This window comes from Ranitomeya imitator, chromosome 6 (genome assembly GCF_032444005.1).
Source record: "Ranitomeya imitator isolate aRanImi1 chromosome 6, aRanImi1.pri, whole genome shotgun sequence".
Classification (NCBI taxonomy): Eukaryota; Metazoa; Chordata; class Amphibia; order Anura; family Dendrobatidae; genus Ranitomeya; species Ranitomeya imitator.
The window spans coordinates 15,614,691-15,903,048 of record NC_091287.1 but is presented as its reverse complement, the minus strand read 5'-3'; the positions used below and the strand labels follow the sequence as shown (position 1 = coordinate 15,903,048).

The 288,358-nt window shown below is 47.3% G+C and overlaps 4 protein-coding genes across 6 annotated transcripts; 2 read left to right on the top strand and 2 right to left on the bottom strand.

Moving 5' to 3' along the window:
• Positions 1 to 88,877: 88,877 nt before the first annotated feature.
• LOC138643283 (uncharacterized) lies at positions 88,878 to 89,432 on the bottom strand. Its single transcript, XM_069732214.1, has one exon. It carries the CDS (start codon positions 89,430 to 89,432, stop codon positions 88,878 to 88,880), a length of 555 nt encoding a protein of 184 aa, XP_069588315.1.
• A 19,696-nt stretch (positions 89,433 to 109,128) lies between these two features.
• NOS3 (nitric oxide synthase 3) lies at positions 109,129 to 213,101 on the top strand. 2 transcript variants are annotated; one of them, XM_069729240.1, is made up of 26 exons: positions 109,129 to 109,237; positions 154,408 to 154,504; positions 154,998 to 155,146; positions 155,911 to 156,073; positions 156,155 to 156,246; positions 156,725 to 156,866; positions 157,037 to 157,176; positions 158,149 to 158,323; positions 160,407 to 160,508; positions 160,627 to 160,821; positions 161,192 to 161,271; positions 161,434 to 161,578; positions 162,092 to 162,196; positions 162,292 to 162,359; positions 171,420 to 171,536; positions 171,609 to 171,783; positions 197,458 to 197,590; positions 197,928 to 198,006; positions 200,156 to 200,346; positions 200,429 to 200,610; positions 200,883 to 201,093; positions 201,232 to 201,319; positions 203,374 to 203,495; positions 203,676 to 203,824; positions 209,574 to 209,768; positions 212,358 to 213,101. In XM_069729240.1, exons 1-26 carry the CDS (start codon positions 109,194 to 109,196, stop codon positions 212,466 to 212,468), a joined length of 3,450 nt encoding a protein of 1,149 aa, XP_069585341.1. In that variant the 5' UTR covers positions 109,129 to 109,193; the 3' UTR covers positions 212,469 to 213,101. The 2 variants fall into 2 exon arrangements, with proteins under 2 accessions (XP_069585341.1, XP_069585340.1); XM_069729239.1 differs by lacking the exon at positions 109,129 to 109,237 and adding an exon at positions 119,313 to 119,484.
• Positions 213,102 to 213,799: 698 nt separating this feature from the next.
• On the bottom strand, positions 213,800 to 249,291 carry ATG9B (autophagy related 9B). The gene is made up of 15 exons (XM_069729241.1): positions 249,152 to 249,291; positions 223,274 to 223,410; positions 222,467 to 222,510; positions 221,589 to 221,653; positions 221,090 to 221,257; positions 220,814 to 220,955; positions 219,070 to 219,818; positions 218,809 to 218,962; positions 217,360 to 217,539; positions 216,634 to 216,879; positions 216,267 to 216,481; positions 215,882 to 215,990; positions 215,692 to 215,776; positions 215,419 to 215,572; positions 213,800 to 215,080 (listed from the first exon to the last, which is right to left on the bottom strand). Exons 2-14 carry the CDS (start codon positions 223,380 to 223,382, stop codon positions 215,433 to 215,435), a joined length of 2,406 nt encoding a protein of 801 aa, XP_069585342.1. The 5' UTR covers positions 223,383 to 223,410; positions 249,152 to 249,291; the 3' UTR covers positions 213,800 to 215,080; positions 215,419 to 215,432.
• A 10,203-nt stretch (positions 249,292 to 259,494) lies between these two features.
• ABCB8 (ATP binding cassette subfamily B member 8) lies at positions 259,495 to 279,118 on the top strand. 2 transcript variants are annotated; one of them, XM_069729236.1, is made up of 16 exons: positions 259,496 to 259,663; positions 260,035 to 260,674; positions 264,016 to 264,171; positions 265,645 to 265,739; positions 267,078 to 267,183; positions 267,688 to 267,849; positions 267,922 to 268,007; positions 268,188 to 268,285; positions 268,561 to 268,666; positions 268,750 to 268,783; positions 271,268 to 271,398; positions 271,695 to 271,789; positions 271,890 to 272,023; positions 274,487 to 274,634; positions 276,544 to 276,794; positions 278,313 to 279,118. In XM_069729236.1, exons 1-16 carry the CDS (start codon positions 259,611 to 259,613, stop codon positions 278,403 to 278,405), a joined length of 2,388 nt encoding a protein of 795 aa, XP_069585337.1. In that variant the 5' UTR covers positions 259,496 to 259,610; the 3' UTR covers positions 278,406 to 279,118. The 2 variants fall into 2 exon arrangements, with proteins under 2 accessions (XP_069585338.1, XP_069585337.1); XM_069729237.1 differs by lacking the exon at positions 264,016 to 264,171 and having other exon boundaries at positions 259,495 to 259,663.
• Positions 279,119 to 288,358: the final 9,240 nt, after the last annotated feature.

The window sequence follows — 288,358 nt, the reverse complement described above, 5'->3', positions numbered from 1 at the left end:
CCGTAAGCCGTGATCCCCCCCCCTCCCTCCCGTAAGCCGTGATCCCCCCCCTCCCTCCCGTAAGCCGTGATCCCCCCCCCTCCCTCCCGTAAGCCGTGATCCCCCCCCCTCCCTCCCGTAAGCCGTGATCCCCCCCCCTCCCTCCCGTAAGCCGTGATCCCCCCCCTCCCTCCCGTAAGCCGTGATCCCCCCCCTCCCTCCCGTAAGCCGTGATCCCCCCCCTCCCTCCCGTAAGCCGTGATCCCCCCCCCTCCCTCCCGTAAGCCGTGATCCCCCCCCCTCCCTCCCGTAAGCCGTGATCCCCCCCCCTCCCTCCCGTAAGCCGTGATCCCCCCCCCTCCCTCCCGTAAGCCGTGATCCCCCCCCTCCCTCCCGTAAGCCGTGATCCCCCCCCCCTCCCTCCCGTAAGCCGTGATCCCCCCCTCCCTCCCGTAAGCCGTGATCCCCCCCTCCCTCCCGTAAGCCGTGATCCCCCCCTCCCTCCCGTAAGCCGTGACTCTCCCACTCCCCGGAAGCCGTGACTCCCCTCTCCATCCCCCCCTAAAGCCAGTATTTCTCCCACCCCCTGAAAGCTGTGACCCCCTCATCCCGGGAGCAGTGAGCTCAGCTCTGCTATGTTGGTAGGCTCCCAGGCACAGGACACGGCGTCAGTGACCATTGTGTCACCATCTAGTGGATGATAATTCCTCTTACACCAGTTTGATGACAATTTTACCAGTAAGTATGTGCCCCCTCCCCGACTGGTGCAAAGTAAACATTAGAGGCATCGGTCCCTGCTGCAGCTGAACAAGCAATCTGTGTGTGATAATGAGGCCGGCTGCTTCACAATGACGGTCGGATCCCACCAACGCTTCAAGGGGAAACCTCCTGAAATCGGTGCCACAGTTCAGAAGACCCCCAATGTACTAACCCGTAAGGTGTCAGGAGATTATATATCACATATATACTTTTTTTTAGTCTAAAATGGGAGTACCCTTCTTTAAGCTCTTGACCTATAGTGATACATTGTAACGTCTCATCAGCTGTAGATCTCCTAAAGTCTCTAAGCTTAGTAGGGGAAGCATGACTCGCATGCTTTCTATAGGACTAGTCAGGGAAGCAGGACTCGCAGGCTTTCTCTATAAGTAGTCAGGGGCAGCAAGACTCGCAGCCTTTCTATACGAGTAGATGGGGAATCAGGACTCGCAAGCTTTCTCTATGAGGAGGTGGGAGATGCAGGACTCGCAGGCTTTCTATACGAGTAGGTGGGAGATGCAGGACTCACAAGCTTTCTCTATGAGGAGGTGGGAGATGCAGGACTCGCAGGCTTTCTATACGAGTAGGTGGGAGATGCAGGACTCGCAGGCTTTCTATACGAGTAGGTGGGAGATGCAGGACTCGCAGGCTTTCTATTTGAGTAGGTGGGAGATGCAGGACTCGCAGGCTTTCTATACGAGTAGGTGGGAGATGCAGGACTCGCAGGCTTTCTATACGAGTAGGTGGGAGATGCAGGACTCACAAGCTTTCTCTATGAGGAGGTGGGAGATGCAGGACTCGCAGGCTTTCTATACGAGTAGGTGGGAGATGCAGGACTCGCAGGCTTTCTATTTGAGTAGGTGGGAGATGCAGGACTCGCAGGCTTTCTATACGAGTAGGTGGGAGATGCAGGACTCGCAGGCTTTCTATACGAGTAGGTGGGAGATGCAGGACTCACAAGCTTTCTCTATGAGGAGGTGGGAGATGCAGGACTCGCAGGCTTTCTATACGAGTAGGTGGGAGATGCAGGACTCGCAGGCTTTCTATACGAGTAGGTGGGAGATGCAGGACTCGCAGGCTTTCTATACGAGTAGGTGGGAGATGCAGGACTCGCAGGCTTTCTATACGAGTAGGTGGGAGATGCAGGACTCGCAGGCTTTCTATACGAGTAGGTGGCAGATGCAGGACTCGCAGGCTTTCTATACGAGTAGATGGAGATGCAGGACTCGCAGGCTTTCTATACGAGTAGATGGGGAAGCAGGACTCGCAGGCTTTCTATACAAGTAGGTTGGAGATGCAGGACTTGCAGGCTTTCTATACGAGTAGGTGGGAGATGCAGGACTCGCAGGCTTTCTATACGAGTAGGTGGCAGATGCAGGACTCGCAGGCTTTCTATACGAGTAGATGGAGATGCAGGACTCGCAGGCTTTCTATACGAGTAGGTTGGAGATGCAGGACTTGCAGGCTTTCTCTAGGAGTAGGTGGGAGATGCAGGACTCGCAGGCTTTCTATACGAGTAGGTGGGAGATGCAGGACTCGCAGGCTTTCTCTAGGAGTAGGTGGGAGATGCAGGACTCGCAGGCTTTCTATACGAGTAGATGGGGAAGCAGGACTCGCAGGGTTTCTATACGAGTAGATGGAGATGCAGGACTCGCAGGCTTTCTATACGAGTAGGTTGGAGATGCAGGACTTGCAGGCTTTCTATACGAGTAGGTGGGAGATGCAGGACTCGCAGGCTTTCTATACGAGTAGGTGGGAGATGCAGGACTCGCAGGCTTTCTATACGAGTAGGTGGGAGATGCAGGACTCGCAGGCTTTCTATACGAGTAGATGGGGAAGCAGGACTCGCAGGGTTTCTATACGAGTAGATGGAGATGCAGGACTCGCAGGCTTTCTATACGAGTAGGTTGGAGATGCAGGACTTGCAGGCTTTCTATACGAGTAGGTGGGAGATGCAGGACTCGCAGGCTTTCTATACGAGTAGGTGGGAGATGCAGGACTCGCAGGCTTTCTATACGAGTAGGTGGGAGATGCAGGACTCGCAGGCTTTCTATACGAGTAGGTGGGAGATGCAGGACTCGCAGGCTTTCTATACGAGTAGGTGGGAGATGCAGGACTCGCAGGCTTTCTATACGAGTAGGTGGGAGATGCAGGACTCGCAGGCTTTCTATACGAGTAGGTGGGAGATGCAGGACTCGCAGGCTTTCTATACGAGTAGGTGGGAGATGCAGGACTCGCAGGCTTTCTATACAAGTAGGTGGGAGATGCAGGACTCGTAGGCTTTCTCAGTCTGGCATCTTTAAAACCGCTTTATTATGAAAATCTGGAATGACGATATTGAGATCTACACCCGTGAGCTCAGCGGCTTCCCATTACTCTTTGTTACCGTCGGAGAGCAGCATGTGAGACCTGGTAAGGATCTCCGCCTGCTTTACCTCCGTGTACGCTGCTGCCATTCTGGATAACGGTCACGGCTATGTGCACACGCTGTGGATTTTGCTGCGGATCCGCAGTGGATTGGCCGCTGCAGATTCGCAGCAGTTTTACATGCGTTTACAGTACCATGTAAACCTATGGAAAACAAAATCTGCAGAGCACATGCTGCGGGAAAAAAACGCGCGGAAACGTAGCGTTTATTCCGCAGCATGTCATTTCTTTGTGCGGATTCCGCAGCGTTTTACACCTGCTCCATAATAGGAATCCACAGGTGGAAAACCGCAGGTGAAATCCGCACAAAAACTGCAAAAAAACACAGTAATTCCACAGTAAATCCGAAGTGCGGATTTACCAAAATCAGTCTGGAAAAATCCGCAAGACTTTCCGCAACGTGTGCACGTAGCCTCAGGCTGCAGTAAGGCATTCTGCAGAGCTTGAGGTTTAGGAATGGGACGAGATGGTTTCCTCTTTGTGGAGGCCAAGATGCTAAAATCTACGGACAAGAGTCCACTACATGACGTGGAGGTCCTGCCACCTCCGCTCAGTATCAGCCATTCCAGGCTTGACCGGGGCGCTGCTCATCTGCACTCTCCAGCAGTGAAAGGGTGGATTATAAATGCCTCATTAGAGCATTACACACAAGCAGTATTATACATTCACAAGGTGACCCCATCCCCCGCCCCCAGCATTGATCTGGCAGCATCGGACACACGTGACTCTGCAGCATTAACAGAATCGATGCTCCGGCTCCTCATTGTGTCTTGATTCCTCAGTTATTGTCCCCAGTGTGACATACCCGGATTAGTGCTGGGATTGGCGGCTCAGCTCATAACCACGGGCTCCTGGCAGCTGTTGTGGAGGTCATGAAATGTCACCGCATCTCCCAAAATCACAGATTCACAGTAAAATTCCCATAATCCTGTGTGCACATGTATGTACAGTTGAAACCAGAAGTTTCCATCCACTATGTATAAAGACACATCTGCAGGTTTTTCCCAATATCTGACATGGAATCAAAATAAACCTTTCCCGTTTTAGGTCAATTGGGATTACCATAATTATTAATATTCACCAAATGCCATAATAATGAGAGAGAGAGAATGTTTTAAGGCATTTTTATTACTTCAAAGTCAGAAGTTTACATACGCTAAGATTACTATGCCTTTAAACAATTCTGGACTGCCCATATGAGTGGAAGCTTCTGATAGGTTTTTGGCAATATCTAAGTTAATTGGAGACACACCTGTGGATGTATTGTGGATATCAGGAAGAGAATTGTGGACTTGCACAAGTCTGGCTCATCCTTGGGTACAATTTCCAGATACCTGAAGGTGCCTCGTTCATCTGTACAAACAAGATGGGAATGTCCAGCCATCATACCGCTCAGGAAGGAGATGGGTTCTGTGTCCCAGAGATGAACGTGCTTTGGTCCAACATGTGCATATCAACCCAAGAACAAAAGACCTTGTGAAGATGATGGCGGAAGCTGGTAAGATTGTGTCAATATCCACAGTGAAACGAGTACTGTATCAACATGGGCTGAAAAGGCCACTCTGCCAGGAAGAAGCCATTACTCCAAAAGAAACAAAACCAGATTAAAGTTTGCAAATTCATGCAGGAACAAAGACCTTAATTTTTGGAGACTTGTCCTGTGGTCTGATGAAACAAAAATTTAACTTTTTGTTCATAATGACCATCGTTACATTTGGAGGAAAAAGAGAGAAGCTTGGAAGCCTGAGAACACCATCCCCACTGTGAAACATGGGTGCGGCAGCATCATGTTTTGGGGTTGTTTTGCTACAGGAGGGACTGGTGCAGTTCACAAAATAGATGGTGTCATGAGAAAAGAAGATTATGTGGTAATACTGTAGCAACATCTCAAGACATCAGACCTCTCTATCTCCCTTCTCTCTCTTCACTCTCTCTTTCACTCTCTCCTCTCTCTTTCATCAGGCTTTCCCCTGTACTGGAAGTCCACTGCCTCAGAGTAACCCTCCACTTTCCCCTCATCACCTCCTGTCACCTCCAGCTCAAAAATATTTCTAGGATCCGTCCTTTCTTAGCCCTGAATCTACTAAACTGCTTGTACATCCCCTCATCATCTCCCACCTTGCCTACTGTAATGTCCCCTGTGGCCTCCTTGCTAACACCCTCGCACCTCTCCAGTCCATTCTTAACTCTGCTGCCCAACTAATTCATCTCTTGCTTCTCTATTCCTCTGCAAATCCCTTAATTGGCTCCCAATTCCTCAGTGTATCCCGTTCAAACTGCTAACTCTGACCTACAAAGTCCATACCTTATGGGGAAACTGCCGAAAGCGTGCTACGACCTTGCCTTGCCACGTAGTACAATTAACAGAATGAGGTGATTCGACCTGTTACATCTGGTGCTAAAATGGCTGCAGCCCAAGACCTGCTTTTCATCGCAGGTCACGAAAAGACTGTTGGTGGACTGATTCATCCACTGTCCACTCGTTGCCGAAATCCGTGCAAAGCTGGGTAGCCCAAGGAGATTCTCTGAATGCATATTACCTTGTGAGTCTCATGAAAACATACTTGGCCATGGAAAACTCCCTGAGCAATCAAGAGAGCCTAAGGTCACATTCCTGGGAGACCCAAAAGGAGCCATGTCTGAGGGGCGCACAAAAACCCAGGAGGGGTCAGACCTTGGTTCAAAGGTTACAACTCACACCATTATCTGTTGGAGGAGTCAAGTCCCGGGTCATATATCAGCCGTTTGTCCCTTGACTTTGGAGCCAATGGACTGCAGTATACGCTGGTGCTACCCCTACTTCGCCTGGTGAGGTGCCTCAGGAATGCCAGGTGCCTGTGAATGGTGTCCAAGTGACGGGACGTCTGGACTCGGGGAGATTGGTGACCCTGACAAGGGCCACATTTCCACATGTGCTAGTCCCTGGGAAGGAGGTGGGGGTAACGTGTATCCATGTACATGCCAAGAACTATCCTATGGCGCAGGTGGACATGTGCACAGAATGGTTCCATGTCTCACAAGGTGGAAGTGGGCAAGTTGCCTGCAATTGTCATCAGTCAAAATGTTCCTTTGTTCAGAAAACCTCTGAGCTGAAGCTGTAACACCCAGTTATCCGGTACGACACCAGGAAACGGCAATGCTAACAAAGGCCCATGATGTAAACTGTGGATTTCTGTTCACTGTACTGGCTAGAGAGGACGATGAAGAAGCCTCCACTGAAGCCAAGGTACCTGACCTGGAGGAGTCCCAGGACAACTGTGGGGCTGCCCAGCTCAGAGACATAACAGTAAAAGGTACCAAGGAAAATGTAAATGGGGTTCCCCAGGAGGCCGGATCCAATAGTCTGTGTCCTTAAGGGGCCAGGCATAATAATTTAATGTCTTGTGGGGACAAACTTAGTGAAGGGACAGGTAAAAGAGCGCCTCTGGAGCACCCCATCAGGGCAAGGGGTTACTCGGTACCGGGTCCTGGGGTTCACGGGGATGTCACGGTGGCTGACCCGGTCCGTGGCCCTGGGACATCCGTATAAAAGGGAAAGGTCTTTAAAGGGATAAAGTTTATGTTCGTGATGCCACCTGTGGTATTCGGTCAGGGTGACCGACGCTGCTTTAAGGGGTCCGCTAGGGTGATGTTATGGCAGCTAGATGGTATACCTTCCCACAGGTGAAGTATGTCCCTAGGGCTTCCCATTATGTAGATGGTAGAATGGTGAGAGGTGCAGTGAAGAACGAGGACACAAGGTTGCAGTTTCTTTACCTTGTTTACTGCTGAAGCCACAGTCCAGGGCACCAGATCACAGGGCAGGTAGAGTCCGGCCGGTTCGTAGGCAAGTCTAGAGTCCCCTTGTCCAGGTGGAAACCAATAGCCTTCCCTTGCGCTGTAGTGGTGTAGTCCCTTACTGCCTATGGCTTCACATAAGGGTCTCTCTCTGTCCCCCGTATAGGATAGGACAAAACCCGTATAACTGTTGGCTTGAGGCTGTTTGTAGGGACTCTAGCATGCCCTGGCCTCTGAGGGGTGCCACCGTGCCCCCTGGGTGTAGGTGCGGACAGGTAACGTGCAATTAGCTGTCCTGCCGGTCTCTGAAGTAAGGCATAGAGGTCCTTACTACCTCGGTGTGCCAGCTACCGGTGTTCTGTGCCTCAGAAGGAGGCAGCCTGCTCCTGGCTGGTCCCTTTTGGTATCCTCTCCTGTGATTGGTTTCCTTCACGCTCGCTGCAATACAATTCTGCTTTCAAAATGTCTCTTTCTGGGAGCTGCAGCTCCTAGGGCATGCACAGCTCCATGGACCCTCTGTCCTCCTCAGACGGATGTCTGGAACTATCTAACTTTCCCTACAGACTACCAGTTATAGTTGTGGCCAAAAGTATTGACACCCATGCAATTCTGTCAGATAATACTCAGTTTCTTTCTGAAAATGATTGCAATCACAAATTCTTTGGTATTATTATCTTCATTTAATTTGTCTTAAATGAAAAAACACAAAATAGAATGAAGCAATAAGCAAAACATTGATAATTTCACATAAAACTCCAAAAATGGGCCAGGCAAAAGTATTGGCACCCTCAGCCTAATACTTGGTTGCATAACCTTTAGCCAAAATAACTGCGACCAACCGCTTCCGGTAACCATCAATGAGTTTCTTACAATGCTCTGCTGGAATTTTAGACCATTCTTCTTTGGCAAACTGCTCCAGGTCCCTGATATTTGAAGGGTGCCTTCTCCAAACTGCCATTTTTAGATCTCTCCACAGGTGTTCTATGGGATTCAGGTCTGGACTCATTGCTGGCCACCTTAGAAGTCTCCAGTGCTTTCTCTCAAACCATTTTCTAGTGCTTTGTGAAGTGTGTTTTGGGTCATTGTTCTGCTGGAAGACCCATGACGTCTGAGGGAGACCCAGCTTTCTCACACTGGGCCTACATTATGCTGCAAAATTTGTTGGTAGTCTTCAGACTTCATAATGCCATGCACACGGTCAAGCAGTCCAGTGCCAGAGGCAGCAAAGCAACCCCAAAACATCAGGGAACCTCCACCATGTTTGACTGTAGGGACCGTGTTCTTTTCTTTGAATGCCTCTTTTTTTCTCCTGTAAACTCTATGTTGATGCCTTTGCCCCAAAAGCTCTACTTTTGTCTCATCTGACCAGAGAACATTCTTCCAAAACGTTTTAGGCTTTTTCAGGTAAGTTTTGGCAAACTCCAGCCTGGCTTTTTTATGTCTCGGGGTAAGAAGTGGGGTCTTCCTGGGTCTCCTACCATACAGTCCCTTTTCATTCAAACGCCGACGGATAGCACGGGTTGACACTGTTGTACCCTCGGACTGCAGGGCAGCTTGAACTTGTTTGGATGTTAGTCGAGGTTCTTTATCCAACATCCGCACAATCTTGCGTTGAAATCTCTTGTCAATTTTTCTTTTCCGTCCACTTCTAGGGAGGTTAGCCACAGTGCCATGGACCTTAACCCCTTCCCGACCCATGACGCCACGTAGGCGTCATGAAAGTCGGTGCCAATCCGACCCATGACGCCTATGTGGCGTCATGGAAAGATCGCGTCCCTGCAGATCGGGTGAAAGGGTTAACTCCCATTTCACCCGATCTGCAGGGACAGGGGGAGTGGTAGTTTAGCCCAGGGGGGGTGGCTTCACCCCCTCGTGGCTACGATCGCTCTGATTGGCTGTTGAAAGTGAAACTGCCAATTAGAGCGATTTGTAATATTTCACCTATTATAACGGGTGAAATATTACAATCCAGCCATGGCCGATGCTGAAATATCATCGGCCATGGCTGGAAATACTAATGTGCCCCCACCCCACCCCACCGATCGCCCCCCCCAGCCCCCCGATCTGGCCGGTACACTGCTCCGGCTCCCCTCCGTCCAGTGCTCCGCTCCCCCCGTGCTCTTGTCCGCTCCCCCCGTGCTCCAATCACCCCCCCGTGCTCCAATCACCCCCCTACACTCCGATCCACCCCCCCCCGTGCTCCGTTACACCCCCCCGTGCTCCGTTCCAGCCCCCCCGTGCTCCGTTCCACGCCCCCCGTGCTTCGTTCCACCCTTCCACGCTCCGATTCCCCCCCCCCCCGTGCTCCGATTTCCCCCCCCCCCCCCCCGTGGTCCCCCCCCACCCCATCATACTTACCGATCCAGCCGGGGTCCCGTCCGTCTTCTCCCTGGGCGCCGCCATCTTCCAAAATGGCGGGCGCATGCGCAGTGCGCCCGCCGAATCTGCCGGCCGGCAGATTCGTTCCACAGTGCATTATGATCACTGAGATAGATTATATCTCAGTGATCAAAATAAAAAAAATAATAAATGACCCCCCCCCCCCCTTTGTCACCCCCATAGGTAGGGACAATAAAAAAAATAAAGAAATTTTTTTTTTCCACTAATGTTAGGGTTAGGGGTAGGGCTAGGGTTAGGGTTAGGGGTAGGGTTAGGGGTAGGGTTAGGGTTAGGGTTTCGGTATGTGCACACGTATTCTGGTCCTCTGCGGATTTTTCCGCTGCGGATTTGATAAATCCGCAGTTCTAAACCGCTGCGGATTTATGGCGGATTTACCGCGTTTTTTTCTGCGCATTTCACTGCGGTTTTACAACTGCGATTTTCTATTGGAGCAGTTGTAAAACCGCTGCGGAATCCGCACAAAGAAGTGACATGCTGCGGAATGTAAACCGCTGCGTTTCCGTGCAGTTTTTCCGCAGCATGTGTACAGCGATTTTTCGTTCCCATAGGTTTACATTGAACTGTAAACTCATGGGAAACTGCTGCGGATCCGCAGCGTTTTCCGCAGCGTGTGCACATACCTTTAGAATTAGGCTATGTGCACACGGTGCGGATTTGGCTGCGGATTGGCCGCTGCGGATTCGTAGCAGTTTTCCATCAGGTTTACAGTACTATGTAAACATATGAAAAACCAAATCCGCTGTGCCCATGGTGTGGAAAATACCGCACGCAAACGCTGCGTTGTATTTTCCGCAGCATGTCAATTCTTTGTGCGGATTCCGCAGCGTTTTACACCTGTTACTCAATAGGAATCCGCAGGTGAAATCCGCGGAAAATCCGCAGGTAAAACGCAGTGCCTTTTACTCGCGGATTTTTCAAAAATGGTGCGGAAATATCTCACACGAATCCGCAACGTGGGCACATAGCCTTAGGGTTAGGGTTGGAATTAGGGTTGTGGTTAGGGTTGTGATTAGGGTTATGGCTACAGTTGGGATTAGGGTTAGGGGTGTGTTGGGGTTAGTGTTGGAGGTAGAATTGAGGGGTTTCCACTGTTTAGGCACATCAGGGGTCTCCAAACGCAACATGGCGCCACCATTGATTCCAGCCAATCTCGTATTCAAAAAGTCAAATGGTGCTCCCTCACTTCCGAGCCCTGACGTGTGCCCAAACAGTGGTTTACCCCCACATATGGGGTACCAGCATACTCAGGACAAACTGCGCAACAATTACTGGGGTCCAATTTCTCCTGTTACCCTTGTGAAAATAAAAAAATGCTTGCTAAAACATTATTTTTGAGGAAAGAAAAATGATTTTTTATTTTCACGGCTCTGCGTTGTAAACGTCTGTGAAGCACTTGGGGGTTCAAAGTGTTCACCACATATCTAGATAAGTTCCTTGGGGGGTCTAGTTTCTAAAATGGGGTCACTTGTGGGGGTTTCTACTGTTTAGGCACACCAGGGGCTCTGCAAACGCAACGTGACACCCGCAGACCATTCCATCAAAGTCTGCATTTCAAAAGTCACTACTTCCCTTCTGAGCCCCGACGTGTGCCCAAACAGTGGTTTACCCCCACTCATGGGGTATCAGCGTACTCAGGAGAAACTGGACAACAACTTTTGGGGTCCAATTTCTCCTGTAACCCTTGGGAAAATAAAAAATTCTGGGCTAAATAATTATTTTTGAGGAAAGAAAACGTATTTATTATTTTCACGGCTCTGCATTATAAACTTCTATGAAGCGCTTGGGGGTTCAAAGTGCTCACCACACATCTAGATAAGTTCCTTTCGGGGTCTAGTTTCCAAAATTGGGTCACTTGTGGGGGGTTTCTACTGTTTAGCCACATCAGGGGCTCTGCAAACGCAACGTGACGCCCACAGAGCATTCCATCAAAGTCTGCATTTCAAAACGTCACTACTTCAATTCCAAGCCCCGGCATGTGCCCAAACAGTAGTTTACCCCCACATATGGGGTATCACCGTACTCAGGAGAAACTGGACAACAACTTTTGGGGTCAAATTTCTCCTGTTACCTTTGGGAAAATAAAAAATTGCAGGCTAAAAAATCATTTTTGAGAAAATAATTTTTTTATTTTATTTTCATGGCTCTGCGTTATAAACTTCTGTGAAGCACTTGGGGGTTCAAAGTCCTCACCACACATCTAGATTAGTTCCTTTGGGGGTCTAGTTTCCAAAATGGTGTCATTTCTGGGGGATCTCCAATGTTTAGGCACACAGGGGCTCTCCAAACGTGACATGGTGTCCGCTAATGATTGGAGCTAATTTTCCATTTAAAAAGCCAAATGGCGTGCCATCCCTTCCGAGCCCTGCCGTGCGCCCAAACAGTGGTTTACCCCCACATATGGGGTATCAGCGTACTCAGGACAAACTGGACAACAATATTTGGGGTCCAATTTTTCCTATTATCCTTGGCAAAATAGGAAATTCCAGGCTAAAAAATCATTTTTGAGGAAAGAAAAATTATTTTTTATTTTCATGGCTCTGCGTTATAAACTTCTGTGAAGCACCTGGGGGTTTAAAGTGCTCAATATGCATCTAGATAAGTTCCTTGGGGGGTCTAGTTTCCAAAATGGGGTCACTTGTGGGGGAGCTCCAATGTTTAGGCACACAGGGGCTCTCCAAACGCGACATGGTGTCCGCTAACGATGGAAATAATTTTTCATTCAAAAAGTCAAATGGCGCTCCTTCCCTTCCGAGCCTTACCATGTGCCCAAACAGTGGTTTACCCCCACATGTGAGGTATTGGTGTACTCAGGAGAAATTGCCCAACACATTTTAGGATCCACTTTATCCTGTTGCCCATGTGAAAATGAAAAAATTGAGGCTAAAAGAATTTTTTTGTGAAAAAAAAGTACTTTTTCATTTTTACGGATCAATTTGTGAAGCACCTGGGGGTTCAAAGTGCTCACTATGCATCTAGATAAGTTCCTTGGGGGGTCTAGTTTCCAAAATGGGGTCACTTGTGGGGGAGCTCCAATTTTTAGGCACACGGGGGCTTTCCAAACGTGACATGGTGTCCGCTAAAGAGTGGAGCCAATTTTTGATTCAAAAAGTCAAATGGCGCTCCTTCCCTTCCAAGCCCTGCCGTGCGCCCAAACAGTGGTTTACCCCCACATATGAGGTATCAGCGTACTCAGGACAAATTGGACAACAACTTTGGTGGTTCAGTTTCTCCTTTTACCATTGGGAAAATAAAAAAATTGTTGCTAAAAGATAATTTTTGTGACTAAAAAGTTAAATGTTCATTTTTTCCTTCCATGTTGCTTCTGCTGCTGTGAAGCACCTGAAGGGTTAATAAACTTCTTGAATGTGGTTTTGAGTACCTTGAGGGGTGCAGTTTTTAGAATGGTGTCACTTTTGGGTATTTTCAGCCATATAGACCCCTCAAACTGACTTCAAATGTGAGGTGGTCCCTAAAAAAAATGGTTTTGTAAATTTCGTTGTAAAAATGACAAATCGCTGGTCAAATTTTAACCCTTATAACTTCCTAACAAAAAAAAATTTTGTTTCCAAAATTGTGCTGATGTAAAGTAAACATGTGGGAAATGTTATTTATTAACTATTTTGTGTCACATATCTCTCTGGTTTAACAGAATAAAAATTCAAATTGTGAAAATTGCGAAATTTTCAAAATTTTCGCCAAATTTCCGTTTTTATCACAAATAAACGCAGAATTTATTGACCTAAATTTACCACTAACATGAAGCCCAATATGTCACGAAAAAACAATCTCAGAACCGCTAGGATCCGTTGAAGCGTTCCTGAGTTATTACCTCATAAAGGGACACTAGTCAGAATTGCAAAAAACGGCAAGGTCTTTAAGGTCAAAATAGGCTGGGTCATGAAGGGGTTAAACTTCTTGATGACACTGCGCACGGTAGACACAGGAACATTCAGGTCTTTGGAGATGGACTTGTAGCCTTGAGATTGTCCTCAGACAGTTCTTTGGTCTTCTTTCTTTTCTCCATGCTCAATGTGGTCACACAAGGACACAGGACAGCGGTTGAGTCAACTTTAATCCATGTCAACTGGCTGCAAGTGTGATTTAGTTATTGCCAACACCTGTTAGGTGCCACAGGTAAGTTACAGGTGCTTTTAATTACACTAATTAGAGAAGCATCACATGATTTTTCGAACAGTGTCAATACTTTTGCTCACCCCTTTTTTATGTTTGGTGTGGAATTATATCCAATTTGGCTTTAGGACAATTCTTTTTGTGTTTTTTCATTTAAGACAAAGTAAATGAAGATAATACCAAAGAATTTGTGTTTGCAATCATTTTCAGGAAGAAACTGAGTATTATCTGACAGAATTGCAGGGGTGTCAATACTTTTGGCCACAACTGTGTATATATATGGGGAGTCACCTAGTAAATAGGATCAAAAGCTCCCCCTGGTGGTCTGGAGTATGAATGTGTTGCATGTTTGTGATACCTGGATGCAGTTATCCTTCCTTGCCTCCAAACGTAACCTCACTCTTCCTGGGAGGAAAGCAACATTACTGTGACGACCAGGACCCTGGGGCGCCACACCTCCTCATGGTCAGAGGAAAAATCCTGGGTGTGTGATTTTATCAGCTCAAGTGAGACAAGTTAAGCCTGGGAATTGGGTACTTGTGTTAGTGCCCACAGGAGAGAGCAAGTTCCTTACCCAGTGACAGAGACCCTATAGAGTGGTGGAAAAGGTGGGAGAGGTCAACTATAAAGTACACCGACCAGGGAAAAGGAAGGCCTTTCCCAAATATGACGGTATCCTGCTAAATCCCTGGAACTATAGACCCTCTCGAACCACCTTGTTGGTTGGCCTGGTCAAAAGGCATCCTTGCCGCTGTCAAAGTGGCAGGAACTTTACCGATGTCGAAAAATAGAAGCAGGTTCTTGGAGTTTTTAGGTCACCCTTGTGTCATCAAGCATGAGCCCCACATTCGGGTCAAGTTGAAGCTCTGTTGTTTGCTTTCAGATGGTAAACAGCCCACGGCTTCAGGCAGACGGAGAGGGTATGTAGCAATGTCAGGTAGGCTAGGGTTAAATTCTAGCTCAGCAGGCTTTCATTAGTACACCTGGCTAGCTCTGTATATAACCAGGCTAGGTGTTCATCTAAGTCAGTCTACTCGGGAGGCTGACCAGACTGGATGTGTCTTGAAGTTGAATCTGCACAGGACGTGTGCACCAAACTGCAAGTATCAGTGGTTTCCCTGGTCGTTAGCAGTTTTATTTGACCGAACTGGGGCTAGCTCAGCGGTGTCTGAGTAGCCAGGGTCTGTATTGTATAGTTAGTGCCTGGACAAGGCTAGGGATTTATGGTCGTGAGTTTGTTTTTGCGGCTATGCAACCTGGGGAAAGCAATAAAAACTGCTCCTGTTTGGACTAAATCTGTATTGCTTGTGTGAACACTACCTAAGGCCTACTTTTATAGTAATGCTGTTAGACTGCAGAGGTGACCAGTAACCTAATCTGCAGTGGCCAGTCTCCTAAGCAAGGAGTGCAGCACTTACAAGCTGCCTGCTATAGAGCTAGTAAGCGCTGCTTTGAAGCCGGCCCGATCACTGGATCCCACCAGCTCCTCCGATGCTGCAGAGATAACACTGCCTCTTCTCAGCAGACCAGCAGCACGGCCATATTGGCATCCGAGAGCGACACCTAATATGCCCATCCATCCCCCGCACAGGTCCCTGGCATCTCGCCACCAGTGCAAGATGTTTGGGTGAGGAGTTGGCTCACAGGTGGCGCCTGTCAGGCATCATCTTGGCCAGGGGTCCCCAACTTCAGGCCTCGAGGGCCGCCAACAGTGCAGGTTTTCAGGATTTCTTTAGTATTGCATCGGTGGTAATGTGATCATCTGCACAGGTGATGATTCCAACCCCTGTGCAATACTAAGGAAATCCTGAAAACCTGCACTGTTGGCGGCCCTCGAGGCCTGGAGTTGGGGACCACTGATCTTGGCCCATCTGCTTGCAGGATGCTGCATCTCCTAGCTTCCAGTTTGCTGGTTTCTGTCCAAGGTCCTGAAAACCGTCACAGTAGCCATCGCGACTACGGCCAGTGCAGATCCGGAATATTTCTGCAGTGTGAAGAACGTTTCCAATGATGATGCTGCAACCCTGGGCTGCAGAGCTTGCACTCTGGTTAAAAAAGGGTTAAACCCAGAATTAAAAACCCACAGGATATGCGACACGTTTCTCAACATGCACCAGTCGCTCCGATCATTGCTACTGGGACTGCTGGAAAAAGCTGAGTGCTGCACTCGGATATCAACGGCAGTCCCATGCTAAGAATAACCTTTAAAGGGCCAGCGCACCTCAAGGCACCAGCGTTCAACGAGGAGCAAGAGAAACTTAAATGTAAAGAAAAAGTCTCTGGAGGTTATATCAGTACTGGAGCGTTATAAGAGGGGCTGATATCAGTCACATATGGTGCAATGTCTGGGGGTTATATCAGTACTGGAGCGTTATAAGAGGGGCTGATATTATGATTATTATTATATATTTATATAGCACCATTGATTCCATGGTGCTGTACATGATAAGGGGTTACATACAAGTTACAAATATCACATACAGTAAACAAACTAACAATGACGGACTGATACAGAGGGGCGAGGACCCTGCCCTTGCCGGCTCACATTCTACAGGATAATGGGGAAGGAGACAATAGGTTGAGGGTTGCAGGAGCTCCAGTGTTGGTGAGGCGGTAGCTCCGGTGTTGGTGAGGCGGTAGCTCCGGTGTTGGTGAGGCGGTAGCTCCGGTGTTGGTGAGGCGGTAGCTTCGATAGTGATGAGGCAGCAGCGGTGTCAGTGCAGGCTGTAGGCTTTCCTGAAGAGATGAGTTTTCAGGTTCCGTCTGAAGGATCCGACTGTGGTTGATAGTCGGACGTGTTGGGGCAGAGAGTTCCAGAGGATGGGGGATAGTCGGGAGAAGTCTTGGAGGCGATTGGATGAGGAGCGAATAAGTGTGGAGGAGAGAAGGAGGTCTTGGGAGGACCGGAGGTCACGTGAGGGAAGATATCGAGAGATTAGTTCCGAGATATATGGAGGAGACAGGTTGTGGATGGCTTTGTAGGTCAGTATTAGCAATTTGAACTGGATACGCTGAGGGAATGGGAGCCAGTGAAGAGATTTGCAGAGGGGGGAAGCGGAGGAGTAGAGAGGAGAGAGATGGATTAGTCGGGCAGCAGAGTTAAGGATGGACTGGAGAGGTGCAAGGGTGTTAGCAGGGAGGCCACAGAAAAGGATGTTGCAGTAGTCAATGCGGGAAATGATGAGGGCGTGCACAAGCATTTTAGTAGATTGGGGGTTGAGGAAAGGACGGATCCTGGAGATATTTTTGAGCTGGAGGCGACAGGAGGTGGAAAGAGCTTGGATGTGTGGTTTGAAGGACAGGGCAGAGTCGAAGGTTACTCCGAGGCAGCAGACTTCGGGTACAGGGGAAAGCATGATGTCATTGACTGTGATAGATAGGTCAAGTAAGGAAGATTTGTGGGATGGAGGAAAGATGATGAGTTCAGATTTGTCCACATTGAGTTTGAGGAAGTGAGAGGAGAAGGAGGATATGGCTGATAGGCATTCTGGGATTCTGGACAGCAGAGCGGTGACGTCTGGGCCAGAGATATCAGTCACATATGGTGTAATGAGGTTATATCAGTACTGGAGCGTTATAAGAGGCTGATGTCAGTCACATATGACGTTTGTTGCGGTGTTGGGAAGCTCCTCCGGTGGACGCCGGATTTCTCTGGTCTCATGGTGCAGACTCCTTACCTGCAGTGTGATGGTCCCGGGCTCTGTGTCCGCAGGACCCATAAATCTATTGCCCTTAGGCTCCATGTTAGGGCAAAGAATGTATTATCTCCTTCGCCTCCTTCCAGGTCATCAGCCGCTGTTCACACATTAAGGCTCCTCCGCTGTTCACTTGTCGGAGAAGAAGAAAGGTTCCTCCTTCCCCCTCTGTTGGTTCCTCTACATTGGGGCAGCACAGTGGTTCGGTGCTGAGCTCTGTAGACTTTCAGTGCCAGGAACACGTCTGGGTTCTCAGTTTAACTTCCATACTACAAAGACTAATTGGGAACATAAATCCTACAGATAAATGGAAGCAACTGCCAAAATATATAGAAACAAAACTACCAATTTTATTAAACATACATAGTACAACATATATTAAAAAGATGGGGATACAAATACGCAAACAAGCTGCAAGCACAGGGTATTACCCCTCTCATCACTTAGAAAATGCTAGATACGCAAGCTGCTCCAGGGATTTGGTTAGCTGGCAGGGCACTTAGGTAAAAAAAACAATTATGATAAAACCCATGGAAGACCCTGCCTATATAAAAAAAAAAAAGTGTACTGTCCCCTATGTACAATAATATAACTACTATAATACTGCCCCTATGTAAAAGAATATAACTACTATAATACTGCTCGTATGTACAAGAATATAACTACTATAATACTGCTCGTATGTACAAGAATATAACTACTATAATACTGCCCCTGTGTACAAGAATATAACTACTATAATACTGCTCCTGTGTACAAGAATATAACTACTATAATACTGCTCGTATGTACAAGAATATAACTACTATAATACTGCTCGTATGTACAAGAATATAACTACTATAATACTGCCCCTATGTACAAGAATATAACTACTGTAATACTGCCCCTATGTAAAAGAATATAACTACTATAATACTGCTCCTATGTACAGGAATATAACTACTATAATACTGCTCCTATGTAAAAGAATATAACTACTTTAATACTGCTCCTATGTAAAAGAATATAACTACTTTAATACTGCTCCTATGTAAAAGAATATAACTACTATAATACTGCTCCTATGTACAGGAATATAACTACTATAATACTGCTCCTATGTACAAGAATATAACTACTATAATACTGCCCCTATGTAAAAGAATATAACTACTATAATACTGCTCCTATGTACAGGAATATAACTACTATAATACTGCTCCTATGTACAAGAATATAACTACTATAATACTGCCCCTGTGTACAAGAATATAACTACTATAATACTGCTCCCTATGTACGAGAATATAACTACTATAATACTGCTCCTATGTACAAGAATATAACTACTATAATACTGCCCCTATGTAAAAGAATATAACTACTATAATACTGCTCCTATGTACAAGAATATAACTATAATACTGCTCCTATGTACAAGATTATAACTACTATAAAACTGCCCCTATGTACAAGAATATAACTACTATAATACTGCCCCCTATGTACAAGATTATAACTACTATAATACTGCCCCTATGTACAAGAATATAACTACTATAATACTGCTCCAGTTATATGAAAAAGTTTGGGCACCCCTATTAATCTTAAGCTTAATGTTTTATAAAAATTGTTTTTTTTGCAACAGCTATTTCAGTTTCATATATCTAATAACTGTTGGACACAGGAAAATTTGAAATCTGCATTCAAACTAAATTTGACAGGTGCATAAGTATGGGCACCCTTATCATTTTCATGTTTTAAATACTCCTACCTACTTTTTACTGACTTACTAAAGCACTTTTTTTGGTTTTCTAACCTCATTGAGCTTTGAACTTCATAGCCAGGTGTATGCAATCATGAGAAATGCTACTTAAAGTGGCCACTTGCAAGTTGTTCTCCTGTTTGAATCTCCTCTGAAGAGTGGCATCATGGGCTCCTCAAAACAACTGTCTAATGATGTGAAAACAAAGATTATTCAACATAGTTGTTCAGGGAAGGATACAAAAAGCTGTCTCAGAGATTTAACCTGTTAATTTCCAATGTGAGGAACATAGTAAGGAAATGGAAGAACACAGGTACAGTTCTTGTTAAGGCCAGAAGTGGCAGGCCAAGAAAACCATCAGAAAGGCAGAGAAGAAGAATGGTGAGCTCAGTCAAGGACAATCCTCAGACCACCTCCAGAGAGCTGCAGCATCGACTTGCTGCAGATGGTGTCACTGTGCATCGGTAAACTATACAACGCACTTTGCACAAGGAGAAGCTGTATGGGAGAGTGATGCGAAAGAAGCTGTTTCTGCAAGCACACCACAAACAGAGTCGGCTGAGGTATGCAAAAGCACATTTGGAGAAGCCAATTTATTTTTGGAAGAAGGTCCTGTGGACTGATTAAATGAAGATTGAGTTGTTTGGTCATACAAAAAGGCATTATGCATGGCGGCCAAAAAACACAGCATTCCAAGAAAACACTTACTACCCACAGTAAAATTTGTTGGAGGTTCCATCATGCTTTGGGGCTGTGTGGCCAATACCGGCACCGGGAATCTTGTTAAAGTTGAGGGACGCATGGATTCCTCTCAGTATCAGCAGATTCTTGACAATAATGTTCATGAATCGGTGACAAAGTTGAAGTTACGCAGGGGATGGATCTTTCAGCAAGACAATGATCCAAAACAACGCTCCAAATCTACTCAGGCATTCATGCAGAGGAACAATTACACTGTTCTGGAATGGCCATCCCAGTCCCCAGACCTGAATATCATTGAACATCTGTGGGATCATTTGAAGAGGGCTGTCCATGCTCGGCGACCATCAAACTTAACTGAACTGGAATTGTTTTGTAAAGAGGAATGGTCAAAATACCTTTATCCAGGAACTCATTAAAAGCTACAGAAAGCGACTAGAGGCTGTTATTTTTGCAAAAGAAGGATCTACTAAATATTAATGTCACTTTTCTGGTGGGGTGCCCATACTTATGCACCTGTCAAATTTTGTTTCATTGCAGATTGCACATTTTCTGTTAGTACAATAAACCTCATTTCAAGGCAGGAACATTACTGTGTCCAACAGTTATTAGATATATGAAACTGAAATAGCTGTTGGAAAAAAAAACAATTTTTATAAAACATTAAGCTTAAGATTAATAGGGGTGCCCAAACTTTTTCATATATCTGTATGTACAAGAATATAACTACTATAATTTTGCATCGTATACACAATATAACTGCTATGAGAAGTCCTGGTGGTTGGAGGATCACATCTTTCTCCTTTTTCTCTTCTGACCTCCATTAACCTTTCATCCCGTTCTTTCTCCTTCTCTTTGCAGCCCGTACATTTATATTGGGTTATTGACTCTTATTGACCCCTCAGCTCATGATTCCTGATCTCCTATTTCACACAGATCATGTTCCTCATTGCCTTTTTTCTCATGTTTCATGTTCTCTCCTTTACATGAAGGACATTAGGAACCTTTAAGCTCAGAGATGAGGAGCAGTTTCCGGCTGGTTGTGGGCATACGTTGGTGGCCACTGATTGACCTGAACATCTGAGAGCGGGTTATGCAGTCATACAGCTCGGATGCCCACAGTACCAATCCCACAGAAATTACAAATGTCATTTAATCCCTATAAAACCAGATCAGACACTGGACTCGGGTTCCAGGTTATCAGTCTTTCTTACCCTGGAAAGAGGTTATTTGTCTTCTTGCTAAATAGACCTGAGGAATACATCAGCCATTGTGGGGAAATCTGTGCCATGGTATCAGCAATTGTGCATTGTTACATTGTAGCAATTGTTTGCTATAAACACATGATCTGATATACCCCCAGCGCTGACACACAGGTACCCCGCTTTTATATGTAGAATTGTCTTAGGGGACAACATATGAGGTGTTCCTGAAGGATGATTGCAGGGGTCATCCCAACTTCGGCGTAATCAAGTCCCAAGCAGGAGGCAAGAAAGGGGGTAATGGAAATTACTAATTGTTTAGAGGAAGACTCTAAAGTCCATGTGCAGAACCCTTCAGTATAATGAAGGCGGTCGTCGGCTGCTCCATTACATCTCACTGTTGTAATAGGTCGCTGCAAAATGCTTCACAATTCCGATTCATGCAGCGACGGTGGTTTTCTATAGGCGGTTGGGGATTGGATCCAGGAAACTGTCTAGGACCCCTATGTTTGATTTATGTTACCAGGTCCATATCTGGCATTTATACCGCCATAGATGCTAGATAAGTCAGTCTAAGAGTCTGTGCACATTATGTCTATTTCAAGTAGGTCTGCCTTGTAACTCGCCTGAAAAAGCGCTGAATAAACACTAAAAAGAATGGCCATCAACACTTTCTGGGCATATGTTTAAAGGCACAAAGAGGTTAAAAGAAGAGACCAGACCATTTTTCAGCTGCTCACTAGTATTTAGTCCATTTTACATAAAAAACAGTGTCTAAAAGATGTCATGAAGAGCAACTGAAAAGAAGCAAAATTCAAAAAAGTCAATTCTGGACGAAAAAAATACACCAGTGTGTTCTGAACCATTGTTGGTACATGACTACATTGCTGAAACCACCGTCAGAACACGACTACATCATCGGCAGAACCATCGCCAGTACACCACTACATCGCCAGAACCACCGTCAGTATATGACTACATCACCAGAATCCCCATCAATACATGACTGACAAAATGTGGGCACGTTCTGCACAAAAAAATGGCCCCATAACGTCCCTCTTACAGTATTCCATCCACACTGTGCTCTTTTATAAAATATTCCAACCATACCATCCCACCTTAGGTACTATTGCCTCCACACTGTCCATCCTGGTGTACTATGACCATCACACTTTCATGAATTATACCCACTACACCTTCCTCAATTATGAACTATGTAAGACTCATGCTGGTGTGGTAGATGGAGGCAGGTATATCTCGCCCAGGTGTTTGTCCTATGTGAACTAGGCCACTCAGTATCTTCAGGGTGCTAATGGGTTAATGATTGCAGGAATAAAAGATGACCAGCTGGGTGTTTCCAGCGTCTGCCTGGGGCACACAGATTGCCTGCCTGTGTGGGACAAACGTGAGTGAAGAGCTCTGCTCAAGAATTGTGTGATGTTAGCTGGGTGGGAGAAGCCCCCCCAGTTGTTGAGATAGCAACGTATTTTGTTTAGTTAGTGCCGGACAGGCTAGGATTTATTTTTATGTTTTGTTTTTTGTGTTGCTTTCACGTTAATAAATCTGACCTGAGGTCAGCCTGCTCAGAAACCTGCTGTACGCCTCAGATTCAATGCACAAACCACGTGTCCTTTGACCCCAGCAAAGGCGATCCCAGAGTGTTTTGTCACATTGTGGTGGAGAACGCGGGCATACCGTGGCACAGGTGACAGCATGGAAGACGTGGTGAAAGCCTTAGTACAGTCCACTGCCGTACAGCAGCAGGCCACTGCCGCACAGCACGAAGCTAATCGCTTGATGGCCGCACAGCTGAAGGAGTTACTGGACATGACGGTTGCAGACCGCCAACTTCTCCAACAGGTGGCGCAGCGCCTGGTGAGCATGCCTGACGCTGACCCGGAAGCAGAGTCCAGAAGGATCCATGTGAGTCGATACTGGCAAAAGCTGACTGCAGAAGATGACGTCGAGGCATACCTGACAACGTTTGAGCGGACGGCATTGAGAGAGAAGTGGCCGAAGGCACGATGGGCCGATTTAATTGCCCCGTTTCTCTCCGGCGAGGCCCAAAAAGCTTACCATGATTTGGACCCGGAGGTCGCTCAGGACTTTGGGAAGCTGAAAGCTGAGATCCTGGCCCGGCTGGGTGTGACGACGGCTGTCCGTGCACAGAGGGTACATCAGTGGACATACCAGCAAGATAAATCGGCGCGGTCTCAGATGTTCGACCTGATCTACTTGACAAAGAAATGGCTGCAACCCGAGGTACTGACAATACCCGAAATAATCCAGCAGGTTGTCCTGGACAAGTACCTGAGAGTACTACCCCCAGCGCTGAAAAGGTGGGTAAGCCAAGGAAATCCCACGACAGCGGATCAACTTGTGGAGTTGGTCGAGCGTTATTCCGTGGCAGAAGGACTTCCCGACGACACCGCCAACCCCCGGTCTGTGCCTCTTCCTCGTGGAACCGGTAAGACTGTTCCAGGGACCACGGGTGAAGGAAAATCGCTTAAAACTGTGGGGGAGGAGTCCGGGACTGCTCGCACTCCGAGACCAAGAGTATTGAACGGTGGTCTCAGTAGGGGACCTGTTAGGTGTTTCCGCTGCCATGAGAAGGGTCATGTTTCTGCGAACTGTCCTGTTACCGCTGAACCCATGCAGTGCGACGTTATAGACTCTAGAAAACGCATGTAACATAGTAACATAGTTAGGCCGAAAAAAGACATTTGTCCATCCAGTTCAGCCTATATTCCATCATAATAAATCCCCAGATCTACGTCCTTCTACAGAACCTAATTGTATGATACAATATTGTTCTGCTCCAGGAAGACATCCAGGCCTCTCTTGAACCCCTCGACTGAGTTCGCCATCACCACCTCCTCAGGCAAGCAATTCCAGATTCTCACTGCCCTAACAGTAAAGAATCCTCTTCTATGTTGGTGGAAAAACCTTCTCTCCTCCAGACGCAAAGAATGCCCCCTTGTGCCCGTCACCTTCCTTGGTATAAACAGATCCTCAGCGAGATATTTGTATTGTCCCCTCATATACTTATACATGGTTATTAGATCGCCCCTCAGTCGTCTTTTTTCTAGACTAAATAATCCTAATTTCGCTAATCTATCTGGGTATTGTAGTTCTCCCATCCCCTTTATTAATTTTGTTGCCCTCCTTTGTACTCTCTCTAGTTCCATTATATCCTTCCTGAGCACCGGTGCCCAAAACTGGACACAGTACTCCATGTGCGGTCTAACTAGGGATTTGTACAGAGGCAGTATAATGCTCTCATCATGTGTATCCAGACCTCTTTTAATGCACCCCATGATCCTGTTTGCCTTGGCAGCTGCTGCCTGGCACTGGCTGCTCCAGGTAAGTTTATCATTAACTAGGATCCCCAAGTCCTTCTCCCTGTCAGATTTACCCAGTGGTTTCCCATTCAGTGTGTAATGGTGACATTGATTCCTTCTTCCCATGTGTATAACCTTACATTTATCATTGTTAAACCTCATCTGCCACCTTTCAGCCCAAGTTTCCAACTTATCCAGATCCATCTGTAGCAGAATACTATCTTCTCTTGTATTAACTGCTTTACATAGTTTTGTATCATCTGCAAATATCGATATTTTACTGTGTAAACCTTCTACCAGATCATTAACCCCTTCAAGACCCAGCCTATTTTGACCTTAAAGACCTTGCCGTTTTTTGCAATTCTGACCAGTGTCCCTTTATGAGGTAATAACTCAGGAACGCTTCAACGGATCCTAGCGGTTCTGAGATTGTTTTTTCGTGACATATTGGGCTTCATGTTAGTGGTAAATTTAGGTCAATAAATTCTGCATTTATTTGTGATAAACACGGAAATTTGGCGAAAATTTTGAAAATTTCGCAATTTTCACATTTTGAATTTTTATTCTGTTAAACCAGAGAGATATGTGACACAAAATAGTTAATAAATAACATTTCCCACATGTTTACTTTACATCAGCACAATTTTGGAAACAAAATTTTTTTTTGTTAGGAAGTTATAAGGGTTAAAATTCGACCAGCGATTTGTCATTTTTACAACGAAATTTACAAAACCATTTTTTTTAGGGACCACCTCACATTTGAAGTCAGTTTGAGGGGTCTATATGGCTGAAAATACCCAAAAGTGACACCATTCTAAAAACTGCACCCCTCAAGGTACTCAAAACCACATTCAAGAAGTTTATTAACCCTTCAGGTGCTTCACAGCAGCAGAAGCAACATGGAAGGAAAAAATGAACATTTAACTTTTTAGTCACAAAAATTATCTTTTAGCAACAATTTTTTTATTTTCCCAATGGTAAAAGGAGAAACTGAACCACGAACGTTGTTGTCCAATTTGTCCTGAGTACGCTGATACCTCATATGTGGGGGTAAACCACTGTTTTGGCGCACGGCAGGGCTTGGAAGGGAAGGAGCGCCATTTGACTTTTTGAATCAAAAATTGGCTCCACTCTTTAGCGGACACCATGTCACGTTTGGAGAGCCCCCGTGTGCCTAAAAATTGGAGCTCCCCCACAAGTGACCCCATTTTGGAAACTAGACGCCCCAAGGAACTTATCTAGATGCATAGTGAGCACTTTGAACCCCCAGGTGCTTCACAAATTGATCCGTAAAAATGAAAAAGTACTTTTTTTTCACAAAAAAATTCTTTTAGCCTCAATTTTTTCATTTTCACATGGGCAACAGGATAAAATGGATCCTAAAATGTGTTGGGCAATTTCTCCTGAGTACACCAATACCTCACATGTGGAGGTAAACCACTGTTTGGGCACATGGTAAGGCTCGGAAGGGAAGGAGCGCCATTTGACTTTTTGAATGAAAAATTATTTCCATCGTTAGCGGACACAATGTCGCGTTTGGATAGCTCCTGTGTGCCTAAACATTGGCGCTCCCCCACAAGTGACCCCATTTTGGAAACTAGACCCCCCAAGGAACTAATTTAGATGCCTAGTGAGCACTTTAAACCCTCAGGTGCTTCACAAATTGATCTGTAAAAATGAAAAAGTAATTTTTTTTCACAAAAAAATTCTTTTCGCCTCAATTTTTTCATTTTCACATGGGCAGTAGGATAAAATGGATCATAAAATTTGTTGGGCAATTTCTCCCGAGTACGCCGATACCTCATATGTGGGGGTAAACCACTGTTTGGGCACTCGGCAGGGCTCGGAAGAGAAGGCGCGCCATTTGACTTTTTGAATGGAAAATTAGCTCCAATTGTTAGCGGACACCATGTCGCGTTTGGAGAGCCCCTGTGTGCCTAAACATTGGAGCTCCCGCACAAGTGACCCCATTTTGGAAACTAGACCCCCCAAGGAACTTATCTAGATGGATATTGAGCACTTTAAACCCCCAGGTGCTTCACAGAAGTTTATAACGCAGAGCCATGAAAATAAAAAATAATTTTTCTTTCCTCAAAAATGATTTTTTAGCCTGGAATTTCCTATTTTGCCAAGGATAATAGGAGAAATTGGACCCCAAATATTGTTGTCCAGTTTGTCCTGAGTACGCTGATACCCCATATGTGGGGGTAAACCACTGTTTGGGCGCACGGCAGGGCTCGGAAGGGATGGCACGCCATTTGGCTTTTTAAATGGAAAATTAGCTCCAATCATTAGCGGACACCATGTCACGTTTGGAGAGCCCCTGTGTGCCTAAACATTGGAGATCCCCCAGAAATGACACCATTTTAGAAACTAGACCCCCAAAGGAACTAATCTAGATGTGTGGTGAGGACTTTGAACCCCCAAGTGCTTCACAGAAGTTTATAACGCAGAGCCATGAAAATAAAAAAAAAAATTATTTTCTCAAAAATGATCTTTTAGCCTGCAATTTTTTATTTTCCCAAGGGTTACAGGAGAAATTTGACCCCAAAAGTTGTTGTCCAGTTTCTCCTGAGTACGCTGATACCCCATATGTGGGGGTAAACCACTGTTTGGGCACACGTCGGGGCTCAGAAGGGAAGTAGTGACTTTTGAAATGCAGACTTTGATGGAATGGTCTGCGGGTGTCACGTTGCGTTTGCAGAGCCCCTGGTGTGCCTAAACAGTAGAAACCCCCCACAAGTGACCCCATTTTAGAAACTAGACCCCCCAAGGAACTTATCTAGATATGTGGTGAGCACTTTGAACCCCCAAGTGCTTCACAGACGTTTACAACGCAGAGCCGTGAAAATAAAAAATCATTTTTCTTTCCTCAAAAATTATGTTTTAACAAGCATTTTTTTAGATTCACAAGGGTAACAGGAGAAATTGGACCCCAGTAATTGTTGCGCAGTTTGTCCTGAGTATGCTGGTACCCCATATGTGGGGGCAAACCACTGTTTGGGCACACGTCAGGGCTCGGAAGTGAGGGAGCACCATTTGACTTTTTGAATACGAGATTGGCTGGAATCAATGGTGGCGCCATGTTGCGTTTGGAGCCCCCTGATGTGCCTAAACAGTGGTAACCCCTCAATTCTAACTCCAACACTAACCCCAACACACCCCTAACCCTAATCCCAACTGTAGCCATAGTCCTAATCACAACCCTAACCCCAACACACCCCTAACCACAACACTAACCCCAACACACCCCTAACCCTAACCACAACCCTAATTCCAACCCTAACCCTAAGGCTATGTGCCCACGTTGCGGATTCGTGTGAGATATTTCCGCACCATTTTTGAAAAATCTGCGGGTAAAAGGCACTGTGTTTTACCTGCGGATTTTCCGCGGATTTCCAGTGTTTTTTGTGCGGATTTCACCTGCGGATTCCTATTGAGGAACAGGTGTAAAACGCTGCGGAATCCGCACAAAGAATTGACAAGCTGCGGAAAATACAACGCAGCGTTCCCGCGCGGTATTTTCCGCACCATGGGCACAGCGGATTTGGTTTTTCATATGTTTACATGGTACTGTAAACCTGATGGAACACTGCTGCGAATCCGCAGCCAAATCAGCACCGTGTGCACATAGCCTAATTCTAAAGGTATGTGCACACGCTGCGGAAAACGCTGCGGATCCGCAGCAGTTTCCCATGAGTGTACAGTTCAATGTAAACCTATGGGAAACAAAAATCGCTGTACACATGCTGCGGAAAAACTGCACGGAAACGCAGCGGTTTACATTCCGCAGCATGTCACTTCTTTGTGCGGATTCCGCAGCGGTTTTACAACTGCTCCAATAGAAAATCGCAATTGTAAAACCGCAGTGAAATGCGCAGAAAAAAACGCGGTAAATCCGCCATAAATCCGCAGCGGTTTAGCACTGCGGATTTATCAAATCCGCAGCGGAAAAATCCGCAGAGGACCAGAATACGTGTGCACATTCCTAACCCTAACCCTAGCCCTAACCCTAGCCCTAACCCTAACCCTACCCCTAACCCTACCCCTAACCCTATTCTAACATTAGTGGAAAAAAAAAAATTTCTTTATTTTTTTATTGTCCCTACCTATGGGGGTGACAAAGGGGGGGGGGGTCATTTATTATTTTTTTTATTTTGATCACTGAGAGAGATTATATCTCAGTGATCAAAATGCACTTTGGAACGAATCTGCCGGCCGGCAGATTCGGCGGGCGCACTGCGCATGCGCCCGCCATTTTGGAAGATGGCGGCGCCCGGGAGAAGACGGACGGGACCACGGCTGGATCGGTAAGTATGATAGGGTGGGGGGGGACCACGGGGGGGGGGATCGGAGCACGGGGGGGTGAATCGGAGCGCGGGAGGGGTGGAACGGAGCGCGGGGGCGTGGAACGGAGCACGGGGGGGCTGGAATGGAGCACGGGGGGGTGGAACGGAGCACGGGGGGGTGGATCGGAGTGCAGGGGGGGTGATTGGAGCACGGGGGGGTGATTGGAGCACGGGGGGAGCGGACACGAGCACGGGGGGGAGCGGAGCACTGGATGGAGGGGAGCCGGAGCAGTGTACCGGCCAGATCGGGGGGGCGGGGGGGGCGATCGGAGGGGTGGGGTGGGGGCACACTAGTATTTCCAGCCATGGCCGATGATATTTCAGCATCGGCCATGGCTGGATTGTAATATTTCACCCGTTATAATGGGTGAAATATTACAAATCGCTCTGATTGGCAGTTTCACTTTCAACAGCCAATCAGAGCGATCGTAGCCACGAGGGGGTGAAGCCACCCCCCCTGGGCTAAACTACCACTCCCCCTGTCCCTGCAGATCGGGTGAAATGGGAGTTAACCCTTTCACCCGGTCTGCAGGGACGCGATCTTTCCATGACGCCGCATAGGCGTCATGGGTCGGATTGGCACCGACTTTCATGACGCCTACGTGGCGTCAAAGGTCGGGAAGGGGTTAATGAATATGTTGAAGAGAACAGGTCCCAATACTGACCCCTGCGGTACCCCACTGGTCACAGCGACCCAGTTAGAGACTATACCATTTATAACCACCCTCTGCTTTCTATCACTAAGCCAGTTACTAACCCATTTACACACATTTTCCCCCAGACCAAGCATTCTCATTTTGTGTACCAACCTCTTGTGCGGCACGGTATCAAACGCTTTGGAAAAATCGAGATATACCACGTCCAATGACTCACCGTGGTCCAGTCTATGGCTTACCTCTTCATAAAAACTGATTAGATTGGTTTGACAGGAGCGATTTCTCATAATCCCATGCTGATATGGAGTTAAACAGTTATTCTCATTGAGATAATCCAGAATAACATCCCTCAGAAACCCTTCAAATATTTTACCAACAATAGAGGTTAGACTTACTGGCCTATAATTTCCAGGTTCACTTTTAGAGCCCTTTTTGAATATTGGCACCACATTTGCTATGTGCCAATCCTGCGGAACAGACCCTGTCGCTATAGAGTCCCTAAAAATAAGAAATAATGGTTTATCTATTACATTACTTAGTTCTCTTAGTACTCGTGGGTGTATGCCATCCGGACCCGGAGATTTATCTATTTTAATCTTATTTAGCCGGTTTCGCACCTCTTCTTGGGTTAGATTGGTGACCCTTAATATAGGGTTTTCATTGTTTCTTGGGATTTCACCTAGCATTTCATTTTCCACCGTGAATACCGTGGAGAAGAAGGTGTTTAATATGTTAGCTTTTTCCTCGTCATCTACAACCATTCTTTCCTCACTATTTTTTAAGGGGCCTACATTTTCAGTTTTTATTCTTTTACTATTGATATAGTTGAAGAACAGTTTGGGATTAGTTTTACTCTCCTTAGCAATGTGCTTCTCTGTTTCCTTTTTGGCAGCTTTAATTAGTTTTTTAGATAAAGTATTTTTCTCCCTATAGTTTTTTAGAGCTTCAATGGTGCCATCCTGCTTTAGTAGTGCAAATGCTTTCTTTTTACTGTTAATTGCCTGTCTTACTTCTTTGTTTAGCCACATTGGGTTTTTCCTATTTCTAGTCCTTTTATTCCCACAAGGTATAAACCGCTTACACTGCCTATTTAGGATGTTCTTAAACATTTCCCATTTATTATCTGTATTCTCATTTCTGAGGATATTGTCCCAGTCTACCAGATTAAGGGCATCTCTAAGCTGGTCAAACTTTGCCTTCCTAAAGTTCAGTGTTTTTGTGACTCCCTGACAAGTCCCCCTAGTGAAAGACAGGTGAAACTGTACAATATTGTGGTCGCTATTTCCTAGATGCCCGACCACCTGCAGATTTGTTATTCTGTCAGGTCTATTAGATAGTATTAGGTCTAAAAGTGCTGCTCCTCTGGTTGGATTCTGCACCAATTGTGAAAGATAATTTTTCTTGGTTATTAGCAGAAACCTGTTGCCTTTATGGGTTTCACAGGTTTCTGTTTCCCAGTTAATATCCAGGTAGTTAAAGTCCCCCATAACCAGGACCTCATTATGGGTTGCAGCTTCATCTATCTGCTTTAGAAGTAGACTTTCCATGGTTTCTGTTATATTTGGGGGTTTGTAACAGACCCCAATGAGAATTTTGTTACCATTTTTCCCTCCATGAATTTCGACCCATATGGACTCGACATCCTCATTTCCTTCGCTAATATCCTCCCTTAAAGTGGACTTTAGACAAGACTTTACATAGAGACAAACCCCTCCTCCTCTCCGATTTTTACGATCCTTTCTAAACAGACTGTAACCCTGTAAGCTAACTGCCCAGTCATAGCTTTCATCTAACCATGTCTCGGTTATTCCCACTATGTCAAAGTTACCTGTAGATATTTCTGCTTCTAGTTCTTCCATCTTGTTTGTCAGGCTTCTGGCGTTTGCGAGCATGCAGTTTAGAGGATTTTGTTTTGTTCCAATCTCCTCGCTGTGGATTGTTTTAGAAATGTTCTTACCTCCCTTTTGAGTATGTTTTCCTGGATCTTCTTTGTTCAAGTCTAATGTTTTTCTTCCCGTCCCCTCTTCTTCTAGTTTAACGCCCTCCTGATGAGTGTAGCGAGTCTTCTGGCGAATATGTGTTTCCCAGGTTTGTTGAGGTGTAGTCCGTCTCTGGCGAGGAGTCCATCGTACAAGTAATTCACACCGTGGTCCAGGAATCCGAATCCTTGTCTGCACCATCGTCTTAGCCAGTTGTTTGCATCAAGGATCCTGTTCCATCTGTGCCATGCCCGTCTACTGGAAGGATAGAAGAAAAAACTACCTGTGCATCCAGTTCCTTTACTTCCCCAACTCTTCAAAGTCTTTGCAGATTGTCGGTAGGTCCTTCCTTGCCGTGTCATTGGTGCCAACATGTATCAGAAGAAATGGGTGGACGTCCTTGGAGTTGAAGAGCTTTGGTATCCTATCGGTCACATCCTTGATCATCGCACCTGGAAGGCAGCATACTTCTCTTGCAGTTATGTCCGGTCTGCAGATGGCTGCTTCTGTGCCTCTCAGTCGTGAGTCTCCCACCACCACCACTCTTCGTTGCTTCTTGGCTGTACTTTTTGCTGTCACTTGTTGCTGTGTGCCCTTTTCTTTTTTGCTTGCTGGTATTGCTTCATCCTTAGGTGTGCCATCTTCATCCTCTACAAAGATTTGATATCGGTTCTTCAGTTGTGTGGTTGGTGATTTCTCCATGGTCTTCTTGCTTCTTTTGGTCACATGCTTCCACTCATCTGCTTTTGGAGGTTCTCTGACACTTTTTTCACCTTCTGTGACCAGTAGAGATGCTTCTGTTTTGTCTAGAAAGTCTTCATTCTCTTTGATGAGTTTCAAAGTTGCTATTCTTTCTTCCAGACCCCGCACCTTTTCTTCTAAAAGGGCCACTAGTCTACACTTCTGACAGGTGAAATTTAATTCTTCTTCTGGTCGATCTGTGAACATGTAGCACATGCTGCAGCTCACCATGTAGGTTGTCACATCTGCCATGTTGCTCCTAGATCCTGCTGACTTGCTGTGTGTTTTCCTTCTTGTGTAATCTACTCAGCCAAGCTCTCTTGCATTAATGTCCTACAGGCAAAAATTCTTTTGGTGATTCTTTCCAAGCAGCTGGTCCCGGCTGTACCCAACGATCTTCTAGCTTAGGGAGACTCTTCGCTTTTCCCAGAAGGCACCTGGAATATGCAAATTAGCCTCCTCAAGCTTGAATCCCTGGTTTGGTGATTCTTTCCAAGCAGCTGGTCCCGGCTGTACCCAACGATCTTCTAGCTTAGGGAGACTCTTCGCTTTTCCCAGAAGGCACCTGGAATATGCAAATTAGCCTCCTCAAGCTTGAATCCCTGGTTTGGTGATTCTTTCCAAGCAGCTGGTCCCGGCTGTACCCAACGATCTTCTAGCTTAGGGAGACTCTTCGCTTTTCCCAGAAGGCACCTGGAATATGCAAATTAGCCTCCTCAAGCTTGAATCCCTGGTTTGGTGATTCTTTCCAAGCAGCTGGTCCCGGCTGTACCCAACGATCTTCTAGCTTAGGGAGACTCTTCGCTTTTCCCAGAAGGCACCTGGAATATGCAAATTAGCCTCCTCAAGCTTGAATCCCTGGTTTGGTGATTCTTTCCAAGCAGCTGGTCCCGGCTGTACCCAACGATCTTCTAGCTTAGGGAGACTCTTCGCTTTTCCCAGAAGGCACCTGGAATATGCAAATTAGCCTCCTCAAGCTTGAATCCCTGGTTACACAGCTAGTGTCTTTGGTTACACAGCTAGTGAGTGTGAATGCTGGTCAAAATGATACAGTGAAACACCTGTGTGAATTATCTGTTGATGGGAAAAATGTTGTGGCATTACTAGACTCTGGAAGTGTGGTGACTCTGGTGAAAGCTAGTCTGGTGGCACTTCCATCTGGTCCGTCTGACAAGTTTTCTGTGACGTGTGTGCATGGTGACACCCGCTCGTACTTAACAGCGGTCATATGGATTTCTACTCCCTATGGGTCAGTGCAGCACAAAGTGGGACTCGTTCCCGCATTGTTACAGGATGTAATCCTGGGCAAGGATTTTCCCTATTTCTGGCAGTTGTGGGAGAATCAGTTGCTCCTTCACGGTAGCTGTACCCGTGAATCTTCTCCCATGCCATCTGGAGGTCCCGAGTCCCTAGAGGAGACCCCACAGGAAGATGTTGCTGGGGAGGTTAGTGAATCTAACCTTCAGTACCCCTTCTCCGTCATGGCGGGGGAAACAGAGGAAACTGAGGAACCTCAGCGAGAGGCGGAGGCAGACAGCCATCCGGCACCCTGCCTGCCAGATTTGGGAGTCCAGGTGGATGACTTCCACAGCGAGCAAATGAAAGATCCTACCCTGACTCCGGCTAGGAAAAATGTAAAAATGATAGATGGGGTACCCGTAGAACCTGACACTAGGCTAGCGTACCCGTATATGGTTCTTGAAAATGATTTGCTCTACCAGGTAGAAAAAAAGGGGAAGACACAGTGCAACGGTTAGTGGTACCCAAACCTTATCGGCGGAAGGTACTGGATTTGGCCCACGGACATATAATGGGGGGACATCTGGGGGTACAGAAAACCACAGAAAGGATATTGCATTGTTTTGTGTGGCCTGGAATACATTGTGATGTGCGTAACTATTGTGAGTCCTGTCCAGAGTGCCAAATCGCGGCCCCTAAATCTCAGTTCTGTAGCCCTTTGGTACCCCTTCCTATCATCGGGGTCCCTTTTGAGAGAATTGGGATGGATTTGGTTGGGCCCCTTCCCCGATCCGCACGTGGGCACCAACATATCCTCGTCATCGTGGACTATGCCACTCGTTACCCGGAAGCCGTCCCTTTGCGTAACACAGCTACCAAGACGATCGCCAAGGAATTGGTACAAGTGTTTAGTCGGGTGGGAATTCCAAAACAGATACTCACCGACCAGGGGACTCCCTTTATGTCGAGGGTAATGAAGGAGCTCTGCAGGCTCTTACAAATAGACCCGTTGCGTACGTCTGTCTATCACCCTCAAACAGATGGCCTGGTTGAGCGCTTCAACAAAACCTTAAAACAGATGCTCCGGAAGGCGATAGACAAAGATGGGAAGAACTGGGATTACTTGTTACCCTATTTGCTGTTTGCCATTAGGGAAGTTCCCCAGTCTTCCACAGGGTTTTCGCCTTTCGAACTGTTGTACGCCCGTCGTCCCCGGGGACTGCTGGACGTCGCAAAAGAAACCTGGGAAGGTCAAGTCACTCCCTTTAAAACGGTGATTGACCATGTAACACAAATGCAGGATCGTATTGCCGCTGTCATGCCCATTGTTAGGGACCATATGTTACAGGTCCAGGGAGCCCAGAGGCAAAGTTATGATAGAGGCGCTAAGGTCCGTACATTTGCACCCGGCGATAGGGTGTTGGTCCTAATCCCTACGGTGGATAGTAAATTCCTGGCGAAATGGCAGGGCCCATTTGAGGTCCAAGAAAGAGTTGGTGAAGTGAACTATAAAGTGTACCAGCCGGGTAAGAGAAAACCGGAACAGATTTATCATGTGAATCTGATAAAATCCTGGAAAGACCGCTCTGCCCTAACGGCGGATCTGCCCCGTCCGGTTTGTTCACCTACTGTACCAGAGGTGCAGGTTGCTGAGACTCTCTCAGAACGACAAAAATCTGAGGTTAAGCAATTTTTGTTACAGAACCGACAGTTTTTCTCCGAAAAACCTGGCCGGACTAAGTTGGTGAAACATGAGATTGTCACAGAGCCTGGCGTCACCGTTCATGTGAAGCCCTACCGGATTCCGGAAGCCCGCCGTGAAGCTCTCTCCCGGGAAGTGATGGCAATGTTGGACTTAGGAGTCATTGAGGAGTCACACAGCGCCTGGTCCAGTCCAATTGTGTTGATACCTAAACCGGATGGCTCCATCCGGTTTTGTAATGACTTTAGGAAACTGAATGCAGTTTCTAAATTTGATGCGTACCCTATGCCCCGGGTCGATGAGTTGATCGACCGGCTTGGTAAAGCCCGATACATTACGACCCTGGATTTAACAAAGGGGTACTGGCAGATTCCTCTGGCCGAGGCGGCCAGAGAGAAGACGGCATTTGCTACACCGGAAGGTCTGTTCCAGTATGTCTATATGCCGTTTGGACTTCACGGAGCTCCCGCAACGTTCCAGAGATTGATGGATCGAGTCTTGAGGCCTCACAGACAGTACGCTTCTGCCTACCTGGATGACATCGTAATTTACAGCATGGACTGGGAAACTCCTCTCCAGAAGGTACAAGCGGTGATTGATGACCTGCGAGATGCAGGTTTAACGGCAAACCCCAATAAATGCCACATCGGGCTTGAAGAAGCCCGATACTTGGGCTACGTGATTGGCCGAGGAGTGGTTAAACCCCAGATCGACAAAATACAGGCAATTCAGGGCTGGCCACAACCAGTGAACAAGAAACAAGTGCAGGCTTTCCTGGGGATTGCCGGCTATTATCGCCGGTTCATACCCAATTTTGCAGCCATGGCTACTCCCTTGACGGATCTTACCAAGGGGAAGGGTTCCGTCATGGTAAAATGGACCTCAGCTGCTGAAGAGGCCTTCCACAGCCTGAAACGGGCTTTGTGCTCTCAGCCCGTACTAGTGACTCCTGATTTCAGCAGCGAGTTTGTGGTACAAACTGATGCCTCTGATACTGGTGTCGGAGCTGTACTTTCCCAGGTAAGGAACGGAGTCGAACACCCGGTCCTCTATCTCAGTCGGAAACTGAATGTACATGAGCAGAGGTATGCGGTGGTTGAAAAAGAGTGCCTAGCCATTAAATGGGCTCTCGACTCCCTCAAGTATTACCTGGCTGGTAGGAAGTTTAGGCTGGTCACAGACCATGCCCCTCTCAAGTGGATGCACCTCCACAAGGACCGTAATAGTCGGGTAACCCGGTGGTTCCTTGCCCTGCAGGCTTACTCTTTTACGGTGGAGCACCGACCTGGGGTGCAGATGGGGAACGCCGATGCCCTATCCCGAGTGCACTGTTTCAAAAGTGTTCTTGCTCGACCGGAGTGGTCTGAGCAAGGGGGGGGGATATGTAAGACTCATGCTGGTGTGGTAGATGGAGGCAGGTATATCTCGCCCAGGTGTTTGTCCTATGTGAACTAGGCCACTCAGTATCTTCAGGGTGCTAATGGGTTAATGATTGCAGGAATAAAAGATGACCAGCTGGGTGTTTCCAGTGTCTGCCTGGGGCACACAGATTGCCTGCCTGTGTGGGACAAACGTGAGTGAAGAGCTCTGCTCAAGAATTGTGTGATGTTAGCTGGGTGGGAGAAGCCCCCGAAGCCCCCCCAGTTGTTGAGATAGCAACGTATTTTGTTTAGTTAGTGCCGGACAGGCTAGGATTTATTTTTATGTTTTGTTTTTTGTGTTGCTTTCACGTTAATAAATCTGACCTGAGGTCAGCCTGCTCAGAAACCTGCTGTACGCCTCAGATTCAATGCACAAACCACGTGTCCTTTGACCCCAGCAAAGGCGATCCCAGAGTGTTTTGTCACAACTAGGATGTCCACCTTATGTTTCCACTTCTTCGCTTCCTCACTTTTTATACTGAACATCCCATCTGCCCCACTCTCCATAATGATCCCCCCATGCTACTCCACTCTCCATACTGAATCCCCCACACTGCTCCACCCTCCATACTGAGACCCCCAGGATGCCCCACACTCCATACTGAGCCCCCTATGCTGCCCCTCACTCCATGTTGAGCCCCCTATGCTGCCCCACACTCCATACTGAGCCCCCTATGCTGCCCCACACTTCATACTGAGCCCCCTATGCTGCCCCACACTCCATACTGAGCCTACCGCTCTGCCCCACACTCCATGCTACACAACCTAGAGGGCTTCAAATTGACCTGACCAGGAGGCTCATGCTTCATGACACAAGGGTGACCTAGGCTCTCCTTTTCTTGGGTACCACTTTCCGGCTCTGTTGTTTTTTCTTTCTCTCTGTTATAATATCACTGGTGCGGTCTATTCTCTCTCTCTGGTATAACATCACTGGTGCGGTCTATTCTCTCTATCTGGTATAATATCACTGGTGCGGTCTCTTCTCTCTCTCTGGTATAACATCACTGGTGCGGTCTCTTCCCTCTCTGGTATAATATCACTGGTGCAGTCTCTTCCCTCTCTGGTATAATATCACTGGTGCAGTCTCTTCCCTCTCTGGTATAATATCACTGGTGCAGTCTCTTCCCTCTCTGGTATAATATCACTGGTGCGGTCTCTTCTCTCTATCTGGTATAATATCACTGGTGCGGTCTCTCCTCTCTCTCTGGTATAACATCACTGGTGCGGTCTCTTCCCTCCTTCTGGAATAATATCACTGGTGCGGTCTCTTCTCTCTCTCTGGTATAACATCACTGGTGCGGTCTCTTCTCTCTATCTGGTATAATATCACTGGTGCGGTCTCTTCTCTCTCTGGTATAATATCACTGGTGCGGTCTCTACACTCTCTGTGGTATAATATCACTGGTACAGTCTCTTGTCTCTGGTATAATATCACTGGTGCGGTCTCTTCTCTCTCTCTGGTATAACATCACTGGTGCGGTCTCTTCTCTCTCTCTGGTATAATATCACTGGTGCTGTCTCTTTCTCTGGGATAATATCACTGGTGCGGTCTCTTCTCTCTCTCTGGTATAATATCACTGGTGCGGTCTCTTCTCTCTATCTGGTATAATATCACTGGTGCAGTCTTCTCTCTCTGGTATAATATCACTGGTGCGGTCTCTACACTCTCTGTGGTATAATATCACTGGTGCAGTCTCTTGTCTCTGGTATAATATCACTGGTGCGGTCTCTTCTCTCTCTCTGGTATATCACTGGTGCGGTCTCTTCTCTCTCTCTGGTATAATATCACTGGTGCTGTCTCTTCTTTCTCTGGGATAATATCACTGGTGCGGTCTCTTCTCTCTCTCTGGTATAACATCACTGGTGCGGTCTATTCTCTCTATCTGGTATAATATCACTGGTGCGGTCTCTTCTCTCTCTCTCTGGTATAATATCACTGGTGCTGTCTCTTTCTCTGGGATAATATCACTGGTGCGGTCTCTCCTCTCTCTCTGGTATAATATCACTGGTGCGGTCTCTTCTCTCTCTCTGGTATAATATCACTGGTGCGGTCTCTTCTCTCTCTCTGGTATAATATCACTGGTGCTGTCTCTTCTCTCTCTCTGGTATAATAGTGTAACACCCCAGGTAACTGGTTGTTACAGTGGCATTGCTTTACTCATGGGGAGAGTGATGTCATTCTTGGAAGCGAGGAAGGATCCCTCTAACAAGTATTCAGCACATATAACAGTGATTTGACTCCAGGCCAGAAGGGGGAGCTCTACACCTGACTTCAGGGGTGCTGCTCTCTCTGGTCGGGAGGAGGAGTAAGTTGCTAGGCAGTTACTAGGCAGTTAGAGAGAGCCAGTTGGTGAGAGGAGAGCGAGGAGTGAGGAGGGAAAGCTGAGGTCATGCAGACAAGTGATTCTGCAGCTCCTGGGAAGGAAGGAAAGAAAGCAGAGTAACTTGAAATAGACTGAAAGGAGGAATAGAAGCAAAAGGCGAAGTGAAGAGCTGGAGAGAGAAATTGTGACTGAACTTCCTCCATGCGGTGCGCAGATACCTGTAGCCGGAAGACCAAGGTTGTGGGGATAACTCTAGGCCCCACGGCAGAAACCGATGGACAGCTAGATTTCAAGTTACCTGTCCACCATTAACACCCGAGGACACAGTAGCAGATAGAGCCGCGTCGTGATAGAGATCCTGTAAAAAGGCTTGAACTGCCTTTCATATGGGTTAGTGTCCTACCAACCTGGGGGACAGAGAGAACGTGAGGACCTTGTGTGAGGCCTAAGGCAGCAAGGGACTACAACACCACAGCGCTAGAAGGAAGAAAGGCTTCCCACTCCACCTGGTTAGAGGGATTCCTGAGACGCTTCCAAGCCAGCCGGACCACTCCATCACCTGTGATCCGGTACCTTGGACTGTGGCTGCCTTTCACCAGTAAAGAGGTAAAGAGACTGCAACCCTGTGTCCACCGTTTCTTTCTACGCCACCTACCACCGGTCCCTACTACACCGGGAGCCCTGGGGACCCAGCTTCACCTGTGGGAAGCCATACCATCCCAGCTGCCATAACACCACCCCAGTGGACCCCTTTAAGCAGCGTTGGTGACCCCTGACCGAATACCACAGGTGGCATCACAAACTTATTATTCAACACACCCCTTTAAAGACCTTTCCTTTAACATGGGCACCCAGGACCACGGACCGTGTCACTGACGCCGTGACACATCCCTTTAAGTACCGGACCCGGTACCGAAGTACCCCACGGCCCTGGTGGGCGTTCCAATATCACTGGTGCTGTCTCTCCCCCTCTCTGGTATAATATCGCTGGTGCAGTCTCTTCTCTCTCTGATATAATATCACTGGTTCAGTCTCTTCCCTCTCTGGTATAATATCACTGGTGCGGTCTCTTCCCTCTCTCTGGTATAACATCGCTGGTGCAGTCTCTTCTCTCTCTCTGGTATAATATCACTCGTGCGGTCTCTTCTCTCTCTGGTATAACATCACTGGTGCGGTCTCTTCTCTCTCTGGTATAACATCACTGCTACGGTCTCTTCTCTCTCTCTGGTATAATATCACTGCAGCGCTCTCTTCTCTCTGGTATAATATCACTGGTGCGGGCTCTCCTCTCTCTCTGGTATAATATCACTGGTGCGGGCTCTCCTCTCTCTCTGGTATAATATCACTGGTGCGGGCTCTCCTCTCTCTCTGGTATAATATCACTGGTGCGGGCTCTCCTCTCTCTCTGGTATAATATCACTGGTGCGGGCTCTCCTCTCTCTCTGGTATAATATCACTGGTGCGGGCTCTCCTCTCTCTCTGGTATAATATCACTGGTGCGGGCTCTCCTCTCTCTCTGGTATAATATCACTGGTGCGGTCTCTCCTGTTATGAACTGGTGATTTAGAACCACAATGGACCTGGTGGTTAAGAGCACTGAAAATGACCTGATAGTTACTAATAACATAGGACGAGCTCTGAGACGTGGGAACTCTGCTGACCGCAATCCCTAATCCTATCACACCACACTAGAGGTAGCCGTGGAGCGCTCCTGACCAGACCTAGGCGCCTCGGGCACAGCCTGAGAAACTAGCTAGCCTGAAGATAGAAAAATAAGCCTACCTTGCCTCAGAGAAATTCCCCAAAGGAAAAGGCAGCCCCCCACATATAATGACTGAGTAAAGATGAAAATACAAACACAGAGATTAAATAGATTTTAGCAAAGTGAGGCCCGACTTACTGAATAGACCGAGGATAGGAAAGATAGCTTTGCGGTCAGCACAAAAACCTACAAACAACCACGCAGAGGGCGCAAAAAGACCCTCCGCACCGACTAACGGTACGGAGGTGCTCCCTCTGCGTCCCAGAGCTTCCAGCAAGCAAAACAAACCAATATAGCAAGCTGGACAGAAAAAATAGCAAACAAAAGTAACACAAGCAGAACTTAGCTTATGCAGGGCAGACAGGCCACAAGAACGATCCAGGAGAGAGCAAGACCAATACTGGAACATTGACTGGAGGCCAGGAACAAAGAACTAGGTGAAGTTAAATAGAACAGCACCTAACGACTTAACCTCGTCACCTGAGGAAGGAAACTCAGAAGCCGCAGCCCCACTCACATCCACCAAAGGAAGCTCATGGACAGAACCAGCCGAAGTACCACTCATGACCACAGGAGGGAGCCTGACCACAGAATTCACAACAGTATCCCCCCCCCTTGAGGAGGGGTCACCGAACCCTCACCAGAGCCCCCAGGCCGACCAGGATGAGCCAAATGAAAGGCACGAACCAGATCGGCAGCATGAACATCAGAGGCAAAGACCCAGGAATTATCTTCCTGACCATAACCCTTCCACTTAACCAGGTACTGGAGTTTCCGTCTCGAAATACGAGAATCCAAATTCTTCTCCACTATATGATCAGCAGAAACAAAACATCTCAGATATGTTTCCAAGGTCTAATTGGTTCGTTCAGTTTGGCCATTTGTCTGAGGATGGAAAGCCGAGGAAAAAGACAAATCAATGCCCATCCTAGCACAAAAGGCTCGCCAAAACCTCGAAACAAACTGGGAACCTCTGTCAGAAACGATGTTCTCCGGAAAGCCATGTAAACGAATCACATGCTGGAAAAACAATGGCACCAAATCAGAGGAGGAGGGCAACTTAGACAAGGGTACCAAATGGACCATCTTAGAGAAGCGATCACAAACCACCCAAATGACCGACCTCTTTTGAGAGATGGGGAGATCCGAAATAAAATCCATAGAGATATGTGTCCAGGGCCTCTTCGGGACCGGCAAGGGCAAAAGCAACCCACTGGCACGAGAACAGCAGGGCTTAGCCCGAGCACAAATCCCACAAGACTGCACAAACGAACGCACATCCCGCGACAGAGACGGCCACCAAAAGGATCTAGCCACCAAATCTCTGGTACCAAAGATTCCAGGATGACCAGCCAACACCGAACAATGAACCTCAGAGATAACTCTACTCGTCCATTTATCAGGGACAAACAGTTTCTCCGTTGGGCAACGGTCAGGTCTATTAGCCTGAAATTTTTGCAGCACCCGCCGCAAATCAGGGGAGATGGCAGACAAAATTACCCCCTCTTTGAGAATACCCGCCGGCTCAGGCAAACCCGGAGAGTCGGGCACAAAACTCCTAGACAGGGCATCCACCTTCACATTTTTAGAGCCCGGAAGGTACGAAACCACAAAGTCAAAACGGGAGAAAAACAGCGACCAACGAGCCTGTCTAGGATTCAGCCGTTTGGCAGACTCGAGATAATTCAAGTTCTTGTGATCAGTCAAGACCACCACGCGATGCTTAGCTCCTTCAAGCCAATGACGCCACTCCTCGAATGCCCACTTCATAGCCAGCAACTCTCGATTGCCAACATCATAATTACGCTCAGCAGGCGAAAACTTCCTGGAAAAGAAGGCACATGGTTTCATCACCGAGCCATCAGAACTTCTTTGCGACAAAACAGCCCCTGCTCCAATTTCAGAAGCATCCACCTCGACCTGGAACGGGAGCGAAACATCTGGCTGGCACAACACAGGGGCAGAAGAAAAACGACGCTTCAACTCCTGAAAAGCTTCCACAGCAGCAGAAGACCAATTGACCACATCAGCACCCTTCTTGGTTAAATCAGTCAACGGTTTAGCAATACTAGAAAAATTATTGATGAAGCGACGATAAAAATTAGCAAAGCCCAGGAACTTTTGCAGACTCTTCAGAGATGTCGGCTGAGTCCAATCATAAATGGCCTGAACTTTAACAGGGTCCATCTCGATAGTAGAAGGGGAAAAAATGAAACCCAAAAATGAAACCTTCTGAACACCAAAGAGACACTTTGACCCCTTCACAAACAAAGAATTCGCACGCAGGACCTGGAACACCATTCTAACCTGCTTCACGTGCGACTCCCAATCATCCGAGAAGACCAAAATATCATCCAAGTATACAATCAGGAATTTATCCAGGTACTCTCGGAAGATGTCATGCATAAAGGACTGAAATACTGATGGAGCATTGGAAAGCCCGAATGGCATAACCAGGTACTCAAAATGGCCCTCGGGCGTATTAAATGCTGTTTTCCATTCATCGCCCTGTTTAATACGCACAAGATTATACGCACCACGAAGATCTATCTTGGTGAACCAACTAGCCCCCTTAATCCGAGCAAACAAATCAGACAGCAGCGGCAAGGGGTACTGAAATTTGACTGTGATTTTATTTAGAAGGCGGTAATCAATACAAGGTCTCAACGAACCATCCTTCTTGGCCACAAAAAAGAACCCTGCCCCCAATGGCGACGACGACGGGCGAATATGACCCTTCTCCAATGATTCCTTTACGTAACTCCGCATAGCGGCGTGCTCAGGTACAGACAAATTAAACAGTCGACCTTTAGGAAACTTACTACCAGGAATCAAATCGATAGCACAATCACAATCCCTATGCGGAGGTAGGGCATTGGACTTGGGCTCATCAAATACATCCCGGTAATCTGACAAGAACTCTGGGACCTCAGAAGGGGTGGATGATGAAATAGACAGAAATGGAACATCACCATGTACCCCTTGACAACCCCAGCTGGACACAGATATAGATTTCCAATTCAATACTGGGTTATGGACTTGTAGCCATGGCAACCCCAACACGACCACATCATGCAGATTCTGCAACACCAAAAAGCGAATATCCTCCTGATGTGCAGGAGCCATGCACATGGTCAGTTGGGTCCAATACTGAGGCTTATTCTTGGCCAAAGGCGTAGCATCAATTCCTCTCAATGGAATAGGATGCTGCAAGGGCTCCAAGAAAAACCCACAGCGCCTAGCAAACTCCAAGTCCATCAAATTCAGGGCAGCGCCTGAATCCACAAATGCCATGACAGAATAGGATGACAAAGAGCAGATCAAAGTAACGGACAAAAGAAATTTCAACTGTACCGTACCAATGGTGGCAGACCTAGCGAACCGCTTAGTGCGCTTAGGACAATCGGAGATAGCATAAGTGGAATCACCACAGTAAAAACATAGCCCATTCCGACGTCTGTGTTCTAGCCGTTCAGCTCTGGTCAAAGTCCTATTACATTGCATAGGCTCAGGTTTATGCTCAGATAATACCGCCAAATGGTGCACAGTTTTACGCTCACGTAAGCGTCGATCGATCTGAATGGCCAAAGACATAGACTCATTCAGACCAGCAGGCATAGGAAATCCCACCATGACATCCTTAAGGGCTTCAGAGAGACCCTTTCTGAAAATTGCTGCCAGAGCACATTCATTCCATTGAGTGAGCACAGACCACTTCCTAAACTTCTGACAATATATCTCTACCTCATCCTGATCCTGACACAGAGCCAGCAAGATTTTCTCTGCCTGATCCACTGAATTAGGTTCATCATAAAGCAACCCGAGCGCCAGAAAAAACGCATCAATATCACATAATGCAGGATCTCCTGGCGCAAGGGAAAATGCCCAGTCTTGAGGGTCGCCACGTAATAAAGAAATAATGATCTTTACTTGTTGAACTGGGTCACCAGAGGAGCGGGGTTTCAAAGCCAGAAATAGTTTACAATTATTTTTGAAATTCAGAAACTTAGCTCTATCTCCAGAAAAAAACTCAGGAATAGGAATTTTAGGTTCTAACATAGGATTCTGAACCACCAAATCTTGAATGTTCTGTACACTTATAGCGAGATTATCCATCAAAGAGGACAGACCCTGAATGTCCATGTCTACACCTGTGTTCTGAACCACCCTGATGTAAAGGGGAAAAGAAAGACAAAACACAGTGCAAAGGAAAAAAAATGGTCTCAGAACTTCTCTTTTTCCTCTATTGAGAAGCATTAGTACTTTGGGCCTCCAGTACTGTTATGAACTGGTGATTCAGAACCACAATGGACCTGGTGAATACGAGCACAGAAAATGACCTGATAGTTGCTAATCACATAGGACGAGCTCTGAGACGTGGGAACTCTGCTGACCGCAATCCCTAATCCTATCACACCACACTAGAGGTAGCCGTGGAGCGCTCCTGACCAGACCTAGGCGCCTCGGGCACAGCCTGAGAAACTAGCTAGCCCTGAAGATAGAAAAATAAGCCTACCTTGCCTCAGAGAAATTCCCCAAAGGATAAGGCAGCCCCCCACATATAATGACTGTGAGTAAAGATGAAAATACAAACACAGAGATGAAATAGATTTTAGCAAAGTGAGGCCCAACTTACTGAATAGACCGAGGATAGGAAAGATAGCTTTGCGGTCAGCACAAAAACCTACAAACAACCACGCAGAGGGCGCAAAAAGACCATCCGCACCGACTAACGGTACGGAGGTGCTTCCTCTGCGTCCCAGAGCTTCCAGCAAGCAAGACAAACCAATATAGCAAGCTGGACAGAAAAAATAGCAAACAAAAGTAACACAAGCAGAACTTAGCTTATGCAGGGCAGACAGGCCACAAGAACGATCCAGGAGAGAGCAAGACCAATACTGGAACATAGACTGGAGGCCAGGAACAAAGAACTAGGTGGAGTTAAATAGAGCAGCACCTAACGACTTAACCTCGTCACCTGAGGAAGGAAACTCAGAAGCCGCAGCCCCACTCACATCCAAAGGAAGCTCATGGACAGAACCAGCCGAAGTACCACTCATGACCACAGGAGGGAGCTTGACCACAGAATTCACAACAGCAGAGTGTGCAAAAGGGTCCTCCGCACCGACTCACGGTGCGGGGGTGCCACTCTGCATCCCAGAGCTTCCAGCTAGCAAGACAAAATCAGGACAACCAGCTGGACAAAGAAACAATGAGCAAAAATAACAATAAGGAACTTAGCTTCTGCAGGAGAAGACAGGTCACCAGGCAGATCCAGGAGCGAACTGAACCAATGCTAAAACATTGACAGCTGGCATGGAGTAACGATCTGAGTGGAGTTAAATAGAGAAGCCAACCAAAGAATAACCCACGTCACCTGTGTAAGGAACCTCAGAAGCAGCAGCTTCACTCATAGCCACCAGAGGGAGCCCATAGACAGAACTCGCCGAAGTACCATTCTCGACCACAGGAGGGAGTTCGACAACAGAATTCACAACAGTACACCGCGGTCAATGCTGCCATTTACCCTGTGTGAGCGCTGACCGGAGGGGAGTATGCGGGTGCCAGGCACTGACTGCTGGGACGAAGGAGCGGCCATTTTCTTCCGGACTGTGGCCGTCGCTGATTGGTCGCGGAAGCCATGACAGGCAGCTGGCACGACCAATCAGCGACTTGGGTTCTATGACAGACAGAGGCCTCGACCAATGAATATCCGTGACAGAAAGAAGGACAGACAGACGGAAGTGACCCTTAGACAATTATATAGTAGATTAAAACCTGCGATGAAGTTAAACTTAAAACTACACAGATTTTTTTTTTTTTAGAATTTTTTTCTCTACAATTTCACCCCCCTCTTTGGGTTTCTGTTCATTATTCACCAAACATTCCCATTGTGTTTTACTCAGATTTTTTTCAAAAGTAAAGTTTATTAGTTTCTGTGGATATTTTTTTATCCAAAAATCTCTTTTTACGGATTTCAGACTGTGCAGTACAATCCGACGCTTTACTGCAGTTTTTTCGAATCTGTCAAAATTGGCCGTGTGGAATATTTATTTTCCATTTGGTATAATGTGCACTTCGGAAATCTAAATAACCGTTGCTATCCACTAAAATGTTTTTGTAACAATCTTATTGTCTTCATGAGAGATATCTAAATCTATATACGTAATTTTATCGCTATTGACAGTTGCTACTAAAGAAATCCCCCAATCATTACAATTAAGATTGTCCATTAGTTCCCTTGCTTTTTCAGAAGTTCCAGGCCAGAATATAGCTAGGTCATCTATGTACCTTTTATATAGCAAAATGTTTACTTTAAAAACAGCATCTGATAAAACCGAGGACTCAAATCGCCCCATAAAAAGATTAGCTGAACTTGGCGCGAAATGAAAAAAACATTATGTTTAGGTATAAAATCAAGTCCTTTTTAATAGGAATTCTGCAGCACAAATAGAATTCCTATTAAAAGGACTTGATTTTATACTTAAACAATTTTTTTTCATTTCAGGATTCATTGTACCTTCAGAAGCTCGGCACCGCAATGGGGACTCCGGTCACGCCAAGTTTAGTTAATCTTTTTATGGGGCGATTTGAGTCCTCATCGGTTTTATCAGATCCCGTTTTTAAAAAAAATATTTTGAGAAAAGTAAAGACAAAGAAGGGAGGAGTGAAAGAAATGAAAAAGAAAAAAATATATATATATATTTAAAAAAAAAATTGGATTTTTTTTGCTTTTTATATTTATGGTATTTTATATTGTATTTCCTTATATATAGGGTATACAGATACAAGTAAATTAATATATTAATTAGAATGTGCTATGGGAGGATTTGTCCCTTTTATATGGGGTGGTCTTTTCATTTATCTGGGTGGGGCTTCAGAGCTCCTCCAGCACTCCGCCCTATTTGATCCTTTGGAAGTTGAATGTATAAAAGAGAGTGTGGCTGATCTTTTCATATTATTTATTTTTTAATGTCCTGATGAAGTCTCCAGGGTGTAGGAGTCGAAACGTGTTGTCCTGTAATTTTTTATTACCTCAATACAAGCAGATATTTGTCTAACATCTATGAGAATCTCTATACTTTATCCCTCAAAACACACGTACACTTCCCATTTAGCCGCATCATCTAGATGTCCCGTATCTTCTTTTTCTCCAGCTGCATCCTCCCCTTTCCTTGCAACCCCTGGTTCATCGGCTGGCGTGTTGGCCCTAGGTCCCACGCCACTACCCACTGAAGAAGCTGCGATGCCGATCCCAACCCTCGCACTGCCGTAATCCCCAGATATTTCACATGCACTCCCAGTCCCTAATACCAAGTTAGAATTCCCTAACCAGGCAGCTGACGGTGACACCCCCCATTGCAGCCTCGACGCCCATAACATCGCTAAATCCCGCAGGCCAAAATGAACCCCATAACCCCGCTAACTCCCCCCGAAATCGCATCCTGAGTCCTAGACTCTGGAGAAGCTAAGCAAGGGTTAAAATGAAAATTATAATCAATATCATCTAGCTGCCTGGGCACTGTGAAAACAGCAGCCAAAGATCTGGCATCCTGTTGAAGTTGTCCTGGCTCCCTCCTGGACCTAGATGTCCCTGAATCCAGAGCTCCTGGGTCACCCTGTCCCACAGACCTCTGGCCCACGTCTGATGCCGAGTTAGCCATCTGTGCAGGGACCCATGGAGCCGTCGCTGTTGATGCACGGGGAGCTGAGTCATCCTGTAGATGCCCGTGTAAGGCGGCTCCAACCGTTTCCTCATGCCTCTCACCTGTCCTGGCGACAGAGGCAACCGGCTGCTGCCCGAGTCCCTGCAAAGAGACCTGCGCTGTTCTCACCCCCGGTGTCTCACCGCGCTGAATGGTGACACTTTGCGTTGCAGCTGGCAGCGCGCTGTTACCCGAGCCGGCCAACTGCCGCATGCGATGCTCCCGACGTTGAGGAGCCGCTACTTACGGCCTCAGTCTCCTAGACTCCCACTGTTGAGGGAGGATCTAAATTGATCCTTCACGGTTGACTCAGTGATTTCCAAATTAATCTACAGGGCGTTGCCGGCAACTGAAAATGACCAGACGGAGACGCGTGCCTCTATATGGGGGATCAAGCAGATCTCTGGCCCCCGTTTATTGTGTATGACTTTTCATAGTCATAGAAATTATACTTCAACTAATCAGCATAAGAAAACACTCACAGTTCTTAACCTATAAGAATGCAGGAAAAACTTAACCCATGAGGATACAAAAAAAATGGAAACTACAGATATGGTCGTGTCTTTTTGGCATAAAAAAGACATACTAACAGGTGCCTCAGTCTTGTATAGCGATACATCCCCCGAGTCCCCTCCCTGGCTCGAGTTAGAACACTCAAGGTCTTTATACCAATTATGAACCATAGCCTAATTGAATAACAGACTTATGAAAAACAAGATAAAGTTACTTCATGGCAGCTATAACCCTTTACCTAATTAAATAACAATTTATCTTTAAGCAACAAGAAAATGGAGTCAAAAGCACAAAATGGAGAATCTTTCATAATTTGTTCCTTCACACCACGATTTCGTCTGCTGAGTAGGCCCAGTGTTATGACCTGGTGGTCAGGACAATAATGGACCTGGTGGTTAAGAGCACACGGAATGACCTGATAGTTACTGATAATAAAGGACGAGCTCTGGGACGTGGGAACTCTGCTGACCGCAATCCCTAATCCTATCACACACACTAGAAATAGCCGTGGATTGCTCCTAACGCTCCCTATGCAACTCGGCACAGCCTAAGGAACTAGCTAGCCCTGAAGATAGAAAAATAAAGCCTACCTTGCCTCAGAGAAATTCCCCAAAGGAAAAGGCAGCCCCCCACATATAATGACTGTGAGTAAAGATGAAAATACAAACACAGAGATGAAATAGATTTAGCAAAGTGAGGCCCGACTTACTGAACAGACTGAGGATAGGAAAGGTTGCTTTGCGGTCAGCACAAAAACCTACAAAAAGACCACGCAGAGGGCGCAAAAAGACCCTCCGCACCGACTCACGGTGCGGAGGCGCTCCCTCTGCGTCCCAGAGCTTCCAGCAAGCAAAACAACAATAAAAATAGCAAGCTGGACAGAAAAATAGCAAACCAAAGAAAAACAAGCAGGAACTTATCTTCTGCTGGGAAGACAGGTCACAAGAACGATCCAGGAGTGAACTAGACCAATACTGGAACATTGACAGGTGGCATGGAGCAAAGATCTAAGTGGAGTTAAATAGAGCAGCCAGCTAACGAATCAACCTCGTCACCTGTGGAAGGAAACTCAGAAACACCCACCAGAGGAAGTCCATGGACAGAACCAGCCGAAGTACCATTCATGACCACAGGAGGGAGCCCGACAACAGAATTCACAACAGCCCAGTTCCCGTGCCTGAGTCCGCTGCTCTGGTTCCCGGCCTCCTACGCTGTGTCGCTGAAGATGGGGGGGAGGCCAACTCCTCCCCCTGCTGCAGGTTCCACCGCTCAGCAGGATTCCTCCCGGCAGTGTGACGCAAGGCCACTGGACCAGTGCCTGCGTTTCTAACCAGAGGGTCCCCGGAGGGACTCCTATTTCGGCGCTGGACCCGAGGGGTGACATTGGGGCTTAAGCGCGCCGGAGACCTAGACCTCGGTGGCCGGCGCCCATCCAGAGGAGCCTGGGAATCTCTGGCCACCGGCGGCCCCTGTAGCAGGCTGTTGATTGACGCCTGCAGCCATTCTGCGCCCTGTGTCCCCGCTGCATCCCACAAACACTGCAGCAGGGCCTCAACCTCCATTCCAGATGTACCTCGCAGCTTCTTGTCACGAAGGAGGGTAATCAAAATGGTTGCTCTACTAAGATGTCTGCCCCCTCTTACAATGTCCCACCCTCCTCCTCCAACCTCCTCCTCCTTCTATAACTGAATCAGTACCCCTCCCAGCATGTAATATTAACCCCATTAAGGAAAAACTTAAACCCCATAGCCCTGTCGGCTCCCAATCTTCCCACATCACCCTGTCATGTTGGTGAGTCGCCCCCCCAGGGCCGTGGTTACTCGGTACCGGGTCCGATACTCAAAGGGGATGTCAAGGTGGCTGTGTCTGTGGCCCTGGCCACCCAATTAAAGCGGAACATCTTTTAAAGGGGTTTTGTGAATAACGTCTATTGTTTGTGACGCTATCTGTGGTGTTTGTTCAGTGGGGACCGACGCCATTTAAAGGGGTCCTGTGGGGTGATGGTATGGTGGCTGGATGGTGACGCTTCCCACAGGTGAAGCAGGGTCCCCAGGGCTCCCAAGGTGTATGGGTGGGATGATAGTTTGCTGGTAAATAACTGGAGGACACAGTGTCGTAAAGTCTTTACCTGGTTTACTGGTGGTAGTAGTCCAGGGTACGAGGTACAGGTGTCCTGTGGTCCGGCCGGCTCGTAGGCAATGGGAGAATCTCCTTCCCAGATGAGGTCCGTGAGCCTTTCTTCCTTGCGCTGTTGTATGGGGTCCCTGCTGCCTGCAGCTTTCTGCAGAGTCCTCTTTTCCCCTGTCGTAGAACAGGTACCTGCATGATGGGCAGCTTGAGCCGTTTTATAGGGACTCTATCATGCCCCAGGCTCTTCAGGTGCTGCTGCGTCTCAGGTGTGGTGTGGGCAAATCACACACAGTTCTTAGCCCTCCGGTTCAGACGTGGACCTTACAGTTATCCACAACTTCGGGCTCCCGGTACCCGGCTGCTGTGCTCTGGTTCTGAGGGTGCCCGATCGCAGTTCCCCTCTGAGCCCTTTCTCTCTCCTCTGCTCCTTTCCTCTGTAGCTCCACCACATTCAACCCCTTGGGTTCTCTGTCTTTCCTGGAGCTGCAGCTCAATCCAGGCTGCCAGCTCTGCTGTCTCCTCTGCGTCTCTCCTAGACGTCTGCTCTCCTTGGTCTCCCTGGACCAACTAACTAACTCCTCCTCCAGACCAGGATATTTCTATCTGAGGGAAGCTCCCCTGAATCCGGGTCCTGAGCTCCCCCTTCTGGCCTGGATTCGGAATGTGTTGTATTTGACTGCCTTACTTGGTAAAGAGAACTTCATTGCCTCCAAGCATGATATTGCCCTCCCCGAAAAGAAGGCAACATCACTGTAACAACCGGTTACCTGGGGTGTTACATTGGCCTCCCCTTATGGCCGGAGGCCCAGTACGGCCTTTCTAGTTACTGATCCTTGTTCTGCCGGACGCACAGATCGTTATCCACACTTCCTCTTACGTTCTGCATTTCCCTTCTTTTATGATGCACTTTGCTAATGGTGTAAGATTGCAGCAGCCGGCAGTGAGAACACTTACTGTAAGTTCTTGCATCGCCACGTGGGGGTCTTTATGGTTCACTCGCTTCATCATGGAGCCGAGACAGTCTGTGGGCCTGAGAGACGAATTAGTTCACTTGTTACATTTTCTTCTCAAATCCATTTATTCTTACAGAAAGATTGTTGTCGTCATTATCCCAGCACATTTTATCTGCATTTCATCCCACTTCTATGTACAAAATACTTTATGGATCAATTGCAGTAAAAAATATAGATCCTGATGACGGCGTATGGTAATAGACCCCCCCGGGATCAGGCTGAACTCGCGCATACACCATAGACTTCTAAGGGAGTGTTCACAGCCATTTTCAATCAAGACTTTGAAGCAGATTTGGTCTCAAAATCTATTCAAAAATAAAAGGCTTAATCTACTCGTTAATGAGCCTCCCATCAACTTTAACCCCTTAATGGCCACATTTCAGCAGCCATAACTATTTTTCCTACAGACATGACTGTGACGGGCTTTGCGTTATGTGGGAGAAATCGCCATGTTCTTCAGCAGTTGTTTTTGGAGTAGATATAAAGTAATATAGTAATAGACACACAGATCTACATCTCTGGACCAGATATCACCTCCCTACTAACCAGAATCCCTCAATGTCTGTCCGCTATTTCATCTTTCTTCTCCACTAGATTTCTAAAACTTAACATGGACAAAACAGAATTCATCATCTTTCCCCCATCTCACACGACCTCCCCAACGAACCTATCCATTACAGTAAACGGCTGCCCACTCTCCCCAGTCCCACAAGCTCGCTGCCTCGGGGTAATCCTTGACGCTGATCTCTCCTTCAAACCGCATATCCAAGCCCTTTCCACTTCCTGCCACCTCCAACTCAAAAATATTTCACGGATCCGTACATTCCTAAACCAAGAATCTGCAAAGACCCTAGTCCATGCCCTCATCATCTCCCGCCTTGACTACTGTAACCTCCTGCTCTGTGGCCTCCCCTCTAACACTCTTGCACCCCTCCACTCTATTCTAAACTCTGCTGCCCGACTAATCCACCTGTCCCACCGCTATCCCCCAGCCTCTCCCCTCTGTCAATCCCTGCACAGGCTCCCCATCACCCAGAGACTCCAGTACAAAAGCCTAACCATGACGTACAAAGCCATCCACAACCTGTCTCCTCCATACATCTGTGATCTCGTCTCCCGGTACTTTCCTGCACGCAATTTCCGATCCTCACAAGATCTCCTTCTCTACTCCCCTATTATCTCCTCTTCCCACAATCGTATACAAGATTTCTCTCGTGCATCACCCCTACTCTGGAACCCTCTACCACAACACATCAGACTCTCGCCTACCATCGAAACCTTCAAAAACAACCTGAAGACCCACCTCTTCCGACAAGCCTACAACCTGCAGTAACCACCGATTGACCAAACCGCTGCACGGCCAGCTCTACCCTCACCTACTGTATCCTCACCCATCCCTTGTAGATTGTGAGCCCTCGCGGGCAGGGTCCTCTCTCCTCCTGGATCCTCACCCATCCCTTGTAGATTGTGAGCCTTCGCGGGCAGGCTCCTCTCTCCTCCTGTATCCTCACCCATCCCTTGTAGATTGTGAGCCTTCGCGGGCAGGGTCCTCTCTCCTCCTGTATCCTCACCCATCCCTTGTAGATTGTGAGCCTTCGCGGGCAGGGTCCTCTCTCCTCCTGTATCCTCACCCATCCCTTGTAGATTGTGAGCCTTCTCGGGCAGGGTCCTCTCTCCTCCTGTATCCTCACCCATCCCTTGTAGACTGTGAGCCCTCGCGGGCAGGGTCCTCTCTCCTCCTGTATCCTCACCCATCCTTGTAGATTGTGAGCCCTCGCGGGCAGGGTCCTCTCTCCTCCTGTATCCTCACCCATCCTTGTAGATTGTGAGCCCTCGCGGGCAGCGTCCTCTCTCCTCCTGTATCCTCACCCATCCTTGTAGATTGTGAGCCCTCGCGGGCAGGGTCCTCTCTCCTGTATCCTCACCCATCCCTTGTAGATTGTGAGCCCTCGCGGGCAGGGTCCTCTCTCCTCCTGTATCCTCACCCATCCCTTGTAGACTGTGAGCCCTCGCGGGCAGGGTCCTCTCTCCTCCTGTATCCTCACCCATCCCTTGTAGATTGTGAGCCCTCGCGGGCAGCGTCCTCTCTCCTCCTGTATCCTCACCCATCCTTGTAGATTGTGAGCCCTCGCGGGCAGGGTCCTCTCTCCTGTATCCTCACCCATCCCTTGTAGATTGTGAGCCCTCGCGGGCAGGGTCCTCTCTCCTCCTGTATCCTCACCCATCCCTTGTAGACTGTGAGCCCTCGCGGGCAGGGTCCTCTCTCCTCCTGTATCCTCACCCATCCTTGTAGATTGTGAGCCCTCGCGGGCAGGGTCCTCTCTCCTCCTGTATCCTCACCCATCCCTTGTAGATTGTGAGCCTTCGCGGGCAGGGTCCTCTCTCCTCCTGTACCAGTTGTGACTTGTACTGTTCAAGATTATTGTACTTGTTTTATTATGTATACCCCTCCTCACATGTAAAGCGCCATGGAATAAATGGCGCTATAATAATAAATAATAATAATATGTGTAATTTATTTATTAATGCAATGCAAATGCATAATAAGCAAATTTGGGGTATATTTTTTTAACTACTTAATTGAACTGATGTAGGGTTTTGTTTTTTTTCATACTTGCACTAAATTGAAGTTTATCTATAAAAAAAAAAAAAATCTGCATGAACCATCACGCTGCTGACGTTACCTTTTGGAAGCATATTATCCTAAGTCATATTGCAAGACTCGTTAAAGGGTTGATTGTGACTTGTAGGATTTCTGCTTCCAACAGGTGGCGCTATAGAGTTCAAGTCCTCACCTCTGCTCACCTCGTCATTTCTCAAATTGCCATTAAAAAAAAAAAAAAAATTATTGCCTCATCAGGACCGTGCCTACAATGCCTGGGCATGCTCCTGAAGAGGCGGCGGATGGTCTCCTGAGGGATCTCCTCCCAGACCTGGACTAAAGCATCCGCCAACTCCTGGACAGTCTGTGGTGCAACGTGACGTTGGTGGATGGAGCGACACATGATGCCCCAGATGTGTTCAATTGGATTCAGGTCTGGGGAACGGGCGGGCCAGTCCATAGCTTCAATGCCTTCATCTTGCAGGAACTGCTGACACACTCCAGCCACATGAGGTCTGGCATTGTCCTGCATTAGGAGGAGCCCAGGGCCAACCGCACCAGCATATGGTCTCACAAGGGGTCTGAGGATCTCATCTCGGTACCTAATGGCAGTCAGGCTCCCTCTGGCGAGCACATGGAGGGCTGTGCGGCCCTCCAACGAAATGCCACCCCACACCATTACTGACCCACTGCCAAACCGGTCATGCTGAAGGATGTTGCAGGCAGTGATTCCATCATGGAAGGAAATTAGATTAGTCTGGTATGACTTGTTTGCTGCAAACCTATGCTGGCTCTCATTAATTACTGTATTCTTATCCAAGTACTTGCCATATATGCTCGAGTATAAGCCGATCCGAATATGAGTTGAGACACCTAATTTTATCAAAAGAAACTGGGAAAACTTATATAAGCCTGGTGTACACGGCTTCCTCATCCCCATCCTGGTATGCATGACCTCTTCATACCTATCCTGGTATGCATGGTGTTATGACCTGGTGGTTAGGACAATAATGGACCTGGTGGTTAAGAGCACACGGAATGACCTGATAGTTACTGATAATAAAGGACGAGCTCTGGGACGTGGGAACTCTGCTGACCGCAATCCCTAATCCTATCACACACACTAGAAATAGCCGTGGATTGCTCCTAACGCTCCCTATGCAACTCGACACAGCCTAAGAAACTATCTAGCCCTGAAGATAGAAAAATAAAGCCTACCTTGCCTCAGAGAAATTCCCCAAAGGAAAAGGCAGCCCCCCACATATAATGACTGTGAGATAAGATGAAATTACAAACACAGAGATGAAATAGATTTAGCAAAGTGAGGCCCGACTTACTGAACAGACTGAGGATAGGAAAGGCAACTTTGCGGTCAGCACAAAAAACTACAAAAAGACCACGCAGAGGGCGCAAAAAGACCCTCCGCACCGACTCACGGTGCGGAGGCGCTCCCTCTGCGTCCCAGAGCTTCCAGCAAGCAAGACAAAAATCAAAATAGCAAGCTGGACAGAAAAATAGCAAACCAGAGAACAACAAGCAGGAACTTAGCTTCTGCTGGGAAGACAGGTCACAAGAACGATCCAGGAGTGAACAAGACCAATACTGGAACATTGACAGGTGGCATGGAGCAATGATCTAAGTGGAGTTAAATAGAGCAGCCAGCTAACGAATTAACCTCGTCACCTGTGGAAGGAAACTCAGAAGCCGCAGCCCCACTCACAACCACCAGAGGAAGCCCATGGACAGAACCAGCCGAAGTACCATTCACGACCACAGGAGAGAGCTTGACAACAGAAGTCACAACAGCATAGCCTCCTCCCCATCCTGGTATGCATGGTCGGGTGATCACATGTGCCCACTACTAAAGGGAATGAATATTCACTGCTCTCTGTGCCTAAGGGAGTGGAGAGCAGTGAATATTCATTCATTTAAGTAGCGAGCACACTTCAGAGCCCAGCAGTGTCCACTATTAAAGAGAAATGAATATTCACTTCTCTCCACTCCCATGGACGTGGAGAGCAGTGAATATTCTTTTCTCTTTAGCAGCAGACATAGGTATTACCCACAGCAGCTGGCTCCTGCGTCCTGTGACCCACTGCACTGCTGCTGCCACTCCTCCACCTCCCCAATCCACAGCAGATACATCCAGACTATAAGGCTATGGTGCACACTTTGCAGATTTGCCTCTGGAATTTTCTGTGTGGATTCTGCATCTCTTGGCAGAAAACGCAGGTCAAAATCTTTTTTTTTTTTTTGCAGATTTTGTGCGTTTTTAGCCCTGCGTTTTTCTATAATGGAATGGGTGCAGAAACGCACAAAGAATTGACATGGTCCTTTTTTTAATCCTCTACGTTGTACAAGCGGAATTGTCCGCACCATTAGCACAGATTTTTTTTTCCATTGATATACATTGTACTGTAAATGGAATGTTATACACCGGGGGTCAATGGGGTTAAATGTTATACACGGGGGGGCAATGGGGTTGGACGCTATACACCGTGGGTAATAGATCGTGGGCAATAGGGTTGGATGTTATACACCGGGGGTCAATGGGGCCGGATGTTATACACCGGGGATAATAGGATGTTATACACTGGGGGTCAATGGGGCCGGATGTTATACACCGAGGGTCAACGGGGTTAGATGTTATACACCAGGGGCAATGGGGTCGGATGTTATATACCAGGGGTAATAGGATGTTATACACCAGGGGCAATGGGGCCGAATGTTATACACCGGGGTCAATGGGGCTGAATGTTATACATCGTGGGCAATGGGGTTAGATGATATATATCCGGGACAATGGGGTTGGATGTTATACACCAGGGGCAATGGGGCCAAATGTTATACACCGGGGTCAATGGGGCCGGATGTTATACATCGTGGGCAATGGGGTTAGATGTTATATACCTGCGGCAATGGAGTTGGATGTTATACTGTACATCGGGGGGCAATGGGGTTGGATATTATACACCAGGGGTAATGGGGTCGGATGTTATACACCGGGGGGTCAATGGGGCCGGATGTTATATACCGAGTGTCAATGGGGCCGGATGTTATACACTGGGGGTAATGGGGCCAGATGTTATACATCGGGGGGTCAATAGGGCCAGATGTTATACACTGGGGGCAATGGGGCCGGATGTTATACATCGGGGGGTCAATAGGGCCGGATGTTATACAATGGGGGCAATGGGCCCGGATGTTACACACTGGAGGTAATGGGGCCGGATGTTATACACCGGGGGGTCAATGGGGCCGGATGTTATACATCGTGGGTAATGGGGTTAGATGTTATACACAGGGGGTCAATGGGGCCGGATGTTATACACCGGGTGTCAATGGGGCCGGATGTTATACACTGGGGATAATGGGGCCGGATGTTATGCACCGAGGGTCAATGGGGCCGGATGTTATACTTCGGGGGTAATGGGGCAGGATGTTATGCACCGAGGGTCAATGGGGCAGGATGTTATACACCGGGGGGGGTCAATGGGGCCGGATGTTATACACCGAGGGTCAATGGGGCCAGATTTTATACACCGAGGGTCAATGGAAACGGATGTTATACACCGGGTGTCAATGGGGTCAGATGTTATACACTGGGGGTCAATGAGGCCGGATGTTTTACAAGGGGGCAGCTGAACTGAAGAAGAAAATGGAATTTGCTGGTTATGACGCGCGCCCAATACTTTTCTCTATACGGTGTATGTGCAGGGCGATTACCTGCTGCTCCAGCGCCATCTGCTGGTCACTTTACAGTATGTCACCTGTTCTCTAGCATATACAGTGGTGGTTTTTCCCCTAATATGTAACGCCACATTCACAGAAGTGATTCAGGGTAAAATCTCTGACCCGACAAACCTATAAACAATGTTGCCTGAATATTTTACTATTTTCTTCCATATGTTTTATAATATCACTAATGATAGCAGCCATGAGCAATGCTGTCATCTCATCATAAATGTAATATCTGGTATAGTGTCATTTGTGTAGTCCTGCTCTGCTTCACTTAGTGTCAGTTTTCACTGTTCTGGAATTCTATTTATGAACAAGGGGGCTCAGGATGAACTCAAATGGTCACTGCAGATAGAGGAGCGCTGCAGTACTGGGCACTATGGCGGGGCTCTAACATAAAGTGGGAGGAATCCATGATATGTGATAACCACTTACTACTGGTGGCATTGAGGACTTGGAGATTAGACGTTGGGGAAGGAACGGTCGTGTCCTCCTCAGATGATAATTGGGAAGAATGGACATTGCAGCATTTTCTGGGAATTACGTGTCCGGTCGGAGGAAGCCGTGAGTAACCTGGACACAGAATGACTGCGCACCACAGCCACAACTTTCTCCAGAAACTTTTCCCAATTTATCTTTGGGTGTGGAGATCACTCCTGTGTCACAGGAAACTCTCCCATTCTCCAAGACCAACGACTTCCTGGAATAAGTGTCACGAGGGCGAGAACGGCGTGAAAAGGAAGCGGGCACCAAACCTACAGAGAATGGCTTCATGTAGGGGGAGGCACTGTGCGGGGGGGCTTCAGCATTTATTAAGGTATATTCTTGTTTATGTGAGGCGGTGTTATACAGTTAGGGCCAGAAATATTTGGACAGTGACACAATTTTCGCGAGTTGGGCTCTGCATGCCACCACATTGGATTTGAAATGAAACCTCTACAACAGAATTCAAGTGCAGATTGTAACGTTTAATTTGAAGGGTTGAACAAAAATATCTGATAGAAAATGTAGGAATTGTACACATTTCTTTACAAACACTCCACATTTTAGGAGGTCAAAAGTAATTGGACAAATAAACATAACCCAAACAAAATATTTTTATTTTCAATATTTTGTTGCAAATCCTTTGGAGGCAATCACTGCCTTAAGTCTGGAACCCATGGACATCACCAAACGCTGGGTTTCCTCCTTCTTAATGCTTTGCCAGGCCTTTACAGCCGCAGCCTTCAGGTCTTGCTTGTTTGTGGGTCTTTCCGTCTTAAGTCTGGATTTGAGCAAGTGAAATGCATGCTCAATTGGGTTTAGATCTGGAGATTGACTTGGCCATTGCAGAATGTTCCACTTTTTGGCACTCATGAACTCCTGGGTAGCTTTGGCTGTATGCTTGGGGTCATTGTCCATCTGTACTATGAAGCGCCGTCCAATCAACTTTGCAGCATTTGGCTGAATCTGGGCTGAAAGTATATCCCGGTACACTTCAGAATTCATCCGGCTACTCTTGTCTGCTCTTATGTCATCAATAAACACAAGTGACCCAGTGCCATTGAAAGCCATGCATGCCCATGCCATCACGTTGCCTCCACCATGTTTTACAGAGGATGTGGTGTGCCTTGGATCATGTGCCGTTCCCTTTCTTCTCCAAACTTTTTTCTTCCCATCATTCTGGTACAGGTTGATCTTTGTCTCATCTGTCCATAGAATACTTTTCCAGAACTGAGCTGGCTTCTTGAGGTGTTTTTCTGCACATTTAACTCTGGCCTGTCTATTTTTGGTATTGATGAATGGTTTGCATCTAGATGTGAACCCTTTGTATTTACTGTCATGGAGTCTTCTCTTTACTGTTGACTTAGAGACAGATACACCTACTTCACTGAGAGTGTTCTGGACTTCAGTTGATGTTGTGAACGGGTTCTTCTTCACCAAATTAAGTATGCGGCGATCATCCACCACTGTTGTCATCCGTGGACGCCCAGGCCTTTTTGAGTTCCCAAGCTCACCAGTCAATTCCTTTTTTCTCAGAATGTACCCAACTGTTGATTTTGCTACTCCAAGCATGTCTGCTATCTCTCTGATGGATTTTTTCTTTTTTTTTCAGCCTCAGGATGTTCTGCTTCACGTCAATTGAGAGTTCCTTTGACCGCATGTTGTCTGCTCACAGCAACAGCTTCCAAATGCAAAACCACACACCTGGAATCCACCCCTGACCTTTTAACTACTTCATTGATTACAGGTTAACGAGGGAGACGCCTTCAGAGTTAATTGCAGCCCTTAGAGTCCATTGTCCAATTACTTTTGGTCCCTTGAAAAAGAGGACGCTATGCATTACAGAGCTATGATTCCTAAACCCTTTCTCCGATTTGGATGTGGAAACTATCATATTGCAGCTGGGAGTGTGCACTTTCAGCCCATATTATATATATAATTGTATTTCTGAACATGTTTTTGTAAACAGCTAAAATAACAAAACTTGTGTCACTGTCCAAATATTTCTGGCCCTAACTGTATGTAACAACCTATGTAACTATGTAACAACCTATGTTACAACCTATGGAACAACCAATGTAACTATGTAACAACCTATGTTACAACCTATGTTACAACCTATGTAACAACCTATGTAACTATGTAACAACCTATGTTACAACCTATGGAACAACCAATGTAACTATGTAACAACCTATGTTACAACCTATGTTACAACCTATGGAACAACCAATGTAACTATGTAACAACCTATGTTACAACCTATGGAACAACCTATGTATCAACCTATGTAACTATGTAACAACCTATGCAACAACCTATGTAACTATGTAACAACCTATGTAACTACCTATGTAACAACCTATGTAACAACCTATGTAACAACCTATGTAACAACCTATGTAACTATGCAACAACCTATGTAACTATGTGACAACCTCGTATGTAACAACCTATGTAACTATGTAACAACCTACGTAACTATGTAACAACCTATGTAACTATGTAACAACCTATGTAACAACCTATGTAACAACCTATGTAACTATGTAACAACCTATGTAACTATGTAACAACCTATGTAACTATGTAACAACCTATGTAACTATGTGACAACCTCGTATGTAACAACCTATGTAACTATGTAACAACCTATGTAACTATGTAACTATGTAACAACCTATGTAACTATGTAACAACCTCGTATGTAACAACCTATGTAACTATGTAACAACCTATATATCTATGTAACAACCTATGTATCTATGTAACAACCTATGTAACAACCTATGTAACAACCTATGTATCTATGTAACAACCTATGTATCTATGTAACATCCTATGTAACAACCTATGTAACAACCTATATATCTATGTAACAACCTATGTATCTATGTAACAACCTATGTATCTATGTAACATCCTATGTAACAACCTATGTAACAACCTATGTATCTATGTAACAACCTATGTATCTATGTAACAACCTATATAACAACCTATGTATCTATGTAACAACCTATGTAACTATGTAACAACCTATGTAACAACCTCGTATGTAACAACCTATGTAACAACCTCGTATGTAACAACCTATGTAACTATGTAACAACCTATGTAACTATGTAACAACCTATGTAACAACCTATGTAACAACCTATGTAACTATGTAACAACCTCGTATGTAACAACCTATGTAACTATGTAACAACCGATGTATCTATGTAACAACCTATGTAACAACCTATGTAACAACCTCGTATGTAACTATGTAACAACCTATGTAACAACCTATGTAACTATGTAACAACCTATGTAACAACCTATGTAACTATGTAACAACCTATGTAACAACCTATGTATCTATGTAACAACCTATGTAACAACCTATGTAACAACCTATGTAACTATGTAACAACCTATGTAACAACCTATGTAACTACCTATGTAACAACCTATGTAACTATGTAACAACCTATGTAACAACCTATGTATCTATGTAACAACCTATGTATCTATGTAACGACCTATATAACAACCTATGTATCTATTTAACAACCTATGTAACAACCTATGTAACTATGTAACAACCTATGTAACAACCTATGTAACTATGTAACAACCTCGTATGTAACAACCTATGTAACTATGTAACAACCTATGTAACTATGTAACAACCTATGTAACAACCTATGTAACAACCTATGTAACTATGTAACAACCTCGTATGTAACAACCTATGTAACTATGTAACAACCTATGTAACAACCTATGTAACAACCTCGTATGTAACAACCTATGTAACTATGTAACAACCTATGTAACAACCTATGTAACTATGTAGCAACCTATGTAACTATGTAACAACCTATGTAACTATGTAACAACCGATGTAACAACCTATGTAACTATGTAGCAACCTATGTAACTATGTAACAACCTATGTATCTATGTAACAACCTATGTAACTATGTAACAACCTCGTATGTAACAACCTATGCAACTATGTAACAACCTATGTAACAACCTATGTAACTATGTAGCAACCTATGTAACAACCTATGTAACTATGTAACAACCTATGTAACAACCTATGTACTATGTAACAACATATGTAATTATGTAACAACCTATGTAACAACCTATGTAACTATGTAACAACCGATGTAACAACCTGTGTACTATGTAACAACCTATGTAACAAACTATGTAACAACCGATGTAACAACCTATGTAACTATGTAGCAACCTATGTAACTATGTAACAACCTATGTACCTATGTAACAACCTATGTAACAACCTATGTAACTATGTAACAACCTCGTATGTAACAACCTATGTAACAACCTATGTATCTATGTAACAACCTATGTAACAACCTATGTAACTATGTAACAACCTATGTAATGGCAGACGCGGTACTGAATAAGGTGCGCGTCTCTGACTGGGGAGCACATAGAGAGCTGCACGTAAAGGTGGTCTGTGCCAGTTCCCCCCAAGCATCACTCCCCCCCCCCTTTAGTGATGCACTAATTGGAAGACCCCCAGCCGGCCAGTGGGCACTAGAGGGGAGGGGTCCTACGGCCACTCCTACAGGGGTTAAATCCAGGTGTCCGGCCGAGAACTTTCTCTTTCACTCTCGGCAGGACACCTGGAAGCGTTCGCGGCAGATGAGCGCTGAACACAGCGCTGGCCAGTCCTCGGTTGCCTTCCCTGCGGGCACATATACGCCGCCCGCAGGGGGTAACCTGGGGCTTGGTTTTAACCCCTCACTTTCCCCACAGTGCGCTGATCGGTCGAAATCGACCGATCAGCGTGCTGATTTATCACCTGGCCTGACCACCAGCCTACCCCCGGCAGACGCAGCCCTGATGCCTGTACGGGGGTATCAGGGGTCAGGCCGGAGAGGTCACAGGGCGGCTGAAGAGCGCGTTGTTCGGTCCCATGGGACCGAGCAAGGCGCTCAACAGCCGCGCAGCGGGAATCATGGCGACACCTCAGTAAACGCACCAAACACAAACACATTATCACCTCCCCCCACTGCCCAAAACCTAAATAAAAATTATCCGTTAACCGCTGCCCCGTCAAATCCCAGCAATGGGGATGAATATGGTTACCTCCTGACGCCCCCCCTTCCGATTAGCGTTACAGGACCATCTACGGCCAATTATCCCCCTCTGTCTACTGATAGAATCCCCCCCATTGCACCGCATAATAACGGCGGACGAAGGCGTAGACGCCGCACGTCCTCCCAATCTTCCTCCGATAACTCCCGTCGCCGTTCCCACTACTCCTCTAAACGCCCCTCCCGTCACCGTCGCAGACGCAGCTCCCATAGGAGCCGCCGCAGATCCCGGGCCTCAGGATGGCTGTCATCAGCAACATCCGAGGGGTCCGAGGTATCGCTAAGTCCGGATAAGATTCATCGTGAACGTGGCAAGTCCTCTAAATCGCGGGCACCCTCTAGTGCTTTCAGCCGGGGAGAACAATCCCCCACGGCTTCCAGCCACAACAACCATCACGCAGTCGCTGAAGACGGAGCCATCAATCCGCCACTATGTGGTAGTAATCGGGCTCCCCCCGCGGCTTCCAGCCACAACTATCACCGCGCAGTCGCTGAAGACAGAGCCATCAATCCGCCACTATGTGGTAGTAATCGGGCTCCAACGCACGATACTCAGCACATCGGCCAGTCCCACGCTGTAGCGGGAGCCAGAGTTTCCCCGTCCTGCGACATCCCCCCGTCAACATCGCCGGGGGTTCCTCCAGGATCGGTGTCCACTCGTCCAGAATCACACAGCGGTGAGTGTTCCAAGGGTAGCGAGGAAACGTTACGCTACGGGGTTAATGTGAAGGAAATGGAGCTAACTTCAGCGTTAAAGGAGATAATCCTGCAATTATCTCAGGCAAGGGGAAATGTGGTGAACAATTCAATACCACAATCCGCTAATCTACACAAAGACGCCTTCTTTTGCGGGATCAGTCCGCTAGGCGCTCATATAGACCAGGAAACGAGACTGAAGATATGGAGCAACGATTACATAGATATATGGTCGCTGTTATCAGCCGACCAACAAACGGTGGATAAAGTGAACGATAGGGGTTTTGATAGGGGGAGATCGAAAATTGCTCTAACCATGAATAATTGGATCCAGGCCTTCGCAGTATTGGGCTGTATTATGGGCCAGAAACATCCGGAACGCTGCTCCGAATTGTTTATATATCAGGACATGATATATAGTTCGTACAAGTCGCACGGCGGTTCAGCCTGGCGAAGGTACGACGAGGAGTTCCGCAGGCGTCTGGCCCTACAGCCCGATCTAGGCTGGGGGGTAAAAGCGACAGACGTGTGGTTGCGTATGATGTTGTCTCAAAAGCAGCCCCCCTTTTCAGCCACGACCACTAATTACTCCGGAGCCGCAGGTCAGAACTCAGTGGTCGTGCGAAAACCCGGGGCCTGCTGGCTATATAACGAGGGAAACTGCCGTTTCCACGCGCCATGCAAGTTCAGACACGAATGCTCCGCTTGCGGGGGGGGACACCAAGCATCAAGGTGCACCCGTCAGCCGCACAAAGGGCCTACAAGGCAGAACCCCAGTGAGCGTAACCGCGATGGCCCCCTGGCTAAAGCTCTACCCCAATAAGAAAGCGGCTCAGCAGCTGCAGGCGGGATTCTCCGACGGGTTCTTTATTCCCTTTAGGCTAACAAGAACGCCAACCCTATCCGATAACCTTAAATCGGCTCGCGAATTCCCCAAAATTCTTAGGCAAAAAATTGGAAAGGAGGTAGAATTGGGTAGGGTAGCAGGCCCCTTTACGTCGCTCCCCTTCAAAAACATTAAAATATCACCGTTAGGCATCATACCAAAAAAGGAACCCGGGAAATACCGCCTAATCCATCATTTATCTCACCCAAAGGGCGATTCGGTTAACGACGCAATTACTCCAGAAGAAGCTTCTGTCTCATACGCGTCTTTTGATAGGGCGGTAGAATTAGTGCGGGCAGCCGGGACCGGCGCCCTGCTCGCCAAATCGGACATTCAATCGGCATTCCGTTTACTACCCGTGCACCCCGAATGTTTCCACCTGCTGGGCTGCAAAGTGGACCAACACTATTACTTCGACATGTGCCTCCCAATGGGATGTTCCATCTCATGTCACTATTTCGAGCTATTCAGCACCTTCCTAGATTGGGTAGTTCAGTACGAAATGGGCAGTAAATCCCTAATTCACTACCTCGACGATTTCCTGTTCGTCGGCCCCAGAAATTCTAAACTCTGCTCCGATCTACTAGAAAAATTCAAATCTATCTCACTCAAATTCGGCGTGCCATTGTCACCGGAGAAAACGGAGGGTCCATGTAATGTATTGCCCTTTCTGGGCATTGAAATAGACACCAACTTGATGGTGTTCCGCTTACCAGAGGATAAAATACAAAAAACCCTGCAAATGTTGAAAGGCTTCCGCGAAGTTAAAAAGGTAACCCTACAGCAAATGCAGGCGTTATTGGGTCTACTGACGTTTGCCTGCCGCGTAATGCCGGTCGGCAGAGCATTCTCGCGCAGACTATCTCTGGCAACAAAAGGCGCTTCGCAGCCCGGCCATAGAATTAGGCTCACTCGTTCGCTAAAAGCTGATCTGCTGGTATGGCAGACGTTCCTGCAATCGTACAACGGTCACACGTGTGTCATGGCTAGAGAGATCACAAGCAAGGAATTAGGGCTGACAATAGGGTGGAACAAAAAGGAGGGTTTCGCAGCAATCTATAAAAACCAATGGTGCAAATCTGGTTGGCCAGAAAGATGGACGACAACAAAGTGGGGGCAAGACCCAGCCCTATGGGAATTGTTTGCGGTAGTAGCAGCGTTGGAGATATGGGCCGATCTGTTGAGGAACATGAACATTCGTTTCCAAACTAAAAATGTGAAAACAGCGAGGAGTCTAAATCACATGTCGTCTTCATCCTTGCCCATACTCGCTCTCTTGCGACGGCTCGCACTGATATGCCTAGAAAACAATATTTGGTGTAGAGCCACCGTGGTGGCGGAGGTTGACGAGAATATCATTAACCCATTGTTATTTTCCAATTGGCAGGCTTTCAGAATCCAGCAGCCCAACGCGCAACCCCTGGGTATCCTGTGTCCACTGTCCCTGTGGGATACAGTGGCCAATCATTGATGCCCTTAATCCGGGCCTCCGTTTCGCCAGCTACCTGGCAGGTGTATGGTAAGGCTTGGGAGGAGTGGTGCTCACTAATTCGGGGTAGGCCAGTCGATAAATGCGATCAAGCACGAAGCGCGGTGACGACTGATTTTCTAATGCGGATGAGAGGAGATGGGGCGTCGGGCACCTCGGCACAACGGAAATTATCGGGGCTAGCATTTTTCTTTCAATTATTGGGATGGGTAGACGTAACTAAGTCCTTTTGCATAAGACAAGCCATAAAAGGTTGGAAAAGGCTTCAGCCAAGCCAAGAATGTCGCCGCCCCATTTCACTGAGACTATTGCAGGACCTGATTGCGTTATCCCCGTCAGTCTGCTCATCGCAATACGAGGCAGCCCTCTTATCGGCAGCTTTTGCGACCGTCTTTTTCGGAGCACTGCGTATCAGTGAATTGCTACCGCGGTCAAAAAACGCGTCGGAAGGCGGCCTAATTTATGAGGACATAGTAATATGCAGCGACGCCCTGCGCATCAGGGTTAGAAAATCCAAATGCGATCCCACCGGTAGGGGAACATGGGTCCTGGTTAACTCCACTGATGGCCCAGCTTGCCCGCTAAAAATGGTTAGAAGATTCGCCGAGATAAGACACGCTGGTAGATTTTTCTTCACTCATACAGACGGGTCCCCCCTGACCAAGTACCAATTCCAGGCGATATTCAAGCTATGCTTGGAAAAAAACGGCGCAAACCCAAAGGAGTACGGAACACATTCGTTCCGCATTGGGGCAGCCACGGAAGCGGCTAGGGCAGGAGTCCCAGAGGCCGAGGTGCAGAGAAGGGGTCGTTGGAAGTCCGCATGCTTCGCCAGATACATTAGACCCGACTTGCTTAATTAACATGTGTTGTCTCTTACAGGGGTTGAAGTTTGGGTGGTAGGAGATTCCTACGTTTACTGGGCCGAAAAGAGGGCCGAACGGCGGCCAGGAGGGATAAATCTTTACCTCCCGGGCATAAAAGTTAAATGGAGGGGTGTCAGAGGCCTCCAGTGGAAACAGGTGTTCAAAGAGATGGTTGGAATAGCAGGGATGGCGGAACACCCGGTGATAATGGTGGTACACGCGTGTGGCAATGACCTTGGCAAACAAAAGGTGGCCGAATTGTACAAATGGGTGACAACTGATATGGAAAGGTTCAGCTGTCTATTCAGGAACATGATACTGGTGTGGTCGGATATAACACCACGGGCCGTCTGGCACGGAGCAAGAGATAAAAAAGCCATAGAGCGGACAAGGAGCAAATTCAATGCTCGGATTGGAAAATATGTGAGAGGAAGAGGCGGTATCGTGATTCGTCACCACCAGCTACAAGGGGATAACACGCCACAATTAAGACCGGACGGAGTTCACCTAACGGACATTGGCCTCGATATTTTTCTGTCTGGTTTACAGGATGGGGTTGAACAGGCCTTAACATTGAGGGGTGGGGTCGGAGTCCCGCGTAGGTAGTACACGGGATCCTCCGTGGCGGAAGAAGCGGGGGAGGGCAAAGGTCGTAACCGCTCGTTGGGCCAATTCCCCTGTCGATCACGGACAGGAGCTCGGCGCGAGCCGCTCGTTACGATATGTAATTGCCCTTTCTCTGCTTATTTAATTAATAAACTGTGACCGACCTGTTCAACCCACCTAGGACTGTGTGTGTTTGATTACGGGACTGATGGGAGGGGGGAAGGCACTGGTTACGACACCCAGGTCTCCACAGTCTGGCAGACGCGGTACTGAATAAGGTGCGCGTCTCTGACTGGGGAGCACATAGAGAGCTGCACGTAAAGGTGGTCTGTGCCAGTTCCCCCCTAGCATCACTCCCCCCCCCCCTTTAGTGATGCACTAATTGGAAGACCCCCAGCCGGCCAGTGGGCACTAGAGGGGAGGGGTCCTACGGCCACTCCTACAGGGGTTAAATCCAGGTGTCCGGCCGAGAACTTTCTCTTTCACTCTCGGCAGGACACCTGGAAGCGTTTGTCCCACCCACCCTCCCTTTTAAAGGCTAATTATGATACTAACCCGCAGGAGAATGTAAATGTGTAAATTATGTTGTAATATATAAAAAAAAAAAAAAAAAAATGTGTTTTTTTGCATACGTATGTGATATAACTAACCCTGGTAACCTTTATTAAGTCACAGCGGAAGAAGCGGGGGAGGGCAAAGGTCGTAACCGCTCGTTGGGCCAATTCCCCTGTCGATCACGGACAGGAGCTCGGCGCGAGCCGCTCGTTACGATATGTAATTGCCCTTTCTCTGCTTATTTAATTAATAAACTGTGACCGACCTGTTCAACCCACCTAGGACTGTGTGTGTTTGATTACGGGACTGATGGGAGGGGGGAAGGCACTGGTTACGACACCCAGGTCTCCACAGTCCTATGTAACAACCTATGTAACTATGTAACAACCGATGTAACAACCTATGTATCTATGTAACAACCTATGTAACAACCGATGTAACTATGTAACAACCGATGTATCAACCTATGTAACTATGTAACAACCTATGTAACTATAACAACCGATGTAACAACCTATGTAACTATGTAACAACCTATGTAACAACCTATCTACTATGTAACAACCTATGTAATTATGTAACAACCTATGTAACAACCTATGTAACAACCGATGTAACAACCTATGTACTATGTAACAACCTATGTAACAACCTATGTAACTATGTAGCAACCTATGTAACTATGTAACAACCTATGTATCTATGTAACAACCTATGTAACAACCTATGTAACTATGTAGCAACCTATGTATCAACCTATGTAACTACCTATGTAACAACCTATGTAACTATGTAGCAACCTATGTACAATCTAACAACCTATGTAACAACCTATGTAACAACCTATGTATCTATGTAACAACCTATGTAACAACCTATGTATCTATGTAACAACCTATGTATCTATGTAACAACCTATGTAACAACCTATGTATCTATGTAACAACCTATGTAACAACCTATGTAACTATGTAACAACCTATGTAACAACCTATGTAACTATGTAACAACCGATGTAACAACCTATGTAACTATGTAGCAACCTATGTAACTATGTAACAACCTATGTATCTATGTAACAACCTATGTAACTATGTAGCAACCTATGTATCAACCTATGTAACAACCTATGTAACAACCTATGTAACTATGTAGCAACCTATGTACAATCTAACAACCTATGTAACAACCTATGTAACAACCTATGTATCTATGTAACAACCTATGTAACAACCTATGTATCTATGTAACAACCTATGTATCTATGTAACAACCTATGTAACAACCTATGTATCTATGTAACAACCTATGTAACAACCTATGTATCTATGTAACAACCTATGTAACAACCTATGTAACTATGTAACAACCGATGTAACAACCGATGTAACAACCTATGTAACTATGTAGCAACCTATGTAACTATGTAACAACCTATGTATCTATGTAACAACCTATGTAACAACCTATGTAACTATGTAGCAACCTATGTAACAACCTATGTAACTATGTAGCAACCTATGTACAATGTAAAAACCTATGTAACAACCTATGTAACAACCTATATAACTATGTAACAACCTATGTAACTATGTAACAACCTCGTATGTAACAACCTATGTAACAACCTATATAACTATGTAACAACCTATGTAACTATGTAACAACCTCGTATGTAACAACCTATGTAACAACCTATGTAACAACCTATGTAACAACCTATGTAACTATGTAGCAACCTATGTATCAACCTATGTAACTACCTATGTAACAACCTATGTAACTATGTAGCAACCTATGTACAATGTAACAACCTATGTAACAACCTATGTATCTATGTAACAACCTATGTAACAACCTATGTATCTATGTAACAACCTATGTAACAACCTATGTATCTATGTAGCAACCTATGTATCTATGTAACAACCTATGTAACAACCTATGTATCTATGTAACAACCTATGTAACAACCTATGTATCTATGTAACAACCTATGTATCTATGTAACAACCCATGTAACAATCTATGTAACAACCTATGTATCTATGTAACAACCTATGTAACAACCTATGTAACTATGTAACAACCTATGTAACAACCTATGTATCTATGTAACAACCCATGTAACAACCTATGTATCTATGTAACAACCTATGTAACAACCTATGTATCTATGTAACAACCTATGTATCTATCTAACAACCTATGTATCTATGTAACAACCTATGTATCTATGTAACAACCTATGTAACAACCTATGTATCTATGTAACAACCTATGTAACAACCTATGTAACTATGTAACAACCCATGTAACAACCTATGTATCTATGTAACAACCTATGTATCTATGTAACAACCCATGTAACAACCTATGTATCTATGTAACAACCCATGTAACAACCTATGTATCTATGTAAGAACCTATGTATCTATGTAACAACCTATGTAACAACCTATGTATCTATGTAACAACCTATGTAACAACCTATGTATCTATGTAACAACCTATGTAACAACCTATGTAACTATGTAACAACCTATGTATCTATGTAACAACCTATGTAACAACCTATGTAACTATGTAACAACCTATGTAACAACCTATGTATCTATGTAACAACCCATGTAACAACCTATGTATCTATGTAACAACCTATGTAAGTATGTAACAACCTATGTAACAACCTATGTATGTATGTAACAACCTATGTATGTATCTATGTAACAACCTATGTAACAACCTATGTATGTATCTATGTAACAACCTATGTATCTATGTAACAACCTATGTATCTATGTAACATCCTATGTAACAACCTATGTACAGTGGGGCAAAAAAGTATTTAGTCAGTCAGCAATAGTGCAAGTTCCACCACTTAAAAAGATGAGAGGCGTCTGTAATTTACATCATAGGTAGACCTCAACTATGGGAGACAAACTGAGAAAAAAAAAATCCAGAAAATCACATTGTCTGTTTTTTTAACAATTTATTTGCATATTATGATGGAAAATAAGTATTTGGTCAGAAACAAACAATCAAGATTTCTGGCTCTCACAGACCTGTAACTTCTTCTTTAAGAGTCTCCTCTTTCCTCCACTCATTACCTGTAGTAATGGCACCTGTTTAAACTTGTTATCAGTATAAAAATACACCTGTGCACACCCTCAAACAGTCTGACTCCAAACTCCACTATGGTGAAGACCAAAGAGCTGTCAAAGGACACCAGAAACAAAATTGTAGCCCTGCACCAGGCTGGGAAGACTGAATCTGCAATAGCCAACCAGCTTGGAGTGAAGAAATCAACAGTGGGAGCAATAATTAGAAAATGGAAGACATACAAGACCACTGATATTCTCCCTCGATCTGGGACTCCACGCAAAATCCCACCCCGTGGGGTCAGAATGATCACAAGAACGGTGAGCAAAAATCCCAGAACCACGCGGGGGGACCTAGTGAATGAACTGCAGAGAGCTGGGACCAATGTAACAAGGCCCACCATAAGTAACACACTACGCCACCATGGACTCAGATCCTGCAGTGCCAGACGTGTCCCACTGCTTAAGCCAGTACATGTCCGGGCCCGTCTGAAGTTTGCTAGAGAGAATTTGGATGATCCAGAGTAGTTTTGGGAGAATGTCCTATGGTCTGATGAAACCAAACTGGAACTGTTTGGTAGAAACACAACTTGTCGTGTTCGGAGGAAAAAGAATACTGAGTTGCATCCATCAAACACCATACCTACTGTAAAGCATGGTGGTGGAAACATCATGCTTTGGGGCTGTTTCTCTGCAAAGGGGCCAGGACGACTGATCCGGGTACATGAAAGAATGAATGGGGCCATGTATCGTGAGATTTTGAGTGCAAACCTCCTTCCATCAGCAAGGGCATTGAAGATGAAACGTGGCTGGGTCTTTCAACATGACAATGTTCCAAAGCACACCGCCAGGGCAACGAAGGAGTGGCTTCGTAAGAAGCATTTCAAGGTCCTGGAGTGGCCTAGCCAGTCTCCAGATCTCAATCCTATAGAAAACCTTTGGAGGGAGTTGAAAGTCTGTGTTGCCAAGCGAAAAGCCAAAAACATCACTGCTCTAGAGGAGATCTGCATGGAGGAATGGGCCAACATACCAACAACAGTGTGTGGCAACCTTGTGAAGACTTACAGAAAACGTTTGACCTCTGTCATTGCCAACAAAGGATATATTACAAAGTATTGAGATGAAATTTTGTTTCTGACCAAATACTTATTTTCCACCATAATATGCAAATAAATTGTTAAAAAAAACAGACAATGTGATTTTCTGGATTTTTTTTTTCTCAGTTTGTCTCCCATAGTTGAGGTCTACCTATGATGTAAATTACAGACACCTCTCATCTTTTTAAGTGGTGGAACTTGCACTATTGCTGACTGACTAAATACTTTTTTGCCCCACTGTATCTATGTAACAACCCATGTAACAACCTATGTATCTATGTAACATCCTATGTAACAACCTATGTATCTATGTAACAACCTATGTAGCAACCTATGTATCTATGTAACATCCTATGTATCTATGTAACAACCTATGTGTCTATGTAACAACCTATGTAACAACCTATGTATCTATGTAACAACCTATGTATCTATGTAACATCCTATGTAACAACCTATGTATCTATGTAACATCCTATGTAACAACCTATGTATCTATGTAACATCCTATGTAACAACCTATGTATCTATGTAACAACCTATGTAACAACCTATGTATCTATGTAACATCCTATGTAACAACCTATGTATCTATGTAACAACCTATGTAACAACCTATGTATCTATGTAACATCCTATGTAACAACCTATGTATCTATGTAACAACCTATGTATCTTTGTAACAACTTATGTAACAACCTATGTATCTATGTAACAACCTATGTAATTATGTAACAACCTATGTAACATAATATGTAACTATGTAACAACCTATGTATCTATGTAACAACCTATGTAATTATGTAACAACCTATGTAACATAATATGTAACTATGTAACAACCTATGTATCAATGTAACAACCTATGTAATTATGTAACAACATATGTAACATAATATGTAACTATGTAACAACCTATGTATCTATATAACAACCTATGTAACAACCTATGTAATTATGTAACAACCTATGTATCTATGTAACAACCTATGTAACAACCTATGTATCTATGTAACAACCTATGTAATTATGTAACAACCCATGTAACAACCTATGTATCTATGTAACAACCTATGTAACATAATATGTAACTATGTAACAACCTATGTAACAACCTATGTATCTATGTAAAAACCTATGTAACCACTTATGTAACTACCTATGTAACTATGTAACAACCTATGTAACTATGTATCAACCTATGTATCTATGTAACAACCTATGTACTATGTAAAAACCTATGTCACAACCTATGTAACAACCTATGTAACAACCTATGTAACAACCTACCGCACAGACCAAAAGTTTGGACACACCTTCTCATTTAATGATTTTTCTGTATTTTCATGACTATGAAATTTGAACATTCACACTGAAGGCATCCAGGGCTGCCACTAGAAATTTTGGGGCACCATACTGGCAAAATTTTCGGGGCCCCCTTGAAACTCCGCCCAGGATCCACCCCAGCTCCGCCTCCAGGCTCCACCCCACGAACTGTCCACAGTCCCACCGCTCCCTCTTGGAAAATCTCCACTTCTCACCTATCACACATTGACAGTTCCCATCACCAGATCACACATATAGCCGGCAGCTTTTGTTTTGGCCAAAAGATTTTTTAAGCCGCCACCATAACACGGTAGACACTTTTGGCTACTAAATATTTGTTAAAATATGCAATACAATTTAGGTATATTTTTATTTATTTTTCAATTTTTAAAATGACCTATAATATCACATACAAGGAACAAATACCACAGCACTATGACCAGATGACATATTACCACCACAGTGATCGAATAATATAAAATACAAGGAACAAATACCGCTACACCATGACCAGACCGCATATTACCACCAATGACTGAATACTACAATTCTGATCAGTAATAAAAAAAAAACCACAATACTATCACCATCAGTGCCATTATGCACAGGAGATCTGTAATTAGTATGCAGTGTCTGTGTACAGGTAATACAGTGATCACCGGTGACATTATACACAGGAGCTCTGTATATAATGTATAGGTAATACAGTGATCACTGGTGACATTGTACACAGGACCTCTGTATATAGTATACAGTGTATTTTGTCAGTGTATAGGTAACACTGACTCACCAGTGACGTCTCTAGGTGAAGTCCTTCATCTTTCATCCAGCCAGGACTCGTCTCTGCAGGAAATAAAACAGTTATCTCGAGTTCCGCTTGTAGAATACATTACTTAATTTTCCCAACTTCTACATTACACCACATGAAGAAGGCAACATAGTATCACTCTACACAGTAACAGGACCGCCCCCCCCCCCCCCATTTAAAACAGTATACTCAAAAAATAAAATAAATACATCACTGCAATAATAATATCCCTTAATTAGCCCCTATGGTAATATTCGCCATCCTAGCCCCCGTGTGTCTCATTCCAGGCTCCAGCCATATGTTCTCCCATCCTGCCCTCATGAGTATCCATTCTGCCCCATATGATCTCCCCATCCTGCCCCATCTGTCTCCAATCTTGCCCCATCTGTCTCCATTCTGCCCCATCTGTTTCCAATCCTGCCCCATCTGTGTCCAGCGCTCTGCCCCATCTGTGTCCAGCACTCTGCCCCATCTGTGTCCAGCACTCTGCCCCATCTGTGTCCAATCCTGCCCCATCTGTGTCTAGCACTCTGCCCCATCTGTGTCCAATCCTGCCCCATCTGTGTCCAGCACTCTGCCCCATCTGTGTCCAGCACTCTGCCCCATCTGTGTCCAATCCTGCCCCATCTGTGTCCAGCACTCTGCCCCATCTGTGTTCAGCACTCTGCCCCATCTGTGTCCAGCACTCTGCCCCATCTGTGTCCAATCCTGCCCCATCTGTGTCCACCACTCTGCTCCATCTGTGTCCAATCCTGCCCCATCTGTGTCCAGCACTCTGCCCCGTCTGTGTCCAATCCTGCCCCATCTGTGTCCAGTACTCTGCCCCGTCTGTGTCCAATCCTGCCCCATCTGTGTCCAGCACTCTGCCCCATCTGTGTCCAATCCTGCCCCATCTGTGTCCACCACTCTGCCCCATCTGTGTCCAATCCTGCCCCATCTGTGTCCACCACTCTGCCCCATCTGTGTCCAATCCTGCCCCATCTGTGTCCAGTACTCTGCCCCGTCTGTGTCCAATCCTGCCCCATCTGTGTCCAGCACTCTGCCCCATCTGTGTCCAATCCTGCCCCATCTGTGTCCACCACTCTGCCCCATCTGTGTCCAATCCTGCCCCATCTGTGTCCACCACTCTGCCCCATCTGTGTCCAATCCTGCCCCATCTGTGTCCAATCCTGCCCCATCTGTGTCCAGCACTCTGCCCCATCTGTGTCCAATCCTGCCCCATCTGTGTCCAGCACTCTGCCCCGTCTGTGTCCAATCCTGTCCCATCTGTGTCCAGTACTCTGCCCCGTCTGTGTCCAATCCTGCCCCATCTCTGTCCAGCACTCTGCCCCCTCTGTGTCCAGCTTTCTGCCCCACGTGTCCAGCTTTCTGCCCCCCCGTGTCCAGCTTTACTGCCCCCTCTGTGTCCAGCTTTCTGCCCCCCCCTGTGTCCAGCTTTATTGCCCCCCGTGTCCAGCTTTACTGCCCCCTCTGTGTCCAGCTTTCTGCCCCCCCCTGTGTCCAGCTTTACTGCCCCCGTGTCCAGCTTTACTGCCCCCTTTGTGTCCAGCTTTCTGCCCCCCCTGTGTCCAGCTTTACTGCCCCCCCTGTGTCCAGCTTTCTGCCCCCCCCTGTGTCCAGCTTTACTGCCCCCCGTGTCCAGCTTTACTGCCCCCCCCCCTGTGTCCAGCTTTACTGCCCCCTTTGTGTCCAGCTTTCTGCCCCCCTTGTGTCCAGCTTTACGACCCTGCCCCCCCCCCCTCCCCCGGATCGCCGCTCTCAATGAAAAAAAAAAAAGTTCTGCTTACCTGCCGCGCTCCTGCTCTCTCCACGCAGCTGCAGCTTGCACTCGCCGGCGACTGACAATGACGTCAGACGCCGGCGACCTGCATTCTGCGGCTGGCGGCTGTTAACTATTGACGTGCGGGCGCGGGCCCGCATGTCAATAGCGTTAAACAGCTGTAGCGCCGGCCGCCGCTAAGGGCCCGGTTCAGCCTGCGGCTGCCGGTAGGGGTCCGGTGAGCAGGTAAGAGGGGGCCCGATGCGGGCCCCCTCTGCTCACCGGGCCCCATACGCCAGTCACGGCTGTAATGCCCTGATGGCGGCCCTGAAGGCATCAAAACTATGAATTAACACATGTGGAATTATATACTTAACAAAAAAGTGTGAAACAACTGAAATTCTGTCTTATATTCTAGGTTCTTCAATGTAGCCGCCTTTTGCTTTGATGACTGTTTTGCACACTCTTGGCATTCTCTTGATGAGCTTCAAGAGGTAGTCACCGGGAATGGTTTTCACTTCACAGGTGTGCCCTGTCAGGTTTAATAAGTGGGATTTCTTGCCTTATAAATGGGGTGGGGACCATCAGTTGTGTTGTGCAGAAGTCTGGTGGATACACAGCTGATAGTCCTACTTAATAGACTGTTAGAATTTGTATTATGGCAAGAAAAAAAGCAGCCAAGTAAAAAAAAAATGCGTGGCCATCATTACTTTAAGAAATGAAGGTCAGTCAGTCCGAAACATTGGGAAAACTTTGAACGTGTCCCCAAGTGCAGTGGCAAAAAACACCAAGCGCTACAAAGAAACTGGCTCACATGAGGACCGCCCCAGGAAAGGAAGACCAAGAGTCACCTCTGCTTCTGAGGATAAGTTTATCCGAGTCACCAGCCTCAGAAATCGCAGGTTAACAGCAGCTCAGATTAGAGACCAGGTCAATGCCACACAGAGTTCTAGCAGCAGACACATCTCTACAACAACTGTTAAGAACACAAAAAAGCACAGTAAAACCAAAAACACTCCGTTTTAAAAAAAATCACAGTGGACAGCAAGTGCTAGTAAAAAGATGGAAAAAAACAGGGTATTTGGTTGATACGTTTTTTGCAAAAAATGTATATTAAGCCTCTCTACCAAACGTCAAGGTATACTAATATCAGAGCAGTCCTAACTAATGTATGTAATCCCTATCTGAAAAAAGAGGGGTGGAGGCAACAGAGTATTTTTGGTTTTACTGTGCTTTTTTGTGTTTTCAAGTCTCTAGGTGGTGTGAACATGTCTCCACGGGCTTGTTCACTGTGCGCGCAGTTCATGTGTTCTGGTTTCACATAATTGTTTTCTTGTGCCCACAAGACTGGGGAGGCCTCCATCCCTCTTTTTTTGAGCTGTGCGCACAGGAGCCGTTCTGTCCAGCGTGTCCACATGGACATTCCTTTTCTGAATCCTGCTCATACAGGTATTGTACATATGACCAGGTTTTAAATACATCAGATAGGGATTACATACATTAGTTAGGACTGTTCTGATATGGGTATACCTTGACGTTTGGTAGAGCGGCTTAATATACATTTTTTGCAAAAAACCTATCAACCAAATACCCTGCTTTTTCCATCTTTTTACTAGCACTTGCTGTCCACTGTGATTTTTTTGCAACAGAGTGTTTTTGGTTTTACTGTGCTTTTTTGGTGTGAACATGTCTCTACGGGCTTGTTCACTGTGCGCGCAGCTCATGTGTTCTGGTTTCAAACAACTGTTAAGAGGAGACTTTGTGCAGCAGGCCTTCATGGTAAAATAGCTGCTAGGAAACCACTGCTAAGGACAGGCAACAAGCAGAAGAGACTTGTTTGGGCTAAAGAACACAAGGAATGGACATTAGACCAGTGGAAATCTGTGCTTTGATCTGATAAGTCCAAATTTTAGATCTTTGGTTCCAACCACCGTGTCTTTGTGCGACGCAAAAACGGTGAACGGATGGACTCTACATGCCTGGTTCCCACCGTGAAGCATGGAGGAGGAGGTGTGATGGTGTGGGGGGGGGCTTTGCTGGTGACACTGTTGGGGATTTATTCAAAATTGAAGGCATACTGAACCAGCATGGCTACCACAGCATCTTGCAGCGGCATGCTATTCCATCCGGTTTGTGTTTAGTTGGACCATCAATTATTTTTCAACAGGACAATGACCCCAAACACCTCCATGCTGTGTAAGGGCTATTTGACCAAGAAGGAGAGTGATGGGTGCTACACCAGATGACCTGGCCTCCACAGTCACCAGACCTGAACCCAATCGAGATGGTTTGGGGTGAGCTGGACCGAGAGTGAAGGCAAAAGGGCCAACAAGTGCTAAGCATCTCTGGGAACTCCTTCAAGATTGTTGGAAGACCATTCACGGTGACTACCTCTTGAAGCTCATCAAGAGAATGCCAAGAGTGTGCAAAGCAGTCATCAAAGCAAAAGGTGGCTACTTTGAAGAACCTAGAATATTAGACATAATTTCAGTTGTTTCACACTTTTTTATTAAGTATATAATTCCACATGTGTTAATTCATAGTTTTGATGCCTTCAGTGTGAATGTACAATTTTCATAGTCCTGAAAATACAGAAAAATCTTTAAATGAGAAGATGTGTCCAAACTTTTGGTCTGTACTGTACATAGGGGCAGTATTATAGTAGTTATATTCTTGTACATAAGAGCAGTATTATAGTAGTTATATTCTTGTACATAGGGGCAGTATTATAGTAGTTATATTCTTGTACATAGCGGGCAGCATTATAGTAGTTATATTCTTGTACATAAGAGCAGTATTATAGTAGTTATATTCTTGTACATAGGGGCAGTATTATAGTAGTTATATTCTTGTGCATAGGAGCAGTATTATAGTAGTTATATTCTTGTACATAGAGGCAGTATTATAGTAGTATATTCTTGTACATAGCAGCAGTATTATAGTAGTTATATTCTTTTATATAGGAGCAGTATTATAGTAGTTATATTCTTGTACATAGGAGCAGTATTATAGTAGTTATATTCTTTCACATAGGAGCAATATTATAGTAGTTATATTCTTGTACATAGCAGCAGTATTATAGTAGTATATTCTTGTACATAGCAGCAGTATTATAGTAGTTATATTCTTTTATATAGGAGCAGTATTATAGTAGTTATATTCTTGTACATAGGAGCAGTATTATAGTAGTTATATTCTTGTACATAGGAGCAGTATTATATTATTTATATTCTTGTACATAGGAGCAGTATTATAGTAGTTATATTCTTGTACATAGGGGCAGTATTATAGTAGTTATATTCTTGTACATAGGGGCAGTATTATAGTAGTTATATTCTTGTTTATTGGGGCAGTATTATAGTAGTTATATTCGTGTACATAGGAGCAGTATTATAGTATTTATATTCTTGTACATAGGAACAGTATTATAGTAGTTATATTCTTGTACATAGGGGCAGTATTATAGTAGTTATATTCTTGTACATAGGCGGCAGTATTATAGTAGTTATATTCTTGTTTATTGGGGCAGTATTATAGTAGTTATATTCTTATACATAGGAGCAGTATTATAGTATTTATATTCTTGTACATAGGAGCAGTATTATAGTAGTTATATTCTTGTAAATAGGGGCAGTATTGTAGTAGTTATATTCTTGTACATAGGGGCAGTATTATAGTAGTCATATTCTTGTACATAGGGGCAGTATTATAGTAGTTATATTCTTGTACATGGGAGCAGTATTATAGTAGTTATATTCTTGTACATGGGAGCAGTATTATAGTAGTTATATTCTTGTACATAGGGGCAGTATTATAGTAATTATATTCTTGTACATATTGGCAGTATTATAGTAGTTATATTCTTGTTTATTGGGGCAGTATTATAGTAGTTATATTCTTGTACATAGGAGCAGTATTATAGTATTTATATTCTTGTACATAGGAGCAGTATTATAGTAGTTATATTCTTGTACATAGGGGCAGTATTATAGTAGTTATATTCTTGTACATAGGGGGCAGTATTATAGTAGTTATATTCTTGTTTATTGGGGCAGTATTATAGTAGTTATATTCTTGTACATAGGAGCAGTATTATAGTATTTATATTCTTGTACATAGGAGCAGTATTATAGTAGTTATATTCTTGTAAATAGGGGCAGTATTGTAGTAGTTATATTCTTGTACATAGGGGCAGTATTATAGTAATTATATTCTTGTATATTGGGGCAGTATTATAGTAGTTCTATTCTTGTACATAGAGGCAGTGTTATAGTAGTTATATTCTTGTACATAGGGGACAGTATTATAGTAGTTATATTCTTGTACATAGGAGCAGTATTATAGTATTTATATTCTTGTACATAGGAGCAGTATTATAGTAGTTATATTCTTGTACATAGGGGACAGTATTATAGTAGTTATATTCTTGTACATAGGAGCAGTATTATAGTAGTTATATTCTTGTACATAGTGGGCAGTATTATAGTAATTATATTCTTGTATATTGGGGCAGTATTATAGTAGTTTTATTCTTGTGCATAGTTGCAGTATTATCTTTTGTGAATTGTTACTTGTACCCAGTAATTTTCTTAACATATTTTAGAATCTACATATCTTTGCTCTCCGGTTACACGCCGCAGTTTCTGAATGGTTCCGCATGCCCCATGACAGTGCGTCTGTAGTCAATACTTCCGTGTCGGCTGTAAGACAAAGACTTTTAGTGTTGAGGAAATTTAATATCCTATAAATAATTGGCTCTTAACATTGTAATATTGTATTGTTCTTTATTGAACGGCATTAATCGTCAGCATTGTTGAGAAGTATTTGCCCCCTGTTATATTCCATTATTTCGGTCACTGCATTAATCACTGATATTTGTGGAATCCGTTTAGGATTTCATCTGTGCAGATCTGCAGGTATTTTCCTGAACATTTGCAATCCATGTGGACATATGAAGAGGGGGCGGCTGTGAGTCAGGGAGGATGATGAGGGTCCTGAGAGGACAGGATACGTCTCACGCCGTCACAATGCTGCAGCCTTATGTATCTGGTCATAGATCGGAGGCCTTCACCTTGCGGTTTTTCGTGCACGGATGGTGTGATAATGCTGATTATTTCCAGTGATTCCACAGTGATGGGCGGTGGGAAGTTCTCCGGCAGGTCCTGGTCCTGTGGGTGACTTATAAGTCCTAGCAGCTCTTATGTATAACACAACAGACCAGACGGACTCTGATGTATTGGGCAGAGACCTGTGACTGTTCATCCAGTTCTGCTGATTCATGAGGGGCTCAAAGTCAGGGAAGCCAATACAATGGGGGTAACTCACCAACCTCTCCATTCAGAATTTGTATCTATGAGGAGTATGGCATTAATTCTTTTATTTTGTTGTTTTTTTTCCACTTGAAAATTTTCTTTAATATGTGAATAGGGCAAAAAAACAAATAGAAAAAAAAAAAAACATTTCAGAGCAAAGGACACAGATTGTGATTCTACGCTAGAGTTGTTGTCAACTGCATCACATGTGAATTCAGCCATAATGTCGATTCCTTCTTCAATTCATCTGTCCGACAGTCTGAATCTCCAAAGACTGAATGGCTGATAGCAGGGAGCAATAGAGACTGTATATGCATAGGTGGCAGCTGCACCCTGACTCATGTTTATAGGCTCCTTTGCCATAGAAGAAGACCCCATAATTACAGATAACACATTGGAGGTGGGCCCCTTGTTATAGACTTAACATAGCAGATAACAGAGAATACTAGAGAGTTTACAACTGCGCTGAAAATGCTGAGATATCTAGGATAATCTAAGTACTACATCAACATTATTAATGTTTTATCTTCATCCTATTTTAGAAATATATATTTTAGCTATAATAATGAAATGTTAGGTTTTATAACCTGTTAGTGAGGGTTAATATCCAGGGGCTTTGCCCTTTTAAGCAGTTTGATGTCTTAGGGGCAAAGTTAAAGTTTAGACTAGAAAATTCTATAATGAACAATATTTTAACCACACGGCAGTCCAATTCTTTATTACACTGGTGCGACTAAGTATCGTCTTCTTATAGCCCTCTGTCTATAAAGAAAACCTGTTCTCATTTCAAACTGTCAGTAATGGCACCACATGGAAGAGAAATGTCGCAAGACCTGAGAAAAACAAATATTTCTTTACTCAAGAAAGATGAAGGCTACAGGGAGATCATCAAAGCTTTACTTATCAGTCAGATACTGGAACAACAGTGATACAAAAAAATGTAACCGGTATAGACAGAGTAGGGGTCCCAGGACAGAGCTTTGATGTCTTAGGGGCAAAGTTAAAGTTTAGACTACAAAATTCTATAATGAACAATATTTTAACCACACGGCAGTCCAATTCTTTATTACACTGGTGCGACTAAGTATCGTCTTCTTATAGCCCTCTGTCTATAAAGAAAACCTGTTCTCATTTCAAACTGTCAGTAATGGCACCACATGGAAGAGAAATGTCGCAAGACCTGAGAAAAACAAATATTTCTTTACTCAAGAAAGATGAAGGCTACAGGGAGATCATCAAAGCTTTACTTATCAGTCAGATACTGGAACAACAGTGATACAAAAAAATGTAACCGGTATAGACAGAGTAGGGGTCCCAGGACAGAGCTTTGATGTCTTAGGGGCAAAGTTAAAGTTTAGACTAGAAAATTCTATAATGAACAATATTTTAACCACACGGCAGTCCAATTCTTTATTACACTGGTGCGACTAAGTATCGTCTTCTTATAGCCCTCTGTCTATAAAGAAAACCTGTTCTCATTTCAAACTGTCAGTAATGGCACCACATGGAAGAGAAATGTCGCAAGACCTGAGAAAAACAAATATTTCTTTACTCAAGAAAGATGAAGGCTACAGGGAGATCATCAAAGCTTTACTTATCAGTCAGATACTGGAACAACAGTGATACAAAAAAATGTAACCGGTATAGACAGAGTAGGGGTCCCAGGACAGAGCTTTGATGTCTTAGGGGCAAAGTTAAAGTTTAGACTACAAAATTCTATAATGAACAATATTTTAACCACACGGCAGTCCAATTCTTTATTACACTGGTGCGACTAAGTATCGTCTTCTTATAGCCCTCTGTCTATAAAGAAAACCTGTTCTCATTTCAAACTGTCAGTAATGGCACCACATGGAAGAGAAATGTCGCAAGACCTGAGAAAAACAAATATTTCTTTACTCAAGAAAGATGAAGGCTACAGGGAGATCATCAAAGCTTTACTTATCAGTCAGATACTGGAACAACAGTGATACAAAAAAATGTAACCGGTATAGACAGAGTAGGGGTCCCAGGACAGAGCTTTGATGTCTTAGGGGCAAAGTTAAAGTTTAGACTAGAAAATTCTATAATGAACAATATTTTAACCACACGGCAGTCCAATTCTTTATTACACTGGTGCGACTAAGTATCGTCTTCTTATAGCCCTCTGTCTATAAAGAAAACCTGTTCTCATTTCAAACTGTCAGTAATGGCACCACATGGAAGAGAAATGTCGCAAGACCTGAGAAAAACAAATATTTCTTTACTCAAGAAAGATGAAGGCTACAGGGAGATCATCAAAGCTTTACTTATCAGTCAGATACTGGAACAACAGTGATACAAAAAAATGTAACCGGTATAGACAGAGTAGGGGTCCCAGGACAGAGCTTTGATGTCTTAGGGGCAAAGTTAAAGTTTAGACTACAAAATTCTATAATGAACAATATTTTAACCACACGGCAGTCCAATTCTTTATTACACTGGTGCGACTAAGTATCGTCTTCTTATAGCCCTCTGTCTATAAAGAAAACCTGTTCTCATTTCAAACTGTCAGTAATGGCACCACATGGAAGAGAAATGTCGCAAGACCTGAGAAAAACAAATATTTCTTTACTCAAGAAAGATGAAGGCTACAGGGAGATCATCAAAGCTTTACTTATCAGTCAGATACTGGAACAACAGTGATACAAAAAAATGTAACCGGTATAGACAGAGTAGGGGTCCCAGGACAGAGCTTTGATGTCTTAGGGGCAAAGTTAAAGTTTAGACTAGAAAATTCTATAATGAACAATATTTTAACCACACGGCAGTCCAATTCTTTATTACACTGGTGCGACTAAGTATCGTCTTCTTATAGCCCTCTGTCTATAAAGAAAACCTGTTCTCATTTCAAACTGTCAGTAATGGCACCACATGGAAGAGAAATGTCGCAAGACCTGAGAAAAACAAATATTTCTTTACTCAAGAAAGATGAAGGCTACAGGGAGATCATCAAAGCTTTACTTATCAGTCAGATACTGGAACAACAGTGATACAAAAAAATGTAACCGGTATAGACAGAGTAGGGGTCCCAGGACAGAGCTTTGATGTCTTAGGGGCAAAGTTAAAGTTTAGACTACAAAATTCTATAATGAACAATATTTTAACCACACGGCAGTCCAATTCTTTATTACACTGGTGCGACTAAGTATCGTCTTCTTATAGCCCTCTGTCTATAAAGAAAACCTCTTCTAATTTCAAGCTATCAGTAATGGCACCACATGGAAGAGAAATGTTGCAAGATCTGAAAAAAACAAATATTTCTTTACTCAAGAAAGATGAAGGCTACAGGAAGATCGGCAAAGCTTTACTTATCAGTCAGATACTGAAACAACAGTAATACAAAAAATGTAATCGGTATAGACAGAGTAGGGGTCCCAGGACAGAGCCTTGAGGGACACTAGCAGAGAAAGGGTGGGATGAGGAGGTAATATAGACATGGTCGATGCTAAATGTGCGGTGGGAGAGGTTTAGGAGATCCAGGAAAGGGAAAGGTCCTTGACGCCAAGGAAAGTGAGGATTTGTAGTAGGAGGGACTGGTGGAAGGTAGCGGACAGGTCTAGAAGGAGAGGAAGAGTAAAGAGAATTGTCTGTTGGCTTTGGCAGTGAGTCGTTAGTAATTTTGGTCAGGGTAATTTCGGTGGAGTGGTGGAGACGGAAACCGGACTATAGGTCATCAAAGAGTGAGTTAGATGAGAGATGGGAGAAAAGTTCAGCGTGAACGTGCTGTATAAGGAGGTTGTAGGCGAACGGGAGCAGCGATATGGGGCGATAGCTGAATTTCTGAAGAAGAACAGGGTGACAGTGATTCGGTGGCCGAGTGTCTCCTGATCTGACTCCAACTGAACAGCGATGAGGAGTTCTGAGAAGACAAGTGGTCGCCGCTCTCCATCCGGCACCCAGACACTCACAGAGCTCAATCTTGAAGAATGAAATAAGATCGATCTTACAATATGTCGCCAACTTGCTCATTCCAGACCAAGAAGATTTGGTGCCGTCCTTACACATCATGAGGGACTTACATAATACTAGATATAGTTTTTGTTGTGGGGTGTACTCCTTTTTGCATTGACTACTTTGCGTAAAACTGAAGATTTTGTATTGAAGGTTGTATTATTAACCTTACAGTCATTGTTCTATGAAACTTGTCAAAATCTTGGAAATTGTTCTTGTATTTAGTTGGATATTGATTATAAGCTTATTTTCCAAAAGGGGTGTACTTATTTATGCTGAGCATTATTAAATATATACATGCAAGCCGATCCTGATCTGCACTGTGCCCATCAGACAGATAATGGAGGGACGGGTCCAGCCCTGAAATGCACGGTGTTCCTCAATTTCAAGGTTATCTGAAATGTGTTGTGAATCAGCTTCATGGGATGAAGAGGATCATACTAATCCCAAAACTCATTCTGGGCATCAGCTGAGGCCAATTCTGAGTTATTCTGTTAATCAGCGTCTTCTTATGGAGAGTTTAGACCTAAAATGCGTTGTGTGATGAAAGGACGACGGTAATCTAGAAACACGTTGTTTAAATCAGACAAAGGGATAAACTAATGATTGATGCAGTCGGTGCACGAGGCCGGTCTCCAAATGCGTTAGTCATCAGTATCATCTAAAGAATTCGCGAGGTCAGTCCCGAAAAGTGCTGTGTACAACTGTGATGTCTAACAAAGGCATCAATGTTGCTCTTGAAACACATATGTATTTGACTTATTTGTTGAAAGAACAAGTCCAATCCACAAAAGCCAGTTCTGAAATGCATAGTGTGAATTGACGCCATCCCATCCCATGAAGATACTGGACAGGGTCTACAACGTGAAGTCGATATATCATGAGGGGCATTTTTAAGGTCCACTTAGTATCTGATTTGCCACTTGTCACCATGTTAACAAAAAAAAAATGCAAAAAATTAAATATCCCCCAAATCGTTTGCTTCAGCATCCTATGATAAAATAATCCAGAAACGCGTTGTCTTCACCTGCGATTAAGAAATGCGCCTGATCCTCATGTGTGTTATGTGCTTCATCATCATTTGGAGAATTGACGAGGTCCATTATCATATAATAAAGGGATGAGGCCGATCATGAAATGCGTTGTGTACGTCATCTAATAAGGAAGATCCCAGGAAGTTCCCAGTACATCCACATCATTTAGAAAAGACAAAGTCCATTCTGAGATCTGTCGTGTGCATTACTTTCCTACAATGAAGGCGTGAGACATTCAGATTGTGAAATGCGTGGGCATCAATATATATTGAAGATCAGCGCACAATTCCGCAATGCATGGTCTAATGAGAAGACTGGGCGTTGTGGGCATTAATATATGATCAAAAGATAACGACAATGAAGAAACGTGCTGGGAATTGACTTCATTTGATCCGCAGATGCGTCTGACCCTGAACGGCACGAAACAGATCTTCAAATGCGTTGAATCATCAGCGTTGTCATCTCAGCAGGGGATGTGGCTGACCGTCACCGCCAGAGCCCGATCTTCACATGCGTTGTGTGCATCAGCACAAACTGGAGAATTGATGAGATCCGTCAGCAACATCTAATAAAGCTAAGATAAAGCAGCTGCGCTCTGAACGCTGTAGTATGCAGACCCTGAATATATGGAATCGGAGCGGCATTAATGCTGCAGAAAAGACATTAAAAATGAAGGGACTTGGCGCACAAATTGGCCAATTCATGAGAACCTAACAGCCAACATGTAATAATGGGATGGGGTCTATCATAAAACGCGTCGACCGACTCATTCGTCATCATCCGTGCTGCTTAGTGGACGTCGCCCCGCAGCTCAGGACTGGACAGTGGGAATATTTATCTTGTAAAACTGACTGCGTCTGGACCTTACCAAGCTGCCAGGTCCTGTCCGGATTCCCAATAATAAAGGCAGGATTCCGGAGGAAGAGATTGTGTCCCCTCCCTGCTAAGGAAAGGGAGAGGGGGTGATCGCAGTGACAGACCACCGGTCCCGATCACACAGGGGGGGGCTTGGTCGGAGTGCTGCCAGCACTGACTGTTTACACAGGACAATAACACAGGGGTGTGACGTCCTGGCGAGTGTCCCCATGTCCTGACTCGGGGATTCGTACGGTCACAGATTTGTCCCTGGAGGTTTTGGGATAATGTTACCGCGCCCAGTGCACGGCCCGTTCCTGAGTCACATTCTCTGGTGGTCAGCGGGGGACTACAATCAGCCCCCACAATTCTACACTGTTTGCAGTGACATGTCCTCGATGTGAAACGTTTAGCCACTTTCTAATATACGCCATTTTTTGGTTTTGCGCCAGTTTACAGATCTCTGCTTTCTATCAGGGAATGAGAACTTTCAAGTCCAGAAGTTAAAAATACGTCGGTGTCTGAAACCAAAGACTTTACTACAATTTACCTCAGTCTGAACAATCCTTTATGACAGAAGAAGTGACCCATCCCAGCCGGGGCTCTCCAGCCTCCTCATTGCCCAGTGACCCATCCCATTCCTCCAACCTCTATGACCTCCATTCTTCCAGCCTCCATGCCCTCCATTCCTCCAGCCTCTATGACCTTCATTCCTCGAGCTTCTTTGGCCTCCATTCCTCTAGCTGCCATACAGCCTCTATGGCCTCCATTCCTCCAGCTTCTATGACCTCCATTCCTCCAGCTTCTATGGTCTCCATTCCTCCAGCTTATATGGCCTCCATTCCTCCAACTTCTATGACCTCCATTCCTCCAGCCTCTATGGCCTCCATTCCTCTAGCTGCCATCCAGCCTCTATGGCCTCCATTCCTCCAGCTTCTATGACCTCCATTCCTCCAGCCTCTATGGCCTCCATTCCTCTAGCTTCTATGGCCTCCATTCCTCCAGCTTCTATTGCCTCCATTCCTCCAGCTTCTATTGCCTCCATTCCTCCAGCTTCTATGGCCTCCATTCCTCCAGCTTCTATAGCCTCCATTTTTCTAGCTGCCATCCAGCCTCTATGGCCTCCATTCCTCCAGCCTCTATGGCCTCCATTCCTCCAGCTTCTATGGCCTCCATTCCTCCAGCTTCTATGGCCTCCATTCCTCCAGCTTCTATGGCCTCCATTCCTCCAGCCTCTATGGCCTCCATTCCTCCAGCCTCTATGGCCTCCATTCCTCCCGCTTCTATGGCCTCCATTCCTCCCGCTTCTATGGTCCCCAGCTTCTATGGCCTCCATTCCTCCAGCTTCTATGGCCTCCATTCCTCCAGCTTCTATGGCCTCCATTCCTCCAGCCTCTATGGCCTCCATTCCTCCAGCTTCTATGGCTTCCATTCCTCCAGCTTCTATAGCCTCCATTTTTCTAGCTGCCATCCAGCCTCTATGGCCTCCATTCCTCCAGCCTCTATGGCCTCCATTCCTCCAGCTTCTATGGCCTCCATTCCTCCAGCTTCTATGGCCTCCATTCCTCCAGCTTCTATGGCCTCCATTCCTCCAGCCTCTATGGCCTTCATTCCTCCAGCCTCTATGGCCTCCATTCCTCCCGCTTCTATGGCCTCCATTCCTCCCGCTTCTATGGTCCCCAGCTTCTATGGCCTCCATTCCTCCAGCCTCTATGGCCTCCAGCTTTTATGGCCTCCATTCCTCCAGCTTCTATGGTCTCCAACTTCTATGGCCTCCATTCCTCCAGCGTCTATGGCCTCCATTCCTCCAGCTTCTATGGTCTCCATTCCTCCAGCTTCGATGGCCTCCATTCCTCCAGCCTCTATGGCCTCCATTCCTCCAGCTTCTATGGCCTCCATGCCTCTAGCTACCATCCAGGCTCTGTTGCCTCCATTCCTGCACATATTATCCAGCATAAACATAGACAATTCCTAGCAGCTGGACAGATTGCCGCAAGAAACCAGAAAAGATTCTCGCTAAAATCAGTAGTAAACTTTATTACGTGATGATCCACAAAAAAGTACAAAAACAGGGTGGGAACAACAACGTCCAGAGGTGGAGGTGAAGAAGGAGAAGCTGAGGTGCTGCAGGTGGATGATATCTGCTGTGAGAAATGGAATTGTTTATAATGAGATGCCGGTCGGCTCAGTGAGCAAAGGAAAACACCAAGGTTACTTACCGGTAGCCGGTTTTTCTGGAACCCATGACGGCACACCTGAGACAGAGGGGATCCGCCCAGTCAGGACAGGAAACCCTACTGAAAATAAAAGGGCGGTACCTCTCTGTCGCTTCAGTTGGTTTTCAGAGCATGAGAGGCCCCCCTGGTTAGTATACATGGCAATCCATCACCACATCATATTAACTAAAAAAGCACCCAAAGCAATAGTGCACACCGAAAGGGTGATAAAGGGGGGGGAATATACGGGTGCCATCATGGGTTCCGGAAAAAAACTGCTACCGGTAAGTAACCTTGGTGTTTTCCCTTCCCCCATGACGGCACACCTGAGAGACTTTTGTAGAATGAAACCTTAGGGAGGGACCACCGCTTGTAGTACCCTTCTACCAAAGGTTAGGGCAGCAGAGGAAGAAAGATCTAGCCGGTAGTGCTTGAAAAAAAGTTAAGGCTGAGGACCAGGTAGCGGACTTGCAAATTTGATCAATTGATACCTCAGCCTTTTCTGCCCAGGAGATAGCCACGGCTCTGGTGGAGTGAGCCTTGATGCCTTCAGGAACCGGAGTGCAACCCGCAGAGTAGGATAAACTAATGGCCTCCCTGATCCATCTAGCAATAGTACTTTTAGCTACCCCACACCCTCTTTGGCTACCCTGAAAGGCTACGAATAGGGTTTGATCTTTCCTCCACTGACTAGTCATAGATATGTATTGTAACATAGATCTTCTTACATCTAATTGAGGAACTTTTGTTCCCCTGGATTTCTAGGATTACTACAGAATGATGGTAAAGTAATCTCTTGACTCCTACGGAACTTTTGAACCACCTTGGGGAAATACGCCGGTCTGGTCTTAGAATGATCCTGTCATCAAAAACCTGAGTATAAGGAGGGCATATTGACAGGGCCTGTAAATCACTTACTCTACGTGCCGATGTTAAGGCTACTATTAGGCTTATATAAGGCTTATTATTATTATTATATTATTATTACTAGTAGAACTGTTTTAAGGGTAAGTAACTTAGGTGATAACTCCTGTAAGGGCTCAAAAGGGTCTTTAGTTAGGGCTTCTAAGACTACATTTAGATCCCAAGGAGGGATTTTTGGGATAACGACCGGTCGAGATCTACTACAAGATTTTATGAATCGCGAAACCCATCTATTTGAGGCAAGATTACAGTTATATAGGGCCCCCAAGGCTGAAACCTGAACTTTAAGGGTGCTGGTTGCTAACCCAAGATGTAATCCTGCTTGCAGAAATTCTAGGATTGGAGCCACCTCCCCCAATGGTTCACCCAGGAAGTTAAGACATTTTTTCCATGTCCTACCATAGATCCTAGAGGTTATGGGTTTTCTGCTTTTCAATAGGGTGGAGATTAAACCTGGTCAGAATCCTTGGCGACTTAGTAACGCCCTCTCAAATTCCAGGCTGCCAGATGGAAGCCCTTCACCTGAGAGTGGGTCACTGGTCCCTGGGTTAGCACGTCCGGAACCTCTGGCAGAATCCATGGGTCTGTTACCGACATCTGCTTCAGAAGGGAGAACCATGGTCTCCTTGGCCAGAATGGAGCAATGAGGATAATTTTCGCTTGATCCTCTCTGATCTTCCAGATCACAGCTGGAATCATTACTATCAGGGTAAATGCGTAGGCCAGAGAGAACTTCCAGGGTATCAGTAGGGTATCTACTGCAAAAGGATGTTCTCTTGGATTTAAGGAGCAGAACTTTTTGACTTTTTTGTTGTGTGAGTTGGCAAACAAGTCTATTTCTGGTGTGCCCCAGGCTTGGACTATTTGTTGGAATATCTAGGGGTTTAGGGACCATTCCACCTGTCTTAAGCCTCTGCGACTCAGGAAGTCTGCTTGTGTGTTTTCTATGCCCCTGATGTGTAGTGCCGTCAGGGATGACAGGTGTTTTTCTGCCAACTGAAAGAGATTTGATGCTTCCATGAGGCCTTGGAATCTCGTCCCCCCCTGATGATTGATATACGCCACCATTGCTCGATTGTCCGTCAGGATTCGAGTATGGCGACCCCGGAGCAAAGGGAGAAAATGTATTAGGGCTTTTTCCACTGCCCATAGCTCTTTTTCGTTTGACCCATAGTTTCTTTCTAGTAAGGATCAGGTTCCTCGTACTGAGTGAGACCTCAGGTGAGCCTCCCAACCTGTACCGCTTGCGTCGGTCGTGATGATTTCTTTGACCGGATTTTGCCACTGGACACCCATTGTCAGGTGGTCTTCCACCGTCCACCAAACTAGGGAATCCCTTACGCCCAGGGAGAGACATAGATTTCCTTCTAAATGCCCTATTAACAGTCTTTGAGCTGAGAGAACTTCCCACTGTAGTTGTCTTAAGTGGAATTGTGCCCATCCTACTGCCGGAATACACGATGTTAACGAGCCTAGTAGAGACATCACCTTTCTTAGAGTCATTGCTGGTTGATGTATTGCTGTACTGGCCAGGTTTATTATCTTGGCTACTTTGTTTTCTGAAAGGAGGCACAGCTGACGCTCGGAGTCCAGCATTAACCCCAGGAAGGACTGTAGTTTTACTGGTAGTAATCTTGACTTGGAGATATTTATTATCCAACCCAGCTCCATTAGAGTTGATGTTATCACTGATACTTGATGAGTGCAGTGGGACTCTGACCTCCCTATTACAAGGAAATCGTCCAGATATGGGACAATTACTACATCCCGGGACCGGAGGTATGACATTACTTCCACCATTACTTTGGTGAAAACCCTGGGTGCTGTAGCCAGGCCGAATGGAACGGCTGTATATTGGTAATGCTTTACCTGATTCTGAATATAGAGAGCTACTCTCAAGTATTTCCGATATTCCTGATGTATTGGTATATGGTAGTATGCATCTTTTAAGTCTACTACTGCCATGAAGCAGTGTTGGAAGAGAAGTTTTATGGTCGTGTTGATAGACTCCATCTTGAAGGAGTAGTTCTCTATCGATTGGTTGAGCTTCCTTAGATTTATTATAGTTCTCCAAGAGCCATCCGGTTTTTGCATCAAAAAGAGGGGGGAGTAAAATCCGCCTCTTTCTTCCCGAGTCAGGACTTCCTGAAGAACCTTTTTGTGAATGAGTCCCAAGACGTAGGTTTCCAGAGCAGATTGCTCCTGCTGGGACCTCCTTCGGGGAGTTATTATAAAGTTTTGTCTTGATGGACGGGTGAATTTTATTTTTAGGCCGTCTTTGATAATATTCACGACCCAGGTACTGGGGGAGATATTTATCCAGGCCGGAAAGAAGAGGGATAGTCTTCCTCCCACTTCTGGCGTAATGTCATTGGGGGGATTTTTTTGCCGATGTAGAGGGCCCTTTAAACATGTAGCCCGATTCTCTCTTATCCTTAAAGTCCCAATTTTTCCTCTCCCCTGGGGGGCAACCTCTGTTATATCTTCTCCTCCGAAAAAAAAGTTTTTGGGGAATCTTTAGGGATATTGGGAAAAACTCTTTTTATCTCCTGCATGTTCCAGGATCTCTTCTAGTTTTTTCCCAAAAAGTAGTTGGCCGTCACATGGAATGGAGCACAGCTTATGTTTAGATGGCAAATCCCCTGGACAACCCTTGAGCCAAAGGGCTCTTCTTGCCGCCGCATTGGACAAGCTCGCTGCTCTGGCTGTTAGTCTTGCGGAATCTGCGGAAGAGTCTGCCAAGAAAGCTACTGCTCCTTGCACTAAAGATATATTTGCAAGGATGTCGCCTCTGGGTACTTTGTCCCTTAGCTGATCCTCTATCTGCAACACCCGAGTCTTCTAATGGAAGGGACGATCATTTTAAACATTTGGCTACTGCCCCATCAATTTTAGGGATCTTCTCCCAGGATTCAGAGTCTTTTTCCTCAAAAGGATATCTCCTTTTGGATGAAGAGGGCAAAGCACCCATTTTTTCAGGTTTTTTCCACTCTCTCAATTAATGCCTTGATTTTCGCATTGACCGGAAACGTACGTTTCCTTTTCTCTTCTAAGCCACCAAACATGACATCTTCTAGTGACCTAGGTGTCTTCTCCTCTTTAAGACCCATTGCAGATCTAACTGCTTTAACTAATTTGTCTACGTCCTCTGTTGGAAAGCATGGATGACCTCCTGAATCACTGTCCGAGGAGGAATCTGAAGACTGGACAGAGGCCGAGGAGGTAGAGGGAGATCGGGACGATTTATGACTCTCCTGTCTCTGAGAGGCATCTGACTCTGTAGACGCCCTACGGCTTTTCCTTCTCGGTTTATTAAGGGCCATTTTCAAGGAGTCTTTTATTTCTGCCTTTATTATGGCTTTAAGGTTAGTGGCGAAATTAGGGGGTCTCTTCTTGTATGGTTTTGTTAATGCAGTCAGCACAGATTCTTCTGCCACTGAACTGCAAGCGGGTCTTTACAAAGGACACACTCTCGGTTCTTTGCTTTACCGCTAGATTTCCTGGACCCCTAATGATCAAACAGAAAAAAATGGACCCTGTTACCATAAGGGTGACATTCACGTAGATCACTCACCACCGCCGGCAATCAATGGTACCAGTTTTGGAGGCTGGACAGATGCACGTGAAGCGTCCCTCCTGGACGCCGACGAATCTTGCCGGACAGGACGACTGCCACTCCTACCACTTGAGCGGCTGCTCCTGGTACGCTGGTGGCTCGGCAAGGCATCTGGCGAGAGCTCCTGCTGCTGTGATGGCGGCTGCTGCTGCTCTTGCTGCCCCACTTCCATAATGAAGTTTCTGGGCATGAGTGCATCGTCTGTGGTTATCACCCCTTTTATGGGGGATCCACTGCACTCCCCGCCTCCTCCGGTGCCCAATAGTGGCCCCTCCCCTGCTCTGCCACGCCGCCGGAGTCTTTATCCACCGGCCGGCGTTTTTCTTCATGGGCGCCGCCATCTTGGATCCGATGCCCGCCCCCGACGTCACACGGGCACACCCATTCCCAGCGTGCCTTGCACGTGATGTCAGGCGGGCAACCCGGAAGCGGCCGCCGCATGGCAGAGAGAGGAGGGCTGCGTGGCAGCCACGGAAGGACCCGGCCATCCGACCATGCTGCACAGACGCCAGCTCAGACGCAGAGCCCCGGAGGACCCGCGGACGGCGCATCCAGACCCCGAGCGCCGACACACAGGCGCTGCCTGTTCTTCCATGCCTGGACGGAAGCTGGGTAAGTGGAATCACCGCCATGTTCAGCACAAGGATCCCTGTCAGGACAGGAAACCCAACTGAAGCGACAGAGAGGTACCGCCCTTTTATTTTCAGTAGGGTTTCCTGTCCTGACTGGGCGGATCCCCTCTCAGGTGTGCCGTCATGGGGGAAGGGAAAATATTTGTTGTAGCAAAAGTAAATAAAAGTAACAAATATTCTGAATAAAGTGCTCAGTGCCTAAATTATAAGGCGACTGTAACCAGCGTAGCCTCCTATGTGCATTCACAGAAAAATGTATAGAAACCCTAATAAGTGGAAGTTGGATGCAACAAACCTACGAAAATGCCAAATATCATAGTTACATATGTAACAGCTACCGGAAAAGTATAAATATTAACAAAGCGTTTCCCATTAGTACATCACCTTGTACGCCGTTTCACTTACGCTTACTTGCCATCAGGTCCTCCAGCCTCTATGACCTTTGTACCTGCACACGCCATCCTGACTCTCTCTATGGCCTCCATTCCTGCACATGCCATCCCGCCTCTTTGGCCTCCATTCCTGCACATGCCATCCCGCCTCTACGGCCTCCATTCCTGCACACGTCATCCCGCCTCTATGGCCTGCATTCCTGCGCACACCATCCCACCTCTATGGCCTCCATTCCTGCACACGCCATCCCGCCTCTATTGCCTCCATTCCTGCACACGCCATCGCCTCTATTGCCTCCATTCCTGCACACGCCATCGCCTCTATTGCCTCCATTCCTGCACACGCCATCGCCTCTATTGCCTCCATTCCTGCACACGCCATCTCCTCTATGGCCTCCATTTCTGCACATTCTATCCCGCCTCTATGGCCTCCATTCCTGCACACGCCATACCGCCTCTATGGCCTCCATTTCTGCACATACCATCCAGCCTCTTTGTCGTCTGTTCCTGCACATGCCATCACCTCTATGGCCTTTGTTTCTGCACACGCCATCCCGCCTCTATGGCCTTTGTTCTTGCACATGCCATCCAGCCTCTATGGCCTCCGTTTCTGCACATGCCATCCAGCCTCAATGTCCTCTGTTCCTGCACATTCCATCACCTCTATGGCCTTTGTTTCTGCACATGCCATACCGCCTCTATGGCCTTTGTTCCTGCACCTGCCATCCAGCCTCTATGGCCTCCGTTTCTGCACATGCCATCCAGCCTCTATGGCCCCCATTCCTGCATATGCCATCCAGCCTCTATGGCCCCCATTCCTGCATATACCATCCAGCCTCAATGGCCTCCATTCTTGCACATGCCATCCAGCCTCTATGTCCTCTGTTCCTGCACATTCCATCACCTCTATGGCCTTGGTTTCTGCACACGTCATACCCCCTCTATGACCCCCATTCCTGCATATGCCATCCAGCCTCTATGGCCTCTGTTCCTGCGGCTGATTCCCCTTGCTGTATCCGTGCTACATTCCATCTGTTCACCCGTATCAAGGGTTCGGGATCCAGCAGATGAGACGTAAGAGATGTGTTTGTCCTCCGGACTGATACAGGGAATCCTGGCAGGTAAAATGTAGGAAACTATCTGGACAGGATGGAGGTTTGTGCTGCTGAAGTTTCCGCCGCTCACAGAGCATTGTCCGGACTGGACCCCTCTGATGTGACCTATATTTGGTTTGTGCAGAATTTCCGATGTCACCAGTCGCTGAGGTCTAGAGCATCGCAGCACAGGACACCGTTTATTGGAATTATATACATTGGAGTCAGACACGATATTTCATGCAAGCAGCGTAAAAATAATATACTTTCCGGGAAAACCTGCCGTCCCCGAGTATAGCCATGACCTGTGTGACTGCGGTGATGAGTGATTGTGGCGGCGCTGCTTCCGATCATCTTCCTATTGTCCTGCTTCCTCCAAAAGAGGACTACAGTCCTTATTAGTCATACATGGAGACAGTCAGCATGCAGGTGCAAATATGAGATCTGATTGAAGCTTTACATTTCCTTCCCAGTACTATGTGGCTCGGTATGGCAGTATTGTTTAGGTGCTATAAAGCACTATGTGACCGCTGTATGTCAGCATTGTATTTTCAGACTAGGTCCTCACACGACGGCTCTTATTTTGGCAGAGTATAGTAGGATTACATGAGCACTGTATGACCAAAATATAGTATCACCTATGGCCGGTGTATGTGAGCACTGCATGGAAATTCTCACGGTGACCTACGGTGAACTCAGAAACTTTTTTCTCACTGTGCTCAGGGCACCGCAGTTCAGGGGCCCGGCTGGTAACGCAGCCTCACTGACTGCCGGTAACCCCGATGATATCACCGCCGGTCACTGACGCTGCGCTTGCAGCAGCTCATTCCTCAGTGGTTCTCAGACTGGACGGTCGCATCTTGGCAACGTCCAGGTTGAAAATGGTTTATCCCTCAGTCATGGATTACGGTGTGGGAACGAACGACGGAGAGGTAAGGGATATTGTTGTTTTTTTACAGGAGACAAGGGCTTCAATGGGATGGGCGTTAGGTGTGTATAACTGTGTATATTATTTTTTAAAAGAAAAATGAAAATGTGTGTTTTGTTTTATTTCTAATAAAGGACTTTATTCTGGGAAGATCCGGGCAAAGCAACAGAATTGGCAGCTGCGGGGTGCAATTTTAACCCCTTAACCTTCCTCTAGTGTTAGCTTTCTGTTACTCTTTCTTATGTTAACGGGTCGGTTTTGACCCGTGTCTTAAATCACCCCTAGGATACCCTAAAAAAAGTTATTTATGATCCAATTTGTTTCTTACCTCTTAGTTACCTTGTTAGGGTTTCTGATCCATGGAAGGATTGATTTTAATATTTTTGTTGTGGCCCCCTGGGCCTTTCATTTGAGAGCATACCCTTAATTTTCAATATAAAAATATTGTCAAATGAACCTCAAGAGAATAATATAAACTATACTCTGCAAAGTACCAACTCTAAGCTGATTTGGCCATGTATGCCTGGACATGTCCCTAACTCAAGTTGTTGGAGGTAGATCTGGCTGTGGGCTGTTGGTTTATATTGTGTTTACGAGTTCAGTTTTGGGACTTATTATTGTTTTTTTTACTCTTATATTAGACCTGGGTCGAAATTGACCCCAACACAAATATTATAATTTTAATAAGAGCATTTTACAATTTAGTAAAATAGTTTTATTTTATTGTATTTTGTTTAAAAATAAGTTCCTGAAAAAGTCAAAAAGTCTTGATGCAATAAACAAATGTATGTAGAATTTGTATGCATTTAAAACCTAAAACGGGTCAGTCGTGACCCTAACACTAGAGGGAGGTTAAGCCCTGACTGTGGTTTGCACGTTAATGACCGGGCCAATTTTTACAATTCTGACCACTGTCCCTTTATGAGATTATAACTCTGGAACGCTTCGACGGATCCCGGTGATTCTGACATTGTTTTCTCGTGACATATTGTACTTCATGATAGTGGTAACATTTATTTGATATTACCTGCGTTTATTTGTGGGAAAAAAAAAGGAAATTTGGTGAAAATTTCGCAATTTTCCATCTTTTAAATTTTATGCCCTTAAATCACAGAGATACAGTACAGACCAAAAGTTTGGACACACCTTCTCATTTAAAGATTTTTCTGTATTTTCAGGACTATGAAAATTATAAATTCACCCTGAAGGCATCAAAACTATGAATTAACACGTGGAATTATATACTTAACAAACAAGTGTGAAACAACTGAAATTATGTTTTATATTCTAGGTTCTTCAAAGTAGCCACCTTTGCTTTGATGACTGCTTTGCACACTCTTGGCATTCTCTTGATGAGCTTCAAGAGGTAGTCAAGAGGTGCATGGCAGAGCTCAGAAGGGAAGGAGCACCGTTTGACTTTTCAATGCAAAATTGGCTGGAATTAAGATGGGACACCGTGTTGCATTTGGAGAGCCCTTAATGTGCCTAAACATTGAAATCCCCACTAGTGACACCATTTTGGAAAGTAGACCCCCCTAAGGAACTTATCTAGATGTGTTGTGAGAACTTTGAACCCCCAAGTGTTTCACTACAGTTTATGACGCAGAGCCGTGAAAATAAAAAAAAAAATTTTTTCCACAAAAATTATTTTTTAGCCCCGAGTTTGTATTTTCCCAAGGGTAACGGGAGAAATTGGACCCCAAAAGTTGTTGTGCAATTTGTCCTGAGTACGCTGATACCCCATATGTGGGGGGGGGGAACCACTGTTTGGGCGCACGGCAGAGCTCGGAAGGGAAGGAGCGCCATTTGGAATGAGGACTTAGATGGAATGGTCTGCAGGTGTCACGATGCATTTGCAGAGCCCCTGATGCACCCAAACAGTAGAAACCCCCCACAAGTGACCCCATATTGGTAACTAGACCCCCCAAGGAACTTATCTAGATGTGTTGTGAGAACTTTGAATCCCCAAGTGTTTCACTACAGTTTATAACGCAGAGCCGTGAAAATAAAAAATCATTTTTTTCCTACAAAAATGTTTTTTTAGCCTCCCAAATTTTTATTTTCCCAAGGGTAACAAGAGAAATTGGACCCCAGAAGTCATTGCCCAATTTGTCCTGAGTACGTGGATACCCCATATGTTGGGGTAAACCCCTGTTTGGGCGCATGGCAGAGCTCGGAAGGGAAGGAGCACTGTTTTACTTTTTCAACGCAGAATTGGCTGGAATTGAGATCGGACGCCGTGTCGCGTTTGGAGAGCCCCTGATGTGCCGAAACAGTGGAAACCCCCCAATTATAACTGAAGCCCTAATCCAAACACACCCCTAACCCTAATCCCAACCGTAAATGTAATACAAACCCTAGCCCTAATGGGAAAATGGAAATAAATAAATTTTTTATTTTTCCCTAAGGGGGTGATGAAGGGGAGTTTGATTTACTTTTATAACGGGTTTTTTAGCGGATTTTTATGATTGGCAGCCGTCACACACTAGATGCTTTTTATTGCAAAAAATATTTTTTTGCGTTATCACATTTTGAGAGCTATAATTTTTCCATATTTTGGTCCACAGAGTCATGTGAGGTCTTGTTTTTTTGCGGGACAAGTTGACGTTTTTATTGGTAACATTTTCGGGCACGTGACTTTTTTGATCGCTTTTTATTCCGATTTTTGTGAGGCAGAATGACCAAAAACCAGCTATTCATGAACTTCTTTTGGGGGGGGGTTTATACCGTTCCACGTTTGGTAAAATGGATAAAGCCGTTTTATTCTTCTGGTCAGAACGATTACAGCGATACCTAATTTACATCTTTTTTTATGTTTTGGCGCTTAAAAACTTTTATAGAAAAAATAATTATTTTTATTTTTTCGATGATGATGCTGTATGGCGGCTCGTTTTTTGCGGAACAAGATGACGTTTTCAGCGGTACCATGGTTATTTATATCCGTCTTTTTGATCGCGTGTTATTCCACTTTTTGTTCGGCGGTATGAAGATAAAGCGTTGTTTTGTTGCCTCATTATTTTATTTTTTTTACGGTGTTCACTGAAGGGGTTAACTAGTGGGACAGTTTTATAGGTCGGGTCGCTATGGACGCGGCGATACTACATATGTGTGCTTTCATTGTTTTTTTTATTTAGATAAAGAAATTTATTTATGGGAATAATATATACATATATATATATATATATATATATATATTTTCTGTATTTAGGAATTTTTAGTTTTTAGTTTTTTATTTTTTTTACACAACTAAATTTTTTTTTTTTTACTTTATAACATTGTCCCGGGAGGGGGGGGGGGGGGGAGGGCGTTATCATGTTATAAGGTCAGATCGCTGATCTGACACTTTGCAGAGCACTGTGAGCTCTGAGCAGGCGCTTGGTAAGCCACCTCCCTGCAGGACCCGGATGTAGCCCCGCGGCCATTTTGGATCTGGGGCCTGCAGGGAGAAGAAGGTAGGAGACCCAGGGATCTCAGGGAAGCACGTAGGGACCCCCCTCCCTGCACGATGCTTCCCTATACCGCCGGAACACTGCGATCATGTTTGATCGCAGTGTGTCGGGGTTAATGTGCCGGGGGCGGTCCGTGACCGCTCCTGGCACATAGTGCCAGATGTCAGCTGCGATAGTCAGCCAACACCCGACCGCGTTCCCCCCGAGAGTGCGGCCGATCGCTATGACGTACTATCCTTTCCCTGGTTATTAAGTCCCAGATCACCTTGACGGGATAGTACGACAAATGGGATTAAGCAGGTGGGGGCCCAATATCCATGGCCCCTTGCCAGCCTGAGAATACCAGCCCCCAGTTGTCTGCTTAGGCAAGGCTGGTTGTCAAAAATGGGGGGGGACTCCACGCCGTATTTTTTTAAATTATTTATTTACTTAACCCATTACTTGCCAAATTAGACATTTTAATTTTACCGATTTTTCAGAAAAGGGCGTCCCAATATTCAATTAAAAATTACAATGACATGATTTCCTATTTTGAAAACATTCATTTTACAAACACAACACAAAACTTTGGACCTAATTATAAAAATTATAAAATCTTAGTTACTAGTAGCAAAATATTAGGCATCCCAAAAAAAGGACATTGGTAGATAATGGGTTAATTGAAAAAAACAGCGTGAGGACCCCTCTATTCTTGATATCCAGGCATGCTAACACTGACAAGTGAGGGTTGCACCCCCCAACGTGAGTTTTGCCTAACTGGTTATCAAAAATAAAGGGGAACCCATGTCAGTTTTTTTTTATTTATTTATAGCGCAGGCGGTGGTTAACCCCTTCATGACCCAGCCTATTTTGACCTTAAAGACCTTGCCGTTTTTTGCAATTCTGACCAGTGTCCCTTTATGAGGTAATAACTCAGGAACGCTTCAACGGATCCTAGCGGTTCTGAGATTGTTTTTTCGTGACATATTGGGCTTCATGTTAGTGGTAAATTTAGGTCAACAATTTTTGCGTTTATTTGTGAAAAAAATGGAAATTTGGCGAAAATTTTGAAAACTTCGCAATTTTCTAATTTTTATTCTGTTAAACGAGAGAGTTATGTGACACAAAATAGTTAATAAATAACATTTCCCACATGTATACTTTACATCAGCACAATTTTGGAAACAAAATTTTTTTTTGTTAGGAAGTTATAAGGGTTAAAATTTGACCAGCGATTTGTCATTTTTACAACGAAATTTACAAAACCATTTTTTTAGGGACCACCTCACATTTGAAGTCAGTTTGAGGGGTCTATATGGCTGAAAATACCCAAAAGTGACACCATTCTAAAAACTGCACCCCTCAAGGTACTCAAAACCACATTCAAGAAGTTTATTAACCCTTCAAGTGCTTCACAGCAGCAGAAGCAACATGGAAGGAAAAAATGAACATTTAACTTTTTAGTCACAAAAATTATCTTTTAGCAACAATTTTTTTATTTTCCCAATGGTAAAAGGAGAAACTGAACCACGAAAGTTGTTGTCCAATTTGTCCTGAGTACGCTGATACCTCATATGTGGGGGTAAACCACTGTTTTGGCGCACGGCAGGGCTTGGAAGGGAAGGAGCGCCATTTGACTTTTTGAATCAAAAATTGGCTCCACTCTTTAGCGGACACCATGTCACGTTTGGAGAGCAACCGTGTGCCTAAAAATTGGAGCTCCCCCACAAGTGACCCCATTTTGGAAACTAGACGCCCCAAGGAACTTATCTAGATGCATAGTGAGCACTTTGAAGCCCCAGGTGCTTCACAAATTGATCCATAAAAATGAAAAAGTACTTTTTTTTCACAAAAAAATTCTTTTAGCCTCAATTTTTTTCATTTTCACATGGGCAACAGGATAAAATGGATCCTAAAATGTGTTGGGCAATTTCTCCTGAGTACACCAATACCTCACATGTGGGGGTAAACCACTGTTTGGGCACATGGTAAGGCTCGGAAGGGAAGGAGCGCCATTTGACTTTTTGAATGAAAAATTATTTCCATCGTTAGCGGACACCATGTCGCGTTTGGATAGCTCCTGTGTGCCTAAACATTGGCGCTCCCCCACAAGTGACCCCATTTTGGAAACTAGACCCCCCAAGGAACTTATTTAGATGCCTAGTGAGCACTTTAAACCCTCAGGTGCTTCACAAATTGATCTGTAAAAATGAAAAAGTACTTTTTTTTCACAAAAAAATTCTTTTCGCCTCAATTTTTTCATTTTCACATGGGCAGTAGGATAAAATGGATCATAAAATTTGTTGGGCAATTTCTCCCGAGTACGCCGATACCTCATATGTGGGGGTAAACCACTGTTTGGGCACTCGGCAGGGCTCGGAAGGGAAGGCGCGCCATTTGACTTTTTGAATGGAAAATTAGCTCCAATTGTTAGCGGACACCATGTCGCGTTTGGAGAGCCCCTGTGTGCCTAAACATTGGAGCTCCCCCACAAGTGACCCCATTTTGGAAACTAGACCCCCCAAGGAACTTATCTAGATGCATATTGAGCACTTTAAACCCCCAGGTGCTTCACAGAAGTTTATAACGCAGAGCCATGAAAATAAAAAATAATTTTTCTTTCCTCAAAAATGATTTTTTAGCCTGGAATTTCCTATTTTGCCAAGGATAATAGGAGAAATTGGACCCCAAATATTGTTGTCCAGTTTGTCCTGAGTACGCTGATACCCCATATGTGGGGGTAAACCACTGTTTGGGCGCATGGCAGGGCTCGGAAGGGATGGCACGCCATTTGGCTTTTTAAATGGAAAATTAGCTCCAATCATTAGCGGACACCATGTCACGTTTGGAGAGCCCCTGTGTGCCTGCCTAAACATTAGAGATCCCCCAGAAATGACCCCATTTTGGAAACTAGACCCCCAAAGGAACTAATCTAGATGTGTGGTGAGGACTTTGAACCCCCAAGTGCTTCACAGAAGTTTAAAACGCAGAGCCATGAAAATAAAATGAAAAAATTCTTTTCTCAAAAATGATCTTTTAGCCTGCAAGTTTTTATTTTCCCAAGGGTAACAGGAGAAATTTGACCCCAAAAGTTGTTGTCCAGTTTCTCCTGAGTACGCTGATACCCCATATGTGGGGGTAAATCACTGTTTGGGCACATGCCGGGGCTCGGAAGTGAAGTAGTGACGTTTTGAAATGCAGACTTTGATGGAATGCTCTGTGGGCGTCACGTTGCGTTTGCAGAGCCCCTGATGTGGCTTAACAGTAGAAACCCCCCACAAGTGACCCCATTTTGGAAACTAGACCCCGAAAGGAACTTATCTAGATGTGTGGTGAGCACTTTGAACCCCCAAGTGCTTCATAGAAGTTTATAATGCAGAGCCGTGAAAATAATAAATACGTTTTCTTTCCTCAAAAATAATTATTTAGCCCAGAATTTTTTAATTTTCCCAAGGGTAACAGGAGAAATTTGACCCCAATATTTGTTGTCCAGTTTCTCCGGAGTACGGTGATACCCCATATGTGGGGGTAAACCACTGTTTGGGCACACGTTGGGGCTCGGAAGTGAAGTAGTGACGTTTTGAAATGCAGACTTTGATGAAATGCTCTGCGGGCGTCACGTTGCGTTTGCAGAGCCCCTGATGTGCCTAAACAGTAGAAACCCCCCACAAGTGACCCCATTTTGGAAACTAGACCCCCCAAGGAACTTATCTAGATATGTGGTGAGCACTTTGAACCCCCAAGTGCTTCACAGACGTTTACAACGCAGAGCCGTGAAAATAAAAAATCATTTTTCTTTCCTCAAAAATGATGTTTTAGCAAGCATTTTTTTAGATTCACAAGGGTAACAGGAGAAATTGGACCCCAGTAATTGTTGCGCAGTTTATCCTGAGTACACTGATACCCCATATGTGGGGGTAAACCACTGTTTGGGCACACGTCAGGGCTCGGAAGTGAGGGAGCAACATTTGACTTTTTGAATACGAGATTGGCTGTAATCAATGGTGGCGCCATGTTGCGTTTGGAGACCCCTGATGTGCCTAAACAGTGGTAACCCCTCAATTCTACCTCCAACACTAACCCCAACACACCCCTAACCCTAATCCCAACTGTAGCCATAACCCTAATCACAACCCTAACCACAACCCTAATTCCAACCCTAACCCTAATGCTATGTGCCCACGTTGCGGATTCGTGTGAGTTATTTCCGCACCATTTTTGAAAAATCCGCGGGTAAAAGGCACTGCGTTTTACCTGCGGATTTTCCGCGGATTTCCAGTGTTTTTTGTGCGGATTTCACCTGCGGATTCCTATTGAGGAACAGGTGTAAAACGCCGCGGAATCCGCACAAAGAATTGACATGCTGCGGAAAATACAACGCAGCGTTTCCGCGCGGTATTTTCTGCACCATGGGCACAGCGGATTTGGTTTTTCATATGTTTACATGGTACTGTAAACCTGATGAAATACTGCTGCGAATCCGCAGCGGCCAATCCGCAGCCAAATCCGCACCGTGTGCACATAGCCTAATTCTAAAGGTATGTGCACACTGCGGAAAACGCTGCAGATCCGCAGCAGTTTCCCATGAATTTACAGTTCAATGTAGACCTATGGGAAACAAAAATCGCTGTACACATGCTGCGGAAAAACTGCACGGAAACGCAGCGGTTTACATTCCGCAGCATGTCACTTCTTTGTGCGGATTCCGCAGCGGTTTTACAACTGCTCCAATAGAAAATCGCAATTGTAAAACCGCAGTGAAATTCGCAGAAAAAAACGCGGTAAATCCGCCATAAATCCGCAGCGGTTTAGCACTGCGGATTTATCAAATCCGCAGCGGAAAAATCCGCAGAGGACCAGAATACGTGTGCACATCCCGAAACCCTAACCCTACCCCTAACCCTACCCCTAGCCCTAACCCTAGCCCTAGCCCTATTCTAACATTAGTGGAAGAAAAAAAATTTCTTTATTTTTTTATTGTCCCTACCTATGGGGGTGACAAAGGGGGGGGTCATTTATTATTTTTTTTTATTTTGATCACTGAGAGAGATTATATCTCAGTGATCAAAATGCACTTTGGAACGAATCTGCCGGCCGGCAGATTCGGCGGGCGCACTGCGCATGCGCCCGCCATTTTGGAAGATGGCGGCGCCCAGGGAGAAGACGGACGGGACCCCGGCAGGATCGGTAAGTATGATGGGGTGGGGGGGGACCACGGGGGGGGGGGGAATCGGAGCACGGGGGGGGGGAAATCGGAGCGCGGCAGGCGTGGAACGGAGCACGGGGGGCGTGGAACGGAGCACGGGGGGCTGAAACGGAGCACGGAGCACGGGGGGGTGGAACGGAGCACGGGGGGGTGGATCGGAATGCAGGGGGGGTGATTGGAGCACGGGGGGGTGATTGGAGCACGGGGGGAGCGGACAAGAGCACGGGGGGGAGCGGAGCACTGGATGGAGGGGAGCCGGAGCAGTGTACCGGCCAGATCGGGGGGCTGGGGGGCGATCGGTGGGGTGGGGTGGGGGCACATTAGTATTTCCAGCCATGGCCGATGATATTGCAGCATCGGCCATGGCTAAATTGTAATATTTCACCCGTTATAATAGGTGAAATATTACAAATCGCTCTGATTGGCAGTTTCACTTTCAACAGCCAATCAGAGCGATCGTAGCCACGAGGGGGTGAAGCCACCCCCCCCTGGGCTAAACTACCACTCCCCCTGTCCCTGCAGATCAGGTGAAATGGGAGTTAACCCTTTCACCCGATCTGCAGGGACGCGATCTTTCCATGACGCCACATAGGCGTCATGGGTCGGATTGGCACCGACTTTCATGACGCCTACGTGGCGTCATGGGTCGGGAAGGGGTTAATGAATACTCCAATCAGGCGCTCCTGCTCTCACTGATATTAGGGGCAGCAGGTGTAGGCTGATGGAGTAGTAGTCAGAACAGCTGCAGCCGTTGCTGTTTTCAGTTGATTATAAGGCTATGTGCACATGGAGCGCCCCCAGACACAGGGCCACGAGTTCTCGGTACCGGGCCTCTCTGGTTCGATTCTGATGCTGTCACGGTGGCTAGACCCAGTCCGCGACCCTGCTAAGGGGCGTCCAATAAAGGTGGTGCAATCTGTCAGGGGTTCGTGACGCCACCTGTGGTGTTCGGTCAGGGTGACCGACGCTGCTGTGGGGTCCGCTGGGGTGATGGAATGGCAGCTAGATGGTATACCTTCCCACAGGTGAAGTATGTCCCCAGGGCTTCCCAGTAAGGTTGCAGTCTCTTTACTGAAGACTTCAGGATCCTCAATCCAGAGCACGTTTAACAGGGCTATCAGAGACCGGTCGGTCTGATGGACACTTCCAGAGTTTCCCTCGCAGATGGAAATTGTTGCCAACCACTAGCGCCTGTGTGTTGTAGTCCTACCCTGCTGAGCATTCGGAATAGTCCTAACAACTTCTGTTCTCGTTCGTTCGTTCTCTACAGCTCTCTCTCTCTTTAGTTCCAGATGTTACTAGTTTCTCATCCCCCAGTATGTTATGGCTAGGACGCACCCGTATGACGGGAAGGCCTGGAGGTCTTCCGGGACCCTAGAGACGCCCCTCTCCCACAGTTGCGCCCTATGTCTTCTTAGGAAATTTAAGGTAGACAGCCAACCTATAATTAACTGTCCGGCGGAGTTTGAAGTAAGGCCTGAAGTCAGTTACTCCCGCGGTGTTCCGGCCACCGGCTACGCGCCTCAGTAGGATGTTGCCTCGGTCTCACGGCACGACTCCTACTGGCTCTCCTTTGTGCTTGATCTCGTTTACACTGTTCCACAATATTCTTCCCTTCGTGTCTCTTTCTTAGGATACCGCCGCAAGGTAGTGCAGGCGCGGTTCCGTAACGTTCTGTTCGCTAGGTACCTGCCAGGTTCCCATGCCTGACAGGGACCCCCCTGTGTCTTCTCCCTGCAACACCCCCTGCCACGGGATGTTGCCTGAATCCAACCCAGTCAGCTTCTGCCTAACTTCCTCCCCAACCCCTAGTTTTACCAGTGTGAGGAGTGGCCCAATAAATAAAGCCTTTTTCTCCCCCTAGTGGCCGGAGTGTGAAGTGTAATGTGTTCTGGTGATACCTGGTCAGGAGAACTCCTTAGTGCCATCAGACGTACCATCACTCCCCTTAGTGGCAGAGCGTCATACTGCAACGACCAGGTCTCTGGGGCGCTGCACACACGTTGCGGATTAAGCTTAGGAATTTCTGGTGCGGATTCTGCCTCTCCTGGCAGAAAACGCACCTGCGGATTTGTTGCGTTTTTTTGTGCGGTTCCGCAGCGTTTTTTTGTGCATTTTTGCTGCGTTTTTTTTACCCCTGCGGTTTTCTATAATGGAATGGGTACAAAAACGCTGCAGATTCACAAAAAAGAAGTGACATGCTACTTCTTTTTAACAGCAGCGTTTCCGCAGCGGATTTTCCGCAAAGTGTGCACAACGTTTTTTTTTCTCAATGATTTACATTGCACTGTAAATCAATTGCGGATCTGCAGCGTTTCTGCACCTCAAAAAATGCGTATCCGCAGAGAATCCGCAATGTGTGCACATACCCTTACTGTAGCGCTGCTTCTCAGGCGCCGGTACGTGCGGCACTGCTGCGGCACACGTGTCCCACAAGTATTACACGCACCGATATCTCCAGTAGTGGTATTTCTGGTACTGGAAATATCAGGAGGTGTGAATCCGGCTTCATACATCAGGATAAGAAAGTGATTGAGGAAAAAAAAAAAAATCAGACAAAGAAAGAGAAGTTCAAAAGTGACGCAAAAGGTATAGAAAGTAAGGCGGAGAAACAACAATGATGAATGGCGGCCAATGTGAGTAATCTTCCTCTTGGCTCTGCTGAGCAGACGCCTCCCAACCTGGCAGTGCGCACCTGGCGGCGGCGAAGCTCCGCACCGCAGAGCCTGTCCCGTCTGTTCCTGCCAGCAGACGACAATGGGATCCGCATCGCCCCAGAAAGATCCCAGACTCCTGGACGGGTACGTACAAGATCCATGATCTACCCCTGATCTACAGGTCCGGTCCATCAGGTGTCACAACCTCTGACTCTCCACTACAAGTCTCAGCATGCACTAACTACCTGCAGCCTGCATGTCATGCTGAAACTAGTAGTTCCACAAGTGCAGGAGACACTTTATTCGGTTGTATAAGAATCAATTATTAAACGCTTTGAGAAAACCTTTCTGAGAAAATGTAAATGTCCTCATCACATGCTTTATAATACTGAATGTACTACAACTCCCATCATGGCATCAGCTACAACCCAAAGTTATCCTGTATCTAATCCTATCCTGTGTGATACTGTCTGCTGAGCCGTGTATCTAATCCTCTCCTGTGTGATACTGTCTGCTGAGCCGTGTATCTAATCCTATCCTCTGTGATACTGTCTGCTGAGCCGTGTATCTAATCCTCTCCTGTGTGATACTGTCTGCTGAGCCGTGTATCTAATCCTATCCTGTGTGATACTGTCTGCTGAGCCGTGTATCTAATCCTCTCCTGTGTGATACTGTCTGCTGAGCCGTGTATCTAATCCTATCCTGTGTGATACTGTCTGCTGAGCCGTGTATCTAATCCTATCCTGTGTGATACTGACTGCTGAGCCATGTATCTAATCCTCTCCTGTGTGATACTGACTGCTGAGCCGTGTATCTAATCCTCTCCTGTGTGATACTGTCTGCTGAGCCGTGTATCTAATCCTCTCCTGTGTGATACTGTCTGCTGAGCCGTGTATCTAATCCTCTCCTGTGTGATACTGTCTGCTGAGCCGTGTATCTAATCCTCTCCTGTGTGATACTGTCTGCTGAGCCTTGTATCTAATCCTGTCCTGTGTGATACTGTCTGCTGAGCCTTGTATCTAATCCTATCTTGTGTGATACTGTCTGCTGAGCCTTGTATCTAATCCTCTCCTGTGTGATACTGTCTGCTGAGCCTTGTATCTAATCCTGTCCTGTGTGATACTGTCTGCTGAGCCTTGTATCTAATCCTATCTTGTGTGATACTGTCTGCTGAGCCGTGTATCTAATCCTGTCCTGTGTGATACTGTCTGCTGAGCCTTGTATCTAATCCTATCTTGTGTGATACTGTCTGCTGAGCCTTGTATCTAATCCTGTCCTGTGTGATACTGTCTGCTGAGCCTTGTATCTAATCCTATCTTGTGTGATACTGTCTGCTGAGCCTTGTATCTAATCCTCTCCTGTGTGATACTGTCTGCTGAGCCTTGTATCTAATCCTGTCCTGTGTGATACTGTCTGCTGAGCCGTGTATCTAATCCTGTCCTGTGTGATACTGTCTGCTGAGCCTTGTATCTAATCCTATCTTGTGTGATACTGTCTGCTGAGCCGTGTATCTAATCCTCTCCTGTGTGATACTGTCTGCTGAGCCGTGTATCTAATCCTGTCCTGTGTGATACTGTCTGCTGAGCCTTGTATCTAATCCTATCTTGTGTGATACTGTCTGCTGAGCCTTGTATCTAATCCTCTCCTGTGTGATACTGACTGCTGAGCCGTGTATCTAATCCTCTCCTGTGTGATACTGTCTGCTGAGCCGTGTATCTAATCCTCTCCTGTGTGATACTGTCTGCTGAGCCTTGTATCTAATCCTGTCCTGTGTGATACTGTCTGCTGAGCTGTGTATCTAATCCTCTCCTGTGTGATACTGTCTGCTGAGCCGTGTATCTAATCCTATCTTGTGTGATACTGTCTGCTGAGCCTTGTTTCCAAATCATATAAGATTTACCTATATTTCTAATAATACTGCTATAAAAGATTTACTAATACAGCAATATAACAAATATCCTGGTATATACAGCAGTGTTATTACCGCCATACAGTGACCACATACTGGTGACATCAGCTTTACACTCTCGCGCTGCAGACCATATATCGTTATTGTGCCATTTGTCACCACTGACGTGTCACCCATTGCAGTCATTCATTTTCCCTGTTTCATTCAGCCCGGACCGCCATGACCTTTTCTCCAGCCATAACTCGTCCCTGCACCTCTATACAATCCATACGCTGCTATAACCAGTGCCCCTTATAATAATGCCCCTTATAATAACGCCCTCACCTCTATTGTGCCTCCTTATAATAACGTCCCCACCTCTATAATAATACCTCCTTCTCTATAGTGCCCTGGTGCCACTGATCATGATTGACGCAGGGCGCTGCTGCCGGCACACGGCCGGATCCTGGTGCTTCGTGCTGTGAATTCTGCTCTCTAAAGCTGCCGTCGCAAAAAAAAAAAAAAAATCGCCGTACAGATGCCATACGGATGACACACGGATAAATTTGTGCGTACAAATCGCATCCTCGCATTGAATACGGAACAGTGTTTTGGGACAATTACTGCGTATTACGGCCGTAAAAAACTGACTGTATTTACTTACGCCTAGTGTGACGCCGGCCTTAGGCTGCCGTCACACGCTCAGTATTTGGTCAGTATTTTACATCAGTATTTGTAGCCAAAACCAGGAGTGGAACAATCAGAGGAAAAGTATAATAGAAACATCTGCACCACTTCTGCATTTATCACCCACTCCTGGTTTTGGCTACAAATACTGATGTAAAATACTGACCAAATACTGATAGTGTGACGGCAGCCTAAGGCCGGCGTCACACAAGGCGTAAGTAAATACAGTCCGTTTTTTACGGCCGTAATACGCAGTAATTGTCCCAAAACACTGTTCCATATTCAATGCGAGGATGCGATTTTTACGCACAAATTTATCCGTGTGTCATCCATATGGCATCTGTACGGCGATTTTTTTTCTCGCAGGCTTGCAAAATAGACATATTATCGATCCATCGGCTCAAATATTCTTACAAACATATATACAGTCTATATATATATATACAGACAGTTATATGAAAAAGTTTGGGTACCCCTATTAAGCTTAAATTTTTTGCAACAGCTATTTCAGTTTCATATATCTAATAACTGTTGGACACAGTAATGTTTCTGCCTTGAAATGAGGTTTATTGTTCTAACAGAGAATGTGCAATCTGCATTCAAACAAAATTTGACAGGTGCATAAGTATGGGCACCCTTATCATTTTCTTGTTTTAAATACTCCTACCTACTTTTTACTGACTTACTAAAGCACTTTTTTGGTTTTCTAACCTCAGTGAGCTTTGAACTTCATAGCCAGGTATATGCAATCATGAGAAAAGCTACTTAAAGTGGCCACTTGCAAGTTGTTCTCCTGTTTGAATCTCCTCTGAAGAGTGGCATCATGGGCTCCTCAAAACAACTGTCTAATGATCTGAAAACAAAGATTATTCAACATAGTTGTTCAGGGGAAGGATACAAAAAGCGGTCTCAGAGATTTAACCTGTCAATTTCCACTGTGAGGAACATAGTAAGGAAATGGAATTACACAGGTACAGTTCTTGTTAAGGCCAGAAGTGGCAGGCCAAGAAAAACATCAGAAAGGCAGAGAAGAAGAATGGTGAGATCAGTCAAGGACAATCCTCAGACCACCTCCAGAGAGCTGCAGCATCAACTTGCTGCAGATGGTGTCACTGTGCATCGGTCAACTATACAACGCACTTTGCACAAGGAGAAGCTGTATGGGAGAGTGATGCGAAAGAAGCCGTTTCTGCAAGCACACCACAAACAGAGTCGGCTGAGGTATGCAAAAGCACATTTGGAGAAGCCAATTTCTTTTTGGAAGAAGGTCCTGTGGACTGATGGAACCAAGATTGAGTTGTTTGGTCATACAAAAAGGCATTATGCATGGCGGCCAAAAAACACAGCATTCCAAGAAAAACACTTGCTACCCACAGTAAAATTTGGTGGAGGTTCCATCATGCTTTGGGGCTGTGTGGCCAATGCCGGCACCGGGAATCTTGTTAGGCCGGGATCACACATGCGAGAAACACGTCAGTGTCTCGCATGTGAAATCCAAGCTCTGGCGCCGGCACTGTGGAGCGGAGCGTATGGCTGCATAGGAACACATGGAGCTGCACGCTCTGCTCTGGAGTACCGGCGCCAGAGCTTGGATTTTACATGCGAGACACGGACGTGTTTCTCGCATGTGTGATCCCGGCCTTAAAGTTGAGGGACGCATGGATTCCTCTCAGTATCAGCTGATTCTTGACAATAATGTTCATGAATCAGTGACAAAGTTGAAGTTGCGCAGGGGATGGATCTTTCAGCAAGACAATGATCCAAAACACTGCTCCAAATCTACTCAGGCATTCATGCAGAGGAACAATTACACTGTTCTGGAATGGCCATCCCAGTCCCCAGACCTGAATATCATTGAACATCTGTGGGATCATTTGAAGAGGGCTGTCCATGCTCGGCCACCATCAAACTTAACTGAACTGGAATTGTTTTGTAAAGAGGAATGGTCAAAAATACCTTCATCCAGGATCCAGGAACTCATTAAAAGCTACAGGAAGTGACTAGAGGCTGTTATTTTTGCAAAAGGAGGATCTACTAAATATTAATGTCACTTTTCTCGTGGGGTGCCCATACTTATGCACCTGTCAAATTTTGTTTGAATGCAGATTGCACATTTCCTGTTAGTATAATAAACCTCATTTCAAGGCAGAAACATTACTGTGTCCAACAGTTATTAGATATATGAAACTGAAATAGCTGTTGCCAAAAAAACTATTTGTTATAAAACATTAAGTGTAAGATTAATTGTCTAAGGGTTTTTCTGTCTGTCTGTCCTGGAAATCCCGTGTCTCTGATTGGTTGAGGCCGCCAGGCCTCGACCAATCAGCGACGGGCACAGCATGGCGACGATGATGTCATAAAGGTTGCCTTGACCAATCAGCGACGGGCACAGTCTGCCGCGAATTCGCCTCGACCAATCAGCGACAGGCACAGTATCGACGTAGATGTCATAATGGTTGCCATGGGGATGATGATGTCATAAAGGTTGCCTCGACCAATCAGCGACGGGCACAGTCTGCTGCGAATTCTGGAATCATCATTGTCCATATACTACGGGGACATGCATATTCTAGAATACCCGATGCGTTAGAATCGGGCCACACTCTAGTCTATATATATATATATCTATATATACATACACACACACAGTATATACCTATTCTATGTGTCCACATTTATTCTACTGTAACCTGTCAGTGTGATTTTACTGTACACCGCACTGAATTGTCGGCTTTTCTATAGAACACCGCTGCGTATTTCTCGCAAGTCACACTGCTGGTCCGTGTGTAATCCGTATTCTTCTCGCCCCCATAGACTTTCATTGGCGTTTTTTTGCGCAATACGCTGACAAACGGAGCATGCTGCGATTTTCTACGCCCGTAACATACCGTATATTACGGATGCGTAATACACGGCAGATAGGAGCTGCCCCATAGAGAATCATTGGGCCGTGTGCAATGCGTATTTTCTGGATGTATTTTCTGCGCTCATACGTCCGTAAAACTCGCTAGTGTGACGCCGGCCTAAGGGTCACACAGTTTGGGGGAAAATACAGGAACGACGGTCGTGTATCAGAATCCTGGATGTTCAAGAACTAGTCCGACCCGAGTCATAAGGGAAACGGGACTAATGTCCCCCCCCAATACTACCACATACTAGTAGATAATACCGCCACACCGTGACCGGACTGCCGACTGTCTCCACCATGCAGTGGTCAGATATTCTGCCGATCACCTGCGAGATCACCACACTGGACGGTTCTTAGAATACCGATCAGAAGGTGATGCCGCCGCTGATCGCCGTCTCCTCCATCCGCCATGACGGCGTCTTCCAGCTGCGATTCATTTTGGCAGGATTTTGGGATAATTAATATAAGTGGTGCACCCCTGCACAACACATAGAGATGGGGTGCAAAAACCTGGTCAGTAAATAGAATGCTATAAACACAAAAGAAAAAAGACTCGACCAATAATGGTATGCACACCCATAAAATATGTGAAAATATAAAAAAATGTTTAATTACACCTCAAAGAACATGACAAACATATAAAACCATTTAAAAAGGTCTGAATACAGAACCATAAGTCACCACCCCTAAGCACAAATATCATGAAATAACAACACTGCATAGATAAAGTGCTATATATATATATATATATACACACACAAGATGTGTCCTGTCTAAACATGTAACAGTCCAATATGACATACATGAATATATAAAGGCCAAAACAAATGCATACGTAAACCTGTGGTCGTACACTGACAGATAATCTAGCAATAAAATTACTGCAATTCAGTGTTTGGTATATAACAATGTGAAGTGTTATATCAGCATGCTGTTTAGCCAAGATGATGGCAGTACCAGGATAGGTATATAAATGCGGGCTACAAGCATGTGCCAGAAAGCCTCAAATACGCATACACTGGTGCTCCCCTGCAATCAAATAATAACCCAATGGGTGCCAAGATGTAAGAAAAAATGGGGGGAGTAAAGAGAGGAAAAAATGTTCCAAAGGAACGGCATGAACACTGAACAATGGTATACCATGAGCCCAGATGCCTAATGGAGACAGGAGACAGGCTGAGGCGAGAGCCCCCTGACGAAGCTGTGTCCGCAGCGATACGCATGGGGCTCTCGCGCCATTCTTCATGTCCATTACTTTTTCATGAGTTTGTGGAAAAGCTGAGGACAATCAATGTGCCCACCATGAGTGCGGCCGCGGGGAGGGTCCCAAACCATCGCCGTCGCCCCAGTGGCAAGACCGCGATGTCCGGCCCCGGACACTTGTCAGCTCCATATAGGTCTACGAGGCTGTTGGTTCGGGTCAGGACATTACGGGCACGAGAAGCCGGACACTCTGCTAGGACAATTACTCCCATCCAGATGGGGGATGCTGAGACTAGTAGTCCTACAGTACGCAGACCATTCACTCTCTGAAATAATGTCAGCGGACATCGCCTAGTGATGGAATGAGGGACAACAGCCAGGATCTGTGTGCAGAGTGTTTGCAGTCTGCGGAGAAGACCTCTGGGGCGTTTACTGACAGGGAGGAGCAGTGACTGACATCCAACCCCTGAGGAGCAGCCGGCTCTGTGATTGGTGGAACGGCAGCCACAAGTCACCAGTCATTCTTATGCTCCACCCCTGCAGACACATCATGTGTATACAGCGTATACTCACACTGAGGACGTACAGGGCGCCATTCATCAACACCAATGTTTTGTACCCCAGTTTTGCCTACCTGAATTCGGTGCATCGTTCAACCGCCGTGCGTCACCGCCAGAAATGTTACCTGCCCCCCCCCGGCGCCATAATGTAGGCCACAATGGTGACCTAAATTATCATGAATTAGTCGGGGGCGCTTGGTCTGGCCAAAGATCTGATCACTAGTTTAAAAGCTGGAGTGATGCAAAACTTTGAGTTGCGCAGGAGCAACTCTGTGCCTCCTCAGCGGTGCCGGTGCACTGCACTGATTGGTGAAGCTGCCGGCAGAGCAGCGCTGCATCGTGCATCTGTAGAAATCGCAGGAACGTGAGAGGTCGTCACGGACAGGAGGCAGATGAAGAGTTAACAGGTTTATTAACAGCACGTGTACTCCGCGCAGGGAGTGTGAGGACTCGGGAGGTGTGTAAGGGAGAACTGGGAGCTCGGAAGGGACACGACGAACCATAGTTCGATAGGAAGAAACAAAGGCAATGAAACGTATCAGTCTGCAGTCTTCTTGATTGCAGCGTCTCGGTTCTCCAACAGCGGCACGTGACGTCTCAGAGGTGTCTGTAGAGGACGGGGCTCCAATCCACGGAGCGGGTGACGGGTCTTTGGAGGATGCGGAGTGCTCCTGCACTGACAAACGCCAAACACCGTGCTCAGTCCAAAGCCTCGCTCCGCGGTGTACACAGGTACCTGACTAAGGGGCTCTGGCCTAGTCACCGGCGCCTAGTCACTGGCGCCTAGTCACCGGCTCTCACTGCGCTGCACGCACGTTACAGTCGCTGCTCTCAGCTCAGAGTCACCTCCTGGCGTGGAGGTCAGCGGGAACCTGGCAGCCTGTTGACCACTTACAGTAGACCTAAACGCTCGGGATCTGTCTATTCGGCCTGCACTCAAGGGGCGCTCCGCTGTCTCTGCTAACACTGCATCCAACTGCCGCTTAGCTTTTCCGCTTCGACTCCACCTCTTTTCCCGCGCACAGCGCTTTTTAACCCGGCCCCACCTAACGCAGTCACATGCAAGGGTCGGTCCTTGTCTGAAAGTCTTCCCCCCTGCAACATTGGAGACAGTCTCTGTAGTTCCAGAAACAGTGTGAGAAAGCTATAGTAACATAGTAACATAGTAACATAGTTAGTAAGGCCGAAAAAAGACATTTGTCCATCCAGTTCAGCCTATATTCCATCTTGTCCTATACCCGATCTTGTTCTTCCTCTTTCACATACAGTCTGCAGGACTCTTGTTTCAGCACTGTTGTCTGACCTGCTATTTAACCCCATCACGCGTGGCACCGTTGGCTGAGCCGTCCATCTAATACCGCCACATTTCATATGGTTTCCTGAGCCACGCATCTTACCCCGCCATGTCTGATACCTCCTGCTGAGCTACATATTTAATCCCGTCACATGTGCTACCACCTACTGAGCAACGCATTTTATCCTATCCTGTGTGATACCTTCTGCTGCTTAGCCATGTATCTACCACTGTCACGTGTGATACCGTCTGCCGAGCTGTGTATCTACCACTGTCACGTGTGATACCGTCTGCTGAGCCATGTATCTACCACTGTCACGTGTGATACTGTCTGCTGAGCCGTGTATCTACCACTGTCACGTGTGATACCGACTGCTGAGCCATGTATCTACCACTGTCACGTGTGATACCGTCTGCTGAGCCGTGTATCTACCACTGTCACGTGTGATACCGACTGCTGAGCCATGTATCTACCACTGTCACGTGTGATACCGTCTGCTGAGCCCTGTATCTACCACTGTCACGTGTGATACCATCTGCTGAGCCATGTATCTACCACTGTCACGTGTGATACCATCTGCTGAGCCATGTATCTACCACTGTCACGTGTGATACCGTCTGCCGAGCTGTGTATCTACCACTGTCACGTGTGATACCGTCTGCCGAGCCGTGTATCTACCACTGTCACGTGTGATACCGTCTGCCGAGCCGTGTATCTACCACTGTCACGTGTGATACCGTCTGCTGAGCCGTGTATCTACCACTGTCACGTGTGATACTGTCTGCTGAGCCGTGTATCTACCACTGTCACGTGTGATACTGTCTGCTGAGCCGTGTATCTACCACTGTCACGTGTGATACCGTCTGCTGAACTGTGTATCTACCACTGTCACGTGTGATACCGTCTGCTGAACTGTGTATCTACCACTGTCACGTGTGATACCGTCTGCTGAGCCGTGTATCTACCACTGTCACGTGTGATACCGACTGCTGAGCTGTGTATCTACCACTGTCACGTGTGATACCGTCTGCTGAGCTGTGTATCTACCACTGTTACGTGTGATACCGTCTGCTGAGCTGTGTATCTACCACTGTCACGTGTGATACCGTCTGCTGAGCTGTGTATCTACCACTGTTACGTGTGATACCGTCTGCTGAGCTGTGTATCTACCACTGTCACGTGTGATACCGTCTGCGGAGCCGTGTATCTACCACTGTCACGTGTGATACCGTCTGCTGAGCTGTGTATCTACCACTGTCACGTGTGATACCATCTGCTGAACTGTGTATCTAATCCTCTCCTGTGTGATACTGACTGCTGAGCCGTGTATCTAATCCTCTCCTGTGTGATACTGTCTACTGAGCCGTGTATCTAATCCTATCACATGTGATACTGTCTGCTGAGCCGTATCTAATCATATCACGTATCATACACTTTGCAGCACCACCTGGCACATTACGGGTTAAGCCTTGGGACAATCGGTTTTTATTTTGCAATGATCGGGTGGAGAAATCTCGGAGATCGCCGTCTCATTTCCCCCCGGAATCACTCTCAGCACAACGCAATCTGTAGGGCAGGTCGTGGATCTGGGGGGCCGGCGCGCGGTGACAGGGGGCTACCTCGTTTGGGAAGGGCCGCTCCTGAGCATTGTTATTTGGGGGGGAAAAGGAAAAGACACTTCCTGTCTGAGAGTCTTGTTCTGCGGAGATCGAGGGAAGGAGATTTACCCATTTATAAATGGGCACCTCCGCCAGTCGCCTCAAGGAGCTGCCGTCGCCCTTCTCCATAAACTGCTGCCACAAGGAGGAGGAAGAGGAGGAGGTGGCCCTGACCGAGAAGGGGACCCCCAGGTGAGCACCTGCCGCCCCCATCACCTGTACATGAATATCGGGGAAGTGCAAAGTTCGGAGACTTTAGAAGACAGTTTGTGCTTCACGTCTTCACCGTTTTATAGATCTCTGCTTGCTGTCAGTGAATGAGAACTTTGGCTCCGGTGACGCTGTATCTATCCGGCCCTGCGGGTACATTGTATCCAGTGTAGACAATGCTCTGCCAGCGGAACAGCCTGCACCGACACATTGTAACAAAGTCGTCTTGTGTACTGAACGGTCACTCATTCAGGCTATGTGCACACGTTGCGGATTAGGCTTAGGAATTTCTGGTGCGGATTCTGCCTCTCCTGGCAGAAAACGCACCTGCGGTTCCGTAGCTTTTTTGTGCAGTTCCGCAGCGTTTTTTGTGCGTTTTTGCTGCGGTTTTCTTGCGGATTTGCTGCGTTTTTTACCCCTTCGGTTTTCTATAATGGAATGGGTACAAAAACGCTGCAGATTCGCAAAAAAGAAGTGACATGCTGCTGCTTTTAAACCGCAGCGTTTCTGTAGCGGATATTCCGCCAAGTGTGCACAGCTTTTTTGTTCTCATTGCACTGTAAATCAATTGCGGATCTGCAGCATTTCTGCACCTCAAAAAACGCTGCGGATCCGCACAGAATCCGCAACGTGTGCACATACCCTTATGGGGTTTTCTGCATGGAGCCGCGCTGTTCTCATTCACTGACAGCAAGCAGAGATCTGGAAATGGAGAAGAACTGAAGCAAAGTTTATCAGAAAGTTAACCCCGTGCCTCCCTGGCTCTGACACCCGGGGCTCACACCTGTGTCAGGAGCTTTTCGGTGGAGCGTTGAGTCCAGAGCCGGGACCATGAGACTCACAAATCCCGGTCAGGATGATTGTAAGCTCCGCTGCCGACCATGGGCACCTACCGTACCGGGGTCTGGACCCGCAACCACGAGACTCCGGATACATTGTGTTCCCTCATTGTATCCTGCTAGTAATGGATCAGTGCTCACCACTGAATGGGCCTCAGCTGGTTGTCAGCGCTGGGTTAACCCTTCGAGAAAAGTTTTGCTTCTGCTACGAGGTGAGTGGTCACAAGTAATGAGGGTCTGAAGAACGACTCTGTGACTGAAAGATCTAAAAAAAATCCAAATCCTGATCTGGTTTTATCAATTAGGTTGTATTACAGGGGTCCGGGTGTATTACAGGGGTCCGGGTGTATTACAGGGGTCCGGGTGTATTACAGGGGTCCGGGTGTATTACAGGGGTCCGGGTGTATTACAGGGGTCCGGGTGTATTACAGGGGTCCGGGTGTATTACAGGGGTCCGAGTGTATTACAGGGGTCCGGGTGTATTACAGGGGTCCGGGTGTATTACAGGGGTCCGGGTGTATTACAGGGGTCCGGGTGTATTACAGGGGTCCGGGTGTATTACAGGGGTCCGGGTGTATTACAGGGGTCCGGGTGTATTACAGGGGTCCGGGTGTATTACAGGGGTCCGGGTGTATTACAGGGGTCCGGGTGTATTACAGGGGTCCGGGTGTATTACAGGGGTCCGGGTGTATTACAGGGGTCCGGGTGTATTACAGGGGTCCGGGTGTATTACAGGGGTCCGGGTGTATTACAGGGGTCCGGGTGTATTACAGGGGTCCGGGTGTATTACAGGGGTCCGGGTGTATTACAGGGGTCCGAGTGTATTACAGGGGTCCGGGTGTATTACAGGGGTCCGGGTGTATTACAGGGGTCCGGGTGTATTACAGGGGTCCGGGTGTATTACAGGGGTCCGGGTGTATTACAGGGGTCCGAGTGTATTACAGGGGTCCGAGTGTATTACAGGGGTCCGGGTGTATTACAGGGGTCCGGGTGTATTACAGGGGTCCGGGTGTATTACAGGGGTCCGGGTGTATTACAGGGGTCCGGGTGTATTACAGGGGTCCGGGTGTATTACAGGGGTCCGGGTGTATTACAGGGGTCCGGGTGTATTACAGGGGTCCGGGTGTATTACAGGGGTCCGGGTGTATTACAGGGGTCCGAGTGTATTACAGGGGTCCGGGTGTATTACAGGGGTCCGGGTGTATTACAGGGGTCCGGGTGTATTACAGGGGTCCGGGTGTATTACAGGGGTCCGGGTGTATTACAGGGGTCCGGGTGTATTACAGGGGTCCGGGTGTATTACAGGGGTCCGGGTGTATTACAGGGGTCCGAGTGTATTACAGGGGTCCGGGTGTATTACAGGGGTCCGGGTGTATTACAGGGGTCCGGGTGTATTACAGGGGTCCGGGTGTATTACAGGGGTCCGGGTGTATTACAGGGGTCCGGGTGTATTACAGGGGTCCGGGTGTATTACAGGGGTCCGGGTGTATTACAGGGGTCCGGGTGTATTACAGGGGTCCGGGTGTATTACAGGGGTCCGAGTGTATTACAGGGGTCCGGGTGTATTACAGGGGTCCGGGTGTATTACAGGGGTCCGGGTGTATTACAGGGGTCCGGGTGTATTACAGGGGTCCGGGTGTATTACAGGGGTCCGGGTGTATTACAGGGGTCCGGGTGTATTACAGGGGTCCGGGTGTATTACAGGGGTCCGGGTGTATTACAGGGGTCCGGGTGTATTACAGGGGTCCGGGTGTATTACAGGGGTCCGAGTGTATTACAGGGGTCCGGGTGTATTACAGGGGTCCGGGTGTATTACAGGGGTCCGGGTGTATTACAGGGGTCCGGGTGTATTACAGGGGTCCGGGTGTATTACAGGGGTCCGGGTGTATTACAGGGGTCCGGGTGTATTACAGGGGTCCGGGTGTATTACAGGGGTCCGGGTGTATTACAGGGGTCCGGGTGTATTACAGGGGTCCGGGTGTATTACAGGGGTCCGGGTGTATTACAGGGGTCCGGGTGTATTACAGGGGTCCGGGTGTATTACAGGGGTCCGGGTGTATTACAGGGGTCCGGGTGTATTACAGGGGTCCGGGTGTATTACAGGGGTCCGGGTGTATTACAGGGGTCCGAGTGTATTACAGGGGTCCGGGTGTATTACAGGGGTCCGGGTGTATTACAGGGGTCCGGGTGTATTACAGGGGTCCGGGTGTATTACAGGGGTCCGGGTGTATTACAGGGGTCCGGGTGTATTACAGGGGTCCGGGTGTATTACAGGGGTCCGGGTGTATTACAGGGGTCCGGGTGTATTACAGGGGTCCGAGTGTATTACAGGGGTCCGGGTGTATTACAGGGGTCCGGGTGTATTACAGGGGTCCGGGTGTATTACAGGGGTCCGGGTGTATTACAGGGGTCCGGGTGTATTACAGGGGTCCGGGTGTATTACAGGGGTCCGGGTGTATTACAGGGGTCCGGGTGTATTACAGGGGTCCGAGTGTATTACAGGGGTCCGGGTGTATTACAGGGGTCCGGGTGTATTACAGGGGTCCGGGTGTATTACAGGGGTCCGGGTGTATTACAGGGGTCCGGGTGTATTACAGGGGTCCGGGTGTATTACAGGGGTCCGGGTGTATTACAGGGGTCCGGGTGTATTACAGGGGTCCGAGTGTATTACAGGGGTCCGGGTGTATTACAGGGGTCCGGGTGTATTACAGGGGTCCGGGTGTATTACAGGGGTCCGGGTGTATTACAGGGGTCCGGGTGTATTACAGGGGTCCGGGTGTATTACAGGGGTCCGGGTGTATTACAGGGGTCCGAGTGTATTACAGGGGTCCGGGTGTATTACAGGGGTCCGGGTGTATTACAGGGGTCCGAGTGTATTACAGGGGTCCGGGTGTATTACAGGGGTCCGAGTGTATTACAGGGGTCCGGGTGTATTACAGGGGTCCGGGTGTATTACAGGGGTCCGAGTGTATTACAGGGGTCCGAGTGTATTACAGGGGTCCGAGTGTATTACAGGGGTCCGGGTGTATTACAGGGGTCCGGGTGTATTACAGGGGTCCGAGTGTATTACAGGGGTCCGAGTGTATTACAGGGGTCCGGGTGTATTACAGGGGTCCGGGTGTATTACAGGGGTCCGAGTGTATTACAGGGGTCCGAGTGTATTACAGGGGTCCGAGTGTATTACAGGGGTCCGGGTGTATTACAGGGGTCCGAGTGTATTACAGGGGTCCGGGTGTATTACAGGGGTCCGGGTGTATTACAGGGGTCCGAGTGTATTACAGGGGTCCGAGTGTATTACAGGGGTCCGGGTGTATTACAGGGGTCCGGGTGTATTACAGGGGTCCGGGTGTATTACAGGGGTCCGGGTGTATTACAGGGGTCCGGGTGTATTACAGGGGTCCGGGTGTATTACAGGGGTCCGGGTGTATTACAGGGGTCCGGGTGTATTACAGGGGTCCGGGTGTATTACAGGGGTCCGACTGTATTACAGGGGTCCGACTGTATTACAGGGGTCCGGGTGTATTACAGGGGTCCGGGTGTATTACAGGGGTCCGGGTGTATTACAGGGGTCCGGGTGTATTACAGGGGTCCGGGTGTATTACAGGGGTCCGAGTGTATTACAGGGGTCCGGGTGTATTACAGGGGTCCGGGTGTATTACAGGGGTCCCGGTGTATTACAGGGGTCCAAGTGTATTACGGTGGCGGCAGCACATGGAATGTTTGTGTGTGCGGCTGCGATGCTTCTCGCCACATGATCCAAATAATCTCCTAACATAGAACCTTATAGAAAGCCTGTAATAAACACCATCCGGTCTATAAGGCTGCCGTCACACTAGCAGTATTTGGTCAGTATTTTACATTATTATTATTATTTATTATTATAGTGCCATTTATTCCATGGCGCTTTACATGTGAGGAGGAGTATACATAATAAAAACAAGTACAATTATCTTAAACAATACAAGTCATAACTGGTACAGGAGGAGAGAGGACCCTGCGAGGGCTCACAATCTACAAGGGATGGGTGAGGATACAGGAGGAGAGAGGACCCTGCCCGCGAGGGCTCACAATCTACAAGGGATGGGTGAGGATACAGGAGGAGAGAGGACCCTGCCCGCGAGGGCTCACAATCTACAAGGGATGGGTGAGGATACAGGAGAGAGGACCCTGCCCGCGAGGGCTCACAATCTACAAGGATGGGTGAGGATACAGGAGGAGAGAGGACCCTGCCCGCGAGGGCTCACAATCTACAAGGGATGGGTGAGGATACAGGAGAGAGGACCCTGCCCGCGAGGGCTCACAATCTACAAGGATGGGTGAGGATACAGGAGGAGTGAGGACCCTACCCGCGAGGGCTCACAATCTACAAGGGATGGGTGAGGATACAGGAGGAGAGAGAACCCTGCCCGCGAGGGCTCACAATCTACAAGGATGGGTGAGGATACAGGAGGAGAGAGGACCCTGCCCGCGAGGGCTCACAATCTACAAGGGATGGGTGAGGATACAGGAGGAGAGAGGACCCTGCCCGCGAGGGCTCACAGTCTACAAGGGATGGGTGAGGATACAGGAGGAGAGAGGACCCTGCCCGTGAGGGCTCACAATCTACATGGGATGGGTGAGAATACAGGAGGTGAGAGGACCCTGCCCGCGAGGGCTCACAATCTACATGGGATGGGTGAGGATACAGGAGGAGAGAGGACCCTGCCCGCGAAGGCTCACAATCTACAAGGGATGGGTGAGGATACAGGAGGAGAGAGGACCCTGCCCGCGAGGGCTCACAATCTACAAGGGATGGGTGAGGATACAGGAGGAGAGAGGACCCTGCCCGCGAGGGCTCACAATCTACAAGGATGGGGGAGGAGAGAGGACCCTGCCCGCGAGGGCTCACAATCTACAAGGATGGGTGAGGATACAGGAGGAGAGAGGACCCTGCCCGCGAGGGCTCACAATCTACAAGGGATGGGTGAGGATACAGGAGGAGAGAGGACCCTGCCCGCGAGGGCTCACAATCTACAAGGATGGGTGAGGATACAGGAGGAGAGAGGACCCTGCCCGCGAGGGCTCACAATCTACAAGGGATGGGTGAGGATACAGGAGGAGAGAGGACCCTGCCCGCGAGGGCTCACAATCTACAAGGATGGGTGAGGATACAGGAGGAGAGAGGACCCTGCCCGCGAAGGCTCACAATCTACAAGGATGGGTGAGGATACAGTACATCAGTATTTGTAGCCAAAACCAGGAGTGGAACAAATAGAGGAAAAGTATAATAGAAACATCTGCACCACTTCTGTATTATCACCCACTCCTGGTTTTGGCTACAAATACTGATGTAAAATACTGACCTAATACTGCTAGTGTGAACGTGGCCTAAGTGTCTGTCAGCACAGAGTGACTGTTCAAACCAAGCACAGGCGCTCGGAGCAGCACGGTGCGGCCAAACAAGGCGCCTCTCCCCACCTGCTGGTTCCCTCCTGCTCCTCCCTTCTCTATGAGCTGTCAATCAAAGAAGAGGAGGTGGAGATGGGAGCGGAGGGAGGTGCAGGGAACGTCCAAAATGTATAAAAACCGCAACAAAACTACAAATCAGAGCAGATTACTAATGCGGACACCTGGAGCAATAATAAAGTGGGGAAAATGCACCGAGCAAACATGACCTGAGTGTAATGCTCTGCAGCCTGTCTCTGGGTCTGTGTGCAATGCTCTGCAGCCTGGCAGTAGTGTATATTCTCCTAGTATTAGTGTGCAATGCTCTGCAGCCTGGCAGGAGTGTATATTCTCCTAGTATCAGTGTGCAATGCTCTGCAGCCTGGCAGCAGTGTATATTCTCGTAGTATCAGTGTGCAATGCTCTGCAGCCTGGCAGTAGTGTATATTCTCGTAGTATCAGTGTGCAATGCTCTGCAGCCTGGCAGCAGTGTATATTCTCGTAGTATCAGTGTGCAATGCTCTGCAGCCTGGCAGTAGTGTATATTCTCGTAGTATCAGTGTGCAATGCTCTGCAGCCTGGCAGCAGTGTATATTCTCGCAGTATCAGTGTGCAATGCTCTGCAGCCTGGCAGTAGTGTATATTCTCGCAGTATCAGTGTGCAATGCTCTGCAGCCTGGCAGCAGTGTATATTCTCCTAGTATCAGTGTGCAATGCTCTGCAGCCTGGCAGCAGTGTATATTCTCCTAGTATCAGTGTGCAATGCTCTGCAGCCTGGCAGCAGTGTATATTCTCCTAGTATCAGTGTGCAATGCTCTGCAGCCTGGCAGCAGTGTATATTCTCCTAGTATCAGTGTGCAATGCTCTGCAGCCTGGCAGCAGTGTATATTCTCGTAGTATCAGTGTGCAATGCTCTGCAGCCTGGCAGCAGTGTATATTCTCGCAGTATCAGTGTGCAATGCTCTGCAGCCTGGCAGCAGTGTATATTCTCCTAGTATCAGTGTGCAATGCTCTGCAGCCTGGCAGCAGTGTATATTCTCCTAGTATCAGTGTGCAATGCTCTGCAGCCTGGCAGCAGTGTATAGTCTCGTAGTATCAGTGTGCAATGCTCTGCAGCCTGGCAGCAGTGTATATTCTCGTAGTATCAGTGTGCAATGCTCTGCAGCCTGGCAGCAGTGTATATTCTAGTATCAGTGTGCAATGCACTGCAGCCTGGCAGCAGTGTATATTCTCCTAGTATCAGTGTGCAATGCTCTGCAGCCTGGCAGCAGTGTATATTCTCCTAGTATCAGTGTGCAATGCTCTGCAGCCTGGCAGCAGTGTATATTCTAGTATCAGTGTGCAATGCTCTGCAGCCTGGCAGCAGTGTATATTCTCCTAGTATCAGTGTGCAATGCTCTGCAGCCTGGCAGCAGTGTATATTCTCCTAGTATCAGTGTGCAATGCTCTGCAGCCTGGCAGCAGTGTATATTCTCGTAGTATCAGTGTGCAATGCTCTGCAGCCTGGCAGCAGTGTATATTCTCGTAGTATCAGTGTGCAATGCTCTGCAGCCTGGCAGTAGTGTATATTCTCGTAGTATCAGTGTGCAATGCTCTGCAGCCTGGCAGCAGCGTATATTCTCGTAGTATCAGTGTGCAATGCTCTGCAGCCTGGCAGCAGTGTATATTCTCCTAGTATCAGTGTGCAATGCTCTGCAGCCTGGCAGTAGTGTATATTCTCGTAGTATCAGTGTGCAATGCTCTGCAGCCTGGCAGCAGTGTATATTCTCGTAGTATCAGTGTGCAATGCTCTGCAGCCTGGCAGCAGTGTATATTCTCGTAGTATCAGTGTGCAATGCTCTGCAGCCTGGCAGTAGTGTATATTCTCGTAGTATCAGTGTGCAATGCTCTGCAGCCTGGCAGCAGTGTATATTCTCGTAGTATCAGTGTGCAATGCTCTGCAGCCTGGCAGCAGTGTATATTCTCCTAGTACCAGTGTGCAATGCTCTGCAGCCTGGCAGCAGTGTATATTCTCGTAGTATCAGTGTGCAATGCTCTGCAGCCTGGCAGCAGTGTATATTCTCGTAGTATCAGTGTGCAATGCTCTGCAGCCTGGCAGCAGTGTATATTCTCCTAGTATCAGTGTGCAATGCTCTGCAGCCTGGCAGCAGTGTATATTCTCGCAGTATCAGTGTGCAATGCTCTGCAGCCTGGCAGCAGTGTATATTCTCCTAGTATCAGTGTGCAATGCTCTGCAGCCTGGCAGTAGTGTATATTCTCCTAGTATCAGTGTGCAATGCTCTGCAGCCTGGCAGTAGTGTATATTCTCCTAGTATCAGTGTGCAATGCTCTGCAGCCTGGCAGCAGTGTATATTCTCCTAGTATCAGTGTGCAATGCTCTGCAGCCTGGCAGTAGTGTATATTCTCCTAGTATCAGTGTGCAATGCTCTGCAGCCTGGCAGTAGTGTATATTCTCGTAGTATCAGTGTGCAATGCTCTGCAGCCTGGCAGTAGTGTATATTCTCGCAGTATCAGTGTGCAATGCTCTGCAGCCTGGCAGCAGTGTATATCCTGCGGCTCTGCAGGTGTTGATGGCACAGGCCCTGGATATAGCGCCGTCCGCCGCCCGCTCTTGTGCCCGGATCAGGTGTCCGTGCCCGGCTTTACATAGCTGACTAATGGGAAAGGTCAGTGGAAGCGACTGCGCAGAGCTGGACTGCAGGGTAAGAGCTGGACTGAGAGGATGAAGGCAGGAGCTCAGGGGTAAATAGTGAGTAGCTGCGGGATGGTGAACAGTGAGTAAGTGCCCCATTGTGCCACACATGATGCGACGTTCTGATGGTGAATGTGGAGCTGGGCGCACAGGGGTCAGCTGAAGATATCAATGTAATCACTGGCATGGCTGGGGTATTAATGAGCCAAGTGCAGAGGAGATCAGTGAGTAAGTTGCATGTGGATTAGTATGCAAGTGTGTCGGAAACCTTATGTGGCAGTGAGTTTGTGCTCCAAGAGTTAATAAAGTAGTAGTGGTAGTAGTGGTAGTAGTAGTGGTAGTGGTGGTAGTAGTGTGTTTGTAAGTACATTATGCTACAAATCTTGGATCAGTGAGTAAGCGGGTCAGAAACACGATCAGTGAGTTCACGCTCCGGGAGTATGTAAGGGCACACATAGGAAGCTGAGTGTTCCCGCGAGCAATGATCACCATGACAATCTGGCTTTAGTATTTGGATCAGAGATGCTTGATCACTGAGTAAGTGCTGTATTAGTTATTAATCAGGTGAGAGAAACTGGATCAGTGAGTAGGTGCTTTATGACAGTATTGTAATCTAGCAATTCTAAGGCTGTTTACTTGCGGCAGCTGGGTGGTGGTGGTGGTGGTGGTGGTGGTGGGTGCAGAGCAGAAGTTGCGTTTTACAATTGCAGTGTTTTTTTAATGTATTTTTGGTGAATAAAACCAACTGTTCTAAACATGTGCGGTGGACAAATCACACAAGTAATCCCCCAGAAAAACACGGCAAGAGCCCAGGTCTTGGCAGAAAAAAATGGTACGTTTTAATATCACCGAGGTCAATGAATGTGTGCATAGAAAATGGAAAATCACACTGTACCCATAAGTGGGCTGGAAACAATGGATCAGTGAGAAAATACTCGCTGTATTAAGAACCGAAACGCCAGATCAGTGAATGTGTGCCAGAAATGCATTGAATCGGTGAGTAAATGCTCCTTGTGTTACCTGTCATCTCTGGCACACTTTCTGAGTATCGGTGTGTAAGTGCTCTCTGTGTTACATATAGGTGAGAGTGTTCACTGTGCACTACTATAAAAGTGTCAGCAATGCTGTGTCTCAGTGGGTAAGTGCACCACTAAAAGTATCAGAAAGGTGCTCTTTCTTTTACAAAGGAACGCTGATTTACTTTTTACATTAGTGATTATTAGTTTGTGGTTTTACTAAGCATTTGTGTATTGGTGAGTAGATGCTCTGTCGATTAGTAAGGGTCGGTGTATTGGTGAGCAAATGCTCTGTCTATTAGTAAGGGTCCGGTGTATTGGTGAGTAGATGCTCTGTCTATTAGTAAGGGTCAGTTTATTGGTGAGTAAATGCTGTGTCTATTAGTAAGAGTCGGTGTATTGGTGAGTAAATGCTCTGTCAATTAGTAAGTGTCGGTGTATTGGTGAGTAAATGCTCTGTCTATTAGTAAGGGTCCGGTGTATTGGTGAGTAGATGCTCTGTCTATTAGTAAGGGTCAGTTTATTGGTGAGTAAATGCTCTGTCGATTAGTAAGGGTCGGTGTATTGGTGAGCAAATGCTCTGTCAATTAGTAAGTGTCGGTTTATTGGTGAGTAAATGCTCTGTCGATTAGTAAGGGTCGGTGTATTGTGAGTAAATGCTCTGTCTATTAGTAAGGGTCCGGTGTATTGGTGAGTAGATGCTCTGTCGATTGGTAAGGGTCGGTGTATTGGTGAGTAGATGCTCTGTCGATTAGTAAGGATCGGTGTATTGGTGAGTAGATGCTCTGTCTATTAGTAAGGGTCGGTTTATTGGTGAGTAAATGCTCTGTCGATTAGTAAGGGTTGGTGTATTGGTGAGTAGATGCTCTGTCTATTAGTATGGGTCGGTGTTTTGGTGAGTAGATGCTCTGTCTATTAGTAAGGGTCGGTGTATTGGTGAGTAAATACTCTGTCGATTAGTAAGGGTCGGTGTATTGATGAGTAAGTGCTCTGAATAGGGGTCTACAGTCATGGCCAAAAGTTTTGAGAATGAGACAAATATTAATTTTTCCAAAGTCTACTGCTTCATTTTTTCTAATGGCAATTTGCATATACTCCTGAATGTCAGAGTGATCAGCTTAACAGCAATTACTGTACTTGCAAAGTCAATATTTGCCCAGAAAATGAACTTTAACCCCCAAAACACATTTCAACATCATTGCAGTCCTGCCTTTAAAAGGAGCAGCTAACATCGTTTTAGTGATTGATCCATTAACACAGGTGTGGGTGTTGATGAGGACAGGGCTGGCGATCAATCAGTCATGATTAAGTAAGAATGACATCACTGGACACTTTAAAAGGAGGCTGGTGCTTGGTATCATTGTTTCTCTTCAGTTAACCATGGTTATCTCTAAAGAAACACGTGCAGCCATCATTGCACTGCACAAAAATGGGCTAACAGGGAAGAGTATCGCAGCTACAAAGATTGCACCTCAGTCAACAATCTATCGCATCATCAAGAACTTCAAGGAGAGAGCTTCCATTGTTGTCAAAAAGGCTCCAGAGCGCCCAAGAAAGACCAGCAAGCACCAGGACCATATCTTAAAACTGTTTCAGCTGCGGGATCAGACTACCAGCAGTGCCGAGCTTGCTCAGGAATGGCAGCAGGCTGGTGGGAGCGCTTCTGCACGCACTGTGAGGCGGAGACTCTTTGAGCAAGGCCTGGTTTCAAGGAGGGCAGCAAAGAAGCCACTTCTCTCCAGAAAAAACATCAGGGACCGACTGATATTCTGCAAAAGGTACAGGGAGTGGACTGCTGAGGACTGGGGCAAAGTCATTTTCTATGATGAATCCCCTTTTCGATTGTTTGGGACATCTGGATAACAGCGTATTGGGAGAAGAAGAGGTGAGCGCTACCACCAGTCTTGTCTCATGCCAACTGTAAAGCAACCTGAAACCATTCATGTGTGGGGTTGCTTCTCAGCCAAGGGAATCGGCCTAAAAACACAGCCATGAATAAAGAATGGTACCAGAATGTCCTCCAAGAGCAACTTCTCCCAACCGTCCAAGAGCAGTTTGGCGCCCAACAATGCCTTTTCCAGCATGATGGAGCACCTTGCCATAAAGCAAAGGTGATAACTAAATGGCTCATGGAACAAAACATAGAGATTTTGGGTCCATGGCCTGGAAATTCCCCAGATCTTAATCCCATTGAGAACTTGTGGTCAATCATCAAGAGACGGGTGGACAAACAAAAACCAACAAATTCTGGCAAAATGCAAGCATTGATTATGCAAGAATGGACGGCTATCAGTCAGGATTTGGTCCAGAAGTTGATTGAGAGCATGCCAGGGAGAATTGCAGAGGTCTTGAAGAAGAAGGGTCAACACTGCAAATATTGACTTGCTGCATTAACTCATTCTAACTGTCAATATAACCTATTCGTACTCATAATATGATTGCAATTATATTTCTGTATGTGATATAAACATCAGACAAACACTAATAAAAACCAGAGGGCAGCAGATCATGTGAAAATATAATTTTGGTGTCATTCTCAAAACTTCTGGCCATGACTGTAATTATTCTGTTTTTCAGTAATAGTCTATTTATAAGTGAGTGTTAATAATAGGCCGTATACTAGCAACAATCTGTGTATTAGTTGCTGATTTCTAATCTCCCTGTGTATTAAGGTACTGTCACACTAGACAATATCGCTAGCGATCCGTGACGTTGCAGCGTCCTCGCTAGCGATATCGTCCAGTGTGACAGGCAGTAGCGATCAGGCCCCTGCTGGGAGATCGCTGGTCGGGGAAGAAAGTCCAGAACTTTATTTCGTCGCTGGACTCCCCGTAGACATCGCTGAATCGGCGTGTGTGACACCGATTCAGCGATGTCTTCGCTGGTAACCAGGGTAAACATCGGGTAACTAAGCGCAGGGCCGCGCTTAGTAACCCGATGTTTACCCTGGTTACCATCCTAAAAGTAAAAAAACAAACACTACATACTTACCTTCCGCTGTCCTCCAGCGCTGTGCTCTGCTCTCCTCCTGCTCTGGCTGTGAGCGTCGGTCAGCCGGAAAGCAGAGCGGTGACGTCACCGCTCTGCTTTCTGGCTGCCCGGCGCTCACAGCCAGACCAGAGAAGCAGAGCGCCGAGGACAGACAGCGGAAGGTAAGTATGTAGCGTTTGTTTTTTTACTTTTTAGGATGGTAACCAGGGTAAACATCGGGTTACTAAGCGCGGCTCTGCGCTTAGTAACCCGATGTTTACCCTGGTTACCGGGGACCTCGGGATCGTTGGTCGCTGGAGAGCTGTCTGTGTGACAGCTCTCCAGTGACCAAACAGCGACGCTGCAGCGATCCGGATCGTTGTCGGTATCGCTGCAGCGTTAGTAACAATATGCAGGAAAACCAAAAGATAAAGCAACACGAGCCCTAGCAAAGAGCGGGTGCAAGATCTGACCCCTGGACACCGACATTCAGAAAAGGGAGCACTCAATCCGGCGGCTCTTTATTCCATGCCCAAGTATTCCATAAAAGGAAAAAAAAAATAGAGCGAGTGCTTCCTAGTGCTGAATGTATAGATCGAGCCAGGTCTAGAATTAATAAACTCCATTTTATGGAATGGACCTGCAGTGCTGGGTAATATTAACCAGTTTTCTCCAGACTACCTCGTACCTTTGCCAAGCATGCGACATTTCGGCTTTGTACCGTTTTTAATACAATAATAGGGGTATTACAAGCACCAAAGTCCATAAAGTAATTAACTTTATAATAAGTACTACATATCAACATGCAATTATATACAGAAAGTGCCAAAGTGTACTGCATAGATGAGATTCTGTTTTCAGAATTCCATTTGCACAGTTCTTTGAAGAAGATATGGCCTTTATATTTTCTTTTCTTGAGCTAGTACTTGAAAATATCTATTCCATATTCATAGACTAGTTCTTTTTTCATTTTGTGAGGGACTGCAATGGGTGCAAACATAGCACCTACATAAGCTAATATACACGGGGGAATTGGAGGAGGACATGGTTTATGTATCACACCACTTTTATTAGTTTTGAGCTTTAGGAGGTACATAGACGATGTTTTCCTCATCTGGCCTGGTACTAGTGAGGAACTATCATACACAGAAACTCCCAAAGTGCTATGGTTTAAATCCATGTATCAATTAAGTTTCTGCATTTAAAATAATTACACAAAAATGATTGTTGAACCTAACTGGTATAATATACATGTGTTATACAGTACATTGGAACTGAATACGATAAGTCCAGCACCATGTGTTAATGGAGGACGCCATCGTCGACATGCTCCTGAATGAAATGTGAGGGTCAACAATTAAGAGCGAGAGATACAGTTTGTCCATATCCATATAAAAGCCCATATCTCCATACTGGACCTGGCGGCATTGTAATGTGAGCGCATTATTAGAAGCCACCAGTTGTGCGGTTCGTCAGCTAATCAATTAATACAAATGAAATGCCCATCATTTCCAACCAATGAAGTGCTAACAAAGGCAATGATAATTTATAGATTATAAATCTATGAATATGTGTAAATTAAGATCTACGGAGAAAATATAAATACACCACAAAACAACTGCTCAGTGATTAAGTCCGTCCGTGTGGGACTTCCCAAAATCTGTAGAAAATAATATTAATGATGGTTTATTAAAGGAAAAGTCACTAATACGGGATCATCCTGGGGATGTTTGTTGCTTGTGGGTGAGACATTATGTTCCCAATTGTCTACAAAAACTAAGAATAGTAAATAGCGTTATACAAACAGAATACGAGTAAACGCCGTCACACAGGAGAGAAGAGGTTGTCGGCTGAGTCTCGGGGCAAAGTCAAACTGCCCCAATGGGACCTGTCATATGTAATATGTTTTTGGGAGTTTTTTTTTTTACCTTGTGTAAAATCTGCTGTTCTCCTGCATCTGGAGTTATCTTTTTTGTTCCTCTCCATTCCTGATATATGGGTGCCTCTTCCTCTTCCCATCATGGTGGGATCCTCATGAAGATGCCTCCAGAATAAAGCAGAGGGCCCCGCCCCCTTGGCTGACAAGAGTAGATTTACATACATGGATGACGGGGCCGTATCTCAGGAATGTCAGATTAAGGAGAACAGTGAAATCTACACTGGGTAAGAAAAAATTGCATATACATTGGGTATAGAAAGTATTCAGACCCCTTTAAATTTTTCATTCTTTGTTTCACTGCAGCCATTTGGTAAATTAAAAAAGAGTCATTTTTTTCTCATTAATGTACACTCTGCACCCCATCTTCACTGGAAAAAAAACAAATGTAGACATTTTTGCAAATTTATTAAAAAATAAAAACTGAAATATCACGTGGTCATAAGTATTGAGACCCTTTGCTCAGTATTGGGTAGAAGCCCCTTTTGAGCTAGTACAGCCATGAGTCTTCTTGGGAATGAGGCAACAAGTTTTTCACACCTGGATTTGGGGATCCTCGGCCATTCTTCCTTGCAGATCCTCTCCAGTTCCGTCAGGTTGGATGGTGAACGTTGGTGGACAGTCTTCTCATCTTAGGGTACCGTCACACAGTGGCATTTTGATCGCTACGACGGCACGATTTGTGACGTTCCAGCGATATATCCGTGACGTTCCAGCGATCTCGCTGTGTCTGACATGCTCCTGCGATCAGGGACCCCGCTGAGAATCGTACGTCGTAGCAGATCGTTTGAAACTTTCTTTCGTCGTCTAGTGTCCCGCTGTGGCGGCATGATCGCATGGTGTAACAAAGGTGTATACGATATTGTATATGATGTGCGCATAGTAACCAACGGCTTCTACATCGCACATACGTCATGAAATTATCGCTCCAGCGTCGTACATTGCAAAGTGTGACAGCAGTCTACGACGCTGGAGCGATATTGTTACGACGCTGGAGCGTCACGGATCATGCCGTCGTAGCGATCAAAATGCCACTGTGTGACGGTACCCTTAGTATTAGTAGACTGCTCAATATCCTTTGTTTGTCTTTGTCTGGGGTATTCTCTCTCTACAATGCTGTGTTCACCAAAAAAATACATAATTCTGGCATTTTGATTTGTTTCTCGTTATGTCATTTACCGATGGGTTTAATTTTATATTTTGATACATCTCACTTTTACTAATGCAGTGATGCTAAATATGTGTATTTTTAATAATAGGGTAAATGGGGGGTGATTTGAACTTGTATGTTTTCATTTTTTTCATGTCTTAAAAACTTTTTCTTCTCTCACTTTCTACCATATCTATTGGTTTCCTTAGGGGACTTGAAGCTGCGATCGTCATATACTGGTACATGTTAAATGCCGCTTTCAGAGACTGTCAGCGGGAACAACTGTTAGAGGCACATGATGGCTGATTAAACCAGCCATCATGTGCAGGGAAATATGTTTGCTCTGCCTATGAGCCTACATCAAAGGCAGGGACATACGTCAAAGGTCGTAAAGGAGTTATGAATTGTTATGACCAGTTGCATGCGATTACAGGTCACAACACATCCAGGAATTATATAAATAACTATGAACAATGTAATGCATATGAATGGAGTTCAAAAAGTTATCAAACTCAGTACATTCCTCAATATTACCTGTCCAGATAAAGAAAACATTGCCTATGTACCTCCACCGTCTCAATATATTGTCAAAATGGTAGGTAATAAGACAAGGTTGTCCTCCAATTCCCGTATGGCAATATTGACCTAGGCAGGTGTCATGTTTGTGCCCATGGTGGTCCCACACAATTGAACGCAGACTCTTAAATACCAGCTCAAGTGGAGAGAGTATAAAGGCCACCCCTTTTACAAGACTCTGTAAATGTAAAAACATTTGCGGCCTGCACTTTGTCAATTTCTGTATGCAAATTATATTAATGTATGCTCTAGATATTTTTATGAATTATTTTTGAACATCGGTGATATCTGTATTTAAAGCAGCTTCTAACATTGATGTATTCACTTGTAAAGGGCTCAATATCAAAGCTGAAACGTTTAATATTAATACTTGAACATAAAAGTCATTTTGTTCACCTTATTTATTTTTATGTATTTATGATTTTTGAGTGGCTATTAGTGAGTTTATGCTGATTGCGTTGCATAATAGTGAGCTAGTGCTTTGTGTGCTAACAAGTTTTGAGAGTTAGTGATCTTAAAGGGGTATTCTCAGGTTATTTCTTGAGCAGCTCTGAGCTATGCAGTCTCCTTACACTCGCCTCACATTCTGGCAGGGCGGCCTCTCTTCCTACAGTGACAGTTGTGGTGAGTAACAGAGCTGTACAATTAGTAGAACTATAAAGCTCAGCACAAGTTCTGCTGTAACGCATTCACCTATCGGTGCTTGGTCCTGAAGTATACACAGTATATTTACATTATACATATAGAGAAAACAGGGCATTTGAACAAGCACACCACTCTGGACAGTGAGAGCCATGATTAGGAGAACTGCTCTGGGAGAAGTCGATGCTGCGAGCTGGTGATTTTAAAAAGACATAACATCAGCTTATTAGTGGCTGAGAGGGAGATGGAGGGAGGTGAGCCAATAACAATAAAGGGCTGGAGAGAGCTGACTGGTATGTTAGGAGTTAACATCTCTTCTGCAATGTATCTACTGCGCACACTGACCAGGGTCTAGGCAGGCAATAAATGTAAAGTGCTGCAGAATATGTTGGGGCTGTAGAAATAAAAATAATTATTATTATAGTGCCTGAGCTCCACGGAAACCTGCTGTATATAATGAAAGATAAAAGCTTTCATTTTAGAAAAACGAAAACAGAAGAAGCAAGACAATTGCAAACTTGCTTATTTTCATGTTGTCTAACTAATTAAAGCAATTTAATAACTTGAGAATATCCATTTAATCTGAGTAAATGCTCCATATGTTTAGTGAGTCTTCTGTGCATTAGTAAGGGTCCGAGTATTGGTGAGTAAGTGCTCTGTAAATAAGTAAGGGTCCGAGTATTGGTGAGTAAGTGCTCTGTGCATTAGTGTTGGAATATTGGTAAGTGCTCTGTGCATTAGTGTTGGAGTATTGGTGAGTAAGTGCTCTGTGCATTAGTGTTGGAGTATTGGTGAGTAGGTGCTCTGTGCATTAGTGTTGGAGTATTGGTGAGTAAGTGCTCTGTGCATTAGTAAGTGTTGGAGTATTGGTGAGTAAGTGCTCTGTGCATTAGTGTTGGAGTATTGGTGAGTAAGTGCTCTGTGCATTAGTGTTGGAGTATTGGTGAGTAGGTGCTCTGTGCATCAGTAAGTGTCGGAGTATTGGTGAGTAAGTGCTCTGTGCATTAATAAGTGTTGGAGTATTGGTGAGTAAGTGTTGGAGTATTGGTGAGTAAGTGCTCTGTGCATTAGTGTCGGAGTATTGGTGAGTAGGTGCTCTGTGCATTAGTGTCGGAGTATTGGTGAGTAAGTGATCTGTGCATTAGTAAGTGTCGGAGTATTGGTGAGTAGGTGCTCTGTGCATTAGTGTTGGAGTATTGGTGAGTAAGTGCTCTGTGCATTAGTGTCGGAGTATTGGTGAGTAGGTGCTCTGTGCATTAGTGTCGGAGTATTGGTGAGTAGGTGCTCTGTGCATTAGTAAGTGTTGGAGTATTGGTGAGTAAGTGCTCTGTGCATTAGTAAGTGTCGGAGTATTGGTGAGTAGGTGCTCTGTGCATTAGTAAGTGTTGGAGTATTGGTGAGTAAGTGCTCTGTGCATTAGTAAGTGTCGGAGTATTGGTGAGTAGGTGCTCTGTGCATTAGTAAGTGTTGGAGTATTGGTGAGTAAGTGCTCTGTGCATTAGTAAGTGTCGGAGTATTGGTGAGTAGGTGCTCTGTGCATTAGTAAGTGTTGGAGTATTGGTGAGTAAGTGCTCTGTGCATTAGTAAGTGTCGGAGTATTGGTGAGTAGGTGCTCTGTGCATTAGTGTTGGAGTATTGGTGAGTAAATGCTCTGTGCATTAGTGTCGGAGTATTGGTGAGTAGGTGCTCTGTGCATTAGTGTTGGAGTATTGGTGAGTAGGTGCTCTGTGCATTAGTGTCGGAGTATTGGTGAGTAGGTGCTCTGCATTAGTAAGTGTTGGAGTATTGGTGAGTAAGTGCTCTGTGCATTAGTGTCGGAGTATTGGTGAGTAGGTGCTCTGTGCATTAGTGTCGGAGTATTGGTGAGTAAGTGCTCTGTGCATTAGTAAGAGTTGGAGTATTGGTGAGTAAGTGCTCTGTGCATTAGTGTTGGAGTATTGGTGAGTAAGTGCTCTGTGCATTAGTGTCAGAGTATTGGTAAGTGCTCTGTGCATTAGTAAGTGTTGGAGTATTGGTGAGTAAGTGCTCTGTGCATTAGTAAGTGTTGGAGTATTGGTGAGTAAGTGATCTGTGCATTAGCAAGTGTCGGAGTATTGGTGAGTAGGTGCTCTGTGCATTCGTGTCGGAGTATTGGTGAGTAGGTGCTCTGTGCATTAGTGTCGGAGTATTGGTGAGTAAGTGCTCTGTGCATTAGTGTCGGAGTATTGGTGAGTAAGTGCTCTGTGCATTAGTGTTGGAGTATTGGTGAGTAAGTGCTCTGTGCATTAGTAAGTGTTGGAGTATTGGTGAGTAAGTGCTCTGTGCATTAGTAAGTGTCCGAGTATTGGTGAGTAAGTGCTCTGTGCATTAGTAAGTGTCGGAGTATTAGTGAGTAAGTGCTCTGTGCATTAGTGTCGGAGTATTGGTGAGTAGGTGCTCTGTGCATTAGTAAGTGTTGGAGTATTGGTGAGTAAGTGTCGGAGTATTGGTGAGTAGGTGCTCTGTGCATTAATAAGTGTTGGAGTATTGGTGAGTAAGTGCTCTGTGCATTAGTAAGTGTTGGAGTATTGGTGAGTAGGTGCTCTGTGCATTAGTGTTGGAGTATTGGTGAGTAAGTGCTCTGTGCATTAGTGTCGGAGTATTGGTGAGTAGGTGCTCTGTGCATTAGTGTCGGAGTATTGGTGAGTAAGTGATCTGTGCATTAGTAAGTGTCGGAGTATTGGTGAGTAGGTGCTCTGTGCATTAGTGTTGGAGTATTGGTGAGTAAGTGCTCTGTGCATTAGTGTCGGAGTATTGGTGAGTAGGTGCTCTGTGCATTAGTGTCGGAGTATTGGTGAGTAGGTGCTCTGTGCATTAGTAAGTGTTGGAGTATTGGTGAGTAAGTGCTCTGTGCATTAGTAAGTGTCGGAGTATTGGTGAGTAGGTGCTCTGTGCATTAGTAAGTGTTGGAGTATTGGTGAGTAAGTGCTCTGTGCATTAGTAAGTGTCGGAGTATTGGTGAGTAGGTGCTCTGTGCATTAGTAAGTGTTGGAGTATTGGTGAGTAAGTGCTCTGTGCATTAGTAAGTGTCGGAGTATTGGTGAGTAGGTGCTCTGTGCATTAGTAAGTGTCGGAGTATTGGTGAGTAGGTGCTCTGTGCATTAGTGTTGGAGTATTGGTGAGTAAATGCTCTGTGCATTAGTGTCGGAGTATTGGTGAGTAGGTGCTCTGTGCATTAGTGTCGGAGTATTGGTGAGTAGGTGCTCTGTGCATTAGTGTCGGAGTATTGGTGAGTAAGTGCTCTTTGCATTAGTAAGTGTTGGAGTATTGGTGAGTAAGTGCTCTGTGCATTAGTAAGTGTCGGAGTATTGGTGAGTAGGTGCTCTGTGCATTAGTAAGTGTTGGAGTATTGGTGAGTAAGTGCTCTGTGCATTAGTAAGTGTCGGAGTATTGGTGAGTAGGTGCTCTGTGCATTAGTAAGTGTTGGAGTATTGGTGAGTAAGTGCTCTGTGCATTAGTAAGTGTCGGAGTATTGGTGAGTAGGTGCTCTGTGCATTAGTAAGTGTTGGAGTATTGGTGAGTAAGTGCTCTGTGCATTAGTAAGTGTCGGAGTATTGGTGAGTAGGTGCTCTGTGCATTAGTAAGTGTTGGAGTATTGGTGAGTAAGTGCTCTGTGCATTAGTAAGTGTCGGAGTATTGGTGAGTAGGTGCTCTGTGCATTAGTAAGTGTTGGAGTATTGGTGAGTAAGTGCTCTGTGCATTAGTAAGTGTCGGAGTATTGGTGAGTAGGTGCTCTGTGCATTAGTGTCGGAGTATTGGTGAGTAAGTGTTCTGTGCATTAGTGTCGGAGTATTGGCGAGTAGGTGCTCTGTGCATTAGTGTCGGAGTATTGGTGAGTAAGTGCTCTGTGCATTAGTGTTGGAGTATTGGTGAGTAAGTGCTCTGTGCATTAGTAAGTGTCGGAGTATTGGTGAGTAAGTGCTCTGTGCATTAGTGTCGGAGTATTGGTGAGTAAGTGCTCTTTGCATTAGTAAGTGTTGGAGTATTGGTCACTGCTGTCATTGACCTATATTGAGTCCTTTGATCCCTGAAAAGGAAATATGATGGATTGGGGGGTCCGTGCGACGTCTCTTCCCTGCAGCCAGGTGACCCCCGGGCCCTCAGATGAATAGTAATTCTTGTTCGGGATCCATGGACTGAGGGCCCAGAGGTAAATGTGCTCGGTAGATGCTGCTCTGTGTCCGTCACGATGGGAATGATGACGTTTCCACTGATTGTGATGGACGCTCCTGCTCCCATCTCTCTGCAGAGCATCGCTCTTCTCCTGAAGTCTCCGGACAGATACAAAGTGCTATGTTCTGAGTATTCCTACAGCGCTGATCTGTCAGGTCCGTACGGATATACTCCGCAGAGCGTCACACCAGATATATTCTGCAGACTGGTAACCATCAGTGATGATGGGTTCTGGGCACCAATGCCACCTGGAGAGTGACGGGCATCTCGGAGTTTGTCCTCTGGTTATTTTTGGCGGCGTTAGTTCGCTGTGCTGTGGTCGTGTGATGTCCGGGGTTTTATTAGGGGCTCATGTGATAAGTATATCGCAGGACATTGTATTTATATGCTGGCAGCTTCATCATGCTGCTATCCATCAATCCACCCAGGGGTCACAGCAAGACGCTCACACTCCGCAGACTGTAGGCAGAGCCATGATGTGGACTGAGCCCTCTCCCTTCATCTCTGCTCCTTGTAGGGACCATCAGTCACTTCACAGCTGGAGGTTTGGTGCTTTGTAAAAAGCCAATCACTGGATGCCCTCAAAGCAGCAAATAAGGGGTTAAGTTTACAATCTTCACTTTCCCTACAACTTTTCACTTTTAGATTCGTTATAAAGAAACCTTATAAGTCAGTGCAACGTGAAGAGGTAGTGCATTGTACAGTTAGTGAAGTGTGGAGAGGCAGTCAAATATATGGCAGATTATACAAGTCAGTGCAGCCTGGAAAAGTAATCAAATGTATAGCACATGATACAACTCAGTGTAACATAGAGAGGTGGTGCAGCGTATAGCATACAAGTCAGTGCAGTGAAGAGAAGTAGTGTACAGTACTATATGGCAAATTATATAAGTCAGTGCCGCATGGTAAGGTAGTGCATTGTATAAGGCCGGCGTCACACTAGTGAGTTTTACGGACGTATGAGCGCATAAAATACATCCGTAAAACTCGCCTAACAAACGTTCCAATTATTCTCTATGCCCCAGCTCCTATCAGCCGTATTTTACTGATCCGTATTATACGGCTTTGTACGGCCGTAGAAAATCGCAGCATGCTGCATTTGTCACCGTATTGCGCAAAAAAAAACGCAAATGAAAGTCTATGGAAGCCAGAAAAATACGGATTACACACGGACAAGCAGTGTGACTTGCGAGAAATACGCAGCGGTGTTAGAGAGAAAAGCCGGTAATTCAGTGCGGTGTACAGTAAAATCACACTGACAGCTTACAGTAGAATAGGTAGAATAAATGTGTACATATAGAATAGGTATATATATATATATATATATATATATATATATATGTCAGTAGACACATATATGTATATATATTATTATTTCATACAGCGCTAGGTAGCTTTAAAGCCTGTAATTCAATTGCCGGCTTTTGCTATCTCCTTCCTAAACCCGACATGATATGAGACATGATTACATACAGTAAACCATCTCATATCCCCATTTTTTTTTTTTTGCATATTCCACACTACTAATGTTAGTAGTGTGTATGTGCAAAATTTGGCCGTTCTAGCTATTAAATTAAAGGGTTACATGGCGGAAAAAATTGGCGTGGGCTCCCGCGCAATTTTCTCTGCCAGAGTAGTAAAGTCAGTGACTGAGGGCAGATATTAATAGTCTGGAGAGGGTCCATGGTTATTGCCCCCCCCCCCCCCCCGGCTAAAAACATCTGCACCCAGCCACCCCAGAAAAGACACATCTGGAAGGTGCGCCTATTCTGGCACTTGGCCACTCTCTTCCCATTCCCGTGTAGCAGTGGGATATGGGGTAATGAAGGGTTAATGCCACCTTGCTATTGTAAGGTGACATTAAGCCAAATTAATAATGGAGAGGCGTCAATTATGACACCTATCCATTATTAATCCAATACTAGTAAAGGGTTAAAAAAACAAACACATTATTAAAAATTATTTTAATGAAATAAAAACAAAGGTTGTTGTAATAATTTATTCTACGCTCAATCCATCTGAAGACCCTCGCTCTGTAACAAAGAAAAAATAATAAACCAACAATATACATACCTTCCGAAGATCTGTAAGGTCCCACGATGTAAATCCATCTGAAGGGGTTAAAATATTTTGCAGCCAGGAGCTCTGTTAATGCAGCGGTGCTCCTGGCTGCAAAACCCCAGGGAATGAAGGTAAAGTAGGTCAATGACCTATATTTACCTTCATTTGCGGTGAGGCGCCCTCTGCTCTGTAACATACACTGATGTGTCTCACTATATATTTACTAGCTATTGAACCCGTTCTACGCCCGGGTGGCGAGCATTTATATTGGTATATGGTCTCCATCCTGGTATGTGCTGCTCCATCCTGCGTCCCCATCCTGTCATGTGCTGCTCCATCCTGCATCCCCATCCTGTCATGTGCTGCTCCATCCTGCGCCCCCATTCTGTCATGTGCTGCTCCATCCTGCGCCCCATCCTGTCATGTGCTGCTCCCATCCTGCGCCCCCGTTCTGTCATGTGCTGCTCCCATCCTGCGCCCCCGTTCTGTCATGTGCTGCTCCATCCTGCGCCTCCATTCTGTCATTTGCTGCTCCCATCCTGTCATGTGCTGCTCCCATCCTGCGCCCCCGTTATGTCATGTGCTGCTCCCATCCTGCGCCCCCGTTCTGTCATGTGCTGCTCCCATCCTGCGCCTCCATTCTGTCATTTGCTGCTCCCATCCTGTCATGTGCTGCTCCCATCCTGCGCCCCCGTTCTGTCATGTGCTGCTCCCATCCTGCGGCCCCGTTCTGTCATGTGCTGCTCCCATCCTGCGCCCCCGTTCTGTCATGTGCTGCTCCCATCCTGCGCCCGTTCTGTCATGTGCTGCTACCATCCTGCGCCCGTTCTGTCATGTGCTGCTGCCATCCTGCGCCCGTTCTGTCATGTGCTGCTGCCATCCTGCGCCCGTTCTGTCATGTGCTGCTGCCATCCTGCGCCCGTTCTGTCATGTGCTGCTCCCATCCTGCGCCCGTTCTGTCATGTGCTGCTCCCATCCTGCGCCCGTTCTGTCATGTGCTGCTGCCATCCTGCGCCCGTTCTGTCATGTGCTGCTGCCATCCTGCGCCCGTTCTGTCATGTGCTGCTGCCATCCTGCGCCCGTTCTGTCATGTGCTGCTGCCATCCTGCGCCCATTCTGTCATGTGCTGCTGCCATACTGCGCCCGTTCAGTCATGTGCTGCTGCCATCCTGCGCCCGTTCTGTCATGTGCTGCTGCCATCCTGCGCCCGTTCTGTCATGTGCTGCTGCCATCCTGCGCCCGTTCTGTCATGTGCTGCTGCCATCCTGCCCCCGTTCTGTCATGTGCTGCTCCCATCCTGCGCCACCATTGTATGATATGCCCCCCATAAGACGCTCCAGTGTGTATGCCCCCGTATGCTGCTGCCATATAAAAAAAAAAAATACCATACTCCCCTATCGTCCGGCTCCACTGCAGGTGTGTCTTCAAGAAAATGGCGCCGGAAAGCGCGGACTGCGCAGGCGCCGATTCCGGCAGCAGGAATCGGCGCCTGCGCAGTCCGCGCTTTCCGGCGCCATTTTCTTGAAGACACACCTGCAGTGGAGCCGGAGTGTGTCTTCAAGAAAATGGCGCCGGAAAGCGCGGACTGCGCAGGCGCCGATTCCGGCAGCAGGAATCGGCGCCTGCGCAGTCCGCGCTTTCCGGCGCCATTTTATTGAAGACACACTCCGGCTCCTCTGCCTGTGACTGGTAAGTCAGAGGGCGGTGCCGGCGCGCATTAAGCGCGTCATCGCGCCCTCTGAACTGTCACAGCAGAGGAGCCGGGAGACGGAGCCGCACGCAGCGCTGGAACGGGGAAAGGTGAATATACTTACCCTCCTGGCGGTCCCTGACTCTCCGGTGGAGATCGCTGTATGCGTTCAGTGTTTACGCATACCGCAATCTCCTGGGAGCGTCACTCTGTGGGTGCCAGACTGCGCCGGCTATTGCGCCTGCGCAGTCTATAAAGGCTTCGGACAGAGTGACGCTCCCAGCGTTATATTATAGATACCTATTCTATGTGTACACATTTATTCTACCTATTCTTCTGTAAGCTGTCAGTGTGATTTTACTGTACACCGCACTGAATTGCCGGCTTTTCTCTCTAACACCGCTGCGTATTTCTCACAAGTCACACTGCTGGTCCGTGTGTAATCCGTATTTTTGGGGCTTCCATAGACTTTCATTGGCGTTTTTTTTGCACAATACGGTGACAAATGCAGCATGCTGCGATTTTCTACAGCCGTAGAAAGCCGCATAATACTGATCAGTAAAATACGGCAGATAGGAGCAGGGGCATAGAGAATAATTGGGACGTTTGTTAGGGGTGTTTTACGGACGTATTTTATGCGCTCATACGTCCGTAAAACTCGCTAGTGTGACGCCGGCCTAAGAGGATAATACAAGTCAGTGCCGTGTAAAGAGACAGTATAATATATGGCTGAGTATACAAATCTGTGCAGCCTGGAGAGGTAATCTAACGCAGTACATCTGGCAATACAATACAATGCACTACCTCTCCATGTCACACTGACTAATATCATAACCTGTCGCTCATGATACAAGTCAGTGTGACCTGGAGAGGCAGTGCATTGTATAGCAGATAATACAAGTCAGTATAGCAGCAGTATAATATATGGCAGATCATACAAGTCAGTGCATAATTATTATTATTTATTTATTTATATAGCACCATTGATTCCATGGTGCTGTACATGAGAAGGGGTTACATACAAGTTACAAATATCACATACAGTGAACAAACTAACAATGACAGACTGATACAGAGGGGCGAGGACCCTGCCCTTGCGGGCTTACATTCTACAGGATTATGGGGAAGAAGACAGTAGGTTGAGGGTTGCAGGAGCTCCGGTGTTGGTGAGGCGGTAGCTCCGGTGTTGGTGAGGCGGTAGCTCCGGTGTTGGTGAGGCGGTAGCTCCGGTGTTGGTGAGGCGGTAGCTTCGATAGTGATGAGGCAGCAGCGGTGTCAGTGCAGGCTGTAGGCTTTCCTGAAGAGATGAGTTTTCAGGTTCCGTATAATGAAGAGGCAGTGCAATGTAAAGGACACCATAGTCCGTGCCAGTATGCATAACATGGAGAGATAGTCACCTGTGCAGCAGATAATACATAACTGCTTAGCATGGTGAGATAGTCTACTGTACAGCAGATAATGAGTCCAATACGTCCTGTGACCACGTGTAGATGCATGCTCTTAGATGTTGCATTGCCGGCTACATGATGCCCGGCAGCCTGCAGAACACGGGGGACGCAGGGGTCTATACGCTGTGGAAGTTTACATTTTCGTTGCCATGATGAGAGGCCTTGTGCCCGGACGCCATCACAATGCCAGGATCGCACACCTTTGGGCGCCGTTTGCATTATCTCCACCTGTTTTGCGCTCTAGTTTTGGGACTATTGGCAAATACGTTCACTAGCGATTTGTCGGCTCATTGCAGCGTGACGTCACACCGGACCTGCTAATCAGAAGGGGATTCCGGCTGGTGGGGGTCCGCAGGGCTCTAGTGAGGCTGCCATGGACTATGGACGTACTGGACAGAAAAGCCGGAAGGTCGAGGTTTTGCTTTGCAATGTGAATTGCAGCAGATTCCTCTGGAGCCGCACTCCCCGCCATCACTAGGTGGATGCAGGCGGCCATTATCCGAATCCTCCTGCCCCTCATATGTCTGCGTAATGGGGAAGGGGAAAACCCACTAACAATCGCCTGCAACAAGTCTGACTTGGGGTAACCAGCTCCGCGAGGGCTTCGGACCGGTGTCTGACTTGGGGTAACCAGCTCCGCGAGGGCTTCGGACCGGTGTCTGACTTGGGGTAACCAGCTCCGCGAGGGCTTCGGACCGGTGTCTGACTTGGGGTAACCATCTCCGCGAGGGCTTCGGACCGGTGTCTGACTTGGGGTAACCAGCTCCGCGAGGGCTTCGGGCCGGCGTCTGACTTGGGGTAACTAGCTCTGCGAGGGCTTAGGGCTGGCGTCTGACTTGGGGTAACCAGCTCCGTGAGGTCTTTGGGACGGCGTCTGACTTGGGGTAACCATCTCCGCGAGGGCTTCGGACCGGCGTCTGATTGGGGTAACCAGCTCAGCGAGGGCTTCGGACTGGTGTCTGACTTGGGGTAACAAGCTCCTCGAGGGCTTCGGACCGGCGTCTGATTGGGGTAACCAGCTCAGCGAGGGCTTCAGGCCGGCGTCTGACTTGGGGTAACCAGCTCTGCGAGGGCTTCGGGCCGGCGTCTGGCTTCAGGGTAACCAGCTCAGCGAGGGTTTTGGACCGGCGTCTGACTTGGGGTAACCAGCTCTGCGAGGGCTTCGGGCCGGCGTCTGACTTGGGGTAACCAGCTCCTCGAGGGCTTCGGACCGGCGTCTGATTGGGGTAACCAGCTCAGCGAGGGCTTCAGGCCGGCGTCTGACTTGGGGTATCCAGCTCCGTAAGGGCTTCAGGCCGGCGTCTGGCTTCAGGGTAACCAGCTCAGCGAGGGTTTTGGACCGGCGTCTGACTTGGGGTAACCAGCTCTGCGAGGGCTTCGGGCTGGCGTCTGACTTGGGGTAACCAGCTCTGCGAGGGCTTCGGGCCGGCGTCTGACTTGGGGTAACCACCTCTGCGAGGGCTTCGGGCCGGCGTCTGGCTTGGGGTAACCAGCTCTGCGAGGGCTTCAGGCCGGCGTCTGACTTGGGGTAACCAGCTCCGCGAGGGCTTCGGGCCGGTGCCTGACTTGGGGTAACCAGCTCTGTAAGGGCCTCAGGCCGGCGTCTGGCTTCGGGGTAACCAGCTCAGCGAGGGTTTTGGGCGGCGTCTGACTTGGAGTAACCAGCTCTGCGAGGTCTTCGGGCCGGCGTCTGACTTGGGGTAACCAGCTCTGCGAGGGCTTCGTGCCGGCGTCTGACTTGGGGTAACCAGCTCTGCGAGGGCTTCGTGCCGGCGTCTGACTTGGGGTAACCAGCTCTGCGAGGGCTTCGTGCCGGCGTCTGACTTGGGGTAACCAGCTCTGCGAGGGCTTCGTGCCGGCGTCTGACTTGGGGTAACCAGCTCTGCGAGGGCTTCGTGCCGGCGTCTGACTTGGGGTAACCAGCTCTGCGAGGGCTTCGTGCCGGCGTCTGACTTGGGGTAACCAGCTCTGCGAGGGCTTCGGGCCGGCATCTGACTTGGGGTAACCAGCTCTGCGATTGCTTCAGACCGGCGTCTGACTTGGGGTAACCAGCTCCGCGAGGGCTTCAGACCGGCGTCTGACTTGGGGTAACCAGCTCCGCGAGGGCTTCGGGCCGGCGTGTGACTTGGGGTAACCAGCTCCGCGAGGGCTTCGGGCCGGCGTGTGACTTGGGGTAACCAGCTCCGCGAGGGCTTCAGACCGGCGTCTGACTTGGGGTAACCAACTCTGCGAGGGCTTCGGGCCGGCGCCTGACTTGGGGTAACCAGCTCTGCGAGGGCTTCGGGCCAGCGCTTGACTTGGGGTAACCAGCTCTGCGAGGGCTTCGGGCCAGCGTCTGACTTGGGGTAACCAGCTCTGCGAGGGCTTCGGGCCGGCGTCTGACTTGGGGTAACCAGCTCCGTGAGGGTTTCGGGCCGGCGCTGCCATCTGCATCTTCAGCTGTTTTCTTCCTTTCTCAGTCCTGAAGGAAGAGGTTTCTGGTCCCCGGTGGGACTTGACATGGAGCTGATGACGTGGAGGTCACTGATCCAACACTTCTCCCAGCTGTCCGCACCAGTGCGTGAAAGGACGTGCCCAGTTCCAGTATTAACGTCTCATTTCCCATAAATCTGAGCCAGTGAATCCGCCGTGCGAGGTGCCAGGATCTCCATTGTTGTGTGCAGGAAGGTGACGTCCGCCGCTTTGTACGTCCAGCTTTCCCGTGCACGGCTCCCTGTGCCTCGTGTCCTGGTAAACACGTCCCCCCATCACTAGAAGTTTTACTACTCTGTTAATTCTCATTTTCTTTTCTACCATTGTAAGCTGGAAACTGTCAGCAAGCTGCTGTTAGTGGATCTTTGTGTCTGTTCAGTATAATGGTGTCCTGCTCTGATTGGTCCGTGGCACAGATTGTTACCATCCTAATGCACATTTCATACCATGTAATCAACCTATAATATATATCTATCTGGGCTTACTGGCCCAGCGGTCATCGGCTGGGGCCTTCAGCAATGAGTCCGTCGCGATGTGTAATTGCCCTTTTCTACTTTGCAAATAATAAACTGTGACCGACCTGTTCAACCCATCAAGGTTTGTTAGTGTCTTTTATTACGGAGTGGTGGGACGGGGGAAGGCGCTGGTTACGACACACGGGTCTCTGCAGTCTTGATAACCGGGGTCTTCTTCCCCCATCCGTCACCAGAGAGGTTGTCGCTGTTATGAAAGTGTAGTAACTCGGGAAATGGGTAACGCACTGAAACCTTCTACCGACCCTGCTGGTTCCTGTACAGACTAGAGATCCTGACCCCTTAGTCCCTTGCGGTTTAAGAGATAGCCATAACCACAGACTAGAAAGGCCATTGAGCGCTTCACGTTCCTCCTAAAGAACCATAAGGCAGAGCAGAGTGCAAATTACCTACAAAAGAGAAAGTGTGCTGAAATAGAAGAGATCCCAGAGTGAGTAAAACCACGAAATAGAAAATAAAGGATTAAGTATGTAATGATGCAAAAATATGCCGCCTACTTTCTACAAAGAAACAGAAGATAGGTGCAAGGTAAAGAACATAAACAGCAGAGAGATAGACCAGCTAGGGTTCATCACTGGCATAAACTACAGCAGTATGGCTGGACATGCAAATGAGACTCACCAGCAGGAAATACCAGCAGGGGGAAAATATATTAAGTCGCACCGGAAAGGTGATAGGGCAGAGAAATGAGTAAATGAAAACATCTGTTACCCTAAAGAGACTAAATAAAGGATAACAGAAACTAAATAACAGGAGAAAAGATGCATCTATTGTGGCTTGGCAGACCAAGAATCCGACCACAAAGTACAGAATCAAGGGTTTGAACCCAGGAGCATGACATACACACACACACACACACACACACACACACACACACACACACACACACACACACACACACACACACACACACACACACTTACTTTTGAAAACTCCATACAAGCCAATGGAGTGTGGAAGACATTATATTATATAACCTATACTGATCCCAAGTTACATCCTGTATTATACCCCAGAGCTGCACTCACTATTCTGCTGGTGCAGTAACTGTGTACATACATTACTGATCCTGAGTTACATCCTGTATTATACCCCAGAGCTGCACTCACTATTCTGCTGGTGCTGTCACTGTGTACATACATTACATTACTGATCATGAGTTACATCCTGTATTATACCCCAGAGCTGCACTCACTATTCTGCTGGTGCAGTCACTATGTACATACATTACATTACTGATCCTGAGTTACATCCTGTATTATACCCCAGAGCTGCACTCACTATTCTGCTAGTGCAGTCACTGTGTACATACATTACATTACTGATCCTGAGTTACCTCCTGTATTGTACTCCAGAGCCGCACTCACTATTCTGCTGGTGCAGTCACTGTGTACATACATTACATTACTGATCCTGAGTTACATCCTGTATTATCTTCCAGGGCTGCACTCACTATTCTGCTGGTGCAGTCACTGTGTACATACATTAATGATCCTGAGTTACATCCTGTATTATTCTCCAGAGCTGCACTCACTATTCTGCTGGTGCAGTCACTGTGTACATACATTACAGTACTGATCCTGAGTTACATCCTGTATTATATCCCAGAGCTGCACTCACTATTCTGCTAGTGCAGTCACTGTGTACATACATTACATTACTGATCCTGAGTTACCTCCTGTATTATACCCCAGAGCTGCACTCACTATTCTGCTGGTGCAGTCACTGTGTAAATACATTACATTACTGATCCTGAGTTACATCCTGTATTATACCCCAGAGCTGCGCTCACTATTCTGCTGGTGCTGTCACTGTGTACATACATTAATGATCCTGAGTTACATCCTGTATTATACCCCAGAGCTGCACTCACTATTCTGCTGGTGCAGTCACTGTGTAAATACATTACATTACTGATCATGAGTTACATCCTGTATTATACCCCAGAGCTGCACTCACTATTCTGCTGGTGCAGTCACTGTGTAAATACATTACATTACTGATCCTGAGTTACATCCTGTATTATATTCCAGAGCTGCACGCACTATTCTGCTGGTGCAGTCACTGTGTAAATACATTACATTACTGATCCTGAGTTACATCCTGTATTATATTCCGGAGCTGCACTCACTATTCTGCTGGTGCAGTCACTGTGCACATACATTACATTACTGATCCTGAGTTACATCCTGTATTATACTCCAAAGCTGCACTCACTATTCTGCTGGTGCAGTCACTGTGTACATACATTACTGATCCTGAGTTACATCCTGTATTATACCCCAGAGCTGCACTCACTATTCTGCTGGTGCAGTCACTGTGTACATACATTACATTACTGATCCTGAGTTACATCCTGTATTATACTCCAAAGCTGCACTCACTATTCTGCTGGTGCAGTCACTGTGTACATACATTACTGATCCTGAGTTACATCCTGTATTATACTCCAAAGCTGCACTCACTATTCTGCTGGTGCAGTCACTGTGTACATACATTACTGATCCTGAGTTACATCCTGTATTATACCCCAGAGCTGCACTCACTATTCTGCTGGTGCTGTCACTGTGTACATACATTACATTACTGATCATGAGTTACATCCTGTATTATACCCCAGAGCTGCACTCACTATTCTGCTGGTGCAGTCACTGTGTACATACATTACATTACTGATCCTGAGTTACATCCTGTATTATACCCCAGAGCTGCACTCACTATTCTGCTAGTGCAGTCACTGTGTACATACATTACATTACTGATCCTGAGTTACCTCCTGTATTGTACTCCAGAGCCGCACTCACTATTCTGCTGGTGCAGTCACTGTGTACATACATTACATTACTGATCCTGAGTTACATCCTGTATTATCTTCCAGGGCTGCACTCACTATTCTGCTGGTGCAGTCACTGTGTACATACATTAATGATCCTGAGTTACATGCTGTATTATTCTCCAGAGCTGCACTCACTATTCTGCTGGTGCAGTCACTGTGTACATACATTACAGTACTGATCCTGAGTTACATCCTGTATTATATCCCAGAGCTGCACTCACTATTCTGCTAGTGCAGTCACTGTGTACATACATTACATTACTGATCCTGAGTTACCTCCTGTATTATACCCCAGAGCTGCACTCACTATTCTGCTGGTGCAGTCACTGTGTAAATACATTACATTACTGATCCTGAGTTACATCCTGTATTATACCCCAGAGCTGCGCTCACTATTCTGCTGGTGCAGTCACTGTGTACATACATTACATTACTGATCCTGAGTTACATCCTGTATTATACTCCAGAGCTGCACTCACTATTCTGCTGGTGCAGTCACTGTGTACATACATTACATTACTGATCCTGAGTTACATCCTGTATTATACTCCAGAGCTGCACTCACTATTCTGCTGGTGCAGTCACTGTGTACATACATTACATTACTGATCCTGAGTTACATCCTGTATTATACCCCAGAGCTGCACTCACTATTCTGCTGGTGCAGTCACTGTGTAAATACATTACATTACTGATCCTGAGTTACATCCTGTATTATATTCCGGAGCTGCACTCACTATTCTGCTGGTGCAGTCACTGTGTAAATACATTACATTACTGATCCTGAGTTACATCCTGTATTATATTCCGGAGCTGCACTCACTATTCTGCTGGTGCAGTCACTGTGCACATACATTACATTACTGATCCTGAGTTACATCCTGTATTATACTCCAAAGCTGCACTCACTATTCTGCTGGTGCAGTCACTGTGTACATACATTGCTGATCCTGAGTTACATCCTGTATTATACCCCAGAGCTGCACTCACTATTCTGCTGGTGCAGTCACTGTGTACATACATTACATTACTGATCCTGAGTTACATCCTGTATTATACTCCAAAGCTGCACTCACTATTCTGCTGGTGCAGTCACTGTGTACATACATTACTGATCCTGAGTTACATCCTGTATTATACTCCAGAGCTGCAGTCACTATTCTGCTGGTGCAGTCACTGTGTACATACATTACATTACTGATCCTGAGTTACATCCTGTATTATACTCCAAAGCTGCACTCACTATTCTGCTGGTGCAGTCACTGTGTACGTACATTACATTACTGATCCTGAGTTACATCATGTATTATACTCCAGAGCTGCACTCACTATTCTGCTGGTGCAGTCACTGTGTACATACATTATATTACTGATCCTGAGTTACATCCTGTATTATACTCCAGAGCTGCACTCACTATTCTGCTGGTGCAGTCACTGTGTACATACATTACATTACTGATCCTGAGTTACATCCTGTATTATACTCCAGAGCTGCACTCACTATTCTGCTGGTGCAGTCACTGTGTACATACATTACATTACTGATCCTGAGTTACATCCTGTATTATACCCCAGAGCTGCGCTCACTATTCTGCTGGTGCAGTCACTGTGTACATACATTATATTACTGATCCTGAGTTACATCCTGTATTATACTCCAGAGCTGCACTCACTATTCTGCTGGTGCAGTCACTGTGTACATACATTACATTACTGATCCTGAGTTACATCCTGTATTATACCCCAGAGCTGCGCTCACTATTCTGCTGGTGCAGTCACTGTGTACATACATTACATTACTGATCCTGAGATACATCCTGTATTATACTCCAGAGCTGCACTCACCTTTCTGCTGGTGCAGTCACTGTGTACATACATTACATTACTAATCCTGAGTTACATCCTGTATTATACTCCAGAGCTGCACTCACTATTCTGCTGGTGCAGTCACTGTGTACATACATTACATTACTGATCCTGAGTTACATCATGTATTATACTCCAGAGCTGGACTCACTATTCTGCTGGTGCAGTCACTGTGTACATACATTACATTACTGATCCTGAGTTACATCCTGTATTATACCCCAGAGCTGCACTCACTATTCTGCTGGTGCAATCACTGTGCACATACATTACATTACTGATCCTGAGTTACATCCTGTATTATACTCCAGAGCTGCACTCACTATTCTGCTGGTGCAGTCACTGTGTACATACATTACATTACTGATCCTGAGTTACATCATGTATTATACTCCAGAGCTGCACTCACTATTCTGCTGGTGCAGTCACTGTGTACATACATTACATTACTGATCCTGAGTTACCTCCTGTATTATACCCCAGAGCTGCACTCACTATTCTGCTGGTGCAGTCACTGTGTACATACATTACATTACATTACTGATCTTATTCTCCCCTTACAGTCCTGCTAACGGTGGTCAGAACCAAAAATGTCTTCGCATCAAGAACTGGGAGAACCGGACCCTGTCCTACGACATACTGAATGTGCAGGCCGAGCAGGTACAGGAATGGCTACATACTCTGGATATATCTATTATACTTTCTCCTTTTGATTTCTTCTAGGATTGCGCCTCCTGCTTCTAGGTAATTCTGCTAATAGGACTGTTTTATGGAATTGCTCTTCATGCAGTTCTCCTATGGAAAGCCAGTGTAGTATTACATAATATGCAGCAGTGAGTTACCAGCGCCACCTAGTGGTAAAATGTCAGTTTACATCATCCATGATCCTAAGCAGAGCTGTGCCAGAATCCAGTGTATTGGGTTCTCTGCTGAGTTCTGCAGAACATCATGTCGTTTTTTTTCGTTCTATTTCTTGTTTCACATGTGAAGCTGAACTCTGCGGCTTTCCTGCACTGTGGATTGTGGGAGCTTAGATGAGATACAGTTAGAGCCACGCTGTTCTAGCACATGTCTGACTGCAGGGCGGCGCTATGCTGCTGCTTCCAATGTCCGTCAGCAGAACCTGGTAACCGCCATTACATGTTGTACACAGGACGTGCCCTGCACAAAGGCTCGCTGCTTGGGCTCCGTCATGTTTCCACCCCAGATGTCCTGTCCTCAACCCCGAGAACCAAAATCCACAGAAGAACTTCTACCTAAGGCCAAAGACTTCATCAACCAGTACTACAGCTCCATCAAAAGGTGAGTGACTGCACCAGGAGGCTCAGGATGAGTACTTTTTTTTAAACTGATTTTCTCCTCCAATCCCGCTGATTCTGCAACAGGTTTTTTTATTTTCTGCGCCCCCCCGTTCCAAAGTTGTGCCCTTTCATTAAAAAAAAAAATGCAAGTTTTCCCTTCAACCAATTGGTCGTATTCAACAGAATTTCTTACTGAACAGATTAAATAATTTCATATTAAAATGTTAATAATATTTGGACCAATTCAGATGCCGCGATATTGAATGTTTTATTTTTTAACATTTTTTTTATTTTTGTTGCGATTTTTAGTAACTTTTTATTTCACTTTTGACCCTGTGTTTGATCACAAGGGTAATCCGTCAGCAGCACCCTGCAGGAGGAAAGCGATTGGCACCCGAGTCGGGGCAACGGCGGGATCGTGTGACCTAAATCTCCCAGTCGGGGGATTGACAATGGCATTTAAGTGGTTAAACAGCAGCGATCGGAGCCAGCACTGATCTCCGCTGTCCTCGACTCCAGAGCGCGCTCCTTACACCACAACGCTCTCGTAGTCTCGTATCAGGAAGGGGTTAAAGTGAAACTCCAACAATTCGTTTTTGTGCATATAATGGCCACTGTGGCAGCAATGGTGGTAGTGTGTGACATCCCCCTACCCAAGAGAAGACCCCCCAATGCTTTGACCCCCCAACGCACATTTTGCACAAGGGCAAATTTACAAAAATAAAAGTCGCCCAATCACCTAAAACCCATTTGTATCCGTCTTAGGTCCCAGGCGAAGTCGCACATCGAGCGGGTGAAGGAGGTGGAGCAGGAGGTCCTCGCCACAGGGACCTATCAGCTCAAGGAGAGCGAGCTGATCTTTGGCGCCAAGCAGGCTTGGAGGAACGCCGCGCGGTGCGTGGGCCGGATACAGTGGTCCAAGCTTCAGGTACTCCCAGTCCGGGGGGCTCTAATGTGGATCGTTGTGTTTATAAACATTCCGAGCTCTGGATACTTTGTATCTCTGTAGTTGTTTGACGCCAGAGACTGCAGGACCACCCACGAGATGTTCACCTACATCTGCAACCATATCAAATACTCCACCAACAAAGGCAATATCAGGTATGTTGTATTCATAGTAGTCTCTGAGGGGGGTCTTCAGAACAGCCCTGGAGCCCACCATACGTAGAAATTAAAGGGGTTGTCCACGCAGTCCCTGGACAATAAGATGATTGCAATACAAAGTGTCCCCCTGATGAAGCAATTGGTGGAGAAACCTGACAGTAAGGGTTGAGTCTCCCTGCAGCTCCCCCACAGGAGAAACTAAGTATTACAAGATGGCTAAAATACGAGGATCGAGAACAGAGGACCCTCTAATACCCCAGAATTCCCTAACAGGGTGTCTAACAATAGATCTTCCTAAGTGGGAGCCCCTCTTTAATATTCTGTATGAAGCTGGACGACCCCTGGTTCTCCTGATAATGGCTGACAATGCAGGGGATGTACGGTGTGGTTCTAGAACTTGCCCTCATATCAGGCATCTTGGTCGGCGTCACTTTTATGGATTTTTCATGTTTTTTTTATGTCTTTCTGAGCACAGGTCGGCGATCACCATCTTCCCCCAGAGAAAAGATGGGACGTCAGATTTCAGGATCTGGAACAGCCAGTTAATCCGCTATGCGGGATACAGACAGGAGGACGAGACTGTGGTGGGAGATCCCATGAATGTGGAGTTGACCGAGGTACGATTATTGTACTTTTTTCCCCCAGTGCTGAACTCCTTAATTCTCCCCCTGCTTATGTCTTCCTTGTTCTCACCATCTTCTGCTCTACAGTCAGTGATTCTTTATATTTCTCCTTTTCAATGGTAAACGATTGTCAAAGGCGTTAATCAGCACTTTCCACCTTACAGTTATGTGTCCAGCTGGGCTGGAAACCAAAAGGTGGCCGATTTGACGTGTTGCCTCTTCTCTTACAAGCCAATGGAGATGACCCAAAAATCTTTGAAATTCCACCTGAACTTGTCTTGGAGGTGCCTCTCAGACACCCAAAGTAAGGCACAAAGTCCTGCATGGCTGCGAGTCGTAATATCTGTAGACCCCCAGATATATTGATTTCTGAGCACCTCTAGACCGCCAGGGATGTAAAGGGGCTGTCCACTAGCTAATAATACTTTTAGATCTGTTCATAATAGGACTAGTAGTGTCAAAGGTTTCCCAGTATTCAGCTTTACCGGGATCGGCAGGTGATTAGTGCGGTGTGTGAAGGGGGCTGGAGGTCACAATTCTAATATCTAAGCCAGCCCCTTTATATGTGTGTGTATTAAAATATAGCTAAATGTGATTTTAACAGAAGTGGAAAACCCCTTTAAATCCATGCACTGCCTTACACCACCATAATTGCTTTCACCATTTGTCCACACTAGACCACCAGGGATGTCACCATTAACCACTCTAGACCACCAGGGATGTCCATATTCACCACTCTAGCCCACCAGGGATATCACTATTAACCAATTAATCACTCTAGTCACCAGGGATGTCACCATTAACCACTCTAGTCACCAGGGATGTCACCATTAACCACTCTATACCACCAGGGATGTCCCTATTCACCCATCTAGACCACCAGGGATGTCCTTATTCACCGCTCTAGCCCACCAGGGATATCACTATTAACCAATTAACCACTCTAGTCACCAGGGATGTCACCATTAACCACTCTAGTCACCAGGGATGTCACCATTAACCACTTTGTTATTGTAGACCACCATAGTTATCCCCAGTATCCACTTTCTTATTCTAGACCACATATGTCTGTCCCCATTAACCCATTACTGCCCTAGACCACCAGTTTTTTTTCTATTACCCCTTTTTTCCGTGCCAAACTTCCAAAGACATCCCCTGTGTGATAGTTCCTGATGATCGATGATTTTTTTGTTTTTGGTCATGGTCTCTAAAATGAAACAATTTATCACATCTAACTGTTTAATTAACGTTTTTTGTCTTTTCTTTTGATTTCCAGCTACGAGTGGTTTTCAGAATTGGGATTGAAGTGGTACGCATTGCCTGCCGTGAGCAGCTTGCTCCTGGAGATTGGGGGGCTGGAGTTCCCAGCGGTGCCATTTAATGGCTGGTACATGAGCACTGAGATTGGGATGCGGAACCTGTGCGACTCCTATCGATACAATATAACTGAGGCGAGTGCATAGAACAGGACTTCCCTTCTTGTCCGTACCATAGTGGTGCTAGTCCCCCTGCCCTGGCAGACTCCCCTGCCTTCCCTTCTTGTCCATACCGTAGTGGTGCTACCCCGCCTGCCGCGGCAGACTCCCTGCCTTCCCTGCTTGTCCGTACCGTAGTGGTGCTACCCCGCCTGCCCCGGCAGACTCCCTGCCTTCCCTGCTTGTCGATACCGTAGTGGTGCTACCCCGCCTGCCCCGGCAGACTCCCCTGCCTTCCCTTCTTGTCCGTACCATAGTGGTGCTAGTCCGCCTGCCCCGGTAGACTCCCTGCCTTCCCTGCTTGTCCATACCGTAGTGGTGCTACCCCGCCTGCCCCGGCAGACTCCCTGCCTTCCCTGCTTGTCCGTACCATAGTGGTGCTACCCTGCCTGCCCTGGCAGACTCCCTGCCTTCCCTTCTTGTCCGTACCGTAGTGGTGCTACCCCGCCTGCCCCGGCAGACTCCCTGCCTTCCCTGCTTGTCGATACCGTAGTGGTGCTACCCCGCCTGCCCCGGCAGACTTCCTGCCTTCCCTTCTTGTCCGTACCGTAGTGATGCTAGTCCGCCTGCCCCGGTAGACTCCCTGCCTTCCCTGCTTGTCCATACCGTAGTGGTGCTACCCTGCCTGCCCCGGCAGACTCCCTGCCTTCCCTTCTTGTCCATACCGTAGTGGTGCTACCCTGCCTGCCCTGGCAGACTCCCCTGCCTTCCCTTCTTGTCCGTACCATAGTGGTGCTAGTCCGCCTGCCCCGGCAGACTCCCTGCCGTCCCTTCTTGTCCGTACCATAGTGGTGCTACCCCGCCTGCCCCGGCAGACTCCCTGCCTTCCCTTCTTGTCCGTACCGTAGTGATGCTAGTCCGCCTACCCCGGTAGACTTCCTGCCTTCTCTTGTCTGTACCGTAGCGGTGCTAGCCTGTCTGCTCCGGTAGACTCCCTGCCTGCCCTTCTTGTCTGTACCGTAGTGGTGCTTGCTTGTCTGCCCCAGTAGACTCCCTGCCTTCTCTTCTTGTCCATACCGTAGTGGTGCTAACCCGCCTGCGCCAGTAGACTTCCTGCCTTCTCTTCTTGTCCGTACTGTAGTGGTGCTTGCCTGCCTGCCCCGGGAAATACCCTGCTTTCCCTTCTTGTCCCTACCATAATGGTGCTAGCCCGCCTGCTCCGGTAGACTCCCCTGCCTTCCCTTCTTCCCGTACCATAGTGGTGCTTGCCCACTGGCCCCGGGAGACTCCCTGCCTTCCCTTCTTGTCCGTACCGTAGTGGTGATACCCTGCCTGCCCCGGTAGACTCCCTGCCTGCCTTCCTTTCTTTTCCGTACCGCAGTGGTGCTACCTCACCTGCCCCGGTAGACTCCCTGCCTTCCTTTCTTTTCCGTACCGCAGAGGTGCTACCTCACCTGCCCCGGGAGACTCGCTGCCTTCCCTTCTTGTCCGTACCGTAGTGGTGATACCCTGCCTGCCCCAGTAGACTCCCTGCCTTCCTTTCTTGTCCGTACCGCAGTGGTGCTACCTCACCTGCCCCGGGAGACTCCCTGCCTTCCATTCCCTACTCTCATTGCAGAGTTCTCTGCGTTAGTGAAAAACTGCGATGGAAAAGAACGTGAAAAATGAACTTAAAACCGACCTGCAAACTCCAGTGTCAGGCAGCTGCTAAAAAGTTTATACAATTTTCGGATTCATAAAAAGAAGTGCAGGGAAAAAAATCCACATGTCCCGACAGAATTCAGAAATACTGTGTAAGGTTTTGGAATGTCATTTTGCTGGTGTCTATGGATGTAGAGCGGGAGGTCAGGAAAGCTCCTGGAGGTGGATGTGGGGGCACAGGCTTTTCTCCATACATTGCATGTATCTGTCCCGTATAGCCTTATTTCTCCTGGGTTGCGCTCACACTTCCAGCTCAAGGAGCTCCGGTTCTGGCTCATTGTAAGTTCTTCTACTTACTGAGATGTTTCCTTAGATATTTTGGCGCTGACGTGAAGCCTGTACTATAAACACTTGTGCACAGAAATATCTCACTAGTGCTGCTTTACCGGATTGATTCAAACCTCGGCAATCTTTACAGGACGTGGCCAAGAAGCTCGGACTGGACACCAAGAAAACCTCATCCCTGTGGAAGGACCGGGCCGCTCTGGAGATTAACATCGCAGTCCTACATAGCTACCAGGTAACCCCACGTCTGTGCTGCACAGTGGGGGACTCCCCTGTGTGACCCGACCATGTGTAGGGTTCATGGTGGTCACCTAGTCTTTTGTCATTATGTTCTGGCGTCATGTCTATTTCAGAGTGATAAGGTCACCATCGTGGACCACCATGCAGCGACAGAGTCCTTCATGAAACACATGGAACATGAGACCCGCCTACGAGGAGGTTGCCCAGCTGACTGGGTCTGGATTATGCCACCGATGTCTGCCAGTCTGACCCCGGTATTCCACCAAGAGATGGTCAATTACCACCTTTCTCCATCCTTTCTATACCAGGTACCTGACAACACTCTAAGGTCTCGTCTTCTACCTCCGGGGTCAGAGTCTCCATATTTCTCCAGCACTATTTCCATCTTTTGGTTCTTCAATGTCTGTTGTGATTTCTGTCCTTTGAGTAATCAAGTTGATCGTACCTAGTTGGGTATCTTGCTACTGTCAATGGTTGGTGAGACATTTCTTCATTCTCAGACCCTCTCAGCCCAGGTGCCATCACCAAGCCATTATCTGTTGTTGATAAATGACCATACATAGACCAAATGTAAGAACGAAAAACGTAACGCCATGTACGACCGTCCATACAGTTTTCTGCTCTGAGGTTCTTGTCTGTCTTCTTGACTCTTTCTTAATGACAGTCTTGATATTTTAGCCTGACCCTTGGAAGCATCACATCTGGAAGGGATCTCAGAGCACCATCACCAGGAAGAGAACCTTCAAGGAGGTAGCAAAGTAAGTGACAAAGATTCTGGAGGAGCTCAACATGCGGATTTTATCTACTGTTGTGGGAATAATGGGTCATCCCGTCCTGAAGGAACCCCATCACCACCATCGTGTTAGATGTCCAAGCTAATAACCCAAAAGGTATCAATATATTCTCCTTGTTCCCTATAGCGCTGTGAAGTTTTCCGCTAAACTGATGGGTCAGGCCATGGCTCGCAGAGTAAAGGCCACCATCCTCTATGCCACCGAAACCGGCCGCTCTGAGACCTATGCTCAGAAACTCTGCAACATCTTCACGTATGCATTTGATCCCAAGGTAAGAAGATAGTTGTTGAGCACGAGGACATGACAACTTGAGTAAGTGGGTCCCAGTGAGTGTTTTGGGTTTACAGTGGAGATAAGTGACTTGATAAGCAGGACCATGGTCCAGTGGACACCAGACGGGAGCGTTGTGAACTCCCTGCTACCTGCGGCATTTCTGGTAGTTCCTCTAATTTGTAGACTCGGTGCAATGACGTCAACCTGGGTCTACAAATCAAAAGAGGTGCCAGGATTCTGCAGGTAGGAGACGGTCTATAGGGCTCTTGTCCTGCGACCAATGACTACTGACGTGGCCACTGGTCCAGGTCTTGCCAGTCGACTTGCTCATCCCTAGTTTTGGGCCTAAAGAGAATGGGGAACCTAAAGTGGACGCAGCGTGGAATTACAGAACTGTCTCTTGCCTCTTGATGTTTCCAGATCGCTGGTAGTCAGATTCCAGTTGTGGAGGGTGATGGGGTTGTTGGGCCCCTTGTAGCCGTCACAGTCATTTGTCATCTCTCCTGTGTAGGTGATCTGTATGGATCAGTACGATACTGTGGACCTGGTGCACGAGACGCTGGTTCTGGTAGTTACAAGCACATTCGGCAACGGTGACCCACCAGAAAATGGCGAGGTAAATAACGCGGTGAAATCTTACCTGCTCCTGCAGCCGCGGTATAATCTCTCCGAGTCCAACGTCTTCTATATATGCGGTATTATACTTCATAGGGATTTGCCCGGGAACTTATGGAGATGACGTCCCCCAACATCGCTGCCCTCCAGCCGGAGCAACAGAAGTGAGTACACCGGCCTGCCAGAGTGAGGTGGCGCCATGAATGTCCGACCATCTAAGGCTTGCAACCAGCATTGTATGGTGACTTGTATATAATTGTATTATATGTGCATTGTATGGCAGTACAATATGAGCACTGTATGGCGGTATTATATGACCTCTGTATAGTGGTATTATACGGGCCCTCTATGACTGTATCATATGAGAACTGTATGGCAGCATGGTATGAGCACTGTATGGTGGTATTATGTGAGAACTGTATGGTGGTATCATATGAGCGCTGTATAGCAGTATGATATGAGCGCTGTATAGCAGTATGATATGGCCACTGTGTGGCGGTATTATATGGGCACGCTATCGCGGTATGATATGAACACTGTATGGCGGTATTATATGAGCTCTGTATAGAGGTATTATATGGGCCCTCTATGACTGTATCATATGAGCATTGTATAGCTGTATAGTATGAGCACTGTATGGTGGTATTATATGAGAACTGTAAGGTGGCATTATGTGGGCCCTGTATGGTGGCATTATATGGGCCCTGTATGGTGGTATCATATGAGCACTGTATGGCAGTATATGACCACTGTAAGGCAGTATCATATGAGCACTGTATAGCATTATGATATGGCCACTGTGTGGCGGTATTTTATGGGCTCGCTATCGCAGTATGATATGAACATTGTATGGCGGAATTATATGAGCACTGGTGGTATTATATGAACACTGTATGGCGGTATCATAAGCACTGTATGGCGGCATTATATGGGCACTCTATGGCAGTATCATATGAGCACTCTATAGCGATAACATATGGGCAGTGTATGACAGTATCATATGAGCACTGTATGGAAGTATGATATGAGCATTGTATGGTGGTATTATATGGGCAATGTATAGCGGTAACATATGGGCACAGTATGGCACTATGATATGAGCACTGTAGGGCAGTATTATTTGAGCACTCTATGGCACTATTATATGAGAACTTTATAGCAGTTCCATAGAATCATAGAATGTTAGAGATGGAAGGGACCTCCTGGGTCATCTGGTCCAACCCCGTGCTTACAGCAGGATTCACTAAATCATCCCAGACAGATGTCTGTCCAGCCTCTGTTTTGAAGACTTCCATTGAAGGAGAACTCACCACCTCTTGTGGCCGCCTGTTCCACTCATTGATCACCCTCACTGTCAAAAAGGTTTTTCTAATATCTAATCTGTGTCTCCTCCCATTCAGTTTCATCCCATTGCTTCTAGTCTTTCTTTGTGCAAATGAGAATAAAGATGATCCTTCTACAATGTGACAGCCCTTGAGATATTTGTAGACAGCTATTAAATTTCCTCTGTCTTTTGCAAACTAAACATTCCCAGATCCTGTAACCGTTCCTCATAGGACATGGTTTGCAAACCAGTCACCATTCTGGTCGCTCTTCTCTGAACTTGCTCCAGTTTGTTAATGTCTTTTTTTTAAATGTGCAGCCCAAAACTGGACTCAGTATTCCAGATGAGGTCTGACCAAAGAGGAGTAGAGGGCAATAATGACTTCATGTGATCTAGACTATATGCTTCTGTTAATACATCCCAGAATTGTATTTGCCCTTTTTGCTGCTGCATCACACTGTTGACTCCTGTTCAGTCTGTGATCTATTAGTATACCCAAGTCTTTTTCACATGTGCTGTTGCTTAGCCCTATTCCTCCCACTCTGTATATGCTTTTTTCAATTTTATTGCCCAGATGTAGTACTTTGCATTTTCCCTGTTAAAAATCATTCTGTTAGTTGCTGCCCACTGCTCCAGTTTATTTATATCTTTGTGAATCCTCGCTCTCTGTTCTCTAGTTTCAGCTATTAGTGATGAGCGAATATACTTGTTACTCGAGATTTGTCGAGCACGCTCGGGTGACCTCCGAGTATTTTTTAGTGCTCGGAGATATAGTTTTCCTCACCGCAGCTAAATGATTTACATCTGTTAGCCAGCATAAGTACATGTGGAGATTCCCTAGCAACCAGGCAACCCCCACATGTACTTATGCTGGCTAACAGATGTAAATCATCCAGCTGCGGCGATGAAAACTAAATCTCCGAGCACTAAAAAATACTTGGAGGACACCCGAGCGTGCTCGGGAAATCTCGAGTAACGAGTATATTCGCTCATCATTATTAGCTATCCCTCCTAGCTTTGTGTCATCAGCAAATTTAATCAGTGTACCCTCAATTCCTTCATCTAAATCATTGATAAAGTTGTTGAACAATACAGGGCCAGGATAGAACCCTTGGTACCCCACTTAAGATATTCTTCCAACTGGATGTGCAGCCATTTACATCCACTCTTTGGGTCCGATCACTAAGCCAGTTATGAGTCCACCTAACGGTTGCCTTGTCCTTTTCTTACTTAGTCATTTTTTTCAATAAGGACTGTGTGAGATACTTTGTCAAATGCTTTGCTGAAGTCAAGATATACTACGCTGCTCAAAAAAATAAATGGAACACTTAAACAACAGAATATAACTCCAAGTAAATCAAACTTCTGTGAAATCAAACTGTCCACTTAGGAAGCAACACTGTTTGACAATCTGTTTCACATGCTGTTCTGCAAATGGAACAGATGGAAATTATTGGCAATTATCAAGACACTCAATAAAGGAGTGGTTCTGCAGGTGGGGACCCCAGACCACATCTCAGTACCAATGCTTTCTGGCTGATCTTTTGGTCACCTTTGAATGTTGGTTGTGCTTTCACACTCATGGTAGCATGAGACAGACTCTACAACCCACACAAGTGGCTCAGGTAGTGCAGCTCATCCAGGATGGCACATCAATGCGAGCTGTGGCAAGAAGGTTTGATGTGTCTGTCAGCATAGTGTCCAGAGTCTGTAGGCACTACCAGGAGACAGGCCAGTACACCAGGAGACGTGGAGGGGGCCGTAGCAGAGCAACAACCCAGCAGCAGTACCGCTACCTCAGCCTTTGTGCAAAGAGGAACAGGAGGACCACTGCCAGAACCCTGCAAAATGACCTTCAGCAGGCCACAAATGTGCATGTGTCTGCACAAATGGTTAGAAACTGACTCCATGAGGATGGTCTGAGTGCTCGACGTCCACAGTTGGGGGTTGTGCTCACAGTCCAACACCGTGCAGGATGCTTGGCATTTGCCACAGAACACCAGGATTGGAAAATTCGCCACTGGCGCCCTGTGCTCTTCACAGATGAAAGCAGGTTCACACTGAGCACATGTGACAAATGTGACAGAGTCTGGAGACGCCGTGGAGAGCGATCTGCTGCCTGCAACATCCTTCAGCATGACCGGTTTGGCAGTGGGTCAGTAATGGTGTGGGGTGGCATTTCTTTGGAGGGCCGCACAGCCCTCCATGTGCTCGCCAGAGGTAGCCTGACTGCCATTAGGTACCGAGATGAGATCCTCAGACCCCTTGTGAGACCATATGCTGGTGCGGTTGGCCCCAGGTTCCTCCTAATGCAGGACAATGCCAGACCTCATGTGGTTGGAGTGTGTCAGCAGTTCCTGCAAGATGAAGGCATTGAAGCTATGTACTGGCCCACCCGTTCCCCAGACCTGAATCCGATTGAACACATCTGGGACATCATGTCTCGCACCATCCACCAACGTCATGTTGCACCACAGACTGTCCAGGAGTTGGCGGGTGCTTTAGTCCAGGTCCGGGAGGAGATCCGCTGCCTCATCAGGAGCATGCCTAGGCATTGTATGGAGGTCATACAGGCACCTGGAGGCCACACACACTACTGAGCATGATTTCCTTGTTTTGAGGTATTTCCACTGAAGTTGGATCAGCCTGCAATTTGATTTTCCATTTTGATTATCGTTCCAAATCCAGGCCTCCATTGGTTAATAAATTTGATTTCCATTGATGATTTTTGTGTGATTTTGTTGTCAGCACATTCAACTTTGTACAGAACAAAGTATTCAATGAGAATATTTCATTCATTCAGATCTAGGATGTGTTATTTGAGTGTTCCTTTTATTTTTTTTGAGCAGTATATATCTACAGCATTTCCCTGATCCACCCAGTCAGTGATTTTGTCATACAACCCCTGGCAAAAATTATTGAATCACCGGCCTTGGAGGATGTTCATTCAGTTGTTTAATTTTGTAGAAAAAAAGCAGACCACAGACATGGCACCAAACTACAGTCATTTCAAACGGCAACTTTCTGGCTTTAAGAAACACGAAAAGAAATCAATAAAAAAAATGTGCTACTCAGTAATGGTTACTTTTTTTAATCAAGCATAGGGGAAAAATTATGGAATCACTCAATTCTGAGGAAAAAATTATGGAATCATGAAAAACAAACGAACAAAAAACCCTCCAACACATCACTAGTATTTTGTTGCACCACCTCTGGCTTTCATTACAGCTTGCAGTCTATGAGGCCTGGACCTAATGATTGTCACACAGGACTGTTCACCAATCTGGCTCCTACTTTCCCAGATTGCTGTTGCCAGATCAGCTTTGCAGGTTGGATTCTTGTCATGGACCATTTTCTTCAACTTCCACGAAACATTTTCAATTGGATTGAGATCCGGACTATTTGCAGCCCATGACATTCACCTTATGTGTCTTTTTTCCAGGAACGTTTTCAGTTTTTGCTCTATGGCAGGATGCATTATCATCTTGAAAAATGATTTCATCATCCCCAAACATCCTTTCAATTGATGGGATAAGAAAAGTGTCCAAAATATCAACATAAACTTGTGCATTTATTGAAGATGTAATGACAGCCGTCTCCCCAGTGCCTTTACCTGACATGCAGCCCCATATCATCAATGACTGTGGAAATTTGCATGTTCTCTTCAGGCAGTCATCTGTATAAATCTCATTGGAACGGCACCAAACAAAAGTTCCAGCATCATCACCTTGCCCAATGCAGATTCGTGGTTCATCACTGAATATCACTTTCATCCAGTCACCACAGTCCACGATTGCTTTTCCTTAGCCCATTGTAACCTTGTTTTTTCTGTTTAGGTGTTAATGATGGCTTTCGTTTAGCTTTTCTGTATGGAAATCCCAGCGGTTTCTTACAGTTCGGTCTCAGACGTTGACTCCAGTTTCTACCCATTCGTTCCTCATTTGTTTCGTTGTGCATTTCCTGTTTTGGAGACATATTGCTTTAAGTTTCCGGTCTTGACGCTTCGATGTCTTCCTTGGTCTACCAGTATGTTTGCCTTTAACAACCTTCCCATGTTGTTTGTATTTGGTCCAGATTTTAGACACAGCTGACTGTGAACAACCAACATCTTTTGCAACATTGCGTGATGATTTACCCTCTTTTAAGAGTTTGATAATCCTCTCCTTTGTTTCAATTGACATCTCTTGTGTTGGAGCCGTGATTCCTGTCAGTCCACTTGGTGCAACAGCTCTCCAAGGAGTGATCGCTCCTTTTTAGATGCAGACTAGCGAGCAGATCTAATTTGATGCAGCTGTTATTTTTGGGTATGAAGTTTACAGGGCGATTCCATAATTTTTTCCTCAGAATTGAGTGATTCCATAATTTTTCTCCTGCGCTTGGTTAAAAAAAAGGCAGGTGATTCCATAATTTTTGCCAGGGGTTGTAGAAGGAAATGAAGTTAGTCTGATATGACCTATTAGTTACATGAGCACTGTATGGCAGCATTTCCTTTGTGACAGTGCTATATGCGCTATGTTAATATTACCCTGTAGCGCTTTGGAAACACTATATAGCATTATTATTTAGAACTGTAGGAACATTTTCCTTGGCCCACATATGGCACAGTATCTGAGCACTATAACAAATGGCACTTTTACGCGTTATCGGTTCCAGTCTCACCTGGTCTCTAGAGCATAAGGGCCCATACGAGGACAATGGTATTATGGCCAATAATAGTTGAGGACTTGTTGGTGATTTTGCATTGACATCCACGAGCTTCAAGTTTAACCACTAAATCCAGAAATCGATTGGGCCGTGTCTTGTATCCCGGCTGCTGACGGCTCCCACAAGCTCCAGGAATCATTATGGGGTGCTGGCTTGGTGAGTCTTTCTGCTCCATATTTATCCAAGAAAACCTCCCTCGTCAAACTGGGTGACAACTAATGGCAGCCATGTGGCCGTATTAATCCAGCAGGCAGACACCGCTCCTCCAGAAAGGAATAGTCAATTCCCATATTTGTTGAGATCACGGGCGACACCAATCATTTATTATGTGAAGTTCTCCCACATCCAGCAGGAAACAGGATCCCCGGGAAGGAAGCGCGAAAGATTAATTTTAGAGCCCAGTCATCTTCTCACATAATTCAGAAAAGTCACAGCGGCCGTGTAGAGCGCACACGACGCATGTTAGGCTACTTTCACACTAGCGTTTTTTGCAATACGTCGCAATGCGTCGTTTATGGGAAAAAACGCATCCTGCAAAGTTGTTTGCAGGATGCGTTTTTGCCCCATAGATTAACATTAGCGACGCATTGCCACACGTCGCAACCGTCGTGCGACGGTTGCGCCGTGTTGTGGCGGTCCACCGGAAGCAAAAAACGCTACATGTAACGTTTTTTTGCTGCCGACGGACTGCTTTTTCCGACCGCGCATGCGCGGCCGGAACTCCTCCCCCACCTCCCCGCACCTCACAATGGGGCAGCGGATGCGATGAAAATCTGCATCCGCTGCACCCGTTGTGCGGCGCAAACAACGCTAGCGTCGGTAGTAGCCTTATCAGAGCCGGCATGTCCACACTAATCACTGTATACAGGATCATGTGTACCGACAAGTGGTATGGGGTCATGTAAGAGATAAGCTACATGTACATAGGCGTAGTATTATAGTAGTTATATTCTTGTACATAGGGGCAGTATTATAGTAGTTATATTCTTGTACATAGGGGGCAGTATTATAGTAGTTATATTCTTGTATATAGGAGCAGTATTATAGTAGTTATATTCTTGTACATAGCGGCAGTATTATAGTAGTTATATTCTTGTACATAGGGGCAGTATTATAGTAGTTATATTCTTGTACATAGGGGGCAGTATTATAGTAGTTATATTCTTGTATATAGGAGCAGTATTATAGTAGTTATATTCTTGTACATAGCGGCAGTATTATAGTAGTTATATTCTTGTACATAGGGGCAGTATTATAGTAGTTATATTCTTGTACATAGCGGCAGTATTATAGTAGTTATATTCTTGTACATAGGGGCAGTATTATAGTAGTTATATTCTTGTACATAGGAGCAGTATTATAGTAGTTATATTCTTGTACATAGGGGGCAGTATTATAGTAGTTATATTCTTGTATATAGGAGCAGTATTATAGTAGTTATATTCTTGTACATAGCGGCAGTATTATAGTAGTTATATTCTTGTACATAGGGGCAGTATTATAGTAGTTATATTCTTGTACATAGGGGGCAGTATTATAGTAGTTATATTCTTGTATATAGGAGCAGTATTATAGTAGTTATATTCTTGTACATAGCGGCAGTATTATAGTAGTTATATTCTTGTACATAGGGGCAGTATTATAGTAGTTATATTCTTGTACATAGCGGCAGTATTATAGTAGTTATATTCTTGTATATAGGAGCAGTATTATAGTAGTTATATTCTTGTACATAGCGGCAGTATTATAGTAGTTATATTCTTGTACATAGGGGCAGTATTATAGTAGTTATATTCTTGTACATAGCGGCAGTATTATAGTAGTTATATTCTTGTACATAGGGGCAGTATTATAGTAGTTATATTCTTGTACATAGCGGCAGTATTATAGTAGTTATATTCTTGTACATAGGGGGACAGTATTATAGTAGTTATATTCTTGTACATAGGAGCAGTATTATAGTAGTTATATTCTTGTACATAGGGGCAGTATTATAGTAGTTATATTCTTGTACATAGGGGGCAGTATTATAGTAGTTATATTCTTGTATATAGGAGCAGTATTATAGTAGTTATATTCTTGTACATAGCGGCAGTATTATAGTAGTTATATTCTTGTACATAGGGGCAGTATTATAGTAGTTATATTCTTGTACATAGCGGCAGTATTATAGTAGTTATATTCTTGTACATAGGGGCAGTATTATAGTAGTTATATTCTTGTACATAGGGGGCAGTATTATAGTAGTTATATTCTTGTATATAGGGGCAGTATTATAGTAGTTATATTCTTGTACATAGGGGCAGTATTATAGTACTTATATTCTTGTACATAGGGGCAGTATTATAGTAGTTATATTCTTGTTTATAGGGGCAGTATTATAGTAGTTATATTCTTGCACATAGGGGCAGTATTATAGTAGTAGTTATATTCTTGTATATAGGGGCAGTATTATAGTAGTTATATTCTTGTACATAGGAGCAGTATTATAGTAATTATATTCTTGTACATAGGGGGCAGTATTATAGTAGTTATATTCTTGTACATAGGAGCAGTATTATAGTAGCTATATTCTTGTACATAGGAGCAGTATTATAGTAGTTATATTCTTGTGCATAGGGGCAGTATTATAGTAGTTATATTCTTGTTTATAGGGGCAGTATTATAGTAGTTATATTCTTGCACATAGGGGCAGTATTATAGTAGTAGTTATATTCTTGTATATAGGGGCAGTATTATAGTAGTTATATTCTTGTACATAGGGGCAGTATTATAGTAGTTATATTCTTGTACATAGGGGGCAGTATTATAGTAATTATATTCTTGTACATAGGGGGCAGTATTATAGTAGTTATATTCTTGTACATAGGGGCAGTATTATAGTAGTTATATTCTTGTACATAGGGGCAGTATTATAGTAGTTATACTCCTGTACATAGGGGCAGTATTATAGTAGTTATATTCCTGTACATAGGAGCAGTATTATAGTAGTTATATTCTTGTACATAGGGGCAGTATTATAGTAGTTATATTCCTGTACATAGGAGCAGTATTATAGTAGTTATATTCTTGTACATAGGGGCAGTATTATAGTAGTTATATTACACATGGTGGGAATATATTTTTCTAGTGTCGCCCTTTTCCCCTGTACAGTTAGTAATTTTTTTTTTTTATCATTTATATTCTAATTTTGCAGGAGTTATAAGACGCGATTTAATAGTGTCTCTCAGACTGATCAACTTGTTGCAACCTGGAAGAAGAAGCGGAAGGAATCCAGTAACACTGACAGTGCGGGGCCCCTGGGGACGCTCAGGTAATGGTCCGATTCTCTGTGGCAGCCATATCATGTTATTCTCGCCCGTCCTTCATTATCTCTGATTTCCAGGTTCTCGGTGTTCGGCCTGGGTTCTCGAGCATACCCACATTTTTGTGCCTTTGGACACGCTGTAGACACCCGACTAGAGGAGTTGGGGGGAGAACGAATCCTGGAGATTGGGGAGGGCGATGAGCTCTGCGGGCAGGAGGACTCTTTCCGGGCTTGGGCCAAGGCCGTGTTCAAGGTGAGATATGATTTTAATATGACTCTCATGCCATTATACGATTGTGCCCCCGGTAACCAGTATGTTTGTGACTATTTAGGTCTACAACTTCAGGAATCTTTGGGTAAAAGAAAAAAAAATCACTAATGAATGGATTGTTTCACAGCAGGATGTAAAGCAAGATGTTGTTTTTATTAGTCCAGAGTGTAGCGTGTTGTACTGACATCTGGTGGACAGAATATAAACTGCAGTATACTACTGTGCATTTTATGTGGAAAATGTCCTGAAGCTATTAAATGACATAAAAGGAAAGAAACCTTGTGACTTGTCTAGTTCTCACAGATAATCAGAGGGTGAGGATGGAAGCCATTAATCACCTAGACTCACACCACCCATCCTTATCTACCAGAAGATAAAGCCGACAATGGTCTTTAGTCCTCGCCCTGTTCTCCATCACTTTCCTCTTGGGTCAGGATGGGGTGGAGATAAAAAGTGACATCTGAAAATATAGAAAAACAAAAAGGATTTAAAGCTGTATAATATTGTCCAGCAACTGTGCTGCACCCACCTCCAGAGCTGCATTCACAATTCTGCTGGCTGGTATTTGGCGCCTGTCTCCAGTTTTTCTCCACCAGCTATATCTTTACCATACTTACCATATGCGCTCCCCCAATGCACAGGGAAGCAGCAGAATTGTGATTTCAGCTCTGGTTGATGGCAGAGTAGATCAGTATCATTATTTGCATCCTGTTTCCATTTCTTACACTCCTGACGGTGGCTGAGTGTCGGATCGGCCGGTGCGGTGCGTGCGCCCAGGTCTCGCCTATGACTAGTGTTGAGCATTCCGATACCGCAAGTATCGGGTATCGGCCGATATTTGCGGTATCGGAATTCCGATACTGAATTCCGATACTTCCCGCGTATCGGATACCGGAATCGGAAGTTCCCAGAATTCAAATTGAACGCAGCAGCCAATGAGGAATGAATGAAAGTGTGGGCACATCCTGTTTAGCATGGTGGGCATGTAAGTACTGGCAAGGCTTGGATTGGCTGCTGAAATGATGTCACTCTGCACTATAAAAAAGCGCTGCCGCCATTTTGCGCTCACTCTGCTGTGATTTCAGTTAGGGACAGGACGCTGTGTTCTAACTGAGGGCCAGTCGAGCTAGCTAATTGCTTTATTTTCCTTTCCAAAGGCTAATTTAGCAAAACGCTGTGTGTTCTTCACTGTTCACCTTGCTCTTGCCTTGCAGCGCTGTTTTAACAGCGTTCTGCAAGGTCTCTGTGTGTGTGTGTGTGTGCAGCTCACTCTGTAGTCTGTGTGCAGCCATATACCCGGTTGTATTCAGCTCAGGGGGGGTTCACACTGCCTCACACAGTTGTTCTTTTTTGCTCTTAGTGCAGCCTGCTGCACATTTTTTCTCAAATTTCCTATTAGTGTTTTTCCACCAGTCTCCAGCTCTATTGTGGAAAAACACTACATAGGATAACCTAGAGGGGGGTTTTTGGGCCTTGCAGCGCCGTTTACGGCTGTCTGCACGGTCTCCGTGTGAGCCCAGCTCGCCCTGTAGTCTGTGTGCAGCCATAGCCGGTTGGATTCAGCTCAGGGTTCGTTACTGGCTCATACCTTGAGAAAAATTTTCCTTTTTTTCAAATAGTGCAGCCTGTTTAAAATTTGAAAAAAAAAATTCCTATTAGTGTCTTTCCACTCGTATCCAGCTAAATAGTGGAAAAACACTATATAGGATAACCTAGAGGAGGGTTTTTTGGCCTTGCAGCGCCGTTTACGGCTGTCTGCACGGTCTCCGTGTGAGCCCAGCTCGCCCTGTAGTCTGTGTGCAGCCATAGCCGGTTGGATTCAGCTCAGGGTTCGTTACTGGCTCATACCTTGAGAAAAATTTCCCTTTTTTTCAAATAGTGCAGCCTGTTTAAAATCTGAAAAAAAAAATTCCTATTAGTGTCTTTCCACTCGTATCCAGCTAAATAGTGGAAAAACACTATATAGGATAACCGAGAGGAGGGTTTTTTGGCCTTGCAGCGCCGTTTACGGCTGTCTGCACGGTCTCCGTGTGAGCCCAGCTCGCCCTGTAGTCTGTGTGCAGCCATAGCCGGTTGGATTCAGCTCAGGGTTCGTTACTGGCTCATACCTTGAGAAAAATTTTCCTTTTTTTCAAATAGTGCAGCCTGTTTAAAATTTGAAAAAAAAAATTCCTATTAGTGTCTTTCCACTCGTATCCAGCTAAATAGTGGAAAAACACTATATAGGATAACCTAGAGGAGGGTTTTTTGGCCTTGCAGCGCCGTTTACGGCTGTCTGCACGGTCTCTGTGTGAGCGCAGCTCGCCCTGTAGTCTGTGTGCAGCCATAGCCGGTTGGATTCAGCTCAGGGTGCGTTACTGCCTCATACCTTGAAAAACAATTTCCTTTTTTTCAAATAGTGCAGCCAGTTTAAAATTTGAAAAAAAAAATTCCTATTAGTGTCTTTCCACTCGTATCCAGCTAAATAGTGGAAAAACACTATATAGGATAACCGAGAGGAGGGTTTCTTGGCCTTGCAGCGCCGTTTACGGCTGTCTGCACGGTCTCCGTGTGATTTAAACTAGCTCTGTAGCCCGATCTGCACCAAAAAAAAGGTTAAGTTCACCAAACACAACTTACACTTGTGTAGGCCACATTTGCAAAATAATAAAGTTTAGTCCACAATTTACAACATTAGTGTTTCTTACACCTGTTAGGAGGAGCATTACAGGAATAAGCACACTAAGGCCTTAGTACTTTTCTGCTTATCTTTATCTGTCAACCAAGATGAAGAGGGCAGGGAGTAAGGCACGTGGGCGTGGGCGCGGAGCAGGGAGAGGAGCAGGGAGAGGACGTGGTGATTCTGTGCCTGCTGCGGGCGCCGGTGACTCGTCGTCACTCAGTTTCAGCAGGGAACAGTCCTTCATGCGCAGCTTTGTCGGAGAGCGCCGTGCACCGCTGCTGCGTGAAGACCAAATTGAAGCCGTTGTCGGGTGGATGGCAGCTAACGCCTCGGCATCGACTTCAGTTAGTGCCACATCCTCTCAGGCACAGAGCACTGGAGAGCAGCCATCTGTCTCTTCACCACCTGCCAAATTGGCCAGGCAGTCAGAGAGCCCAGGACAGGAGCCGTCTCTACTTCTGTTCTCTGAATCTCTTGGCTTGGAAACAGGGGGCCAGCCAAGCAGCATTGGAGAAATGGAAGAAGAGGCAGTGTGCAGTGATGCCCAACACCTTTTTCTCTCTGACTCTGAAGAGGCAGGTGGGCCAGTGCCTCCGGTGACCACAGCGCAGTACGCATCTGATGATGAAACTCAGGTGCCGCTTTCTCGTGCGTACTGTGCTGCTGAGACTACCCAGGAGGAGCAGTTGGTGGCAGAGGGTAGTGGAGATGATGAGGTCCTTGACCCATCGTGGCGTGAGGAACAGGAAGGTGGTGGGAGCAGCTCAGAGGAAGAGCTTCCTCTTACGGGCCAAAGAGGGAGAGGGAGGGGGAAGACTGCGGAGCCTGTAGCCTCCACTTTGGCACCCGTTAGGAGCCTGTCTCTTTCCAAAGCCAAAAAGGGCGCTCCCAAGACTTGCAGTGCCTGGTCCTTTTTTGACACAGTTGCAGATGACATTTGTTTTGTCAAATGCAAGCTGTGTCATCATAAAGTAAAAAGAGGGAAAAATGTCAGCAACCTCAATACCACAAATATGTGGAAACATGTGCGGACCAGGCACGCGGTGGAGTTACAGAAACACACTGAAGATGTAGGCCAACCAACAGCGGCAGCTACCACCTCTTCAGCTCGTGTTGCCTCTTCCTCCAGCTCACGCACAGCTGGTTTGGCTTCCTCCCAGAGACCTTGTGTAATTCCACCCACAGCACCACCTTCCCAATCATCCTCACACTCCCAGTCTACTCTACAGCCATCGGTAGTACAGGCATGGGAGAAAAGGCGGGTATTCTCGGCCAACCACCCCCGAGCACAGGCTCTGAATGCAGGCATTGCCAAACTGTTGTCCCTGGAAATGCTCTCGTTCAGGCTGGTGGAGACTGACAGCTTCCGTGACTTGATGGCATTGGCAGTCCCACAGTACAAGGTGCCCAGCCGCTTTTACTTCAGCAGGCAGGCTGTCCCTGCCCTGCACAGGCATGTTGAGGCAAACATAAAACATGCGCTACTGAACGCCGTCAGTAGCAAGGTCCACCTCACCACCGATGCGTGGACCAGTCAGCATGGACAGGGGCGATATGTTTCCCTCACTGCCCATTGGGTTAATGTTGTTGAGCCAGGTACAGATCGTGCGAGTGGCGCAGGACGTGTCCTGCCCACTCCAAGGATTGCAGGAATCCAGTCTGTACGCATCGACTCCTCCTCTTACACCAGTTCCTCTGATTCCTCTCTGCAGGATCCGTCACAGTCCACCCCCACATGGACCCGTGAACGTTTACCTATGACCGACATGAGCACAGCCGTGGCCAAACGTCAGCAGGCCGTCTTGAAACTAGTTTCATTGGGGCATCGAAGCCACACAGCGCAGGAGCTCTGGAATGCTATAAAGCAGGAGAGCGATGTGTGGTTACTGCCAGCGAATCTCCAGCCAGGCATGGTAGTGTGTGACAATGGCCGAAATCTGGTGGCAGCTTTGGCCCTTGGCAACCTCACTCACATCCCATGTCTGGCACATGTGCTCAATTTGGTTGTGCAGAGTTTTCTGAGGGACTATCCGGATCTTGATGCCCTGCTGCACAAGGTCCGCCTAGAGTGTGCTCACTTGCGGCGTTCCAGCTTGGCCAGATCCCGCATTGCTGCTCTGCAGCGCCGATTCCGCCTTCCGGAACACCGCATCATATGTGACCTACCTACCCGGTGGAATTCCACGTTACATATGTTGGAGCGGTTGTGTGAGCAGCAGCAAGCAGTTATGGAGTACCAGCTGCATCAGGCGCAAAGAAGTCGCAGTCAGCGCCGATCAGACTTCACAACCACAGAGTGGGCCACTATGAAGGACGTCTGCCAGGTTTTGCGTCCTTTTGATTATTCCACGCGGATGGCAAGTGCAGATGATGCACTAGTCAGCATGACTGTCCCCCTTATCTGCCTGCTTCAGCAAACTTTGCAAGGGTTAAGGGATGATGTGGTGGAAGAGGTGGAGGATGAGGAGTCACCTTTTCCATCAGCTTCTGGAGAGTCAGCGCCACGTGGTTCCTCACAAAGGGGTACGCAGGGGCCAATTTGTGAGGAGGATGAGGAGGAGTCAATGGAGGAGGAAGAGCTCCGTCCAGAGGAGGGAGCGACACAATTGTCCAGTGGTCAGTGTGTACAGCGAGGGTGGGGTGATGACGAGCGGGCAGAGATCATGTCTCAAGCAGGGGACAGCGTTTCTGGGCCGGTTGGCACTCTGCAGCACATGGTGGATTTCATGCTGCAGTGCCTGAGAAACGACCGCCGCATCGACCACATTCTCAACATGCCTGATTATTGGGTGTTCACCCTCCTCGATCCTCGCTACCGGGACAACGTCCAAAACCTCATCCCTGCGTTGACCCGGGAGCGTAAATTGCGGGAGTACCACGACACACTGGTGAATTCCATCATCTTCTCCTGTCCAACTGAGAGGAGTGCTGCTAGTGCTTTACAAAGCAGCTCAGTGCGTCGAGGCAGTGGGGGAGGCTCTGCCCAAAGAGGGAGCAGAAGCAGTGCCTCTGCCCAAGGCAAGCCCAGTATGGCACAACTCTGGCACACTTTTGTGTGCCCGCCCCAAATGTCTACACCATCACCGGCGGCTCCAGTCAGCAGGAGGCAACGGTTCCGTCAGATGGTGACAGACTACATGGCTTGCCCTCTTACTGTACTCCCAGACGGCTCTTCCCCGTTCAAGTTTTGGGTCTCTAAGCTGGATACATGGCCAGAGCTAAGCCAGTATGCATTGGAGGTGCTGGCTTGCCCTGCGGCTAGTGTCTTATCGGAACGTGTCTTTAGTGCCGCAGGTGGTGTACTAACAGACCGTCGCATGCGACTATCCTCCGATAACGTTGACCGGCTTACTTTCCTGAAAATGAACCAGGCCTGGATCTCGCAGGAATTTGCCACTCCTCTGCCTGATTAAGTAATTGGGTGTCATCCAGGTCTCCTGCTGTGTTCATCTTTCTACCACCTGAACTGCTATTCCTGGGCTCCAACACCGCCAGTTGCGGCTCAGAAGTGCAGGCTGCACAGTAAAAACATACGACCCAGTGTTATTGGGTTTCAGTAACGTCAGCTGATCCCCAGCTGTGTAGCCGGCAATGTGTCCTGCGACCGCCACGCTGGCACAACAACCTAAATGTAAGGGAACCTGTCCCCCCCCCCCCCCCCCGTCGTTTGTTACTGAAAGAGCCATCTTGTGCAGCAGTAATGCTGCACAAGGAAAAGGTAGCTCTTTTTTTTTAGCTCTTTGCACACGCAGAACTTAACACTTATAAAATGTGTTCACTGATACCGTTATACCGTCCCGGAGCTGGGACTTTCCTTCGTAATGTGACGCAGCACAGCCGTCATTCCTACCCCCTTGGTGCCATGCGCTGCCTCCTCAGCGTTGTTTTAAGCTGTCACGGAGCCTGCGCTGTTCTGTTATCCCTTGGGCATGCCCTATTTGCGCTGCCTGTCTTCTGACATAATTTGGTGTCAGGCTGGCTGCGCCTGTGCGGCCGCGGTGCCCGAGATCCCGCCTCGCAGTGTCTTCTGATTGAGTCACACTGCGGGCCTGGGATCCATGGGCATGCGCAGTGCATATCTTCCCCTCGGGCTCTCGCTCATTTCCCTCCGCCTTCTTTAGACTGTGCGCCGTCAGCTGATCCCTAGCATGCCACGGCCGTGACACCGCACAGTCTGAAGAAGAGGGAAGGAGGGGAGTGAGAGTCGAGGTTATGCACTGTGCATGCCCATGGTTCCAAGGCCCGCAGTGGGATTACGTTAGATGAGACTGCGAGGTGGGATCTGGAGCAGCGTGGACGCACAGGCACTGACAGCCTGACACCAAATTATGTCAGAAGACAGGCAGCGCTAATTGGGCATGGCCAAGGGCTAACAGAACAGCGCAGGCTCCGTGGCAGCTTAAAACAACGCTGAGGAGGCAGCGCACGGCATCAAGGGGATAGGAATGACAGCTGTGCTGTGTCCCATTACGAAGGAAATTCGCACCTCCGGAACGGTTTAACGGTATAAAGGGACACATTTTTAGTGTTTACTTCGGTGTTTGCAAGGAGCATAATTAAAAGAGCAACCTTTTCCTTTTGCATCCTTAGTGCTGCACAACATGGCTCTTTCAGCTACAAACGTCTTGGGGGGGGGGGTTAAAGGTTTCCTTTCAACTTGCTCCAATCAGGCTTCGGCCTACACTCTGTTCCTCTGCTCCTCCTGCTGTCCCTGGGCTCTAACACCGCCAGTTGGTGCCTGGAAGTGCTGTGTGCACAGTCAACAGTCGCTCCTCTGTTATTGGGGTTCAGTAACGTCAGCTGATCCCCAGCTGTGTGTGCGGCAATACCTCCAATCTGCTCCTCCTGCTGTCCCTGGGCTCTAACACCGCCAGTTGGTGCCTGGAAGTGCTGTGTGCACAGTCAACAGTCGCTCCTCTGTTATTGGGGTTCAGTAACGTCAGCTGATCCCCAGCTGTGTATCCGGCAACGTGTCATGCGACCGCCACGCTGGCACAACTAAAATGTAAGGGGACCTGTCCCCCCCCCCCCCTAGGCGTTTGTTACTGAAAGAGCCACCATGTGCAGCACTAATACTGCACAAGGGAAAGGTCGCTCTTGAAATTATGCTCCTTGCAAACGCTGAACTACACACTCATGTAATGTGTCCCCTCACACCGTCCAACCGTCCTGGAGGTGGGACTTTCCTTTGTAATGTGACGCAGCACAGCCGTCATTGCTACCCCCTTGGCACCGTGCGCTGCCTCCTTAGCGTTGTTTGATTCCGTCATGGACCCTGCGCTGTTATGTTATCCCTTGGCCATGCACAGTTTGCGCTGCCCGTCCTCTGACATCATTTGTTGTCGTCCTGGCTGCGCCTGTGCGTCCACGCTGCCCGAAATCACACCTCGCAGTGTCGTCTAATGTGATCCCACAGTGGGCCTGGTATCCATGGCCATGCGCAGTGCATATACTAGCCTCTCACTCCCCTTCTTCACGCTTCTTCAGACTAGGCGGCGTCAGCTGATCCCTAATAGCATGCCACGGCCGTGACGCCGCACAGTCTGAAGAAGCAGGAAGGAGGTGAGTGAGAGGCGATGATATGCACTGCGCATGCCCATGGATCCCTGGCCCGCAGTGGGACTACATTAGATGACACTGCAAGGTTGGATCTCGGGCAGCTTGGACGCACAGGCACTGCCAGCCTGACACCTACATGATGTCAGAAGACGGGCACCGCTAACTGTGCATGGCCAAGGGATAACATTACAGTGCGGGCTCCGTGACAGAACCAAACAACGTTGAGGAGGTGGTGCCCGGCACCAAGGGGGTTGGAATGACGGCTGTGCTGTGTCACATTACAAAGGAAAGTCCCACTTCCGGGATGGTTTGACGGTGTGAGGGGACACATTATATGAGTGTGTACTTCAGCGTTTGCAAGGAGCATAATTTTCGGAGCCACCATTTTCCATGTGCAGTATTACTGCTGTACAAGATGGCTCTTTCAGCAACAAATGCCTGGGGGGGGGGGTTAAAGGTTCCCTTTCAACTTGCTCCACTGCAGGCTTCGGCCTACACTCTGCTCCTCTTTGATTCCCTGGGTTTCAACACTGTCAGTTGCCACCTGGAAGTGTTGTCTACACAGAAAAAAACACTAGGTGATGTGTCAGTGGGGTTCAGCACCGCCAGCTGTTCCCCTGCTGTGTAGTCGGCAACGTGTCCAGCACAAGCCACGCTGGCACAACAGAACAAAAGCTGCCACCAGTGCAGGCTTCGGCCTACACTCTGCTCCTCTCCTCCTCCTGCTGACCCTGGGCTCAAACACCGCTAGTTTTTGCCCGGAAGTGCTAGCTGCACAGAGAAAAACACCAGCCAATGTGTTAGTGGGGTTCAGCAACGCCAGCTGTTCCCCTGCTGTGTAGCCGGCAACGTGACCTGCAAACGCCATGCAGGCACAGGAACTGAAATTAAAAGGGAACCTGGCCCCACCCCCCCAGGTGTTTCTATGTATAACAGCCACCTAGTACAGCAGTACTGCTGCATTTGTACAAGGTGGCTGACTTTTTCTCCTTGCCCACGTGGAACTCAACACGTACAAAATGTGTCTCATTGAGACCATTCCACTGTCCCTGAGGTGTGACTTTCCTTTGTAATGATACGCAGCACCCCCCTTGGTAGCGTTTCCCGTCTTTTGTCATCATGGTTAGCTGGCTGCGCCTGTGCATCCGCCCTGCTAGAAACAACGCCCCTCGTTGTCATATTTATTTTGTCAGCGAGGGTGTGGTTTATGGGCACGAGCAGTGCATATGTTCGCCTGTCTTAACTCATCTCCTTCCGCCTTCTTCAGACTGTGCGGCCTCCTGGCCGTGGTAGGCGATAAGGGATCAGCTGAGGCCGCCCAGTCTGGAGCAGGTGTAAGGACATGTGTAAGCGGCAAACCTATTTAGTGCACCAGGGCACGAATCCCAGCACCGCAGTGTGATTTTTTAAAAACACACTGTGGGTCTGGGATTCATGTCCATCGCTAACCGCAACGGCCGACATGAAATGAGGTCAGAAGACAGGAAGCGCTCACAGCGCATGGCCAAGGGATCACAATAGCGCAGACTCCTGTACAGCAAATAACAACGCTCAGGAATCTGCGCCCAGTACCTAGGTGCAAATTTTGACACCTGTGCTGCGTCTCGTTAAAAAGACAAGTCACGCCTCCACAACTGTTTGACAGTATAATGGGCTAAATAGTGTACGTGTTTAATTCAGCGTGTGCAAGGAGCAAAATTAAATAGAGCAACCTTTGACTTGTGCATCATTAATGCTGTTCAAGGTGTGGCTCTTGTACCTTGCAACACCTGAGGGGGGGGTTAAAGGTAACCTTTGAAATTGGTTCAACTAGGCTTCGGCCTACACTCTGCTCCTCTCCTCCTCCTGCTGACCCTGGGCTCAAACACCGCTAGTTTTTGCCCGGAAATGCTAGCTGCACAGAGAAAAACACCAGCCAATGTGTTAGTGGGGTTCAGCACCGCCAGCTGTTCCCCTGCTGTGTAGTCGGCAACGTGTCCAGCACAAGCCACGCTGGCACAACCGACCAAAAGCTGCCACCAGTGCAGGCTTCGGCCTACACTTTGCTCCTCTCCTCCTCCTGCTGACCCTGGGCTCAAACAACGCCAGTTTCTGCCCGGACATGCTAGCTGCACAGAGAAAAACACCAGCCAATGTGTTAGTGTGGTTCAGCACCGCCAGCTGTTCCCCCGCTGTGTAGCCGGCATCGTGTCCAGCACAAGCCACGCTGGCACAACCGACCAAAAGCTGCCACCAGTGCAGGCTTCGGCCTACACTTTGCTCCTCTCCTCCTCCTCCTGCTGACCCTGGGCTCTAACACCGCTAGTTTTTGCCCGGACATGCAATCTGCACAGAGAAAAACACCAGTCAATGTGTCAGTGGGGTTCAGCAACGCCAGCTGTTCCCCTGCTGTGTAGCTTGCAACGTGACCTGCAAACGCCACGCAGGCACATGAACTGAAATTGAAGGGAGCCTGCCCCCCACCCCCCCAGGTGTTTCTATGTATAACAGCCACCTTGTACAGCAGTACTGCTGCATTTGGACAAGGTGGCTGACTTTTTCTCCTTGCACACGTGGAACTCAACAAGTACAAAATGTGTCTCATTACAGACCATTACAATGTCCCTGAGGTGTGACTTTCCTTTTTAATGACACGCAGCACCCCCATTGTTAGCGCTGCCCGTCTCCTGACATCATTGGTTGGCTGGCTGTGCCTGTGCGTCCCCCCTGCCCGACACAACGCCCCCCGTTGTCTCATATATTTTGACTGCGAGGGTGTGATTGATGGGCACGAGCAGTGCATATGTTCCCCTGTTTTCACTCCCCTCCTTCCGCCTTCTTCTGACTGTGCGGCCTCATGGCCGCGGCATGCGATAAGGGATCAGCTGAGGCCGCCCAGTCTGAAGCAGGTGTAAGGACATGTGTGAGCGGCGAACATATTTACTGCACAAGGCCACGAATCCCAGCACCGCAGTGTGACTTTAGGAAAAGCCACTGTGGGTCTGGGATTTATGGCCATCGTTAACCGCACCGGCCAACATGAAATGAGGTCATGAGACGGCCTGCACTAACAGGGTATTGCCAAGGGATAACACAAGAGCGCAGTTTCCTGTACTGGAAATAACAACGGTAAGGAATCTGCGCACAGCACCTAGGTGTAAATTTGTACACCTGTGCTGCGTCTCCTTAAAAAGACTAGTAGTCACGCCTCCACTACTGTTTGACAGTATAATGGGCTAAATAGTGTACGTGTTTAATTCAGCGTGTGCAAGGAGCAAAATTAAATAGAGCAACCTTTGACTTGTGCATCAATAATGCTGTTCAAGGTGTGGCTCTTGTACCTTGCAACACCTGAGGGGGGGGTTAAAGGTAACCTTTGAAATTGGTTCAACTAGGCTTTGGCCAACACTCTGCTCCTCTACTCCTCCTGCTGACCCTGGGCTCAAACACCGCTAGTTTTTGCCCGGAAATGCTAGCTGCACAGAGAAAAACACCAGCCAATGTGTTAGTGGGGTTCAGCACCGCCAGCTGTTCCCCTGCTGTGTAGTCGGCAACGTGTCCAGCACAAGCCACGCTGGCACAACAGAACAAAAGCTGCCACCAGTGCAGGCTTCGGCCTACACTTTGCTCCTCTCCTCCTCCTGCTGACCCTGGGCTCAAACAACGCCAGTTTCTGCCCGGACATGCTAGCTGCACAGAGAAAAACACCAGCCAATGTGTTAGTGGGGTTCAGCACCGCCAGCTGTTCCCCTGCTGTGCAGCTTGCAACGTGACCTGCAAACGCCACGCAGGCACATGAACTGAAATTGAAGGGAGCCTGCCCCCCACCCACAGGTGTTTCTATGTATATCAGCCACCTTGTACAGCAGTACTGCTGCATTTGTACGAGGTGGCTGACTTTTTCTCCTTGCCCACGTGGAACTCAACACGTAAAAAATGTGTCTCATTAGAGACCATTACAATGTCCCTGAGGTGTGACTTTCCTTTGTAATGACACGCAGCACCCCCATTGTTAGCGCTGCCCGTCTCCTGACATCATTGGTTGGCTGGCTGTGCCTGTGCGTCCCCCCTGCCCGACACAACGCCCCCCGTTGTCTCATATATTTTGACTGCGAGGGTGTGATTGATGGGCACGAGCAGTGCATATGTTCCCCTGTTTTCACTCCCCTCCTTCCGCCTTCTTCTGACTGTGCGGCCTCATGGCCGCGGCATGCGATAAGGGATCAGCTGAGGCCGCCCAGTCTGAAGCAGGTGTAAGGACATGTGTGAGCGGCGAACATATTTACTGCACAAGGCCACGAATCCCAGCACCGCAGTGTGACTTTAGGAAAAGCCACTGTGGGTCTGGGATTTATGGCCATCGTTAACCGCACCGGCCAACATGAAATGAGGTCATGAGACGGCCTGCACTAACAGGGTATTGCCAAGGGATAACACAAGAGCGCAGACTCCTGTACAGCAAATAACAACGCTCAGGAATCTGCGCCCAGTACCTAGGTGCAAATTTTGACACCTGTGCTGCGTCTCGTTAAAAAGACAAGTCACGCCTCCACAACTGTTTGACAGTATAATGGGCTAAATAGTGTACGTGTTTAATTCAGCGTGTGCAAGGAGCAAAATTAAATAGAGCAACCTTTGACTTGTGCATCATTAATGCTGTTCAAGGTGTGGCTCTTGTACCTTGCAACACCTGAGGGGGGGGTTAAAGGTAACCTTTGAAATTGGTTCAACTAGGCTTCGGCCTACACTCTGCTCCTCTACTCCTCCTGCTGACCCTGGGCTCAAACACCGCTAGTTTTTGCCCGGAAATGCTAGCTGCACAGAGAAAAACACCAGCCAATGTGTTAGTGGGGTTCAGCACCGCCAGCTGTTCCCCTGCTGTGTAGTCGGCAACGTGTCCAGCACAAGCCACGCTGGCACAACAGAACAAAAGCTGCCACCAGTGCAGGCTTCGGCCTACACTTTGCTCCTCTCCTCCTCCTGCTGACCCTGGGCTCAAACAACGCCAGTTTCTGCCCGGACATGCTAGCTGCACAGAGAAAAACACCAGCCAATGTGTTAGTGTGGTTCAGCACCGCCAGCTGTTCCCCCGCTGTGTAGCCGGCATCGTGTCCAGCACAAGCCACGCTGGCACAACCGACCAAAAGCTGCCACCAGTGCAGGCTTCGGCCTACACTTTGCTCCTCTCCTCCTCCTCCTGCTGACCCTGGGCTCTAACACCGCTAGTTTTTGCCCGGACATGCAATCTGCACAGAGAAAAACACCAGTCAATGTGTCAGTGGGGTTCAGCAACGCCAGCTGTTCCCCTGCTGTGTAGCTTGCAACGTGACCTGCAAACGCCACGCAGGAACATGAACTGAAATTGAAGGGAGCCTGCCCCCCACCCCCCCAGGTGTTTCTATGTATAACAGCCACCTTGTACAGCAGTACTGCTGCATTTGTACAAGGTGGCTGACGTTTTCTCCTTGCCCACGTGGAACTCAACACGTACAAAATGTGTCTCTTTGAGACCATTCCACTGTCCCTGAGGTGTGACTTTCCTTTCTAATGATACGCAGCACCCCCCTTGGTAGCGCTTCCCGTCTTCTGACATCATTGGTTGGCTACTTGCGCCTGTTCGTCCGCCCTGCCTGAATAAAATGCTCCTCGTTGTCTTAATTATTTTGACTGCGAGGGTGTGATTGATGGGCACGAGCAGTGCATATCTTCGCCTGTCTTAACTCATCTCCTTCCGCCTTCTTCAGACTGTGCAGCCTCATGGCCGCGGCATGCGAGAAGGGATCAGCAGAGGCCGCCCAGTCTGAAGCAGGTGTAAGGACGTGTGTGAGCGGCCAAAATATTTACTGCTCAAGGCCACGAATCCCAGCACCGCAGTGTGACTTTAGGAAAAGCCACTGTGGGTCTGGGATTTATGGCCATCGTTAACCGCACCGGCCAACATGAAATGAGGTCATAAGATGGGCAGCGCTAACAGGGCATTGCCAAGGGATAACACAAGAGCGCAGACTCCTGTACAGCAAATAACAACGCTCAGGAAGCTGCGCCAAGCACCAAGGCGTTATTTTGGACACCTGTGCTGCGTCTCATCAAAAAACCAAGTCACGCATCCACTACAGTTTTACTGTAGAATGGGGTAAATTGTGTATGTCTTTCATTCAGCGTGTGCAAGTAGAATGAAATAGAGCAACCTTTCACTTGTGCAGCATTAATACTGCACAAGGTGTGTCTCTTGTACTTTGTAACACCTGAGGGGGGGGTTAAAGGTTTCCTTTGAAATTGGTTCAACTAGGCTTCGGCCTACACTCTGCTCCTCTCCTCCTCCTCCTGCTTCAACACGGGCTCTAACATCGCAAGTTTTTGCCCGCAAGTGCTAGCTGCACAGATAAAAACACACGCCATTGTGTTAGTGGGGTTCAGCAACGCCAGCTGTTCCCCCAGTGTGTAGCCGGCAAAGTGTCCTGCAAACGCAACGCAGACACAAAGCTGCCTCCAGTGCAGGCTTCGGCCTACACTCATCTCCCCCTGCTTACCCTTTGCTCCAACACCGCTAGTTGGGGCTCTAGGAAGACAATCTTTAATAGGCAAGGCAACGCATCCGGGTTCCAGCACCGCCAGCTGGTTCTCGGCAGTGTTCTTGTCACAGGTACTCCCTCGTGCCAAGCCTGGTTTCAGCACCGTCAGCTGTTTCCGGGTTGTGTCAACTTCACTGAGACGCCTATGCTTGCCCCGTCGTGGGGCGGTCGAGTTAGCCAACTCCAGGGTGCCTCCAGTTTAGGAGCTTCCTATGTGGGCTGCGTGAACTGGTAGTCAAGGCTGGTTCTGTAGTGCCAGTAGGCCCAGCTCCCCCTGTAGGACTGTTGGGGTTCGGTAACTGCGGCTGCCTCGCGGCCTAGCTGTTCTCTCCTCTCCTGTGGGCCTTGGGGTCCACCACCTGGTTCCAGCACCGTCAGCTGGTTCCGGGCCGAGCCTTTGGCTTAGGTGCCTCCTCCTGGGTATCCGAGTTCCGCCAACGCCAGGCGGTCCTTGGTAGTGCTTTTAAGCGCGGGCACCTACAGCTTAGTAACCGGGTTCCAGCACCGTCAGCTGGTCCTCGGTCGTGCCATTGGCTCTTGCACACTGGGGCAACGCATCCGGGTTCCAGCACCGCCAGCTGGTTCTCGGCAGTGTTCTTGTCACAGGTACTCCCTCGTGCCAAGCCTGGTTTCAGCACCGTCAGCTGTTTCCGGGTTGTGTCAACTTCACTGAGACGCCTATGCTTGCCCCGTCGTGGGGCGGTCGAGTTAGCCAACTCCAGGGTGCCTCCAGTTTAGGAGCTTCCTATGTGGGCTGCGTGAACTGGTAGTCAAGGCTGGTTCTGTAGTGCCAGTAGGCCCAGCTCCCCCTGTAGGACTGTTGGGGTTCGGTAACTGCGGCTGCCTCGCGGCCTAGCTGTTCTCTCCTCTCCTGTGGGCCTTCGGGTCCACCACCTGGTTCCAGCACCGTCAGCTGGTTCCGGGCCGAGCCTTTGGCTAAGGTGCCTCCTCCTGGGTATCCGAGTTCCGCCAACGCCAGGCGGTCCTTGGTAGTGCTTTTAAGCGCGGGCACCTACAGCTTAGTAACCGGGTTCCAGCACCGTCAGCTGGTCCTCGGTCGTGCCATTGGCTCTTGCACACTGGGGCAACGCATCCGGGTTCCAGCACCGCCAGCTGGTTCTCGGCAGTGTTCTTGTCACAGGTACTCCCTCGTGCCAAGCCTGGTTTCAGCACCGTCAGCTGTTTCCGGGTTGTGTCAACTTCACTGAGACGCCTATGCTTGCCCCGTCGTGGGGCGGTCGAGTTAGCCAACTCCAGGGTGCCTCCAGTTTAGGAGCTTCCTATGTGGGCTGCGTGAACTGGTAGTCAAGGCTGGTTCTGTAGTGCCAGTAGGCCCAGCTCCCCCTGTAGGACTGTTGGGGTTCGGTAACTGCGGCTGCCTCGCGGCCTAGCTGTTCTCTCCTCTCCTGTGGGCCTTCGGGTCCACCACCTGGTTCCAGCACCGTCAGCTGGTTCCGGGCCGAGCCTTTGGCTAAGGTGCCTCCTCCTGGGTATCCGAGTTCCGCCAACGCCAGGCGGTCCTTGGTAGTGCTTTTAAGCGCGGGCACCTACAGCTTAGTAACCGGGTTCCAGCACCGTCAGCTGGTCCTCGGTCGTGCCATTGGCTCTTGCACACTGGGGCAACGCATCCGGGTTCCAGCACCGCCAGCTGGTTCTCGGCAGTGTTCTTGTCACAGGTACTCCCTCGTGCCAAGCCTGGTTTCAGCACCGTCAGCTGTTTCCGGGTTGTGTCAACTTCACTGAGACGCCTATGCTTGCCCCGTCGTGGGGCGGTCGAGTTAGCCAACTCCAGGGTGCCTCCAGTTTAGGAGCTTCCTATGTGGGCTGCGTGAACTGGTAGTCAAGGCTGGTTCTGTAGTGCCAGTAGGCCCAGCTCCCCCTGTAGGACTGTTGGGGTTCGGTAACTGCGGCTGCCTCGCGGCCTAGCTGTTCTCTCCTCTCCTGTGGGCCTTCGGGTCCACCACCTGGTTCCAGCACCGTCAGCTGGTTCCGGGCCGAGCCTTTGGCTAAGGTGCCTCCTCCTGGGTATCCGAGTTCCGCCAACGCCAGGCGGTCCTTGGTAGTGCTTTTAAGCGCGGGCACCTACAGCTTAGTAACCGGGTTCCAGCACCGTCAGCTGGTCCTCGGTCGTGCCATTGGCTCTTGCACACTGGGGCAACGCATCCGGGTTCCAGCACCGCCAGCTGGTTCTCGGCAGTGTTCTTGTCACAGGTACTCCCTCGTGCCAAGCCTGGTTTCAGCACCGTCAGCTGTTTCCGGGTTGTGTCAACTTCACTGAGACGCCTATGCTTGCCCCGTCGTGGGGCGGTCGAGTTAGCCAACTCCAGGGTGCCTCCAGTTTAGGAGCTTCCTATGTGGGCTGCGTGAACTGGTAGTCAAGGCTGGTTCTGTAGTGCCAGTAGGCCCAGCTCCCCCTGTAGGACTGTTGGGGTTCGGTAACTGCGGCTGCCTCGCGGCCTAGCTGTTCTCTCCTCTCCTGTGGGCCTTCGGGTCCACCACCTGGTTCCAGCACCGTCAGCTGGTTCCGGGCCGAGCCTTTGGCTAAGGTGCCTCCTCCTGGGTATCCGAGTTCCGCCAACGCCAGGCGGTCCTTGGTAGTGCTTTTAAGCGCGGGCACCTACAGCTTAGTAACCGGGTTCCAGCACCGTCAGCTGGTCCTCGGTCGTGCCATTGGCTCTTGCACACTGGGGCAACGCATCCGGGTTCCAGCACCGCCAGCTGGTTCTCGGCAGTGTTCTTGTCACAGGTACTCCCTCGTGCCAAGCCTGGTTTCAGCACCGTCAGCTGTTTCCGGGTTGTGTCAACTTCACTGAGACGCCTATGCTTGCCCCGTCGTGGGGCGGTCGAGTTAGCCAACTCCAGGGTGCCTCCAGTTTAGGAGCTTCCTATGTGGGCTGCGTGAACTGGTAGTCAAGGCTGGTTCTGTAGTGCCAGTAGGCCCAGCTCCCCCTGTAGGACTGTTGGGGTTCGGTAACTGCGGCTGCCTCGCGGCCTAGCTGTTCTCTCCTCTCCTGTGGGCCTTGGGGTCCACCACCTGGTTCCAGCACCGTCAGCTGGTTCCGGGCCGAGCCTTTGGCTTAGGTGCCTCCTCCTGGGTATCCGAGTTCCGCCAACGCCAGGCGGTCCTTGGTAGTGCTTTTAAGCGCGGGCACCTACAGCTTAGTAACCGGGTTCCAGCACCGTCAGCTGGTCCTCGGTCGTGCCATTGGCTCTTGCACACTGGGGCAACGCATCCGGGTTCCAGCACCGCCAGCTGGTTCTCGGCAGTGTTCTTGTCACAGGTACTCCCTCGTGCCAAGCCTGGTTTCAGCACCGTCAGCTGTTTCCGGGTTGTGTCAACTTCACTGAGACGCCTATGCTTGCCCCGTCGTGGGGCGGTCGAGTTAGCCAACTCCAGGGTGCCTCCAGTTTAGGAGCTTCCTATGTGGGCTGCGTGAACTGGTAGTCAAGGCTGGTTCTGTAGTGCCAGTAGGCCCAGCTCCCCCTGTAGGACTGTTGGGGTTCGGTAACTGCGGCTGCCTCGCGGCCTAGCTGTTCTCTCCTCTCCTGTGGGCCTTGGGGTCCACCACCTGGTTCCAGCACCGTCAGCTGGTTCCGGGCCGAGCCTTTGGCTTAGGTGCCTCCTCCTGGGTATCCGAGTTCCGCCAACGCCAGGCGGTCCTTGGTAGTGCTTTTAAGCGCGGGCACCTACAGCTTAGTAACCGGGTTCCAGCACCGTCAGCTGGTCCTCGGTCGTGCCATTGGCTCTTGCACACTGGGGCAACGCATCCGGGTTCCAGCACCGCCAGCTGGTTCTCGGCAGTGTTCTTGTCACAGGTACTCCCTCGTGCCAAGCCTGGTTTCAGCACCGTCAGCTGTTTCCGGGTTGTGTCAACTTCACTGAGACGCCTATGCTTGCCCCGTCGTGGGGCGGTCGAGTTAGCCAACTCCAGGGTGCCTCCAGTTTAGGAGCTTCCTATGTGGGCTGCGTGAACTGGTAGTCAAGGCTGGTTCTGTAGTGCCAGTAGGCCCAGCTCCCCCTGTAGGACTGTTGGGGTTCGGTAACTGCGGCTGCCTCGCGGCCTAGCTGTTCTCTCCTCTCCTGTGGGCCTTGGGGTCCACCACCTGGTTCCAGCACCGTCAGCTGGTTCCGGGCCGAGCCTTTGGCTTAGGTGCCTCCTCCTGGGTATCCGAGTTCCGCCAACGCCAGGCGGTCCTTGGTAGTGCTTTTAAGCGCGGGCACCTACAGCTTAGTAACCGGGTTCCAGCACCGTCAGCTGGTCCTCGGTCGTGCCATTGGCTCTTGCACACTGGGGCAACGCATCCGGGTTCCAGCACCGCCAGCTGGTTCTCGGCAGTGTTCTTGTCACAGGTACTCCCTCGTGCCAAGCCTGGTTTCAGCACCGTCAGCTGTTTCCGGGTTGTGTCAACTTCACTGAGACGCCTATGCTTGCCCCGTCGTGGGGCGGTCGAGTTAGCCAACTCCAGGGTGCCTCCAGTTTAGGAGCTTCCTATGTGGGCTGCGTGAACTGGTAGTCAAGGCTGGTTCTGTAGTGCCAGTAGGCCCAGCTCCCCCTGTAGGACTGTTGGGGTTCGGTAACTGCGGCTGCCTCGCGGCCTAGCTGTTCTCTCCTCTCCTGTGGGCCTTCGGGTCCACCACCTGGTTCCAGCACCGTCAGCTGGTTCCGGGCCGAGCCTTTGGCTAAGGTGCCTCCTCCTGGGTATCCGAGTTCCGCCAACGCCAGGCGGTCCTTGGTAGTGCTTTTAAGCGCGGGCACCTACAGCTTAGTAACCGGGTTCCAGCACCGTCAGCTGGTCCTCGGTCGTGCCATTGGCTCTTGCACACTGGGGCAACGCATCCGGGTTCCAGCACCGCCAGCTGGTTCTCGGCAGTGTTCTTGTCACAGGTACTCCCTCGTGCCAAGCCTGGTTTCAGCACCGTCAGCTGTTTCCGGGTTGTGTCAACTTCACTGAGACGCCTATGCTTGCCCCGTCGTGGGGCGGTCGAGTTAGCCAACTCCAGGGTGCCTCCAGTTTAGGAGCTTCCTATGTGGGCTGCGTGAACTGGTAGTCAAGGCTGGTTCTGTAGTGCCAGTAGGCCCAGCTCCCCCTGTAGGACTGTTGGGGTTCGGTAACTGCGGCTGCCTCGCGGCCTAGCTGTTCTCTCCTCTCCTGTGGGCCTTGGGGTCCACCACCTGGTTCCAGCACCGTCAGCTGGTTCCGGGCCGAGCCTTTGGCTTAGGTGCCTCCTCCTGGGTATCCGAGTTCCGCCAACGCCAGGCGGTCCTTGGTAGTGCTTTTAAGCGCGGGCACCTACAGCTTAGTAACCGGGTTCCAGCACCGTCAGCTGGTCCTCGGTCGTGCCATTGGCTCTTGCACACTGGGGCAACGCATCCGGGTTCCAGCACCGCCAGCTGGTTCTCGGCAGTGTTCTTGTCACAGGTACTCCCTCGTGCCAAGCCTGGTTTCAGCACCGTCAGCTGTTTCCGGGTTGTGTCAACTTCACTGAGACGCCTATGCTTGCCCCGTCGTGGGGCGGTCGAGTTAGCCAACTCCAGGGTGCCTCCAGTTTAGGAGCTTCCTATGTGGGCTGCGTGAACTGGTAGTCAAGGCTGGTTCTGTAGTGCCAGTAGGCCCAGCTCCCCCTGTAGGACTGTTGGGGTTCGGTAACTGCGGCTGCCTCGCGGCCTAGCTGTTCTCTCCTCTCCTGTGGGCCTTCGGGTCCACCACCTGGTTCCAGCACCGTCAGCTGGTTCCGGGCCGAGCCTTTGGCTAAGGTGCCTCCTCCTGGGTATCCGAGTTCCGCCAACGCCAGGCGGTCCTTGGTAGTGCTTTTAAGCGCGGGCACCTACAGCTTAGTAACCGGGTTCCAGCACCGTCAGCTGGTCCTCGGTCGTGCCATTGGCTCTTGCACACTGGGGCAACGCATCCGGGTTCCAGCACCGCCAGCTGGTTCTCGGCAGTGTTCTTGTCACAGGTACTCCCTCGTGCCAAGCCTGGTTTCAGCACCGTCAGCTGTTTCCGGGTTGTGTCAACTTCACTGAGACGCCTATGCTTGCCCCGTCGTGGGGCGGTCGAGTTAGCCAACTCCAGGGTGCCTCCAGTTTAGGAGCTTCCTATGTGGGCTGCGTGAACTGGTAGTCAAGGCTGGTTCTGTAGTGCCAGTAGGCCCAGCTCCCCCTGTAGGACTGTTGGGGTTCGGTAACTGCGGCTGCCTCGCGGCCTAGCTGTTCTCTCCTCTCCTGTGGGCCTTCGGGTCCACCACCTGGTTCCAGCACCGTCAGCTGGTTCTCGGCAGTGTCTTTTGCTCTTGTACCTTCTGCTCCCCATCCTGGTTCCAGTACCGTCAGCTGGTTCCGGGCAGAGCCTTTGGCTTAGGTGCCTCCTTCTGGGTATCCAAGTTCCACCAATGTCAGGTGGTCCTTGGTAGTGCTTTCAGGCACGGGTACCTCCTGCTTAGTAACCGGGTTCCAGTAACGTCAGCTGGTCCTTGGTAGTTCCATTGGCTCTTGGACATTCGGCTACCCATCCGGGTTCCAGTACCGTCAGCTGGTTCTCGGCAGTGTCTTTTGCTCTTGTACCTTCTGCTCCCCATCCTGGTTCCAGTAACGTCATCTGGTTCCGGGCAGAGCCTTTGGCTTAGGTGCCTCCTTCTGGGTATCCGAGTTCCGCCAACGTCAGGCGGTCCTTGGTAGTGCTTTTTAGCACGGGTACCTCCTGCTTAGTAACCGGGTTCCAGTAACGTCAGCTGGTCCTCGGTAGTTCCATAGGCTCTTGAACCTTCGGGTAGCCATCCGAGTTCCAGTTCCATCAGCTGGTTCTTGGCATTTTCTCAGCCTTCTTGTACCTTCTGCTACATTTCCAAGTTGAAGACCCTAACGTCGACAACCCGGAAGACCACCCCGATGACGACGACCCGGAAGACCACCCCGATGACGACGACGACGACGACGGCGGAGACGACGACGGCTGAGACGACGACGGCGGAGATGACGACACTGGAGACGAAGACCCTGGAGACGACAACATGGAAGACCGAGAAGCAGAAGAACAAGAGGCTGCAGAACAAAGAGCAGAAGAACATTAAGCATAAGACTTAATATCAGAGCAAAAGATATTATCTAAATTATATGCAGAAGAAGACTAAGCAGTGTATGGGGGTGAGTCCGTTCCTCCTCGTGGTGCCCCTGGATAAAGCCTGATGCTGCAGGCCAAACTGAACGCGGACAAATGTAACTTTTGTGACTGGCAGAACGGAAGGTGTAATCTTCCAACTTTTATAGATAACAACTACGGGAATGCCTGTCACAAATGAGAATATGATGAAGAAGTAGAATAGGAAGAATAATAACAGTGGAATAAAAAGAATATGTAGAATAGGAAGAATAATAATAGTTGAAGAAAATGAATATGAAGAATGTAATAAAAAAAAAAATAGGTAGAAGATGAAGAAGAAGATGAATAAGGTGAAGAAGTTGATGTCAAGGATGCTGATGATGATGAAGATGAAAGTGTGGGAAAAGAAAAAAAAAAAAAAGAAAAAAAAGAAGGGGAAGGGCGTGGAATAGTGAAACATCAATATCTGACAAAATAAAAAAAATTTACATACTCAATATCTTTTTCAATCCGAACTTCTTTAAAAAAAAAAAAAAAACATGCTATTCTATTTGATTGGACTAATCCTCATTGCCTTTAATGTCTCCGCCACCTCCCCCATACATCCTACATTATTCTTAGTTGTTTTCCTTCAGGTAGAATGAACCTACAAGGAAAGAAAGGGTTTATTTTAATTCCGATATTTTGGTCCCATTGACTTGCATTGGGATCGGGTATCGGTATCGGCGATATCCGATATTTTTTGAATATCGGCCGATCCAAACCGATACCGATACTTTCCGATATCGGAAGGTATCGCTCAACACTACCTATGACACAACCGTTTCCTCCTGGCATCGTATTAGGGAGGGTCTGTCCTGGACTGAGCTGGATAAACACTGCAGCCCCTCTATCACAATCGCTTTCCTTCCCTGCTGCTGAGAGGGGGAAATGGAGAGCGATAAGGAGGGAGGGACCCGCATGGAGCCACCATTGTCCTACACGGCCACAACCACCAACACGGGGACATTAACCAATTCACTGCAGCAGGAAATTCTGCTGGTAAAATTAGTATTGAAGACGTCATCAATTTTCAAAGTAAATCTATTTCTAAAGGTGCTATTGCCATGAAATTCTCACCAGATGTCGGTATCAACCCATCCAATCCACACAGGTAAAGGAATCGCCATTGATGTCCATAAGTTATGTGTAATAATGAGAAATGACGCAGGGAAAAAGGACTGAACGCATTTCTGAAATGTAATTGATACTTCGTATAAAAGCCTTTGTTGGTGATGAAGCTTCTAGATGCCACCTGTGTGGAGAAACTAGTCGCAGGCATTGCTCAGGTGGGATTTTGTCCCATTCTTCCACACAAACACTCGTTACATTTTGAAGCTTCCATAGCTCCTTCTATGAACTCTGAGCTTTAGTTCCTTCCATATATTTTCTATAGGATTCAGGTCCGGTGATCGTCTTGGCCATTCTAGCCGCTTTATTTTCTTTCTCTGAAAGCATTGTAGTTTCCTTGGATGTGTGTTTGGAATCATTGTATTGCTGAAGTGTCCTCCCTGGTTTCATCTTCATCATCCTGATAGATGGCAGAAATTTTTTTATGAAGAAAGTCTGTTCATTTGTGCATGGAGGCCATGGAGGTTGCGTGGTGAGCGTGCATATAGGCCATGGGTGTATTACTCTTGGACAAGCCATGAAACGAAGAAAAAAAAGTGCACTTACCCGTGTATGTAAAAAGTCACAACTTTATTCGGACAACATTACAGTAAATTTCAGGGAGAGTGTAGAAAAAATGCGGACAACGATCGTTTCGTGCCTCAGCACTTCAACGGGTCCAAACACTGAGAGGAAATAGGGTGGGTCTATATCAGCATAAGCTGAAAGGTGCTGCCCCTCCTATTACTCCTCCTGTCGACAATGTGAACCAATCACCTATATCACAAATGTGAAGACATTAATTACAAAAACACATTTAAAAATAATTTAAAAACAATGCCACCAAAGATATAAATCTGAAATATAACATTGCAATGAATTTTATAATAACTTTTCAGAGGAAAACTGCCATGTCGATCCTTTCATTTAAACCTAGGGAGCCTGCAGCGTCTGCACGCATGATCCATCTCCCTTCTTTTTGGAGTAACAAGCGCTGCAAGTCTCCACCTTGTTTTGGTAAGGAAACCTGTTCCAACCCCGCAAAACGTAAGGAATGTATATTACCATCGTGTTCATTTCTTACATGGTTAATAAACCTTGGGACCCCTTTGCCTGTTCTCACCGAATTAAAGTGTTCTCTTATTCTTTTGAACAACGGCCGGATTGTCTTGCCTATATAATAAAAGCCACATGGGCAAAAAATAACATATACAATATGAGTGGACCTGCATGAAATGAAATCTCGAACCGTATGTTGGATGGGGCCAATTTTAACATAGGTGCCTGTCAGATGGTATTTACAAAAATTACAATGGCCGCATTTAAAATTTCCTTTAGATGTATTTGATGTGAGCCAATTATCCCGATCTGAGGAGAACCTATTTCGCACTAACAGATCCCTAATATTTCTGCTACGTCGACATGCAAATAAAGGCCCCCTATCTGTCATTTCTTTCAAGTCAGTGTCCCGACCTAGGATATGCCAGTTTTTACGAATTACTGATCTAATTATTGAATCCATAGGTCCAAATTCAAAACAAAAAAACAAATCTTTTTTCTTTTTTTGTGGGTCCATTGTCCGCATTTTTTCTACACTCTCCCTGAAATTTACTGTAATGTTGTCCGAATAAAGTTGTGACTTTTTACATACACGGGTAAGTGCACTTTTTTTTCTTCGTTTCATGGACTGTTATGTATTACTTTGCAAGTCGCACCCCGTTGTATAAAAAAGGATATTATATCGGCTTACTCCAAAAAAAAGGGTGATAAAAATAACAGAGTCTAGCCTAATAACAGCAGTGCGGAGGTTCATTGTTTCCTTTGGTCGTTTGATTTTACTCTTGGACAACTCTTCTAATAATTCTTTTCACTCCTTAGTCTGAAATCTTGTGCGTAGCACCTAGTCGTGGCCGGTTTATGGTGAAATTATGTTCTTTCCACTTCCAGATTATGACCCCAACAGTGCTCATTGGAAGCTCCAGTAGATTAGAAATTCTTCTGTATGCATTAACATCAGTATGTTTTGCAACAATAAGGTTGTGAAGGTCTTGAGACACTCATTGGTTTTACCGATCATGAGATTCTTGTTTGGTCTATTGGGGTAATGAAACCCCATTTTATAGGCCCTCATTTGAACCAGCTGATATTATTTGTCACAAAGTGGCAGGATTGCCTTCTAATTACTGATAGATTTCAGCGGGTGTTACAACTTTCCATGGCTATCTGCATCTTTCTTTCGTCATGTGTTCAATACTTTTCCCTGTGTCATTTCTCATTATTTCACATAATTTATGGACATCTATGGTGCTTTCTTTGCCTGTGTTTGTATTGCACGGGTTAATTCCGACATTTGATGAGAATTTTTTGGCAATAGCACCTTTAGACATAAATTTACATAGAAAATGGGTGACGTGTTCAATACTTATTTCACCCGCTGCATGAACTTGTGTAGTAGATATCACCTGCAGTTCTATGTAACACCACAGATAACACAGTGATAACTCTGAATACAGATAATGTAGTAGATGTCACCTGCAGTCCTATGTAACACCACAAATAACACAGTGATAACTCTGAATACATATAATGTAGTAGATGTCACCTTCAGTCCTATGTAACACCTCTTTCTCTCCTCCTCAGGCCGCCTGTGACACATTTTGTGTTGGAGATGACACCGACTTAAATATTCCTGACTTTTTCCAAGCCAAAGGCAGCTGGCAGAGGTCCATGTACCGCATGTCCATCCAGGCCTCCTCCCCGGACCTCGTTACCGGTATTTCCCTGTTTTCTGCTTCTCTTCTACCTGTCTTAAGTTACATCGTTTCATTCTCCAGTCACCTCCAGAGCTGCATTCATAGTTCTGAGATCTGACCTCACTTCTTCCAGTCTGTGATCCAATGTAGAGAAACTACATCTCCAGAGATGCACTCACAGGTTTGCAGGAAGCTGAGATACATGGAGCTGTTTGCAGGGAGCTGTCATTGTGCTCCCTGTGAGGAGTGAGACATTGGGGTCCCTGGGCTCACTGTGGGGGCCCTTTCTGTTGGGTCATCTTTCTGCAATGTCTGTGCTACATCTGATCTGTCAGGTTTGGCTTCGATCCCTCTTAGGTCTTTCTCAGGTGCACAGAAGGAAGGTGTATGAGGCGACGCTCATCTCAAAGGAGAATTTGCAAAGTGAGAAGTCCAGGTGAGGCGCTGGGGTTGGAGCGGTGCGATGATCCAGCAGGATGATGTAGATCTGGTGTACGGGGACATTGTGCGGCTCCCTGTGGGTGGGAATCAGGATTCTACTCTTATCCCACATACTTTACACTGCAGCTCCACTACTTGACTTAAAATTTCTATGAAACAGTCCTAGGGGCACGTTGTTCTGTTTGTTTTTTTAAGCTGGAGGGGCGATAATGAGACACAACAACAATCTTTTGTATAATTTTCCTTTCCAGGCTCCCCTATCCTCCAGACTTTTCTACCTGCTCCTGCAGATTTCTCTGTCCCTCCTCCTCTTGCTCTGTCCCTTCTCCTCTTCCTCCTGCAGGCTCCTCTGTCCCTCCTTCCTGCAGGCTCCTCTGTCTCTCCTCCTTGTCCTCCTGCAGGCTCCTCTGTCCCTCCTCCTCTTCCTCCTGCAGGCTCCTCTGTCCCTCCTCCTCTTCCTCCTGCAGGCTCCTCTGTCCCTCCTTCCTGCAGGCTCCTCTGTCCCTCCTCCTCGTCCTCCTGCAGGCTCCTCTGTCCCTCCTCCTCTTCCTCCTGCAGGCTCCTCTGTCCCTCCTCCTCTTCCTCCTGCAGGCTCCTCTGTCCCTCCTCCTCTTCCTCCTGCAGGCTCCTCTGTCCCTCCTCCTCTTCCTCCTGCAGGCTCCTCTGTCCCTCCTCCTCCTGCAGGCTCCTCTGTCCCTCCTCCTCTTCCTCCTGCAGGCTCCTCTGTCCCTCCCCCTCCTGCAGGCTTCTCTGTCGCTCCTCCTTGTTCTCCTGCAGGCTCCTCTGTCCCTCTTCCTCCTGCAGGCTTCTCTGTCCCTCCTCCTTGTCCTCCTGCAGTCTCCTCTGTCCCTCCTCCTCTTCCTCCTGCAGGTTCCTCTTCCTCATCCTCATGCAGGCTCCTCTGTCCCTCCTCCTCCTGCAGGCTCCTCTATACCGCCACGTTTTCATCCTGCACGCTGCTCTGTCCCTCCTCCTCTTCCTCCTGCAGGCTCCTCTTTACCTCCTCCGTCCCTCCTCCCCATCCTCCTGCAGGCTCCTCTGTTCCTGCTACTCTGTCCCTCCTCCTCTTCCTCCTGCAGGCTCCTCTATTCCTCCTTCCCGTCCTCCTGCAGACTCCTCTGTTCCTGCTCCTCTATTCCTCCTCCTCCTGCAGGCTTTTTTGTCCCTCCTCCTCTTCCTCCTGCAGGCTCCTCTGTCCCTCCTCTTTCTCCTGCAGGCTCCTCTGTCCCTCCTCTTCCTCCTACAGGCTTTTTTGTCCCTCCTCCTCTTCCTCCTGTAGGCTCCTCTGTCCCTCCTCCTCTTGCTCTGTCCCTCCTCTTCTTCCTCCTGCAGACTACTCTGTCCCTCCTTCCTGCAGGCTTCTCTGTCCCTCCTACTTGTCCTCCTGCCGGCTCCTCTGTCCCTCCTCCTCTTCCTCATGCAGGCTCCTCTATACCGCCACGTTTTCATCCTGCAGGCTCCTCTGTCCCTCCTCCTCCTGCAGGCTCCTCTAATTCTCCTCCTCTTCCTCCTGCAGGCTCCTCTATTCCTCCTCTGTCCCTCCTCCCCGTCCTCCTGCAGGCTCCTCTGTTCCGGCTCCTCTGTCCTTCCTCTTCCTCCTACAGGCTTTTTTGTCCCTCCTCCCCATCCTCCTGCAGGCTCCTCTGTCCCTCCTCTTCCTCCTACAGGCTTTTTTGTCCCTCCTCCTCTTCCTCCTGCAGGCTCCTCTGTCCCTCCTCTTCCTCCTACAGGCTTTTTTGTCCCTCCTCCCCATCCTCCTGCAGGCTCCTCTGTCCCTCCTCTTCCTCCTACAGGCTTTTTTGTCCCTCCTCCTCTTCCTCCTGCAGGCTCCTCTGTCCCTCCTCTTCCTCCTACAGGCTTTTTTGTCCCTCCTCCTCTTCCTCCTGCAGGCCCCTCTGTCCCTCCTCTTCCTCCTACAGGCTTTTTTGTCCCTCCTCTTCCTCCTGCAGCCTCCTCTGTACCTCCTCCTCCTCTGGTATCGGAGAGCCATCATAACCCTCTAAAATAATCTTACAATATGATATTCATGTCAGCACTTTTATGGGGTATCTATTTTGTTAGGGGTGGGTTTTTTTTCTGGGAGGTGGTTGGGGGGTTCATAACCATTCTATGTCGCCCACCTTCTGCCTCTCCTCTAACCTCAGCCGCTCAACCATCATAATCAAGCTGAACACCGAGGGTCAGGATGAGCTGAGATATTCTCCTGGAGACCACCTGGGGGTCTTCCCATGTAACCGAGAAGAGCTGGTGCAGGCTCTGCTGGAAAGGGTGGAAGACCCTCCTCCCGCTAACGACACCGTGCAGGTGGAAACCATGGACAAAGACTCGAGCCAACGTAAGCAGGAGCTGCCGCCATCTTTAGTGTCCTACTTTCTGCAGTCTCTAGTTTATGCTCCACTTTGTGTATCTCCTCTCAGGTTTGGGGACAGGCCGTAAGGCTACCTGGGTCTCTGACACCAGAATCCCACCTTGTACTCTGCGACAGGCACTGACTAATTACCTGGACATTACTACACCCCCCACACCTCAGTTCCTGCAGCTGCTCAGCGTCCTCTGTGAGGATCCGGAGGAACGGCAGCGGCTAGAGATGCTCAGCCAGGTATGATCAGGACTGCAGGTCATTAAAAGTCAAAAAGTCAGCACACAACCCAACATCCCTTCCTTCTTTGCCGATATTCTGTTGCTTAGAAAGAGGGGGAGGTGCTTGCATTAATACCGCCCATGAGGAGCCGAAGGTGGAGCTGACATTATTATTCCTTCTCATATATTACTCAAATCTGTGGAAAACCTAAATACTCCCAAGGAGAAACTCAGACACAACCTTTCTCGTATATGTGCAAGCTTAAACTATGACATAACTCGCCCCCACAGGATGCCCGTCAGTACGAGGAGTGGAAGTGGTACCGGTGCCCTACTCTGGTGGAAGTGCTGGAGGAATTCCCATCCATCAGTGTCCCCAGCTCCCTTCTGCTGACGCAGCTACCCCTCCTCCAACCGCGATACTACTCCATCAGCTCCTCTCTGGAGGCCTACCCCGACCAGATACACCTGACTGTAGCAGTGGTGTTGTATCACTCACAGGGTGAGTATGGACTGTCAGGAACTATGGAGAAATCGAATAACGGATACAACATGTACAAAATAATACCGTAGTACTCCGTATACTGTATATACAGTGTCTGGTGTAAGAAAACCTAAATGTATTGTATGTGTTATGTAGAGAATAAAGGCCCTCTGCATTATGGCGTGTGCTCAACATGGCTGGATCAGCTGACTCCTGGAGCCCCCGTGCCTTGTTTTGTCAGAGGGTAAGAACTTCTCATAATACTGCCCCTATATTCAAGAATATAACTGCTATAATACTGTTCTTATGTACAAGAATATAACTACTATAATACTGATCCTATGTACAAGAATATATCTACTATAATACTGCTCCCTATGTACAAGAATATAACTACTATAATACTGCCCCTATGTAAAGGAATATAACTACTATAATACTGCCCCTATGTACAATAATATAACTACTTTAATACTGCCTCCTATGTACAAGAATATAATTACAATAATACTGCCCCTATGTACAAGAATATAAGTACTATAATACTGCCCCTATGTACAAGAATATAACTACTATAATACTGCTCCTATGTACAAGAATATAACTACTATAATACAGCTCCTATGTACAAGAATACAACTACTATAATACTGCCCCTATGTACAAGAATATAATTACAATAATACTGCCCCTATGTACAAGAATATAAGTACTATAATACTGCCCCTATGTACAAGAATATAACTGCTATAATACTGCCCCTATATTCAAGAATATAACTGCTATAATACTGCCCCTATGTACAAGAATATAACTACTATAATACTGCCTCTATGTACATGAATATAACTACTATAATACTGCCCCAATGTACAAGAATATAGTTGCTATAATACTGCCTCTATATTCAAGAATATAACTGCTATAATACTGCCCCTATATTCAAGAATATAACTGCTATAATACTGCCCCTATGTACAAGAATATAACTACTATAATACTGCCCTTATGTACAAGAATATAACTACTATAATACTGCCCCTATGTACAAGAATATAACTACTATAATACTGCCCTTATGTACAAGAATATAACTACTATAATACTGCTCCTATGTACAGGAATATAACTACTTTAATACTGCCCCTATGTACAAGAATATAACTACTATAATACTGCCCCTATGTACAGGAATATAACTACTATAATACTGCCCCTATGTACAAGAATATAACTACTATAATACTGCCCCCTATGTACAAGAATATAACTACTATAATACTGCCCCTATGTACAGGAATATAACTACTATAATACTGCCCCTATGTACAGGAATATAACTACTATAATACTGCCCCTATGTACAAGAATATAACTACTATAATACTGCCTCTATGTACAAGAATATAACTACTATAATACTGCCCCTATGTACAGGAATATAACTACTATAATACTGCCCCTATGTACAGGAATATAACTACTATAATACTGCCCCTATGTACAAGAATATAACTACTATAATACTGCCCCTATGTACAAGAATATAACTACTATAATACTGCTCCTATGTACAAGACTATAACTACTATAATACTGCCCCTATGTACAAGAATATAACTACTATAATACTGCTCCTATGTACAAGAATATAACTACTATAATACTGCTCCTATGTACAAGAATATAACTACTATACTACTGCTCCTATGTACAAGAATATAACTGCTATAATACTGCCCCCTATGTACAAGAATATAACTACTATAATACTGCCCCTATGTACAAGAATATAACTGCTATAATACTGCCCCCTATGTACAAGAATATAACTGCTATAATACTGCCCCCTATGTACAAGAATATAACTACTATAATACTGCCCCCTATGTACAAGAATATAACTACTATAATACTGCCCCCTATGTACAAGAATATAACTACTATAATACTGCTCCTATGTACAAGAATATAACTACTATAATACTGCCCCCTATGTACAAGAATATAACTACTATAATACTGCTCCTATATACAAGAATATAACTACTATAATACTGCTCCTATGTACAAGAATATAACTACTATAATACTGCCCCCTATGTACAAGAATATAACTAACATAATACTGCTCCTATGTACAAGAATATAACTACTATAATACTGCCCCTATGTACAAGAATATAACTGCTATAATACTGCCCCTATGTACAAGAATATAACTGCTATAATACTGCCCCCAGATATGAGAATACATGTAGTCTCAGATTGATCTGACGTGTCGCTGTCTGTGTACAGGGCTCCATCTTTCCATCTGCCGTCTGACATTACGGCGCCCTGTATCCTCGTGGGGCCGGGGACGGGTATTGCACCCTTCAGGGGCTTCTGGCAGCAGAGACTTTACGACTTAGAAAATAAAGGTAATAATTATTGCATTGTTCTATGTTTGTGACTTGTGAGCTGGGTTGTCAGACTATAACTCACCATCTGTGCGGTTCCAGCATTATCTCCTCTGCAGGTGGTGGAGACCAGGAGAACCACTGACTGATTGCAGAAATAAAGTCCACACCAAGGTTATTGTTGTTATTTCCCTTTTGCAGATTTAGTTCCTGGTGAAATGACTTTGGTCTTTGGATCCAGGTGTCCAGAACTTGACCACATATATAATGAGGAAACCTATGACGCCCAGAAGAGGGGTGCCCTCAGCCAGATCTACACGGCCTTTTCACGCCAGCCAGGCTGCTCAAAGGTGAGAGGTGATCCCACGCTGAAAAGGGTTAACTTCATTTTATTAGTGAAAAAAAAGATGGTTAGAACTGCAGGGATTTTAGCTCTATGGATCACATTCGCCATCTAGTGGTCACCTACAAGAATACATATGGCTTCCATAATCGCTCAACCTGCTGGACATTCCCATAAAGCCCTGAAACCAATTCCAAGACTTCAAGTTGCTCCACTTTGGTAAATATCAATGAAAACCTTAATATCCATCTTAGCTAGCCGACTTATAGTAAAAGACTGCGATACCTGCCTCCCCTAAGACTAAGAGTCTTATCATGTATCTCTGTATACAGAGAGCTCCCCCTAGTGGTGGCTGCAGACAGAATCTTATCATGTATCTCTGCATACAGGGAGCTCCCCCTAGTGGTGACTGCAGACAGGATCTTATCATGTATCTCTGTATACAGGGAGCTCCCCCTAGTGGTGGCTGCAGACAGGATCTTATCATGTATCTCTATATACAGGGAGCTCCCCCTAGTGGTGGCTGCAGACAGAATCTTATCATGTATCTCTGTATACAGGGAGCTCCCCCTAGTGGTGGCTGCAGACAGGATCTTATCATGTATCTCTGTATACAGGGAGCTCCCCCTAGTGGTGACTGCAGACAGGATCTTAACATAGTAACATAGTAACATAGTTAGTAAGGCCGAAAAAAGACATTTGTCCATCCAGTTCAGCCTATATTCCATCATAATAAATCCCCAGATCTACGTCCTTCTACAGAACCTAATTGTATGATACAATATTGTTCTGCTCCAGGAAGACATCCAGGCCTCTCTTGAACCCCTTGACTGAGTTCGCCATCACCACCTCCTCAGGCAAGCAATTCCAGATTCTCACTGCCCTAACAGTAAAGAATCCTCTTCTATGTTGGTGGAAAAACCTTCTCTCCTCCAGACGCAAAGAATGCCCCCTTGTGCCCGTCACCTTCCTTGGTATAAACAGATCCTCAGCGAGATATTTGTATTGTTCCCTTATATACTTATACATGGTTATTAGATCGCCCCTCAGTCGTCTTTTTTCTAGACTAAATAATCCTAATTTCGCTAATCTATCTGGGTATTGTAGTTCTCCCATCCCCTTTATTAATTTTGTTGCCCTCCTTTGTACTCTCTCTAGTTCCATTATATCCTTCCTGAGCACCGGTGCCCAAAACTGGACACAGTACTCCATGTGCGGTCTAACTAGGGATTTGTACAGAGGCAGTATAATGCTCTCATCATGTGTATCCAGACCTCTTTTAATGCACCCCATGATCCTGTTTGCCTTGGCAGCTGCTGCCTGGCACTGGCTGCTCCAGGTAAGTTTATCATTAACTAGGATCCCCAAGTCCTTCTCCCTGTCAGATTTACCCAGTGGTTTCCCATTCAGTGTGTAATGGTGATATTGATTCCCTCTTCCCATGTGTATAACCTTACATTTATCATTGTTAAACCTCATCTGCCACCTTTCAGCCCAAGTTTCCAACTTATCCAGATCCATCTGTAGCAGAATACTATCTTCTCTTGTATTAACTGCTTTACATAGTTTTGTGTCATCTGCAAATATCGATATTTTACTGTGTAAACCTTCTACCAGATCATTAATGAATATGTTGAAGAGAACAGGTCCCAATACTGACCCCTGCGGTACCCCACTGGTCACAGCGACCCAGTTAGAGACTATACCATTTATAACCACCCTCTGCTTTCTATCACTAAGCCAGTTACTAACCCATTTACACACATTTTCCCCCAGACCAAGCATTCTCATTTTGTGTACCAACCTCTTGTGCGGCACGGTATCAAACGCTTTGGAAAAATCGAGATCTACCACGTCCAATGACTCACCGTGGTCCAGCCTATAGCTTACCTCTTCATAAAAACTGATTAGATTGGTTTGACAGGAGCAATTTCTCATAAACCCATGCTGATATGGAGTTAAACAGTTATTCTCATTGAGATAATCCAGAATAACATCCCTCAGAAACCCTTCAAATATTTTACCAACAATAGAGGTTAGACTTACTGGCCTATAATTTCCAGGTTCACTTTTAGAGCCCTTTTTGAATATTGGCACCACATTTGCTATGCGCCAGTCCTGCGGAACAGACCCTGTCGCTATAGAGTCACTAAAAATAAGAAATAATGGTTTATCTATTACATTACTTAGTTCTCTTAGTACTCGTGGGTGTATGCCATCCGGACCCGGAGATTTATCTATTTTAATCTTATTTAGCCGGTTTCGCACCTCTTCTTGGGTTAGATTGGTGACCCTTAATATAGGGTTTTCATTGTTTCTTGGGATTTCACCTAGCATTTCATTTTCCACCGTGAATACCGTGGAGAAGAAGGTGTTTAATATGTTAGCTTTTTCCTCGTCATCTACAACCATTCTTTCCTCACTATTTTTTAAGGGGCCTACATTTTCAGTTTTTATTCTTTTACTATTGATATAGTTGAAGAACAGTTTGGGATTAGTTTTACTCTCCTTAGCAATGTGCTTCTCTGTTTCCTTTTTGGCAGCTTTATGTATTCATGTAATTCATGTAATATGTATTCATGTATCTCTGTATACAGGGAGCTCCCCCTAGTGGTGACTGCAGACAGGATCTTATCATGTATCTCTGTATACAGGGAGCTCCCCCTAGTGGTGGCTGCAGACAGGATCTTATCATGTATCTGTGTATACAGGGAGCTCCCTCTAGACGTGGCTGCAGACAGGATCTTATCATGTATCTCTGTATACAGGGAGCTCCCCCAAGTGGTGACTGCAGACAGGATCTTATCATGTATCTCTGTATACAGGGAACTCCCCCTAGTGGTGGCTGCAGACAGGATCTTATCATGTATCTGTGTATACAGGGAGCTCCCCCTAGAGGTGGCTGCAGACAGGATCTTATCATGTATCTCTGTATACAGGGACCTCCCCCTAGTGGTGGCTGCAGACAGGATCTTATCATGTATCTCTGTATACAGGGAGCTCCCCCTAGTGGTGGCTGCAGACAGGATCTTATCATGTATCTCTGTATACAGGGAGCTCCCCCTAGTGGTGACTGCAGACAGGATCTTTATCATGTATCTCTGTATACAGGGAGCTCCCCCTAGTGGTGGTTGCAGACAGGATCTTATCATGTATCTCTGTATACAGGGAGCCCCCCCCCCCTAGTGGTGGCTGCAGACAGGAGCTTATCATGTATCTCTGTATACAGGGAGCTCCCCCTAGTGGTGGCTGCAGACAGGATCTTATCATGTATCTCTGTATACAGGGAGCTCCCCCTAGTGGTGACTACAGACAGGATCTTATCATGTATCTCTGTATACAGGGAGCTCCCCCTAGTGGTGACTGCAGACAGGATCTTATCATGTATCTCTGTATACAGGGAGCTCCCCCTAGTGGTGACTACAGACAGGATCTTATCATGTATCTCTGTATACAGGGAGCTCCCCCTAGTGGTGGCTACAGACAGGATCTTATCATGTATCTCTATGCAGGGAGCTCCCCCTAGTGGTGGCTGCAGACAGAATCTTATCATGTATCTCTGTATACAGGGAGCTCCCCCTAGTGGTGGCTGCAGACAGGATCTTATCATGTATCTCTGTATACAGGGAGCTCCCCCTAGTGGTGGCTGCAGACAGAATCTTATCATGTATCTCTGTATACAGGGAGCTCCCCCTAGTGGTGGCTGCAGACAGGATCTTATCATGTATCTCTGTATACAGGGAGCTCCCCCTAGTGGTGGCTGCAGACAGAATCTTATCATGTATCTCTGTATACAGGGAGCTCCCCCTAGTGGTGACTGCAGACAGGATCTTATCATGTATCTCTGTATACAGGGAACTCCCCCTAGTGGTGGCTGCAGACAGGATCTTATCATGTATCTGTGTATACAGGGAGCTCCCCCTAGAGGTGGCTGCTGACAGGATCTTATCATGTATCTCTGTATACAGGGATCTCCCCCTAGTGGTGACTGCAGACAGGATCTTATCATGTATCTCTGTATACAGGGAGCTCCCCCTAGTGGTGGTTGCAGACAGGATCTTATCATGTATCTCTGTATACAGGGAGCCCCCCCCCTAGTGGTGGCTGCAGACAGGATCTTATCATGTATCTCTGTATACAGGGAGCTCCCCCTAGTGGTGGCTGCAGACAGGATCTTATCATGTATATCTGTACACAGGGAGCTCCACCTAGTGGTGACTGCAGACAGAATCTTATCATGTATCTCTGTATACAGGGAGCTCCCCCTAGTGGTGACTGTAGACAGAATCTTATGTATCTCTGTATACAGGGAGCTCCCCCTAGTGGTGGCTGCAGACAGGATCTTATCATGTATCTCTGTATACAGGGAGCTCCCCCTAGTGGTGACTGCAGACAGGATCTTATCATGTATCTCTGTATACAGGGAGCTCCCCCTAGTGGTGACTGCAGACAGGATCTTATCATGTATCTCTGTATACAGGGAGCTCCCCCTAGTGGTGACCGCAGACAGGTTCTTATCATGTATCTCTGTATACAGGGAGCTCCCCCTAGTGGTGACCGCAGACAGGATCTTATCATGTATCTCTGTATACAGGGAGCTCCACCTAGTGGTGACTGTAGACAGAATCGTATGTATCTCTGTATACAGGGAGCTCCCCCTAGTGGTGGCTGCAGACAGGATCTTAGCATGTATCTCTGTATACAGGGAGCTCCCCTAGTGGTGGCTGCAGACAGGATCTTATCATGTTTCTCTGTATACAGGGAGCTCCCCCTAGTGGTGGCTGCAGACAGGATCTTATCATGTATCTCTGTATACAGGGAGCTCCCCCTAGTGGTGACTGCAGACAGGATCTTATCATGTATCTCTGTATACAGGGAGCTCCCCCTAGTGGTGGCTGCAGACAGGATCTTATCATGTATCTCTGTATACAGGGAGCTCCCCCTAGTGGTGGCTGCAGACAGGATCTTATCATGTATCTCTGTATACAGGGAGCTTCCCCTAGTGGTGGCTGCAGACAGGATCTGATCATGTATCTCCGTATACAGGGAGCTCCCCCTAGTGGTGGCTGCAGACAGGATCCTATCATGTATCTCTGTATACAGGGAGCTCCCCTAGTGGTGGCTGCAGACAGGATCTTAGCATGTATCTCTGTATACAGGGAGCTCCCCTAGTGGTGGCTGCAGACAGGATCTTATCATGTATCTCTGTATACAGGGAGCTCCCCCTAGTGGTGGCTGCAGACAGGATCTTATCATGTATCTCTGTATACAGGGAGCTCCCCCTAGTGGTGGCTGCAGACAGGATCTTATCATGTATCTCCGTATACAGGGAGCTTCCCCTAGTGGTGGCTGCAGACAGGATCTTATCATGTATCTCTATATACAGGGAGCTCCCCTAGTGGTGGCTGCAGACAGGATCTTATCATGTATCTCTGTATACAGGGAGCTCCCCCTAGTGGTGGCTGCAGACAGGATCTTATCATGTATCTCTGTATACAGGGAGCTCCCCCTAGTGGTGGCTGCAGACAGGATCTTATCATGTATCTCTGTATACAGGGAGCTCCCCCTAGTGGTGGCTGCAGACAGGATCTTATCATGTATCTCTGTATACTGGGAGCTCCCCCTAGTGGTGGCTGCAGACAGGATCTTATCATGTATCTCCGTATACAGGGAGCTCCCCCTAGTGGAGGCTGCAGACAGGATCTTATCATGTATCTCTGTATACAGGGAGATATAATGAATCCTTTCTTTTTCAGACTTATGTACAGGACATCCTGCGCATGCAGTTGGCGTGTCACGTGTACGAGGTGCTGCATCACAGTAACGGACACATGTACATATGCGGTGACGTCACTATGGCCACTGATGTCCTGCAGACAGTTCAGCTTATATTGGTGTCCCAGGGGGACATGAGCATCGTTGAAGCTGGAGACTACATTGGGGAGCTGAGGGTACGATAATTATGTGGAACTAAGAGAACTTCACCTGTTTATACACTGTTATAGTTTTGCTCAGTTATGTCTTATACCCCAGTCACCTTCAGAGCTGTATTCAGCATTCTGCTGGTTTCCTTGTACTGGAGAGCAGATTCGCACTGGTGCTCAGTTGTACGCTCACATGTCTGGCTGTAGATTGTAGATAATCCACCCATATACATAGAAGGAACCAGCAGAACGGTGAATGCTGCTCTGGAGGTAACGAACGTGTAACACCTGCTGTTATCTGTGCAGTTAATGTAGATTTATGAAATGAGATGTGAGTATCTGTTAGTGAGACTGAGCCGATGCACGAGGTGGTTGTGATCAGATTGGTGAGATAAAGGGGAATATAGGGCCGTGCTTGGGATTACTAGAGGAATCATCAGGACGAAAAATCAGATTGAGGATGCTTTAAAGTGAATGTTGTCCGGAAATGAGCTGCTGATTAAATCCGACTTTTGTATTAAATCTTCACGTTGGACACTATTTTATTCTTTTTTTTTAATAATTTAGCAATCCTGCATTTTTCGTACTGGCCCCTGGGACTTTTTTAAACTCGTACTACCTGTCCTTTCAGCAGACTCATTATCAGTAGAGGCATTAAACTGACAGAGTAGTTATCAAAACACAGCTAAGACACAAGTACCATTAATCACAATAGGTGATGTCACAGCTCACTTCCTCCCTCTTCCTTCTAAATGACCATTGCACACGCTCATTAGATGCTTCAATACCACGCATAGGGGCAGAGTGTTCATTGCTGCTAATGTAGATTTACTTTTCCAGAAACAATGGGAAGTTTACAGTCTAATGTACCTCTGTGGGAGATTTGGAAGTTTTTTTTGTATTTTTAAAGATTAAGTTTTTTGTTTTTTTTAATCTCAAATGCCAAAACCTCGATTTAAACATTGAGTAATTTTCTGATGACACATTCTCTTTAAGATATGATTGGTGGTGGATGAATCATGGATCAGATTGTTGATGAATATATTTTGATTGGTGGGATCAAAGTGGGGTGGAGGTGAATTATAGGATCGGTGGATGAATCGTGATCGGTGGGATCAGATCAGTGGATGAATCGTGATTGGCAGGATCAGGTTGGTGGATGAATCGTGATTGGTGGGATCAGATCAGTGGATGGATCGTGATTGGCAGGATCAGGTTCGTGGATGACTCATGATCGGTGGGATCAGATCGGTGGATGGATCGTGATTGTCAGGATCAGGTTCGTGGATGACTCATGATCGGTGGGATCAGATCAGTGGATGGATCGTGATTGTCAGGATCAGGTTCGTGGATGACTCATGATCGGTGGGATCAGATCAGTGGATGAATCGCGATTGGCAGGATCAGGTTGGTGGATGAATCGTGATTGGTGGGATCAGATCGGTGGATGGATCGTGATTGTCAGGATCAGGTTCGTGGATGACTCATGATCGGTGGGATCAGATCGGTGGATGGATCGTGATTCGCAGGATCAGGTTCGTGGATGAATCCTGATCGGTGGATGGATCGTGATTGGCAGGATCAGGTTCGTGGATGACTCATGATCGGTGGGATCAGATCGGTGGATGAATCGTGATTGGCAGGATCAGGTTGGTGGATGGATCGTGATTGGTGGGATCAGATCAGTGGATGGATCGTGATTGGCAGGATCAGGTTCGTGGATGACTCATGATCAGTGGGATCAGATCGGTGGATGAATCGTGATTGGCAGGATCAGGTTCGTGGATGACTCATGATCGGTGGAGGATGGATCACGTTTGGTGGATATCTCATGATTAGGGGTGGATAGAAGAGGGCAGATTTCTAAGATTGTTGTAGAATATCAAAGATTAAGATATCAAACTGTGGTGGATTGGTGACAGTTTTATGGCGATTGGTGGTTTCATATGGTTGGTTTGTTGGAGATCTGATTGTATTGAATGCATATTTTGATCAGATTGGAACGGTGTTTTTTTTAATAAATTCATCCCAACCTCAGTCAACCAATAAAATCGGTGTTCTGGTAATATTGGTGTGATATAAGGGGGCAGGTTTAGCGGAATGCTGGTGGTGAGATCCATGGAAGATGGAGATTTCGGGGAGGTAATCGGATTGGTGATGGACGTAGTAAATGTGTATTGGGATCTGATTTCAGGTAGACATTGATCACATCCGATCCTAATATCATCCAATCCTAATAAATATCTGCTGCCCCCATCCCAGGACTGTCGCAGATGGATTGGATCAGATTGGTGGTGAATACGTGGTCATTGATATGGTGGGCGCAGGTCTTGGCATCATATTGATGGGAGCAGGTTTATCAGACGGGGGAGGGTTACGATCGGATTGGTGGCAGATGTTTTATATGTGCGGAGTTTATAATGAAGGCAGATATATAATCTATTTCCAACGATTGCAGAGATCAGATTGGAGAAGGGTGAAGCCGTCGCCTGGTACCTGGGATTGTATTAGATGTTTCTCCAGATTAGATACTGAATTACCGTGAGATTGGAGAGGATTGTATTAGACGGGTGAAAGATCATTATAGTTTATTTCTGGTCTTTTCCCTTCTCGTAGGACCAGAACCGATACCACGAGGACATTTTCGGCATCACGTTGAGGACGCAGGAGGTGACGTCTCGTGTGCGGTGTCAGTCAATGTCCCTGCAGGAGAAGCGAGAGACGTGATGGCCGCACCAGGGCGAGGAGCTTACTACATAAAACTATCGCCCCGTGGAGGGTATACACCCACAAAATCTGTCATCACGCTGGGGCCGATGCTGCAGCAGCCAAAATGTGCAGTAAACCCCCTGAAAGCTGACGTCTGATTGGCTGTGGCAATTTATATTGGATTTCATATGTTGCACTCTCCACTTTTAAGTAGTTTCTTACAAGTTGAATACACGTCATGAACCGCCTGCTCACACCGTATGCAAAGGGAAAATCTGCCACCATCAGAATCACAGCTGGAAATAAATTACGTATTGATGATGATGATAGCCCTCGCCTAAGGGGGCACTTTTAGTTTTGGCGGACAAGAAAAAAAAATTGATTTTTTTTTTGCATAATAGGATCTGGAATTATGTGGAGGTCGCTCCTTACCTTGTGTCTTAGACATAAATCATCCCAGCCCCCAATCACTTATTTTTTTGTAATTTCTAAAAAATTATTGGCTGATTGACATGTTACCTGGGGCGCCGTTCCCACCATCAGTTTGTCTATATATGTGTGATAGCGACACAGATTCATAGTCGCGGATTCATTTCATGTTTCCTCATCTTGTACTTCTCAATAAAGAGCGAATGTTTATTACCAGGCGGAGCGCGGCTTCTCCAAGCAGAGTCCCGTTATTATAGGACACGTGGTGCTGTTCACACTCTGCTGTCAGTGCGACAACGGCAGATCTGGACCCCGACGCTCTGCATGACCTCAGCCTGGGGGGGGGACACAAAGATCCTCAGGGGCGGAGTCAGGCATTCCAATATACGCCCTGCAGGGGAGTGTCCAGCAGCATGCGAAAGGTTATCACAGCGCCGGACGGTAATAAATGCAGCCACATCACCAGAAGCCGGCAGGGGATGTCCTAGTGATCCAGGGTCTGGCATTTCATGCCTTTCTAAGCTGTGTACTTCATGCCGGCACTGAACCTGCCATCCAATCCTTCCCCTGGAGATGTCCGGCAGCCGCTTATCGCCCCTCTGGTTTCCACATATGGTATATTCTGTATGATTGTGGGTACTTTTATCACTGGGAAAGCTGGGTGACTACCACTATGGCTGCCGGTACGACTTTCCTAGTCTTCTGAGAGAGAAATGGCCACGTCTATAGAGGCTTCCTGCATCTGAGTATAGAGGACAGGAACGGACAATACCAAAGAACATTAACTCCATCAGTCCTGCAGTTAGCACAGCTCTGGCCTGGCTGATAACAGAGAACAATAGGTTGTACACAACAGCTTCTATTAGGCCCCCCTAGCCCCTATGCCATAGGACTACACAAGAAACCACACGCAGCCGCCATTTATTATCGACAAGGATGTAAACATTTATTGCAAAATGAGCCATGCCGCAGCCCAGCGTACGCCGTGCATCATTATAAGGTGCGGGCAGCTCCGCTGGGCACAGGGCCGCCACCGACCTCATCTGTGGGTGCAGCTTGGCAGTCAACAGCCGCATCTCTGAAATGAGTGCACACGAGACATGTACAGGGGGAGCAGACCCAGTGCAGCAGGAGACCATCAGAGACCCCAAAAAGCACCAATACTCCATGTACTAACACTCTACGATGGTGGCTGGAGGGGGCGCCATCGCCTCATGGAGGCAGAGTACCTATAGAAACGATGCTCTCCACTACTGGCTGATAACAGAGAGCAATAGCCATCTCCCAAGGTTAGGTGATCCCACCGGGCGATCCATTTGCACACGTCACTTCCTGAGCAGCAGTGTAGTATAATAGTGTTATTCCAGGACGCTGCCTTCACCCCTCGTTCCCAATCCTGGGGCTTGTACCTTTAAGTCCGGAATAGAGAAACTTTACCTATTTAAAAAGGGTAATGCTAATAGGCAGGCAGCACAGAGAACTACATCCATGAAGGCAGGGCGAGCATTTAGTTTTATGGAGACCCCCTTTAAAGAAAAAAAACACATTCAGAAAGAGCAGGGGTCACCTCTGTCTGTAGTGACTATGGAGCAGCGATGAGAGCAGCACGTGAAATGTTTGGCGCAGCATTGCTTAGACATGAATGTGGGCGCTGTGCCCCGACCGGACGGGCAGCACACCCCGGGACAAAGGCACTTCTGTAAAGCAGGTCCTGGCATCCACCAGAGAGATAGCACCAGCCTCCGGCCGTGATGTCACTGTTGATGGCGGCGGACTCTGTACGCCTTCAATGATGAGTGGTGGCACGACAATGATGGAGGTGGTAGTTGGAGAAACCATTGCGAAGCACCTCGAGTCTCCCCTGAAGCAGGAGAGTCTGTGATCGGACAGAGCGGCCGAGTCCTGGGAGTTCTTCACGCGGTGACAATAGATAATAACACTGTAAGGAAATCTCCAAAGACAGCGAGCAGCGGATTCAAGTCACTGACATCAATACAGACGCTGTTCCTTTAAGAAAGAGAGGGATTTGGGGGGGGAAGGGGGGGGGAAAATGACCCCTTAGTGTAAAGCTAATGTCACAAAGAGTCCCCCAATCCGCTCTCATACAAGCCAAGCACACACCAATATCTTCTGAAATCGCTGACGTTGGGGGAAGCAAGACCCCAAATCCGTCCCAGGAATAAATATCTGCAGAACCCGAGCTGCAAGAAAGCCGAAAAGATAGTGAGGAAGATAAAGATGTCCGGCTGCATCCAATCCAGGCATCTGCGATACAATCTAATCCCACCACGTGTAATACCTACTGCTGAGCCGTGCATCTAATGCCGCCATATGTGAGACTGTGCCGCTACATCTAAGCCGTCGTGTGTTAGGATTAGATACACGGCTCAGAAGGTGTGATACTGAGAACGTCATTCTCTGTTCTCCAGCCATGACACGTTCTATAAGATGAAAGCTCAGACTGTAATTACAGAATAATGTCTCCCCATCCGCTCACTTAATTCACTTTTTTCTGCCTTCTTTCCTTGACCCTACTCACCAGAGGGCCGTGTGTTAGCTGCTTCCGCTGCTGCTTGTGCTGTGTGCGGAGGACGCCGCCTGGAGGGGGGTCCTTTCTTCTGCCTCCTGTTCCTCCTCCTCCCATCCACCAAGGCGCAGACCCCGATAGCCGGAGCGATGACCGGACCTGGCGCCTGTAGTGTAGAAACATGAGAGGTCAGAGGGGGCTCGGGCACCAGGCCCCTACTGAGGCCAGAGGGTTGGGGTGGGTGGGGTTGAGCACCGGCCCTGCCGAGGCCAGAGGGGCACATACCTGGCACTTGTCTCTGATGCGGTGACATGTCTGCCGCCTGCCACATCCCTAGGGGGCGTTGTGACGAGCCCTGATTCTGGTGTACCTGGAATGACAAACCCGGAATTTCTCATCCTCCTACTGACACAGAGAGAGCCACAGGCCGGAGCGGCGCACGGACTCATGTACGGACACAGCCGTGTAGTCTTACCTCGTGCATGTAAATGGCGTGTAAGCTCATCTCGGCAGATGCAAATTCAGAGGCCAAAAGAGACAAGTGAGAAATGCTCTGGATCTGAGACTCACTGGGAGACATGGTGCTGAGAGAGAAGAGAATCATTAATGACAAGAACTACTACCCCTAACATCCATCAATCTATTGGATTTCAATGATTGCATTTTTACATTTGCAGTACAAGTTAATAACCTCCAGGTGGTGCTGTATACACAGATTTCACAGGATCTCCCTTTACTGCATACAGTAACAATCTGATCAATACCTACATTTTAAGCCACACTCCATATTTTAGCCCATTGACAAACACCAGAAATGCGGTTAATAGGAAATGAGCAGAATTTTCGGCTCGGACACTGACCTCTGCTGCAGGACCGTCCGGTCGCTGGTGTACAGTGAACTATTGGAGTGCAACCCCTGTGGTCGACTGGAGATCTGCGAAGCTGACAGAGATGCCAGGACACTCGCTGCAGCAGATGCGGTCGTAGTGGGCTGAGCAAAGCGGCGGTCTCGGGTGGGCAACCCACTGGCAGTCAGGACTGGATGGACCAGAACACTGGCCAGCAAAGTATCAGGCTAAAAAAAGAAAAAGAGATGGCACAGCAAACTTAACAACGGGTGGAAGTAAAAAGTACTGAATAGTACAGCGGTGGCGGGGCATGGCAAAAATAATACAGCGTGGGAGGGGCATGGCAAAAATAATACAGCGGTGGAAGGGCAGTACTGACCGCAGTCCCAGATTCATTGGACAGGATGGAGCTGCAGATGGGGGCATCACACAGAATCTGCTGGGCGGGGGGAGCGTTGGCTGCGTCTTGTTGAACCTTCTCCTTCACGTGGCCGATAAACATGGAGCTCTCCAGTGGGGGGTGCCAGCGCGGGTTCGTGATCGCAAAGTGCATCAAAGACAACTCGGTCTTCCCGTTCTCGGCCTGCTGGTAGACGGAGGCTTGAGTCTGCCCCTCCGACATCCACTGTGGGCAGTACAAAACCATACACGGGGGTTAGAAGGTGGAGGTGACAAAGCAATATTACTGTATATATACCCTGGGGCACGTGCCCGTCGCCTGCAGGAATCTCGGGCGTTAGATCTAATCCAGAGTAAAAAAAATCTGTGGATATTATCCGCACGGCTGAAGAAGACATTATTCCTCAATTGATGAACTGAAAGACGGTGGCTTATTTTATGCATATCGAAGTGTATAGTTACTTCTTCATCAGCAAATTACCACGATACCTGTGTTTTTGGTGCGTTTTTCACCACCCATTCAAGTCAATGGGTGAAAAGCGCAGAAAGAAGTGACGTGCTCTATGTAAAAAAACATGCAAAATACTGATAATCTCAAAGGCTTTGCTGATACTGTAAAAAGCAGCTGAAAATTAGCATAAAGAAACACCCAGTGTGAGCTTAGCCTAAAAGTAAAGCTGACCCTGCCGGAGCTGCGAGGAGTCACCTGTGGGTTTCCATGTTTCCTAATGTCCATTTGAGCGAATGAGCAGATATCACCGACTCCCACCACCTCCACGGAAAAGTTGCGGAAGAAATCAATGATCTCCAGGGACTTGGGACGCAGGGTGAAGATCAGGATGAACGGGGTGATGATGGGGCTGAGGAGTTCTTCTAGAATAAAGACCTACAGTAGCAGGAAAATGAAGAGGAAGGTATAAGACCCCCAGAATAAACAAACTCTGCAACATATAATATATAACCACAAAAATAGTACATCATTACGTGACTGCAGGCCCAGCGGCACACTACACAGTTATGGGCCCAGCGTCGCGCTACACCGCCACGGGCCCAGCGACGCGCTACACCCCTACAGGCCCAGCGGCGCGCTACACCCCTACAGGCCCAGCGGCACGCTACAGGCCCAGCTGCACGCTACACCCCTACAGGCCCAGCGGCACGCTACACCCCTACAGACCCAGCGGCGCGCTACACCCCTACAGGCCCAGCGGCACGCTACACCCCTACAGACCCAGCGGCACGCTACAGGCCCAGCTGCACGCTACACCCCTACAGGCCCAGCGGCACGCTACAGGCCCAGCTGCACGCTACACCCCTACAGGCCCAGCGGCACGCTACACCCCTACAGACCCAGCGGCGCGCTACACCCCTACAGGCCCAGCGGCACGCTACACCCCTACAGACCCAGCGGCACACTACACCCCTACAGACCCAGCGGCACACTACACCCCTACAGACCCAGCGGCACGCTACAGGCCCAGCGGCACGCTACACCCCTACAGGCCCAGCGGCGCGCTACACCCCTACAGGCCCAGCGGCGCGCTACACCCCTACAGGCCCAGCGGCACGCTACACCCCTACAGACCCAGCGGCACGCTACACCCCTACAGACCCAGCGGCGCGCTACACCCCTACAGGCCCAGCGGCACGCTACACCCCTACAGACCCAGCGGCACACTACACCCCTACAGACCCAGCGGCACACTACACCCCTACAGACCCAGCGGCACGCTACAGGCCCAGCGGCACGCTACACCCCTACAGGCCCAGCGGCGCGCTACACCCCTACAGGCCCAGCGGCGCGCTACACCCCTACAGGCCCAGCGGCGCGCTACACCCCTACAGGCCCAGCGGCGCGCTACACCCCTACAGGCCCAGCGGCGCGCTACACCCCTACAGGCCCAGCGGCGCGCTACACCCCTACAGGCCCAGCGGCGCGCTACACCCCTACAGGCCCAGCGGCACACTACACCCCTACAGGCCCAGCGGCACACTACACCCCTACAGGCCTAGCGGCACACTACACCCCTACAGGCCCAGCGGCACACTACACCTCTACATGTCCAGCACTGCACATGTCCACGCCCCACACCACACAGTAATGGCATCCCCAACTATATTATCCCCACACATTATAGGGCCAGGGACTACTTACCGCCTTGTACTGGAAGAGCTGTGCCAACTCATCGCGGGTTTCCAGCTTATGAGCGTGCCCTTGCCAGTGGTCCGGCATGTAGTGTATGTGGGCTAGGACACACTGCAGGAGCTGTTCCGGACACCACACCATGTGCTCATCAGGGATAAATGACCTGCGAGAAGATGAATATTAATAAAGAGAGACACTACAACACACTCAACCTGCAGACAACCCCACAATAAGTGCCACCCCTCCTGGAGAAGCATTCTGTTCTCTCACCTGGCTATAGTGACCAACACTCCGAGGACTGTAATGGCGGTCAGTATGTGCTGGACAGTTAACACATCTTCATCGTACACGGTCAGAGCGATGAGGACCGCCAGCAGGGACCCAGCGAAAAAGCCCAGGTTCTTGGCGGCAATGGCCAAAAGCGGAGATGCAAAAGAGTTCATGTACTTTGTAGCCGGCTTATAACCGCGACTCATCCGCGCCTGCAGCTCGTGCGTCAGCTCGTTAAAGTGGCGCAGGTAAAGTCGGCCGTACAGTGACCAACGTCTGGCGCCCAGGCTGCCCGGCTCCCTCTTGATGACTTCGGTGTAGCTGAAGAAGGCGTAGAGTATCTGCCAGACCAGTATAAACGGGCACAAGAAGAGGTTTGCCAGTCCAAGGAGGATGATGGTGCGGCTCAGCTCCTGAGCGAGCTCCAGCCTTTGCCCTGGACGCTTGTACTTGGGCTGCAAGTTCCATTTGTTTTGAAAAAGAGACCCGGGACCCCAGAAGAAGAGAAGCTCCAGGTTGTACTTAAGCCCCTGGCTGAGGAACGTGATGTCCCCGGCCAGAGGGAGGCGGAAGCGGACAGGGAGGAGGCTCTTGTTCACCATGGCCACCATGTAGTTCTTGAAGCGTAGGATGCGATGGTAGATGTCGAGCTCGGTCAGCTCCTTCTTGTGGACGCACATGGGCTGCTCTCTCTGCAGGGAGATGAGACGGGACTGGACCTCCTGCCATGTGAAGTTACACAACTCATCCTGCAAAACGGAGCAAGAGAAGAAGGGCAGGGGGAGACATTGACAATTAGGGGTAAAGATTAGGTACGGTGATACTGCAGGTGTGGATTCAGCTACACCCAGGACTGAAACAATTAAGCACCTGCACCAACTTACTCCAGCCCCGTCCTGCTCTCACCGCGCTGGATCGGCCCAGGACTACTAATGTCAGGGTGGGCCGGAGGCACGCTCGGCCGGAGAATGTACAAGTGCTTCTCACAAAATTAGAAGATCATCAAAAAGAGAATTTATTTCACTTCTTCAACACAAAAAGTGAAGCTCATATATTATATAGACATTACACACAGAGTGATCTATTTCACGTGTTTATTTCTGTTAATGTTGATGATTATGGCTTATAGCCAATGAAAACCCAAAAGTCATTATCTCAGTAAAATTAGAATACTTTATAACACCAGCTTGAAAAATGATTTTAAAATCTGAAATGTTTCTACTGAAATGTATGTTCAGTAAATGCACTCAATACTTGGTCTGGCTCCTTTTTGCATCAATCACTTTTTCCTTCCACTCCACTTTCCATTAATATTCTTGGATACAGCGCTCTGTGAACAGCCGGCTTCTTTATCAATGACCTTTTGTGGCTTCCCCTCCTTGTGGAGTGTGTCAGTGACGCCTTCTGGACATCTGTCAGGTCAGCAGTCTTCCCCATGATTGTGGAGCTACTGACACAGACTAAGGACCTTTATAAACACTTAGGAGCCTTTGCAGGTGTTTTATGTTAATTATTCTAATTTACTGAGATAATGACTTTTGGGTTTTCATTGGCTGTAAGCCATAATCATCAACATTAACAGAAATAAACATGTGAAAGATCACTCTGTGTGTAATGACTCTATATAAAGTTTCACTTTTTGGTGATCTTCTAATTTTGTGAGAAGCACCTGTATATGTTGTAGTAATCCTCCCCCAACATACATAGAGGAGCACAATACCCAGCGACAACTGCGACTACTCACCGATGGGATTTTCAGTGCTCGGATGTAGAACTTTCGGATCTCCCAGTAACTCAGCAGGTTGCAGAACATCTTGATCAGACGATAAAGCCAAAATATGGCCGCCATGACAAGAAGGAAGATGATCCAACCGCTCTCCTGAATCCTGTGTGTGCAAAAGAGATAAGAAATACACATCTCATTACTTATCCTGTATTATACCCCAGAGCTGCACTCACTATTCTGCTGGCAGATGGTGATCTTACATCACTCAGATCAGTGTTACAGCATGGCACACACCTGAGGGCACATTGCTGGGCAGGCAGGATGGCGTCAGCCAAGGTCACCTTGTTTCGGTCAGGACTGGTCCCTGAATGTGTGTGGTTGACAGGTTTGTTGGCAAAAAGGACGTCATATTCCACACAGTGAAATAGGAAGGTGGTGAACATAACGACAAACAGGAACTGGCTGCAAAGGAGGAAAATGGGCAGAGGTTATAAGAGAATCTCAAGAGCTCACATGAGAATAAGAGCATCTCAGCAGGTAGTATCATACATGATAGGATTAGATACACAGCTCAGCAGTCAGTATCACAGGATAGGATTAGATACACGGCTCAGCAGTCAGTATCACAGGATAGGATTAGATACATGGCTCAGCAGTCAGTATCACAGGATAGGATTAGATACACGGCTCAGCAGTCAGTATCACACAGGATAGGATTAGATACATGGCTCAGCAGACAGTATCACAGGATAGGATTAGATATAACAACTTAGCAGAAAAGTTTTATACTTACACAAGTTCAAAGAAGTCGGACAGCACCATGCAGGCGAAGCCATTCTTCTGGTGGAAATGGTAAATGTGCAGCAAGTGGTCAAGGAAAAGTGCAAACAGGTAAATCAGCTCCACTGCAGCCACCGGATGTCAGTGTCGGGGCACGTGGTTATCTACGGGGTCAGCCCCTCTGTTCAGACATGTCTCAGCTCTATCACTTCTCACACCGAGACTGTCACCCACTTTTTTTTTTTTAGACTCCTGAACATTAAACCTGCTCAAGTCCCCCACCACCCACCCTCCTACCAGTCGAAAGTCCCAGTTCATCACCCTCCTCCCAGTCCTCCCCCCTCCTCCCAGTCCACGTTCACCCACTCCTCCCAGTCCCAGGTCACCCACCCTCCCAGTCCAACCCCCCTCCTCCCAGTCCTCCCCCCTCCTCCCAGTCCACGTTCACCCACTCCTCCCAGTCCCAGTCCACCCACCCTCCTCCCAGTCCCAGGTCACCCACCCTCCCAGTCCAACCCACCTCCTCCCAGTCCACTCCCCTCCTCCCAGTCCATAGTACACCCACCTCCTCCCAGTCCAGAGACCCAGTCCACCCCCTTCTCCCAGTCCAAAGACCCAGTCCACCCCCTCCTCCCAGTCCACAGTCCCAGTCCACCCCCCTCCTCCCAGTCCACAGTCCCAGTCCACCCCCCTCCTCCCAGTCCACAGTCCCAGTCCACCCCCCTCCTCCCAGTCCACAGTCCCAGTCCACCCCCCTCCTCCCAGTCCACAGTCCCAGTCCGCCCCCCTCCTCCAAGTCCGCCCACTCTCCTCCCAGTCCCAGAACCCAACCACCCACCCCAGTCCTCGGAGCTTTATTTGCAGCTTTTGTTAGTCCATCAGGAAGGATATCTTAGTGAAGAAGTTATCCAAGTTCTTAATGTGATGCCAGGAGTCTGGAGGGAGAGAAAGAAAAGAAAAAGAACCCAAATTATAGCACACAGATCTATATCACAGCCCCTCATACCACTAGGTTCTTGTGTGGTGGGCGAACCTTTGGGCCCCCCCAAGGGCTTGATATGACTGATATCTCTGCGCACCCAACTACAACTTTTTCAATTTTGTCATATAATAATAATCTTTATTTGTATATAGCGCTAACATATTCCACAGCGCTTTACAGTTTTGCACACATTATCATCACTGTCCCCGATGGGGCTCACAATCTAGATTCCCTATAAGTCTTTGCATCGTGGGAGGAAACCGGAGAACCCAGAGGAAACCCACCCAAACACGGGGAGAACATACAAACTCCTTGCAGATGTTGTCCTTGGTGGGGTTTGAACCCAGGACTCCAGCGCTGTGAGGCTGCTGTGCTATCCACTGAGCCACTGTGCTATCCAATGTATTCCCCCATGGGTCTTAAAAGGGTTGTCCGGGATTAAAAAAAATAGTTGTCATCTTTGACAAACAGCGCCACGCCAATGTACAGGTAGAGAGTGGTATTACAGCTCAGCTTCTAATTGAATAGGCGCTCATCTGCAGCAGCCACTAAACAGTTTTCGGAGCGGCGGCGTTCGGCTCTGTGCGCAGGGTGCTAAACCTCAGACCACCTCCAGTCCGACATCTTAAAGATGGGTCATAATTAGGAAGTAGTGGAAGATCGCTCAGGTAGGAAACCCCTGTAAGATTTTTGCCCTTCGCTGGTCGGGCTCTTACCTTTGACGGCTTCAGGAACGTGCACCAGTAAATCCTCTTCTCCCGGAGGCGAATCCTCCTCGAAGTCTTCTAACCTCTGATATTCTCGGAATTGCTCCTGCGCCTCCATCCTCAAGACATCGCCCTCCGCAGCTCAGCTGGAACACAAAGCGCCAGCAGGTCACCCGGGGAGGAATTAGCTGGAGTTTGGAAACATTACCACCGTATTCACAGCATTTGTTTCCTTTCCCCTTGCAAAGAAAATATGTCCTGTCCTGCAAACCGCAGTCTGGGGTCACTTCACACTTTTAATGGCTTTTTTTTTTTTGGGGGGGGGGGGGATTTAGAAAAAATAATCCAGGTGTGTATATAAAATAAAGCCATAAAATGCTGGATAATAACCACGAATATCATGGAACTTTTCACATAAAAAGCTGAGAATGGAAGGGATAAACTGAAACTTTACAGGCACATAAGAACTTACCAGTGTACTTATTTCTAACCACATTACTTTGTACTGATTTTTACTCCATTCACAGCCAAAGCTGCACTCAAATTCTCCTGGGTTGTAGATGTGGTGACATCTGACATTACCCCGATGTATACGGTGTTATCTGCTTTATTACTGAGGTTCCCGGCATAGTTCATCTACCACCCAGCTTTGGCTGTGACTAGAGTCCAGATCAGACACTGAACCAGCAGCGGAGAATATAACAACAGGGCCACAAAAAGGCAGAGGATTTCTACATTCAGCTCTGGATGAACCAGCAGGAGGGGAGCAGAGATGAGAAGTTAAAGCCCCAAAAACAAGGCAGCGGATCTTCCTCTGAAGTGAACCACAGAACAGACACTGAACCAGCAGGACAAACTGGAAGATGTAACATTGACCTCATGATGTCAGATTTCTAAACGCAGCTTGGGATGTAACTGGAGACTGGAATCGATATGGAATTTGGAAACGTCCAGAGCAGACGATGAGCCAGCAAGGGGTGCAGGAACATACGACATAAGTCCCCCCCCAAAAAAAGGCGAATTTCTCAGGGCAGTTTGGAAAGTGACTGTATGAGAACAACCCTGAACCAGCAGGTGATGCCGGGAGATATGAAGTATGATACCAGATTGATGTGTGACTGGAGTATAGCCCCTATGGAGCTCCGCACACACTCTGCAGGCTGCTCCGCCCTGTACCTTGTACTGTGGTGACCCTGGGGCGACGCACATTGTAGGGTCTGATCAGAAAGAGGACCCCTGATATAAACAGGGCTATTCTTAGCGTTTCCTGGAGGTCTGCGGGCAGCACTTTTCCCCGGCTGGAGCACACGGTGTCCTGGCCGGCAGCCTAGTGACAGTAACACAAGCCACGTGCAACTCCGGATAAACAAGCGTCACCCCGGCCCCACCGCACATTCACTAGAGGAGGCCCTAAAGTGGATGTCCACAAGGGGACAAATAAAGCTTATTGAAGAGAACAGGGCGCGAGCTCCAATCCGAAACGTCCTACAGGTCACAGTTCTGTCCCTGAGAGCAGATCTCCAGAACTAGTGAGGAAAAAACAACTTTATTTATATTACTTCACATGAACATTTCTACATGAATCTGAACCTCAGTCATTTCTTAGGTCTCTTTTCAATATAACATCCACGAGGCCCCCCCAGGTTACCTACAAGCGAGCACCCAGCTTTCCCAGACCCTTGAATAAATATAAAAAGGACCTCATCCTTACAGTTTAAGAATTTCAAGTTGATTGCTCCAGTCACATCCAAAGCTGCTTTTCGAAATTCTGCTGGTGGGCTCTGGTAACAGCGGTTTATCTCCATGTCACTGAAAGAACAGGGAACAGGAGGATTGCGAGTGCAGCTCTGGATGTGATTGGAGTGTAACATGATATAGCTCAGGACCAATTAAAAAAAAAAATCTTGTGTAAAATCCAACTGAAATTAGCAAATCTGGCACAATGCAGCAAAGGGTAAAACAGGTCTTCAGTCTTTTTTTTTTTTTTTTTTTTAGAAAACTTCCAGATCACCTGGATCCAGCACTCAGACACCACCGCCGCTCTCTCATTTGGTGGGCTGAAATTTTCACATACCACCAGACCTGAGAACAGACAGGGTGGAGGTGCTGGTTTGCTCCTTTCATCACAATGTGCTTTCCAGGTCATCTCCCCAGTTCCCTCACTCACATTTCCTTCCTTTGAAGTCCACTCCGTCAGACTCTTTAAGCCCTTCTCCTTGCGGGTGGCGGTTGTTTATCGCCCTCCAGGCTCCTCCCTCCTGTTTCTAGACCACTTTGCCACCTGGCTTACTCACTTTCTATCCTGTGACATCCCCACCCTCATCATGGGAGACTTTAACATCCCCATTAATGATCCCCTCTCCCAATCTGCCTCTCATCTTCTCTCTAACTTCTTCATTCGGCCTCTCACAGTTTACCAATTCTCCTACGCATGAGGACGGGAATACTCTGGACCTGGTTTTCTCCCATCCCGGCTCGCTGCACGACTTTACTAACTCCACTCTCCCGCTCTCGGACCACAACCTTCTTTCCTTCTCTGTCAAGAATTGTCTCCTCACCCAGGACACCCCCCACTTACCGGAATACACGTACCATTAATACCCAGCAGCTTATGGACAACCTCCACACATCTTTAGCCCCCATCTCCTCCCTCTCCTGTCCAGACTTGGCATTGTCACACTTCAATATTACACTGAAGAATGCCCTAGATGAAGCAGCACCTTCTACACGCAGAAAGACCCTACACACTATGCAAACACGCTTTCTTCAGCATTGCTCAAGGTGTGCAGAGCGGCAGTGGAGAAAATCTCTCTTAGCAGAAGACTTCATCCACTATAAGTTCATGCTCAAAACCTATAACTCTGCCCTTTCTCTGGCCAAACAATCCTACTTCACCCTCATCACCTCACTATCCAACAACCCAAAACGACTTTTTGAAACCTTAAACTCCCTCCTGAAACCTAAAGTACAGGCCCCCCATCACCAACCTCAGCGGTGAGGATCTGGCCACTTATTTCCTAGAAAAAAATCAACCACATCCATCAGGATATCTCAGCCCAATCTCCTCAGTGCCTGGATCCCCTTCTCTGCCGCACCTCAAGCTCACTAGACATCTTTGAGCCTGTTTCAGAAGAAGAAGTTTCCAAGCTCCTCACTTCTGCTCGGCCTTCAACCTGCAACAGTGAGCCAATTCCTTCACCTCTCCTGCAGTCTCTCTCACCAGTGGTCACCACTCACCTGACTAAAATATTTAACCTCTCTCTTTCTTCAGGCATCTTTCCCTCCTCATTTAAACATGCCATCATTACCCCTTTACTTATACAGCCATGCCTGGACCAGAACTGCACGGCTAACTACAGACCTGTCTCTAACCTTTCCTTCATTTCTAAACTCCTGGAACGCCTGGTCCACTCCCGTCTAACCCGCTATCTCTCGGATAACTCTCTTCTTGACCCCTTACAATCTGGTTTCCGCTCTTTACACTCCACTGAAACTGCCCTCACTAAAGTCTCTAATGACCTAATAACAGCTAAATCCAAAGGTCATTGCTCCCTGCTGATTCTCCTGGATCTCTCTGCCGCATTTGACACTGTGGATCACCAGCTCCTTCTCACTATGCTCCGCTCCATAGGCCTCAAGGACACAGCCCTCTCCTGGTTCTAATCCTACCTCTCTGACCGCTCCTTCACTGTATCTTTTGCCGGCTCCTCTTCCTCTCCTCGTCCCCTTACTATCGGGGTCCCGCAGGGCTCAGTCCTGGGCCCCCTCCTCTCTCTATACACTGCCCCTATTGGACAAACAATCAGCAGATTTGGGTTCCAGTACCATCTTTATGCTGACGACACCCAATTATACACTTCTTCCCCCGACATCACCCCTACCCCAATTCAAAATACCAAGGATTGTCTGTCTGCTGTCTCTAACATCATGTCCTCCCTTTATCTGAAACTAAATCTCTCCAAAACTGAACTACTTGTGTTTCTCCCTTCTACTAACCTCACTCTACCCAACATCGAAATTACCCTGGAGGGTTCAACCATAACTCCCCAGCAGCATGCCCGCTGTCTTGGGGTCATATTCGACACCGAACTTTCCTTTACTCCCTATATCCGATCACTCACTCGCTCTTGTCACCTGCATCTTAAAAACATCTCCAAAATCCGAACCTTTTCTCACCTTTGAAACTGCTAAGACTCTCACTGTCGCTCTCATTCATTCCCGTCTGGACTACTGCAACTCTCTTCTGATCAGTCTCCCTATTAAAATTTCTCCTCTCCAATCCATCTTGAATGCTGCAGCCAGGGTCATATTTCTGTCCAGCCACTTCACCGATGCCTCCATCTTGTGCCAGTCATTACACTGGCTACCCATTCACTACAGGGTCCAGTATAAACTCACCTCTCTCACCCACAAAGCTCTCCGCAGTTCTGCACCGCCTTATATCTCCTCTCTCATCTCCGTCTATCGCCCTACACGTGCCCTCCGTTCTACAAATGACCTAAGACCAACATCCCCCATAATCCGAACCTCGCACCTCCGTCTCCAAGACTTCTCTCGTGCTGCGCCAGCTCTCTAAAATGCACTTCCCCAGACGATCAGACTGATACCTAGCCCCGACCTATTCAAGCGCGCTTTAAAAACCCATCTCTTCAAACAAGCCTACCACATCAACTACTCAGTAAACTAACTTTGTCCTGTTCCCTCCTTCCAAATATTACTCTGAACCTGCCCCCTACTATTCATCTGTCTCCACACCCTCCATGCACACGATAACTGCACTTGATACTTTACTATTGCACTTAAACACACGGGCTGATGACCGGATCATGCAGCTTTATATGAAAATCCCTATTTATTATAATTGCCAGACCTGAAATAACGAGCACTTTTCACCTATTGTGTCCCCCCATTTCCTTGTAGATTGTAAGCTTGCGAGTAGGGACCTCACCTAATGTCACTGATTAAATTGTCTTAACTTGTACTGAATTTATTGTCTGTACATGTCCCCGCTTATTGTAAAGTACTGTGGAATATGTTGGCGCTATATACCGTAAATAAAAATTATTATTATTATTATTATTATTATCATCATCATCATCAATTCATCACTCACTCTCCATTGGGATCCACGGGATCAAATAGATGGTTCCTGATCCCCCATAATATCGCCTCTGATTTACCTGTCAGTCTGAATCGGAGCCAGGGTTCAGTATGATCCTCCTGTCCGGCCGCCCGCCCGCCGACGTCACCTGTCTGCACTGCGTCCAGGAGATTACAACCCAGAAAACACGCACGAGGCTCCACCCGGCTCACAGCAATCAACACCACAGGGTGTAATTAACCAGTCACCGGTAATCATCCGACTGGTATTCCCTGTCTATTGCACACTGTGTATGGAGGAGATGTATACACGTCCACCAAAGGGTTAAGCACAGGATTTGTCTTTATTAACCTTTGAGACCTCATAATTAAAAGTGGAAGAAAGAACAGAACAACTATCCTGCCACAGGGACAGGAAAGAAAATGTTGTACCTTGTGCTACAGTGATAAATACGTAAGGCCAAGCACTGTGCAGAGAAAGGCCCACTGTACTCCAACAAAGGGCCCGCCGCAAGGGCAAAGCTCCGCGCCAACAAAGGGCCCGCCGCAAGGGCAAAGCTCCGCACCAACAAAGGGCCCGCCGCAAGGGCAAAGCTCCGCGCCAACAAAGGGCCCCGCCGCAAGGGCAAAGCTCCGCGCCAACAAAGGGCCCGCCGCAAGGGCAAAGCTCCACGCCAACAAAGGGCCCGCCGCAAGGGCAAAGCTCTGTGCAAAGCTCCGCGCCAACAAAGGGCCCGCCACAAGGGCAAAGCTCTGCGCCAACAAAGGGCCCGCCGCAAGGGCAAAGCTCCGCGCCAACAAAGGGCCCGCCGCAAGGGCAAAGCTCCGCGCCAACAAAGGGCCCGCCGCAAGGGCAAAGCTCCGCGCCAACAAAGGGCCCGCCGCAAGGGCTAGGCTCCGCGCCAACAAAGGGCCCGCCGCAAGGGCAAAGCTCTGTGCAAAGCTCCGCGCCAACAAAGGGCCCGCCACAAGGGCAAAGCTCTGCGCCAACAAAGGGCCCGCCGCAAGGGCAAAGCTCTGTGCAAAGCTCCGCGCCAACAAAGGGCCCGCCACAAGGGCAAAGCTCTGCGCCAACAAAGGGCCAAGCTCCGCGCCAACAAAGGGCCCGCCGCAAGGACAAAGCCCCGCGCCAACAAAGGGCCCGCCGCAAGGACAAAGCCCCGCGCCAACAAAGGGCCCGCCGCAAGGACAAAGCCCCGCGCCAACAAAGGGCCCGCCGCAAGGACAAAGCCCCGCGCCAACAAAGGGCCCGCCGCAAGGACAAAGCCCCGCGCCAACAAAGGGCCCGCCGCAAGGACAAAGCCCCGCGCCAACAAAGGGCCCGCCACAAGGACAAAGCCCCGCGCCAACAAAGGGCCCGCCGCAAGGGCAAAGCTCTGCGCCAACAAAGGGCCTGCCGCAAGGGCAAAGCTCCGCGCCAACAAAGGGACCCGTGACAAGGGCAAAGCTCCGCGCCAACAAAGGGACCCGTGACAAGGGCAAAGCCCCGCGCCAACAAAGGGCCCGCCTCAAGGCCAGTCTTTGTGATGATTGAAAATCCAACTGGAGGCTATCCTCCTTTTACAGAGGAAACGGTCATTCGCTGCCCTACAGCAAAATAAATAGGTCCATTCCTCAGTTGGCCCCAGCATGGTAATTGGGGATGAAAGACTGTTCTCTGTGATGAAGACTGACAAAGAGAACCACAAAGGTAAAAGTCACTACAATGCTATCCTCTCCAACAGACAACAGTTAGAGAGGCTGTGACAATGGTTAATTAAAAAAAAAACAAAAAAAAAAAAAAACACCACACCACAAGGCCATCCTTACATGTTGGTCTTATGGACAGACAGCTGCCACCATAAGACTATCCTTTGGTGCAGAAGCAAAAGTCACAACAAACAATTAGAAGGCCATGTTATGGGATGAGAACGCTCTGCAGTGTCCTAAGAGAAACCTACAAAATCCCAGAAGATGGGACCATCCATAGACAATAGTTGTAAATATAAATTATATATGACGTGTGTGAGGGTTAGAGCTGGTGATGAGACCGGGGCTCTGACTTCACGTGTTACATTGTTGTCGTCCACCAAGCCACCACCCGTGGTATGTGGGGTGACTGCATTCATGCATAGCTCAGGGAGCACTTCACGGATAATTAGCAAGTGACTCACAATGAGCTGTGCACCGGAAACTGCCGTCATCTACTCTGTACTGTACAGGCAAACAAACAACCGCCACTTTACAGTGTATGTGCTACACACAGACTGGTGCCGAGCGGGAGGAGACCACGGAGACACTCGGGCCCCAGCAGGGGAGGTGGGCCAAACAACTCCCATCTGTAAGTGCAGGGGGGTAGCATCAGCCTCCAATCCTCCAAATAATGAGAAGCCCAAAATATCAGATTTTCTTTCAAAGTTCCAAATGTCAATATTAAAGAATCTTAGTGATGAGCGAATATACTCGTTACTTGAGATTTCCTGAGCACGCTCGGGGGTTCTCCGAGTATTTTTTAGTGTGGGGGTTGCCTGGTTGCTAGGGAACCCCCACATGTAATCAAGCTGGCTAACAGATGTAAATCATTCAGCTGAGGTGAGGAAAACTAAATCTCTGAGCACTAAAAAATACTCGGAGGACCCCCGAGCGTGCTCAGGAAATCTCGAGTATATTCGCTCATCACTATTGAAGATCCCAAAAATCCCAAATCACATGTGCTCGGGGGAGGTGTGGCTGTCACATAGTCACCTGCTCCTGGCGCGGTCTCTGCATCTCCGGGCGCTGATAGCTTCTTCCAGCGTTGAGCGGTCACATGGTACCGCTCATTAGAGTAATGAATATGGACGTGACTCCACTCCCAAAGGGGTGGAGCCGCATATTTATTACCGTAATGAGCAGTAACAGTGACGGCTCAACACTGGAAGAAACTGTCAGCACCCGGAGAAGACCATCAGGGAAGCTGGCAGGGACCGCACCAGGAGCAGGTGAGTATAATGGGGAGGGTGACATTGCGTGATATTCACCTGTCCTCGTTCCACCGCCGGGCTCCGTCTTCCGCGTCCTCTGCTGTGACGCTCAGGTCAGAGGGCGCGATGAAGTGGTTAGTGCGCACCCTCTGCCTGAACAGTCAGTGCAGAGGACGCGGAAGACACAGCGGTGCCCGGCGGTGGAACGAGGACAGGTGAACATTGCAAGTGCCGGGGGGACTGAGCGACGAGAGGAGAGTATGTCATTTATTTATTTTTTTAATCGCAGCAACAACATATGGGGCAAATATCTCTATGGAGCATCTTATGGGGCCATAATCATCATTTGTGCAGCACTATATGGGGCATATTTTAATATGGAGCGTCTTATGGGGCCATCATAAACTGTATGGAGCATTATATGGGGCTCCTGATTCAATATGAATATTCAAAAACACTACCGACTTATGTCAATTAATTTTACTTTTATTGGTATCTATTTTTATTTTTGAAATTTACCAGTAGCTGCTGCATTTTCCACCCTAGGCTTATACGAGTCACTAAGTTTTTCCAGTTTTTTTGTGGCAAAGTTTGGGGTCTCAGCTTATACTCGAGTATATACGGTACATACATAATTTAAAAAGAAAAAAGACATAGGGATAATATAATATATATATATATATATACCAGCCAAGGTAAAGCAGACAGCTGTGGGCTAATATCAGACTGGGAAGGTCCTTGGTTATTGGGTCCTTCCCATCCTAAAAATACCACCCAGCATTAGATGTGCCAATTCTGCCGCTTGGCTTGGGCAAAAGGGGTAATGGTTTATGGGGTTGATGTCAGCTGGCATCAATGTTGTGAATTCTGTTGTCGGGCTCCCTCCTGTGGTCATGAATTGTACTTCGGCTGGTTCTGTCCATGGACTTTCTCTGGTGGCTGTGGGTGTTTCTGAGTTTCCTTCCACAGGTGACGAGGTTAATTCGTTAGCTGGCTGCTCTATTTAACTCCACTTAGATCTTTGCTCCATGCCACCTGTCAATGTTCCAGTATTGGTCTTGTTCACTCCTGGATCGTTCTTGTGACCTGTCTTCCCAGCAGAAGCTAAGTGACTGCTTGTTTTTCTCTGGTTTGCTATTTTTCTGTCCAGCTTGCCATTTTGATTGTTGTCTTGCTTGCTGGAAGCTCTGGGACGCAGAGGGAGCGCCTCCGCACCGTGAGTCGGTGCGGAGGGTCTTTTTGCGCCCTCTGCGTGGTCTTTTTGTAGGTTTTTGTGCTGACCGCAAAGCTACCTTTCCTATCCTCAGTCTGTTCAGTAAGTCGGGCCTCACTTTGCTTAATCTATTTCATCTCTGCGTTTGTATTTTCATCTTTACTCACAGTCATTATATGTGGGGGGCTGCATTTTTCCTTTGGGGAATTTCTCTGAGGCAAGGTAGGCTTTATTTTTCTATCTTCAGGGCTAGCTAGTTTCTCAGGCTGTGCCGAGTTGCATAGGGAGCGTTAGGAGCAATCCACGGCTATTTCTAGTGTGGTTGATAGGATTAGGGATTGTGGTCAGCAGAGTTCCCACATCCCAGAGCTCGTCCTATATTATCAGTAACTATCAGGTCATTCCGTGTGCTCTTAACCACCAGGTCCATTATTGTCCTGACCACCAGGTCATAACAGTACAGGTGGCCCAAAGTACTAATGCATCTCAATAGAGGGATAAGAGAAGTTCTGAGACCATTTTTTTTTTCTTTGCAGTGTGTTTTGTCTCTCTTTTCCCCTTTAAATCTGGGTGGTTCAGAACACAGGTGTAGACATGGACATTCAAGGTCTGTCCTCTTTGATGGATAATCTCACTATAAGTGTACAAAACATTCAAGATTTTGTGGTTCAGAATCCGATGTCAGAGCCTAGGATTCCAATTCCTGATTTGTTTTTTGGTGATAGATCTAAGTTCTTGAATTTCAAAAATAATTGTAAATTGTTTCTTGCCTTGAAACCTCGCTCCTCAGGTGACCCTGTTCAACAAGTAAAGATCATTATTTCTTTGTTACGTGGTGACCCTCAAGACTGGGCATTTTCCCTTGCGCCAGGAGATCCGGCATTGCGTGATGTTGATGCGTTTTTCCTGGCGCTTGGATTGCTTTATGACGAACCTAATTCAGTGGATCAGGCAGAGAAAATCTTGCTGGCTCTGTGTCAGGATGAAGCGGAGATATATTGTCAGAAGTTTAGAAAATGATAATTACTTACGGGTAATTTGATTTTCCGGAACCATGACAGCGCCGCACGTGAGAGATGGCATCCGCCCCCAGGAACAAGAAACCTGTAGCAGAGATATAAGAATGGGGCGGCCCCTCTCTCCTCAGTTTGTTTGCAGAGTATGGAAGATGACCGCTTTGTTAGTACACAGTTATGTATCATATTTACATTTGTATAGCCATTTCGTTAGCTCTTGTGTACACACATGCTTTGTACATATACATTTATCCATATACAATAAGTTTTTTTGTTTTTTTTGTGAATCACACAACCATCACCAAGATAGGGCGGGAATTAATGCGGCGCTGTCATGGTTCCGGAAAATCAAATTACCCGTAAGTAATTATCATTTTTCCCTTCACCATGACAGCGCCGCACGTGAGAGGAAAAAATAGAAGATTCCTAGGGTGGGACGACAGCAGACAACACCTTTCTCCCAAAAGACAAGTCTGATTGACCTAAGTCTAACCTATAGTGTCGGAAGAAGGTAGAGGGTGATGACCATACTGCCGCTTTACAAATCTGTTCTATCGAGGCGTTAGCCCTTTCCGCCCAAGAAGTGGCTATAGCACGCGTGGAGTGAGCCGTAACACCCTGTGGGGGAACTTGACCAGAAAAAGAATACGAAAGTGAAATAGCCGTACGCAACCACCGTGCAATAGTTGCCTTTGAGGCCTTTTTTCCCCTGTTTGTCCCCTGATAGGTGACAAAAAGGGCCGATGACTGACGCCAGGAATTTGTGGCCTCTAAGTATTGAAGGAGGCAGCGTCTGACATCGAGACAATGGGAGGTCTTCTCTCCCTGGGATTTTGGTTGGGAACAAAAAGAGGGCAGAATAATTTCCTGGTCTCTATGAAATTTAGAATTGACCTTCGGAAGAAAGGCAGGGTCGGTTTTAATAACTACTTTGTCATCATGGAAAGTAGTGTAAGGAGGGTTCACCGACATAGCTTGTAACTCACAAGTACGGCGGGCAGACGTTAAGGCAACTAGGAGAACCGTTTTTAGAGTCAAGGATTTTATTGATATAGAATCCAGAGGTTCAAAGGGGGAAACGGTAAGAGCCTTTAAAACTAAATTCAAATCCCAGGGAGCTATCTTAGGTATTAATTTTGAGGGTCTGGAAGTAAAGGAGGCTCGAATGAACCTATAGATCCAAGGGTGGTCAGCAAGTTTTTGATCGAACAGTGCACCAAGGGCAGAGACCTGCACCTTTAAGGTGTTAGTAGACAGACCTTTTTCCAACCCTTTTTGGAGAAATTCAAGAATTTCTTTTACTGGGACCTGTTGACCAGAGTCAGACAACTGTCGTCCCGAAAAATCTAGGAATTTTTGCCAGATTTTTTGGTATTTGTCTGAGGTGACCTTTTTCCTGCTAGCAAGCAATGTGGTCACCAAAGGGCTTGAGAATCCTTTTGCTAACAGAAGTCCCCTTTCAAGTTCCAGGCGGTGAGATGCAATCTGTGAACTTGGGGATGTTGAACTGGCCCTTGGTATAGGAGATCCGGAGCATCCGGAAAGATCCACGGGTCCGAGATAGACATGCGCCTGAGCCACGTGAACCACGCTCTCTTCGGCCAAAAGGGAGCTATGAGGATCACTCGTGCTTTGTCCTCCCGAATTTTCCTGAGGACTGCCGGGATTAATGGTATTGGGGGGAATGCGTATGCTAGATGGAAGTTCCACCGATACAGGAACGCGTCTACCCCCTCCGGGTGCTCTCTTGGGTTCAGAGAATAGAACCTCTTCACCTTCCGATTTTGTTTTGTGGCGAACAGGTCTACGTCTGGAACGCCCCAGCTGGCACATATTTTCCCAAATACTTGCTGGTTCAGGGACCACTCCCCCTGATGTAACGTGTGACGGCTTAAGTAGTCGGCTACTTGATTCTCTGATCCTTTCAAGTATGTTCCGGTTAGCGAAAGAAGGTTGTTTTCGGCCCATATAAAAAGTTCTTTGGCCTCTGCCATAAGGGATGTTGATCTTGTGCCCCCTTGGCGGTTTATATAAGCTATTGTTGTGTTGTTGTCGGATAACACTACCACATGTCTTCCCAGAATTCTTTCCCCTATATGAAGAAGTGCTAGTCTCACCGCAGACAATTCTTTTAGATTGGAGGACGCTGTTGTCATTGGGCTTCCCCATTGACCCTGTAGGACCTGATCTCCCAAATGTGCCCCCCAACCCCACGGACTCGCATCGGTAGTAATGACTACTGGATCTCGTACTGACCATGGCACTGCGTTGGTTAGATTTTCTGTTTTCAGCCACCACTCTAGTGAGTTTTGAACTTCTGGTGACAGAAGAATCTTCCGATTCAGATTGTATGGATTTTTTTCTTGTTCGGCTAGTATCTGCCATTGTAACTCCCGTGTGTGGCTTTGTGCCCATCGCGTTGCTGGAATCGTTGCCGTTAGGACCCCTAGGAGTGACATTGCGTTTCTCAGAGAGATAGTCTGTTGTAATTGGAATGACTCTACCCTCTGTTGGATAGATTGAACTTTCCTCTGTGGGAGGACACACTCCTGCTTGACTGAATCTAACACAATTCCGAGGAATTCTTGGGTTTGAGTTGGGACAAGCCTTGATTTTTTCAGGTTTATCATCCATCCTAAATTGGTCAGTACCTCCAGCACCCTTGCGGCCGCACTTTTGCAACTTTCTTTGTTTTTTGCTATTATCAAAAAATCGTCCAAATAGGGTACCAACATTATGTCTTCTTTCCTGACGAAAGATGCTACTTCGGAAATAATTTTTGTGAATATACGGGGCGCAATGGCTACCCCAAAAGGAAGACATTGATATTGTAGATGGACGGGGGTTTTTCCCAGATTTACCACCAATCTTAGGTATTGTTGGTGTTGGACGGCGATTGGCACATGGTAGTAAGCGTCTGTAAGATCGATCACCACCATGTAACAGTTTGGGTCGAGTACTTTTACTGCGGTCTTTAAAGTCTCCATCTTGAACTTGTCTATTTGAATGTAATGGTTTAGGGCTTTTAGGTTGAATATTACCTTCAGCGAGCCGTCTGGTTTTGGTGTTAGAAATAAAGTGCTGTAGAACCCTTTCCCTATCTCTTGATGGGGTACTTCTACTAACACTTCTTTTTGCATGAGGAGATAAATTTCTCTTTCTAATATGGCCTGATTTTTTCCCCCCACCTGGGTCATTTTTACACGATTTGGTGGGAGGTTGGAGAATTTGAACTTTAGACCTTCTGACAACAAATTTGTTATCCAATGAGAAGCCGGCAGTGCTGCCCAGTGATGGACAAACCGCCGGAGTCTTCCCCCCACCGGAATGCTGGCGTCACTGATTTTTGGGATCAGGCTTGGGGGGAGGTTTGTTGAAAAGGAATCCCCTTTCCTTTCGCTCTCTCCAGGGTCTGCCTCGACTAGACCTGTCATCTGATCGGCCGCGGGTCCCTCTATATCCACCACGAAAGGACGAACGAGAGGTATCCCATCGGCGCCTGAGAAAGGAAGGGGGTGGAAACCGCTTCTTTTTGTCCGACGCGTTCTCAAGGATCTCGTCTAGAGATTTGCCAAAAAGGTATTGCCCTTCACAAGGTACTCCGCAGAGTTTGACCTTTGATTGGAAGTCAGCCGTCCAATTTTTCAGCCATAATGTTCTCCTTCCTGAATTAGATAAGGCACACACGCGTGCGGCACTTCTAACTGAATCTATCGAGGCGTCTGCTAGGAATCTTGCGGCGCCTTGCAGAGAGGGCAATGCTTCCAGAAGCCTCTCTCTTGGGCATTTGTTTTTGATTTGGTCACTTAACTCCTCTAACCACTTGACCATAGCACGTGCCTTGCAAGTGGCAGCAACCCCGGGTTTAAATGACCATGTCGCTGCTTCCCAAGCCGACTTTAGAAAAGCATCTGCTTTTTTGTCGAGGGGGTCCCTTAGGGCTCCCATGTCTTCAAATGGTAACGCAACCCCCTTAGAAGTGCTGGCGATGGCTGCATCTAACTTAGGCGCCTTATCCCACTTCTCACAGACCTCCTCATCAAAGGGGTATTTGCGTTTTAATGCCTGAGGGACAGACATCTTTTTATTAGGCTTTTTCCACTCACATTTTATTAATTTAATTATGTTATCATGGAAGGGGAAAAACTTTCGCTTCTTCTCCTCCAAGTTGCTAAACATGGTGTCTTGGATTGTCCGTGGTTCTCTAGGGGTCTCTACTCCCATAGTCGTTCTGACAAGTTTGAGCAGCTTTCCAATGTCCTCCGACTGAAAGCATGGGCGGCCATACTCCTCATCTGAGGAGTCTAAATCTGAGGCATCAGAGGGGGTTAAGGCTCCCGGCTCATCCCCTGAATCTACATCCGACCCTTGTTCACTTGTTGGGGGAGGGGGGGTCTCCTTTGTGTGATGTCTCAACTGTTCTTTAACTGTAGATTTAACTTCCTCCCGTATGATTGTTTTAATGTTTTGTAATAGGGAAGAAGATTCCTCCGCAACTGTTCTGTCAATACAGGGCTGGCAGATCTTTTTGTTGTATAGCCTAGGGAGTTTTTCTTTACATAGTGGACAGACCCTATTCTTTTGCTTGGAGGTGGCTTTCCCTTCCTACAAAACGCAGTGTACAGGTATCAGTGTGTGCGTAGCTTGCCTTACAAAGGCACTCACCCCTCCAGGACCCTGGGTACCCCTGCAGCTTGAGTGTCTTCCGACATTTTAGGCGCAGGCATCAGCAGCTCCGGATCTACCGCTGGTTCGGTCATCTCCGTCTGAAGAGCAGGACCAGCGACTCCTCTTTGCTGCCGTATTTTATAGAGGAGCGGTGTGCGCGCCACTGGATCAGCTTCCGCCCGGAAGTGTCCAGCACACCGGCTCCCTCGGCGTGTGACGTCACTTCCTGCGACCGGAAGTCGTCATCCCTCACTTCGGCGCCAGCGTCAGTGAGGGACACGCCCCCGCAACCCCGGACCGGCCTCTTGCACAGAGCGGTCGCCGGGGAGTCCAGCGAGGAAAGGGATGGCGCGGACCCAGCAGCCCGACACCGGACAGCACCGCACGCGATGCCGCCGACTACGGCTGGCTTCCCCGCGGACCTCGGCCTCCGGACCGGACTCATCAGAGGGGGTATCCCTCCGGAGGTAGGAGCTCTGCGACAGGCGTCCACCTGCAGGAACAGGAAACCAAACTGAGGAGAGAGGGGCCGCCCCATTCTTATATCTCTGCTACAGGTTTCCTGTTCCTGGGGGCGGATGCCATCTCTCACGTGCGGCGCTGTCATGGTGAAGGGAAAAGTGGTCTGTGCTCACTCAGTGGAATGAATGTGCCCTGGCAGCAATCTTCAGAAAGGGTCTCTCTGAAGCCCTTAAGGATGTCATGGTGGGATTTCCCATGCCTGCTGGTCTGAATGAGTCTATGTCTTTGGCCATTCAGATCGATCGACGCTTGCGTGAGCGTAAAGCTGTGCACCATTTGGCAGTACTATCTGAGCATGGGCCTGAGCCTATGCAATGTGATAGGATTTTGACCAGAGCTGAACGGCAAGAACACGGACGTCGGAATGGGCTATGTTTTTACTGTGGTGATTCCACTCATGCTATCTCCGATTGTCCTAAGCGCACTAAGCGGTTCGCTAGGTCTGACACCATTGGTACGGTACAGTCGAAATTTCTATTGTCCGTTACTCTGATTTGCTCTTTGTCATCCTATTCTGTTATGGCATTTGTGGATTCAGGCGCTGCCCTGAATTTGATGGACTTGGAGTATGCTAGGCGCTGTGGTTTTTTCTTGGAGCCCTTGCAGTATCCTATTCCATTGAGAGGAATTGATGCTACGCCTTTGGCCAAGAATAAGCCACAGTACTGGACCCAATTGACCATGTGCATGGCTCCTGCACATCAGGAGGATATCCGCTTTCTGGTGTTGCATAATCTGCATGATGTGGTCATTTTGAGGTTGCCATGGCTACAGGTTCATAATCCAGTATTGGACTGGAAATCTATGTCTGTGTCCAGCTAGGGTTGCCAGGGGGTACATGGTGATGTTCCATTTTTGTCTATTTCGTCTTCCACTCCTTCTGAAGTTCCAGAGTTTTTGTCGGATTATCGGGATGTATTTGATGAGCCCAAAGCCAGTGCCCTACCTCCTCATAGGGATTGCGATTGTGCAATTAATTTGATTCCTGGTAGTAAGTTTCCTAAGGGCTGATTGTTCAACTTATCTGTGCCAGAACACCACACTATGCGGAGTTATATAAAGGAATCCTTGGAGAAGGGTCATATTCACCCGTCGTCATCACCGTTAGGAGCAGGGTTCTTTTTTGTGGCCAAGAAGGATGGTTCTTTGAGACCTTGTATTGATTACCGCCTTCTCAATAAAATTACAGTCAAATTTCAGTATCCTTTGCCGTTGCTGTCTGATTTGTTTGCTCGTATTAAAGGGGCTAGTTGGTTCACCAAGATAGATCTTCGAGGGGCGTATAATCTTGTGCGTATTAAACAAGGCGATGAATGGAAAACAGCATTTAATACGCCCGAGGGCCATTTTGAGTACCTGGTTATGCCATTCGGGCTTTCCAATGCTCCATAAGTATTTCAGTCCTTTATGCATGACATCTTCCGAGAGTACCTGGATAAATTCCTGATTGTGTATTTGGATGATATTTTGGTCTTTTCAGATGATTGGGAGTCTCATATGAAGCAGGTCAGAATGGTGTTCCAGGTCCTTCGTGCGAATTCCTTGTTTGTGAAGGGGTCAAAGTGTCTCTTTGGAGTTCAGAAGGTTTCATTTTTGGGGTTCATTTTTTCCCCTTCTACTATCGAGATGGACCCTTTTCTAGTGTTGCTAAACCGTTGACTGATTTGACCAAGAAGGGTGCTGATGTGGTCAATTGGTCTTCTGCAGCTGTAGAGGCTTTTCAGGAGTTGAAGTGTCGTTTTTCTTCTGCCCCTGTGTTGTGCCAGCCAGGTGTTTCGCTCCCGTTTCAGGTTGAGGTTGATGCTTCTGAGATTGGAGCAGGGGCTGTTTTGTCGCAAAGAAGTTCTGATGGCTCGGTGATGAAGCCATGTGCTTTCTTTTCTAGAAAGTTTTCGCCTGCTGAGCGCAATTATGATGTTGGTAATCGAGAGTTGTTGGCCATGAAGTGGGCATTCGAGGAGTGGCGTCATTGGCTTGAAGGAGCCAAGCATCGCGTGGTGGTCTTGACAGATCACAAGAATTTGACTTATCTTGAGTCTGCCAAACGGTTGAATCCGAGACAGGCTCAATGGACGTTATTTTTCTCCCGTTTTGATTTTGTGGTTTCGTACCTTCCGGGCTCTAAGAATGTGAAGGCTGATGCCCTGTCAAGGAGTTTTGTGCCTGACTCTCCGGGTGTTCCTGAGCCGGCGGGTATTCTCAAAGAGGGGGTAATTTTGTCTGCCATCTCCCCTGATTTGCGGCGGGTGCTGCAAAAATTTCAGGCTGATAGACCTGACCGTTGCCCAGCAGAGAAACTGATTGTCCCTGATAGATGGACTAGTAGAGTTATCTCTGAGATTCATTGTTCAGTGTTGGCTGGGCATCCTGGAATTTTTGGTACCAGAGATTTGGTGGCTAGATCCTTCTGGTGGCCGTCTTTGTCGCGGGATGTGCGTTATTTTGTGCAGTCCTGTGGGACTTGTGCTCGGGCTAAGCCCTGCTGTTCTCGTGCCAGTGGGTTGCTTTTGCCCTTGCCATTTCTATGGATTTTATTTCGGATCTCCCCGTCTCCCAAAAGATGTCGGTCATTTGGGTGGTTTGTGATCGCTTTTCTAAGATGGTCCATTTGGTACCTTTGTCTAAATTGCCTTCCTCCTCTAATTTGGTGCCATTATTTTTCCAGCATGTGGTTCGTTTACATGGTATCCCGGAGAACATTGTTTCTGACAGAGGTTCCCAGTTTGTTTCGAGGTTTTGGAGATCTTTTTGTGCTAGGATGGGCATTGATTTGTCTTTTTCCTCGGCTTTCCATCCTCAGACAAATGGCCAAACCGAACGAACTAATCAGACTTTGGAAACATATCTGAGATGCTTTGTTTCTGCTGATCAGGATGATTGGGTGTCCTTTTTGCCGTTGGCTGAGTTCGCCCTTAATAATCGGGCCAGCTCGGCTACTTTGGTTTCGCCGTTTTTCTGCAATTCTCGTTTCCATCCGCGTTTCTCTTCAGGGCAGGTTGAGTCTTCGGACTGTCCTGGTGTAGATACTGTGGTGGATAGGTTGCAGCAGATTTGGACTCATGTGGTGGACAATTTGACATTGTCCCAGGAGAAGGCTCAACGTTTCAATCTAATCAGTTTTTATGATGAGGTAAGCTATAGGCTGGACCACGGTGAGTCATTGGACGTGGTATATCTCGATTTTTCCAAAGCGTTTGATACCGTGCCGCACAAGAGGTTGGTACACAAAATGAGAATGCTTGGTCTGGGGGAAAATGTGTGTAAATGGGTTAGTAACTGGCTTAGTGATAGAAAGCAGAGGGTGGTTATAAATGGTATAGTCTCTAACTGGGTCGCTGTGACCAGTGGGGTACCGCAGGGGTCGGTATTGGGACCTGTTCTCTTCAACATATTCATTAATGATCTGGTAGAAGGTTTACACAGTAAAATATCGATATTTGCAGATGATACAAAACTATGTAAAGCAGTTAATACAAGAGAAGATAGTATTCTGCTACAGATGGATCTGGATAAGTTGGAAACTTGGGCTGAAAGGTGGCAGATGAGGTTTAACAATGATAAATGTAAGGTTATACACATGGGAAGAAGGAATCAATATCACCATTACACACTGACTGGGAAACCACTGGGTAAATCTGACAGGGAGAAGGACTTGGGGATCCTAGTTAATGATAAACTTACCTGGAGCAGCCAGTTCCAGGCAGCAGCTGCCAAGGCGAACAGGATCATGGGGTGCATTAAAAGAGGTCTGGATACACATGATGAGAGCATTATACTGCCTCTGTACAAATCCCTAGTTAGACCGCACATGGAGTACTGTGTCCAGTTTTGGGCACCGGTGCTCATGAAGGATATAATGGAACTAGAGAGAGTACAAAGGAGGGCAACAAAATTAATAAAGGGGATGGGAGAACTACAATACCCAGATAGATTAGCGAAATTAGGATTATTTAGTCTAGAAAAAAGATGACTGAGGGACGATCTAATAACCATGTATAAGTATATAAGGGGACAATACAAATATCTCGCTGAGGATCTGTTTATACCAAGGAAGGTGACGGGCACAAGGGGGCATTCTTTGCGTCTGGAGGAGAGAAGGTTTTTCCACCAACATAGAAGAGGATTCTTTACTGTTAGGGCAGTGAGAATCTGGAATTGCTTGCCTGAGGAGGTGGTGATGGCGAACTCAGTCGAGGGGTTCAAGAGAGGCCTGGATGTCTTCCTGGAGCAGAACAATATTGTATCATACAATTATTAGGTTCCGTAGAAGGACGTAGATCTGGGGATTTATTATGATGGAATATAGGCTGAACTGGATGGACAAATGTCTTTTTTCGGCCTTACTATGTTACTATGTTTCGCTAACCGCCGGCGTTGTGTGGGTCCCCGACTTAGTGTTGGGGATTTGGTTTGGTTGTCGTCTCGTTATGTTCCTATGAAGGTTTCCTCTCCTAAGTTTAAGCCTCGTTTCATTGGTCCGTATAAGATTTCTGAGGTTATCAATCCTGTGTCATTTCGTTTTGGCCCTTCCTGCTTCTTTTGCCATCCATAATGTGTTCCATAGGTCGTTGTTGCGGAGATACGTGGCGCCTGTGGTTCCATCCGTTGATACTCCTGCCCCGGTGTTGGTTGAGGGGGAGTTGGAGTATGTGGTGGAGAAGATTTTGGATTCCCGTATTTCGAGACGGAAACTCCAGTACCTGGTCAAGTGGAAGGGTTATGGTCAGGAAGATAATTCCTGGGTTTTTGCCTCTGATGTTCATGCTGCCGATCTGGTTCGTGCCTTTCATTTGGCTCGTCCTGGTCGGCCTGGGGGCTCCGGTGAGGGTTCGGTGACCCTTCCACAGGTGACTAGGTTAATTCGTTAGCTGGCTGCTCTATTTAACTCCACTTAGATCTTTGCTCCATGCCACCTGTCAATGTTCCAGTATTGGTCTTGTTCACTCCTGGATCGTTCTTGTGACCTGTCTTCCCAGCAGAAGCTAAGTGACTGCTTGTTTTTCTCTGGTTTGCTATTTTTCTGTCCAGCTTGCTATTTTGATTGTTGTCTTGCTTGCTGGAAGCTCTGGGACGCAGAGGGAGCGCCTCCGCACCGTGAGTCGGTGCGGAAGGTCTTTTTGCGCCCTCTGCGTGGTCTTTTTGTAGGTTTTTGTGCTGACCGCAAAGCTACCTTTCCTATCCTCAGTCTGTTCAGTAAGTCGGGCCTCACTTTGCTTAATCTATTTCATCTCTGTGTTTGTATTTTCATCTTTACTCACAGTCATTATATGTGGGGGGCTGCCTTTTCTTTTGGGGAATTTCTCTGAGGGCTAGCTAGTTCCTTAGGCTGTGCCGAGTTGCATAGGGAGCGTTAGGAGCAATCCACGGCTATTTCTAGTGTGGTTGATAGGATTAGGGATTGCGGTCAGCAGAGTTCCCACGTCCCAGAGCTCGTCCTATATTATCAGTAACTATCAGGTCATTCCGTGTGCTCCTAACCACCAGGTCCATTATTGTCCTGACCACCAGGTCATAACACATCAAACCCAAGGATTAGTAATGGAGAGGCATCTATCAGACACCCCCCATTATTAACCCAGTAAGTTAAAAGAAAACAAAAAAAAAACAAATATAGTGGCCAAGGGTCATAGAGAGTAGTGTGACTCGGCGACTGATGAGCGGTGTAGTTACTGATATCATCGCTGTTCAGAGCGGCCGGGTCTTGCAGGAGTCGGCAGCTCCGATTCTGTACTGCAACCATAGGTTACTCCAGGTCACGTCTCACGAGTGATTAGATGATGTCAGTAGCGTCATCGCTTGTGAGACCTGACTGGGAGTGACCAACGAAGTGCCGTTCTCAGAACAATGCTCCATCGTTTGCAGTAGAGAATCATTGGAAGAGAAGATCTTTTATGTCGGAGCTGCAGGGATTATTTTTTTATTTATACATTGGTGAATGAGGGAGTGTTTCTTGTTCTTATTTCTTTACCTATTTTTATGTCTTTCAGGTTCCCATTTGTGGACTACTTCGGATTCGGTGGACCACGTTGGAATCCCTGGACTGAATTTTTTTTCTTAATAAAATTGGTGAAACAAGGTCTAGAGTCAGGGGGTGTTTTTCAAAATAAAATATTTTTGGAAATGTTTTTTTCCTTTAAATTACTGGGTTAAGAATGGGGGTGTCTGATAGATGCCTCTCCATTACTAACCCCAGGGCTTGATGGCAGCTGACATCAACCCCAACTATCATTACCCCAACAGCCACCAAGAAGAGTTGGGCCAAGTGCCAGAATTGGTGCATTTCATTGGATGCGCAAATTCTGGGGCGGCTGCAGGCTGGTATTGTTCGGCTGGGAATAGCGCAATAACCAGGGACCTTTCCAGCCTGATAATATAAGACCACAGCTGTCTGCTTTACCTTGGCTAGTTATCAAAAATAGGGGGGGAAGCAGACGTCTTTTTTAATGCATTTAATAAGTTTAATAAGGCTAAACACCCTTTAGTAACACATGAAGGGCACTAAAGGTTGCTAGTTTATATGTAGGAGGCTTATAACCTTCAATTTCTACAAGACATCTAGGAAGTCTATTCGGGCTGTCAATTTACCGTACTTGGCTGTTGAAATGTTGTGTTTCCTAGAGATGTGTGCAACAACAAACAAACAAACAAAAAAAAAAAAAAAAGAATCAGACAGTATACACATGGTCCGTGTGTCTCCGATTTTTTTTCGTACCCATCGACTTGCTCTGACGAGTGCGATCCGATTTCCCCATCCACTTTTTCCTCAGTCTCAGAGCGGAGGGATAATTTGCAGATGAGCGCGGACTCACTGAATAACATTGGTCAGAGGGCAGTGCGACGCTTTCGTCCGATTTATACTCTCGTGAGCGAGGCCTCATATTGTATCAGGGGTGAGAGACAAATACTGAGGGCATAAACAGCAGTAAAGCACTGGAGGAGGCCGCCCCTAGTTATCCAAGGTCAGGGCAGGGAGCGTTTCTTCACCCCTGGCCCAGATGAGCACAGCATAAATGCTGCTACATATAAATGCTGCGATCAGATGAAGAGGCAGGAGTTCGCAGTTTAGGGTCACCACGTCACAAGACTCACGCAGCGCCCCCAACAGGCAGTGCGGACTGTCGTAGAAGAACAACCATTAGTGTCGGGCCACATGGCGACCTCTGTCGCTCAGCAGCTATTCTCAGACAAGGCGTGAAAATAAAAAAAGAAACCAAAAAAAGCGATTTTGATGTATGAAAAATACGTGAGCTACATGTCACCAAGTACCGAAAATCCAACACTTGGAAACAATGTGTCACAGATCACAATGAAGGGAGGGCGAAAAGGATCTTAAAAATGTTGCTTAGTAGTGTGCATCTGGCTCTCATGGAGTAACCATTACGGGGGCCGCGTGGCTTAGCGGCAGCGCTATGGGGCACCATGATAAACGGCACGCGGGTGGCTCTGTGGACACGTCCTGTACCAAGATACGGTGTTTGACCACGTTCCTTCAAAGTCTCAAATATAAAAGAAAAATGTTGTTCACCGCACAGGATCACATTAGTGGCAGGTTTGCCTGTGCGGTAGTGATGCCCCCCGTCATGCATCACTGCTGGCAGATGGGGTTCTGGTCCCCCCATCTTGGGCCCTGCTGCCTCCCCAGTCACAGCAGGAGGAGGAGACGTGCGCAGCCTCATGTCTCATCCCGACCCATCCACACACAGCCTCTAATTACACAGCTGATCCCAGGATCACAAGAATGAACCCAAAATAAACCGACAACCACAAGATTCGGCACAAAGGATCACAACTTATCCAACAGTCTTAGATACCGCAGCTCAGCAGACTGTATCACACGTGAGGATTTAGATACTTATTATTCTTATACACAGCTGTTTACCTGCAACACATTAACGTCATCACCTATCAGGTGTCTCCGCTAATATCCCGAAAATGGACATGGAAACCGAGCATTATACCGCCATACAGTGAGGAGAATGAAAACTATATAGTGTCCACATAATAGTAACACACAACACCTGATCTATTCTGCTGGTGCAGTCACTGTGTACATACATCACATTACTGATCCGGAGTTACATCCTGTATTATACATCAGAGCTGCACTCACTATTCTGCTGGTGCAGTCACTGTGTACATACATTACATTACTGATCCGGAGTTACATCCTGTATTATACCCCAGAGCTGCACTCACTATTCTGCTGGTGCAGTAACTGTGTACATACATTACTGATCCTGAGTTGCATCCTGTATTATACCCCAGAGCTGCACTCACTATTCTGCTGGTGCAGTCACTGTGTACATACATTACTGATCCTAAGGGTACCGTCACACTATACGATTTACCAACGATCACGACCAGCGATACGACCTGGCCGTGATCGTTGGTAAGTCGTAGTGTGGTCGCTGGAGAGCTGTCACACAGACAGCTTTCCAGCGACCAACGATGCCGAGGTCCCCGGGTAACCAGGGTAAACATCGGGTTACTAAGCGCACTTACATTCCGGTGTCTGTCCCTTGCCGTCTGCTTCCCGCACTCACTGACTGCCGGCCGTAAAGTGAAAGCACAGCACAGCGGTGACGTCACCGCTGTGCTCTGCTTTCACATTACAGCCGGCAGTCAGTGAGTGCGGGAAGCAGACGGCAAAGGACCTGACGGACACCGGAATGTAAGCATGTACTGTTTGGTTTTTTTTACGCTGGTAACCAGGTTAAACATCGGGTTACTAAGCGCAGCCCTGCGCTTAGTAACCCGATGTTTACCCTGGTTACAAGCGAACGCATCGCTAGATCGGTGTCACACACACCGATCTAGCGATGACAGCGGGAGATCCAGCGACGAAAGAAAGTTCCAAACGATCTGCTACGACGTACGATTCTCAGCAGGATCCCTGATCGCTGCTGCGTGCCGGACACAGCGATATCGTATGGATATCGCTGGAACGTCACGAATCGTACCGTCGTAGCGATAAAAGTGCCACTGTGTGACGGTACCCTGAGTTACATCCTGCATTATCCTCCAGAGCTGCACTCACTATTCTGCTAGTGCAGTCACTGTGCACATACATTACTGATCCTGAGTTACATCCTGTATTATACCCCAGAGCTGCACTCATATTCCATATACTGACTCCACCAGCAGAATAGTGAGTGCAGCTCTGCTGTATAACACGATGTACTGTAGTTATTTCTTATTACACACATTACATAACACCACACAGTACATTACAGGTTAAGGCCTCTTTCACATTTCCGTCTTTTGCTGTCCATCACAATGTGTCGTTCTGTGCAAAAAACGCATCCTGCAAAGTTGCCCGCAGGATGCGGTTTTTTGCACATAGACTTGTGTTACCGACGCATCCCAACGTATAGACACACGTTCCATATGTCGTGCACTGGATGCGTCGTGTTTTGGCGGACCGTCGTAGAGAAAAAACATTCAAGGGAACGTTTTTTCGTATGTCGGGACCTGCAATTCCTACCGCGCATGCGCGGCCGGAACTCCACTCCCTCCTCTCCGGGACTTTAGAATGGGCAGCGGATGCGTTGAAAAACTGCATGCACTGCCCACGTCGTGACAAATTTTCACAACGTCCGTCGGAACATCGCGCAGGCGCGTACCGACGGAAATGTGAAAGGAGCCCAAGACAACACCATGTACTGTAATAACCTGCAGTGCCTCCATGACTGTATCTACCGCGGATGCGACGCTCTGCAGCCCTGATAGGAGTTGCCCACTGACAGGACGGGTAACATACTAGATTCCCCTAAACAAACTGCATCAAGAGAGGCGACGACTGAAGGCAAAAGAAGCCATTTCTCTTATAAATTAGGCGAGGATGGCACAATAATATTCTAGATAATCCGTCATCCTCCAGGTCACACCGATCTATGATTCTGACAGATATATTAGGTATGAAGCCCTTCCTTTACATGCGGCAATAGCTACAGTGACCGGTCATTACTGACACTGAGCTGATAATAGTGTCCGGCCATTATACATGTAAGTTATACGAGCTGTGAGGTCACTGAGCTGATAATAGTGTCGGTCATTATATACACATTATAATCAGGTCAGTGACCTCTACAATATGTGCCTGTATTAGGCCACATTCACACGGTGAGTATCTCACATCAGTATTTGTAGCCAAAACCATAAGTGGGTGATAACACAGAAGTGGGGAACAGCTCCTATAATTTATACATGATGACTGGACATTACGACCGCTCGGCCGGCTCCATATTCCCATAATAGACGGAGTCAGAATTCCCAGTATCAGGATTTTAGGAGATTCTGTACCCATGTCACAGATGACAGCACCAGGGCCGGTGAGGCCTGCAGACCCCTGTGATGACCCCCAGCAGTAGGTCCATGTAGAGGGGGCCCTGCTGACAACACAGACAGCAGAGGGTGCACATCTCACCTTGTCCCAGGCTGTCCGGGGCTCCTCTTCTCATTGCAGCCTGAAGATATTCCCTTGTGTCCCTAGAACAGCTGTGGCCCTGGGCTCGGGGTCTCTGGCTCTTGCTGTGGCCCTGGGCTGGGGGGCTCTGGCTCCTGCTGTGGCCCTGGGCTGGGGGTGTCTGGCTCTTGTTGGGGCCCGGCTCCTGCTGGGGCCCTGGGCTGAGGGTGTCTGGCTCCTGCTGGGGCCCTGGGCTGAGGGTGTCTGGCTCCTGCTGGGGCCCTGGGCTCGGGGTCTCTGGCTCCTGCTGGGGCCCTGGGCTGAGGGTGTCCGGCTCCTGCTGGGGCCCTGGGCTGAGGGTGTCCGGCTCCTGCTGGGGCCCTGGGCTCGGGGTCTCTGGCTCCTGCTGTGGCCCTGGGCTGAGGGTGCCTGGCTCTTGTTGGGGCCCGGCTCCTGCTGTGGCCCTGGGCTGGGGGTCTCTGGCTCTTGTTGGGGCCCTGGGCTGGGGGTCTCTGGCTCCTGCTGGGGCCCTGGGCTGGGGGTGTCCGGCTCCTGCTGTGGCCCTGGGCTGAGGGTGTCTGGCTCCTGCTGTGGCCCTGGGCTGGGGGTCTCTGGCTCTTGTTGGGGCCCTGGGCTCGGGGTCTCTGGCTCTTGTTGGGGCCCAGTCTGTGCTATTGTAGTGTCCCAGCTGCTGAGTGCAGGGATTAGGAGGGGGCGGGGCTGAGCATAGACCTCCCTGCCTCCTGATTGGCTGCTATCAGTGTCTTACACAAGCCCAGAGCTGACAACAAGCTGTAACCCCCTCCCTGCTGCAGCGCAGCAATCACCAGGCCTGAGGCCTGCACTGCACAGCATGGCTCAATCCATGGCCTCCTTACACCATGTGACCTGTGCTATGTCTGCTGCTGAGCTGTGTATCTAATCATGTGTGATACTGTGTGCCGAGTCGCTGTATCTCATCCCATCATTTGTTATCCTGCCTGCTGAGCTGTGTATCTAACCATAACATGTGTGATTCTGTCTGCCAGGGACATTAGGAGTCATCACACTTTCTGGTGTTGCAAAACAGCTGACATCACTGGCTGGAAGGACTGTTGGGAGTTATTATAGTTTTCCTTCTTTGTCTACAGCTGTGGCCAAAAGTTTTGAGACAGGCACAAATGTAGGTTTTTACAGTTGGCTGCTTCAGTTTTTATAGTAACAGTTTACAAACTCTGGGGTGTTATGAAGTAAGAATTGCTAAAAACTGCAGAGTCATCCCAGCACAAGAAAACATTTCCCTACATCCCAGATGCAGGGGGGCTGTCCCATATTGGGGGCAATGTCTCCAGCCCAGGCGGCGTTCATTTCTGCTCTGTACACTTCTTACAGGTTCATTCACATGAGCAGATAATTGTTTAACCCCTTTCTGACGTCGGACGGGAGGTTAGAAGCCCCACTTCAAAGCCGCAACATGTCAGCTGTTTTCAACAACGTGCCCGCAATTGGCACGGGTGGAATCGCGATCTGCCTGCACCTATTAACTAGTTAAATGCCGCTGTGAAACTGACAGCGGCATTTAACGCGTGCTTCCGGCCATTGGGCGAATATATGAGCACCACTGACCCCGTCACATGATCTGAGCATCATCCTCTATGTAGCAGAGCCGATCAAGTTGTGCCAGCTTCTAACCTCTCATGGAGACTATTGAAGCATGCCAAAAGTAAAAACAAATGTGAAAATATGAAAAAAAAATATAAAAGTTTAAATCACCCCTCTTTAGCCCCATTCAAAATAAAACAATAAAAATAAAATCAAACCCACATATGTTCAAAATCGCCCGATCTATCAATAAAAAAAAAGGATTAACCTGATCGCTAAACGGCGTAGCGAGAAAAAAACAAAATGCCAGAATTACGTTTTTTTTGGTCGCCGTGACATTGCATTAAAATGCAATAATGGTCGATCAAAAGATCGTATCTACACCAAAATGGTATCATTAAAAATGGCAGCTGGGCGCGCAAAAAATAAGCCCTCACCCGACCTGAGGTCACGATAAATGGAGACACTACGGGTCTCGGAAATTTGCGCATTTTTTTTATTTTTAGCAAACTTTGGATTTTTTTTCCACCACTCAGATAAAAAAGAACCTAGACACATTTGGTGTCTATGAACTCACAATGACCTGGAGAATCATAATGGCAGGTCAGTTTTAGCATTTAGTGAACCTAGCAAATAAGCCAAACAAAAAACAAGTGTGGGATTGCACTTTTTTGCAATTTCATTGCACTTGGATGCGATCGTAACTCAGACAAGCACAATGTCAGACACGGTTGAATAACATTGTAAAAAAACATCATGCACTGTTCACATTGACAGATCATCAGAAATGTAGGCGCCTTCAACACTCAAATACTCAACTAAGACTAGGCCGCAAGTTTGCAACTCACAGACATGCAGTTACGTCACCGTCCACACGCATCAGCAATACCGGGGGATTGTGACAGCGTGCAGATTACACACTGTCACGATTCAGCAGTTGCATGGAAAGCATGCAGTCTGTTGTCCCATCTGGACAACCCCTTTCATTCTTCGCCTTGGAAGCCAATTTTAATTTTGACAATTTGCATTTTTCCTCTGGTTCTTTTTAACTTTTTCCCCTGAGGTCACCATATGAGGGCTTGTTTTTTCGCAGGAAGAGTTGTAACTTTGAGGGCCAGTATCCATTTTACCATACAATGCACTGAAAAACTAGAAAAAAAAATCCATGTAGGATAAATTGGTAAAAATTGTTTGCAAGCCTTTTTTTTTTTCAAAATGTACCTATAATTGACCTACTTTACCTTCATTCCCCGGGGTTTTGCAGCAAGGAGCAGCGCTGCATTAGCAGAGCTCCTGGCTGCAAAATTTTTTAACCCCTTCAGATGGATGTACATCGTGGGACGTTACAGATCTTCGGAAGGTAGGTATATTGTTGGTTTATTATTTTTACTTTGTTACAGAGCGAGGGTCTTCAGAAGGATTGAGCGAAGAATAAATTATTACAACAACCTTTGTTTTTATTTCATTAAAATAATTTTTAATAATGTGTTTGTGTTTTTTTTTAACCCTTTACTAGTATTGGATTAATAATGGATAGGTGTCATAATTGACGCCTCTCCATTATTAATTTGGCTTAATGTCACCTTACAATAGCAAGGTGGTATTAACCCTTCATTACCTCATATCCCACCGCTACACCGGAATGGGAAGAGAGTGGCCAAGTGCCATAATAGGCGCATCTTCCAGATGTGCCTTTTCTGGGGTGGCTGGGGCAGATGTTTTTAGCCAGGGGGGGGGGGGGGGGCAATATCCATGGTCCCTCTCTAGGCTATTAATATCTGCCCTCAGTCACTGGCTTTACTACTCTGGCGGAGAAAATTGCGCGGGAGCCCACGCAAATGTTTTCCGCCATTTAACCCTTTAATTTAATAGCTAGAACGGCCAAATTTTGCATATACACACTACTAACATTAGTAGTGTGGAATATGCAAAAAAAAAATGGGGATATGAGATGGTTTACTGTATGTAATCATGTCTCATATCATGTCGGGTTTAGGAAGGAGATAGCAAAAGCCGGCAATTGAATTACCGGCTTTAAAGCTATCTCGCGCTGTATGAAATATTAATATATATACATATATGTGTCTACTGACATATATATATATATATATATATATATATATATATATATATATATATATATATATATATATATATAGACAGTATGTATGTTTTTTTTTTTGATTTTTTTTTACACATGGATCCCTTGTATAGCCGTATGTCGGTTTTGCAAGCCTGCGAGAAAAACACGCAGTACAGATGCCATACGGATTACATACGGAGGATGCCATGCGCAAAATACGCTGACACACCCTGCCTACGGAGGAGATACGGACCACTATTTTGGGGACTTTTCAGCGTATTACGGCCGTAATATACGGACCGTATTGTCTTACGCTGAGTGTGACTCCAGCCGAAGAGTGTTATTACTAGTAGGGGCACTCTAGAGAAACACGGGTATTACATACCTGGTAATGTGTTTTTTCATGAGACATGACGGCACCACGAGAGAGGGGATCCGCCCATCAAGGACAGGAAACCTTCAAGATAAAAGGGGCGGCTCCTCTCTCCACATCAGTTGTTTTACAGAGTACGAGAGGAACTCCGCTGGTTAGTGTACACATAAATAATACATCCTATACGGTTCTATTCACCGATACCCCAGGGAGTGTATAATACAAATAATGCTAATAATGCACCCAACTAATGACGTGATCAAAAGGGTGGGAATATAAGGGTGCCGTCATGTCTCATGAAAAAACACATTACCAGGTATGTAATACCCGTGTTTTTCCATCATACATGACGGCACCACGAGAGAGTTACAGAGATTTGTATTCTCTTCTAGGGAGGGATCACTGCTTGTAACACTCTTCTCCCAAAAGTGAGATCAGAGGTAGCAGATAGGTCTAGCCTATAATGTTTAAAAAATGTAGACGGAGAGGACCAAGTGGCCGCCTTACAGATTTGGTCGATGGTAGCATCTGCTCTCTCCGCCCACGACGTCGCCATGGCCCTCGTGGAGTGGGCTTTCAGACCCTGTGGAACAACCCTGCCTGCACTACTATATGCTAGAATAATGGCCTCTCTCACCCATCTAGCTATAGTCTGTTTTGAGGCTTTAAGGCCCTTCCTTGACCCCTGGAATGAAACAAATAAAGCCCGTTTCCTCCAGGATTTAGTCACCTCTAGATACTGTAGGATACATCTCCTAACGTCTAGGCAATGGAGTCTCTCCTCTTTTTTGTTACTGGGATTGGGACAGAAAGAGGGTAGGGTTATATCCTGAGCTCTATGGAATCTCGATACCACTTTGGGGAGATATGCCGGATCTAATTTTAATACAACCTGTTGTGAATTCTGTGGCTGAGTTCACTTCTGTGGTCACAAGTGGTATTGCAGTCTCTGGGCTTCCTCCCTCAGGTGTTTTGGTGAGCTCATTGGCTGCCTTGCTATTTAGCTCCACCTGAGTCTGTCTTCCTTGCTCCTTGTCAATGTTCCAGTGTTGGATCTGAGCTACTGCATCTTTCCTTGGGCCTGCTGCTCTGCTAGATAAGTGCTTCTAGTTTGTTTTCTGTTTTTTCTGTCCAGCTTGCTATTAACTTTTGCTGGAAGCTCTGAGAAGCAAAGGGGTGCACCGCCGTGCTGTTAGTTCGGCACGGTGGGTCTTTTTGCCCCTTTGCGTGGTTTTCGTTTTAGGGTTTTTTGTAGACTGCATAGTTCTCTTTGCTATCCTCGCTCTGTCTAGAATATCAGGCCTCACTTTGCTGAATCTATTTCATTCCTACGTTTGTCTTTTCATCTTGCTAACAGTCATTATATGTGGGGGGCTGCCTATTCCTTTGGGGTATTTCTCTGAGGTAAGTCAGGCTTGTATTTCTATCTTCAGGCTAGTCAGCTCCTCAGGCAGTGCCGAGTTGCATAGGTAGTGATAGGCGCAATCCGCTGCTGCTTATAGTTGTGTGAGGATAGATCAGGTACTGCAGTCTACAGAGATTCCACGTCTCAGAGCTCGTCCTATTGTTTTTGGTTATTGCCAGATCTCTGTATGTGCGCTGATTACTGCACACTGTGTTGCCTGATTGCCGGCCATAACAACAACCCTATCGTCCATAATTTGTGTGTAAGGGGGGTCAGCTGACAACGCGTGTAAATCCCCCACCCTACGGGCCGACGTAAGTGCCACTAACAAAGCTGTTTTTAATGTTAGTATTTTATCAGAAGTTGTATTTAACGGCTCAAAGGGGCTTTCCGTCAGGGCAGTTAACACTAGATTTAGATCCCATGGTGGAGGAGTAGGAGATGGGACAGAGTCAGCTCTACTACAGGCTCGGATAAATCTCACCACCCACCTATTACTTGCCAGGTCACAGTTGAATAGGGCTGCTAAGGCTGAAATGTGTACTTTGAGGGTACTAACAGCTAACCCCAGATCCAAGCCCTTCTGCAGGAACTCCAGTATTGCCACTATCGGGACCTCCCCTTCCCGTACTGGCCCTGAGCTGGACAGGAATTTCTTCCATATCCTCCCATAGATCTTGGTCGTTACTGGTTTTCTGCTGCTGAGCAAGGTGGATCCATCTTGAGGGTTCCCCGTCAAGGACAGGAAACCAACTGATGTGGAGAGAGGAGCCGCCCCTTTTATCTTGAAGGTTTCCTGTCCTTGATGGGCGGATCCCCTCTCTCGTGATGCCGTCATGTATGATGGAAAAATACTATTACTAGTGGGGGCACTCTAGGAGTTTATTTTACTAGTAGGCACTCTAGATGAGTATTACTAGTAAGGGCACTCTAGAGGAGTATTATTACTAGTAGGGGCACTCTATAGGAGTATTATTACTAGTAGGGGCACTCTAGAGGCATTTTATTACTAGTAGGAGCACTCTAGAGGAGTATTACTACTAGTAGGGGAACTCTAGAGGTGTTTTATTACTAGTAAGGGCACTCTAGAGAAGGTTCATTACTAGTAAGGGCACTCTGGAGTACTATTACTAGTAGGGGCCCTCTAGAGGAGTATTATTACTAGTAGGGGCCCTCTAGAGGAGTACTATTACTAGTAGGGGCCCTCTAGAGGAGTATTATTACAGGAAGAGCACTCTAGAGGAGCATTATTACTAGTAGGGGCACTCTAGAGGAGTTTTTTTTTACTAGTAGGGACACTCTAGAAGAGTATTATTACTAGTAGGGGCCCTCTAGAGGAGTATTATTACCAGTAGGTGCCCCCTAGAGGAGTTATTACTAGTAGGGGCACTCTAGTTTTATTACTAGTGGGGACCCTCTAGAGTATTATTACTAGTAGGGGCCATCTAGAGGAGTATTATTACTAGTAGGGGCACTCTAGAGGAGTTTTAGTACTAGTAGGGGCACCCTAGAGGCATTTTATTACTAGTAGGGGCATTCTAGAGTATTATTACGACTAGGGGCACTCTAGAGGAGTATTACTACTAGTAAGGGAACTCTAGAGGTGTTTTATTACTAGGAAGGGCACTCTAGAGAAGGTTCAATGCTAGTAGGGGCACTCTAGAGTACTATTACTAGTAGGGGCCCTCTAGAGGAGTATTATTACTAGTAGGGGCCCTCCAGAGGAGTATTATTACTAGTAGGATCACCCTAGAGGAGTATTATTACTAGTAAGGGGCACTCTAGAGGAGTTTTAGTACTAGTAGGGGAACTCTAGAGGAGTACTATTACTAGTAGGGGCCCTCTAGAGAAGTATTATTACTAGTACGGGCCCCCTAGAGGAGTTATTACTAGTAGGGGCACTCTAGTTTTACTAGTGGAGGCCCTCTAGAGTATTATTACTAGTAGGGGCCATCTAGAGGAGTATTTTTACTAGTAGGGGCCCTATAGAGAAGTTTTATTACTAGTAGGGGCCATCTAGAGGAGTATTATTACTAGTGGAGGCCCTCTAGAGTTTTATTACTAGTAGGGGCACTCTAGAGGAGTTTTATTACTAGGAAGGGCACTCTAGAGAAGGTTCAATGCTAGTAGGGGCACTCTAGAGTACTATTACTAGTAGGGGCCCTCTGGAGGAGTATTATTACTAGTAGGATCACCCTAGAGGAGTATTATTACTAGTAGGGGCCATCTAGAGGAGTATTATTACTAGTAGGATCACCCTAGAGGAGTATTATTACTAGTAGGGGCCCTCTAGAGGAGTATTATTACTAGTACGGGCCCCCTAGAGGAGTTATTACTAGTAGGGGCACTCTAGTTTTACTAGTGGAGGCCCTCCTAGAGTATTATTACTAGTAGGGTCCATCTAGGGGAGTATTATTACTAGTAGGGGCACTCTAGAGGAGTATTTTTACTAGTAGGGGCCCTATAGAGAAGTTTTATTACTAGTAGGGGCCATCTAGAGGAGTATTATTACTAGTGGAGGCCCTCTAGAGTTGTATTACCAGTAGGGGCCATCTAGAGGAGTATTATTACTAGTGGGGGCATTCTAGAGGAGTATTATTACTAGTAGGGGCACTCTAGAGGAGTATTATTACTAGTGGGGGCCCTCTAGAGGAGTATTACTACTAGTAGGGGCACTCTAGAGGAGTATTATTACAGGAAGAGCAGTCTAGAGGAGCATTATTACTAGTAGGGGCACTCTAGAGGAGTTTTTTTTACTAGTAGGGACACTAGAGTATTATTACTAGTAGGGGCCCTCTAGAGGAGTATTATTACCAGTAGGGACCCCCTAGAGGAGTTATTACTAGTAGGGGCACTCTAGTTTTATTACTAGTGGGGACCCTCTAGAGTATTATTACTAGTAGGGGCCATCTAGAGGAGTATTATTACTAGTAGGGGCACTCTAGAGGAGTTTTAGTACTAGTAGGGGCACCCTAGAGGCATTTTATTATTAGTAGGGGCATTCTAGAGTATTATTACGACTAGGGGCACTCTAGAGGAGTATTACTATTAGTAGGGGAACTCTAGAGGTGTTTTATTACTAGGAAGGGCACTCTAGAGAAGGTTCAATGCTAGTAGGGGCACTCTAGAGTACTATTACTAGTAGGGGCCCTCTGGAGGAGTATTATTACTAGTAGGATCACCCTAGAGGAGTATTATTACTAGTAGGGGCCATCTAGAGGAGTATTATTACTAGTAAGGGGCACTCTAGAGGAGTATTATTACTAGTAGGGGCCCTCTAGAGGAGTATTATTACTAGTACGGGCCCCCTAGAGGAGTTATTACTAGTAGGGGCACTCTAGTTTTACTAGTGGAGGCCCTCCTAGAGTATTACTAGTAGGGGCCATCTAGGGGAGTATTACTACTAGTAGGGGCACTCTAGAGGAGTATTTTTACTAGTAGGGGCCCTATAGAGAAGTTTTATTACTAGTAGGAGCCATCTAGAGGAGTATTATTACTAGTGGGGGCATTCTAGAGGAGTATTATTACTAGTGGGGGCCCTCTAGAGGAGTATTATTACTAGTAGGGGCACTCTAGAGGAGTATTATTACTAGTAGGGGCACTCTAGAGGAGTATTATTACTAGTAGGGGCCATCTAGAGGAGTATTATTACCAGTGGGGGCACTCTAGGAGTGTTATTATGAGTGGGGGACCCCTAGAGGAGTATTATTACTAGTAGGGGCCCTCTAGAGGAGTATTATTACTAGTGGGGGCACTCTAGAGGAGTATTATTACTAGTAGGATCACCCTAGAGGAGTATTATTACTAGTAGGATCACCCTAGAGGAGTATTATTACTAGTAGGGGCCATCTAGAGGAGTATTATTACTAGTAAGGGGCACTCTAGAGGAGTTTTAGTACTAGTAGGGGCCCTCTAGAGGAGTGTTATTACTAGTAGGGGCCCTCTAGAGGAGTGTTATTACTAGTGGGGGCCCTCTAGAGGAGTATTACTACTAGTGGGGGCACTCTAGAGGAGTATTATTACTAGTAGGGGCCCTGTAGCGGAGTATTATTACTAGTGGGGGCCATCTAGAGGAGTATTATTACTAGTGGGGGCCATCTAGAGTAGTATTACTACTAGTGGGGGCCCTCTAGGAGTATTATTACTAGTAGGGGCCCTCTAGAGGAGTTTTAGTACTAGTAGGGGCCCTCTAGAGGAGTGTTATTACTAGTAAGGGGCCCTCTAGAGGAGTTTTAGTACTAGTAGGGGCCCTCTAGAGGAGTATTATTACTAGTAAGGGGCCCTCTAGAGGAGTTTTAGTACTAGTAGGGGCCCTCTAGAGGAGTGTTATTACTATGGAGGACTTATTACTCTGGGGCACTATATGTGTGATTTACAATAGTATTTTCAGGGGCTGCAGTTATCTCTGGAGCACAGTATTGGGGTCACAGCAGGGTGATGCTGCTCAGGGGGCACAACAATATGGCGGAAACGAAGTTATAAAATGTTATGAGGTGACAAAACCCCAAAGACACAAGTTCTGTCTGGAGAAGCGTCATGGCGGCACTGGGCGATGAGCACCAGCAGATGATGGCCCCTTGCATGTCACTATACACCCTGCACTTGTACTGATAGCAGCAGGTTACAGCGGGACGTCTGCTGCGCCATCATCGGTGGAACCCATGTAATAATTCACCACAGAATGGCGACATTTTCCTGTCGGATGTTGTTTCTCCCTCAGTCAGAAGAAGTCTTCACCTCAACCTGAAGTTTCCCGCCCTGAGGTCACATGACCCGCGGCACGCCGTCTGATTGGTGCTTACTGTGTAATCCCCTCAGGGTCCCTGTGGCCCTCACTCACACACAGGCTGGTCCCTCACACCAACTCCTCCACAGCGGTCCATTACCAGACAGGGGACACACCGGCCTTTATATCAGCCACTAACCACGCCCCCTATGATCACATGATCAAAGTCCAACCAATCAGTGTGAGCCGGGAGCAGGGTAGCTGCCGGTGGGGGCGGAGCTCCGTGGAGGCTGCCGGTGTCCGCTGCCGGTCATGCTGCTGCACGTCTTGCAGGCCGGTCTCCGGCGCTGCCCGGGCCCTGGCAGGTAAGAACTGACGTCATACGCACAGCCCGCAGGGAACTGTAGTTTCGACGACGAGTGAAAGACTACAACTCCCAGCATGCACTGGGAGGCCAACACTGAGTGTCCTTCCATTTGACCCAAACGGTGACAGAGGGGAACTACAAGTCCCATCAAGACCTGTAGAACTGCTACCTATAGTTCCAGCTCCTCGTGACATGGGGATTTGTGAAGAACTACAAGGTTCAGCATGTTGCTGCTTATTCTGTAGATATCTCTGCTTGCTGTCAGTGACTAGAAACCTCAGACCCGGAGGATTCCATGTGTTTCCATTCACTGACTGCAAGCAGAGGTGAAGATGATTGCAGCAGTGACCCCTGTGCCTTCTCTTCCAGGCTCCTGTCGCTGTCCTGCGTCTCCCGCGCTCCTCCGTCAGCGCCACGTCTGCAGCTGTACGCCCGCCTCCGAGAAGCCCCCCGCCTCCGAGAAGCCCCCCGCCTCCGAGATGCCCCCCGCCTCCGAGATGCCCCCCGCCTCCGAGAAGCCCCCCGCCTCCGAGAAGCCCCCCGCCTCCGAGATGCCCCCCGCCTCCGAGATGCCCCCCGCCTCCGAGATGCCCCCCGCCTCCGAGAAGCCCCCCGCCTCCGAGAAGCCCCCCGCCTCCGAGAAGCCCCCCGCCTCCGAGAAGCCCCCCGCCTCCGAGATGCCCCCCGCCTCCGAGAACCCCCGCGCCTCCGAGAAGCCCCCCGCCTCCGAGAAACCCCCCGCCTCCGAGATGCCCCCCGCCTCCGAGAAGCCCCCCGCCTCCGAGAAGCCCCCCGCCATCAAGATGCCCCCAACAAGGGCAGGACGCTGGCGCTGCTGCTGGGCCCCACCTTCGTGGGGCTGTGGGGGAAGAGCGCACTGTGCCAGGTGGAGGTGCAGCGCCCCCCGCCCATCCTGTCCGAGAGCCGCAGACCGGAGCCCGAGTTCTGCTGGAGAGAATTCTGGAAACTTCTGCGGCCGCAACTCCTGGCACTGATGTCAGCCGTGATTGTAAGCGAGTGACGTCATATGTGAGCGCAGAATAGTGAGTGCAGCTCTGGAGTATAATACAGGATCTGTAATGTAATGTACAGTATGTACACAGTGACTGCACCAGCAGAATAGTGAGTGCAGCTCTGGGGTATAATACAGGATGTAACTCAGGATCAGTAATGTAATGTATGTACACAGTGACTGCACCAGCAGAATAGTGAGTGCAGCTCTGGGGTATAATACAGGATGTAACTCAGGATCAGTAATGTAATGTATGTACACAGTGACTGCACCAGCAGAATAGTGAGTGCAGCTCTGGGGTATAATACAGGAGGTAACTCAGGATCAGTAATGTAATGTATGTACACAGTGACTGCACCAGCAGAATAGTGAGTGCAGCTCTGGGGTATAATACAGGAGGTAACTCAGGATCAGTAATGTAATGTATGTACACAGTGACTGCACCAGCAGAATAGTGAGTGCAGCTCTGGAGTATAATGCAGGATGTAACTCAGGATCAGTAATGTATGTACACAGTGACTGCACCAGCAGAATAGTGAGTGCAGCTCTGGGGTATAATACAGGATGTAACTCAGGATCAGTAATGTAATGTATGTACACAGTGACTGCACCAGCAGAATAGTGAGTGCAGCTCTGGAGTATAATACAGGAGGTAACTCAGGATCAGTAATGTAATGTGTGTACACAGTGACTGCACCAGCAGAATAGTGAGTGCAGCTCTGGAGTATAATACAGGATGTAACTCAGGATCAGTAATGTAATGTATGTACACAGTGACTGCACCAGCAGAATAGTGAGTGCAGCTCTGGGGTATAATACAGGATGTAACTCAGGATCAGTAATGTAATGTGTGTACACAGTGACTGCACCAGCAGAATAGTGAGTGCAGCTCTGGAGTATAATGCAGGATGTAACTCAGGATCAGTAATGTATGTACACAGTGACTGCACCAGCAGAATAGTGAGTGCAGCTCTGGGGTATAATACAGGATGTAACTCAGGATCAGTAATGTAATGTACAGTGGGGCAAAAAAGTATTTAGTCAGTCAGCAATAGTGCAAGTTCCACCACTTAAAAAGATGAGAGGTGTCTGTAATTTACATCATAGTTAGACCTCAACTATGGGAGACAAACTGAGAAAAAAAAATCCAGAAAATCACATTGTCTGTTTTTTTTATCATTTTTTTTTGCATTTTATGGTGGAAAATAAGTATTTGGTCAGAAACAAACAATCAAGATTTCTGGCTCTCACAGACCTGTAACTTCTTCTTTAAGAGTCTCCTCTTTCCTCCACTCATTACCTGTAGTAATGGCACCTGTTTAAACTTGTTATCAGTATAAAAATACACCTGTGCACACCCTCAAACAGTCTGACTCCAAACTCCACTATGGTAAAGACCAAAGAGCTGTCAAAGGACACCAGAAACAAAATTGTAGCCCTGCACCAGGCTGGGAAGACTGAATCTGCAATAGCCAACCAGCTTGGAGTGAAGAAATCAACAGTGGGAGCAATAATTAGAAAATGGAAGACATACAAGACCACTGATAATCTCCCTCGATCTGGGGCTCCACGCAAAATCCCACCCCGTGGGGTCAGAATGATCACAAGAACGGTGAGCAAAAATCCCAGAACCACGCAGGGGGACCTAGTGAATGAACTGCAGAGAGCTGGGACCAATGTAACAAGGCCTACCATAAGTAACACACTACGCCACCATGGACTCAGATCCTGCAGTGCCAGACATGTCCCACTGCTTAAGCCAGTACATGTCCGGGCCCGTCTGAAGTTTGCTAGAGAGCATTTGGATGATCCAGAGGAGTTTTGGGAGAATGTCCTATGGTCTGATGAAACCAAACTGGAACTGTTTGGTAGAAACACAACTTGTCGTGTTTGGAGGAAAAAGAATACTGAGTTGCATCCATCAAACACCATACCTACTGTAAAGCATGGTGGTGGAAACATCATGCTTTGGGGCTGTTTCTCTGCAAAGGGGCCAGGACGACTGATCCGGGTACATGAAAGAATGAATGGGGCCATGTATCGTGAGATTTTGAGTGCAAACCTCCTTCCATCAGCAAGGGCATTGAAGATGAAACGTGGCTGGGTCTTTCAACATGACAATGATCCAAAGCACACCGCCAGGGCAACGAAGGAGTGGCTTCGTAAGAAGCATTTCAAGGTCCTGGAGTGGCCTAGCCAGTCTCCAGATCTCAACCCTATAGAAAACCTTTGGAGGGAGTTGAAAGTCCGTGTTGCCAAGCGAAAAGCCAAAAACATCACTGCTCTAGAGGAGATCTGCAGGGAGGAATGGGCCAACATACCAACAACAGTGTGTGGCAACCTTGTGAAGACTTACGGAAAACGTTTGACCTCTGTCATTGCCAACAAAGGATATATTACAAAGTATTGAGATGAAATTTTGTTTCTGACCAAATACTTATTTTCCACCATAATATGCAAATAAAATGTTAAAAAAACAGACAATGTGATTTTCTGGATTTTTTTTTCTCAGTTTGTCTCACATAGTTGAGGTCTACCTATGATGAAAATTACAGACGCCTCTCATCTTTTTAAGTGGTGGAACTTGCACTATTGCTGACTGACTAAATACTTTTTTGCCCCACTGTATGTACACAGTGACTGCACCAGCAGAATAGTGAGTGCAGCTCTGGGGTATAATGCAGGATGTAACTCAGGATCAGTAATGTATGTACACAGTGACTGCACCAGCAGAATAGTGAGTGCAGCTCGGGAGTATAATGCAGGATGTAACTCAGGATCAGTAATGTATGTACACAGTGACTGCACCAGCAGAATAGTGACCGCAGCTCTGGAGTATAATACAGGATGTAACTCAGGATCAGTAATGTAATGTATGTACACAGTGACTGCACCAGCAGAATAGTGAGTGCAGCTCTGGGGGATAATACAGGAGGTAACTCAGGATCAGTAATGTAATGTATGTACACAGTGACTGCACCAGCAGAATAGTGAGTGCAGCTCTGGAGTATAATACAGGCTGTAACTCAGGATCAGTAATGTAATGTATGTACACAGTGACTGCACCAGCAGAATAGTGAGTGCAGCTCTGGAGTATAATACAGGATGTAACTCAGGATCAGTAATGTAATGTATGTACACAGTCACTGCACCAGCAGAATAGTGAGTGCAGCTCTGGAGGAGGGCAGTGTATAATTGTGTACAGTCTGTATATTGTGGATATTTAGATCCTGCTTCTCCTGTTGCCTCCTGTGCTGTCATTTTCCTCCTTTATCAGACAGTGTTGCTGGATCCATTGTTGATCTGTGATTTCGTCCGTCTCCGTCTTCTTTTCTCAGTTGGCTTTTGGGGCGGCGTTACTGAATATTCAGATCCCGCTCATTCTCGGGGAGCTGGTGAATGTAGTTGCCCGTTACACAAGGGAGCATGTGGGGAACTACCTCCGAGAAATCCGCGCTCCGGCTGTGAAGCTGCTGTCTTTGTATGCAGCCCAGGTAAGGGCCTCCCGGGACCGGTCCTACAGGCTGACGGAAGAACTGACCATCTATAGGTTCTGCCGTTATTTAGCTCCTGTACTCGCCATTGGGATGTTCCCAATACACCTGGAACTATAGGTTGGTGCGCCCTCTGGTGGTAATTGGCTGCATTGCAGGAATCAGCACTATTGTGAGAATGAGTGGGATTTCCCTCTGTCACGTATCCTACCGTGCTGCCACCAATTAGTCACATACCCACTCTCAGCACGCGACTTGGGGTTGCGCCTTGAAGGGTTAATCTATCTCCCCTCTCTCAGTCCAGCATTCAACCTCTATCCTATGCTGTAATGGGAGCATAAATCGCACACCGACCCAGGCCACACACCTGCTGATACACACTGCCACCACTCACCGAACACACAGGCGATGAGTCCCAGAAATATTACTACCACTGCCTGCCAATCATAAGACTCACACACTTTAAGGCTATGGATTCTTTAGAACATACAAGGTTCAACTTGTTAAAGTTTTATGCTTTAATACAAAAAGGTACAGTGCTTACAATAAAGAATAAGGTATAAAATATGGTAATAAAAAGACACACAAATATGGAAAAAAAAGTTATAAAAATAAACAGGAGAAAACTTACAGAAATAGCCAACTTTGTAGTCTGCTTTCTGCTCCCTGAGGGGGGAATGGATGGACTGGATCACATCAGTTTGGCTGCCATCAATCTGTGAACACTATTCTATGAGAAAGGAAAGATATCTTTCCTTTCTCTTAACTGAGTGGTTCCCACTTTATTTCTTGGCAGTATATCTGAGTATATTGACATATGTACATATATGTTATTTTATGTTTGAGTATTTAAACATCTTTATAATCGTTCAGGTATATTCCTTCTCACTTGTTAAGAACACGATTCTATGTATACAGGCCTGATTTATAGAGTCACCCTGGAGGTCAGATTTCTAGACCAGCCTCTCAGGTTAATATTACAATTGCTTGTTTTTTTCATTGGCCCATGGCCTCTCCACCAATGAATATATTCTTTTCTCTGAAATTCTTGGTGTAAAGTTTCCCACAGATAGATAGTGTCAGGCTGTAATTGACATCTCTCTTCAAAAGAGCTAGAAGGTGTTAAATGTTTCCCCTTTTTCGTGGTTCTCAGCAGATCCCCTGGCGAGATTGGAGACAGTAGCCTGCTTGCACAGGATACCATAAGTTGTGACCTTTGTGAGACCTGCAGTTTCAGGGCAGATGTTAAACTACTGCTGGTCACACATATAAACCTATACATATTTCGCTACATACATACATTTATACCTATGTATTAGAGCATCCTATAAATGATATTAAGACGTCTTGATCTCTTGTTGATTTCCATGTGAGTTATTGTCATCATCACTGTTTGCAGGCATTTCCCTTTTTGACTAGTAGATTGTGTATTATTATGTATGTACATTACTGACTCTTGTTTGCATCCCTCAGGGATTACTGACCTGCGGTTATATCATTCTGCTGTCTCGAGTTGGGGAACAAGTGGCCGGGAGTATGAGGAAGGCTTTGTTCACTTCTCTTCTCCAGTGAGTGTTGTGTGCGGACCCGTCCTGTGACCGGCGTAATGTCGTCTAATAGCAGATCATTATATCCATAGGTCCGGTCAGCTATGTAGTGCTGGGGTATTCCATAGGTCCGGTCAGCTATGTATTGCTGGGGTATTCCATAGGTCCGGTCAGCTATGTAGTGCTGGGGTATTCCATAGGTCCGGTCAGCTATGTAGTGCTGGGGTATTCTACTCCAACATGGCGGCCGTCGCCCCAGAGCTCCTGAGCCCCCCCATGTGACACAATGGCGAGTGCAGATGGGTTGCCATGAAATGTAGGGGTCTTCTGAAGGTTTCCATGTCTGCCATGGATTTATTCAGACCAGTAATTTTACAATAAACTGCAGTATTAAATGTAAAAAAAATACAAAAAAAATTTTAAAAAAAAAATGTTAAATATTAAGTCAGTCACTTTTTCACAAATATAATTGCAAAATGTAAAACAATAAAATACCTACTTGGAATTATCGCGTGGGTAAATGCTCAATAAAATCTAAAAAAAAAATCAAAAATACCAGAATTGACTTATTTTGATGCCGCATTAATCCCCCAAATTCAAAAACACTCAAAATGTGGAGTGTCCCTCAATGTTACCGTCAGCTCGGCACACAACACACGAGCCGTCGCACAACTCCATCCATGGGAAGATAAAAACAAGTCGGGAAGATAAAAACAAGTCGTGAATATCAGGAAATAGCCACACAAAACTTTTTTTCGTTTGTTTACAAAGTTCTGATATTTTTTTTCATCCACTAAAATATAGAAAACACCGGACGCGTTTGTTGTCGCCGTAATCGCACCGACCTGTAGAATCACGATCTCGGGTGATTTTTACCGTACACTGAACACCATAAATACAAAACCCCAAGAAACAATGATTGAATTGTAGTTATTTTTTCATCTTTTCGCTGCATTTAGAATTTTTCCCATTTTTCTAGCACATTATACGGTAAAGTGAATGGTGTCAGTCACAATTATAACTTTTTGCATCAAAAAACAATCCGTCACATGGACAGAAAAATAAAAACGTACGTCTCTTGGATGAAGGGCAGGGAAAACAAAATTGCAAAAAAGATGTAAAATGGCCTAGTCTTTAAGGGGTTAATGACAAGTGTCTAATTCCTCTCTATTTCCGAGATCTCTGCTTGCTGTCAGTGATGCAAGGGAATCATCCAGGGGCTAAAAACCCCAACCTGATCTAGTTCTGCTGACACAGCTGAGGGTTTGTCACAATGTGTCGGTGTAGATAAACACAGCAGCAGCACAAAGATGCCCCGGACTACAGGTTAATGCTTTTCCGATCTTTTTTCTGCCACAGTCAGGATGTAGCTTTCTTTGATGCTCAGAAGACTGGACTTTTAGTAAATCGTCTCACCTCCGACGTCCAAGAGTTCAAATCCGCCTTTAAGCAAGTGATATCCCAGGTGAGCCGGTGCGGGGTGTCTTATCCTAATCGGTAATAGACGGGCGCAGGAACACAATGTGATGCAATATAAGGGTATGTGCCCACGCTGCGGATTTTCCTGCGGATTTTTCCGCAGCGGATTTGGAAAATCCGCAGTGCAAAACCACTGCGGTTTTCACTGCGGATTTTCTTGTGGTTTCTTCTGCGGGTTTTCACCAGCACTTTTATATTGGTGCTGGTTGAAACCCGCTGCGGAATCCGCACAAACAATTGACATGCTGCGGAAAATAATCCGCAGCGTTTTCGCGTGGCATTTTCCGCAGCATGTGCATAGCGTTTTTTTTTCCCTTAGGTTTTCATGGTACTGTAAACTTTGGGAAAACTGCTGCGGATCCGCAGCGGTCAAATCCGCTGCGGATCCGCAGCAAAATCCGCAGCGTGTGCACACAGCCTAAATCTGATGCCGTTCTGGGTCTTTAGAAAGCCTTGTGGAATCCTTAATGGCTACTTTCATGACTTCTAGGGCCTCAGGAACATCACCCAGACGTTCGGTTGCTTCGTATCCCTCTATTACATCTCCCCAAAGCTGACGGGCCTCCTGGTGGTGGTGATGCCCTTGCTGGTGGGAGCTGGGGCCGTCATTGGCTCCTTTCTGCGCAGATTGTCACGTCGGGCCCAGGAGCAGGTGGGAGGCCCCTCCATGGATATAACCTACATTAGTGACATCAGTCGTGTGAACAACGTATTGTATTTGCAGATTGCAAAAGCGACGGGTGTGGCGGACGAGGCGATAGGAAATGTGCGCACGGTGAGAGCGTTCGCCATGGAGGACCGCGAGGTGGAGTGAGTGTTGGAGAGCGCAGCTTTCCACTAATTATCTGCTGAAGTCTTGTAATTACAGGTGCTGGGTCACCGCGGACCGCCATATAGTGCCCCAGCTTTCCCAGATAAGGATATACCTAGGTATGACATGATAGTGCTCTGCTCCTGGCGTCCTGTGACGTGTCTCTTCCATCCACGCAGGTTGTACTCCGCCGAGGTGGACAAGTCGGCTCAGATGAATGAAGTCCTGGGTGTCGGCATCGCCGTATTCCAGGGTCTCTCCAACGTCGCTCTGAACTGTAAGTTACACTCGGGGGTGCAGTATGGGCCGTAGGCAGCGGGAGGTGCTGCTGATGTGACCGCCTTTACCGGGTATCGGCAGTCCTGCACGCGTCCTAATTAAAGTCTGACTAGCCGCCATCGATGCCATGTCAGCAGCGCCTCCTGCCTCTGAATATGGAAGCGAGAGACGTAGAATAATAAATAATACGTACGGATCCCAGTGTGGGGTCTGCAGAGCTGTATACATCATATGAGACCCCCTGTCTCACACTGATCCTCTGCTTTTCTCCAGGTATTGTCCTGGGAACCATATTTGCCGGCGGTTCTTTAATGGCAGGGAATGAACTCTCAGCCGGGGACCTCATGTCCTTTTTGGTGGCTTCTCAGACCGTACAGAGGTTTGTCCGCCCTGTACTTGTATGTCAAGGATCGGCGCAGCGACGTTTGTACCTCCTGACTGTCTTTATTTTATTTTACACAGGTCTATGGCGAACACCTCGGTTCTGTTTGGACAGGTGAGCATGATGGGAACCGAGGTCTGTAGAGGTGGGAATAAGAAAAAATGGAAGGATCCCTGAATCCCCCGTTATACTATACTATTGCATCATACTAGAGCTGGTGCAAGATCCGATCCAGCGCTATGTGATAATCTTGGGCCGCTGGACGGGAACCGCCTCATCTGTTGCTCATTTTTTGATTAATCAGTCTGGGGCAATGTCACATGTGTTGATGTCAGCCCAGTCCGGCTAATCAAAGTTGGAGTCGTGGATTCTGTCAGGTAAAAGGTGGATCTCAGGGCTCCTGTCCAGAGGCCACAGATTACTTACATGAATGCTTGACCGGATCTTGCAAATGGATTTGCACCAAATTTCATGAGGACCATACAGTTCAAGTGATCCGCCATAGTACTGCATCATGGCTATGGTGTCAGCAATGGAGCTGTCTGTAATATATACTGCATCAATGCTGGCCACAGCATCTAAGTGGTTAACAGGAGGAGGGAGCTTCACCTTATTCACCTAGCTGCACGTTGCAGTATAACAACGAAAAACATGAAACATCCTGATTAAAAAAAAAAAGTGTCCATAATTAGCGTCACCACATCCGGGAACTATAGAATTATCACATTATAAAAAACCCCCGATGGTGAACACTGTACAAAATACCAGAATTGCTGTTTCTTGGTAATCCCACCAAATATACCGCAAACTGGTAAGAATAAAAACTTATCCCACAAACAAACAAAAAACATTGCACAATTCAATCGACAGATCAATAAGAATGTTGCCGCTCAATATAAAAAATAAGGTTTTATTGTGCAAAAAATGGCAAAACATAAAAAATTATAGAGCACACAGCGAACGTTGCAAAATGGGAAAAAGAAAAGGCTGGAGGAAATAATACTTTTTAAAAAAGAGAAAAAAAACATCTTTCCCAATTTATAAAAGAACGAGCGCTCTTATGGCCTTCACCGGGGGACGCTCTTAGGCTATGTGCACACGTAAGAAAAGAGGTGCAGAATTTTCTGCACAAAATCCGCATCTCCTGGCAGGATCCGTAGCTGCGGATTTGCCGCGGATTTTGTGCTTTTTTTTATGCGGAATTGATGCGGATTTTGTGCAGATTTTCAGCGTTTTTTGCCACTGCGGATTTTTAACATGGAGGGGTGCAGAAACGCTGCAGACCCGCACAAAAGAAGTGACATGCACTTCTTTGAAATCCGCAGCAATTCCGCACTGATTTTTCTGCACCATCTGCACAGCTTTTTTTTTTATCCCATTGAATAACATTGTACTGTACATCACAGTGCGGATCTGCAGCGATTCTGCGCGGAAAAATCCACTGCAGATCCGCAGCAAATCCGCATCGTGTGCAAATAGCCTTATAGCCACTTCATCACCGGGGTGCGCGCTTGTGGCCACGTCATCACTGGGGGATGCTCTTATGGCCACGTCATCACTGGGGGACGCTCTTATGGCCACGTCTTCACTGGGGGACGCTCTTATGGCCACGTCATCACCGGGGGATGGTCTTATGGCCACGTCATCACCGGGAGACGCTCTTATGGCCACGTCATCACCGGGGGACGGTCTTATGGCCACGTCATCACTGGGGGACGCCCTTATGGTAATCACCGGGGGATGCTTTTATGGCCACTTCATCACCGGGGGACGGTCTTATGGCCATCACCAGGGTGCGCTCTTATGGTAATCACCGGGGGGCGCTCTTATGGTCACTTCATCACCGGGGGGTGCTCTTATGGCCATCACCAGGGAGTGCTCCTATGGTAATAATCACCGGGGGACGCTCTTATGGTCACTTCATCACCAAGGGGCGCTCTTATGGCCATCACCAGGGTGCGCTCTTATGGTAATCACCGGGGGGCGCTCTTATGGTCACTTCATCACCAAGGGGCGCTCTTATGGCCATCACCAGGGAGCGCTCCTATGGTAATCACCAGGGGATGCTCTTATGGCCACGTCATCACCGGGGGACGCTCTTATGGCCACGTCATCACCGGGGGACACTCTTATGGCCACGTCATCACCGGGGGACGGTCTTATGGCCACGTCATCACCGGGAGACGCTCTTATGGCCACGTCATCACCGGGGGGGCACTCTTATGGCCACGTCATCACCGGGGGACGCTCTTATGGCCACGTCATCACCGGGGGACGCTCTTATGTACTGGTCATCACCAAGGGGCGCTCTTATGGCCATCACCAGGGAGTGCTCCTATGGTAATCACCAGGGGGCGCTCTTATGGCCATCACCAGGGAGCGCTCCTATGGTAATCACCAGGGGGCGCTCTTATGGCCACGTCATCACCGGGGGACGCTCTTATGGCCACGTCATCACCGGGGGGCGCTCTTATGGCCACTTCATCACCGGGGGGTTCTCTTTCTAGCTTTTATGATGGACTTAGGCTGAAATTTTTCATATTTGAAAACCTTTTTAGTAATTGTCCTCCGTTTATAGGATGTATTTCTGTCTCTTAGGTGGTCCGGGGTCTTAGTGCAGGGGGCCGAGTCTTTGAGTTCATGCGTTTGCAGCCAGAGATCCCGCTCAGAGGAGGGAAGAAACTTCCTCAGCTGACGGGAGAAATCCACTTCAGTAATGTCTCCTTCAGGTAAGATCTGGGGGTTTAGCAATGTCGGTAAGGTGGTCTTATACTCCGTACAGTGAGGGGGATTTATCCACAAAGATGGTGCAAGCTCTGGAGCTTTAGTAAATCTCTGGTGGTGTCTGGTACTGCAGCTCCTTTACATGGAAGTGGATGGAGCCGAGCTGCAATGCCACACACAACCTGTGGATGACTCTGTCTTGATCTTCTATTTCTGAGCGACCCCTTTAATATTTCACTGACCGGCGAGGGCAGGAGGGAGACGGATAAGGCTCCACAATGATACACCTCCGCTTCTCCAGTTATCCCACTCGGCCAGGACAAGAAGTCTTGAGTGGATTTGACCTGTACGTTCCCCCTGGTAAGACGGTGGCCATCGTGGGACAGTCAGGGGGAGGTAAGAACAGAAGAGTGACGGAGACCCCTTTCTTTTGGAAGGTCACATAGTTTCCCTCTGTACAATGTTTATTCTGACCGTTGTTTGTGGTGGGATATAGGAAAGTCCACGGTGGCGGCGCTGATGGAGCGATTCTACGACCCCAGCAGGGGTGCGGTGGAGCTGGACGGAGTCGACATCCGATTACTGGACCCCTCGTGGTTAAGAGGAGAGGTCATCGGATTCATTAATCAGGTGAGAGGCAGATCGGATACTCCGGCAAGGGCCCGATAATGGTCAGACGGGTACGTTATATTCTGCCCTGACGGATGACGGCAACGAAGAAGTTACCCCGGGCTGTAAGTGACATCGGAGGTCACTGCTCCGTAATAAGGAGAGCGATAAGCCAACCGGTCTGTAATAAGGAGACGACTGCTCTGTAATAAGGAGAGCGACGAGCCAACCGGTCTGTAATAAGGAGGGAGACGAGCCAACTGCTCTGTAATAAGGAGAGCGACGAGCCAACCGGTCTGTAATAAGGAGAGCGACGAGCCAACCGGTCTGTAATAAGGAGAGAGACGAGCCAACTGCTCTGTAATAAGGAGAGCGACGAGCCAACCGGTCTGTAATAAGGAGAGCGACGAGCCGACTGCTCTGTAATAAGGAGGGAGACGAGACGACTGCTCTGTAATAAGGAGAGCGACGAGCCAACCGGTCTGTAATAAGGAGGGAGACGAGCCTGCTGCTCTGTAATAAGGAGAGAGACGAGCCGACTGCTCTGTAATAAGGAGAACGACGAGCCAACCGGTCTGTAATAAGGAGAGCGACGAGACGACTGCTCTGTAATAAGGAGAGAGACGAGCCGACTGCTCTGTAATAAGGAGAGAGACGAGCCGACTGCTCTGTAATAAGGAGAGCGACGAGCCAACTGCTGTGTAATAAGGAGGGAGACGAGACGACTGCTCTGTAATAAGGAGAGAGATGATCCAACTGCTCTGTAATAAGGAGGGAGACGAGCCAACCGGTCTGTAATAAGGAGAGCGACGAGCCAACCGGTCTGTAATAAGGAGGGAGACGAGCCTGCTGCTCTGTAATAAGGAGAGAGACAAGCCGGCTGCTCTGTAATAAGGAGAGAGAAGAGCCGACTGCTCCATAATAAGGAGAGAGATGATCCAACTGCTCTGTAATAAGGAGAGAGACGAGCCGACTGCTCTGTAATAAGGAGAGAGAAGAGCCGACTGCTCTGTAATAAGGAGAGAGAAGAGCCGACTGCTCCGTAATAAGGAGAGAGAAGAGCCGACTGCTCTGTAATAAGGAGAGAGAAGAGCTGACTGCTCCGTAATAAGGAGAGAGATGATCCAACTGCTCTGTAATAAGGAGAGAGACGAGCCGACGGCTCTGTAATAAGGAGAGAGATGAGCCGACTGCTCTGTAATAAGGAGAGAGACGAGCCGACTACTCTGTAATAAGGAGAGAGAAGAGCCGACTACTCTGTAATAAGGAGAGAGACGAGCCGACTGCTCCGTAATAAGGAGAGAGACGAGCCGACTGCTCTGTAATAAGGAGAGAGACGAGCCGACTGCTCCGTAATAAGGAGAGAGACGAGCCGGCTGCTCTGTAATAAGGAGAGAGACGAGCCGACTGCTCTGTAATAAGGAGAGAGACGAGCCGACTGCTCTGTAATAAGGAGAGAGACGAGCCGACTGCTCCGTAATAAGGAGAGAGATGATCCAACTGCTCTGTAATAAGGAGAGAGAAGAGCCGACTGCTCTGTAATAAGGAGAGAGACGAGCCGACTGCTCTGTAATAAGGAGAGAGACGAGCCGACTGCTCCGTAATAAGGAGAGAGATGATCCAACTGCTCTGTAATAAGGAGAGAGACGAGCCGACTGCTCTGTAATAAGGAGAGAGAAGAGCCGACTGCTCCGTAATAAGGAGAGAGACGATCCAACTGCTCCGTAATAAGGAGAGAGACGAGCCGACTGCTCTGTAATAAGGAGAGAGACGAGCCGACTACTCTGTAATAAGGAGAGAGAAGAGCCGACTGCTCTGTAATAAGGAGGGAGACGAGCCGACTGCTCTGTAATAAGGAGAGAGAAGAGCCGACTGCTCTGTAATAAGGAGGGAGACGATCCAACTGCTCTGTAATAAGGAGAGAGACGAGCCGACTGCTTTGTAATAAGGAGAGAGACGAGCCGACTGCTCTGTAATAAGGAGAGAGAAGAGCCGACTGCTCTGTAATAAGGAGGGAGACGAGCCGACTGCTCTGTAATAAGGAGGGAGACGAGCCGACTGCTCCGTAATAAGGAGAGAGACGATCCAACTGCTCTGTAATAAGGAGAGAGACGAGCCGACTGCTCTGTAATAAGGAGAGAGACGAGCCGACTGCTCTGTAATAAGGAGAGAGACGAGCCGACTGCTCCGTAATAAGGAGAGAGACGAGCCGACTGCTCTGTAATAAGGAGAGAGACGAGCCGACTGCTCTGTAATAAGGAGAGAGACGAGCCGGCTGGACCGTAATAAGGTGATGGAGGAGAACAGGGCGGTGTACTGAGCCGGCAGATACGGTGACTGCTGTAATGAGGATGCAGAGGAGCTCGGGAACGTCTCATAGTTTGGGGGCCTCACTGTTCTCAGGTCACAGAGGAACCGATTGCGGGGTCTTGTAGAGACATAGTGCAGACATCGCTGCTTATTGTCCCCTCTCCTGTCACTCAGGAACCTGTTCTCTTTGGAACAAGCATCATGGAGAATATTCGCTTTGGACGACCGGACGCCAGTGACGCTGAGGTCCAAGAAGCTGCCAAACTGGCAAATGCCGATGACTTTATCCGGAACTTTCCAGATGGATATAATACACTGCTAGGTGAGTTGTTCCTCCTGTCTCAAAGAACAGCTCCTACTATAAGCACGGTCCCCCTATTAGAAGCACAGTGACCCCTATTGTAAGCATGGCCCTTATTATAAGCAGTGTCCCCTATTATAAGCACTGTGTCCCCTATTGTAAAGATGGCCCCTATATTATAAGCAGTGTCCCATATTATATGCACAGACCCTATTATAAAGATAGTGTCCCCTATTATAAAGACTGTGTCCCTATTATAAAGATGGTGTCCCCTATTTATATGCACAGACCCTATTATAAAGATAGTGTCCCCTATTATAAAGACTGTGTCCCTATTATAAAGATGGTGTCCCCTATTATATGCACAGCCCCTATTATAAAGATGGTGTCCCCTATTATATGCACAGCTCCTATTATAAAGATGGCGGCCCCTATTATAAAGATGGTGTCCCTATTATAAAGATGGTGTCCCCTATTATAAAGATGGTGTCCCTATTATAAAGATGGTGTCCCCTATTATATGCACAGCCCCTATTATAAAGATGGTGTCCCTATTATAAATATGGTGTCCCCTATGATACAGCCTGTATTATAAGTGCGGCCATTATTCTGCCCTCCCCGCACATACCCTGACACTTGGCACGTTGCAGAAATGCGACAAGATGGTAGTGGAGCCTCGTGCTCTGTAATGAGGTAGCAGAGGAGTTTCACCGCTGTTCATTAGGGTAAGAGAGGAGCAGATCCGACACATTGTGAAAATACATAGTGAAAAAAACAGCACTTTACAGTCGTTGCCTTCATGCAATTTTACATCAAAGCATAATAATTTGTTTAAAAAAAATGGAGCGAAATTCACGTCAGTTGTTAAAGCTTTGACCCCAGAAGAAACGTACAACCTTCAATATAAGTAAAAAAGTTCAAAACATGCGGTGTTCGTACATTCACATATCGGCACATAGTCTCCAAAAGGCCAAATACCAATAAACTTCCAAGGCAAACCAGCTGCCTGATTTGGCGTAGGGTTAATTATATGTGCAATAACTCACACCTTAATCTTTAGAAAAAAAAAGCCCCCTTTATATGTGACAATCATAGAGCACATATCCTCTCTGGGGTTACAGGAGGAAGGATGACAGTAAGAGGGGTGACACCATGAAGAAAAGCGCTTATTCCTCTTCCCTTTGGGTCTCAGGAGGCAGTACAGGGGGGAAATATCAGTAAGAGGGGTGATAACATGAAGGAAAGCTCTTGTTTCTCTTCCCTTTGTGTCAGAAGAGGCAGTACAGGAGCAAGGATGACAGTAAGAGGGGTGACACCATGAAGAAAAGCGCTTATTCCTCTTCCCTTTGGGTCGCAGGAGGCAGTACAGGAGGAAGGATAACATGAAGAAAAGCTCTTGTTCATCCTCCCTGTGTGTCAGAACGGGCAGTACAGGAGGAAGGATGACAGTAACAGGGGTGATAATGTGAAGAGAAGTTCCTGTATTTACCCTGGGGGTTGTGTAGGCCGTACAGAGGGACAGATGACAGTAACTGGCTGTAATTGATGAGGGTGATAACACGAGGATAAGTTCCTGTATTTACCCTGGGGGTTGTGTAGGCTGTACAGAGGGACAGATGACCGTAACTGGCTGTAATTGATGAGGGTGATAACACGAGGATAAGTTCCTGTATTTACCCTGGGGGTTGTGTAGGCCGTACAGAGGGACAGATGACAGTAAATGGCTGTAATTGATGAGGGTGATAACACGAGGATAAGTTCCTGTTTTTACCCTGGGGTTGTGTAGGCTGTACAGAGGGACAGATGACAGTAACTGGCTGTAATTGATGAGGGTGATAACATGAGGAAAAGTTCCTGAATACTCTGTCCTTGTACTTGTGATACGTGTCACATCATTTCTTTTTTTGGACCCATTTCTCTTGACTGACAGGTGAGCGTGGAGTTACCCTCTCCGGAGGTCAGAAGCAGCGGGTGGCCATCGCCCGCGCGCTCCTCAAAGACCCCCGGATATTAATCTTAGATGAAGCCACAAGTGCGCTGGACGCAGAGTCTGAGAGGATGGTGCAGATGGCGCTGGATCGTGCTTCCTCCGGCCGCACTGTCTTGGTCATTGCCCATCGGCTCAGCACCATTGCAGACGCCGATATCATCGTGGTCTTATCAAAGGGCCGTATCGTGGAGGTGAGCCCACAGTCCTTACTTAAAGGGGTTGTCCAGGGTGGTGATTTTGTCGCGCTATCTTGAAGATAGGACATCAGTATCGTATGGGCGGGTGTCGGACACCCCCACTGATCAGTTATCGGCGACCAGGTGTACCCCACTGTCCTGACTCTGCAGAGCAGGGGCTCAGCTCCTATCCACTTTAATGAGAGCGTTGCAGATCCTCTCCACACACTGCTGCCCTGGACGGCCCTGTAACAAAGAGTGAGGTCCTTTATTGTGTCAATGGGCATCTATCGGCTCGGTGCCGTCAGGTATCTGCACATCTGTCTGTATACAGGAGAGGAGCTCCATGCTGATGCCAGATCTTCAGTGCTGAGTGCAGGAGAGGAGCTCCTTGGTGTTCTCATACCTTCATTATAATGTACAGGAAAGGAGCTTCATGCTGATGTCTGATCCCTAATATTGTGTACAGGAGAGGAGCTTTGTGATCTCAAGTTTTCATTATTACATACAGGAGAGAAGCTCCATGCTAATGTCATATTATTTTACTCTACATAGGAAAGGAGCTGCTTGCTTGTCTGAGCCTCATTACATACAGGAGAGGAGCTGCTTGCTTGTGTCTCATCATCATAACCATACACACAAGAGAAGCTGCTTGCCTGTGTCGGAGCTTCATCACATACAGGAGAGGAGCTGCTTGCTTTTGTCTGATCCTCATTACATACAGGAGAGGAGCTGCTTACTTTTGTCTGATCCTCATTATATATAGGAGAGGAGCTGCTGGCTTGTGTCTGAGCTTCATTATATATAGGAGAGGAGCTGCTTTCTTGTGCATCAGCTTCATTACATACAGGGGAAGATCTGTTCGCTTGTGTCTGATCCTCATTATACGCAGGAGAGAAGCTGCTCGCTTGTGTCTGATCCTCATTATACGCAGGAGAGAAGCTGCTCGCTCGTATCTGATCCTCATTATACGCAGGAGAGAAGCTGCTCGCTTGTGTCTGATCCTCGTTACATACTGGAGAGGAGATACTCGCTTGTGTCTGAGACACGTTACATACAGGAGAGGAGCTGTTCGCTTGTGTCTGATCCTCGTTACATACAGGAGATGAGCTGCTCGCTTGTATCTGATCTTCATTATACACAAGAGAGGAGCTGCTCGCTAGTGTCTGAGACTCGTTACATACAGGAGATGAGCAGCTCGCTTGTGTCTGATCCTCATTATACGCAGGAGAGAAGCTGCTCGCTTGTGTCTGATCCTCGTTACATACAGGAGAGGAGCTGCTCACTTGTGTCTGATCCTCGTTACATACAGGAGAGGAGCTGCTCGATTGATCCTCGTTACATACAGGAGAGGAGCTGCTCGCTTGTATCTGATCTTCATTACATACAGGAGAGGAGCTGCTCGCTTGTGTCTGAGCCTCGTTACATGCAGGAGAGGAGCTGCTCGCTAGTGTCTGAGCCTCGTTACGTACAGGAGAGGAGCTGCTCGCTTGTTTCTGTGTAATGAAGCTGCTTCTCCTCTATTATTCTCAGAGTGGGACGCACCGCGAGCTGCTGCGGACGGGCGGTCTGTACGCAGAGCTTATTCGGAGGCAAAGCCAGGACCCCCCGGGACACAACACATAGAAGACCTCACGGCCTTTCCTCCCGAAAATACAGCTGAAGGCCATGAAACCAGCACAAAGCCCACAAGAAGACCATAACCAGGAGGCAGACGAGACCCCAGCCTGCTGCAGAACCTCATTTCTGTATACAGGAGTGAAGTACCCGGCTGATACCAGCTGTCAATCATTGCGTACAGGAGAGGAGCTGCACACACCATACAGGATCACACTCCAGACTGAGCTCATGTCCTAATGCATTTATACGGAGATCTTCGATTTCTGTATAGGAGAGAAGTGTCCTATAATGTGGCAGGAGAGGAGCTCCGCACTGATAGCAGCTGTGCATTACAGGATGGAGAATGGAAAAAAGCTTGTCAATTTGCAGTCACATGACCAAGGTCTGGGGTCGACTAAAAACTGAGAGGAGCCTCCCTGTTCACATCAGATGCTAATCCCAACATGGTGTAAGAACTGCTACATAGAGGAGAGGAGCTGCGCTCAGGTCTCTGCTGCTACTCACAGTTTACATAATCAAGAGAGATTGTCGGATTATCTGGACACTGAATCTGCATATGGTGACTCCTCTGTAACCTCATATAGTGGGTGTATATATACTGTATATAGCATCACACAGATACACCGCTCCATCACTCAGGAACGTAGGGGTCCGAAGCTGCAGCATTATACAATATACACAATATTTACTGCTAATGTAATAAAAGATTGATTACTGTTCCACTGCTGCAGTCACTGATACATTACTGATCCTGAGTTACATCCTGTATTATACTCCAGAGCTACACTCACTATTCTGCTGGTGCAGTCACTGTGTACATACATTACATTACTGATCCTGAGTTACATCCTGTATTATACTCCAGAGCTACACTCACTATTCTGCTGGTGCGTCACTGTGTACATACATTACATTACTGATCCGGAGTTACATCCTGTATTATACTCCAGAGCTGCACTCACTATTCTGCTGGTGCAGTCACTGTGTACATACATTACATTACTGATCCTGCGTTACATCCTGTATTATACTCCAGAGCTGCGCTCACTATTCTGCTGGTGCAGTCACTGTGTACATACATTACATTACTGATCCTGAGTTACATCCTGTATTATACCCCAGAGCTGCGCTCACTATTCTGCTGGTGCAGTCACTGTGTACATACATTACATTACTGATCCTGAGTTACATCCTGTATTATACTCCAGAGCTGCACTCACTATTCTGCTGGTGCAGTCACTGTGTACATACATTACATTACTGATCCTGAGTTACATCCTGTATTATACTCCAGAGCTGCACTCACTATTCTGCTGGTGCAGTCACTGTGTACATACATTACATTACTGATCCTGAGTTACATAATAATAATAATAATAATAATCTTTATTTTTATATAGCGCTAACATATTCCGCAGCGCTTTACAGTTTGCACACATTATCATCACTGTCCCCGATTGGGCTCACAATCTAAATTCCCTATCAGTATGTCTTTGGAATGTGGGAGGAAACCGGAGTGCCCGGAGGAAACCCACGCAAACACGGAGAGAACATACAAACTCTTTGCAGATGTTGTCCTGGGTGGGATTAGAACCCAGGACCCCAGCGCTGCAAGGCTGTAGTGCTAACCACTGCGCCACCGTGCTGCCCTGTTACATCCTGTATTATACCCCAGAGCTGCACTCACTATTCTGCTGGTGCAGTCACTGATACATTACTGATCCTGCGTTACATCCTGTATTATACTCCAGAGCTGCACTCACTATTCTGCTGGTGCGTCACTGTGTACATACATTACATTACTGATCCTGAGTTACATCCTGTATTATACCCCAGAGCTGCACTCACTATTCTGCTGGTGCAGTCACTGTGTACATACATTACATTACTGATCCTGAGTTACATCCTGTATTATACCCCAGAGCTACACTCACTATTCTGCTGGTGCAGTCACTGTGTACATACATTACATTACTGATCCTGAGTTACATGCTGTATTATACCCCAGAGCTGCACTCACTATTCTGCTGGTGCAGTCACTGTGTACATACATTACTGATCCTGAGTTACCTCCTGTATTATACCCCAGAGCTGCACTCACTATTCTGCTGGTGCAGTCACTGTGTACATACATTACATTACTGATTCTGAGTTACATCCTGTATTATACCCCAGAGATGCACTCATTATTCTGCTGGTGCAGTCACTGTGTACATACATTACATTACTGATCCTGAGTTACCTCCTGTATTATACTCCAGAGCTGCACTCATTATTCTGCTGGTGCAGTAACTGTGTACATACATTACATTACTGATCCTGAGTTACATCCTGTATTATACTCCAGAGCTGCACTCACTATTCTGCTGGTGCAGTCACTGTGTACATACATTACTGATCCTGAGTTACCTCCTGTATTATACTCTAGAGCTGCACTCACTACTCTGCTGGTGCAGTCACTGATACATTACTGATCCTGAGTTACCTCCTGTTATACTCCAGAGCTGCACTCACTATTCTGCTGGTGCAGTCACTGTGTACATACATTACTGATCCTGAGTTACATGCTGTATTATACCCCAGAGCTGCACTCACTATTCTGCTGGTGCAGTCACTGTGTACATACATTATAGTACTGATCCTGAGTTACATCCTGTATTATACCCCAGAGCTGCACTCACTATTCTGCTGGTGCAGTCACTGTGTACATACATTACATTACTGATCCTGAGTTACATCCTGTATTATACCCCAGAGCTGCACTCACTATTCTGCTGGTGCAGTCACTGTGTACATATATTACATTACATTACTGATCCTGAGTTACATGCTGTATTATACACCAGAGGACAGAGAAATAGGGTCTCCGATTGCCCCCCGATATCAGTGTCCCTCGGTCATCCTGCTTCTCCCTACGGCCACTGTCATTTTCTCTGTAAGAAAATGGTGGGCACATGCGCAGTGCGCCCACCGAGATCTGCCAGATAGCACCCGGCAACAATAGATTTTTCCTATTGATTCATTTTGGACACTGTGATATACCCTATTTATCACCCCCTTAGTTAGGGAAAAAAAAAAATAAGAACATGCATTTATTTCTGTTTTCCCATTAAGGTTACAGTTGGGCCAAAGTGAGGTGGGCAAAAGTTAGGGTTAGGGTTGTTATTAGGGTTAGGTTAGTGGTTAGGGTTTTAGTTAGGGTTGGTGTGGTGAAATATGTGTATATATATATGTGTGTGTGTGTAGTGACATATGTCTAGGGTTGTATGTGTGACTAGTGATAATGTAACATCTCTCCTAAAGGCAGGTCTCACCCAGGTGTTAATGTGTATTTTCCTGAGACAACCAGACTTCTGGCTCCAAATCTCACCAGGGGGTCTAGATAGGACCAAGAAGAAAGGGTAACACTTGACACCTCCCAGCTCTTGGAAGAGAGATGTCAATTACGGCCTGATAGTATCTCTGAGAACGTTTACACAAAGAGAAATTAATATATTAATTGGTAGCGTGGCCGTGGTCCAGTCAAAAACAATTATGATATTAACCTGAGGGGCTGGTCTAGAAATATGACCGCCAGACCAAAGCTATAAATTAGGCCTGTATACCTAGAAACGTGTTCACATGTGAGGGCAGCATGAGAAGCTGACGTGTTCCACCAACGCCATATTCACCCCCCCCCCCCCACCCCCACTCAGGGAGCAGAAAGCAGACAACCAAGTTAGATGATTTCTGTAAGTTTTCTCCTGTTATTTTATACTGTTTTGCATTAGTTGTATGTCTTTTTAATATATTTTTATACCTTTTTTTACTGTAAGCACTGAACCTTTTTGTATTAAAGTATAAAACTTTAACAAGTTGAACCTTGAATGTGCTAAAAGAATCCATAGCCTAAGGTGTGTGAGCCTTATGAGTGGTAGACATTATTAGTATTAATAGTCCGGGACTCATCGCCCCCGTGTGTTCAATGACTGGTGGAAGCATGTATGAGCGGGACTGTGGCTTGGGTCCTTGTGTGATTTATGCTCCCGTTACAGCATAGGACAGAAGTTGAATGCTGGACTGAGAGTGGGGAGATAGATTAACCCTTGCAGGCACAACCCCAAGTCACGTGCTGAGAGCAGATACGTGATGAGTTAGTGACACCACGGAGTAGGGATCCGTGATAATTGGCAGCGGTGGAATAGAATTATTTCTATTAGAGCATTAGTGCATGGTTTAAGCAATTATTCCCTGTACTAAAGAATTGGTATCCTTGCGAGGAGTGCACCAGTTCTACAAGGTTCAACTCAGTGCTTACTTAGACATACTTGCAAACAGTCTCCCCTCCCCATTTTTCTTTTCTATATTTTATTTGGCAAAGGCTGTTCATCGATATGGCAGACCAGTACAAGAAGCAGAGCAGAGAGGAATAGAGACGGCCGACAGATCCAGGGAGCTGCTGATACGCGCCTTAGTTGAGCAGGACATAGAGCAAAGTGCTGAAGCATCTGGGCAAGGAGAGAGTCCACCTCAGAGAGACCCAGCAATGCCAGCTCTTGCACCGGAGATGCCTGATGGAAATGCCAGTGCTGAGGAGCCTATGGACTGTACTATACAAATGGACTTACAACGGCTGGGAACAAGTTATCCCAATCTGCGCATGCAGCTATTCTACAGCACCGACAGGCTGAGAGAGAGGCTGCAGAAAGCTGCGACCGGGCCGAGAGAGAGGCTGCAGAACGCCGGGAGGAGAGAGCTTTCCAGCTTCAGATGGCTCAACTAGAGCGGGGTATCAGTCCTCAGATAACCCCCTCCCAGGACATAAATCCAAGGAGGCCACGTCTAGAAAACTTCCCTGTGATGGAGAAGGATACGGACTTAGATACTTTCCTGCGGGGGTTTGAAAAAACCTGCAGGCAGTACCATCTACCCCGTGAGCAGTGGGCGCAGTATCTAACCCCAGGGTTGAGAGGCAAAGCCCTGGAAGTTTTTGCTGGCCTCCCACCAGAGCTAGATGGGAGCTATGAGGCCATAAAAGAGGCCCTGATCAGGAAATACAACCTGACACCAGAAGTGTATCGTAGAAAGTTCCGGAACCTACAACGTGGATCAACTGACAGCTATGCGGATGTTGTGAGCACCTTGAGGACCACATTCCACCAATGGATTAGGGGAATTTCTGTTAACAGTTTTGAGGACTTAACGGATCTTCTGGTCAAGGATCAGTTTCTTCACATGTGCCCCACGGATGTACGACAATTTGTGTGTGATCGGGAGCCACAAACTGCAGATCAGGCTGCAAGGATTGCGGACTGCTATGTGGCTAACAGGATGCCTGAGGTGCGGAAGCCATCGGGATTCAGCTGGAGGGGAGGTAAGCCAAACGGGGATCCATCTCCCTCTGCCGGCCGATCACCAGTGCTGTCCAAGCCCACCTTCTATGGGGCCCCGGGAGATAGATAGACATCCTCTAGGCGATGCACGCCGGTGCTTCTCCTGCAACAAAGTGGGACATGTTAGCGCTGTCTGCCCTGATAGGGAGAAATGCCCAACTACAACCACAAAGCCGTCTGTGCCCCCACCGTCTGCCCTCTTTGTAGCCGGCTCTGATGCGAGGGCTAATGAGAACTGTCAGTCTGTCACTGTTGGCAATAAAGTCAGCATTGGTCTCAGAGACACTGGGGCAGAGGTGACCCTGGTGCATCCAGCCATGATCACCCCTGCCGATATCATACCAGGAAAGACTGTGTCTATAACCGGGATTGGAGGGGTCAGCCCCGCCGTGCCCATGGCCCGTGTGTACCTGGACTGGGGAGCAGGGAAAGGACTGAGAGAAGTGGGAGAATCAGAGGCTATTCCCACCAATGTGATGTTAGGCACGGACCTGGGGAGGATGGTGTCCCACTATGTTCCTCCCTTGCAAGTAAATGCTACAGAGAAGGTGGAAGAAAGTGACCCACCTGAGATCCCGAGGAGGGAAAATGTCCCAATGCACAGGACCGTAATTATGTGGCAGCTGTGACCCGGAGTCAGGCTGCGGCTCAGACTCAGGCCCAGAGATTAGAGGATGAGTCTCAGACAGAACAGGACAGGAGGCCCATACTGTGTTCCCGGAGCCTCCATACATGGCAGACCCACGAAGGTCCCTGATAACAGACACTGAAGACTCAGCTTCAGACCAGGGCCTGGCAGTCACACTGGGCCGGGGTCTGCAGGCTGACAGTCAGAACTTCCAGGAGGCCTGCAGACAGATGTCAGTCTGGAGGAGCTCAGATGTCTTGCAGACCAACCCCCTGCTGCTTCTGGCAAAGAGAGAGTATACTGGGACCAGGGCAGACTGTATACAGAGACTATCCCCACGGATAGTACAGAATCTTGGGACTATGAACAGCGGCTGATCGTCCCTTATCCATTTAAGGAACAATTATTGAGAATTGCCCATAAATTCCTTTGGCCCGACACCTTGGAATACAAAAGACTAAAGCTCGCCTGACACATAACTTCTATTGGCCCAAGATGGGGACAGATATTGCCAATTACTGCCGATCGTGCGTAGTTTGTCAGCGAGTTGGAAAGTTCGGGAATATACAGAAGGCTCCATTGATACCACTGCCTGTGATCGATTAACCTTCCCAGCGAGTGGCTGTGGATATCATAGGGCCACTTGCAATCCCTAGCAGCTCTGGCAAAAAGTACATCCTCACAGTGGTGGACTATGCTACACGATACCCGGAAGCTGTGGCACTGTCCTCCATCCGAGCAGACAAAGGGGCGGATGCTTTACTGACTGTGTTCTCTCGTGTGGGTTTCCCCAGGGAAATGTTGACCGATCAGGGAACCCAGTTCATGTCTGATCTGATGGAAAGTCTCTGTGAAAGAATACAAGTACAGCATTTTGTGGCCAGCGCCTATCATCCCCAAACCAACGGACTCTGCGAGCGCTTCAATGGAACATTAAAGCAAATGCTGAAAATGCTGGTGGAGACTGAAGGGAGAGACTGGGAGCGGTACCTTCCCCATCTGCTGTTTGCCTACAGAGAGGTACCCCAGGCGTCTACTGGATTCTCCCCCTTTGAACTGGTCTATGGAAGGAGGGCCAGGGGGAGAGAGAATGCAGAAACTGAGCAACCTGGCCCATGAGAACGTGACCCAGGCCCAAATCAACCAGAAGGTCTGGTACAACCGTAATGGCAGACTAAGGGCCTACGAGGAAGGGTCGAAGGTTTGGGTGTTGGTCCCTATGTTACAGAATAAATTGCAGGCTGCATGGGAGGGACCATATACTGTACATAAGCGGCTGAATTATGTTAATTATGTGGTGACACTAGATGAGCATGCAAAGCGTCAGAAAGTGTTTCATGTAAATATGTTGAAGGCTCATCATGGCAGGGAGGCCTGTGTCTTACCTGTCTGTAGCCGGCCTGAAGAGGGGGAGGCTGATCTGTTACTGGATGTGGGGGCCGGGACTCAGTACATGGAGTCCCTGGACTCAGCAGAGTTTACCCCTGAGCTATCCGACAGTCAGAGGTCCGAGCTGATGAGGGAGCTCCGCGAGTTCACCGAAGTCTTCACAGGGGAGCCTGGGAGGACGCACTTAGCAGTTCACCATGTGGACACTGGTACTAATCCCCCAGTACGGCAGTCTGCATACTGTGTGTCAGCAGAGGTGAAGACACACATGAGGGAACAGGTAGAGGAGATGCTGAAACTCAAGGTGATACAAAAATCCCAGAGTGCCTGGGCCTCGCCTGTGGTTCTTGTCCCAAAAAAGGAACGTACTACCCGGTTCTGTGTAGACTACAGGAAATTAAAGGAAACCTGTCACCCTTAAAATCGCGGGTGAGGTAAGGCTACTTTCACACTAGCGTTAACTGCAATCCGTCACAATGCGTCGTTTTGCAGAAAAAACGCATCCTGCAAAAGTGCTTGCAAGATGCGTTTTTCCCCATAGACTTGTATTGACGACGCATTTGCGACGGATTGCCACACGTCGCATCCGTCGAGCGACGGATGCGTCATGCTTTTGCGGACCGTCGGGAGCAAAAAACGCTACATGTAACGTTTTTTCCTCCTGACGGACCGCTTTTTCCGACCGCGCATGCGCGGCCGGAACTCCGCCCCCACCTCCCCGCACCTTACAATGGGGCAGCGGATGCGCCGGAGAAATGCATCCGCTGCCTCCATTGTGCTGTACGTTAAAGCTAGCGTTGGAATCTCTCCCCGACGCATTGCGACGGGGAGATTCCGACGCTAGTGTGAAAGTAGCCTAAGCCCACCGGCATCAGGGGCTTATCTACAGCATTCTGTAATGCATTCTGTAATGCTGTAGATAAGCCCCCGATGTTACCTGAAAGAGGAGAAAAAGAGGTTAGATTATACTCACCCAGGGGCGGTCCCGCTGCTGGTCTGGTCGGATGGGTGTCTCCGGTCCGCTGCGGCGCCTCCCATCTTCATTACAAGACGTCCTCTTCTGATCTTCAGCCACGGCTCCGGCGCAGGCGTACTTTGTCTGCCCTATTGAGGGCAGAACAAAGTACTGCAGTGCGCAGGCGCCGGAAAGGTCAGAGAGGCCCGGCGCCTGCGCACTGCAGTACTTTGCTCTGCCCTCAACACGCATCACTAACAAGGGAGGATTGACTCTGAAAGTCCGGCCACCAAGCCTGCTTTATTAAGACTGCAAAAAGCTAAGTATCACCGGGCATGGTCTATCTAAGCATTGCAACAATGCCAAGCATCGCTGGCAGTGATTTATTTATGTACTCCTGATGAACCTCAGTGGAGGGGAAACGCGTTGAGTGTGTTTTTTTGTTGCATTATTGTGGCATGCAGTGTGCATTCATACTGGAGTTTATTGCATTATCTGGGGACGAGTATGTGTTGCTTTTTCTGACCTACTGAGGTTATTTTGGTATGGTTGTATCTATTCCCATTGGGTTATTGTTGTAGGATACAACACAAATTGCTGCTATTATACGGATACAGTATTATGTCCCTGAACAGGTCATCAACTATATAAGATATTGGTATCTGTGTTGATAAGAGGGTTTATATAGAACATATTTGGTCTAGTCCACCCCCATTTTTTCATCTTGGCTTGTGTTTGAGGTAGGACTCAGATAAGATAAGTTAAGTCTACTACTATTTTTTCCATTCTGTTTCTTCTATCTATAGATATATAACAAACAGATTTCATTTTTTTCTTTAATATCTGCCTAAATTATCAGCAATATTACAGTCAGATATTAAGTATCCATACCAGAAGATATCTGTTTAACATCCCAGTTGCAGCATTAGCTAGGTTAACAGTAATATCTTAGTCAGTTATAGTACTAGTTAGGTTACAAGTTCTATCTAAACCAACTATAGTATCTGAAAGACAAGCAGCACATACCTACTTCTCCTTAACTATCCTATGCACCCTTTAACTATCTTTGTTCACTCCCCTGCCATTTGTCGGGTGTAATAGGGCAGAAAGGGAGAGCCGCCGACGAGCGGGGGCGCCAAAGCGCAGGTTATAGGGTGCCAACCTCCGCTGTCAGGCAGGGCGAGATAGGATATATAGGGTCAGGCACCTCCCCGGGGTGCCTCTGTATTTTAGTTTATTGGGGTTTATTCACATATTGTTATATTTTTGACATATTTAATAAAAATTGAAGTTTTATATTTACACATTAGAGTCTAGCGGTGACTAACAGATACCCCTGACCAGAGAAGTGGCTTTGAAAAGGAATGTTTGGCAATTGTGTGGGCTCTGCAGAAGCTGCAACCATACCTCTATGGGCGCAACTGCACTGTGATCACAGATCATAACCCATTGAGTTGGCTCAACAGAGTAGTTGGGGACAACGGGAAATTGCTTAGATGGAGTCTGATATTACAGCAATATGATTTCAAAATTCAGCATAAGAAGGGAGTTGATCATGGCAATGCTGATGGCCTGTCTCGCCAAGGACGGGCGGAACCAGATACGTGCTCGGAAG

Coding starts and splice junctions, on each gene's coding strand:
- NOS3 (XM_069729239.1), top strand. CDS start 119,372: ATGGGCACCTCCGCCAGTCGCCTCAAGGAGCTGCCGTCGCCCTTCTCC. Junction 156,867..157,036: donor TGAATGTGGAGTTGACCGAG/GTACGATTATTG, acceptor TCCACCTTACAG/TTATGTGTCCAGCTGGGCTG. Junction 203,825..209,573: donor GCCAGCCAGGCTGCTCAAAG/GTGAGAGGTGAT, acceptor TTTCTTTTTCAG/ACTTATGTACAGGACATCCT.
- ABCB8 (XM_069729236.1), top strand. CDS start 259,611: ATGCTGCTGCACGTCTTGCAGGCCGGTCTCCGGCGCTGCCCGGGCCCT. Junction 267,850..267,921: donor CACGTCGGGCCCAGGAGCAG/GTGGGAGGCCCC, acceptor TTGTATTTGCAG/ATTGCAAAAGCGACGGGTGT. Junction 268,667..268,749: donor GCTTCTCAGACCGTACAGAG/GTTTGTCCGCCC, acceptor TATTTTACACAG/GTCTATGGCGAACACCTCGG.
- LOC138643283 (XM_069732214.1), bottom strand. CDS start 89,432: ATGGAAGCCATAGAAGCTGGAGGAATGGAGGCCATAGAGGCTGGAGGA.
- ATG9B (XM_069729241.1), bottom strand. CDS start 223,382: ATGGAGGCGCAGGAGCAATTCCGAGAATATCAGAGGTTAGAAGACTTC. Junction 222,511..223,273: donor CGTTCCTGAAGCCGTCAAAG/GTAAGAGCCCGA, acceptor CTCTCCCTCCAG/ACTCCTGGCATCACATTAAG. Junction 216,880..217,359: donor GGAAACATGGAAACCCACAG/GTGACTCCTCGC, acceptor TACTGCCCACAG/TGGATGTCGGAGGGGCAGAC.